Source organism: Poecilia reticulata, chromosome 6 (assembly GCF_904066995.2).
Source record: "Poecilia reticulata chromosome 6, P_reticulata-male-v2, whole genome shotgun sequence".
NCBI lineage: Eukaryota > Metazoa > Chordata > Actinopteri > Cyprinodontiformes > Poeciliidae > Poecilia > Poecilia reticulata.
The window spans coordinates 29,837,577-30,062,722 of NC_088835.1; the positions used below are offsets into that span (position 1 = coordinate 29,837,577).

Genomic DNA, 225,146 nt, shown 5'->3' on the forward strand with positions numbered 1-225,146 from the left:
TATGTAATTCCCCTTTCCCACATGTCGGTCACATTTTCCACCTGTGATCAAGTATTTTGTATTTGTGTTCCATGTTCCTTCAATCTTGTGGTCACACTTTTCACATATCATTAGATTTCCTGTCATACCGATATTATATTTCTCAATATATTTAAATTCTTGAATGTGTTATTGTTATACAGTTAAGATGTATAATGAATATACAACATATATATTAACTTTCATGTTTTTGAAATGTTATATGTCAACAATGGAATAAATCTGACAAGTAATGTAGAGGAATATAATTATGTTAATAGTTAAAAGTTATGTTAATTCACATTAAGATATGTTTTACTGAAAAGGAGTGTATTGTGTCGAATGCGTAGGGTCAATCTGACTGGCACATTCCCAGCACTGCAAGGAAACGTCCTTTCCTGCTTGCGTGTGAGGAACTCGGACGAGTCTCTGGACAGATAAGAATCAACAAATTAACTATTGTCTCTGAGGGAGCAGATTTAACTTCCACGAGGTCAAACCCACAATTCTCAGAACTTCCAACACACACTCATGTAAAACCGAAGCCAGAAACGAGGCTGTAACGCCATTGGTCAGACGCTTTCCAATATACAATAGCAAACTGAAACGGTATAAATATTTGAAGCAAGAGACAAGACATTTTGGATTCTGAGACGATGAAAATGAGATGATGAAAATGTAATGTGTGATGCCGCAGATGTGCATTAAATGTCTTCCTGTTTGCCTGTGAGCTGTCTCCAGCTGGAGTTTTGTGTATCGTCTCTTAATTCATGAGTTCAGCACCTTTGAATTCCTCTATAGTAAACACTGACACCAATCTATAATGTGATTCCATTTTTATTTTTTCTAACATTGAAATTATTTTTAATTTGTTTATCAGAAATTGGACAATGCATAATGTGCAATGTAAAATGTCAGAAATAAAAATCAATGTAAATACAAAAGAATTAGCATAAAATATAAATTTTGTCAGTTGTCCTAAAGCAGATAACAATACAAACATGAGCTGTTTTATGCAAAACACAAATAGTTAGAATAAAAACAGGATGGCCTAACAAAATATAGAAACTATCACAGCAAATTCAAAAGTGTTACTTTTTCAGAGTTCGACAATTCAGTGATGTTTTTTTACACTGTAGAGTTTATTAGTAATTGGAAACACTTCCAGTGTTGGGATAGCATAACCTATTGGTGTCAGTTATTTGGTGCAGAGTTTTATAGTAAACTGAATAACTCACAGTGCAGTGTGCATTTGAGTCCTCACGGTTTGCATTTTACGTAGCGTGCGTAAGCACGTCGGGTGCGTCTGTTACGACGCACTATGAATGCGCATGTTTCAAAAAAGCAGACAACGGTCATTTTTCGTTGGGATTAACCAGTTGTTGGACAGAGCGGGCTTTTCGGACAACAAAAAACACAGGTAAGTTTTGTTTGTACATATAATTTTGACGAAATGCTAGTGCCAGTTTAATAAATGTGCCACGAGAGATACTAAATGTCGACTTGAGGAAGATAGACAAATTTATCGGATTTGTTTTTTTCACTAAGGCAGTTAGACACTGTCAATATTGCTACCATTTTTCCACTTTCAGTTCCCTCCATGTTGTGTTCGCTTTGTTTGCTCTTCTCTCCCGCGCTTTCTTTGGTTGCTGTTGAAATGTAGCACCAGCTGCTAGCAGTGCAACCGTTACTGCTTCATATTATAGCGCAACATACGACACCTTAAGAGTCCCAGTCATAGTCAATATAATGAAATGAAAGCTTTTATCCATTCCAATGTAGACATTTTAAATGCAGAAATTTTTAATGGCGGCTGCCTTTCAGCTTTTATTAGAGATGGGCAAACATGGCATTGCTGCTGCAGCGACGCAGCCCCACCGCCTCACCCAGAACCGTTAAAACCTTTAATGGGTTTTCCTTGCTTTTTTATATTTATTTGGAGGTGACAATGATGTAAAGCATAACAAACTCACTGTTTAAGTAATGTTTAACATTTTCCCCCAGATATTTGTGATAGTGTTCTCTAAAGTCCAATATGCATGAGACGTGCTACATCAGTGTTTCTCAACCTTTTTTGTGCCAGCGCCCCCCTAGCCTTTATCCAGGTCCCTCGCAGCCCCCCACCAAAGAATTTGTAGGCTACTTTGCACTGACTATTATTTTTTTTATTAATATTACTATCACTATTATAGATGTTTTGATTTTTATGCTTGTTTCTGTATTTAGCATAAAAAATATTTCCCAGAGAACAAAAAAGCCATGGTAATAGAAATTATTTTCACAGGTGTCTATGAAAAATGCAATGAACATTCAAGTTAAAATTGGTAGGCCTAACAGCAGCCAATCAAAGTGGAAAAAATATTGTCGTTCTGTGCCATTTTAGGGTTGTTAAATATTCCACAAAATTGCAGATAAAAGATGTACATGTCAGTTTAAACTTTGATCTATTTGCAAAGCGACTGAGCTCTGCAACATTGATAGAACATAGAACACATTAATCATAACTCTTAAGTGTTTCTGTGAGTTTCTGGTGGTGCAGCTCTGTGCTGCCTTCAGGAGAATGGGACATCAGAGTATCATCCATAAAATTTCACCCACATGGCATTTATTGTGCAAACAATCAATCAAATTTTATTTGTATAGCACATTTCAGCAGCAAGGCATTTCAAAGTGCTTTACATAATTAAACCAAACCAGAGCTTTCAGTGGAAAAACTAAAGTTTCAGATCCTTTTGATTCCATACAAATATGAGACAGAAACATGGATTATATCTTTATATAGACCTGTTTATTGATTTATAGATTAATAGTTTGTTGCTCCATTCTATGTCATGCTCTCCTATTTCAGAGTTTTCCGCAACGTGCGCATCGTCTTTTTTTTTTTTCTTTACCTCATACGGAGCGGAGCGGCCGGGAAGCGCGTATCGATGGAGAAAAGCAGACCAACATAAACCTTTTAGCTCTGGTATTCTGATGAGTAAAATTCAAAAGTGTTGTGGTACTGTTTTATACGAGATCACTTACAGAACCGACGTTAACTCTATAAAATGAACGCTCTCTATGGTGGTATCACCCATGGAGGGATTTCTTTATTTAAATGGGTTCATTTTTCAGAGGGATACAAAGTGAGGGTATCTTGATTTTAGTCATTACATGTATATAAAAGCGATTTTCTGTTGTCCTTCTATGGAAGCGGGCAGCATCCAGACGGACAATAAAAACACTTAAGTTGCTACTTTGACATGATCACAGAACTGCCAAAACATATGTACAAATAGGCCTGTCGCGATAAACGATAAATCAATTAATCGCACGATAAATTAAACCTATCAACCTCATTTTAATTATCGGCTTTATTGTCTCTTCCTGCCGTTTTTTTCTTTCTGTTGATAACACTGAATAAAAAAGGCTCAGCTCCGGTGCTCTCCACTGACCCTCCCTTCCTATTTCCTTAGCGTAATGTCCAGCGCACACTACATGAGTTGTCAGTACATTTTCTAAACCTGACAGACCACACACTAGCCTACAGAAACCCTAGGTATAACGGTTCGATCGTGCTGTGTTGTGTCCAGCCACATGGGCACAAAATAATGGCTACAAGTCCAGTTAACTAATTTTAAATCAGGCAATAATCAATGTTTTACTAGAATCTACCTGTGATGCATGTGGCTAGAGTCAGCGTAAAGTCCTGACTGAATGAAAATAATTATAACCCATTTATGTCACGTTAACGAAGAACACCTGAAAACTTACTGGGTTTATCAACCGCGGTAGCAATTTGGCTCCAACTCCTCACCTTGACATTTCTATATTCTTTGCACAGATGTTGAATAAATATTAATGTCGTTTCCGCATATCATCTCCGATGTCCGCTGGACTTCGGGTTGTGCAGTGTCAGCAGTTTGGGATTCCCCTCGTAATTTCCCCTCAGAAAGCACGGAGGAGAATCCGCGCTTTCTGATTGGCTACCTGTCACATTCAGTGTTAGCGCTCCCGGTGGGGGAAAACCCCTGATTTAGATCGGAGCGGCCACGACGATTTAAATCACACTACAGGATGATCGGTTACGAAATCACCAGCGACAATCTTAGATCGGCCAAAGATCTAAGATTGTCTTAAGGAGAAAATAAGGGCAAAAAAATCGTGTAGTGTGAACTACTGCAATAGGTAGTCGGATGTACCCATCTTCTCTATTTAAATCTAGTTAATTACTGAAGGCCAATATAGTATACAGACTTCATATTTGCACTCTTTTGGTTGAATACAGTATCTATTTCCACTTTGGCTTTATGTTGTTTAGTTTATATTCAAGTACGTTTTTTGTTAATGGAGACTGAGAATCCATTTTATTTTTGGTTGTTTTGTTTATTTAGTTGATCTGTTCCAGTGTTACGTGTTCTTTTGAAAATAAAATGTATCTATCTATGGCAGGAAATCCTGTACATTATTACGTCATTTCCATTAAATCAGTGTCAAAAGGTCTTGAAACAATATTATCGTTTATCGCAATAATTTTTTAGACAATTAATCGTCCAGCAAAATTTGTTATCGTGACAGGCCTATGTACAAATATTCTCAATAAAACATAAAATATTTGAAAATCAGACTCCAGACAAGTGCATCACAGCAACGTCACCTCTGAACTAATTTTGTTAAACATTTATGGATATAATAATGATCAATACAATAGAAATCTGTGACAACGGTGGTTATTGCGGAGTTCACTGCTAATTTTCCTACGGATCATATCATAGTTGGAGGGGATTTAAATTTAGCTCCAGATGAATGGATGGATCGATGACCTTCACTGCTGGTAAAAGAAACTCTAAATCCTATTCCTAAAGATTTTGTTATAAACTAGGGCTGAAACGATTCCTCGAATGATTCGAGTACCTCGATTATTAAAATTCCTCAAGGAAAATGTACCTGCCTCAAAGCTTCGTTAATTTATGTTTTATCATTTAGCGCACCGTGTTTCAGCTGGAACATTATTTGCGTTGAGCGGAGCTCTTACTTCCGCCTCTGAGTTGTTGACGGAAGCTACGTGTTAGCGGCATAACGTCCCATCTTCAAGTTCGGCCAGCGGGGATTTTACTGATTGGTGATAATTCCGGGTTTTCATCGTTTTTGTGGGACCAATAAACATCCTTAAAATGACCGGCGCGATCCCGGGAGTTCGGCAGCCTTTCTGCTCCAGAGCTGCTGGTTGAACGGCGGGAAGAAGCTGAGGAGGATTTATACAGGTGAGCGGAGAGACTGAACACGGCGGGCGGCTGAGGGTTGATGCTTACAGGGTAAGAGCAGCTTTACGGAAGAACCGCACAATAAACTTATATCAGCCCGGTCTGAACAAACGGGAGGCGGAACATGGCTGGTAGATGAGTTTCTGAACGGAGGAGCCGTAAATATCCCGTATTGCTCCCCTGGTGTACAAAAAAGTAACTGGTAGGGAAGCTCAAATGTGGAAAAAATAGACTGATGTTCATATCCGACAGTAACACTGGTGTTATGGAAGATTTACCAATATTTTATTTCATAATTGTTTTTATCCGATTACTCGATTAATCGTAAGAAAAATCTATAGATTACTCGATTACTAAAATAATCGTTTACAACAGCCCTATTATAAACACAAAATAGTTGGATGTCTGGAGAGCGCAACACAGTGGAGTCAAACAGTTCACCTGGCACAAACCTAAAGGTCAAAGTAGATCATCTATTGATTATTGGCTGGTTTCTGCTGCAGTCCTAGAGTGTGTTAAAGAGATAGTAAACTGTCCTTTAAGCTATCACTACATCATCAATTTAAAACTACAAAAACTAAACCTAATAATTACTGGAAATTCAATGCATAGCTTCTCAAACTTAAGAGTTTTGCCAATTTATTAAGGAACTTATTCTAAATATATCAAATGGCAACACCAATTCTTAAATGGGAATACTTGAAATTAGCATTAGAAAGTATTCAATTAAATTTGGTAAAGATTTAAATAGAAAAAGAAAAGCAGAAGAGACAATGGTAATTAAAGATTTTATGTCACTTTACAGAAAATTAAGTTGGAGTGATGAGGATAAAGACGTAATAAATAAATTACAATCTAAATTAGATGAGATATACATAAATAGGGCAAAAGGTGCTTTTGTACGGTCCAGAGCCAGGTGGATTGAAGAAGGAGGAAAGAATAGTGTTATCTTTTGCAACTTTGAAAAACGTAGACGGGAATATAATGCAATTAATAGTTTTATGATTGATGGAGTGGAATGGTCTGAGACTAAGAGAATAACACAAGAAGTATTTAATTTCTATTGTAATCTTTATAAAACTTCACATACAGAACAAATTACTTCATTTTTTAAAAAAGTAAGAAATCTGATTCCAGTTATTGATGAAAATTTTAAGGAAATCTGTGATGACGCTAAGAGCTAAGAATCTCTGAATTTGATATTGCTATAAGAAATATGGCGTCTGACCGGGGCAGATGGACTTACTGCTAACCTTTATAAACATTTCTGGGAGGATTTAATTATGTGCTTTTTTAAGCAGATCTGCTTTTTGTTTATTGGAAATGGAGATCTAGTTAGAAGGCAACGTGAACTGGAGCAAAATCCAATTTAATGATTCTGGAACTGCAAAGTTAGGCTCCTCAAACAAAAGCAGCATCTCTCATTGATCTAGAAATATGATTGTGTTTTCAACGGGCAGGCATATACTAAAGATCCCGACACTAAACATGTCCCCCCCCACAAAACTAAGAATGTACCTGCTCTGCAAACTCATTCCATATTCCATATTGTTAACTACCACAGGCTTGTGAACAGGGAGCAGCTGGATGCATGTGACCGAACACAGAGGTGGCTAAACATTGTTTAACAAAGAAGGGCCCAATTCTGGGTTGGTCTACAGACTGTTAGTTTATAACTTGTCCTGGAGGGAGGTTAAGGCGACTAGAACGGCTCTTTTGTGTTGCGCTTTGTTTTATGTTCTTTTTTTGTCACATGCAATTTTTCTGTACTACCAGCCCGTATATAATGCCACTTGATTTTAAGCTTAATAAAGAGACAGGGAAAAAAAATTTAAAACATGAGAGCTTTTTATGCACTGCTTTTTTCTGCTCTTTTTGGAATTCAAATGCTTATTCAGTGAATGTCTGAATAAAGCCGTTTTCGCACTGCAGGGAACGGTACGGAACGGTTTCAGCCCTGTTGTGTTTGCATATACACTGAGGGCGCCAACGAAGCTGTACCTGACGTCATTATGTTTGAAACTAAACAATGGTTTCGAGGTAGCGGCCGAAGCCATTTCCTCAGAGATGCGGCGCAAAAAATTCTTTCCTCGTTGACCAATCTAGCTCATTCTGTACTCGTTCATCAGCGAGTAAGCAGAGGAAAAAAAAACCCTCATCATTAGACCAGGTGATTGCACTATATTGAGATGAATCCATTGCTAATTAAAACTAATAATAAAAATATTGAAAGAGCACTCTTTACAAAATACAGTTTAGTGAGAGCCAGCTGTCAACGGAAAATCAACGTCTGACTCCATAACAACCAGCGGCCAATCAGCTGCTGGTTCTAAGCAGAACCGCTTGGCCAGCCCGATTGGAACCACAGCTCTTGTGGTTAACCACAGCTCTTGTGGTTCCAAGGGGCCAGGTGGAACCGGTCGCAAGTTGTAATGCAAACACGGTCAGAACCGTTCCCTACCGTTCCCTGCAGTGCAAAAAATGCCTCAAGTGGATCAAAGGAGTAATGAATATAGCATACACATATGTAAATGTGCAGTTTTTGTTTGTTTTTCCCATCCCCTCAAAAAGTGAAAAAGAGAACCCATTTACAGAAAAAACGTTTAAAAATGTACAACTGTACAGACGAAATAAAATTATCACTACAAATTTAGAGTGAGGCTTGTCTGTGATGATTTGAGTTCTCTATATGTTTAGTTTAAGCTTTTCTGTGTTGTATTTAGATCTGTGTTTCCTGTGAGTCTCTGTGTTGTCGTGTCTCCCTGATTACTATAGCTGCACCCTCGAAGCAGCCTATTGCCACTGGACAGTACAACAATCTCTGGTTTCTTCCTGGGCCCAGATGTGTTTGCAGAAACTGCAAAATGTGGGTGTAGGCAGATCTGAGAGTTTATCCAGAGGTCCTTTATCCTAAACTTGAAAATGTAAACGTATGCATATTTTTCATACAAAATAGATAAGCAGCAACTGGTGATTGCAAGGCACAGAAACGGCATGTTTTTTCTTTTTTTTTTTACAGCCTGTTTTAGACACAACCCTCCTAAACAGAAACATCGGATAAACAACTTTAACAGTTTTAACACAGTTTTCTGGACTGGACATAGCTTTGAATTAAAAAAAGATGCCGCAATCCAGTGGACGATAAAAAGAAAAACAGCCGAATGCTTGTTTGAACTCAAAATGGACTGTTTTGTAGGAGATTTTAGTGCGGTCCAGCTATCAACAAATCTTTTACATTTGCTCCATCATCCATCCATTTTCTTGACACCCTTGTCCCTTAGTGGGGTCGGGAGGATTGCTGGTGCCCATCTCCAGCTAACGTTCCGGGCAAGAGGCGGGGTCACCCTGGACACGTCGCCAGTCTGTCGCAGGGCAACACAGAGACACACAGGACAAAACAACCATGCACACACCCACTCACACCTAGGGACAATTTGGAGAGGCCAATTAACCTGACAGTCATGTTTTTGGACTGTGGGAGGAAACCGGAGTACCCGGAGAAAACCCACGCATGCAGGGAGAACATGCAAACTCCATGCAGAAAGACCGGGGCCGGGAATCGAACCCAGAACCTTCTTGCTGCAAGCTAACAGCTCTACCAACTGCGCCACTGTGCAGCCCACATTTGCTCCATGTCAAATGGAAAATCTGGAAGCAGATCTAGATTCCGACAGCCAGCTTACCTCAAGGATAGAAAAGGAAGGAAAGAATTGCAATAGATGCAAAATTGTATTGGTTAGGAAAACACACACAAAAAAACAAAGTTGGAAAATAAATCACAACACACTTTAAACTGGAACTAATTATAAAAATTTAATAAATAAATATGAAGGATTAGGGAAAATAAAGAAATGTAAACACTGCAAAAACTGTCACACAACTATTTACAACAATAACAATTTTAACTGCATTTAAACTCTTAATGGAACACACTGAAATAAATAATGAACTATTTACAAAGAAAAAATGTTAGGGAAAAAAATGGAGTCCAGCTCACTCATTCAACCACAAAAGGTCCATCCCTTCTACTCCGAATGAGCTTCTCCTGACCCCATAGTCCATCAGGACCTCCTGTCCGGCACCAATGTCTCTCATCACCTTGATGAGGAGCGTCGGTTGCGCCAGTGTTGCCACGACATACTTTGAATTACTCTTCTTGGCAGAGTGGTTTACCAACCTGCCAAAAGTGGCAACGTGCGGATGGCACTGGCAGTGCTCCGGCTGCGCGTCGACGCAGAGGTCCTGGTCGCTCGACTTGGAAAAAAAAACAGGTAGGACCCCTCGGCCTCCTTCAGGGACCGAAGTACCCGCCGGCCCTCGCTGGCGCTGACGAGCCACCCGTGGTAATCACAGAGAACAGAGCCCTGGCTGAAATCCCTGGTCGCAAAGACCCCTGTGAAAGTAAATGGAAAGGCGTTAAAATTTATTTTTCTCCATCCCCTCCTCTCAACAGTACACACAGTGGCTGCGGTGCTATAAATGACCCTCGCCAAAGCCATTTTGAAAGAGCTTTTTTAAAATGAAAAAAAAAAATTTAAATAGCTTTTTAAAAATGCTTTTTTAAGCAGGTTTTCTAATGGTGCTTAACGAGCACATTTAAAAATGTGTCGCAAAATCGCCTGGCCTTTGCGATTGGCTCTCTGCGATTGCAAGGCTGGTCCAGCTCTAGACACCGACGTAACGGGCGACGTCCCTCTCTCGGCCAGTGGGAAGGGGAGGAGCCCAGCGCCTGACTACCTCTGCTGCTTGAATGCAGTTTTTGCTCCACCTGGACCGCCTGAGAAATCTCTGGACTTCTTAGTCCAAGGTGGGCTTCTGCTTGCTCCATTTGGCTAGGACACAGAAAAAAACCAGAGCAAAACGCACCCTGCATCAAAGCTGGGCCACAGAGGAGGAGGAGGAGGAGCAGGGGAGAAAAATAAACAAAAAAAGACTGAACACAACTCACTCATGAGGTGACACCTCCTCAGCTTCAGCTGAGCAGACCGCCACTTGTCAGCTAGCGCTTTAGAGCCAGGCAAGCCAGCATCTACCCTCTGCTTTTTAGATGGCGGTTCTCCATCAAGGGTGACCGGGAAGGCCGCGTAAAACGCTCCCAGGTCCGTGGCCTCACTGGGGTTGCCGTCCGGCCTCGTGGCGTTTTCTGTGGATCTGGAAGAGATTAAAACCGTAAAAAAGCATGTCGCCACACGGAGAGAGAGAGACGGCAATGTGCACGCCGGGGACAAATGCACTCACCCGGGGAGAGCTACCAGGTAGCCGCACACCAGCGACAACTGGTGTGCGTCGAGGGGAAGCTTGTCCGGGCCGCCAGGCAACCCCAGATAGCCGCGGAGTACGGTCGCAGCACGGAAGGTCCGCCACATCCCTGGCTGCGATGTGGCGAACATCCTCGCTGGAGACCGTCGGCAGCCGTATGAGGGGAAAAAGCCCCGCCTACACATAGCAACGTGCAGGCGGTTGCCGAAACCACGGCGCAAAGCTGTGGTTTTGCAGTGATTCCAAGGCAAATACTCACTGCTGGTGCAGCCACACCACATCCATTGAGGCGCTCCTGATGCCGGAACCGGACTGTCCGATGAAGAACCGTTTGTCCGGCAGGTCCCTGCTCTTGAGAGCGCCCGGCCTGATTTTTACAAAGTAGTGCTGCAGACACTGCGGATGAAGAGAAGCAGAGACGGTTGAAATCGGTCGAGTAACACGGCCAGGGGTCATGCTTTGAACCACGGCAAAAAAATTTAAAAAATTAAAATAAGTCTTACAGCAGCGTCGTCCTCTGTCAAGCAAAAAGATGTGGCCGGCTTCCCCTGGTCCGACGGCCTGTGAACCACGATAATGTGGTTATCGTGGCTGGGCCGTCGTTCCAACCACTCTTTGACCTTGGGAACAAAAAGGGCAAGTATCATCTGTGATCCTCAAGTGGTTTAATTTGCCACCCAGGACCCACATTTATAATAAAAGATATTTAAGCCTGAAATTTGAATTATATATATATATATATATATATATAAAAATTTTTTGATCAGACAGAAAAGACAATCAAGAAAAAAAACAAATAACATAATACAATAACATGAAACAAACGTAAGAAATGAAAATGCAGAGCGGGCATGCTCTGTCATGTAAATATGCTAAGGTACAGGCTCCCAGTTGCAACATTTTTATATCTATCCTGTTAAACAACGTACACTGTTTTAAAAAAATCTAATAAGGCTTCATATCCTTTACTTTATAAATCTTTTTGCAAAAAATCAACAATATCAAATTTAGAACTATTTGTTATTTTAGTTCAACATTATTTTTGTCTTTCTTTACAGAAAGTTTAAAAATCCCATTTATACGACCATGGTTTTTGGATTGGAATAATCCGTGGGTCACGTGACAATTTCTTGCCACCTGGTCAAGACTGTACCATTCCACAATGTGTGTTTTTTTGCGAGAGACAGACTTTGGAAGCGTCAATTTGTTCTATGAAACTGTGAGTAAACAATAAACAATGACGCTGTTCATCCAGTTGTAGCTAATGCTTCGTTCGAGTCTGCTCCAAAAGAAACTTCTAAAAGTTTAATTAATTAAAACTTTTTGGAAAGCGTTTAGAATTAGCCTCCATGTTACATGTCTTGTGCTTTGAGCTGCCATCTTGCAGCGACCTGCACCTCTGAGTTTGCAGGCAGAATGACGGATCAGTGCATTTAATTTAGTCTTTTGTTACTGGAAACCATATTCAAACATTATCAAAGCTGCATTTATAAACAATTGCATTTTTAACTATGTTTTTAATACATAGTTCAGCATATTTAAAACCTCTGCTGTTCCAGGCTCTAATAGAATGTGTTAGAAGGAAGGAACTCATGGAAACTATGAAACAAGTATTCTGCTCACCGGCCCACAACGTCCAGAGCCGAGGTCAGCAGCACACCATCCAAACTCTAAACAGTGTTGGTGCTGTACTGCTTCCCCCTCCTGAAACACTGGATGGTGGACCAGAATTGCCTCGAAGTCGTACGGAAGTCTTTTTCCACGTCCTCTCCAAACTCCTCCCACGCCTGAGTTTTTGCCTCAGCAACCACCTGAGCCGCATGCCGCTTTGCCTGCCGATACCCATCAACTTCTTCTGGAGACCCACAGGCCAAAAAGGCCCGATAGGACTCCTTCAGCCTGACAGCATCCCTCACCGAAGGTGTCCACCAACGGGTTCGAGGGTTGCCGCCGCGACAGGCACCGACAACCTGGCAGCCACAGCTCCACTAAGTCGCCTCGGCAATGGAGGCACGGAACATGGTCCTCAGACTCAACGTCCCCACCTCCCCCAGAGCGTGTTTGAATTTCTGCCAGATGGGAGTTAAAACTCTGCCACACAGGGGACTCCACCAAATGTTCCCATCAGAGCCTCACAACAAGTCTTAAAAACTAATCAAAAACTACAATTAAAATGAATATCAATTATTTCCACTTCTGTTTAATCCAACCTGCATGATGTGGTTAGCATTGGTTCGTTAACCACTAGTGCCCCGGCCAACCGGGACCATCTGCATATGCCTTACAGGGAAGACAGAGCAACACGCTGGGTAGTGTGTTGAGGTGTCGCATGATGTTTTGCTCACAAATATAAATCGAGTGGCCTTGCAAGGAGGGACAGGACGAGGGACAGTGGCAGTAGCAGGAAAAGCATCAGTGGCCGGAGGGGTAGGACAAGCAGCATTGGCAGAAGGGGCAGAAAAAGTGCCAGTGGCAGAACAACCAGCAGTGGCTGGAGGGGCAGGATGAGCAGCAGTGGCTGGAGGGACAGGACTTGCAGTAGTGGCAGGACAAGTGGCAATGGCCAGAGGGGTAGGACGTGCAGAAGTGGCTAGACACTTCTTTGATCCATTGATGTCTATCTGTGACCTCATCAGTGAGCTCACTGTAGTTCTGAGGCAAGGTCTTGCTTCTTGCTATGGAAACGATCAGATCAGTTCTGCCATTCAAACTACTGACCCTTTGCACGTCATGTCACACTTTCTACACTTGACGGACGTCAAAACAGCCAAGTCGACATTTATATTCAGAGTCATATTTTAAAGACAGTTTATATAGCAGATTTGTTTCCTCTTTTCACATTCTCTTCTGCCAGTGGTGTTAATTAAACTAATGGATGCTAAAATGTAAATGTACCTATTCAATACATTAGATTATTATTGAAATGTTCCATTAATTTCAGGAACTTTATCACTAAGTAAATCAAATTACATAGATTAACTACATGAGGGTTGACATTTGAAAGCCTTTTCTCTGTTAATCACGATGATTTTCCACTTATAGTTGATTAAACTTCGATCTATTTGCAAAACAACTGAGCTCTACAACATTAAAACATGGATAGAACTGTAACCACATTAATCATAGCTCTTCTCTTCAGTGTTTTTGTGAGTTTCTGGTGGTGCAGCTCTCTGCTGCCTTCAGGAGAATGCGACATCAGAGTACAGGGTTTCCCCCAGAAAACTTTCTAAGCCCGGTGGTCAGGGCACCGAGGCGGTCCACCGGCGGTCCACCAGGTTTTTGTATTAAAAGATGTTTAGACAGGAAAAGTAAAAATATCCCTGGGTAATTATGGGAAAACATCTCCAGTCTCTAGTTGTGCAATATAAATGCACAACTAGTCTTAAAAACAACTAATCAAAAAATACAATTAAAATAAATATAAATTATTTCCACTTTTCTTAAATCCAAATTATATCAGCGGCTCCATCAGGCCTCCCAGGGCTCATAAATGCTAATATTTTAACACAGACATATAAATGTAACATTTGTTTATTGAGATTATCAATGCTGCTAAATTTGACATAATGGTTTCAGCATACCTAAATCAAAAGATTTTAAATTTAACATTTATACGTAAGATTTTAAGGAGCTCCCAAGTTTACTTTGTAAAAGTTCAAAGAACAATACTCATAGTCAGATAGGTTTGTTACCAGGTTGGTAGAGCAGGTTGCAGTTGGTAGAGCTGTTGCCTTGCAGCACGAAGGTTCTGGGTTCAATTCCCGCCCCCGGTCTTTCTGCATGGAGTTGGCATGTTCTCCCTGTGCATGCGCGGGTTTTCTCCGGGTACTCTGGTTTCCTCCCACAGTCCAAAAATATGACTGTTAGGTTAATTGATCTGTCTAAATTGTCCCTAGGTGTGAGTGTGTGTGCATGTGTGTGAGTATGTGGTTGTTTGTCCTGTGTGTCTCTGTGTTGCCCTGTGACAGACTGGCGACCTGTCCAGGGTGACCCCGCCTCTCGCCCGGAACGTTAGCTGGAGAGGCACAAGCAACCCTCCCGACCCCACTGAGGGACAAGAAAATGGATGGATGGATGGATGGAAGAAGCCCCTAAAGCAAATTCTGCTCCGACCCTGTATTATGTGTTAAACCCGCTGCACTGCGCAGAGATGTCGCTGCGCAGATTTACTTCAATGCTGCTAATGTGGCTTTAGTAGCTCTTTCATTTCGTGTCTGCTGAGTTTTTAACAAGGGTAGACAGAAGCTATTTTGGTTGGTGGAGTTTCTGGGCGAGTTTTTCAGATGTGCGGTGGCCGTGCGCATTAACTCTGTCTGACTAAATCAGGGGTTCTCTGTTAATATGTTTGGATACAGAAGCTCCGTTAGCTGTTATGGCCAAAGTTAAGTAACTTAATATATTTACTCATTTAGATCGACATAAGTAACTTTTTTGGGGGAGAAAACTACCTTTAGGAGTATTTTTAATTTGCTGTACATTTTACTTGTGTAATTTTATTATGAAGCATCGCTTCTTTTACTTGAGTAAAATGTCTGTTCTACACACTGCGAGTGACTTCACTGAATGAAGAACAAATTTATTTCAAACTAAAAAAAACCTTGTAGTTTCTGCTAAAGTTGTATATTGAAAGATTTGGAATATATATATATATTGCCTGATTTATATTACAAAATGAATTATTTTCATTTTATCCTTAAAATACAAAATGTCCACTTAATAGTTTGTTCCTTCTGATGTAATTTTTCAATATTAAGCAGTTTGTAGCGTTTTTACTCTTGAGTATTTTTTTGGAAAGCTATTTTTAAATTTTTACTTGATTAAAAGTATATTGAAGTAGTGCTACTCTTACTTGGGTACTCTAATTCTGGTAATGCATTAATATTATTTTATTGATATTACTGAGATGTAGTTGTAAAAAAACTTAAAACAAGCTTTTTTATTTCCTCTACTGTGATATTATTGCTGTAAATCCTCAGAGATGCTGAGTGTGTGTGTGCGTGTACGTTGGTAAATGTGGTTCAGCAAGACATTTTGTCAGAATACACACACTAGCAGGACATTTTGAATTAACAGGACAGGAACGGTGTCCTGCTAATTTTGACAAAAATCTAAAAGCGTAGAAAAGTTTCTATTGGTCCAATAACCCCAAAAGTGTAAAAAAAAAAAAAGAGAGATGTCTGTTTAATACACATAAACCTGATATTGTGTATAATCTGTGTTTCACCACAGTGCCCCTATGGCAGGTTTGTGTAATAGCAGGACCTCATAAATATTCACACAAGCTGTTATTCTGATTGGTTGTCTGCGGAAAGGTCTTGCTAATTACTACAGTGTCTTTATAATTTACGTGTTGCTGTTTACACACAAGTTGTGTGTAAATTGCCAACTCTTACACTGGGGATGAGTTGGCAAAATGATTACTCTGTGCTATAAGACTGAATATATTTTGAAGGTTAGTCGGATGCCTAAACCCAACCTTTTGTCCAACCTTGGAATGTATGTGGCACCTAAAAGTATACAGAAATTAATATATATTTTGATAAAATATTTTTTATTTAAAATATTATGAATAATAAATGTGTGGAATAAGTGCATGGATTAAAATAAATATAAACCACAAGAGAGACATTTTTTTCACCAATCTATTTTTGCGCTCCACTACTAACATTTTGCTGATTCTGGTCTGCTCTGCCTCCCCAGAACCAGAACCACGCATTTTGAATCAGAATTTAGCTTCAATGCACCACAAATCTTGAATAAACTTCCAGAAAACTGCTACACAGTTGAATTCCTTTAAATCAAGGCTAAAAACACACTAATTTACAGTTGTTTCTGAATCTTAATCAATGGTACATGTATCAATATGTTTTATGTATATGATTTTAATTTTGATTTTACTTTGAATTTAATTTCTTTGTTTTTCTTTTTAAAGGTTAATGTATGTTATTTTTATGACTTTACATCTTTGATGTAAAGCACTTTGAAATGCCTTGCAGCTGAAATGTGCTATACAAATAAAATTGACTTGACAGCAGTTGTCAGATCTTGCCAAAGATTCTCCAGTGAGTTTATGTCTAGACTTTGACTTTGCCATTCTAACACATAAATATGTTTTGATTTACGCCATTCCATTGTAGATCTGGCTTAATGTTTAGGGTCATTGTCCTGCTGGAAGGTGAAACTCTGCCCCAGCCTCAAGTCTTTGCAGACTCCAGGTTCAGGAGTGTTCAGGTTTTCTTCCAAGATTACCCTGTATTTGGCTCAATCCGTTTTACAATCATCAAGAAAAGAAGCACCCTCAGAGCATGGCTCTGCCACCACCATGTTTGTCAGTGGGGAAGGTGTTCAGAGTGATGCGCAGTGTTTGTTCACTTGTTTTTTCTCTACCAATAAGTGTAATCGCATCATGAAGGAGAGATTTTAAGAAATCTGCTTTGTTCCAGGCTGTGATCCATGAGATCCAGAGGATTGCCAACACGGTTCCTCTCAGTGTCTTCCACTGCACCACGAAGGACTCAGAGCTCATGGGATACTCCATTCCTCAGGTTGTTAGCATCTTGCTTTATTAGGCTTTATGTGTTGCTGAAAATAAGATAAACAACTTGACAGCTTTTCTCTGCCTTTTGGATTCCTTCAGGGAACAATGATCATCCAGAACCTGGACTCAATGCTGAGAGAAGAAGGACAGTGGAAATTCCCTCATGAGTTCAACCCTGAAAACTTTCTGAATGAACAGGGAGAGTTTGTCAAACCTGAGGCCTTCATGCCTTTCTCTGCAGGTAGATTCAACGTCTAAGGCTTCATTGTACACCTTAATGCTCAATTCTGATATTTTGTGAAATCCAATTTTTTTTCTTTTGCCTGTTGGTTCACATTTCCAAATATATGCAACCTGTATGTGATCTCCTGTGTGAACTAAAAACAACATGAAAGTGTCCCTCATGGTTGTTGATTTTCCTCCCAGTTCCAGATATCAGGACACAGAACAGTGATGTTTGTCGAGGATCGATGATGTTCAGGTCGTTTGACTGTGACCTGGTTGTACACACTCAGAAAGATCAGATACGTATCGGATTCAGAACCACATATCCAAGTAGAGGGGGTTGCATTCGTAAAAATTTTTATCTGTGTTGTTCAGACTGTCAAGAAAAGGTCAGATACAGGATGCAACAGTGAATGCAGAAAAGATTTTTAAAAAATCAGATTTAAGTTCCTTCAGGCTGCAGTGGGAACTTTTGAAACAGTAAAAAATTCATGCATGCACACTGAGGTATGTTAAAATCACTGAATGCTTTTTTTAAGCTGTTTTGTGAACCAGGTTCTCGGATTTGTCTTGGAGAGAGTTTGGCTCGCATGGAGCTCTTCCTCATCATTGTGACTCTGCTGAGGAGGTTTAAGTTCGTCTGGCCGGAGGATGCAGGAAAACCTGACTTGACACCAGTCTTTGGAGCAACTTTGACTCCCAAACCTTATTTCATGAAGATCCAGCTGAGAGGAAATCAGTGAGGTTTTCAAAGGACTCAATGACAAACCAATACCAGTTTTATTTGTGCTTTCAGACTATTTAACTTCAGGTGCTACTTGACAGTTGTTCCATAATCAGCTGGTTTGAAAACTGATCATTGAGCAAATCAATAAACAGATTTAAATTCAACTTTTCCTTATTATTAAAACTATAGTTTCCCCAACAGAGTGAAACACATCAGTCATTAATTATATATTTTTAAATAAAAGATGTGAGCAGTTTATTAAATTATGTATAAGATTATGTATGTATGAATTATGTATGTATAAGATTTAAGAATCTTATTGTTTGAATGGGATTGTATTAAGTTTCAAATAGACCTTTGACGTACGATGGCACCACCTGGTGGTCAGACATGAAACCAGCAACAGAAAATCGGTCTCTTTCATTTGCAGAATAAATTCAGATTTCAGCTCTGAAAGTTTCTAAATGCAGGTTTTGAAGAGCGACGTGTAGGTTGAAAAATCACAACCAAACTGCTATTTTCCAAAAGAAAGGAATCGTCTCTAAGTTGTGCATTAATTTATAAATAGGTTTAATTTATATGTGATTTTTTTATAAGAACAAAAAAAAAGCCAATTATAATTTGAATGTTAAAAATAAGCAAAAATTTTAAAAGTTATTTTAAATTTAAAAAATCATCTTAATGCTTATGGGTAATTTTCAGTTTATTTCCACCATGAATCTTGACAGATTTGGTCACTGGCTTAAATTTTGACATTTTAAGATTTTTTTCTTCCTTGTTTTAAATGACTATTTGTCATGTTTTTATGTGGTTTCTTTCTTTCTTTTTATATCTGTTCCTTTGTTTTTCCTGTAATTTTTTATGTGCTCTAATGAATGATTTTATTCTAATAAGCTAAAGATCATGAAGAAAACTGAAGAACCACCTCTTACATGTCATTTCCTGTCCTTTTTTATGACCATGTATTTGCGCCTGCTGTTGCCTCTGACTTTAAAAACAAAGAATCAAAGGGCAGAACCACAGCACTGTCAGCGCTGAGATACAGACTTTCATAATAAGTTAAGCAGATCGTCTCTTCAGTTTGATCCAACACAAGCCAACATGATCTCAGTATTCCTGCTGGTGCTCTGTGTCGTCTTTCTTCTTCTTCAACTCAAACCTCGGAGACCCAAGAACTTTCCACCTGGACCCCCCAGTCTGCCTGTACTGGGGAACCTTTTCAACCTCAGCCAGGAGAACCCGCTGAAGGACTTGGAGAGGGTAAGAAACATAAATTAACTTTTAATTGTGCTCTTTGAGATCAAGTGTAAAATATGTTTTGACATTTTACTTTTTGTTGGAACAACACTTTAGTTTTGTAACAAATTTAAAGAAATTGTTCTGAAATGTACCAAAGTTTAACATATGTAAGCAGTGGTGGAGAAAGTAGTCAAACAATGTACTTAAATAAAAGTACAAATAAACAGACAAAAATGTACGGTAGTAAAAGTAAAAGTACCATATTAAAATGTTTTTTGAATGCTAGAAGTTCATGCTTTCAGGGGAGGCAAAGGAGGTACAGGAAAGTCCAGGAGTCGTCTTTTGACCTGGTTAACTGGAATGAATCTTAAATAAGGTGCTGGATGGTGCAGGTCTTCTGGATGATGACCCCTAGACTCCATTCTGCAGGTGCTGCTACCCGCCTTGCTCTTCTGAAGGGAGGGTGACGCTACTTTCCCACTTTACAATGGACCAACTCCACTCTCGCCATTGATTACTTTCAAATCAAAAAACAAATCAAAAAACCGCAACACGTCTTGGATGTAATGTGTGACGCAATGCGTTATAGAAATGTAGTGAAGTAGAAAGTACAGATACTTGCTGTAAAATGTAGTGGAGTAAAAGTTGAAAGTATCCACAATTAAATCTGCTTAAGTACAGATACATGGAAAATGTACATAAGTACAGTATATATACTATATTTATGTCCCACCGCTGTATGTAAGCAGTGCTCCCTCTGCTGAACACGGAGGTTATCATTGTTAGAGATTTTTTGGTATTATCATTTTGTTGTTACTTTAGTTCATATTCAGTCTAATGTTAGAGCAGATTAAAATGTTCTCTTCTTTAGTGTGTGTATTAACTGACCTGGGGGGTCACAGCTGCCTGTTCATCTTCAGGTGAAACAGTTTGACCAAGATTTGAACCGGGCTCAGGCCGTAAATCAGATATCGCATCTGGAACTGGGTTGCTAGTTGTTTAGGTAAATTGTTTTACGACCTTTGCTGTGTTTAGGTAAAATGTTTTACGACCTTTGCTGTTTTTTCTCTGCTGTCTATCTTGCCTATCCTCCCTCTTTGAAGTTTGAAAATAAAAGACAAGCTTTACCCAAAGATTTTCAGAACGCTCTATGAACAGCTCGGAGGAGCAATTGATAGAGTTTGTTCTCCTTTGCAAAGTTTGTCATAAAATTCATATACGTTGTCTGTGGTTCTTTTATGTAGGTTCTAGGAAAATACCTATCATTTTGGTGCCGAAACCCGGGATCTCTCATACCGACCGCTGTCAGGCAGAGGAAGACGCGCTGAATCCATGCATGGCCAGAAGTCATTTGGACCTGGAAAGAAAGACCCAGGAAGTAGAATTCTTCGCTGGGCCAGCGCCGTAGGTCCGACTTTGTCTGCCAACGGCGGAGTGACGAGATCCGACTGGACAACCCGAAAACTACAGAAACGTAGGTGAATTTTAAAATGGCTATTTTAGTGGTTTGAGTTCCCTTGTATGATGTCGCTCTGCTAAAACTCTGTGGTTTGAGAATCCTTGTATGATGTCGCTCTGCTAAAACTCTGTGGTTTGAGAATCCTTGTATGATGTCGCTCTGCTAAAACTCTGAGGTCTGAGAATCCTTGTATGATGTCGCTCTGCTAAAACTCTGTTCGAGGAGACCCCATAAGGGCACGTCCTCAGGCGGATAGGAAGCTTGTCATTGCTGTGTGGTTTTGATTTTTTGATGGGTAAAACATGACTGGTGCTGAGTTTTCTGACAAGGCAAAAACAGATAATGTTGCGCTAAATCATAGAGTCATTACTGTGCTTATATTGCTGGTTTGCTACTGCTGCTTTGTGTGTGTGAGAGTGATTGGAGGTTTAAATACCGCTCTGTGTTTTACCTCATATAAAACAGTGGATTTAAGCAGCAAACCTCTTGTGGATGCAATAGGCAAGATTCTCCCACTCGAAAGAGTCGAAGCGGGGAATACCACAACAAGGTATTTTAATTGCTGGTCCACTGAAAAGAGCTCCAGTTCATAGGACTCCCTAGGAGTCAACGAACCTGGACCAAATTTAAATAAATTCAAATAAATAATATTTTTAAGCTGAAATTGCAAGTGTTTTAAATATGGGAAATAAACATTCTTGTAATTCATCACTCGGTAAGGGCGCCGATGGAGATGAAAAGTACATGCTGTCCAGGTTTCCTGGTAGCACTGTACACATGAAAAAATGGAGAAAGAAATATAAAATAGATGGAAAGCTAAAAATCGATCAATGGCAAACAATTGTGGGAATTTTGGAGAGTAGTGTAGAAAGAAAAATGGGAATAAAAAAAAAAAAATCTAAAAAGGAGAATGAGCTGAGGTGTGCTAAATTATGGTTAAATGAATCTAAAAACTTAATTATAGAGAAGGAAGAAAATAAAGTAATTCCAAGCACACGGAATTCTGCAGCGGTGCAGGGAGAGCAAGCTCCTGCAGCCACCTCTCCCCTGGCTGCTTCAGCAGCTCCGTCTGCCCCAGTATCAGCCGCTGCTGTTCCAGCAACACGACTGTATCCTTCCCTAAAGGAAGGGACACAAAACTTATATATCTTTAGACCCTGTACCTTAGAAGAGGTCAGGAAAGCTGTGAAAGGATCAGATGTTTTTCACCTGGAGAAATTTGGAGGTTTATATACCTCTGCCTTTTCCAACGACCGGACAAAAGGCCGTGGAAGAGGCAGAGGCAGAGGAGGTCACGATAGGCGAAGACCCCAAAATAACACCCCACAAAATCTACGGTATTCAAAAGGCTGCTGGATTTGTGGCAATATTGGTCACTGGGCAAGAAACTGCCCTTCAAAGAATGTTGCACGGGGCGACAAGAGGGGTGGTGGAGTGAGGAGACCACAAATAGGAGAAATCCTCAGCATAATCAGACTCTACCACACCCCAAAAACACAAACCCCCAGTCCAAATTGATGAAATGCTAGAGACATGTGCATGCAGTTTAAGACGTTAAGTAAAACCATAAAAGAAATTGAATTCCTGCAAGAAATCAGTGTATGCAAAATAATTTTTCTTTCCTGAAGGAGGAGAAGCAGGAAAAATAAAACTAAATAATAAAATTGTCCTCAGAGAACAATGTTTAATGTATTGTGTAATATTATAACACCAAATTGGTGAAATGATTCTTAGCTGTCTATCTGGAGGGGTCAGCGGTCAGAGTAAGGTACCGACCTGGACATTAACCAGCCTCGTAAACTCTCTTAGGCCTTGAGAGGAGGGCTGCCCGCTGACTTCACAGTCTGCAGCACTGAGATCAACAAATTTAGAGAAATCCATTGTTCTCTGGTGAGACGTGTCTTAGATGAAGTTAACTTAAACGTACATTCTACATTTTACAAGTTAATGGTGAACATGATGAAAGAGACTACAGCTTTTAACATGTTTCATGTTTATATGTGTTTGAATAAGGAAATGGTTTATGACTTCTTAAAAAGTTGGATAATAAGTGGCTAAAAGCTATACGATGAAAAGAAAAGAAAGTTATAATTGACTCTTATTTGCTTCTTTCCTTTTCCTCTGTCTGAGCCTCGCTGCGCTGCGTCTGACCTCTGACCTCAGCTCAGATCTGTCCTGCCAATCAGATGACTCCCTCCTTTATCACCAGCTAGTTGATAAAGAAGCGAAAAAAGGACAGGACGATTTCTACCAACTGGACACTGAAGGCAATAAAGTGTCCACTGGTCCTAATTCCTTGACATCTGGGAACTGCCATGCAGCAAAACTACTGTATGGAGTCTTGCTAGATGTTTGGAAAAAGAAAGCAAACTGAACTGTTTGCCGCTTGTTTCATTGGTGGACAAAGGGACGGTCTGGACAACTTATAAATAATCCAACACCAGAGCCAGTTGGACTGACAGGGAGCTGGAGAAGAGACAGAGGGAGGACCAGCTGCAGCGACGCCAGCAGCAGGAGGGGGAAGCGAGAAGCAAGACAGAAAGGAGAAATGCAGATAAGTTATACACACACACTGCTGTGATACACACACTGCTACTGTAATGAGGACTTGTTTGTTTACTTACTAGCAGGAAAGAATTATCTAGCTAGAAAAGGACATATTGAAGGTTTTTAGGTACAATGTTAAACAAAATCATCCATTTTGTACCCATTAACTCAGTCCTTAACAGAAGGACCAGTGATCCTTTTAGGGCCCACGAGCCATAGATTGGGAAACTGTGAAGGAAAAAACTGTAATGGTTACAAGTTAAGAAAGGAAAAAAAAAACTGAGTGTGATACGGCTAAATTACACCAACTAAAATTATTAGATTCAAAACTAATAATGATTTGCAAATGTTTTATTTTCTTTGAAATAAATATACAAGTTTGGAACTAAATTAAACATATCTAAGTGTTGAACTTAATTGATATTGCAGTGTTGAAATACTATGGAGTATTTCTTTGCATTTAACTGAAACGCTTAACTTAGAGTTTAATTATATAAAGAATCTATAAATTGATTGGGATTGTGTTTGTGTGTTTTATATTGGGATGAATGACAATTGTTTTGAGAAGAGAGAAATTTTACTGCTAAATTGAGTAACGGATAAAATTAGAGGATTTGAGGTTTTGGTTTAATTTCAGGATGGTCATTTTTATTTAGGAAGAGTTATGCTTTGATGAATTTGATAACATCTACAGGGAAACCAGTCACCCATGCATCCTTGCTTAAGAATCTTTTGCAGGCCATACATTTACCAGCTGAACTAGCAGTTTGTAAGTGTGCAGCGCACACCACGGAACAGGATGAGGTTTCAAGTGGCAATAGATTAGCTGATAAAGTAGCAAAGGAAGCTGCAGCTGGGAAGCATGGGGGAGACAATTTCTCAATACAGATAGAAGATCCTCAAGTAATAGACATAGCTGTGTTAAAAGACATGCAAGATAATGCTCCAAACGCAGAAAAACAAATGTGGATAACTAAAGGGGCGACACTGAATGATGATAACATTTTTTCAGTAAATAGAAGTCGGTCCTTCCTAATTCTCTATTTAGAGCGGCAGCAATTTTGACACATGGGCATTGTCATGTGTCAACAGGGGGGATGGTCTCTATGCTACAACAGCATTTTACCACATTACCACATATGGATTAAATTCTTACTTAAAAAATTTTTGTACTGCATGTCCAGTTTGTGTCAGAAACAATCCTCAAGGAAACATTAGACCAAGAAGAGGAAGTTTCCCAAAACCCTCATCCATTTCAAACAACGCATATGGACTTTATTGAACTCACACAAAGTGGACCACATAAATATTGTTTGGTGATGATTGATGCTTTTTCTAAAAGAGTTGAAGTAGTTCCAGCAAAGCCTGCTTTTGACATAATTTATGGGAGAGCCTACATATTGCCTCTGTTTGCTCCAGACTTACAGAAAGCTGATGAAGAACAAACATTGGTAGATTATATGATCAGGATCCTGAAACAGAAAGAGGTGTTAAATGCAAATTTACTGCCGTCTGACTGTTCTCCTCTACAGGAAATAAATAAAACCACCCCCATCCAGCCAGGAAACTGGGTCTACATAAAGGTCATAAAAGAACCCTTCCAGGTGCTGATGACCACACCAACAGTCGTAAAGACCCAGCTGGATACATCTCAGTCACTGCAAGCTGCAGGGAGTGTTGAACCCCTAAGTAGGCGGAGGGAGGAAGACCGGACTTCAAAGGGGGGCTATTTTTTAGGGTAGCTCGTCTCAAACCCGGTGAAGAAACGCTTAAGATTCCCCCGTCTTTAGTTTGGGGGTTCTGACATCTCTGTGCGCCGAGCAGCAATGGGGACTCCATATGCCAGATGGATCTTCTACTGCGCTGTGACTGCAGCATCAACCTGTGGTGGAAACTAATGAATAGAACCGCGTACGAGGGACATGCTGTGAACTGCTATGTGTGTGCGCAGCTGCCAATCGCCACACACAACTCAGGTCTGCGTGTAGGACACATCACGGATGACAAATAGATGTGTCTCTATGGCCTGAGCACACAACCACGACTCAGCGTCCCCATGCCAAAGGGATGCAAACGGTGGAAGAATGACTATTCTGTTCTACTTCAGATAGGAGATGCCGTGAAGGAACTTTTTGGATCTATGAACTGTTCCTTTAATGCTGACGTATTTCCATTTCCACTAACCGCATGGAAAATACCAGAGACCATTTCTTTAGCAGGAGCTAAACCCGGGTCTCTGAGGAGCTGCATGTTCAACAACGGACATGTTTCTCTTGGGATGTTACCTTGAAACTTGTGTAACATAGTTTACACATACTGCAAGACGACACCGGATTACATCGACTGCACAGCCTGCAGGGGTCAAAGGATGACTCCACACTGCAAAGTCTGGAAGGACAACCCAGACTGTGACAACATGCTTCAGGAGAGGAGTTTCAACATCACAGATCGGACATTGGACGACAGGAGACAACGCTGTGCAGTACCATAGTGCCAGGAGACTATGGTTCACGGGTGATTGCAGACTGGTACTTCCTGTACCTGATTGTACTCATCAGGAAAGGACGACACATTCTGGCTGTCTGCTCCAAGCGTGATGCCTGAGGTCAAACGCTGGGGAGGCCTCACTACGGACACTGGAGTTCCATGGGAAATCAGGATTTGGACCGGAGGTGAAAAGTTCATGCAGAGCATGTTCCCAGGAGTTGGATTAGGAGAAGTTCAGGACCACGTTGAAATCAACAGATATGGATTACTGCAACTCATCAACAGCACACACCGGCTGGCAAACGGCTCCATGAGAGGGCTGACTGAACTGAGAAACATGGTTTTGCAAAATCGTATTGTGCTGGACCTGCTCACAGCCTCTCAGGGAGGTGTTTGTAAATCATTGGCCCAGCGTGTTCCTGACGAAACAGGAACTGGTGGAACTATTTCTGATGCTCTACATGGCCTGGAGGAACTTAAACATTGTGTAGACGGTGCTACGCGAGGATCACATTTTTCCTTTTTGATTTGTTTTCATGGTTCATGTCTGGTCCATGGTGGACTTTACTGTTAAAGCTCGTGACACCTATTCTGATTGTTTTGGTTCTGTTCTGTCTTTTTACGGGTTGCATTATTCCTTGCCTACGAAGTATGTTGTTTAAAACAATTAACACAACTGTTGTCAGTTATCAGCTAGCAAAGGCATCCTATGAGACAAATGAAGATGACTTGTTTCGAGGTTCTGACGATTTTCTGAACAATGATGATGTTCTGTAATCAATAAACAGATTAATTCATTTGCTGAATGATTCCTACACCGAAAATGTGAAAACAAGTGGTGTTAGAGATGAGAAAACTGCATTTGATTTTTTGCTGTTTCTTTCTTTTGTTTTTGTCCATTTCATTTATTCATTATATTAATTTAGTCATTGTGTCATTTTTATGTTTAGACTAGGGAAAAAAAAAAAAAAAAAAAAATTCTTGCATTTATTGGTTCTATTTTATTTCTTTTCTTTTCTATGCTTGGCTTTTGAATAGGGTTTACACACGTGGTAAAATGATAAAAAGGGGGGAATGTTAGAGATTTTTTGGTATTATCATTTTGTTGTTACTTTAGTTCATATTCAGTCTAATGTTAGAGCAGATTAAAATGTTCTCTTCTTTAGTGTGTGTATTAACTGACCTGGGGGGTCACAGCTGCCTGTTCATCTTCAGGTGAAACAGTTTGACCAAGATTTGAACCGGGCTCAGGCCGTAAATCAGATATCGCATCTGGAACTGGGTTGCTAGTTGTTTAGGTAAATTGTTTTACGACCTTTGCTGTGTTTAGGTAAAATGTTTTACGACCTTTGCTGTTTTTTCTCTGCTGTCTATCTTGCCTATCCTCCCTCTTTGAAGTTTGAAAATAAAAGACAAGCTTTACCCAAAGATTTTCAGAACGCTCTATGAACAGCTCGGAGGAGCAATTGATAGAGTTTGTTCTCCTTTGCAAAGTTTGTCATAAAATTCATATACGTTGTCTGTGGTTCTTTTATGTAGGTTCTAGGAAAATACCTATCAATCATTGCGTAATGTTGGTGGATTCTTGGAAACAGACCATCTCTGTTATTAATGCACTGTAAAAATCCTTACCTTATTTCTGATCTAATGCTTTTATCCCGTCTTTTTACTGAAATGATCAGAATGAAACTGAAATGCATTCAATATTTTTCTGTATTTCCAGCCTTTAAGGTCCAGTTTGCTCAGAAAAGTTTTATTTGTGCGTAAAAGTGATATAAGTGCAGAAGTCGGTTAGAGCTGACCTCCTACACATTTGGCATGTTTCCATCAGGGAGTGTTTTGTCATTTGTATCCTTTGTGAACCGATTAGTGGGTGGATCTATTACAACTGATTAATGATACCTTACTGAAAGATAATGAGGTTGAGACATTTCATGTGTCAGCTTTCAATGCTGACCCATTTAAAGTATGAGTGTTCGCTTCAAACATTATATTTTCAGACTTTGGGTTGTATTTGTTGTAAGCTGAGCACTGGACCAGTTAATGCTGTTCTTTTTACATTGAATATTAAATTAATGCATTCTAAACAAAAAAGTTAACGTCTCCTTTATCTGAATCTGTGAAGAGGCGATTATTTACATGCAGACAGACTTTAAGAGACCTTATTCATAAAACAATGTTTTTTCTACTATTTGAAACTGTTTTGTCATTTCTAATGACCCTGCAAAACGGAGTTTCTGACTTTTATTCACATACAGGAAAATGGCAGAACAGAACAATATATTAACATAATATAACTCAATGAAATGTGATTGTTCTAATGCAGTGGTTTAGGATTTTTCTCTGAAAACGGTCCAGCTGTGACACAGTACTGGTTTAATAGTTTCTAACGTTGGTGTTCACTGTTAAAATGACACTTTGTGTTTTGCTAACAGCTCAGGAGCTCGTATGGAAACGTGTACAGTCTGTTCCTGGGTCCCAGACCCGCTGTGGTCCTGAACGGGCTGAAGGCCATGAAGGAGGCCATAGTGGCCAAAGGTGCTGATTTTGCTGGAAGACCACAGGACATGTTTGTAAATCACGTCACCCAGAATAGAGGTAGGTGTTGCATCCCAGAAGCATCCTGAAGCATTTAAGAGCTGATTAAGAGGGAACCATGTGAGTCAAACACATGTGGTTTGACACATATGGTCTTCAGCTTTTTATGTGGCCCTCTAGAAGTATGCATAAATAAAACCTATTTATGCATACAGTTCTGTGCTTAAATACTATATTCATCAGTAATTACATTAGTTAATGCTTCCACTTTTACTGTGATCGTGGAAATTCATGCAAAATCAACAAATTGTGACTTTTTTTCAACAAACTGAGTTTATCAAAAAATGTCCAGGAAAATGGTCAGAAACATTGGCTAGAAGAGACGGCAACTCCTACCTGCAGGTGGCAGCATATTTTACTTCTGCCTTGGTCTTACTTGATATCAAGTTCTAGTCTGTGATCAATTATTTGCAAGTAATAAAAAGTCACATTTATCCTCATACTTAAATGCAAATATTTTCATCGTTTCTTGCAAATATTTCTAAATTTGCACCAGAAAAGATTTTATTGTAATGGCAAAAATTATCACAGAAAAAATTGTGAAATTCTGGAGGGACTGATCAGTTTGAACTGTTCAATATAATCTTATTTTAAGAAGAATTTAAGAATCAAGTGCAGAGACGTTTCTAACAGTTTGTTTATCGAATTTATTGTTTCAATCTGACACAACCGGCCCTTTAAGAACATTCGTGATCCTCATATGGCTCAAAATGTTGTTGTGTTCCTATGTTTGTTTCAAAATTCCTATGTTCAATTTGTGTTGTGTTCCTATGTTTGTTCAGGAGTGGTTCTGGCAGACTATGGTCTGAGATGGAGAGAGCATCGGCGCTTTGCTCTGATGACCCTGAGAAACTTTGGCCTCGGAAAAACGTCAATGGAAGACAGAATTCATGATGAGATTCAATACACAATCAAAACTCTGGAACAGAGCACAGGTATTTCATCTTGTGTGTATCCTTTACTTTCTGCAACATTTGCATGATCAGAAATGATGTTTCTTAAAATTCTCTCATTTTAATTTATTTTATTTAATCAAATTATTTTTGCAGGCGGCACGCTGAGTCCGCAGGTTATGTTCCATAACGCAGCCTCCAACATCATCTGCCAGATTTTGTTTGGTAAACGCTATGAATACAATGATGAGTTGATTAAAATCATCGTTCAGTGCTTCACCGAGAATGCAAAGATTGTCAACGGACCCTGGGCCATGGTGAGTCAAAGTCCATCTCTGAGTATCTAGAACTAAATCATATATTTGAATTTTTAATGTGGAAACGATGGAAATCTTGGTTATAACTCAAGTCTTTCTGTCAGATATCCATTATAACAAACCTTTTAACCTCATCTGTTAAAACAAGGTCTTTCTGTGTTCATCTTAGTTTAAAACTGTAGTATTTGCTTGTTGTAGTTCAGGTCAGATCAGTCTCCTGTTTGAATTCAGATGCCATACTTATGAAATACATCTGTTCATGCCAGTTGGTGTGAAACAATCAGAATTTATGAGGAATATAACTTAATGTCTTGTTTCTCTTTGCAGCTTTACGATTCTCTGCCCATAACTCGCTCTTTGCCGCTGCCATTCAGAAATGGCTTTAGAAACTACAAGGTAATGGAACAAAGCTTCTACTAAACTAAACACGTTTGGGGCGGGGAGATGAGTGTTATAGTAAAACCGTAACGCTTCACTTGTGAAAGTAAATCTGTCACTTTCAGGTAACAATTCACTGCTGGACAGTCGACATTAAATAAAAAGCACACAAACAGCATTTCCTGGATCTCACCTGCTTCTTGCCTTCGGGTGTTAATGTAAAAATGCATGATAGAAATCTCCATAATTTTCTAAATTTCTTTGCTTTGAATGGATTTTCTGTTTAGACTTGTCAGAATATTGCAATGGAGTTGGTGAAGGAGCACAAGAAGACCAAAGTCCCCGGTGAGCCTCGGGACTTCCTAGATTGCTACCTGGATGAATTGGATAAGGTGTGTATGTAACAAAAGTCAACTCTATTTAAAACATGAAAGCTGTGTTCAGTCAGGCTTCACAACGTCACAAAACTAAACTCAAAGTCCAGCAGAGCATGACTGATCATCTTTTCCCAAAGTGTTATTAGATTTATACCAGATGTGACAGGACCAACATGCTCCAGAAAACTCCACTTTTGTCTCATCAGTCCACAGAGTATTTTAGAAAGGCTCTGGAATCATCAGAATGTTTTTGGGTAAATGTGAGACGAGCCTTTTAGACAGATTTTAAAAATTAGGGGTAACTTTTATAAAAAATGTCTTTTACCAAATATGTTAAAATTGTCACTGTGTCCTGGCGGTATAATACGAGACAGATCTCAACCACGTCCTGCATCTGAAGAAATGCACCAATCAGAGCCAAGAGGAGGATCTTAGTGCTGTCAATCAGTTTATGTAAGAGCTGCTAAATGTGCTAATGGTGGAGAAACAAGTTAATATTCCAGGAAACTGTTTATCCTTCATCGTGCGTGGCAATGCTAACTAGCCTGAGCATTCATGACAGGTCTTGGATTGATATTAAATTGGTTTAGTTATCTGACATGTATTCATGACGGAAATGCAAAAATACATGCAGATTATATCCAACATAAGTTGACTTTAACTTGAAATGAGTGAAGAATTTGATTTGCTGGTACATTTCTTAAAGTATAACTACGGGTAATTGTCTTATTTGAGTTTTTCTTACATTTTTCTGTGTCCCCGTCTGCAGAGGAAGGATGACGGTTCTTCATTTTCAGAGGAACTGCTCACAAACTACATTCTGGATCTTCATTTTGCTGGGACTGACACCACCTCCAACACTCTGCTGACTGGTTTTCTTTACCTGATGAACTACCCTCACATACAAGGTAACCTCAACAACGTTTACATGTTACAAAGCTCTGTAAAGAAGTAAATAAACTTATAATTAAAATATATTTTAAAAAGCAACAATAAAATTTAAGCATGATATAGAACATTAAAATGATAATGTTCCTTCAGAACATTTTTGTTCTAATTAAGAAATATTTTTCTGATCCCAAAGGGAAATCAAATGTTGTTGTAACTCATATTAGGAGTTATTGTAGATGATGATGGGCAGGACTCCATCAGCTGCAGCTGCCTGATCAATTTTTATTATAGAGAGAAATTAAAATGCTCTTACTATAATTTAACATCCTGAAAATAAAAATGGGCTTTAGTTGAGAAAAGAAAACAACCAAAGTAGAAAACAATTCCTTCTGTCATCTTTGTGACTCTTTGTTTCACTGCTGCTTCAGTTTTGCTTTAATCATCTGACTGTTCAGTTTTCTCCTTACATGAGACAGGGATAAGTGTGATTTATTACGGTTTAAGTTGTGCAGTAACGTGCAGCAACACTGGATTCCTCAGAGCGATGTCAGCAGGAGATCGACCAGGTGCTGCAGGGGAAGGATCGGGTCAGCTTCGAGGACAGACTCAGCATGCCTTATGTGCAGGTAGAGCCATCAGATGATTTATTCTGATTTCTATTCAGAACGTCAGGCACGACTTGTAGCAACAAAAGAGAAAGCTGTTTTTTAAAAGCAGTTTGGGATGCTGCACTCACCTGCAGAGGGCGCTCTTCTAACTCTGGTTATGATGTATAATCTCAAAGAGACAAATTGAAGAACTTTATAAATTAAACAAATGTTTGCATAAAAAATCTGGTTTTCTGGTTTTATTTGTCTTTGCTTGAATTTGATGACAGAAAATTTGTGTTAAATCAGGCTGTGATCCATGAAATCCAGCGGGTTGCCAACACGGTTCCTCTCAGTGTTTTCCACTGCACCACGAAGGACACAGAGCTCATGGGATACTCCATTCCCAAAGTGAGTTAAACATTAATGACTTCACAAGAAGAACAGCAATGCCGTCATGTTGTCGTTTTGGTTTCAGGGAACAATGATCATCCAGAACCTGACCACAGTCCTGAGAGAAGAAGGACAGTGGAAATTCCCTCATGAGTTCAACCCTGAAAACTTCCTGAATGAACAGGGAGAGTTTGTCAAACCTGAGGCCTTCATGCCTTTCTCTGCAGGTAAAATGAAATGAGGACCATCGTAGATAGAAGATAAAAGGAGTAAATGTCCACCAGTAAACTATGACATTTTTAGATTAATTTCAGAAATTTTCTAGAAAAACAATCCTGAGTTTAAAAAGTCACGTTTTTTTTTAGAAAGCTTCTAATTTTTCAGTTTTTCTTACAAATTTTCAACTTTTGAAGTTGAGAAATTTTTCTAGAAATGTTTTGAGATTAATCTAAAAATTTCAGTTTCTTTAATGCTAATTTTTAATGTGGAGCTCAGAAATATCCTTGTTTTTTCTAGAAGATTTCTGAGATTATTCTTTGAGAAATTTAATCCTCCTTTCTTTCTCTCTGCAATGACCCCAATACATATTTTACATAAGTCAGTGACATTAATCTTGTTTTCTGTCTTCCAGGTCCTCGGGTTTGTCTGGGAGAGGGTCTGGCCCGCATGGAGCTCTTCCTCATCACGGTCACTCTGCTGAGGAAGTTTAAGTTCATCTGGCCGGAGGATGCAGGAAAACCTGACTTCACTCTGGTCTATGGAGTCACTCAGTCGCCAAAACCTTACTACATGAAGGTCCAGCTGAGATCTTCAGTGTGAGGACGGCAGAGAGACTCTGAGTTTAATGAGCAATTTACAACTGAGAACTAAATAACTGCTGCTAAGCAACTCTTAATGTTTAACAAGCTTACTTTTATTTGCATGAACATTGTTATGGTGTAGTTCAGTGACTGCTACATCGCCACATACAGGCATGGAGGAGTTACTGCAACATTTTTCCTTAATGAACAAATACCTTTCCAGAAATATTTTTATGTATATAGGGAACATTTTAGAAAGAAAAGAAAAAACTTAATGTTTACCTAACTCATTGTATTTTGCATGTGGAAATGGCACCAAAACTTGCACGAATGCAGGAGTTTTTATCCTCTCCTTGGTTGTTGAAACTAAATATAAAGATTAAAAGAGTTTCTCACTTTATCTGTTTGTGATCATATTATTTTGAAAGGATCAACTAACCAATGTCTTGTCAGTCAGTCAAAATACATTAGTAGGTGTTAGTTTGTTTATTATGGATAATATACCAACTAGGCCTGTCACGATAACAAATTTTGCTGGATGATTGTCTAAAAAATTATTGCGATAAACGATGATATTGTTTCAAGACCTTTTGACACTGATTTAATGGAAATGACTAATAATGCATGCAATTTCCTGCCATAGATAGACACACTTTATTTTCAAAAGAATACTGGAACTGAAACTAAATAAACAAACAACCAAAAACAAAAATTAAATGGATTCTCAGTCTCCATTAACAAAAAACGTGCTTGAATATAAACTAAACAACATAAAGCCAAAGTGGAAATAAATACTCCATACAACCAAAAGAGTGCAAATATGAAGTCTGTATACTATATTGCCCTTCAGTAATTAACTAGATTTAAATAGAGAAGATGGGTACATCCGACTACCTATTGCAGTAGTTCACACTACATGACTTTCTGCCCCCATTTTTCCCTTACAACAATCTTAGATCGTTGGCCGATCTAAGATTGTCACTGGTGATTTTGTAACCGATCATCCTGGAGTGTGTGGTGGGTTACGGCCGCTCCGATCTAAATCAGCTTACATCTTCCTCTCTTCCGTTGGATATTATCAGTTTCCACCTCAGCTTGTCCTCCACATCCTCCTCTTTAGATACTGTTTTTGAAGTCTTCCTTATTTTGTCTTCCCTGTTTGTTCTTTCACACATCGAAAACATTTCAGCCTTACCTTCCTAAGTTCATCAGAAAAACTATGTGAGCCTCTGATTTACAACTTTCTGGGCCGTCTCAATGAAAATCTGAACATCTCCGCTGTGTTTTCCAGCAGCCATTGTACAGCGTTAAAACCAGCTGACCAAATGTGCTGGAGTTCAGCTTGGGTTGAGAGGTACTGGTGCTCTGCCTGCTGATTTGACTTTACATGCTGGAGGTTTTTGAAACGGCTCATTTTCCAAACACCAAAGAACATGAACTTATTGCCAAAAAACTTAGGAGTGTTATTTTTTCTTTTTTTTTTTTTTTCAAGCACTTGGACAGTTTTTAGGAGCAGTAGAAACTAAAACTGAAGTACAAAAAAGGTGTAAAATGTGAACTTTGCATAATATGTCCCGTTTATTTTTCACTTTAAATGGAGACGGAATCTTTTTAATGTGGAAGCTGCAATATATTTATCAGACCAGCAAATGCATTTCATTTGTATCCTCTTCAAATGCAAACCTTTCTGGATGTTTGTCCCAGATTAGAGGAGTATGAAACCCGAATGCTGGTCCTTCATGTTTGGTTCTGGTTCTGGGGATGCAGAACAGACCAGAACCACAAGGCCAGTGGTTTGAAGGTTGATACAACAACAGATCTTTACGGTGAATTATAAACAAAAGTATTTTAAAGTATGTTTTCTGAGCCGGTGGACTTCAGAACCGGGCTGATGTGTTCTGTCTTTGAGGGTTTTAGTGACCCTGATACCAGGAAGCATGCAGAGTCGTGTCCTTGGCCTCGGCACGCTGAAGGACAAGGACAGGCTTTTCCTTGAGCTCAAACCACACCCTGATACTGTTGTTGTATTTATACCAGAGTTTATATGAAGCTAAGCACAATAACAATGCTCAGTATTCAGAATGGATTAAGTGGAAAATAGTTGAAAAAACCAACAACACTTTATTTTGGAGGTATTTTAGGTGGGTCATCCTGGTCCCAGTAAACAATTGATGGAAGAATAAAAACTCTTTGGTCTTGAAAAGTTTTTTTTTAGGTACGTTGTTATTCATTAGCATCAGTATCAAAATGCATTGATTATTTAAAAGTTTTTTATCTTGTTTTTTATTCCTCATCTGTAACTGCGTTTGCATTGACCTTAAAATTGTGCAAATTGGAATTACAAAGATAAATTTGCTTAATGGAAACTCAACAATTTTGAAAAAACAAATTTTTTGTTCAAAGGTTTTTGCAATAACTTGAGGTGGTTTTACGGATTTACAGAAATTTGTGTTTTTTCTAAAACTAGAGTGGAAACCTTTTTTGCATCACACGAATCATGTGATCAATAATCAGACGTTACAACTGGCAGAAAAGATGAAGAAGACGACAGGAGGTAGAGGAAGGACGATGGCGCAGCCTGCTCTTAAACTTTTTCATCCATGATTTTAATGGCAACATCAGATTGGGATTATTCCCCCCCCCCCCCAACATTAGTGGAAAATTGAAAAAGTTTTATGTACATTTGTAAAGGAAACGCGGTTAGTTCCTGCTCCTCACTGTTTGGACCTCAGTTGGACCTTCATGTGATAAGGTTTCGGCGTTAGAGTGACTCCATAGACTGGAGTGAAGTCAGGTTCTCCGGCATCCTCCGGCCAGATGAACTTAAACTTCCTCAGCAGAGTCACCGTGATGAGGAAGAGCTCCATGCGGGCCAGACCCTCCCCCATACACATCCGAGGACCTAGAAGAGAGAAACCAGAAGATCCAACCCACACTTCAAGGTGGTTACCTCAACCGTGACACATCTCAGTTTACCTGCAGAGAAAGGCATGAAGGCCTCAGGTTTGACAAACTCTCCCTGTTCATTCAGGAAGTTTTCAGGGTTGAATTCATAGGGGAATTTCCACTGTCCTTCTTCTCTCAACACTGAGGTCAGGTTCTGGATGATCATTGTACCCTGAAGAGAAGCATGAATATCAAATGCCGAAATCAGATGGTCTTCATTTTAGTGTCCCTCTTGCAGAAACTTTCCTGACCTACCTTGGGAATGGAGTATCCCATGAGCTCTGTGTCCTTAGTGGTGCAGTGGAAGACACTGAGAGGAACCGTGTTGGCAACCCTCTGGATCTCATGGAGCACAGCCTGCATGAAGGAAGATTTTTAACACTTTTTCTGACTTGAAGCAATAAAACGTGTTTGTAAGTGTAATTGTTTGGTCATTGTGAAGCAACAAGATCAAATAGGAAGTGGCTACAAGAGGAAAAAAACAAAGTGACAGAGTTACTAAGTTATATCTTGATGCTGTGGTACCTGGACGTAAGGCATGCTGTTTCTGTCCTCAAAACAGACCCGGTCCTTTCCCTCCAGAACCTGGTCTATCTCTTGCTGACATCGTTCTGAGGGAGGAATAAAAATACAGACTCATCAGTCGTTCCGCATCCCACATGATTCGTTTCTACGCTTTTCTGCTCTGGACCAGTTATTTAATCTGCAACACCACTGTTATTTCTGTTACCATTATCCCCAGGAAATCCAATTTAAATTACTCCTGCTGGGAGATTTGAACCCCTCAACTGTCACCCTCAAACTGCTGGGTCCATGACTGCAAAACCACTAAATCTTACCAAGTTTGGGCAAGTTTCTAGTGCAAACCTGAACTGAAGCGCACCTTGGACGTGTGGGTAGGTCATCAGGTAGAGAAATCCTGTCAGCAGGGTGTTGGACGTCGTGTCAGTCCCAGCAAAGTGAAGGTCCAGGCTGTAAATCATGAGCTGAGCTTCTGAAAAGGAGGAACTGTCATCGCTTCTCTGGAAAGAGGACAGCTTATGATTATTATAAACAAAGACAAAAATGCACCTAGAACTCACTGTCGCACACGCTGCTGGAGGTGATGAACTTAGCGAGTTTCTTATGTTGGATGACTTACAAACCTTTTCCAGTTCATCCAGGTAACAGTCAACAAAGTGTCGAGGATCCCCAGGAACTCTGGTCTTCTTGTACTCAGTAACCAAACACTGAATGTAGTTCTGGCAAATCTAAAGAAAATATTTTTTTTGTTATGGAAACTGTACACATCATGAAGCTGTTGCTAAAGTTTGTCTGACTGACATTAGTTTGTCAGTCAGACAAACTAATGTTTTACAGACTTTTATATATTCACTTTCTGAGTTGACAATGATTAGAAACAAATTCGTTACAGTTCCTAAATTAAGTAAAAAAAAAAAAAACTGAAGCAAAAATAGCATGAAATGCAGAAATAGAAAATATTGTTTTTACCTCTGCATTTTTAAAGGCCTTTCTGAACGGCAGCGGGAGGTTACGACAGATGGGAATAGAATCGTATATCTGTAAATAAAAAGAAATGAGAAATATGGGTATTTATTTCCAATAGCTAATTATTTGGCAGTTTCATTTACACACAGCATATTTGGGCCAGTGTAGATAGAAAAGAGAAAAAAAAATACAGAAATACATTTCCACCAAAAGACTCAGAAATATTTAGATTATTTTTAGAAAATTTTCTAGAAAAAAAAACATACATGGAAATTTAAATGTTTGGACGTTTTCTGAGGTTTTCATGGCAAATTTTCAACTTTTTAAAATAAAAAAAATTCCATTCGTTTTCTACAAAATTTATGGTATTAATCTAAAAATTTCTCATCCACGACGGCCCTAATATGCTGTCATACATTCACCCTGCTGGTAGAAAAAGTTTTAATAGCCAGATATCATTTAATCAATAAGTGACATAACAGCCGACTGTGACTCAGAGCCAAGAGTTTTACAATCGGAAAGTTGTGGGTTTTAATTGTAACTTCTTGCCCCATGTTTATGTATATATCAGCACATTGCATCACAAATATGTCACTACGTTACATGCAAGACTTTGATAGCATTATGAATTAAACCTTGTACTTTAGGGGGGGAGGTGTGGCCCTTTAACTCACCATGGCCCAGGGTCCATTGGCTATCTTGGCGTTTTCAGTGAAGCACTGAACAATCGTTTTGATCATGTCATCGTCGTACTCATAGCGCTTTCCGAACAGAACCTGGCAGATGATGTTGGAAGCGGCGTTATGGAACATGACCCGAGGACTCAAAGTTTTGCCTTCATGAAAATCAAAACAGACATTTAAAACAGGCTACAGAACAGAACCCAGAGAGTAACCAGAGACCTACCGATACTGCCCTCCAGGGTTTTAATGGTGTGTTGAATCTCATCATGAATTCTGTCCTCCATTGATTTCTTTCCCAGACCGAAATTCCTCAAAGTCATCAGAGCAAAGCGGCGATGCTCCCGCCAGCTCGGGCCATAATCTGCCAGAATCACACCAACACCACCTGCAGCAACACAGAAACACATTCACATGTATTCTTTTAGCCTCTAAACCTCTCTATGACCAGGTTGCATCTGCTTTTATCTTTAGCTCTCTATGCTCTTTCATATTTTCAGAATACACAGATCCCACAAGTCTGAACTGGAAGTGATCCGCACCATCTTTGTAGGCAAGAGCAGCTGCAATGCATAGCAGACCAACGGCTTCGAGACCAACAAAAAGAAAATATATGGACACACTTGACCAACATGCGAGAGAAAGATACATGAACAAAATGGATGCTGAAGGGATCGACCCATATGAGACAGAGAAGGAAAAGATGTCAGGAGAGCTGCCTCCCATGTCCTACTAATTAATCTGCCGAGTGAACACAACACAACACAACAACACATCACAACACAACAACACATCACAACACAACAACATATCACAACACAATACAACACAACAACTGCCTGCCAAGATGGCTGTTAGTTACAAAGTTCACAGAATCATTGCCTGCCATTGCTCTGTTTTTTGTGGATTTCTACTTGCTTTTTGCAAAGTTTCTAAGAACAATTCAAATCACAAGTCTAACAAAAGGTTGGAGTCTTGTCAAATTTTGAAAAAAGTATAAAATAGTGAAAAAGCTCTTGTTTTGCCAGGACTATATTGAACACCACCGAATGCTGTCACAGAACTTTGTGAGAAGACAAATATTTGAATCAAGTGTGATGAAACAGGGACCAATATAAACAGTAAAAAGCATAAAAAACAAGCCCTCAGACATTGTTTATCTCATGTAATGTCATACCTACCATTCCTGCAGGAAACATCGTTCACAAACAAGTCTTGGGGGCGTCCAGAGAAATCCGCACCCTTGATCACCATGGCTTCTTTCATGGCTTTCAGCCCGTTCAGAATCACTGCGGGTCTCGGACCGATGTAAATACTGTAGATGTTTCCATAAGATTTGCTCAGCTGGGAGGGAAAAACAAAAATGTCAGTGATTTTTAAACACCTATCCATCCTTGGTGTTGTTCTGTAATTTACGATTTGCATACAAATGTATCACTCAAAAGTTTCAAAATGTTAAAAAGTAAATTAATTTCATTGGTTTATTTCCACAACTGTAACTCTGGTAGATTAGTTACTTATGCTAGCTCTAAAATTGTTTATTTCTATCTATTTCAGCTTCTAGTTGATCAAAATTGTGTTTCTTATAAAATTTGAGTATTTCACTTTGTTTTTAAACTATATACATCATGATATAATTATTAAAATTTTCTGCGCAACATTCAATTTCTGAATTGAAAAATTAAAACAATTAGCTTTGATGTCATGATTTATTGAGATGCATATTACAGTAATATTCAATAAATTCCATTAATGTTCCTGTTAGTCAGATTTGAAAATAACATCTCTTACATTCAGCTCATATTTCTGTATTAAAAAAAAACTTTTTCAATTGTGATCTAACATTCTAATCTTGAATGTTTAGATTAACTTTAATGGAAAATCATCGTAATTATCTCATTTAAAGTCTTGAAAGAATAAGGGTGCGTTTACACTGCAGCCTGAAGTGACTCAATTCCGACTTTTTGGCAATTCCGATTTTTTTGCCAGGTCCGTTCACACTGCCAGTAAATGCGACCCGTATGGGTTCTGCAGTGCAAACGGCCAAACGACCTGAAAGTGTCCCGCATGCGCAGTAGAGGGCGCAATAGCGTCAGCGTTCTCAGTGTTCTGCCAACTGCGATAAAAAGAAGAAGAGCTCAGTGTTTACGGAAGTAAACATGGAGGCTACCGGTGGAGCTTAGCTTACATATTTGAAGTTGTTATCCGACCGAAGCAACAAATTAACAACTTAATCCTCATATAGTCCGTCATGGTTGTTATTTCTCTTCCCACTTGCGCGTATTAGGACACAGAATAGTGAGATTTGTTGAGAATCAGTGACGTTCAGTTCGGATGAATGCGGCCTGAACGTTATGGTCGCATTTGAATCGGATACGTATCGGATATGGGTCACATTCGAAAAAGAATCTGACCTGTGCTGTTCACACTGCCATGAAAAGATCGGATACAGGTCGCATTACGTCAAAAAAATCGGAATTGGGTCATTTCAGGCTGCAGTGTAAACGCACCCTTAGTGAATTGAGTTGCCAAAATGAATAAACTTTCAGTAATATTCTGATTTACTGAACAAGGCTGTATAAAAACTATTTGCAGTGATTTGTGTTGTGAACATTTAAGTATATGTGTGTGATTTATTTCATGCTACGATATAAACTGTCAGCTGTTCACCATCCCACGGTTTTGTTTCTGACAACATTTCTGAAATATTTAACCCTGATTATGCAGCAGTTCAAGATTTAAAAGAAAATTCACAAAATGTTAAAATGAAACCTTATCATTGAATAATAACTCCTTATCAAAATATCCAGATATAGTCATTGTAAAATCTGAATATGCACCATCTGTGTTACATCTGCAGAAACGTAGAACTGTTTTAGAAGGACAAAGGTGAGGTCAATTTACAAATCCGCGATCTAAATATTGTTTTCTTCATCTAGAATATAATTTATCGAACAAGAACTATGCAAACACTGGCTTATCAAGTCCTCTATGCAAAAACTCTAACACTGGATGGCTTTATTCCAAGTGTGCAGACAGTTTTTGCTGATATTATCTAATCACTTATAGCTCATAAAAGCATCATACAGAAGTATTAAAACTTCTCAAGTGTATTGATTTCACCATTCAGCTTTAGTGGAACTCTTGCAATCCCAAATCAAACGTCACTACTGTCATTTAAACAACAAACTGCATTGATTTCCTACCCTGTCAAAGTCCTTCAGTGGGTTCTCCAGGCTCAGGCTCAAAAGGTTCCCCAGGACAGGCAAGATGGGGGGTCCTGGTGGGAAGTTCTTTGGCCTCTGAGATTTGAACAGGATGACGACGAACCAAACAAAAAGCCATAGCAGAAAGATTGATACTAACATGTTTCTATATGAAGAGGAAAAAAGACAAGTCTGACATGCAGCAACAGAATGAAGCTGCTGCTGTTAGCTCTGCCCAGTTTGCTTAAGGACTTTGTTTCTCTGTATGAAAGGTGAATGAAGCCATCACTGTAAAAAAGGTAAAGGACCAAGTTCAAACAAGAACTATCTGGGTCAGATGTAAAGTCCACTGATAAGCTGACGCTGCAGATAAAGAGCGCAGGAACCGTCTGTTGCACCAGAGCTAAACCTAGGTGATTTTTACTGGGACCAGTATGACCCACCTAAAATACCTCCAAAATAAAGTGTTGTTGGTTTTTTCAACTATTTTCCACTTAATCCATTCTGAATACTGAGCATTGTTATTGCGCTCTGCTTCATATAAACTCTGGTATAAATACAACAACAGTATCAGGGTGTGGTTTGAGCTCAAGGAAAAGCCTGTCCTTGTCCTTCAGCGTGCCGAGGCCAAGGACACGACTCTGCATGCTTCCTGGTATCAGGGTCACTAAAACCCTCAAAGACAGAACACATCAGCCCGGTTCTGAAGTCCACCGGCTCAGAAAACATACTTTAAAATACTTTTGTTTATAATTCACCATAAAGATCTGTTGTTGTATCAACCTTCAAACCACTGGCCTTGTGGTTCTGGTCTGCTCTGCATCCCCAGAACCAGAACCAAACATGAAGGACCAGCATTCGGGTTTCATACTCCTCTAATCTGGGACAAACATCCAGAAAGGTTTGCATTTGAAGAGGATACAAATCAAATGCATTTGCTGGTCTGATAAATATATTGCAGCTTCCACATTAAAAAGATTCCGTCTCCATTTAAAGTGAAAAATAAAAGGGACATATTATGCACATTTTGTACCTTTTTTGTACTTCAGTTTTAGTTTCTACTGCTCCTAAAAACTGTCCAAGTGCTTAAAAAAAACACCCCAAAGTTTTTTGGCAATAAGTTCATGTTCTTTGGTGTTTGGAAAATGAGCCGTTTCAAAAACCTCCAGCATGTAAAGTCAAATCAGCAGGCAGAGCACCAGTACCTCTCAACCCAAGCTGAGCTCCAGCACATTTGGTCAGCTGGTTTTAAAGCTGTACAATGGCTGCTGGAAAACACAGCGGAGATGTTCAGATTTTCATTGAGACGGCCCAAAAATGAAAGGAGTAAATCAGAGGCTCACATAGGTTGAGTTTTTCTGATGAACTTAGGAAGGTAAGGCTGAAATGTTTTCAATGTGTGAAAGAACAAACAGGGAAGACCAAAAAAGGAAGATTTCAAAAATATTCAGGTATTTAGCGAAACAGTATCTAAAGAGGAGGATGTGGAGGACAAGCTGAGGTGGAAACCGATAATATCCAACGGAAGAGAGGAAGATGAAAGTTTGTATATTATCCATAATAAACAAACTAACACCTACTGATGTATTTTGACTGACAAGACATTGGTTAGTTGATCCTTTCAAAATAATATGATCACAAACAGATAAAGTGAGAAACTCTTTTAATCTTTATATTTAGTTTCAACAACCAAGGACAGGATAAAAACTCCTGCATTCGTGCAAGTTTTGGTGCCATTTCCACATGCAAAATACAATGAGTTAGGTAAACATTAAGTTTTTTCTTTTCTTTCTAAAATGTTCCCTATATACATAAAAATATTTCTGGAAAGGTATTTGTTCATTAAAGAAAAATGTTGCAGTAACTCCTCCATGCCTGTATGTGGCGATGTAGCAGTCACTGAACTACACCATAACAATGTTCATGCAAATAAAAGTAAGCTTGTTAAACATTAAGAGTTGCTTAGCAGCAGTTATTTAGTTCTCAGTTGTAAATTGCTCATTAAACTCAGAGTCTCTCTGCCGTCCTCACACTGAAGATCTCAGCTGGACCTTCATGTAGTAAGGTTTTGGCGACTGAGTGACTCCATAGACCAGAGTGAAGTCAGGTTTTCCTGCATCCTCCGGCCAGATGAACTTAAACTTCCTCAGCAGAGTGACCGTGATGAGGAAGAGCTCCATGCGGGCCAGACCCTCTCCCAGACAAACCCGAGGACCTGGAAGACAGAAAACAAGATTAATGTCACTGACTCATCAACTCAGATGTACAAAGATATATTGGGGCCATTGCAGACAGAAAGAAAGGAGGATTTAATTTCTCATAAAGATTAATCTCAGAACTCTTCTAGAAAAAAACAAGGATATTTCTGAGCTCCACATTAAAAATTAGCATAAAAAAACCTGAAATTTTTAGATTAATCTCAAAACATTTCTAAAAACTGAAAAATTTGATGAATCCCAGAAGCTTTCTAAAAAAAACATGACTTTTGATACTCAGGATTGTTTTTCTAGAAAATTTCTGAAATTAATCTAAAAATGTCATAGTTTACTGGTGGACATTTACTCCTTTTATCTTCTATCTACGATGGTCCTCATTTCATTTTACCTGCAGAGAAAGGCATGAAGGCCTCAGGTTTGACAAACTCTCCCTGTTCATTCAGGAAGTTTTCAGGGTTGAACTCATGAGGGAATTTCCACTGTCCTTCTTCTCTCAGGACTGTGGTCAGGTTCTGGATGATCATTGTTCCCTGAAACCAAAAAGACAACATGACAGCATTGCTGTTCTTCTTGTAAAGTCATTAATGTTTAACTCACTTTGGGAATGGAGTATCCCATGAGCTCTGTGTCCTTCGTGGTGCAGTGGAAAACACTGAGAGGAACCGTGTTGGCAACCCGCTGGATTTCATGGATCACAGCCTGATTTAACACAAATTTTCTGTCATCAAATTCAAGCAAAGACAAATAAAAGCAGAAAACCAGATTTTTTATGCAAACATTTGTTTAATTTATGAAGTTCTTCAATTTGTCTCTTTGAGATCATGTATCATAACCAGAGTTAGAAGAGCGCCCTCTGCAGGTGAGTGCAGCATCCCAAACTGCTTTTAAAAAACAGCTTTCTCTTTTGCTGATACGAGTCGTGCCTGACGTTCTGAATAGAAATCAGAATAAATCATCTGATGGCTCTACCTGCACATAAGGCATGCTGAGTCTGTCCTCGAAGCTGACCCGATCCTTCCCCTGCAGCACCTGGTCGATCTCCTGCTGACATCGCTCTGAGGAATCCAGTGTTGCTGCATGTTACTGCACAACTTAAACCGTAATAAATCACACTTATCCCTGTCTCATGTAAGGAGAAAACTGAACAGTCAGATGATTAAAGCAAAACTGAAGCAGCAGTGAAACAAAGAGTCACAAAGATGACAGAAGGAATTGTTTTCTACTTTGGTTGTTTTCTTTTCTCAACTAAAGCCCATTTTTATTTTCAGGATGTTAAATTATAGTAAGAGCATTTTAATTTCTCTCTATAATAAAAATTGATCAGGCAGCTGCAGCTGATGGAGTCCTGCCCATCATCATCTACAATAACTCCTAATATGAGTTACAACAACATTTGATTTTCCTTTGGGATCAGGAAAATATTTTTTAAATTAAACAAAAATATTCTGAAGGAACATTTTCATTTTGATGTTCTATATCATGCTTAAATTTTATTGTTGCTCTTTTAAATATATTTTAATTATAAGTTTATTTACTTCTTTACAGAGCTTTGTAACATGTAAACGTTGTTGAGGTTACCTTGTATGTGAGGGTAGTTCATCAGGTAAAGAAAACCAGTCAGCAGAGTGTTGGAGGTGGTGTCAGTCCCAGCAAAATGAAGATCCAGAATGTAGTTTGTGAGCAGTTCCTCTGAAAATGAAGAACCGTCATCCTTCCTCTGCAGACGGGGACACAGAAAAATGTAAGAAAAACTCAAATAAGACAATTACCCGTAGTTATACTTTAAGAAATGTACCAGCAAATCAAATTCTTCACTCATTTCAAGTTAAAGTCAACTTATGTTGGATATAATCTGCATGTATTTTTGCATTTCCGTCATGCATACATGTCAGATAACTAAACCAATTTAATATCAATCCAAGACCTGTCATGAATGCTCAGGCTAGTTAGCATTGCCACGCACGATGAAGGATAAACAGTTTCCTGGAATATTAACTTGTTTCTCCACCATTAGCACATTTAGCAGCTCTTACATAAACTAATTGACAGCACTAAGATCCTCCTCTTGGCTCTGATTGGTGCATTTCTTCAGATGCAGGACGTGGTTGAGATCTGTCTCGTATTATACCGCCAGGACACAGTGACAATTTTAACATATTTGGTAAAAGACATTTTTTATAAAAGTTACCCCTAATTTTTTAAATCTGTCTAAAAGTCTCGTCTCACATTTACCCAAAAACATTCTGATGATTCCAGAGCCTTTCTAAAATACTCTGTGGACTGATGAGACAAAAGTGGAGTTTTCTGGAGCATGTTGGTCCTGTCACATCTGGTATGAATCTAATAACACTTTGGGAAAAGACGATCAGTCATGCTCTGCTGGACTATGAGTTTAGTTTTGTGACGTTGTGACACCTGACTGAACACAGCTTTCATGTTTTAAATAGAGTTGACTTTTGTTACATACACACCTTATCCAATTCATCCAGGTAGCAGTCTAGGAAGTCCCGAGGCTCACCGGGGACTTTGGTCTTCTTGTGCTCCTTCACCAACTCCATTGCAATATTTTGAGAAGTCTAAACAGAAAAGCCATTCAAAGCAAAGAAATTTAGAAAATTATGGAGATTTCTATCATGCATTTTTACATTAACACCCGAAGGCAAGAAGCAGGTGAGATCCAGGAAATGCTGTTTGTGTGCTTTTTATTTAATGTCGACTGTCCAGCAGTGAATTGTTACCTGAAAGTGAAAGATTTACTTTCACAAGTGAAGCGTTACGGTTTTACTATAACGCTCATCTCCCCGCCCCAAACGTGTTTAGTTTAGTAGAAGCTTTGTTCCATTACCTTGAAGTTTCTAAAGCCATTTCTGAATGGCAGCGGCAAAGAGCGAGTTATGGGCAGAGAATCGTAAAGCTGCAAAGAGAAACAAGACATTAAGTTATAATTCCTCATAAATTCTGATTGTTTCACACCAACTGGCATGAACAGATGTATTTCATAAGTATGGCATCTGAATTCAAACAGGAGACTGATCTGACCTGAACTACAACAAGCAAATACTACAGTTTTAAACTAAGATGAACACAGAAAGACCTTGTTTTAACAGATGAGGTTAAAAGGTTTGTTATAATGGATATCTGACAGAAAGACTTGAGTTATAACCAAGATTTCCATAGTTTCGGCAGGAAAAATTGAAATATATGATTTAGTTCTAGATACTCAGAGATGGACTTTGACTCACCATGGCCCAGGGTCCGTTGACAATCTTTGCATTCTCGGTGAAGCACTGAACGATGATTTTAATCAACTCATCATTGTATTCATAGCGTTTACCAAACAAAACCTGGCAGATGATGTTGGAGGCTGCGTTATGGAACATAACCTGCGGACTCAGTGTGCCGCCTGCAAAAATAATTTGATTAATTAAAATAAATTAAAATGAGAGAATTTTAAGAAACGTCATTTCTGATCATGCAAATGTTGCAGAAAGTAAAGGATACACACAAGATGAAATACCTGTGCTCTGTTCCAGAGTTTTGATTGTGTATTGAATCTCATCATGAATTCTGTCTTCCATTGACGTTTTTCCGAGGCCAAAGTTTCTCAGGGTCATCAGAGCAAAGCGCCGATGCTCTCTCCATCTCAGACCATAGTCTGCCAGAATCACTCCTGAACAAACATAGGAACACAACAACAAAGATTTACACTCACAAAATATATTTTCTACATATTTATGTCAGATTAGAGCTGAAAGAACTGAATGGAATGAAAACAAAGGATTACAATAGCTTTCCATGCACAAGTTGGACACCAGTGAGTAAAAACTCAGAAATATTGAGGGTAAATCTCAGAAAGATTCTAGAAAAAAAAGTTGGAAATTTCTCAGTTTGAACAGTAAAAAACTCAGAAATGCTGAGATAAATCTCAAATATTTTCTAGACAAACTTCTGAGTTTGTCTTGCAAAAATATTTTTTAGACTTTATTCTCATAACATTGTGACTTTATTAATATGGCCCTAATACTCCATAGTACTCTGGGGTTTTGTATAAAAAATTTGTTTTTCTTATAAGATCTTAACATTTTAATTCATATCTTCCAAGACATTTAGCCTAGAAACAGCAGTGGCTCGTTCCCATTTTTACGCCACTTGAAATGTTTTTGGAGTTTCTCATTTCGCCAGTGGTGGGAAGTAACGAAGTAACGTTACTGTACTTAAGTACAATTTTCGTGTATCTGTACTTTACTTAAGTAGATTTAATAATGGATACTTTCTAATTTTACTCCTCTACATTTTACAGTAAGTATCTGTACTTTCTACTTCACTACATTTCTACAGAACCGTCGCGTTACTCGTTACATCCAAGTCGCGTTGCTCTTTTTCCGTTAAAATGTGAAGTTCAGGGACTTAAGATGGCGCCGTAAAATCCGAGCAATAACGCGACTTACGTGTCTGTCGTCACTCATCGCCTCCCCCTTTACTCGCACGCGAAGCTCCAAGACATGCGCAGTGGTTTCCTCTGAGCGGGAGAAGCTGTCTGTCTAATCATCAGTAATGTAAATAGCGCAGCATAAATTGATATGGCGACATGGAAAATCAGCAGCGCTTCGCTTTCACAGACGGTGGGACTTCGTCCAACTTTTAGCGTCACTTGGAAGAAAAGCTTAAAGAAAGGTAAGATCCGTGTTAGCTAGCTGTACAGAGACACATGTTGCATCTGCGATGAAAAAAGTTGTCACTCATGCGCTGAATTATTGTGTGGAGGTGTTGACTAAGGTGTCGCTTATATGGGACAACGCTGGTACCAAAGTGCAATATAGTGGTACGATATTCAGGAACGATCCGATTCTTCTGGACGGATCTTTACTGATTAAATTCATTTCAGCTCTAAGTATTTAATATCTAGTTTTTTTTATGGGACTGTGGATCTTTCAGATCAATTTGAGAAGCAATTTTGATAGGTAAAAGTAAATTTTTTTGTGTCACGTAGCCCGGGGTGCTGGTCTTGACTAGGTCTTGAGTTAGGTGGTCTTGACTACAACACTGCTACGTGGCTCCTTGGTTGCCTGTCCTCCCCCACCCACCTTCCTTCCATTCCCTTTCTGTTGGATTTGCCACTAGTGGCAAAAAAAAGTGAAGTTCATGCTATGTTTGGACAGGAGACAAGATGTTTCCATCCCTGAAATTATGATGCATAGCATCACATATCTAAGTCTAAACTATGTTACAGAGTAAACACAATAAAAACAGGCTTTATCTGTGGCATTGTTCATTAAAATGGCACATTTCTAATGTATTAAAATTAAATACAATCGGTTCACTTAATGATATTAGCGATTAGGTAATCCATTCACCAAGTACTTTTACTTTTAATACTTAAGTATTTTTAAAAGCCAGTACTTCTTTTACTTTTACTTAAGTACAAATGTTAATGTGGTAGTTTTACTTTTATTTGAGTACATTTTTGTCTGTGTATTTGTACTTTTACTTAAGTAAATTTTTTGAGTACTTTCTCCACCACTGCATTTCTCTTTATCTTTCTGAAAAAATAGGAATTGTTGACCATATCTCAGATGCTGGCAGCAAACTCGTTTTCATTTTGGGCCACATGAGGAGCACAAATGTTCTTAAAGGGCCGGTTGTGTCAGATTGAAACAATAAATTCGATAAACAAACTGTTAGAAACGTCTCTGCACTTGATTCTTAAATTCTTCTTTAAATAAGTTAATATTGAACAGTTCAAACTGATCAGTCCCTCCAGAATTTCACAATTTTTTCTGTGATAATTTTTGTCATTATAATAAAATCTTTTCTAGTGCAAATTTAGAAATATTTGCAAGAAACGATGAAAATATTTGCATTTAAGTATGAGGATAAATGTGACTTTTTATTACTTGCAAATAATTGATCACAGACTAGAACTTGATATCAAGTAAGACCAAGGCAGAAGTAAAATATGCTGCCACCTGCAGGTAGGAGTTGCCGTCTCTTCTAGTCAATGTTTCTGACCATTTTCCTGGACATTTTTCGATAAACTCAGTTTGTTGAAAAAAAGTCACAATTTGTTGATTTTGCATGAATTTCCACGATCACAGTAAAAGTGGAAGCATTAACTAATGTAATTACTGATGAATATAGTATTTAAGCACAGAACTGTATGCATAAATAGGTTTTATTTATGCATACTTCTAGAGGGCCACATAAAAAGCTGAAGACCATATGTGCCAAACCACATGTGTTTGACTCACATGGTTTCCTCTTAATCAGCTCTCAAATGCTTCAGGATGCTTCTGGGATGCAACACCTACCTCTATTCTGGGTGACGTGATTTACAAACATGTCTTGTGGTCTTCCAGCAAAATCAGCACCTTTGGCCACTATGGCCTCCTTCATGGCCTTCAGCCCGTTCAGGACCACAGCGGGTCTGGGACCCAGGAACAGACTGTACACGTTTCCATACGAGCTCCTGAGCTGTTAGCAAAACACAAAGTGTCATTTTAACAGTGAACACCAACATTAGAAACTATTAAACCAGTACTGTGTCACAGCTGGACCGTTTTCAGTGAAAAATCCTAAACCACTGCATTAGAACAATCACATTTCATTGAGTTATATTATGTTAATATATTGTTCTGTTCTGCCATTTTCCTGTATGTGAATAAAAGTCAGAAACTCCGTTTTGCAGGGTCATTAGAAATGACAAAACAGTTTCAAATAGTAGAAAAAACATTGTTTTATGAATAAGGTCTCCTAAAGTCTGTCTGCATGTAAATAATCGCCTCTTCACAGATTCAGATAAAGGAGGCGTTAACTTTTTTGTTTAGAATGCATTAATTTAATATTCAATGTAAAAAGAACAGCATTAACTGGTCCAGTGCTCAGCTTACAACAAATACAACCCAAAGTCTGAAAATATAATGTTTGAAGCGAACACTCATACTTTAAATGAGTCAGTATTGAAAGCCGACACGTGAAATGTCTCAACCTCATTATCTTTCAGTAAGGTATCATTAATCAGTTGTAATAGATCCACCCACTAATCGGTTCACAAAGGATACAAATGACAAAACACTCCCTGATGGAAACATGCCAAATGTGTAGGAGATCAGCTCTAACCGACTTCTGCACTTATACCACGTTTACGCACAAATAAAACTTTTCTGAGCAAACTGGACCTTAAAGGCTGGAAATGCAGAAAAATATTGAATGCATTTCAGTTTCATTCTGATCATTTCAGTAAAAAGACGGGATAAAAGCATTAGATCAGAAATAAGGTAAGGATTTTTACAGTGCATTAATAACAGAGATGGGCTGCTTTCCAAGAATGCACCAACGTTACGCAATGATAACCTCCGTGTTCAGCAGAGGGAGCACTGCTTACATACAGCGGTGGGACATAAATATAGTATATATACTGTACTTATGTACATTTTCCATGTATCTGTACTTAAGCAGATTTATTAGTGGATACTTTCGACTTTTACTCCACTACGTTTTACAGCAAGTATCTGTACTTTCTACTTCACTACATTTCTATAAAGCATTGCGTCACACATTACATCCAAGACGTGTTGCGGTTTTTTTATTTGTTTTTTGATTTGAAAGTAATCAATGGTGAGAGTGGAGTTGGTCCATTGTAAAGTGGGAAAGTAGCGTCACCCTCCCTTCAGAAGAGCAAGGCGGGTAGCAGCACCTGCAGAATGGAGTCTAGGGGTCATCATCCAGAAGACCTGCACCATCCAGCACCTTATTTAAGATTCATTCCAGTTAACCGGGTCAAAAGACGACTCCTGGACTTTCCTGTACCTCCTTTGCCTCCCCTGAAAGCATGAACTTCTAGCATTCAAAAAACATTTTAATATGGTACTTTTACTTTTACTACAGTACATTTTTGTCTGTTTATTTGTACTTTTATTTAAGTACATTGTTTGACTACTTTCTCCACCACTGCTTACATATGTTAAACTTTGGTACATTTCAGAACAATTTCTTTAAATTTGTTACAAAAAGTACAATTTCAAAACATTTTACACTTGATTTCAAAGAGCACAATGAAAAGTTAATTTATGTTTCTTACCCTCTCCAAGTCCTTCAGCGGGTTCTCCTGGCTGAGGTTGAAAAGGTTCCCCAGGAACGGCAGCGTGGGGGGTCCAGGTGGGAAGTTCTTGGGTCGCCGAGGTTTGACCTGGAATAACAGGAATAAAATGCAGAGGCACAGGAGAAGCACAGAACCCAACATGATGGATGGGAAGCTCTGATGGACTGAGGTGGAAGTGGCTGAGCTCTGCTCTTAGTCCTGCCTCCTGTAGTTGTATTATTTGTTCCTCTGTCCCAAAGGTGGGGCAAAGACAACCAGTTCACCCACTAGCAAAGGGTTATACTCACACAGTAGATGGCAGTTTTACTCAGCTTAAAGGTGCAGTATGTAACTTTAACATAAGTTTTTTTCATATTTATTAAAACTGTCACCATAATGTGACGGATAATCTGTGAAAAGATCAATCTCCTCTGCTTCCACTCTCAGCTGCCATTTCCATCTGAAGAAATGCTCCACTCTCAACCAAAAACAACAAATCATAGCCGGGAGGAGGGGCTTAGCGCTGTCAATCAATGCTGCTTAATGCACTAACAACTTACATTTATTTGACTTAAAGAGTAGAAGACATTAGACACTACTAAATGCGGCTCAAATGTTTTACAGAGTAAAAGATAAATACTGCAGCTTTAACCCTTGTCCAAACTGTTTGCACCGATGGCCAAAAGTCACCAAGAGGAAAGATTTGAGGGGCCACAAGTTATTTTTATTTTTATTTTTTTTCATAAAGCAAAATAGCTTTATGGTGAATCTTTTCCTTTTTATTTGCGCTGCTACAAATTAACGTGTGTTTTAATGTAAAAAGTCAGAAAAAGGCTCTCAAAGTTGTTACAGTTTCCTAAGTCGTTACTATTTTTATTTTGTTACCAGCAACAGAAATGTCAGTCTGTGAAAACCCTTAGCTGTTGTTATGTGCTTTGGGCACCTTATGATGCTTTTTGTTTATTTTTTTCTTTGTTTTCTTATAGACTTTAGTTGAATGACCTTTGGTTAATATATTTTGGAGTTTGAATAATTTCTTATTTTTGGTCATGTTAATTTGTGGCGCTGTTAGTCCGCCTATAAACAGGATGGGTTTCGACATGTTAGAGATCCGCCCTTCCGCTCGCTCCACCGCCGGCAACGCGTCTTGACGCGCTGCGCGCACGTCAAGTCGCTGTGGGCCGCAGCTGATGTTTCCAGCCTGCCATGCGGTATTTCTGTTAGCCTTTGTTTGTTTGCTTTTTCATTGTGATTTTGGCCTGGTGGGACCGGTTGTCCTGGTTTCGATCCTTGTTTTGCATTAGGTTCTCTTTTGCTTGAGTCCGGTATTAGTAGGGGCTTCGACGGCCCTGTATAGGGTTGGCCCCCTGCTGTACCGTTTTGTTCTGTTTGATCGGCTCACCAGGTCCAACTTTCTGTTAATACTTTTGGGGTTTTTTTCTTATTTTTGGGACACGGGAAACTGAGGGCATTTAACTCTTTTTCATCCATCCATCCATTTTCTTCCGCTTATCCGGGGTCGGGTCGCGGGGGCAGCAGCCTCAGGAGGCCCAGTCTTCCCTCTCCCCAGCCACTTCTTCCAGCTCCTCCGGGGGAATCCCAGGCCAGCCGAGAGACGTAATCCCTCCAGCGTGTCCTGGGTCTTCCCCGAGGCCTCCTCCTGGTGGGACGTGCTCGGAACTCCTCACCAGGGAGGCGTCCAGGAGGCATCCTGACCAGATGCCCGAGCCTCAACTGGCTCCTCTCGACGTGGAGGAGCAGCGGCTCTACTCTGAGTCCCTCCCGCATAACCGAGCTTCTCTCTCTAAGGGAGAGCCCAGCCACCCTGCGGAGGAAACCCATTTCGGCCACTTGTACCCGTGATCTCGTTCTTTCGGTCTTGACCCAAAGCTCATGACCATAGATGAGGGTGGGAACGTAGATCGACCGGTAAATCGAGAGCTTCGCTTTTTGGCTCAGCTCTCTCTTCACCACGACGGACCGGTACAGCGCCCCCTGTTAACTCTTTTTCTTCATAGAAAATCAGAAGCAGCTGAAGCAAAAAATCTAAAGTTCAAGAGAGTTTAAGAGTAAAATATTTTATTGAACCCTCATTCTTGTCTTGTGTCCTCAAGTATGTTGTGCCCTTGGTGGACGTAACATATTTATGGGACTCGTTTAAACAAAGTTTACCTTTAGCAACTTGTGTCCTGAGGTTGTTTTTTTGGTTTTGGTGATTATTTTTCCTGTGCATTTTGGCACAGCTGGTGCGCGTTGCAGTGGTTAATTAGGATAACTGGACGTGGTGTTCTTGTGGCTTTGTTTGTGCATGATCGTTTGTGTTTAAGTGTGGCTTGATTCCACTGTGTAGACATGGAGTTTGACCTGGATGAGTTTGTTGAAAAGCCCACATTGGCACAACTGTATTCAGCCGATTTTAATTATTCATTTACAAACAGATTATCCAGACATTTCAGTTTCCTTGATCCATGTCAGCTGTTGGCTAAAATGTTACATTTGTTTCATATTGTTTAAACTAATCCCAAACTTGCAGCATATTTAGCCCAGCATACTGCAAATCCAGCATTACTTATGTTTAGAACTGAGTGAAACAAATTTAATGTAAAAAAACTTTACATGGAGCAGCGTTTCACTGGTAAATGTAGGAAACCAGCGCCCTCTGCTGCCACTGGCGAGCATTACACTGACTTTTAAATGGTCCAAATGTAATTGCAGGGCTTTTTTCACAATACACTTCATGATATTTTTCTAAATTGATTTCACACACAGGCAAATCATTTATTGGGTTGTTTTGCTCCACAATAATACACAAAAGAACCCAATGGACAAAATGTCCCCCGTTTTCAAAAGAACTGATACATGAAACGCTGAAAATTAAACCATAACTCTTCCAGTCGGAGGATCACAACCCTCCATGAACATCTTTCCCTTTCTCTCTTTTTAGAAATAAAAGCTACACAACCCGTATGAACAATACTGCAGTGGAGTTCTGTTTATTTATTGCATTTTAGATCTTTTTATTTTTTATAGTTTCTAATTGTCATTTTCTGTTTGAATGTTAAAAGCTCTGTAAACGTTCTGGGAATTCAGCCAACGCTTTTATCAAGAAAGAAGGTGGAAGAAGGCGAAAGCCCCCTCCGCCGACACCACAGTGTGATCAGGAAGCCGGGGTCAGTTAAAGAACGGCTTTTCCCGAACATGACCACCACCGAATTCCACAGCTTTGCTTCACATTAACCCAGACCCAGTCACGTGCATTCCTCCCACACACACACACACACACACTCTCTGCAAAATGTCTGGTGTTCAATCACTCATCAGACCTTCCTTTTTCTACACCGTGTTCTAGCTTGAGAAAATAATGTTCAGAATTAAGTACGACTGGTGATGCACTTACATCTTCTGCCTCTTCCAGCTGGCTATCGAAATATCTAAAAGTCTCCTTTCAGAATGAGCTGCTTTAAATCTAAAGAAGCTTCTGCTGGACACACACCCCCAACTCAATGTTTACCCTCACATGTTAAAATGACAGCAAATTAAACAATTATACTTCTTTGAAAAGCAGAAGTGGAGCCTTCTGGACAGCTAACAAGAATACAGTAAGTGGTTTCTGGAAGGCAAGTTGACAACAAACCACTTGTTTTTTCCAGCAGCCATTATACAGCACATACACCTGCACCAAAGCTGCTGGAGCTTCGCTGGGGTTGCTAGGTAACAGGCAGCATGTGCTGATTTGTGATGTTACATTCTGGAGGATTTTGAAACAGCTAATTTTCCAGACACCAAAAAATTGTAACTTATGGTGGCCAGGTGTTTTTAAATTCTTTTTCTGTTTCTAGAAGCAGTAGAGACTAAAACAGAAGTATATATAAAATTAAAAATAAATAAATAAATAAAGCAAATGTGAATTTTGCCATAAGTCCCATTTAACTTTCGGAGTGCAAAGTACAGATATTCACTTCTACAAACCAGCGTAGGAGATCTGGACTACATGAGAAACCTTTAAAGCATTCTGCTATGTTGGAAGGTGCTGCTGTGGTTTTCAGAGTAGAACAAACAAGATGCAAACTGTAGGAAGTGTTGTTGAACCCGAATAACTCAGAAAAAGATGTCCAGCTCTTTACATATGCGATTATATTCTAATAAAGAAATGCAACATCTGTTCTTATGTAACACAGGAGCAACTTTTAAGTCTGAGGAAACTGGGCCGGTCGACTCCTCATCCTCCCACCAACATTACTCACCTCACAAATTGTTCTTAAAATGTTTCCAGTGAATGTACAGCGTGTGTGTACTGGCAAACAACAAATGCTGATCGATGTATTTGATCGTTTTAAGGCAGAGTTTATGAACTAAAGCGGATGGAGAATGGGTTGGGTAAGTTATAAGGTCCATGAAAGACTTGGAACTTGATTTCTTTGGATGTAAAAACAGGAATGGGATTGGGCAACTTCCATGAGTTTCCTCCATCTGTTTCAACATTCCTTGGTGGAGCTTATCGTACTGGTCTTAGGGAGGGTCTTTACTACTTCATCATATATGAAACATGAGGAATGACAATGCAACAACCAAAGCAACATCTGTGGAGCTCCGGCATGCAATTTAATACTTGTTTAACTCACCTGCAGGGAAAGCTGCAGGTGATTCAAACTGAGAATTCTTTTTAAAATTGCCACTGGTGAAAAACAATCTGTTTTGATGACATGTTTTCACACAGTTTGATTTTTCTTTGTAAAGTTCATTCTTTCTGTGCTGCAGCTGGAGATCTGTTATACTTTACTGAAGCCCCAAAATGGTTAAGAAACATCCAGGACACATTTAGCTTCCGTGTTTTCCAGACTGCCGTTTATTTTACAACAGGAACTGTACCACATTCAATAGTGTTGCAACCTCGAGAAGACGTGTTAATCAGCAGTTTTCTGCAGCAAAATGCTAAAAACATCCATCCTGGAGCACAAAAAGGTACAAACCCAAACAGGAAAAGGGAACGATAGCATGTCTGGAAGCATCAGCATTTATCCTTCCATTATTTTGTGTTTTTTGTTTGCAGTCACTTGATATCATCCTGAAAAACTGGTTGTAAAAATAAAACCACACTGCATAGTTTCTATTACTTCCTGCCTCTGAAAACAAATTTCAGACAGAGAAATTCATATTTTCACTAAAATGCTGTTCTGATCTCCTTGCAGATGGTCTTTGCAGTCATTTCTGGACCATTAGGTTTTAAGCTCAAGTTGTATTGGTTTCTATATTACCCATTATTTTCCAGCTTCATTTAGGTCATTCCATTAGCTGTACACTTTTTTTTTTTACAGCCGTGTCATTGGTTTGAGTAGACGTGGCTTTCTGTTGTCTTACTGTGAAATTAATGGACATCTCTGAAAACGTGGTTTCAATGGAAGCATCTATTGCTCTTAAATTATCTTTTGAACTTTTCTTCATTAATACATTGCAGAAGCATAATCAATCAATTTCCTGTGTTCAGCATATCTAAGGTATCTTTTGGTTATCTGCCTGCTCATAACACCACCAAGAAATGCATTATAGTAATTAATACAGGAATCTGAAGCAGCAGAATGATCAGCATAACCTCCCTGCTTCTAAAATTATTCTTCTTCACCCACAAAATGGTATTTGGAGGCGTTGGTGGGATGCAGCGTCTGGTGGCCTTGACCATCGTAAACTAAAGCGCTGCTCTCTCAACACAAACGGCAGTGACTCCCGTGTCAGATCTGCTCTTTGCAGTTTCAGAGCGTCTCAAATTATCTTCCCATGGAAGGTTATTGGTCTTTGTTACTATACATGCAAACAAATACGGGAAAAAAACATCACATTTTTCACTTGAAAAATATTTGATGAATTACAATAAAAAAATTCTAGGACGATCTGTTCCCACATATATTATCGCATAATTTCCTGTGATTCTCTTGAATATTTGGTTAGTAAGTCCACCATGGGCTAATCCATCTAATCCAGACTGGAAGCCGTTAACCTCATGTACAGGAAATGGCAAAAATACAAGAGTTCATAATGAACAGCAGCACAGAGCCAGAGCTCATGAAAGCTAATGTTACTGAATGCAACCTATTTTTAGGTCCCAAAATGGTACATCTTATAAAACTACAATAAAAGTTCACCTTCACTACATTAAATCTGTTCAATATGTATAAACCTTTTCAGATTTTTAAAACTTTACTAGTTTTTATGCATGCTTTGCCACAAAAATCCTAACTTTTTGAAAGAAAATATGCTATATTTTCACTAAAGACCAAAACAACAACAAAAAACTTCAATGTCAGCTCAAAATTTAATAACATTATTATTTTTGGAGCAATTTGAGTCAAAATCTCTTTTCCTCAGGAACCAAGCCTTTACACTTATTAAGTGAAATAAATGTTTTTCTTTATTAAATCCTTCCAAATGGACAAAATATGAAAAATGAAATAAATACTTGCCAAGTTTCATAAAATTAACTTTTCATCTGACAGATGTATTTGTTGCTCCTTGGCAAGGACTTCTTTGTTTTTTAGACTTTATTTGCTTTTTTAATAAAGGTAAAATAAAATAAAATCAGAAGATTATGTTCCATTTTGGGTCACCAAGGTGCCTCAAAGGTTAAACATACAGAACTTTTTCTATTGCAAAGCAACAAAGAGCCATGTGTGTGTCAGGGGAAGTGAAAGTGAGAAACCGCTGCACACACCCACAGAGGAGCTCAACTTCTAGAGAAATGATGTCAGAGGTCAAAGAGGGAGGTGAGGGTGAGAGTTGAGGAGTGTGTGTGTGTGTGTGTGTGTGTCAGACAGGAGGGAGGGTCGACCCTCTGCTGCATAAATACTGAGCCCTGCTGGACCCAGGAGGAGGAAGAAGGAACAGAGGAGAGTTCCTGCGATGGCCGACCCCAGCAGTAAGTGACCACTTCGCTGTTATTAATGTTTCTTTTACTGTGCATTAGGAAAACTGAGGGGGAGATTGTGTTGTGTGTGGAAAAAATGGTCTAACTCAAGAGTCGATATATCGGGGTGAGATGACCAAACCCATTCCTGCAATAAACCCAAAAACAGCTTCTTATTCAGAGAGCAAAGATCTGACTGAGTACGTTGACCTGAAGGTCACCACGTGTCCCTCAGAGCTACCCTTAGTCCAACATGGCTGTAACTTTCTACAGTTTTTATTTTATTTATTTCAAATGGAAAAGAACATTTAAACAACCCAGAAAAATCCCAACATTACTTCTGCAGATTTCAGTAGAATATCACGTGAACAACAGCAAGAACAAGCTCTGTGTTTCTTATAATGTGAAACATTCATAACAAAGCATCACTGGTTAAAAAATGCATCTGTGCCAAGCCTATTAATAATGCAGGTTTAAAAACAGCCACTGACCAAAGTGTTTGAGAACTCAAGTACCGATTGGATAAGAGCACAGCGAGTCTCTGGTCTGCTTTCTCGGCTTTCTCGGAAAAGAACAGGAAGAATAATCAGAATATTTTCTGATTGGTTGAAAAGCTGCATTCATTTCTATCCCACAAAATTAAGAGTTTACTCATCCCGACTCCAGACCAAACCTAGAGCCATCCGACTTTCATCAGGTGATTCTTCACTGCAAAAACACTAAATCTTACCAAGCATTTTTATCTAGTTTGTAGTGCAAATATCTTATATGCTTGAAATAGGACAAAACTAATATACACGGAACTTTTCAGCAAGAATTACGAGCTTGTTTTTATTAAATAATTCCTCAACATTGATGAAAAACTATTTGTTCTACTGGGAGATTATTCACTTATAAATTATAATTTAAAGGTGAAATAATCTGCCAGTGGAAAAAGTACATTATCATCAATATTAAGGAATTAAACAAGCTCCTATTTTTTGCTGAAAAGTAACTTTTCCATTAATTTTGTCTTATGTCAAGTGTACTAATATATTTACACTACTTAAAGATACTTTGTAAAATGTTGTGTTTTTGCAGTTTTTATTTTGTCAAAGAAAAAATGCATCAAACTCATCTCTGTTGGTTCCGGTCAGCTTTCATCGTCGACGTGGACCTGAGAAGCCATGAGAACAACTTGGCTCACCGCACCAGGGAGATCGACCGGGAGCGCTTGATTGTCCGCAGAGGGCAGCCCTTCTCCATAACCGTGCAGTGCTCCGACTCTCTGCCCCCCAGACACCAGCTGGAGCTCGTCCTGCACCTGGGTGAGCTGACCAATCAGAGATCTTCAGTCACTACACTGCAAAAAACACAAAATCTTACCAAGTATCCGTCTCTAGTTTCTAGTGAAAAGAAAACTAAAGTGCAAGCAAAATATAGGAGCTCATAAATAGAAAATTATTTAATACTGATCAAGAATTTTGATCAGTAATTCTGAATTCAGATTACTGGTAGACTGTTTTTCTCATTTTATATATCTTGTTATAAGAGAAAATGTTGCCAGTGTAACTAGAATTTTTTTAATCAATATTCAAGAATTATTATCCTAAAACAAGCTGCTATATGTTGCTGAAAAATTATTTCTACCTTAATTTTCTCTTATTTCAACTGTACCAAGATATTTGCACTAGAAACTACGTGGCAAGGTTTTGTGTTTTTACAGTGTGTTTTAGATGTAGATGAAATGTTTGTCAGTTTGGGTTTTTCATGTTGTAAGAATCTTTACAGGAAAACTGGAGATTTTAAATCATAGAAAGGCAAAAACAGAAGTTGTTTCCGTTTCACATGGAAGCTGCTGGATGTTTTCAGGCTGAGAAACGGTGAGGATATTCACCCTTACATTCCAGTGTCAGTAGAAAGATAAAGACGGGAGGTTTCCCAGATGCCTTTTCTGTTTCTTGTCTTGCCTGAGCTGCATCTTATTTCCTGTGGAGCAAGATTGGAAACCCAGCGCCGTTTTTTTCCTGCAAATTTATTCAGACCACCTCAAAGCCTGCCAACAAAGATGGAGTCATTTTTATCTGCGCTCACAGGCTCGGTTTGATCATCACGGCAAACCGGCTGACAGAGGGCTGATCAGTTGTTTGGTAGGAGTGAGAAAATGGTCATCTTGACCCAACAAACATCAATGTGTCCAAATTTCTTTTTCTGCACACAATGTTTGTGGGATTCATTGGCTGTGAAACGAAAAAAAAAAAAAACACAAATTTTTCACAGATTTACAGCCGAGGCCTCATATTTTCTTTAAAGGCGAGAAACTGTTGCATCTTGTTTCTTGATAATAAAAAAAAAGAATCATCAACACGCACTGACTAAAAACTTTGTGTTTATTCAGGTAAAAGAGACGAGGTGGTGGTTAAGGTTCAGAAGCAGCGGGGGGCCGGAGACAGCTGGTGGTTTGACCAACAGGAGGCTCAGGGGGAAATACTGCTGACTCTGCAGAGCCCAGCAGACGCCATCATTGGACAGTATCGCCTGGTCGTGCTGCTGATGTCACCGGATGGACGCATCGTGGAGAAAGTGGACGAAATGAGCTTCCACGTATTGTTTAACCCGTGGTGTAAAGGTAGAAGATGCTTCCTACAGAATTCATCTAAAAGAAACTTTATTTTTGCTCGTCACACATGTTCATAATTAATAATTCTGTCATGTTATGTAGTTTGTTGGTGGGCACAAATGCAGCTGGCGGAGACGCAGAGTAGATTTTGTAGTATTTAATGAACAAATGAACAGAAATCACGCAGAACGCAGGGAGCCAGAGCAGATCAAACACAGGAATTAAAACAATAACGACACGAAACAGATGGAAAAATAGCAGGTAGGAAACAGCAGAAAGTAAGAGGAGCAGATGTGTTTAAGCACTCTGAGACTGACTGTGGAACAATGCACATAAAAATATTATCAAGTATTTATGGTTAGTTTCTAGTGCAAATATCTTGGTACACTTGAAGCAAAACAAAACTAGCTAGCTAAGTAACTTTTCAGCAAGAGATATGAACTTGTTTTAATTCAATAATTCCTTAATATTGATGAAAACGTACTAGCTACAACTAAAACATTTTAAGGACTCCATCCATCCATCCATCCATTTTCTTTACACCCTTGTCCCTCAGTGGGGTCAGGAGGTGCTGGTGCCTCTCCAGCTGACGTTCCGGGTGAGAGGCGGGGTCACCCTGGACAGGTCACCAGTCTGTCGCAGGGCAACATAGAGACACACAACCATGCACACACACACTCACACCTAGGGGCAATTTGGAGAGGCCAATTAACCTGACAGTCATGTTTTTGGACTGTGGGAGGAAACCGGAGTACCCGGAGAAAACCCACCATGCACAGGGAGAACATGCAAACTCCATGCAGAAAGACCGGGGCCGGGAATCGAACCCAGAACCTTCTTGCTGCAAGGCAACAGCTCTACCAACTGCACAGCCCTATTTTGACTTAAAACAAGCTCATATATTTTGCTGAAAATTAATTTTTAAGTTGGTACGCTTGAAGAAAGACAAAACTACGATTTTTGCACTAGAAACTATATAAAAAATACTGTGCATGATTTTGTGTTTTTGCAGTGCACTTTTCCTGATTTGCTGTTTCTGCAAACATTAGATGTCTAAACTCTTTGTGGTGCATTAAGAACAAAAAACTTTGGCTAATTCTGCATGTCTGTGTATCAGATGATGTTGTGTACCTGCCTGATGAGAGACTGCTTCATGAATACATCATGAACGAAGACGGAGTCATATTCATGGATACCTGGGATTACATCAAAAGCATTCCCTGGAGTTACGGACAGGTACTACGCCCACACACAGCCACAGATAAATATTATGTGGATGGGTTGAAGAAGTGCTTGTGTCCGTCTGTCAGGACAGTTTGGCATGTGAGACTTTTCACAGCAGCGTGTCAGCGGCGACTCTGGGGTTTCGGCTGGATCACAAAACGTGTTTGTTGGACAGAAGAGACTTCTGGACAAGACGTGTTAGAATGTGACCAGACGAACAGGATGACAAACAGACAGGACATGTCCTTTGTTTGCATTATCCGAAAAATAGTAAAGCCAAGATGTTCTAAAAAGATATGCGTGTTTGGTAGGCATTTATTAAAACGCCAGCAAGTGGTTTCTGAATGATAAGTCGACAACAAAACACTTGTCTTTTCCAGCAGCCATTGTACAGCATAGAGTGGTAAACGGACTAGGCTGGCCTTCGCTGGGGTTGTTAGGTTAGGTTGTTGTTGGCAGTACCTGCTGATCTGTGACATTACAATCTGGAGGTTTTTGAAACGGCTCATTTTCCAGACAGCCAAAAATGCTCACTTATTGCCAGAAATCGCCAGGGTGTTTTTTTTTAAAGTGCCTGAACTGTTTAATAATCAGTAGAAACCCAAATGGAAGTAATAAAATGTGAAAAATGTGAATTTTGAATAATATGTTTGAAGCAGCTGGCTTAGAAACCGATCCATACGTCCTCCCTCCTGATGTGTTGATCAAATTACCGACTTGATCACCACATGATGTTATAAACAGCGTTTCTCAAAAACGTACAAAAGACTTTTTTACATACATGCTGGGCTACATGATGGTAGAGCACTTTCTCCATTGTTACTAATGTTTGGAGGCGGACCTTCTCCATAATGTAATATTTGATATCTTTCTAATAAAGTATATGAACGCTAATCGTCTTACCTTGTAAAAAGTGTTGGCTGCAGATCCGTGGTTACACCGCGGGCTGCCAGTCAACATGACGGCTGCTATCCATCGCTGCGGCGTCTCTCCTCATTAAACCTTATACAATAAAATGACAACTTTGGTTAGATTTGTGTACATTTTTAAAGTGAAATCAACTAAACAAAAGCGATTTTAGGCTACCGGAGATTTTTCAGAGGCTTTACAGGAGCGCAGAGGTTGTTTTGACGTCTGTCATGGCGGGCAGAGTTTATAAATGCAAAGTGTCAATGGTGGTGCATTACCGATTCTTCCTGCACTGTAAAAGACTTTAACTTAAATCCACTTATTTTATGAGCAACAAGCTAAATGTTTTCATCTCATTTTCCTTCCCTAATGACGTTTCTTGACAAGTTTGAGGACTTTGTGATGGACATTTGTTTTGAAGTCCTGGATAATTCCAAGGAGGCTCTGCGCAACTCAAAGATGGACATTGAGAGCAGATCTGATCCTATCTACGTCAGCAGGATGGTCACCGCAATGGTGAGAAACTCTTCTTCTCTGAAAAACACATGATGGATTCATGGAGGTTAACATACACGTGGTCCCTGCACTGCAAAAACACCAAATCTTACCAAGTATTTCTGGTCATGAACACGTGAAATAAGACAAAATTGACTTAAAAAGTAACTTTTCAGCAAAATATAGGAGGTTGTTTTAAGTCAACAATTCCTTAATATTGAAGAAAAATTCTAATTATAGGTGAAATAAAATGCTAGTTCAAACAAGACATTTTGGAAGATTAGTTCACTTATGAGAAAAAATTATTTTTGCAGACTTAAAGCAGTCTTTTCCACCGGTGCAGGTGAATGCCAACGGTGACAGGGGCGTGCTGATGGGGCGCTGGAGGGCACCGTACCTGGATGGAGTCGCACCAAATCGATGGACGGGCAGCGTGCCCATCCTCAGGCAGTGGAGCAAATCCGGCATCAAAGCAGTCAAATACGGCCAGTGCTGGGTGTTTGCAGGTGTTGCATGTACAGGTAACAGCTTTCACTGTAAATACAGCTGTTCTACTGATCAATCTACAACAAATACATTACCATTTAAGTTTTCTACATGTTGCTTCTGATGTTTCCCAAAATCCCACAGTGAATGTGAACATGTATACTTGATAAGTAAAAGTGACTAAATCCATAGGAAAAAATGACAGGAAGAAAGAGTGACAACAAGGTTTCTTTATAGTTCTTCGCTGTCTGGGAATCCCAACGCGCCTCATAACCAACTTCTGCTCAGCCCATGATGTGGACGGGAATCTCTCCTTGGACTTTGTGGTGGACTTTGAGAGCAGAGAGGAAAAGACAGACAGCAAATGGTGAGATCAAATCCAAACATTCATGCTACGCAGCAAACACATCAGAAGTGTTTAGAACCAAATTAGTAGCTGTGCTTCCATCCACCATTTGTAATTTGACTTTTTGAAAATAAATTTGTTTAACAGACACGCACAATTAAAAAACAAAAAAATCTTTTTTTTATCAAAACGTTTTGGTGCAAGTATGAGGTGTGTTTTTTGGGCCGTTTCAAAATTAGTTTATTATACAAAACTGTATTGGAAACTCATTTTTGTATCAACAACCTGATGTTTCCACTGGAAGAAGACAACAGGAAGTAGTTGGAACATGATGGTGATGCCTGTTTTTTTAATGGTTTCTCATGTTTGTTCATGCTTGATTTTAATTGTGTTTCTTATTTAATAGAAACATTGTTTTTCTACATTAGCTGAATACTGGCAAAGTTTTGTGCACATTTCTAAGGGAAATGCAGGTATTTGTCAAACTCAAGGCCCTGACTTGAGTGACTGATTTTCTGACCTTTGCTGAGTTAGGTGAGGTCAGTGCTTATGTAAGCATTACAGCAATACTTCCTCCAACATCACTGCATGGTGCAGCAATCCCTCACACTAGTCATGCATGTGGCATCAGTGCAAAGTCGGTTTCCAAACAATTTCCAGTCATAGAGAGAGAGCAATCTATTTCACAACAGTATTATGTAAGATTGTTGTCAATCTTCCCATGAGTGGACGTCCAAGCAAATGTCAGACAGCAATGTGGAGATTATTCATCTGACAGTTTTAGATTTTTTTATGTCTTTCTTTTGGTTTTAGGAACTTCCACTGTTGGGTCGAGTCCTGGATGAGGAGAGACGATCTCCCCAAAGGAAATGATGGCTGGCAGGTTTTGGACCCCACACCTCAAGAACTGAGCGATGGTGCGATTCTGAGTTCTTCTCATCCATGCATTTTCTTTCACCCTTGTCCCTCAGTGGGGTCGGGAGGGTTGCTGGTGCCTCTCCAGCTAACGTTCCGGGTGAGAGGCGGGGTCACCCTGGACAGGTCGCCAGTCTGTTGCAGGGCAACACAGAGACACACAGGACACACAACCATGCACACACACAGTCACACCTAGGGGCAATTTGGAGAGGCCAGTTAACCTGACAGTCATGTTTTTGGACCATGGGAGGAAACCAGAGTACCCGGAGAAAACCCACCATGCACAGGGAGAACATGGAGACTCCATGCAGAAAGACCGGGGCCAGGAATCGAACCCAGAACCTTCTTGCTGCAAGGCAACAGCTCTACCAACTGCGCCACTGTGCAGCCCTCTGAGTTCTAATTTTCCAAGTATCTTTTCTTCAACTCATGTGATACTTAAAATTTTGAAATGTTTTCCTGAAACGTGATTGAATGGGATGAGCTGCCAATTCACACATTGTTGCACACTGCAAAAACATAAAATCTTACCAAGTATTTTTTTCTACTTTCTTAGTACACTTGAAATAAAACAAAACTAACTGGCAAGTAAGGAGCTTGTTTTTAAATAAATAATTCTTTAATATTGATGAAAAAGTACTGGTTCCATTGGCAGATTATTTCACTTATACAAGACATTTTCCCCATGTTATAAGTGAACTAATCTGTCTTGTTTCAACTGGCATATTATTTCACTCATAATTAGTATTTTTCATCAATATTGAGACCATAAATACCTGGTAAGGATTTGTGTTTTTGCAGTGCAACAGCTACCTTAAATTAATTATGAATGTATTTTTTAGGGGAGTTTTGCTGCGGTCCGTGTCCGGTGGCGGCTATCAAGGAGGGAAATCTGGGAGTGAAGTACGACGCTCCGTTTGTTTTTGCCGAGGTGAACGCTGACATCATCTACTGGAGGGTCCTACCAGGCGGCCAGAGGCAACAGATCAGCGTGGACCAGAGAAACGTGGGAAGGAACATCAGCACCAAAAGCGTTTATGGCGACGTCAGAGAAGACGTCACTCTGCTCTACAAATACCCTGAGGGTCAGAGGCTGAGCAGAAAAAAACATTTGAATCTAAAATTGACACAGTTATTACAGTTTATCTCAGAACCTCATATTTAGTTTCACAACGAGGCGTCAGACTGTTGAGGCTTCTTCTTCCCACTGTGGCATATAATTGTTTTCACCGTAGGACTCCGAGTTTCACTGATAGTTGTTTTTTTGTTTTTGTTTTGCAGGCTCTGTGGAAGAGAGAGAGGTTTATAAGAAGGCAAAGCGCAGGGCCACCCTGCAGCCCAATGAGGGCGTAGAGCCGGCACAGCTCAGCCTGTCCATCAGGCATCCTAACCCCGTGTTTGGAACAGACTTTGATGTGATTGTTGAGGTACACAGTGACAGGATTCTGCTTGTTTTCTTCTTCTGCAATGATTTGGTTTGGCTCTCTAAGTCACATGCATCAAATACAAGACATTTAAGATAACAGTTGTGTGCTTCAGTATTATTTTATTGATCAGATCAAAGCAGTTTTTATCTGTGTACTGCCAAATTACATAGCCTGTCCCTCCAGTTTTTCATCGAAATTCATGTAAAATCAAAGTTGCACCGCATTTTTTGGCGAAAATTGTCAGAAATATTGGGTTGAAGTGATGCTAACTTCCACCTGTGAGTGGCAGTGTTTTTTTATTTCTACACTTCTGCCTCAGACTTACTTAATGTTAAGTTATTGTCTGTAATAGATTTTGTGACTAACAAAATGTCACATTTAACATCACACATGAGTGCTAGTATTGCAACATTTCTAGCAAATATTTATAAATTAGAAACAGAAAATCTTTGATTTTTATTGTTAAAAAAAAAGCAAAATTCTTGGGGGACTAACTGAGAAGAACTTATCAAATGCAGAATCAGTTCTGGCTTTTTTAATCGGTTTTATCAATATATTCTAGTGAAGCCGGCCCTTTAAGAACATTCGTGATTTTAATGTTGCACAAAATGTAAACAAGTCTGATGCCCCTGCTCTAAGTGATGAATGATGTCTGTTCTGTTCATAGGTGAAGAATGAAGGAGGAGATGATGCTAACGTCCAGCTGACGGTGCACGCTATGGCTGTCACTTACAACTCTCTCCACCAGGGGGAGTGCCAGAGGCAGATGAACAACGTGACTGTGTCGGCTCACAACGGTCAGCAGAGCCCTGATGTATAAACCAGTGATCCAGCTGCAGAGTCTGATTGATTTATTCTCTTATGCTCTGTGTGTTTAGCTCATAAAGAAGTGCTGCGTTTCCGCTACGACGACTACGCCAAGTGTGTCTCTGACCATCACCTGATCAGGGTGAAAGCGCTGGCTGAAGCTCAGGGGAACAGTTTGCCCATCATGGCTGTGGCGGACATCCCACTGAGCTTACCTGAGCTCCACATTCAGGTGAGGAAATTACCTAAGGAACGACACAAAGGCCCTGTCCCAAACACAAGCATATATGATCCAAACATTTTTGATATAAACAAAATAAAAATAAAGACTTTCTGCGTTTTCTCCTAGGTTCTTGGGAAGGCTTTTGTTTGGGAACAGCTGACGGCTTTCATCTCCTTCACCAATCCTCTGCCAGTCCCTCTGACTGGTGGCGTGTTCACCCTGGAGGGGGCTGGCCTGCTGTCTGACACTCACATCTACGTCGAGTAAGGAAGAAAGACGGATTAAAACGGAAGCAGAATTAACCGTCACCTTATGTCTTTGCTCATCCTTACATTCCTGTTCTCCGTTTTGTTTCTTTTTCAGCGGTGTTATTTCTCCAGGCCAGAAGGTGTCGGTGAAAATCGCCTTCACGCCGATGAGAACGGGGGTCAGGAAGCTGCTGGTGGACTTCGACTCCGACAGGCTGAAGGACGTCAAGGGAGTCGCCTCTGTGGTTGTTAGAAAGAAATACAGGAACACCCTGCCTGTGTTGAGTGGAAGGTTTTAGGAAATGTGTCTAATATTGGGAGACCTATAAAGACTTTACCATCCAACATTTAATGCTTACACTTGGTTTGTATTGTGACTGTTTTTCAGTTGAACCCAGGATGGAAAAGACGTCTGCAATGGGCCATGAAATCCATATTCTGACTTTGAAAATCCAATATGGCTGATGTGCATTTATTCACAAAGAGTGTTGCAGTAAAAACTGTTGTATGCACTCTACATGGTTTTTATCCCCATATATCAGACAAAACTCTATGAAATGTACCTGTGAATTTCTTCCTTTAGTGTTTGGATGCAATAAATGTACTAAAATGAGTTAGCCACCTTTAGGAAATCCAGCTGGTTTTAAGTTTTTCTCTCACCATGAGTTCCTGAGTTTGGTCCATATCAGCTTCTTTTTCAGGCTCCTTATCTGGGTCAGGCAGTCTCTGTCACTCTGCTCCAGTGCTTTTCTTGGCCGCTCAGAAATGTGTCACTTTTCCCAGCCCACTGATGGAGAGATGCCACAGGCTTCACAGGACTAGAGGACAGGTTGGACTGATGTTCAGCTTGCTTAAATAAATCCTGCTGCTTCATTAAGAGAAATTAAACTCAATTTAAAGTTGTTACAGCAGAATAAATATCTGAAAAGAAGGAGCCATCATCTCTGCATCTACTTAAATGGCTGCAGTTGTCGTTCAGTTATGCAACCACTGGGGGGCAGCACTCCACTTCCATTGGTTTCTTAACATTTTAGCTGCTAAATGACATAATTTTGATCACAAATGTTCACAAATATATAAGTTATGTCCACGTGAGCATCATTAACAGAGGACAATCAAATCATGAGGATCTGGGGGTAATATATCCCTGCTCTTTTACATTTGCATAAAAAATCACATTTAAACTAGAAAATCAATTATATTTCATATGCTAAACATGTATGTTGCAAAAACATGGTAAAAAATGATAAAGAATGCCTTTAGCATAATCTGTTAAAGAATCAGTCAAAACAACAAGACATTTGTTTAGGCCAAAGTATCTGCATTCAGATACAACAATGTTACTCATTATTGGTAACAGAAACCTTTAAACTGTATCGAAGAACATCAGTTCAGCCTGAGGAGGTTCACATTGTGTTGGAAAGTCATGAATCAGCGCAACTATTTTGTTATTTAAGATGGAAGAACTGGAGATTTCTCTGTAGCACCGAGTTTCTTCAGTCTGCTATAGTGAAAAATCCCAAAATGTGGCTTTTTCTAGTTACTCTGGATCTTTGTGTTCTGAAAAATGTTCAGTTGTGGTTCCATTATTATTGTGTTTCTTCTGTTCACCCAAAGCCAATAAAAAAAATCCATCACCTATTCCACATCCATCAGTCAGTTCTCCCGACCCTCAGGTTGCATCAGTCATGACTAGATTCTCCTGCGACTCTGCTCTAATATTGGGTATTGATTGCCACGTTTACTGATCTTAACCGAAGCATTAAAGCAAGAATCAACAAAGAGTAAAAGACTATCAGACACTCTAAAATCACCTGGCCATTTTTATCCCCTATCAGACACTCTAAAATCACCTGGCCATTTTTTGGCAATAAGTTAAAGTTTTATGATGTCTAGAAAATGAGCCGTTTCAAAAAACCTTAATTGTCAGTAAGTGACGATTGAGGAGTCATGTACTGCACCGTTACCAAGCAACCCAAGCAGAGCTCCAGCATGTTTGGTCAGCTGGTTTTACCTCTGTATGAACGGTACAATGGCTGCTGGATGGACAAAGGTTGTTGTTTACTTACCATCAATAAACCATTTGTTGTGTTCTTGTTGGTTGCGCATAAGGCTCTATTTCTACTTTTCAAAGATATATGGTTGTATAGTTGCACATTTGTTTGCAGTCATTTTCATGTGCGAGTGTAAACGTCGAGTTTGATTGGTCAAATGTGCAATGTCAACAGAATTTTACAGCACACTATGTGGGTAATAACAAGCAATCTGGCAGGCAACATGGGGACCCCAGTTTGTCTCTAGATTCTGGAAGGAATTCTGTGGTCTCCTGGGTATCACAGTGAGTCTCTCATCAGGGTTCCACCCTCAAACTGACGGAAAAATGGAGAGGATCAACCAAGAAGTGGAGACCAAGCTTCGGATGCTATGTGAACATGATCCCTCCTCTTGGTCACAGAACCTACCATGGGTGGAGTATGCACTCAATTCCCTCCCTTCTACTTCTACAGGGCTGTCCCCCTTTTACACGGTTTACGGTTACCAACCTCCTGTGTTGTCTCTTCAAGAAAGGCCCACTAGAGTCCCATCTGCCCATGCCTCGGCCTTGAAGTGCCAGCAGGTATGGCGTCAGGCCCGCAGGGCTCTCCTGAAAACCTCCGCTTTATGTTGCAGATTTGCCAATCGTCACAGAACCCCAGCACCCACCTACCTCACAGGACAAAGAGTCTGGCTATCCACCAAGGACCTCCCCTTGCGGATTGAAAACCGCAAGCTAGCCCCTCGTTTCATAGGACCCTTCCCGATTTCCAAAGCGATCAACCCAGTGGCTGTTCGGCTCCGCCTCCCCAGGAGGAATCGGTCGAATGGAACTGGTTTTGTTTTCTAAACATTTACAGAAATGAACGTTGAAAGACTGAAGAGATGGTTCAGTAATCACCTACATTCAGAAAACAAGGCATGTGCCATGGATTGCTCTTCAGCACCAACTCTGTAATCACATAACGTTTATCTCTGTGCTGCACAACAGCAAAGGGCAGCAAGAGCAAAACATAAGTATTAAAATTAATTTGTGAAATTAGATTGGAAGAGAAGTAATTTGTTTAATTGGATTGTGGGATGTGTATCCTGGCCTCATTAGACCTTGGCAGAAGAATCGTGCATTTGGAGTTGAGCTGCGTTGGCTGATTGGGATCGAAAGCAGGTTGGCATGTAAGGTAAAAAACAACCTGAACACGTCAGTGTTTGTGATTCATTACAGTGGATAAAAGCTTGAAGTCGTATTTGGAGATAATTTGAATTTGAAGTGTTTGCTTTGTCTCAGGTCAGCTCTCCGTTATGATGCAGGCAGCCACAGGTTTCTGGGTGTAACCAAGAGATGGAGCGAAAGATCACGTGTTGCTGAGAAGGGAGTTGCTATGACAACAAATAAAATGACGAACATGCACAAAGAATAATATCAGTGGGGGATTCGGGTTTGGAGGCAAACTAAACAAAGCAGAGCATCTGTCACCAGCAGCCATGTTCTCTGATCTTGGCAGGTTCTGCAGTGAAAGTCCAGGCTGGTTTGAGGCACCAGCAGCAGACTGCCCACCAAGCTCAAAGAAGGCTTTCTTCATGCTCACGCTGCTGAGATCCTGTCAGAATTATCTCTTCTGTTCAAATAAAACCTGCAGAAGGAAGTCAGAAGGGAGTCGTGTGAATTTCAGGATAGATGTGATCAAAAGGTGAGTCTCACCAGCAGCGCAGAATCTGCAAAGTCTCACCTTCTTCACTTAGCAACAGGTGTGGAAACTTCTGTGAGCAAAGTGGGCGCTCCTCTTTGTGATTGATTTCCCTCTCTGAAGGTACGTGTGTGTGCTTGAGTGTGTGTGTGTGCGTGCGCGTGTGTATGCATGTGTGTGTGGTGGGTACGACACCATGCTAGGGCCATTGTAGAAAAAGTATAGAAGAGTAAACTTTTTTTTTTTTTTTTTTTAAAGAACATGAACATTCCAACTTTTGGAAATTTTCTGACTTTTAAAAGTCACAAAATTTGAAACTTTGAAATTTCCATGTTTTTTTCTAGCATATTTCTGAGATTAATCTCAAAATTTCTGAGTTGTTTTTTGTAAATTTTGGATTTTTGGAGATCAGAAATGTTCTTGTTTTTTCTAGAAAATGAAGATTATTCTCAAAATGTCAGGTTTTTTTGGTGGAAATTTGCTACTTTTTTCTATTTATAGTGGCCCTAATATTGTGTCATTTTGTTTCCTTCTGATTATTTTGACTCTGTTTTTGTATTTTGTTTTTTTATACATTAACACCCCATATGCTTCCACTCCCAATTCAATCTGTAGACATAATATTTTGTGTAAGGATTTATAATGAGTTTAGTGTTTTTTTGTGTGGGAGTTTTGTTAAATTTGTGTTGATTTAAAAGTCTTGTTTTGCATAATTGCTTTAGAGCCTTTGTTGGTTCTTTGAAAGCATTTGGATTGGAGGCTTTTCATTCAAAGTTCCACCAATTCTGCTTTTCCTAAAGTAGTAATTTATTACTTTCCATCTCTTGTTTATCAAGTGTGTGCACATCTTTTGCATTTCTTTCAAGATTAGTGAAGTTTCTTTTGGAGATCTCATCATTTTGGATCTTATTTTTGCTCATTTAAAATCATTTTTGCACTTTGTTTGTAATTATGTCTGCAATTTTACTTCTTTACATCATTTCTGTGACATTTGCATTAAAGTTGGTTTCCTTCCTGGTCCTTACACATTCAGTCCTTTTTGAAAATGAGAGCAACACGTTTGCTACAGACTCACAGCGATACACATTGCGGTTTAATTGCACAAGTCAGCACTGCATAAAAATTACATCAAACATGGCAGAAACGTTGGTTTATAATTTCAGAAACAGCGTCATAGAAATATACATTCAAAAAGTTCACACCCAAAGTTTCTCTGTACTTTCTGCTCATTCAAATCTCTTTGAATCTTATTTCTTTGTCGCTAAACGCTTTTCCGAACTTTCATTAAATATTTTCATCTGTTTAAATATTTATATAAAAAAACATGCATTTGTGATCAGCTTTTGTAAACAATAAGGAAATAGTGGCAACATGCAGGATCAACTCAGGCAATTATAAATACAGAAATTGTGCAAAAGCAAAGAAAATGTCTCCATGTTAAACAGCCCAATGAGTTCCCCCAGTTTCTACTCTGTGGCGTTGCTACAGCAGCCACTGTGGCCTCATTCTGCTCACATTTCATCCCTTCCAGGAATTAATCCTCACCGCTCAGACAACTGTTGATCTCAACTTCCAAATACAAACCTCTGTTTGTCGTGGCTGAGGAGATTCTTCTCTGTTTGGACTCAGGCTGTGAATCTGCTGCACATGAGCACAAAAGCAAACGGCTTCCATCGCGTCTGCTACCTCACATAAAACCCGGAGAGGATTCAAACTGCTCGGCTTCAAGAAAGGATTTAGCACAAAGGAGATCCACGGATCACACGGCTCCTGTCACATGACACACTGACATGCAAAATAAATGAATAAAAAACACATCCTGTTGTGTCAAGGTCATTTTTACCTCCCGTTTTTGGACACAAACAACATCACTTCTGTTGAACTCACACTTTAAACAGTCTTTAACCAGTATAAAATATGATGGCATGGATGTTAGATTGTTTTTTTCTGACATACACACTTTCATTCTGCACTGTTTGCCTGCAACAAGAACATTTTTAGGATCTGTCAAGCTAATGTACAGCGAGTGGACTCTGGACCTGGGGACGTCTCACTCCGGCGCCGGGTTGGTGGGCGGTAGATTTCGCTGTTTGAAATACTGGGTGACCTGCTGAGGGAGCTCAGCCAGGACAGACTTGGCAAGCGTCTCCTTCGGAGCCTGAGAGGAAGGAAAAAACAACTAAATATTGTTGCTAAACATTAGATTCAGTGACCTCTACTGGCTAAAGTCAGGACTGCAGACAAAACGGAAAAACTACTTACCAAGTATATTTGTCTATTGTTTCTAGTGCAAATATGTTAATATGCTTGAAATAAGACAAAATTAATTTGAAAGTAGCTTTTCAGCAAGATATAGGAGCTTGTTTTAAGTCAATATTTCCTTAATATTGATGAAGAAGCAGTAGTTCTGCTGACAGACCTTTTCACTAGTAACATGGGAATAATGTCTTGTTATAAGTGAAATAATCTGCCAGTGGAACTAATACCTCATCATTAATATTAAGGAATTATTTACATAAAACAAGCTCCTTTATATTGCTGGAAAGTTACTTTTAAGATAAGTTTGTCTTGTTTTATGTGTACTAATGTATTTTGCACTAGAAACTACATTCAACTTTGTGTTTTTACAGTGACGCTGTGCATTAAGATTAATTAATATTTCATTAAGAGAAAGAAAGAGCTATATTTAAGAAAAACAGGGAGAACTTTAGTCCATTTATGTGCAAAACTGGTAGAGATATTCCCCAAAAAACAAGCTGCTGTAATGCAACAAAAGGAGACCGTCCATAGTAACAACTCATGAATACAAATGCATGTCATTTTTTTACCTTCATATAAAACCATGACTTATTTAAATTGAGCAATAAAGAGTTTCTCCTGCCCCAGAAAAAAAACTTCAAAGCCGACCTCAAATAATCCTCAAATAATTAACAAAATGAAGAGAAAACTGTGATACTATTGGTCCGACCAATACCTCCCATAGCTTTGTAGATGCATAATTCAGCTCTGCAAAATAGTAGAGAAGCAAATTAAAACCAATCTTTAGTTAAAGCCTTATTTTTATTTTGCTACATGTCCTGTCTTTGGCACTTCTGGCATACCGTATAAGAGAAGATGGGTGGCAGCATGTGCCTGGGAACATCAGCTCTAAAAAGTGGCATCTCAAGACAGAATCCTAGTTAATAATTTTATTGATTAAAGAAGCCAGCAGGGAAAATCCCAGAACACAAAAAACAACAAGGTTGAATAAACTGCTGCATAAAAAGTCAAAAAAAAAGTCAAAAATCTATTTAAAAGCAGAATCTTTAACCCTAAAAACAACTTTAAATATCTATAAACATAATCTGACATGTTGCTGTTTGTTAAAGATTTCTATGAACAGCTTCAGACTAAGCTTCAAGACATGGATTCAAGTTTCTTCAAGTGTAAACTAAATTTATATCCAAACAGCTGAAATAAGGATGTGACTCAAAGTGGGTGAAAACTGAACCAGTATGAGAAGAGCCGACCTTAACATGTAGGAAAAAAGTAATAATTCAGCCTCCTATGAAGTGGTTTTTACTAAAATTAGGATCAAAAACAAAATTATTCTGATTTTTTTATGAGTATTAATCAAAATCAGGCTCCTGCTGTTTCCTGACTGAAATGTTCCTTGATTATATTTCAACCTCCATCTGCGTGTCCACGACCTCACAGCCGCAAATGACCTCTTCAGCCCTGCTGCTCTTATTCTATAAATACTTTAGTCTTGAACCTAAACGGAAAATCAGAAAGGTTAAAAACTACAAGAAGTTGACATAATAACACTTATCTCCGTCTTTCTGATCATGGAAAACACCAATTAACCATTATTGGTCTAGTTTATAGTGCAAACATTTTAGTAAACTCAAATTAAGACAAAACTAACCTGCAAGTAACTTTTCAATAAGATATTGGATCTTGTTTCAAGTCAATAACACCTTAATATTGACCAAAAAAATAACATTCTACATGGAAGAGGGCCTCTTTAAAACACAGAGATTCATAAAACTAACACATAAAACAGAAACCAAAAAAAGAAAAGCATTTTAATTCCCTTAATTTCAGTTGATCGGCCATCAGCTGATATTTGCATGAGAAACCAAACTTACTTTTATCCGTAAAAGTCAGAATATCAACAACAGTCATCTCGCTGCTGCCACCTTAATGACTTTCAGACAAAAAAAAATTGGCCAAAATCAATATAATCAGGTCAGGCTTTTAAAAGACTGATGATCAGCAAGAAAACTGCAATCACTGAACTTCTACTTTGTGATATTAAAACTTGCTTTTATTTAGCCCAAAATGAAAACTGAAAAGTCTCAACTGGTCAAGCCTGCAAAAAATATTCTGCATTGACGACAGATTTTAATTAAAGCATTATTTAGCAAACCCTGCTCAGCCTGCAGAAGCAACCAGAGCTTCCTGAGTGCCTCAGCAGAGCTTCGGTTCAACAGTCCAACAAAAGGAGCCCCGACCAAAAGCTGCACTTTTCTGTGTGAAACATTTCTTTAATTGGGCTTTAATAATATTCCAGTTGTCAGATTTTTCGGTTTTCATTCAATGTGATCCATCATCATGAAATTGGACAGAAAAACATACGTTTGTGTATTAAATTTTATAACATAAAGGTCAGTTTTTAATCACTTTGTTATACAAACAAACTTAGATGCAACTGGAAGGCGTATCTTTTTCCTACTGTCACCGCTCCATCATCAACAATAAAACACCAACTCTGCATGTTCTGCGAATGATTAGTAGTAGGTGTGGGAGTAAAGAGCCTTTCTTCAGATTTATTCATTTCCTCTCCGTCTCAGATTAATTCCTGCCCCTTTCCTTTCCTTTCACTTCATTTCTGTCTCTCGCTCTCCCACCAGCAGCTGGACTGAAGCCAACAAACATCGTCTGTTACTCCCACTACACTGGAAGTTAGTTTGCCCACCGACAGCCCACACACACACACACACACACACACACGCACACACGCACACACGCACACACACACACACACACACACACACACACACACACACACACACACACACACACAGAAACGTATGCAGAAAAACGACAAAAAACCCACTAATGAGTCCTCCAGTGGACAGCCTGGAACGAGGACGCTCCAGTGTCTCTGCTCACCTGCAGCACACACGTACAAACCTTCATTAACATAAATGCAGCTCAGAAAGCCATCAGCGCGGCGCCTGCCTGCAGCGCCTCTGCCGAGGGCGAGATAACGGAGCAGGAACCCTCAAACAGCAAACTCTCTGAGCTCTGAGTGTGCTGTGTGTGTGATAAAACACGAAACGAGAAGCAACAGGCTGCTGTTTACACTGCTTCGTTTAGTAAAGAACAGCTAAGACCGAGGCAAAATGAAGCTGAAACACTCAAACATTCGTTGGTAAAAGGGTCATCAAACCCCACTGGGGTTGTTAGGTTTGAGTTTTAATATAAATGTTTTCTTTAAAAGAGCCAGCATGCAAAAAAACAATTACAACTTCTGGCCAGCTTAATCGACCAAGTGTTCCCCATTCATTTTGATAGAAGTTGTTCCTCAAACCGCATTAAATACAGCAGAGCTGTAGACTGGTTACACTGCAAAAACACAAACCTGTGAGAAAAAAACAAAAGATCCAACTACAGTATGTGGTTTCTTGAAAGCTCAGGTTTTATTAGCTGCTGACTTTTTGGAATAACGAGACTTTTTTAGTTATCCACAAAAAATCGTCACAATGTTTCTAAAAACTTTTCAGGGCAGCAGCAGCAGCAAACTTTCGTGAGAATAATGTTGTTGTGAGTGGAAGTTTGAATTAATGGCTGTTATTCTGAAAAGCTGCTGCTTTAAGGCGAGAATCCTTCAGGGTTTTGTTAGATAAAAAGTCAATCAAAGCTCCGTTCCAGGTGAACAGCTGAAGCCTGAGAAGAATCAGAAATTGCTTTTAATCAATACTCACATTACGGAAATCCCTGAAGGGGACGAACTGCACGATGTCCCGGACCGCCTCCTCCCCCGTGTTGGACCTCAGGACGCTGGCGTCTCCATCCAAGAACTCCATGGCAGCGAAGTCGGCGTTACCGACACCGATGATGATGATGGACATTGGCAACTTGGAGGCCTGAACGATGGCGTCGCGCGTCTCGTCCATGTCACTGATGACACCATCTGTTATGATGAGGAGAGTGAAGTACTGCTGCAGACGGAGAACAGGAAAGACGGAGAGGAGGGAAGACAGATGGGAAAAAAAGAGAGACAACATGTAAGAAATATATTTATTTATTTACAAAATCCTAAATTTGTACCTCAATCATCATTCTGAGTAAAGACTGCAGAGCAAATTCGATTCTTGACAGGTTTGGTACAACAGACATGCTTACTTGTATTTCTTTTGCAGATGAAACCTGAAATTAAGAATTTGCAATGTGAACAACCATGTAAGGCGACGGCGGAAATTCATACAAACTCAACAGATCATTGCTTTTTTATCTGGCATAAATAAAACCTTCAAGATAACAGTTTTGTACTTAAATATTTTATTAATCTAATCACAGACATTTTTATCTGTTTCCTTCCAAATTACATCAGTCAGTCCCTTTAGTTTTCACAAAAATTTGTGCAAAATCAACAAATTATTGCATTTTTTTTGTGCTTGTGCATAATTGTGTTTAATGCAAATTTTCCACTCAACTGGTCAAAAGTGATGCTAACTCCCACCTGCAGGTGGCAGCGCATCAAGTAAGAGCTGCATCAACCTTACTTGATGTCAAGTTTGATCGATGTGGTAACAAAAACATCACATTTAACGTTATATGTAGACTCAAATATTGCAGAACACTTTGCAAATATTTCTAAATTAGTACTAAAAATCTGTGATTTTGATTGCAAAAAAAAAAAAAAAAATCACAAGAACAACTCTGAAGGAAATCCATCCATCCATCCATTTTCTTACACCCTTGTCCCTCAGTGGGGTCAGGAGGTGCTGGTTCCTCTCCAGCTAACGTTCCGGGCAAGAGGCGGGGTCACCCTGGACAGGTCGCCAGTCTGTCACAGGGACACACAGGACACACAACCAGACCGGGGCCGGGAATCGAACCCAGAGCCTTCCTGCTGCAAGGCAACAGCTCTACCAACTGCGCCACTGTGCAGCCCCTGAAGGAAATTATTGATGTAAAAAGATCAAAGTTCTTGTTTTTTGTTGACTGACATAAACATAAACAGACATCAGCTGGACTTGAGTTTAACTGTGGTGTCATGATAAGAACAGACAATGTGAAAACACAAGCTGTCTTTACTTGGAAAGAAGTCACTTCTGTGCAAAATACACACACACGCAAACACACACACACACACCCCCCACACACACATACACACACTCTGAAGTCTGTCTCATTAACGTGGTAGCAGCAGCGCTCATTAGAGAATCATTATCACACAAATACACAGGGTCGCTCACACACCAGGACACGCAGAGACCGCATTGGGCCGCAGCCTGTGTGTGTGTGTGTGTGTGTGTGTGTGTGTGTGTGTGTGTAGTGGGAGCATCTCTGTGCGAGCTCACACTGTCTCCAGTTGCAGGTTCTCTCATTATCTGAGGAACAGAAAAGGCGAAGCTGAGCAGCAGAACATTTCTGCAGCCTAAAACCAACTCAACACACGCAGGTCCAAACACAAGCCCAGCAGGACGTCCAAACACACACACACACACACACACACACACACACACACACACACACACACGCACACGCACACACACACGCGCACACACACACACACACACACACACACACACACACACACACACACACACACACACACACACACACACACACACACACACAGCAGCTGTCCTCACTCACTGTGTTACTCATTCTTATGTTTGAACTCACTGTAATATAAAACAAGAAAAGGGTCTGCAATCATTTCCTTACAGAGACAAAAGCGTTCTGGCACACATCACACAGGCGAGTACAATTCTCTCTGCGTCTCTGTTCCCCACAGGGTGACAGGGTGCAATTAGGGACAAAAAGCACCGTGGGAGCATAATGATACCCAGCCACTGCGCTCCTTTCAGATACATTCAGGAGACATGCTGCTTTATATGTAACCAGAGGGGAGACTTTTTGCCATTTGTTCAAAGCTTCTGAGAAAGTGGCATATCTGCAGGAACATCGGACTGATGTCACCGAATCCTGGTCCAGAAGAAAACAGTTAAAGATCTGGGACGTGCTGAAGGTTTTGTAATCACCGGATGGTAAGGTGACACAGGGGCTGATGCTGCTGAGATAAAGTCAAAGATCCATTTAGTCCAGGCGTCTGCAACCTTTACAAGCCAAAGAGGGGATTTTCCCCCTCAGTCCAGATGAATAAAAGTCATTCGGAGTCAAAGAATCACCATTTATTGTTCTCTCATTATTATTCCTTTAAAACAAAGAAGAAAAAACAAAATGTTTATGTAAAGAGGGATGTTGATGTTTGTGGAAAAAGATGAAAACAAAAAAAAGTTCTCAGTTTCCAACAGAATGATGTCTAATTAAATTATCACTGATAGTTTTGCTGTTCTGTTGTGGAAATTCAATGCAAGATTTAATAACCTACAAAATGTGCTAATGGCAAATAAACAACTTTACTGTTACAGAAAAGCTGTCTGACATCATCAGTGGCTATGCTAACTAGCTTTAGCATTTGTAACAGACTATGTTGTGGTGAACCAGCGGAGCAGCAGATGGCAAGGAGGATAAACGAGAGTGATTGACAGCACTAAGACCCTCCTCCTGGTTCTGATTGGTTGTTTCTGCATTTACTACTGTTAGCACTGGGAGAACCTTGATTTTTTTCACAGATTACTCTCACAAAAATTAACAAACATAAAAGGAACATATTTTTTGTTTTTATAAAAGTTACATACTGTCCTTGAAAACTGGACTCTGATCTGCAACATATTTAACCCCCCAGCTTCCTGTGTCTGCACTCAGAGAACTGGACTCAGATTATAAATCTAAATGTGTCGGAATCCATCCTGAGCTCAACCTGAGAGGACGAACCAAACCATTAAGCTACATATGCGTTTTCTGATGAGCTGACTGAGACTGACAGATTTAATCATCCCAGGATCCCAGACAATGAATTTAAAGGAGAAAATTAGGCTTCTTAATCCTGCTGTCAGGCTAAAAATATATGAGAAGAAAAGCCTAGTCAGAGTCTCAGCTGCAGAGCAGTGTAACAAAGAACAGGATGAGACTCAGTGCCAGCAGCCAGAGATAACAGATGCACTAACTTGTTTGTCCCCACAGCAAAAAGATTGGATAAATAAGGAGTAAAAGCTCCCTGGACAAAAGTGCACCACTGACAGCTTTTGTGTTGCTGGCTAGTAAACAAAACAGTGTCATGTTTGCTTTTCTGTGGTGTGATTTGCCCAGAGATATAACACTCTGGTTATTAAATCAAATAAAAGGAAAAGAGAACAAAGCAAGAAAATCACTGCAGAAGGCTGTATAAAGAACAAAACCGTAGATGCCTCTCATACGTCTATATTTGGTGGATTTGAGCAGGAAAAGGTCATTTCATCTGACATATAAGAGCATGGATCAATCAAACCTGCAGGATGATTAGAAGGAACAAATACACCGTGAAAAGATCAGGACTGTGTGGACTTCTAATCTATAGATCACTGCAAAGAAGAGTGAAAAACCTAATGGCGCATTAAGAAGAGAAACTCTGGTGTCTGTGAGGATGAAGGTGCAAACACTGGAAAAGCGTCTGCAGAGACAGAGACTCTTATTGTTAATAGCTATATTTACATCCAATTGTCATGTGAATTTTTAGTGGAGTTTGAAATGTTTCAAAAAGGAAAAATGCAAATTAGGCGTGCTTAGAGAGAATCAGCGAGGCTACACAAAGCGTGATGTCATCAGATGTTGACACCACACATGTAAACAGGAAGAAGGGCTGCAAACTAGCATGAGGCACACACCTCAGACAGATGGAGAGAACCTTTCCCTCTGAGCTGGAGCTGAGTTCCTCTGAACCCAGAGATGCACCCAAATTGTGATGTATGCCGTCGGCTACGTCATCATTTATTCCATCTCCTCTTTTGCACATGAACCGTTTGACCGAAACAGCCAAAAAAACCTCCTCCTCAGCCTCAAGCTAGCATAAAAACCTTTTATCCGAAACTGAGGAAGTGCAACAGTTCAAAATATGCATAAAAAACATTCAGGAAACACGGCTGGTGTCAGGCTGTTAACGGGACACACTTACATTTTTATTAATAAATCTACTAAACACCAAAAAACTACATTTAGCTGTGATCATTTCTTATTCTCTGTCCCATTTCACCACAAAAACCTGTGAAAACTGTTATTTACTCGGCTCTGGTTACGTGGAACATGTAGCAAAAAGACTGGAAATCCATTTAACTTATTTTATTTCACACTTTCAAGTCCAGACTGTGAGATTAATTCATTAATTGTGATTATTTTTAATAATTATTTGCATGGCATTTTAATTGCGTAACTATTTGTAATTGTTACATAATCTTTTCTGCCTCTTGGTCAGGACTCCTTTAATAAAGAGGTTCATAATCAGTGGGACTTTTAAATAAAGAAATAATCTGCAAAAAGAGAACTTTTCTCCACTAAGACATAAATACATTGATGTTCTTCTAAAACAGAAATGGCTCCACTTATTGAAAATGGATCTCTAGTCTGAAAATGTTCCTTCCCAAATCATCCTAAAACTTTTCAAAAGCGTTTAGATCAGGATGGTCCAACAGACGGTTCATATTCTCCCAGAAGAAACCAGAACTGCTTTGATTAAAAAATAAATAAAAAGTGTTTTCATGAGATCTTTAACCCTTGTGAGGACTGAGGCAACTGGTACAAATGATACGGGTGATATGGGTGTGTGGTCGGTTGGACCCCATTTGTAAACACAAGGGTTAAGAGAACCTTCTGGCAAACATAAATCTAACTTTAAAAATAAACAATCCAATTCTCGTTCTAATAATACAAAAGAAAGTTTGAGAATCGCCTGTTTGAGCAGAAAAAATCTCGATTTATAGATAAAGATCCCACCTGGACAGCGGTGATGGACAGGTGTGTTGACAGAGAAGCAAACTGTCACAGACTGAAGCGATGCCAGGCTGCATTTAGACATTTTTATGGTTCTGGTTTCAGCAGCTGTCTGGGAACGCAGCGCTCAGCCAGAGGCAGAGAGCTGATCCCAAAATGCCACCCGAGTTTTTGTACATCTGTAAATATGAAACAATACAGCTGAGCTGCGGCTACGCACCGCTGCTTTCTCCTGCTGGAGCGCCTGAGCGGCGAAACGTGCGACGTGGCTGATGATCGGAGCAAAGTTTGTCGGCCCGTAGAAGCGGATGTGAGGGAGGCAGGCGGAGTAGGCCTGGGCGATGCCCTCCACACCTGAACATGCAGACGGGAAAATTAAACTGTTAGAAATGTGGAAAAGATGCTTATAATAACTGTTTTCTGCCTCCTGCAGCTACAAGCGTCTGTGATTTGGAGGCAAATTTAAAACTTGCACTGCTCATTCAGACTGGATAGTGTTTATTTTTTTATACAGAATTTTATTTTTAAAATACAGATTTAACAATTAAGCAGACATTTGAATGTATTAAAAACACACAAAATGTTTAATGCAGCAGATTCATTTGTTGCATGTTATAAGTGATATTTACAGTTTAATATTCCAGTTGTTGCAGCTGTTTGTGGCAATAATTCAGCAGAATGAACTAAATCCGGATCCGTCCAAAAAAATCTACTGACCTTCGACCTTTTTAGGTTGAAGATTTTAGAAGCTGTGCAACGATTCTGAAGATTAATACATTTAAAAAGGATTAATCATCATTTAACCGGAGCATTCAGACTCAAAAAAGCAACTTGCTGAAAGATCAACAGATAATATTTTGTATTTACATAAAAAAATGTCAATAAATATTTTCTACCCAGAACTCCTCAAGAACCAGTTTTATCTTCACCTGGTTCAAATTTAAATTTTGTAAAGAAAATCTCCTATTAAGAAACTTTTTTCTATCCAGTTATTTATCAGTTGGTCTAAAAATAATCATCAGATCAGCTCTACACTGTCAAGTTGAGCAGATTTTCTTTAGCTGCAGATGCATCCTTTGCTAGAAATGGAAAGGAATGCTACGTTGCTGCATTTTAGGGAAAAAAGTTTATTTTCTTATTTAAAAAAAAAAAATTAAATTATTCATCTATTTGCATATTCTAATGTATATCTAATATTATGTAAAAGGCCTAAGTGGTCAAATGAAAAATCTGCAGAATGTGGCCATTTTTTATCCAATTAATCCATTAATCAACATAATTAACAATTACCAAAAATTGGTAGTTGCAGCCCTAGAATGTATGTGAAAGTTAAATGGAGTAGAGCTTTTTTTTAACATACAAAAAAAGAAAAGCTCACCGTAACAAAAGGGATTAGTGGGGTTGAAGTTGATGGCAAATTCATGTGAAACCTGCAGAAAAACGAAGAACATGAGCTGATGGTTCATCCTCCATCAAACTGGAGAATATTGTTAAGAAATATTGTCAATTTCTCCCCACCTCCCTCCCATCATGTCTCTGTGTATGGCTTCTTTGTCCTTTTCATCATCTCAGCGCCATGGCAACACAGATAGGTTGACAGTTGCGTAATCATCTGAATATGCATGTACAATGTGTATGATGTTATCTGCGTGTGTGTGTGTGTGTGTGAGGTGGATGTTTATAACAGGATGGCTGAAAACCCGCCCTCGCCTCCCTGCTGCACACGTTTTCTGTGTTTAGCACACAAACAGAAAATAAACTCCGTCCACACGTGTGTACCTTCCAGTCGGGTGGGAGTTGAGCTCCGAATCCCAGCGCAGGAAACATTTTGTCGCTGAGGAGGAAACCATGACAACAGATTGGAACATTAGTTCAGTATTTTTTCTTCTTTTTTTCAATCAAATGCAACACATTTAGACAGGAGTGGGGAAAAAAAAACAGTAACATGGTAGAAAAATCAAAATCTGACCAATGTTTACATTTCCAAAGTAGTTTTTTTTTAGTTAATTGCTGGAATAATAATAAGAAATAAAACATACTAGAAATTCTTTTTATTACTATAAACTCAGAATGGTGCTTAATTAAGAATAGGGATTTGCAAAAGTTTCGGATAATAAATTTTAATTAATTTTCACCCTGGTTAATTGACATCAGAGAAAAATGAAATCAGGAAGAGAAGAATGAGTTTCCACCAGGCTGCTTCATCCTCTGCTACATGTTCTAGATAATATCCAAAGTTAAAAAGTCAAATCTAGCTAAAATGTATTGAAACTTCCAAATTTGGGGAAATTAAAAAATTTCTCTCTTCGGCTTTTAGATAATAGAAAAAATGTTAGCAGTCCTAAAATTCTTACAAAGATCACAAATGTCAGTAACACAATAAATATGACTGATAAAACTCTAGTTTGGTGTCATGACCTTTGACCCATTGGTTCAGCGTCTTGCTTTATTTTGAAATTTATGTTTTGCTTCCTGGTTCCTTCCATCTGTTTTGGGTTCTACTCTTCAGCGTGTTGTGACAGTTTTGTATTTCAGTGGAAATTTACCACAACATGTAGATGTAAAGCACAGTTTCAGTCAAAGCTTATGTCCACTCATCAGACATGTTTTATTAATTTAAATTATCTGAACTGTCCCTTTTCCAGGGTGAGTTATGCTTAAAAAAACAATCAGAATATTTTGTTTAATTCAATAATTTGGAGCATAACTTTGATTTTAGAGAAGTATACATGCATCCTAACATTTGAACTAATAACTGCAGCCTGAAACAACTTGGCAGAGGCTGAGCTCCTTCCTTACGTGTCGTAATCCTGTATGATTTGGCCAACAGCTAAAATGGCCGACAGATACTCGTTGCTGCCCAGCGGGTTGATGTAGTGGAGAGACGACGGCTCTCTGGGGTTCCCGTTAGACGCTGTGAAGTCTATCCCAACCTGAGGAACACAAAGTAGAGACAGAAGATCTGCAGTTAGTTTTACACATAAAACGTTGGATGCATAATGCTTCGTGAGGGCAAATGTTAAAGTCAGAATTATTTTTAAAAGCTTCACATGTCCGCCTGCTGTTGGAGTTTATTCTTTCTCAGTGCAAAGACCAGTTTAAAAAAGCAACTTCTGCGTCTGTTCATGTTGTTTACCAACTTTTTTTGGTGGTTTATGGGCCACATGGGATGCTAAAGACCCCATGTGGCTCCAGAATTGCATGTTTCAAACCCCTGGTCTAAGTAAAGTGCAGTCCTGATTATTGTTTGTGCTCTTACTTTTGTTTTTTAAACTCTGTGCTGTAACCTGCAGCTTCTAAACCCCTTAAATCTCATTTAAACATTGGCCTGCTTCATCTACTTTAATCTGGCTGCGTCTGGAGCCAAAAGGAGTCATTTTGAAGCAACTAAAAAAAGAGCAAAGATGGAACATGTGAAAGTAGAAGAGAGAAAGATTGGATTGGAGTTGCATATTTCCCCAATACTAGTGTATTAACTTCAATCTGGAACATCTTATTCCATTAAACATGTGATAATCTAGGAAATGTGTTCTACAGAACAATTCAAAAAGTAGTGATGTTTTTCTTATAAAACAGAACAAAACAAAGAAAACACAAGGCATGAATTTCGACTCGATTCCAACAGAAATGAGAAGGGACGGGTCAAACCCAGTAATAAATAACAAACACATTGTATAGCGTGATAATGAGCTCAGCCAGGCTCTGAATCGTAGGCAACCAGAGGAAGAGCGAGCTCCGCAGCAGATGGTCTGATCTCTCACACTGGAGTTAAGATCTTGGCGTCTGCAGGAGATTATATGAAGAAACAGGATAAATCCACCAATACACAGACAAACTTTAGAAACTTCTTCATGATAGCCATATTCAATAAATTAAAACAGACGCATGATGAGTCTTGTTTGTTAGATTAAAAGTAGTTTTTGAAAATAACCTTTAAGAAGGAATTAAACTTTCATTTCAAACTAACTTTCATTAAAGCCACATTTTTGTTTTTAAAAATAGCTATTTTTATTGGTCTGGTGTAATATACTAATTTTAAATGCCATGTTTTTATTTTCTGTTAGCAAAAAAACTATTGTGGTTAAGAGAAATAAAGGTGTTAAGACATTAAAATTAATCTAATTAATCTATAAAATGTCCTTCGCTTGGTGATGGAGTTACCAAAATAATGGACTTTTCAACCATTTGTATTTTTGAATAAGAAACAACCAGATATGCTGCTGCTACATGTTTAGCACTGAGATGCTATGTTAGCCTAGCATAGCTTCGCTGGTAGACTAGCAGTTTTTAGCACAACTTGAACACCATAATAATCTTTTGCAGCGTCCAATCAGATCGATTTTTGAAGAAAAAATTAACCCCAGTGGGCCGAGAGAAGCGGTTTTGTCGTCCATTGCTGTTGTTTGTCACTTGTGCATCAGATTTACAGTCCTACCAGAAACGTATGAATACAAAGGTTCCAGCTCTGGACTTTTTTATTTAACAAAAACAAATAAAATCTTGGGGTGCTGTGGTGGCACAGGGGCAAAGCACAACCCATGTATTGAGGCCTTGGTCCTTGTGCTGGTGGTCGCAGGTTTGATTCCCGGCCTCGTGACATTCACTGCATGTCTTCCCCCTAACTCATTACCCTCTTTCCTGTCAAACTACTTCCAAATAAAGGCTACTAGAGCTAACAAAACCTTAAAAAAATAATCTTTAACACAATAAAATCTATGTAATTAACTAATTGAAATTAATGCATTAAAGTCCTGGCTTTACATAAAATGTTATAATATTCATGATTATGATCAGTGGATGTAAATTTCTATAAATTACATATGTTGATGGACACAGACTTTCGATGGTGTGTTAGGTAAGATTCCACCAAAAAACTCAAACTTTTAGATTAAACTCAGAAATTTTCTATTAAAAAAACTTTGAGATTTCTGAGTTCCAAAAATTTTCAAGAGTTTCAACTTGAAAACTTGAAGCGAGGTTTTCTATCTTCTAGGTTTCTCAAACTTTTTGGCAGAAAGCTTCTCCATTTTTTTATTTTTCTATCATGTTACAGCCACACACAGTAATGCTCTGTGCAACATTACACAAAAAGCTGAGTTTAGAAATGCGATTTTAGAAACCTATAGTAATTTGAATGTTTACATGAGATATTCCTCCCAGCGTACACATCAGCGTTTTCTGGTGAGCGTCTGTTTGGGTTTACAATGCGCCTGAGCAAACTGACAGCTGATGGATCATCTCCGAACTATTACAGCGCTCGTCCTCCGTTGCCCTCCACTGACAGATGTGACAGCTGTGATGTGATGACGGATGAAGCCATCCTGACTTGTTCTTCGCTTCAGGCTGGTTGTAGTTTTTAAACGTGTAGAGCTAATAAAACATGACAAACAGTTTCAACAGGAGAGCGTTCACTAAATAAAACAAACAGATGCGTCTGATTACTGTATATTTTACAGCAGGGATTGTTTGAGACTTTGACGACACTGACAGCTCATCCCACTACCACCAACTTCCTGTTGAGCAGCTGACATGCTGACATTCACACTGTAGTTTTATTATTGGCTTCCCTGTTGAATATTCGCCAGAATCTCTGACACATTTGCAGCTGAAGAGCCAGAGAGATGATGGACGAAGGTGTCGGAGCGTTTGTGAACGCCTTATTCTCTCCTCCTGAGACGGTCAACAGCGACAGCCAACGTTTTAATGCTATTGAGTCACATTGCACTTATTTATTAATATTCACATGAGACATATTCTATTTAAATATAAAGATGCAAAAACTACAATCGAGACAGATTACTTAGAGTTTGAGTAGAAAGAAAACTAACATGATGTGAATGTAAAAGCCGTTATTCTCAGTTGGGATTTTATACGCCTACATCATATAAACTAAACAGCATAAAAATTATTAATTAAATATCACTAAAACAATCACAAAATCCTAGGGGGACTGGTCAATGTGAAAAGCTGTTCAACATTACTTAATTTTACTTATAAAGGTAGTTAATTATTAATATTTTAACAGTTTGTTAGAAGGTTTCATCAATACTTTCTGGCCCAACCGGCAAAATATCACCAGCATATGACTAAAACAGTGAACTGCTATTGTGCAAATACAAAGAGTACGGTAAATATAGTAGCTATTAATTAATTCATTAATAATTTTATACATTTGGGAAATGCTGTATGAAAAGAAATAACATTTTATTCTAAGCCAGCCCTGATTGTCTTGCATCTTTCCTAGCAGGAAGGTTTTTTTACTCTGCGATGAATCCTCCAAAGTCTCTCTATGAATGATACAAAGCATCCAAAATGAATAACATCCTGACTCATTTGAAGTGAGCCTCTCCACCAAAGCAGGTTGTTTCTTTGTGTTGCCGCAGAGGAGCGACGCGTTCTCCTCCGGCTCCCACGGCGCCGAGCAGGAGAGACGTTCCCCTCCTGCAGATTAGGATTAAAAACCTCGCTAAGATTGACTGATTGCCGCAGAACGGCTCGTCTTTCTTGGCTGGTTTTGTACACAACTTCTTCTGTGTGTGGATGTAGCATGGTAGTACCAAAAAGGATAGACGATGTCACTGGTGACTGGGTGTCTGAGAGAGATTATTCACGGTGAATCAAAATTAGTGTCAGTTTGCATAAGTAGCTAGTGTAGAAAATATGCTTGAAGATATTCTGTGGACTTGTGCAGCTAAAACGCACCAGGACTTTTGGTTTGTTTTGGGAGTCTGCATATCAACAAAAGACAATAAAAAAATTAATTCAGAGGAGCAGGTATACGTATTTATATATAGCAGAGATGTAACATAATAAAATTACACTTAAAGCATTCAGTCTGCAGTCTGAATACTGCTGGATGTTTCTCCCAACTCCAGCAGGATTTATTCTCCTAATGGCTCTAAACCGCGGAGCTTAAGAAAGCTGCAGGATTCACGGTTCCTCTTTTAGTTTTAATAGGTTATCAAACGCTGAGCAGAGCACAGAGGAGAGAGTTTCCTGCTACTGAAACCATCTCATCAGCGAAAACTGGGAGATCAAATGGAGAAGAGTGAATTAGCAACTGAATAAAAGCAACTGCAGCTGATGTTTAAAGGGACAGTTACTGATTTTATAGCATTTCTGGGTAGTTTAACACTTTTAACAGCAGCAGGTTTTATATCTAAATGTCATTTACACTGACTTGTGTGAACTAATTGTTTCTAATAACGGAACAAAAGCATTTTCAAAAGTAAATATGTGATAATAGCTGTAAATATATGCATCCATATTATGTAGTGGAAGTTTGTAAAATGAATAAACATAAAACATCGACTCTGCTCCGCATCATATGACTCAGAGCTCGTCTGTTGCTGCATGTTTCTCATAAATACCGACGGAAAACAAGCCACACTCTGGTCACTGCGTGACATAAAACTCAGTTTGTTTGTTTTTCTGATGATGAAAGTTCATGTAAACATTTATTCTACTTGATATGAAAGCTGAAGAATTTGAATCATCTCTAAATCCACATACAGTAACCATCTGAGATCTTGTGGGAATCTTTCACTATTTCATCTTTCACTCTGATACAACAACAATATGAAAGATGAGCTGCAGAAATCTACAGTCATGGTCAATAAATTAGAATACGAGGGGGTACCCAAAAGTTTCCAGAATGACGCTGCTGCACGCGCAGTTTTTGTAGTACGCGATTCTGCCACTAGTTATTTGTTCAACCACGCCTTCTCAATCAGTCTGCCAAGCGGCGTTGATGTGGAAGGTTTCGTCTACCTGCAGTGAATTTTCTTGTAAGAGCTATTTTGTCCAGCCGTCGTTTTTCTTCATGGAGAAGTTCTATGAGCAGCTGAAGCTTTGCTTCCTGCTCGGGAAAAAAGCATCGGAAACCATTCAAATGTTGAAGACCTTTTACAAGTTTCTATGTGTCAAGCTCAAGTTTACTCGTGGTTCACACTGCTTTAAAAATGGTGAAATGTCAATTCATCAACCGCTTTTTTCCGGCTTTTTTCTGGCTTCACAGCGCGGCTGTGAAGTTTTGCTTCCTGCTCTGGAAAAAAGCGGTTGATGTTCAATTGACATTTCACCATTTTTAAAGCAATGTGAACCACGAGTAAACTTGAGCTTGACACATAGAAACTTGTAAAAGGTCTTCAACATTTGAATGGTTTCCGATGCTTTTTTTCCCGAGCAGGAAGCAAAGCTTCAGCCGCGCTGCTCATAGAACTTCTCCATGAAGAAAAACGACGGCTGGACAAAACAGCTCTTACAAGAAAATTCACTGCAGGTAGACGAAACCTTCCACATCAACGCCGCTTGGCAGACTGATTGAGAAGGCGTGGTTGAACAAATAACTAGCGGCAGAATCGCGTACTACAAAAACTGCGCGTGCAGCAGCGTCAATCTGGAAACTTTTGGGTACCCCCTTGTATACGCCCCAATGGGTCTCATTTATCAGATTAAAAGCAGATATTAAACATAATTCACATTAAGCCCCTATTTCTATTATTCTTTATATTTGTATGTAATATTGTGACTTTAAATGCCATCTCTTAACTACATGACAAAAAAAATCATAATTAATAGAAATAAAGGCTTTCAAACATCCGTCTATGTGTAAATAAACTTTATAATGCGTTTCATTTTGTGATAAAGTTCTTAAAATAAATGTCCTCTACAAAAATATTCTAACTTATTGAATGGGTCTAGTCAAAGTCCTGATAACATCAGGTGATTATTCTTAATATCAGAGCTAAATGCAACTTTTAGTGTAACTTTATAATAAAAGTGTCATTATTTACTGAATTAAACTTCATGACAACAATCATAAATATTTATGAAAGCTCCTTCATGTTCATAATAGATGATATGTTTATGTCAGTCTCATGCAAACCCCTTCAAATAAAATATTACCAATAAAAATATATGTATAGTTGTTAAAAGTTAGAGGGGTATGAATACTTCTGCACTGTACCATTGTTTTCTATGAGACTGTAAATATGACTAAACATCTATTACATCATCTAAATTCACTTCTTTCTCTCTCTTAAAAAAGAAAATGTCCTTAACATTCATCAGCGGCGCAGAACGTCACCATGGCAACAACAGCTACCTTCAGTGCTTCAAGTCTCGCTTCCGACAACAAGGTGGCAAAAACAGGCGGCACCAAAGAGACGCAGCCATTGTCTGAGCTTCAACGCAGCACCGAGCACGGCGCCAGCCCAGAAAATCTGCACAGCGTGTTCTGTGTCAGAGTTCTGCTCAACCGGACCCGGAAGATCCACAAAGCAGCTGCTGCAAAGCGGGCGAGACCCAAACACACGAACCCTGCCTCAGAGAATGACAGCCGCACGGAGAGCTGCAGCTCACCATTAACTGATTAATCAGATGATAAATCCGGCACATTTTTTATTAAACCACTTCAGCATGTTTTATAAAATATTAAAAATACATTAAAATGCAAATAAATAAACAGCTCAATTTCTATGTTAAGCATGAAAATAAGCATTTTATTGAATAAAATTTAATAGCAGCATTCCTTTAGTGAACGCTTGATCGTTTGTAGCAAAGGACGCATCAGAAGCTAAAAAACAGAGAATAACTGAACAATTGGAAATATTTGTGTATATAATTTGAACCAGGTGAAGCTAAAACTGCCACTGCAGAAGTTCTGGGTGGAACATATTTACACTTTCTGAACAGTGTTACTGTTCTGATTAAGTCTGTGTTACCGATTAATCAATTACAATATTAGTTGACAATTATTAATCAGATTAATTGTTTCAGTCCTACATGCATATATATGAATTATTCTGGGTTTTAAAGTTTATTTCTGAATGAAGAATTTGTGGTCAAAAGCCAGAACCAGTTGGTTTATAACAGTTTAGACACTATATTACATTCAGAGAAGGCGTCTAAAATGATTTACTGAAATAATTTAAAGTTAGGATCAACAGATTTAATGTGTTAAATTCATAAACCCAGAGTTGAATTACAATGTTTACATTTAATGAGTTTAAAGACAAGAACTTTTTAGAAATTATTTCTGGATTTTATTATGTTGCTTCATTTAGAAGATGAATTAAAAACTAAGATTCAGACTTGATAAGAGCAGCAGCATTTCTGTCTATTAACGTTTTTTATTTGACAAATGAAGTCATTAAAATCAAAAGAGCTTCTTCTGGGTGAAAGTTGCTGATCAATATGAGGAGGTTGAACAAATCAATGCAACAACTTTTTTTCTATTTACTGTAATCACCCAATACATCCAAATATATCCTCTCAAGTGCAGGAAAAGGGGTTTTATCACCTTATGTTCCCTCAGAAAATTAAATGAAAACCATTCTGGCAGCGTTGGATTGCATCGCTGAGTGATTTAAACGAAGTGAAACTGGGACTTCACAGCCATGAGGGCCATGCAGACGTCTCTCATGGGAAGCGATTTATTACGCCGCTGTGCTGCGTAGACTCAGCGAACACATTAAGAGTAAATTAAAGCTTGTGAATTCAGTCTCCGCCTTAAGAAAGAAAGAAAAGCTTCATAACTGGATAATAGAACCATGAACGGATTATTAATCTGAACAATAATGTTATTCAGAGGAGCTTTCATCTAAAATGAAATAAATAAAGGACACGTTTTCATTTCCAGAGCCTCTTGCTCTCCCGTTAATTCTTGTTTAACTTTAGAAGTTTAAAATGAAAAGAAATCATCAGAACTGACTTAGAAATATTCAATTCCAGTTAGTTTGTGTTGCACATTTCAGCAACAAGGCAATTCAAAAGCTCTACATGATAAAAACACAACAAACAAACAGGAAGTACAAAATTAAGAGAAGAAATTAAAACTTTGCTCCAGTTATTATTAATCAAAGGCAAATTTAAACAGCTGGGTTTAGCCTTGATTTAAAGGAACTCAGTGTTTCAGTAGGTTTGCAGTTTTCTGAAGTTCATTCCAGATTAGAGGAACTGAATGCTACTTCTCCATGTTGGGTTCTGGTTCTGGGAAGCAGAGCCAGAACCAGAAGACATGAGATGGTGTTGCAGTAAACAATGTGACTGAAGATAAACACATGGATGAGTTTCTCTATCCTGTTAGTCGTCTAATTGTGAAAATGTTCTTCAGATGACACAAGGCCGACTTTGTTACTGTCTTTATGTGACTCTGAAGGTTCAGGTCAGAGGTCATCCTGGTCTCTGGTTTCCAGCTGTAAAAACTGAAGCTGTGTGTTGACTCTAGATCAGGGGTGGGCAGCTCCAGGCCTCGAGGGCCGGTCTCCTGCAACTTTTAGAACTTCAACACACCTGAGTCAAATAATGAGGTCGTCAGCAGGTCTCTGGAGAACCTGACTGCACTTAGGAGGTGATTCAGCTGTTGGATTCAAGTGTGCTGGACCAGGGAGACATTAAGAGATGCAGGTCACCGGCCCTCCTGGACCAGGACTGCCCACTCCTGCTCTAGTTCGCTCCTCTTCAGGTCCAAAGATAATAACTTCAGTTTTGTTTCTGTTCAGCTGGAGAAAGTTTTGGCTCATCCACACATTTATCTGTTCTAAGCATCTGTTCAGTGCTTGGATGGGTTCAAAGGTCACATGGTGACATCATAACGTAGAGCTGTGTGTCATCCACATAGTTATGGTAGCTGATCTTATTTCCTGTTCTAACCTGAGCCAGTGGGAGCATCTAGATATTGAATAACAGGGGTCCTAGGATTGAATCTTGGGGAACCCCACATGTGACCTCTGACCTCTTCGATGAGGCGTTTCCTCTTGAAACAAAGGAATCCCTGTTCTTTATGTAAGATTAGAACTGGACAACACTGAGGTCCAACAGAACCAGCACTGTTTATGTGGATGTCATCGAACACTTTGACTAGGCCAGCCTCAGTACTACGGTCACCATGGAAACCAGACTGAAAGACCAGACTGAACAGACATTGTTAGAAAGCTATTTAACTGTTGAAACAACATTTTTTTCAACAGTTTTGCTGATGAATGGGAGGTTGGAGATCCGCCTGTAGTTCTGCAGCAGTGATTTGTCCAGATTTTTCTTTTTCTATCAGAGGTTTGATGACTGATGTTTGTGCAGTAAAGCTAATCGAACCCCATCCATGTTTTTGTTTACTTCTGTGTTCTGTCAAGGCAATTGCTAATATTATCTCTGTTTAACCATTTAGTCTGTTTTAGTGACATCGGCTGCCGTTTTCCTCCATGATGGATCTGGATGGCATTTAGCCAAGTGCCAAAAAGATACTTTGGGAAAAAAAAAAACCTGAGCAGCAATTTTTCTGTCTTTGAATCATTAGCCTGTTACATCAACAAACTTTCCCTGGAGCCATTTTCTCTTAGCTTAACTTTATTTGCATCTCAATCAAAACTCATATTGACACCATTAGTATATTTTAGTAATTACTGAAAGAATTGTTTCATCATACTTGTATGATCTTTCTCTCTCACTTTTATAGTTTATTTTTAAAGCTCTTCAAACTTTGCCTCCATATCTCTGGTTTATTTTATTTCAGATTTATGTTTTTAAATGTTATTTGTAAAGAGCTGCAGTGTTTTGTAAAAGGCTACAGTACGTAGATCAATAAGTGAATGAAAGAAATGTGTTTCCAACCAGAAAAAAAATGTAGTGAACCAAATAATGCAAACGTTTCTTCTTTATCTGAACGTTTTTTTCTTTGAAAACTTTAAATGTATTTTGAGGATTGGAGAAGGAAAAAGGGAAGTGAATTAGTTTCTTTGTTTTCATCCAGAATAATAATAAAAAAGCTCGGTGTGTGTGAGCCGTTATAAAGGAGCGTTACACAAAAAGATGTGATGTAATCAGGAAAACAAAAAGTTTCTCCAGACCAGAGTTTCATCCATGTCTGGAATTTACAACGTCTCTCTGATGTTAAACACATTTCTCTTTATTTTAAATCACTTTTATTTTAAAAATTCACCTATTTTTTTGGCAGAATAACTCAATTTCCCCCCTAGTACTCTCATTTTCTCGCCACTCAGTACCTGCTCCCTCTCTGCATGTAAATGCCTGCAATCCAGCTGAAACCCGGGAGATGAAAATAGGAAATCTGAACATTTTCCATCCATTTTGGAGAGCAGAGCCAGCGGAAACATGTATCTCATTATCACAACACTGCAGATGCTGAAAAGGGAACAAAAGCTAACAGGCATGCTGACATCGTACTCACTGTAAACATCAGCTGGCATCCTCCCAGAATGTAATCCAGAAAGGTGTAATCGTGTGCAATCTGAAACGGCAAAAAGAGCAGATTTATGTTTTCATGTGTTTGCTTCTTCATGCAAAGCTTTGTTATTTGAAATTTAGATTAAAAATTTCATTTTGTTTGACAATAATTCCCTCTCCAGTTGCAACAAATGTTCAATTTTAATCCCTGCTCCAAGCCAGCAAATAAAATTAATATATTAGCAACTTTTCTTCATTTGTTCGTGCATGAAAACAGCCAGGATGAAGAAAACAATCAATTATGAGAGCCTGCATGCACACGGCTTTAATGCTGTTTTAATAGGCAGCTAAAGGTTTCAGCTTTATGCGTCATCTGTGGCGCTCCGAGCTCCGGCTCTAATTAGTTACTGGCGACCAGGTCTGATCGGATGTGTGTAAAATTCAGACAAGCCAATTCTGTTTCTTTCGGCTTCATTACTCCAGTTTATCTCATCTTAAAGCAGCGATCTCAGCTTCAAAGTAAAATACACAGAAACATTTAGATTCAGTTTTATTCATTAAATGATAAATATTGTTTGCATCTGTCTAAATAATTTATTTGTGTAAACCTGCATTTTTGCCACTGTGGAGACTCAAAAGTGCAAAAGAATTGAGGAATGTTTTAAATTCTGATGAAAGGTATAAAGAAATGAGAGTTTCCAGATTAAAGGATAGCTAAAACCACAGATCAATGTGTTTTATTGATACATTCTCTAAATGGTTTATTTAGGGTTCTATCTTTATGCTTCTGTGCACATGTTTACAATTTGTGTAAATTTGTTTACTTTAGCAATATTTTCCTTAAAACCGCCTCAGTGCTGCCCTCTGTAGGTTGACCAGCAGCTACTGCAGTTTAATTTTCCTATTGGCTACAGCAGTACAGTGCGGTTTAACTACATGAAAGCTCCGCCCACTTTAGGGGATTTTTTAAAAATTATTTGTCAGGGAGCAAAGTTCATCTTTCACAGGGAGATTGTTACACATTGTTACACACTAAAGGAAATTAACATCCATTCATCCAGGAACCAAGTTGTTCGTCCATCCATCCGTCTTTTCTTCCATCCATCCATCCTCACCTTACAGGACTTTAGGATGATGACTCCTGAGTTTTTGTAGTTTTTCTTCTTTTTCTGTTTCTTGGGATTGATGCAGTCAAACTCCACCTGACGAGTGAAAAAATGTGAGAGAAAGTGTCAGAAAAGAAAAAAGAGGAGAAATGTACAAAGAGAAAGAGGATGGGTGAGAGCAGAGTTGAGAAGAGGCGACAGGGATCTGACTGCGGCGGTGTCTGGGTCTCCGCCTACGGTACCTCCAACTGGACTGACAAACGTTCAGTATCAAAACCCAGCCGGGCTTCCTGACGGGACTATGAGGAAAAAACCGTTAGTTAATGTGAAGAAGGTGAGCAGGAAACTGCAGAGACACGTTAAATTGGAGAGTCTTTGATCAAAAAGGACGTTTGAGACGCAAGCACAGTTTAAGTCATGATTAATGTGACAGGTAAACGCTAAACGCCGTCACGCTCCTCCGGCTCGGATAACGGCTGCTTCTCATTTCATCACCCTTCTTTACAGTCTCTATTTTTTCCATCCGCCACCTCTCCATCCGGCCTGTGTCGCTGTTTGCTTGTTATTTAGCAACCCACCCCCCGTCTTTACACACACATCATTATCACACATGAAGGGGAGTCAGTGGGAGGACACACACACACAGAAAACACAGGGAGCTGCTAATGAATGAACTGCGCTCTGATCTGGACGTCTTTAAATCTTTAGCTGACCAGCAGCAAAAAGGGGAAAAAAAAACCTCAGAGGAGAGAAAACTTGCATCTGTGAGCAGGATTATTAGCAAAAGAAGTGAATAAATTGATTTTTCGTTTCATTTTGACAGTAGGATGTCAGATAATGAATAAAGCTCACAACATAATCCATGTCAATTAGTTTGCCAGGCATTAATTCCTCCCGTCTGAGTTTAGTTTTTATTTGTGTGAAAAGCATCGAGTTACAATGAAATGCAAAAGTATACACACCAGTAAAACGTTTCCAGAGTTACGACCACACAGAAAGCCTATGTAAGCTTAACTTTTCTGCCCTTAACGCTCTTTCTCAATTTCACTGTGAACTTTAACGTTCAAAAACAAGAAATGTAATTTATTTACTCTTAAATTAATCCTGGATATAATCAAACGAACTCCACTTGGTAGAAAAAAAACTTTAACTGAGTCATTGTATGTTTATTTTCACCTGCCTCATAATTTCCTGAATTATTGTGTTTTACATACAGATAATGTCATTCAGTTCACCATCGTTGCTTACACACGGTCATTCATTAACCCAAAATACTTTCACCTTACATTCCACCAATCTAATGTACTGTTGCTATGTGTTTTGTACTGTAATATATAATTAATTTAATTTAAAAAGATAAAATAATAATTAAGAAAACAAGAAAAAAAGTGCTAAAGACTGAAATTCTTAGTCGAAAAGGTCGACTTTCACTCTCCATCTGCTAATAATGAAAACAACACACTGGTCCAACGTTTGAGTCGTTTTATTTCTTTATGTTTGAAGAAGTTTTCAGTTCTGACTAATAATTCTCAAGATTTATCAAACATATTTGATTTTTTTTGCAAACAAAATGAAGTTTTTGCAGGAAATTTCTGATGATCAGAAATGAAAATATTGTTTGCTTAATTGCTTGGAAACTAGACTGAAAAGTAATGAAATAATTTAAACAATCGCTCAGAATTGTAAGCTGTCAGGATCACGAAGGGTTCAGAAAGTCTGAAGTAAAACCAAACAGATTTTAGAGACACTGAAACACAAACGCACCAACGGTAACGTCGGTTTTTACCTCCACTGAGTTCTGCGCTTCGCTCATCTTGGAAACTGTGGTCTGAAACTCTCCGATGAAGTCATGGCCGCCATCGTTATCGTAATCATAACACAGCACCTGTCAGCGAGCAGAACGCAGCGGATCAGACGGTTTGTCTTCCGTTTTCTACTCCACACAAGAACAAACTGCTTCACCAAGCTCCAAGAGATTCACTACTTCATTCAACGCTTCATTTTTTAACAGCACAAATGACCAAAACGTTGGTTTTCAGTGAGAGAAGGACCAACCTTAATGTTTCTCTCCACATCTCCATTGCACAGAGAAATGAGAGGCACAGTGAAGGGTTTCCACACCGGGTCTAACGTGTTCTTTATCACCTGAAGTCACAGAAACAGCATAATTCAACCCGACAGTAGCAAATCTACAGCTGGAGCCACAGAGGAGCACATAAACATGACTTTCTAATAACTGTTAAAAGAAATTAAAATACAAGTCAGGGTAAAATTTCTTACTGCCAAGAATGATTCTCTAAAGAAATAAAAAAATAATGTAGCATTTCAAGTTCAGAAGTTTTATAGAAGAAAAAAAAAAGATTTAAAATCAGATTTCTCATCTGTGCAACAACAGAAAAGTAGAAAACAATATTCAGCCTAACAACTGCAGGTCCTACCTGCTATAACTAAAACAACAAAACAAAATGGGAGTCAGAAGAACGAACATTCTGTCCCTGAAGGCATCACTGCTTCTAAACAGCCAATCAAACTCATCAATCAAGTTATTTAAATAAAGAAATCAGAGTAAAAGTTCAGTCCCATCAATGAACTCGTCTGGCAGCTTTTATTTGATTTGAGCACAAAAATGATCAGAAGAGAAGAAGTTCCTCGTCTCATTTAAGAGCCACTACGTCCCAAAATGAGCGTAAAAATGAACTTTTCCCCCGTTCCTCATGTTTGATACATGAGCCACTGTGAATGTGTCCCTTTTTAAATTAACATGAAAGTCAAATGATGCTTCATTTAGGAGTCAAATTTTGCTGCTAAACTTTGCTCTGTTTGCTCTTACAGAACAAACCCACTTTGCAAATGCATGTGCACAATTTATCCAGCTAAGAGCACTTAGAGCTGGTCGTCTCATTTTCATGATTCTGTACACGTTTTGGCACCAAGTTTTTTTTAAACTTTTGCAACTGGCAATAGTTGAGTAGATGATTTAATTCACAGTAATGACTAACCTCTGTCCTGTGCACCAGCATCCATTTACCATCTTCCCCCTGTTTGTGAAACTCCAGGTAGGGATCTGATTTACCAAAGAAATCCTGCAGAGAGCGCAATTAAAAAAGTGATCAACTTTATTTCACTTCATTCTTTCTCACCCTTAATTTCTCATAATAGCCTCAGCTGGAATGTTATGATAATTTAAACAGCGCCTTCGCCAAAAAGGCATTTCAGCAGCAGCAATTACTGTTTTTAATGCATCCTGGTGATTTAACAGGAGGGTGCACAGCAGGTACGCGCCCGGATGAGCTGAAAACAGCTCAGCAGCTGCTCCACTCTGTTTAAATTCTGCTCAATTCAAGCAGCTTCATTTTACTGATAGATATAAGCAAAGAGAGGAGCTGTGAATGCAATCAAATGTGGCAAAAAAAACAGGAAAAAACACAATGAATGAGTCATGTTTAACGAGAATGTTTAAATGGTTCTGCTCAGCAGAGCCATTGTTAGACACTTTTCCATTTTCACACAAGTGGCAAAAACAATGCATCCTGCATTTTTTACACATTATTTTAAAAACAGTTATTTTTATTCCACCCGCATTTTCGCATTTTTAAAGAAGAAGGTGGTTAAAACATTTTCTGTGTGGGCTCTGTTTCTGAATTAGTATGCACAGGCTGAGTGGATGCACATGTTTGTGTTTGCATCCTGACTTTCTGCATGTGCCCGTGTGCGTGTGTGTGTGTGTGTGTGTGTGTGTGTGTGTGTGTGTGTGTGTGTGTGTGTGTGTGTGTGTGTGTGTGTGTGTGTGTGTGTGTGTGTGTGTGTGTGGCTCTGACCGCCTACCTTCTTATCCAGTTTACGCCCACTCAGGGTCAAAGTGATGATTCTGTTGTCAGACAGCTCCTGCGCTGTTATCTGAAGTAAAGGCACAGAATAACACCAGATATAACACAAACACAAACAACTGAGAAGAGCTGAGTTAAAAATCATCCACCATTACAGTAAAACAGCAGCGTTACCATAAAAAAACAGCCTGACCATGTTTGCTTCTACGGAAAACCAGAAGTGCCAATATTTTTCTCTATTTTAAAATATTTCCGTGAAAAAGTAAACCAAACAATTGTGCTTTACAATACGAGTTAAAAACTATAAGAAAAAAGAAAGTATGAACTATTTAAAGTTATTTTTCCATGTTGGGGCTCAAACTACAACATGTTTTGCTGCTTTTTATATAATGAACCAACATAAAGACGTGCATAATTGTTAACAAAAAATGTTCCATGGTTCTCAAACTGTTTACAACTAAAATTCTGAAAAGTGTGGAGAACACTTCTTTTCACACCCTCTTTCACTTCTTGATACTCCTGAATGAAATTCAGTGTTCATGATTTTATTCAGAAGTCGCGTTACTTGTAAACGCAATTCTATTTTGTTAATTTTTTCTTTTAATCTCTGGATTCAGATGTTGGTTAGAGAACATAAGAGAAGATTAAAGCAGAGTTAGGTTTGAAAACAACACCAAGCTTTGAATGCCAGAGCTAACTCTGGAGGAGCTACAGAAACTGACAGCTCAATAAAATTTACCGTTTAATTTTCATGATAACATTTGTGACAATTTATGAAAAATCCCAACAAATACAACAAAGTTTGTTTTTGAAATTTTACAAAGTGTTGGAAAGTACAAAGGGTGTGATCATGTTTCCAGTAAAAGGTGATTAGATATTCTGTCTAATGCAGTTATTTCTGAGAGTTTTATAAATAAATTATTCATTTTTTATCAGGTTCCAAAATTTTAATCCTTGTTTAAATGTAAAGAAATAGACACAGTGGATATTTGACTATATTATTATTCCTTAGAGAAGCATATAACCCTACAAATATATAAATAAATAAATAAATACAACTACTTTCTTACTTTTTTTAGTGTAGATGTAAAACAAATAGGCTACATCCCCTGAGGATATGTACATTTCTTATCAGGTCCAGCAGTCAGATCTAGAGTCTTCTGCACATCCATATCTGATTGCAGAAAGTTTAACTTAGTGGAAACTGAACAGCATGAACTATTGATTTGTTCAGAGCCGATTCCGTTTTTCAGTCTCAGAGTTGAGCTGTGAGTGTCAATACTTCTCCATTTAGTTTCTTCTTGCATTTTAGTTTCAGCAAGAAGAAACTAAATATGTCAGCCGAGAAGGTTTTCTAGTGGAAGTGAGGATACACACAGTCAGGTAATCCAGGCATGTTTAAATGTGAGCAGCGTGTCTTACAGTTTAATTCAAACGCATCATTTTATTCACCTTTATGCAGCAAGGATTTATTTTAAAATGGGAGTATTGTAATACAAAAGCATTTGCTTTTCACACCTGCAGTAGTTTGGGAACCAAAATCGCAACATTTGTTACATTTTCAGCTGCTTCGGTTCACTTTCACACTGAACTGTGTCAAACAAACCAAACCCTTAGATCAACCTGTTCCCCTCCTCGCCTGTGGGGGCGCTGCACAACGAACTGCTGACAGAAACAACACAAAAACCTCAGAAGAAGACGCTGAACACAGCTTCCTTCTTCACAAATATAAACAAAAATGGAGAAGCGTGAAATTTCAGCTATTGGAGGATTTCTCATTTCGCCCACCAGCGCTGGTGTTTATTTTGGTTGTTTACCCAGAATGCCCTGCACTGTAGTCCACTTCCTGCTTTTGGAGTGGTCTCCAGTCTGCTTGGTGTTCACATATGCATTCAAAACCTCACCAGAGTTCACTTGAACCGAACCCAGGCCGAGGTTTGTAGGCGGACCAGAGTTCACTTTTATTGTTGCCATTACGCATTCACACCTCCCCTAACGAACCCGACTTTCTGGGCAAACGGACAGGAGTTGGATTAACTGGATAAACTGTAATTATTCTTACCGTGACAGAACCTTTGCCAGCTGGCTTCCCATTGGCTAATATCAGCGGTCTGTGAAGTTTCTTATTGGACACAATCTAGAAAAGAATTAAAAAGAAACAATCATCTACGTTTGCTCTCAATAAAACAAATCCGGATTTTAATTTCAGGGTATTTTGCTGCAGTTTCCTTCTCACTCTATCCTGAAACTAATCACTTGGTGCAGTTTCCTGCACAAGCTGCAGAATTCAACATGTAGCAGAAAGTCATGCAGTACCACTCCCAGTGTGCAGACGAACTCTCCCAGGAAGTCGTGTTCGTAAAGCTGTGTGGCACACTTGTCTTCATCGAACATGGCGAAGCGAAGCTTCTGGATCTCTTCGAAGTGATAGTCCACCTGGAACTTCACTCCAAACACCGGGTTCAGGTTGTTCACGGCCGTCTCAGTCCGTCCCAGCTGGGAGAGAGAGAGCAGAACCAAAGGAATAAAACAAACAAGTTATTTCATCCTTTGTTCAAACTCTGCTTTTTTAAGGATGAGAACGAACTGGGTAGCAAAAAAAGTGCTTAATATGAGATTTTATTTTCAACCAGGTGAAGCTAAAACTGCCACTTGAGGAGTTAGAAAATTTTTACAGGTGAAGATTGATCTTAAATCTATTCCTCACTATTAATCAGTGGTGGAGAAAGTATTCAAAAAATGTACTCAAGTAAAAGTAAAACTACCACATTAACATTTGTACTTAAGTAAAAGTAAAAAAGTACTGGCTTTTAAAAATACTTAAGTATTAAAAGTAAAAGTACTTGATGAATGCATTACCTAATCGCTAATATCATTACGTGAACCGATCGTATTAAATTTTAATACATCAGAAATGTGCCATTTTAATGAACAATGCCACAGATAAAGCATGTTTTTATTGTGTTTACTCTGTAACATAGTTTAGACTTAGATATGTGATGCTATGCATCGTAATTTCAGGGATGGAAACATCTTGTCTCCTGTCCTAATATAACATGAAGTTCACTTTTTTTTGCCACTAGTGGCTTTTATTTTAAAAGAAATCCAACAGAAAGGGGATGGAAAGAAGGTGGGTTGGGGAGGATATGGAACCAAGGAGCCATGTAGCAGAGTTATAGTCAAGACCACCTACCCAAGACCAATCAAGACCAGCAAAAAACGTGACATAAAAAAAACTTTTACCTATCAAAATTGCTTCTCAAATTAATCTGAAAGATCCACATTCCCATAAAAAAACTAGATATTAAATACTTAGAGCTGAAATAAATTTAATCAGTAAAGATCCGTCCAGAAGAATCGGATCGTTCCTGAATATCGTACCACTATATATGGAGGTGTCGCATATATCGTCCCATATATGCGACACCTCAGTCAACACCTCCACACAATAATTCAGCGCATGAGTGACAACTTTTTTCATCGCAGATGCAACATGTGTCTCTGTACAGCTAGCTTAGCTAGCATCACGTCCACAGATCTTACCTTTCTTTAAGCTTTTCTTCCAAGTGACGCTAAAAGTTGGACGAAGTCCCACCGTCTGTGAAAGCGAAGCGCTGCTGATTTTACATGTAGCCATATATATGATTTATGCACCTATTATATTACTGACGATTAGACAGACATTCTCCCGCTCAGAGGAAACCACTGCGCATGTCTGGAGCGCCGCGTGCGAGTAAAGGTGGAGGCGATGGGTGACAACAGACACTAAGTCACGTTATTGCTGGGATTTTACGGCGCCATCTTAAGTCCATGAACTTCACATTTTAACGGAAAAAAAAGCTCAACGCGACTTGGATGTAACGAGTAACGCGACAGTTTTGTAGAAATGTAGTGATGTAAAAAGTACAGATACTTTCTGTAAAATGTAGTGGAGTAAAAGTAGAAAGTACCCATTATTAAATCTACTTAAGTACAGATACATGAAAATTGTACTTAAGTACGTTACTTCCCACCACTGCTAATAATCAACCATTTCAGCCAAAATGGGAAAACATTTGATGACATAATGAGTTTAAGTCAAGGTCATCAATAAATATTCCTCCTATATTAGACTGTTTTGTGCAGATTCACAGGACTAAATTAAAGAGCTGGCTTTAGATTTAGACTTTATTCATATGAAAGATAAACAACTTGCCCCTTATCTTCTGATGTTAACTGTTAATTAAAAGAGCTCAGTTAGCTTGGTGAAGTCACTTTTTGTCTAATTATAGAAAACAAAACCAGCCCAGACATCCCAGTGTGTGTGGGAGCCTCTAACAGGACAACAGGAGTCATGTTCTTACTGTGACGCCACTTCTGACTCACTGCCTGTTTATCCACCGTTAGATGAGGTCAGCGCATGTTTAGCCTGTCGCCACTTCTGAACTACGGCAAGCAGAAGCAGCAGTTTGATGCGTTGATGTAGCAGAGATGACAACTGTGAAGCATCAGCATCTTGTGAATGAATTACAACTGTGTGTGCGCTGCAGCAAAACGCTTTACATCGTCACAAGTCTTACTTCATTAATGTCTCTTTAGTTACAACTGATGCCAAGAAGATTGTGTTAAAAATAAACTGTTTTTGTATTCCCGACCCCGGTCTTTCTGCATGGAGTTTGCATGTTCTCCCTGCATGCGTGGGTTTTCTCCGGGTACTCCGGTTTCCTCCCACAGTCCAAAAACATGACTGTTAGGTTAATTGGCCTCTCCAAATTGCCCCTAGGTGTGAGTGTGTGTGTGCATGGTTGTTTGTCCTGTGTGTCTCTGTGTTGCCCTGCGACAGACTGGCGACCTGTCCAGGGTGACCCCGCCTGTCGCCCGGAACGTTAGCTGGAGAGGCACCAGCAACCCTCCCGACCCCACTGAGGGACAAGGGTGAAAGAAAATGGATGGATGGATGTTTTTGTATCATCAAGTTTATCAGATTCTAAAGTTATTCGTATCTCACCTCGAGTGAACAAAAACGTAAGAGATTGAAGGTTTTTATTTGTTAAGCAAAAAAATACATAACGTATTAAACAGGAAAATCAGTGGTGCTGATCAAATACATTGATTACTGGTTTCTTATTAGTGTGAAAATATCAATAAAAAAGTGTTTTCTTAGAATGACAACATGGAAAACATCAACAATCACCTTAGAAAATAAATCTTCACTGTCAGATTTCATCTTATACCAGATCCAATTTTCATCAATTTTTATTTGCCTTTTTTTCTAAAAAATAAAAATAAAAAATCGTAAATGACAGTAAATATTTTCAAAAAGTGTTTTTTCAAATATCCCTTCCGAGAGTTGCATGGTAGAGCAGTCGGGCCAGACTATGAGAATATTTGTTTAATTATGAGAATAAAGTCATAATATTAGCAGAAAATTACAAGAATAAAGTTGTTTTAATGAGGAAAAATCTTAATTTTTTGTTGTTATTTTTCATGTTATCCTCATTAAATTTCTACTTCATTCTCAAAATATCACAACTTTATTCTGGTAAAATTAAAACGTTATTCTCGTAATCTTGTGACATCATGATTATTTTCATTTTAAAGAAAATCTTGGCATGACCTTTATATTTCATTTGGGAATTGACATAAATTGTCAAACAAGATGGCCGCCCTGGGCGTGCTGACATCACTCTGAACTACGAAAGCACAAGAGGAGCATCGATGATGAAGAGCAGAGAACGGCTGCGCTTCACGGCTTCATGGGCGCCCGGCGGCTTTGAGTCACGGTGGATCTGAACCCGGCTCACCAGGCTACGCAGCTGAATCAGAACCTCGCAGCATTTTGTCCTCATGTCAACCTCATCTTTCATCTGCCCATGTTTACTATGATATGACACAACCAAAGACTGGAAAACACATGCGGACGCAGGAATTCTGCTCTGGAGCAAAAACAAAACCAAAAAATACGGTTTAGCTGCAAGCAGATAAACGGAGGAGGAATGGGTGGGATTACTCTGGGCGCTTAAATCTGCAACAAAAAGCTAAACATGAACATTAGAAATTAAAAAAGAAAAAAATTGGTTGTTAAAAGACAAATCCTTTGTGTTGTACTGAATATTTTCCATTATAGAAAATCTTAATTTGTAATATTTTTGCGCTAATTAAATGAAAAAAGTCTCCATCTGTGGGCCAGACAGAATCAGCCCAGGGGCCCTATATGGCCCCCAGACCGCACTTTGGACACCAATAGGCATAACTAAGAAAATAAAATGAGTTAAAATGTAGTCAACTCACATGAAGTTTATGGCATCAAATAATAATATATTTACCGTTTGATCAACATAATCAGTCTGCAGATGCCAGAGCTAAAACAAGCATAGCAGGGAGGAAAGTTGAACTCTCATCGCATAAGAGTCACTATCCTCGTTAAAAATGACTTTTGATACTTTAACTGTGGCACATCCAGCTAAAACGATGCTAATTAATTCATGCTAATTATTCAAATCTCAACAGCCAACAAACCACTTGACTGGATGTGTGCTCTTCATTCAAAACATCAAATTAAAGAGAATCTGTGGAGCAAATTCATATTTTCAGGAAATACATTTACATGGAGAAGAGCGTGCTTCTTTGTGAATTCCCTCAAATGACAGCCTTTTGTTAAAGTCTGCATATTCTGTATATTTTGAGTGGTGGGAGCATCGTGGTCATGGTACAGAAAGAGAGCAGTACAGTAAATGTTGGTTATTTCCAGTTAATACTGTAACGTAGATCACTGTGTTTGTAAAACAAATGCAAACCAAAAAAAGAGGAATTAAGAGCAGGAAAAAAACGACAGATGCACATGGAGAACATACAAACGCTACAAATACTTTATGGAAAAGTTTAATAAATAAGTACAAACCAGAGTTTGTCCTTTAATTCTAATGCAAAGTCATTTCTCATTTTCTGCAAATAAATATACAATTTTTGCTTAAAATTTCGGAGACACGTTGTCATTAAGAATGAAAGAACTAGATTCATAGCACTCAAAAATATACAGCTATAAGGAGTAAAATCAGAGACCATTTTAAGTCGTTCCAGAGTCGTTTGACTTATTTTCAAGTTAAAGATGAGAGACAGAACCAGTGATGCAGAGGAGCTGAAGGGCACTAATATTTAGTCAAACGCATCGTGAATGTGGAGCAAAAATAAAACAAATAGTGAATGAAAAACAAACAAAAAATCAAGGGGATCGTTTCACTTCATGAATCTGCAGCCAGGAGAGCTTTTTCACTTCACCATCAAAACCTCAGTAACACGTTATTGAATGGCTGTTCATGTTATGAACATGAGGGGATCTAAATATGCAAATTATTCTGTAAATAATTACAATTTTATTGCAAAGTTACATTAAAACTTGCATTACAAGTCAATTAAAAGTATCAATGTTGCATTAAAAGTGTATTTATTTATCAAATGACACCTCATGACATCATGTCATAAACATTCATTTTTATGACAGGTGTTATGTCAGTGTTTTGCACAACCCCTCACATAAAGCGTCACCAAAATCTCTTTTTGTTTCCGTTTCATTTCGGTCAGAAGATTTTGATGTAGATCCCTGAACTGTGACCTACTTACGCTGAGTGGGACATCTTGTGCTCTCTGGTGGACAAACCCAATTTGGTTTCAGTCATTTAAATAGATGAAATGTGGAGTGACATCATTCTGACTCAGACTGATTTATTTCCAACACGGTGGTGGAAGAAAGAAGAAACTTTCTTCAACGGCGTCGCAGTGCAGAAAGGTTTACAGAAGGTAAAGTTAACAGAACCACCAAATAAAGACTCCAGGCTCCATAAGGTGCTCCTTGCAGTCTGGTGAATGTGTGATTTAAACCTCAGTGACAGAACATCCCACTGCATGCGAGTTCTCACTTGCAGTGTTACAAGCTTATATCTGTGCTCATAACACGTGTGGAGATTAGCATTAGGATTTGGAGTTTGGAGAGGAGAAAAAAGATCACAGGATTTAGGAAATTGCTCGAGCAGACTGTTAACTGGGTGTTTTGTCATTTGCATAACTTAGATGAATATTTCCTCCAAGTTACCATCAAGCTCAGTTCGCTCAGTTACTGTCACCTTCATCTTAATTCATGTTGTCACCTCTCTGTCTTTCACCCCCGGAGAGAAAACTGCCTTGTCGCCCGGTTTTCTCTCCCTCTCTTGTCACACTTTTTCCCCCTCGGTTTACCCAGCTGCTTCTCGTGCCTCTATCTCCTAACGCAGACGGATATAGACGCAAAACGAAGACAGAATGAGGCATAGAGAGGTGACGGGATTTGGGAAGGCGATGGGAGGAAAACAAAGCGAACAGGAGGCAGCCGGAGAAGGTGAGAAAGCTGCGAATGTGAGAGAAACGGCGAGCTGCGGATAAAACCCGAGAAAAGGCGCGGGCCCCGCTTCGCCTCCTCCATCGCGCCCTCACTACAGGAGCGCTAAGCTTTTTGTTTCCCTCGGCGTTGCCTTGGTAACCGTTGGCAATTTCGCATTGGAGCCACATGCCCCGCTGACCGACAGCGCGATGCAACCCAAGGCACACGCCTACACACACACACGCACACACACACACACACACACACACACGCACACACACACACGCATTCCCAAAAATCTGATTGCCCTGTTAACCAGCTGTTTGCTGCAGAGATGCCTTGAAGCTGCAGCCCACACACACACACACACATACACACGCACACACACACGCACACACACACACACACACACACACACACACACACACACACACACACACACACACACACACACACACACACACACACACACACACACACACACACACAGTACCTAAACTGGTGCAATGTGGTATTCACATTTGGGATTTTAACAATATAAAAAGAAAAACAAAAGACATTTATAGCTTGGACAGTTGAAATCTCCATGTTGAACTGCTGGTGGTCGTATGCAACGCAGCATCAAGTACCGCTGAAATGATTAATCAGGTTAATTACGATTAATCGATTATTGAAGAAATCGTCAGCTACTTTATTAATCAGTTAATCAGTAGCTGAAGTTTACAGATTTTGACACATTTGCTCGTTAAACCCCAACACTGTTAGAGCAGTAATTGACCCAAAACTCCACCAAAATATTTACGTTTTGCATTTTAGTTGAAAAAACATTTTTATGTGTAAATATATTCTACCCAGACTCTTCAAGGGGCATTTTTAGCTTCACCTTGTTAAAATTCAGTAAAGAAAAATCAGAAAATTAAGCACATATTCCTATCAAATTATTAATTAGTTAAATGAAACAATAACTGCAGCCTGCTGTGTTGATGTTAAATGAAGCAGAAAGAGATGATTTAATCTTATTGCATTTTAGAAAATAAAATATTTATTTTCTTTTTTTCCAGCTTTATTTATAGATTTTGAATTTTAAAATGTAAATTTTCTTTGTTTAGAAAATGGAATTGTTTTGTTTATATGCACTTTTGCATATTTTTAATATTGCATGACATAAGCTGAAGTCGTTAACTGAACAACTTGGCAGAATATGATATTTTTAAAAATCTAATTACTTGATTAATTGTCAAAATAATTGATATAATAATTGATAATAGTTGGCTCTATCAAAGTGTACCAATGGTAAAAATAAATAAATAAAACACCACATTATAACTGACTTGCCATAAAACTATGTAATTAAATAGTGTTATCTTTTTGGTTTAGGTTAATAGAGAACATAAACCCCAGATAGTAATAAATAAACATTAAATTCATTGTTGTCATCTTAGTATTTATGATTTTATGGATGTTATTGTCGTTTTTTTTACCTCACTATCCTTGTAAGCAAAGTTATGATTACTGCAATAATCATAACTTATATTGAGTTCTTGTTGACTCTCTGTTTGCTTCTGTGTCTTCAGATAAAAAAGAGAATTTAATGCATCACTTGATGCTTCTTCAGCTCAGGATGTATTGACTACAGAAAAAAGGTGAGGAAAGAAAAGAAAACCCATCAGTTAACAGGTTATTAATAGAAATAACAGCATCTGTGGAGAGCCTGAGGAGCAGAATGGCTCACAGCGTCTCTGCAAACAGATGTCTCCCCTCAGCATCTTGATTTATAAGAACCGTTTAGCTTTAAGCTGCATTTGTGAAACTTTTCTCAAATCCCAGCTGGTATTTCTGACCTCTGAGAGCAGGACTAATACTTTTCCATTCAGGCTGGACTTATAAACAGCAGCAGGTGATAAAAAAAAGGGCTTGACCATGAAGTCTCTGCAGTCAGCTGTAGGCTGCATGAGTGACTGCAGCTCTATGTGGCTCGCTGACCTACATTCACTCCCATGGCAGAGAGACTTTTTACTAATATTGAAACTCTGTGGTTTCACTGTTTGTTACTGACATTTTTCCAGGACAGGCTGGTTGGTTTGGTTTACTTTTCCAACCGTGAACTGCAGAGACTCACAGTTGAAAATGGAGCATGTCATGAAACACCGTCTGATTTTATGGTGGCTTCATTGCCGTTTAATATAAATTAAGTTTTTTAAACATAAGTCACATTGACTGCATCTGCCTGGTGTTGTTTAATCCATCAAACACCAAAACCCTTCACCTTAACCCGTTTAAAAACAAGAGAAATTTTAACATCTCTGTTCAAACCACCAGGGTCAGCGTGCTTAAGTCAAGTGTTTCAGTTCAAAGTGTAACTAAACCCCACTATGAAGGCATAGCACCGCACACAGACAATTTGTTAAAAATACCACGAGTGGGCGGAGCCAATATATGCAAAGGGGCGTGGCCAGGTGTAGGGATAAGCAGAGGAGGACACTGAATCAAATTAGCAACTTTGGCACTATATTAGCGACTTCTCAAGCCCATTTTGAATGAAAATAAAAATTTTAAAAAGCCAGTTGCTTTTTGTATAAAAAAAAAAATCAACTGGCAACAACTCTAGCAAATTTCTTTCTGTGTTGTATGGTGACATGTGAAGCACCAATCAACTCATTATTCCAACTCCTGACTCACCAGCAGGGGGCGTGTGTCGGGGTAAAATGGTTTTAAATCTGAACCGGGGCTGTGTGACACGTAGACATCGACTGACTGCAGTAGCCACTGTTCAACCCAAAGGGGGCAGCACTGAGACAGTTTTAGGCAAAATATTACTGATTTACACAAATTTAAAAGAAATTTTCACAACGTGAACAGCAACATAAAGACAGAACCCATTCATAAGGTTTATCTTAAAAAAAGTTAGTTTAGGGTTCAGTTAATCTTTACCAAGAACATTATATGTAAAATTATCCAGGAATCTGAGTAGTCAGTAATTCAGACATCTCTAGCCAATTTATTATTTTATTACAATTAAGGTCAATTGCAGGAAGATGTGCTTACACCTTTAAGCACATCTTCCACCCTTGTTTTCTATCGTAATAAAGGAATCTGGCGACATTTCCCTGGGCTCAGCAGGCCATGACTGATGCCAGATGGCCAAATCCTCGTGTGTTTGGATCAAAACCTACAGGTCAACAAACACATCCTGATTTTTTATTTATATAGTCAAATGGTTTAGTAATATTGATTCAGATCTTTTTGACTGTTTTTTAAGCTGATCTGAAAAGTGTCTATGCATTTAGTACAAATTCCTTGCGAAGTAAAACCTTTGATCCGTCATCTCTTCCCTGGTGACGTACCTCCACCCAGTTTCCATCCACTTCGTGGAAGAGAACGCAAAACGGGTCCGATTTGGAGGCTACATCCCGATCCAGCAGGTTGGACGCAGTGACGGAGAGCTCGACTCGAGTGACGCAGTGCTGCGGTCCGACGGAGCGAGTCCGACCATCTGCTGCCACGCCCAGTGTGTAGGCCATGATCTGAGGTCACAGTAGGGCAACCTGGACGACATGAGAGTGAGTTTATTTCATTTTGATTGAAACATACCAACATAATGAAAACTAAAACTCATGCACACGTATGATGACTGTATTGGTCTCAGTTCTGCTGTGTAAAAACATTTCTGAGTATCCCTGACGTCAATCCACACCTTCAACTAAAAGATGATGGTCCACCATGGTAGGATGGGCTTTTGACCCCATGAGGCCTAAAGGTCATGAAGAGGTGCAACCACATAAACACACACAACCATTCAGTGTCAGCCGCCAAAACAAAGAAGTTTAATCTAAAAACGCTTTTCTAGAATCTTAAAAAAGTTCCTCTCATGAGAAATAAAAGTGACTGAATTCTGCGGCAGCTTTTTGAACAAACAGCTCCCTCTGTGTCCATGAAGGCGGTTTTGTTCTCACGGCGGCATGCTGAAAGGATGCGGTCTGTTGCTAAGATACTAATGTGTCACAACCAGCGCTCCTCTGCCTCACTCCTGTGATGTCACACTGGAGGTTGTGATGATGAAGATGAAAATAACAGGGTCTTCACTCGCTCTACTCACTCACTCGTTGTTCAGAGCTTTAGTGGTTTTGTTTATTCGCACCTGCTGGTTCCTTCTTGTGCTTTGACTGAGGAATCTGAACCAAATCTGACTCCGTGCATCACATTGCTGTCAAAAGAAGCTGGGAAATCTGAAAATGTGGAGATTCTCTCCAAGTTTAGTGTCTTCTGAAAACATGAAGCTGTATTGCATCCCTCCAGTGGAAACACACTCTCATCCCAGTCACACTTCCTGTCAGTCACACAGAAGGGGAAACCAGAGAGAGGGCAGGTTGTTACCCGCTTCCAGGCACAGTGACCTCTGCACACACTCATCAGGTCTAATTACATGTCCTGCCTGCTGCATTTGGAGACACAGACGTCAAGCTGAGTTCAGATATAAACAACAATCATACTAAGATGACTGCTGATCTAAACTCACATTAGGTTATAAACGTTGCTCAGAAACGCGTTTTTCCAGTTTCTACACGCAAGATTTCCCTCAGCATATCACAGCTGCCCCCACATCCTTCCGCCTGTCACCTCTCTAACCCGCAGTCTGAATGCACCTTTAGTTGCAGGTCATTTTGCGCACACATCATGCGGGTTAAAAACGACCTGCTCTCAGATCAACGAAGAGAAATAAAAACAGACTCACCTCAGAGAATGATGAGCAACTTCTCAGGCGTTTTCCACTTCACCGCTTTTTTATGACTATTTCCCCCAATGAGGAAGGGAAACAAACATAAAACTCTAAGTCACTTCTTCTTCTTCTTCTTCTTCTTCTTTTTCTTTTTGTCTAAAGAAGGGTGAAAACTGGAGTTGACATTTTGACCTGCGGTGGATTATCCGGGGAGGCGCAACAGTGTGTGAGCGGAAATCATCCTCGGAGCGCGGCTGACTGTTTCTGGCAGCAGCGACGGACGGAGAACGTTCAAGCGCGCGGTAATAAGGTCTAACCGGATATGGAGTCGTTTCTCTTTCAAAATAAAAGGTCAGAGCCAGGAAACACGCTGGAGTCAATAAAATATTATCTCCTTTGCACCCCGAAGCAAGTTTAGTATTGCTTTCATTTTCTGTCATTTGTTTGCAACAAATGATAGCACATTTGTTTGTTGCATAGGAACTTTATATAGTTCCTATAAAACGTTCCTTTGGACTCTTTATATTGTTTTTATAAATCAATTGTTTTTTTTAACTACACAGCAAAAAGCCCAGTGTTGATTTAACTCCCACAGAGTTGATATTAACACCTTTTCAGTGTTTATATAGTCCACACTCTTCAGAGTTAAATTAACACTTTCAAAATAGTTACATTTTTAACACTGGATCAGAGTTAATTTTTTTTAACTCACAAAACAGAGTTAAATTAACTCTGTTTGGGATGCAATGGTTAACACTGATAAAATAACAAAAAATTACTATTTTGTTAGTGTTAATTTAACACTTTCAAGTGTTAGGTATTTACTCCAAAATGTGTTACTTTATGATTCTGGTTAAAACTAAAACAAATAAATCAATTTTAAACAATTGTTTTATTTATGCAGCTGTGTTTCCAACATTTTAAACTGTTGTACAGTGAACAAACATTCATTAGCATTCCATACGAGTTTTGAATATCAAAAGGCTTATAAAATTTTAGATCTGGGATTTTCAGAAAATATTTCACTATAAAAAAAACCCTGAAAGCATGAAAATGAACAAAGGTCTCTGTAAATAGCCGTTTAGGTAACAAGGGAAAAAGTGATTGCCAACTAAAATATATTGCTTTTCTTGCTCTCAAGTCCCTCACTCTAGATGATTCCTTCATTTTGCCAACATCAATGTTATACAATGCAAAAAATTTATAAAAATTTATTAATGCAGGGTCATAATAGACATAACACAAAATGTCTTTTGAATAACTCATCAAATGCTGCAAGAAAGCAGTTTGCTTGGCATGGGATGAGTCACTTATCCACGATGATGTAGAGGATGTCAATCTTGCTCTTCTGACATCTAACAGCAAGGAGGTGTGGCTGCAGACCCTGTTGGTCCCAGAGATGTTCCTCTAAACTGCAGCATGACTAAAATGAAAGAATACATACACCAAACATAAGAAACCAGACAAACGGCTACAACCATTATAAAACTTTAAGGATTCATACAAACCAATAAAAGAAATTAATGTTTTCCGAGACATACTCAAAGCTGCCATTTAAACACCTGTTGAACGTAATGTCTATAAAAGCAAAGTGACAAATTACTACACATACTTTTATTTCAATTACCTTATAAAAGACAGCAAGTCTCTTGACTGCATCCCACACACTGATTCCTGGAGACTTCAGGTGGTTTTAGAAGGAGATGTCACCAACCTCAGGTACTCCTCTCTGTTTCGTTTAGCAGGAAGGTGCCTAACAGATTTCATTTTAGTAAAAAAATTGGGGACTTTTTAACAGATTTAGAAGTGCAAAAACACACTTACCTGTGTTTATTAATCCTGTGAGCCACCAGTATGTTCACCACGTCTTCTTATGGCATCACTGAGGGTTTCTGTTGTTTCAGACTCTTGCAGAACTTCTTCACCACCAGACATCTTTTGTAGGGCACTTCAACTAGCTATGAAATGAAGAATAATTAAACAAAAAGAGATACATGCAGAATTTAGATTACCCAAATACGGGCACATATTTAAAAAGTTTAGTGGCACACTGAAATCATGTTACCTTTTTAGCAAACACTGTATTATCAGCATTCTCAGGTTTGACAAAGCAAAATAGAACTTAAGTCAAGAGCTCGGTGTAATACTCTATGCACATTTGTTACGTCCACCAAGGGCACAACATATTTGAGGACACGAGACAAAAGATGAGGGTTTAACAAAATATTTTATTCATAAATTCTCTTCACTTTGATTTTCTTAGGTCAGCTTCTCATTTTCTGTGAAGAAAATAGCGTTAAAGGCCCTCAGATCCCGTGTCCCAAAAAGTAAAGAAAAACAAAACCCCAAAAGTATTAACAGAAAGTTGGACCTGGTGAGCCGATCAAACAGAACAAAACGGTACAGCAGGGGAAACCAGAGAGAGGGCAGGTTGTTACCTATACAACCCTATACAGGGCCGTCGAAGCCCCTACTAGTACCGGACTAAATCAAAAAAGAATCTAATAAAAAAGAAAGATCGAAAACAGGACAACCGGTCCCACCAGGCCAAAATCACAAGAAAAGCAAAGGCTAACAGAAATACCGCATGGCAGGCTGGAAAGTCAGCTGCGGCCCACAGCGACTGGACGTGCGCGCACCGCGCGGGTGGAGCGAGCGGCAAGGCGGAGCTCAGGCAGGAAGATGGCGGGACTCCTCAGCCTATTTATAGGCGGACCACAACAGCGCCACAAATTAACGTAATTAAATGATCACAAAGGAATTATCCAAACTCCAAAATAGATTAACAAAAGGTCATTCAACTAAAGTCTATAAGAAAACAAGGAAAAGAAATAGACAAAAATCATAATGTGCCCGAAGCACATAACACATTGGAGGACGTAACACGTCAGCGTCGCTACCTATTCTAAGCTATAAGAAATCTAAAATGTTTATATTTTATAAAACATGTTATATTTTGACTTAAAGAGTAATTACATGCAGCTCAATTGTTTTATAGTGTATGACTTGCATTAATGTGTTTTTAAAAATAGTGAATTATTATTATTTTTTTTTCCTAAAATCTAAAATATGAACTGGTTCTTTTACAAAAAACTATCTAATCAGATTTATACTGCCAAACAAATGGCGTTCATTTGGTCACAGAAAGTCCTCATTTTTACATGAAGCTCCATTTTATTTTTAAGTTTCCATCTTCCTTCCATTTCCAGTTTACAGTAAGTAATGGACTCCAAAGGCATGTTTATGGGTTTAAACATATTTTTTGTCATTTTTCTAACAATGCACAAGAACATAGTGAATGACCTGATCCCTGGAGATAATGACTAAGGAGGGGCAGCTTAAGAAAAGGAGACAAGTTCTACTGAAACTGAAGAAAAGGAACGTAATCTTGGGAGTTAGAATTTCATCTAAATAGATGCATTCTTAGAAAAAAAAGCTCTTGGTTGTATTTATTTACTTTCGAAAGATTTGAAAAATCATTAATAATAAAAAAGTAAAAATAACTATCAAACAACTATAGATTTTTTCATGATAAAATAATAAAAGGGCCATCGTCACTTGCTTCCTTATGAAGCACTAGAAAGAGAAAAAAGGAAGTCAACATGAAACCCTGCAGGAAACTTAAGCTGCCCTGTAAACGCACAATTTACAGGGCAGCGTATTGTTTGTTGGTCGTACCCAGGGGTTAAGGGTACTATGACAAAAAATATATATATATATAAACTGGGTAGCTCTTGAATTGCTACAAAATAAAGCTGTATTTCCTCCCTCAGCCCACTGGCTGCAATGTTGACACCTTGAGATGCCATGAGACCTAAATCCTGAACATCATGGCATGGAGTGCATCCCAGTTTTCCATGTCTGGCATAAAACCATTCGTTTTAGTTTTTAAACTGGTTCTATTGATCCTGTGTCCAGACAGAGGGATAATCAGTAGCCTAGCATCATGACCTGTTCGTTCTGAAGATCCTGCAGCTTCCACTTCTCTTCCTAACATGGCGCCTCCTCACCCTGACTCTCATACTGATGGGAGGAACCACAGAGCTCTGTTAGGTTAAAGCTCATCTTCTGAAGTTGGGATATTTTTCCTCCAACAGGTTCCAGAAGAATCACCTCAAACCAGATGTTGGACTAGATTTTATTTCAATGTCATTTGTGAATGTTAGAGCCTCATTTTCAACAGTGGAGCTATAAAGGTTGAAAAAGGTTATTATTTTGGAGAAAGCTTCATCAGCATCAATATTTCCACTAAATAAGAGGCAAAAAAAATTGTTTGATAAAGGAAAAGCCTCTCAGACTCTGAGCCCAACAGCACCAAGCTATTTTTTTTATATTAGACAATTAATTTAATTTCACATAATTATCGCGGTAGAAGCCATTTATTTGTTAAATACTTAATGAAACATATTTACCATGTTTGAAGTTTGTTGTGATTGACGTCACAAAGAACGAGGTAATTAGTCCAACTTTGTCGTTTATTGAACGTTCACAAACTGCAGCGGCTGTAAAGAGCCAATGCAAAGATAAACAAAGGTAAAACAACCCGAACAGGTGATCAACTCGAAACCACTCGCACATTTTTCTCTCTGTCATTTAGGCACAGCCGTTGCCGTGGCAACAGCCTGCGCTCCACAAGCCGACCAGAAAGATTACTTTAAAAACATAACATTCAGTCCGTTACGATATCAGGTTTTCAGGCTTGATATTTATTTTTGCTATCATTAATAAGCGCTCCCCAAAGATTAGTTAATTTTAAACTCCTGCTCAGTTATTTTGGTAATGAAACCGAAACGCACAGAATTGCGCAACACCTTGTTGACACAATAATTACTGAGATTATTATTGTTGTTGGGTCATTAATTTGAGCACGTTGTGTTTATTTATTTTTTTTTTGTTGTTGTTGTTCTTTAATAAAGTTACGAACGTTTTGATAAGGACCCAGAGGACGTGCTGGTTTCAGCGTCCTGGCTGCTTCAGTTTGTCACCTGATGCCGAGATCGACTCAAAACCTTCCGCGATCGACGTGTCGCACCGCTGCTAAAGCACGAACAGTTCAGAAACAATATGAAATGGGGAAAAGCGATTTATTAACTGATTAAGTCGTGTTTTAGATTGTTCTTGAAAAACTAATCAGTCACGGCTAATTAGTGAGTGAACTCACGGCTGCACGGTGAATCCGTTGATTTTTTACAGCAGAGAGCCGCACCTCTACCCCCACTACATATTTTAGGGGTACGCAGCACCCTGCCGGCTGCCGTACCACCTGACTTTCACCCCTGCTGAACAGCAATTATTTGAAATCATACATTTTGACACTGACAAGACAATTTCTTAAAACACAATATGAAATATTTGTTTTGGGAAAAACTATTTTCAAGGCTTTGACTAATTGAGACAAGAATAAAACATCGTATATGTATGTTTATGCGATTCTTCGCTGCAGAAAACAGTTTGGAAAGTTGATTTTTTTAACAGAGTATTCATGTTTGGTTGTGTAATATTCTTAGGTGGGCAAATAAATAGAAGACAGAACCGCTGCACATGTAAAAAAAAAATTAAAAAAAATAAAAACTACGAAAAAAAACCGTCCACTACCAATACAGTCAGCAGATGACGGTATTAAACCGTGAAAACATCTCAAAATATTCCAAATAGTTAGATTTCTCTTTACAAAGTTTCTGTCATGTTTATGTTTAAGAGCATAAATATTGTTTGACTTATTTTGCGTCCAGCATTTTTGGTGCGTTTGGATCCTAAACAAAAGAAAATTAAACTTCAGCTTTCTCATAAACGTGAAAGTCTTATCGAAACCTTTTATTTTAGCAGAAAGACTTTCAGTATTCAATCGCAACATTGCGCTGGAATGCAATGAAAAAGAGAGATCTGTAGCACCCTTAGTAACCACAAGAGGGAGCCATGTGCTCTTAAAGATGTTTTTCTTCAGCTACAGCAATTCCTTTCTGTCAAATTTACAAAAACAAAAAGGCTCAACTTTTTACAAGAAACACACAATAAAAAAAACTTTATTTCCATCAAGGATCTTCAGTTAAACTGAAGATGCTGGCAAGGAAAAGTCATTTCCTACAGCTAGTGCATCAGTACTCATGTAAACAACAAACAGCAAATAAAAGTAAAGAAGTAAAAGGAAGACATTAAAAAAATGGTTGCGCTGCAGCAAGATATCATCTTCAGTCTTTAAGATGAAAGGAATGGCATCAAATAAAATTAAACCAGCACACAATTTGTAAATTAAACAAACAGGAAAATGAACAAACAGTGTTTTCACTGAGAATTTCAAGCAAAGAGGAAAGTTAGTGAGAACCTAAATATCAACCTGAATAGAAATCCTAAAAAGCACTCTTGGTTTCACCAGTGATTTTCACAACAAGGTGCATTTATTCCAGAACAGAGTCTGGTGTCTTTTTTATCAACAAATCTTTAAACAGAAAGTAGAACAAAATTAAAACTGCTTCAAACATAAATAAACAATAAAATACATAAAGCTGCACTTTTCTGTCCATCAAAGAGCAAAAATAAATACGTATTCTGACAGAGACCACAACCTTTAATGATGATTACAGGAGGAGCCTCCTGTTTACTGCAGATTCTTGACTTATTGTGTTTTTTTCACATATGTGGCCTCTGTGTTAGTGCAAAGTGACTCATTAAATCAGAGTCTGCAGAAATACAACACATAAAAGGTGGCCTTTAGTATCACAACAGAAACTTTGTGACAAGGAATAAAAATAATGAGCTCATTAGAGTTTTACCCAACCCTTACTGAGATCGGAAGACATTTCATATCATCTATGTGATTTCCTAAAGTATATTTAAATAAAAAGTCGCATTTTATGTCATTTTTGTTAGTTTGGACCCACTTGCAGTTTTCTCTTGTGAAACTAAACTGAAAAACGCTGAAAAACTATGTACATTTTCGAATAAAACATCTGCAAACATGGTATTGCAAATAAATATACTTGTTTGCTAATCCCATTAGGTGGAGGAAAAGTTCAGCCTCCTCTCCATCTGGCTGAACCTCTGAGCTTCACTCAAGGAGACTTTATTCTTCCACAACCTGAAGGAAAGAAAATACGTTGAAATGAATGTTCAGACTAAGATGAAAAGCTTCCAGGTGAGGTGAAGAGGGAACGTTTACCTGATGACCTGCAGAGCAGGGCAGCACCGTAGTGCTCTGACCAGAGCCTCCACGCCGGCGGCGCTCACACTGTTACACTCCAGGCTGAAGGAAACAGGCACAGAAACATTAAAGTCCTCAGAACACATGGACAGTTTTTACTGAACACAACTAAACACCAAACACTGCAAAAACATAAAATCTTACAAAGTATTTTTGGTCCAGTTTCTAACTTGACAGAAGGGATGCAGAGATTTACATTTTTCACTTCTGATATCTGAGGTTTGATATCAGCTGAAACCGATCCGATACAGAAAAACAACTTAATTGACTTAAAATGTTTCTTTTAAAAACAAAAATACAAACAAAAATGTACTAAGTTACAAATTTAATTTCTAACTCTGCTCTCTTAAATACACCAGTAGCCTCACAGGTTTGGTCAAACATAAGAAAACAACTTTAATTTGTTCAGTTAGTGCAATTAAGAGTATAAAAGCCAATGTAAAATAAATAATAAAGAAACTGAAACTGACAAGAACAATAAATTGACTATCTTGGTCAAACACGTAAAAATAAAGTGCAGCAAACCTTTCAAAAGGTTCAGAAAGTGAAATGAGGAATTCTAAATATAATGTAAAATAAACAAAGAACATAATTAGGCTGAATAGATCTGCACTTGTGGATAAGAAACATTGTCACCAATATTTCATCTCAATTTTTTTCAGTATCCGGATTGATTCAGATTAAATCGGATCGCGCATTTCTAAAAAAAAAAGACTAACAAGTAACTTTTCATGAAAATATCGGAGCTTGTTTTAGATCAATCATTTCTTAACATTGATTTAAAGAAGTACTTGTTCCACTAGAAGATTATTTCACTTATGGGAAAATGTCTCGTTTTAAGTGAAATAATTTGCCAGAGAAACTAAAACTTTTATTTATCAATGTTAAGGAATTACTGACCTAAAACAACTTTCTATATCTTGCTGAAAACTTAGTTGCAAGTTAGTTTTGTCTTGTTTCAAATGTACTAAGATAGACAAAAATATTGCATACTCCACATTTACTTTAGACATAACATGACACACGTCTCTGATGTTTTAATTCACGGTCATATTTGTGTTTATGTGTTAATTAAACTCACTCAATGCGAGTCAGATCGTGGCAAACAGGCAGAACTTTGGCCAGCTCCAGCGCCACGTCGTCTCCACAGTTATTCCACCCGAAGCTGAAAAAAGCATAAAACAATCAGTGTGTGAAGTTTTTGTCAGTCACACAGACAAATCAGCTTAAATGGAGGAATCAGTTTGACTGCAGGTTAACTCTTTGGATCCCAGTGAAGAAATTCAGATCAAATCCAAACATTTTTACTGTAAATATTTCTGCTGAGTTAAACAGTTTCCTGTTGGTTCAGCGTGTTAAATAGTTTCTTCTTTTACCCGACATCCTGTATGAAGGGACAGTGGCTCAGACTGGCAGCGACGGCGCTCAGCTCTGAGTTCCTCACGGAGGTCAGGCTGCATGAACAAAACAAAAGCAGAAACAAACAATCAATGCCTCCTTCACCGCAGCTGAAATCAGATTCCTGAACCATCAGAACCTACTGGATCTTTCTGAGGTTCTTCAGGCTCATTATCGCTCTGGACAGACTGAGCAAGCCCTCGTTTCCGACACAGTTCTCTGAAATACTAAATAAGAAGCAGATTAAACTGACAGGATCGGAAGGAAGGAATTTATGTTAATATGTAGCAAAACAAATCTTACTCTAACACAGAGAGACGCGACATTGATGGGAGAACAAGAGCCATTCTGGCAGCAGTGAGGTCACCAATATGGTTACTGGCCAAACTGGAACAGGAAGACAAGCAGATGGTTTCACCCTCATTTTCTATTATTAATCAGATTAATAACAGATTGTTCAAATGATCATCATCTAATTCAGTAACCGATTAATCGCAATCTGGATTAATCAAAAGAACAACAGTCAGAGCAATAATTAAGTCAAAACAAAAAACATTCACATTTTGCCTTTAAGATTTAGACAAACTCTGTTTTCTGTAAATATGTTCAATCCAGAACTCAAGTGGTGTTTTTTTTTTACCAGTTTTACCTTCACCTGGTTCAAATTCTGTGTAAAAAAATTCTTATCACTGTTTGCTATCCAGTCATCAATCAGTTAATAAAAAAATAATCAATATATCAATCAGTCCCACACTGATGATAAGTCAAGCAGAAAGGCTGAGATTTTCACGTTAGAAGTTTTTATTTTGCTTAACTTGCAGATTCATCGTTAAAAAGAACAGCATGTTACTGCATTTCAGGCAAAAACATGTTTATTTTCTCACTTAAAAAAGGAATTAAATTATTTATTTGCTATACTGTCTAAAAAAGTCTTAATAAAAATCAGCCGAATGTGCCTTTTTTTTTTTACCTGATTAAGCAATTAATCGATAACTAAAATAATCATTAGTTGCACTCATGTAGAAGTTAACTAAGTAATTTTCTGGATTATAGATTATAGTGTTACAGAAATAATTTCTAAACAAGAAGCAGATATTGTAGAGGTTCTGAGATTCTTGTCTTACTGGAGCTCCTCCAGACGCCTGCAGCCACTCAGAGCCTCCAGCAGCTTCTCTCCTGAAGGATCACTCACAAGATTCTTGGAGAGACTGGAGAAGAAAAACATGATTAAAAACGATACTGAATCACTTGGTTTGGTTTAAACATTTACAGAGCAAATGAGACAAAATGCACTTTTTGGTTTAAGCACCAGCTGACATCGGGAAAAAGGCTAACCAGATCTGACGACTTCATCCTCAAAAATGTGAAACTTTTCCAGGAATAATTTTCTGCTCCACAGAAACAATCAGTGAATATTGAACCGTGAATAAGTATTTTCCAGTTATTGTAACTGGTTATTATCTACCTCTGTTTATGTGTTATTTTGTTTAGCTGTTAGACTAAAATAATGTAGAGTGGATTATATTTACTTGTTTCGATGGTTTCAAAATGAACGTCAGAATCGGCTGGTTTGATATTTGATATATTTACTTTTGTGAGATTTATCTCGTGTTATAATACCATTACAAAGAGAACACTGCAAAATCAGGAAATCTTAACAAGTAATTTAGTCTAGTTTCTAGTGAATAAAGACAAAACTAACTTAAAAATAACTTTTCACCAAGAAACAAGAGAAATATTATTATGAAATCGATATTATTTCATAATACTGAAGAAAAAGTTTTAGTTCCACTAGATTATTTCACTTATAACTAATGTTTTTATATTAAGGAAAATTAGTCATATTTAATTTCGAGTTTACTAGGATATTTGCACAAGAAAGTCGACCAAAAATACTTTGTAAGATTTTGTTTTTGCAGTGTAGGAGGTTATTAAAGAGACAGAGGCCAATTTCAAGGTGATAAATGCAAAGTCAAATTTCTTTAAAGCTGTTTTTGAAATATACACCATTTTAAAAACAACTGAAGGTAAAATAGTTACTTGGTTAAGTTAGAAAATGGCACATTGCACACTCGACTTTTTGTCAGGACGTAAATATGAGAAAATTTGGCATCTTTTTTCTGAAACTGACATCCAGAGTCAGAATCTGAGTGAAGAGCCCGTTTCGTTTAATGCATGAACTTTACAGTGTTAGCGTAAACTGGTGCATATTGTTGAGAGAGGAGCAATGTGTGTGTAGCAGATGGACGGTGGTTTCATTACCTGATCGTCCTGAGATCTTTCCAACCAGGAAGGATTCCTGTTAGCTTCTGTATCCCCCCATCACCCATCCTCCAGCCACCCAACCTGAAAATAAAGATGAATTCAGATTTTTTTTTTCCCTGGAAGACAGACACAGATGAATCAAAACGAGTTTCTGTGAGGGAAACAAACTCACTGTATCTCCTGAATCAGGTTGAGTTCTTGCATCCCGGCCAGCAGGTCCAGAACAACGTCGGCTTCTGGCTGTCCTGAACTTTTTACGATTTCATCCAGCCTTTTACAAACAGACACACATTTATTTAATTCACACCTGAAATTACTTTTCATCATCACAGCCCTTCTAATGACAGTTTCAGGCAGGCGACCCGAATGTTCAGCTGTTAGTTTTTGTGTAATTTGTTTGTCTTCTAATAGAAAATCAAACAGCTGAGACAAAATTATTCCATATTTTTACCTACATAATATCCCCCACTTTCCCAACTCCTTTTCTTCACCAAAACACTTTTCCCATCATTCACAGTGAGTTTCAGCATCAGCCTCAATGCTTGACCCTTAAAATATAACATTCTTTTAATGTGATTAGAATAATGCACACATATTTTGATGATGACTGTGATGTAGTTTTATTGCGCCACTTTATATTAGATGCACAGATGTGGAGTTTGTTTGTAACATGGGGCACATTTCAGATGCTTAGTGTGACAGATGACACTTAGCTAAGTGAAATTAATTAGAGGAAAAAGGTCCAACAAAATGTCTGGAGCTGCTTAAAGACCCAACTTTGCAGGATCTGATCAGTTTTATAACTAATAGATCAAAGATATTGAATGAAGATTTAAAAGTATTTATTACAGAGTCACATAAAATGTTTCTGGTCAGGAAAACTAATCTATTCTGTGATTTGGTGCATTTTATGTTATTATTTTCACGATATAGAGATTTGTATTAAACTTTTCACATTTTATTAGGTCAAACTTTCCTGTGCAGGTTCTGGTCCAATAAAACAGCTCAGACAGAAGAAACTTTGACTCACTTGAGAATCTGTAAAGCTCTCATGTTCCTCAGAGTTTGTGCCAAACGTCTGCTGCAGTTTTCATTCAGCTGCATCGCTGCATCCAGACTAAGAAACAATGAATCAAAAACACATATATACAAATATTTGACTTTTAAATGGAGTCGGGAACATTTGATCAACTGAGGTTTTACCAAAGTTCTTCCAAAGCGGCGCTCTCCTTCAACGTCTCGATAAACTGCAGCCGTCCAGCTGCTGACCAAACGCAATGCGACGAACTGCAGAGGAGAAGGAAAACAAAAACGCTGCTGCATGACAGATCATTAATACAACAATAAGCTGCATGGAAGAACAGACTATTCTGAGCTCTTCATATTAACTTACTTGAACGATCGAAGGCGTGGCAACAGTCTAGTCAAAGTCTGAGCCGCCGCGTCACTTATGAGGACACCAGACAAGCTAGAGGAGAGAGGAAATGAGGTTAACATTTACAGTCATGATTAAAATGAAAGTTTTAGTTTAATGTGTTAAACGGGACGTCTTCTGCAAAATGTACATGTTTTGTGCATTTATTCTTCCGTTTGAGTCTCAACTGCTTCAAAGAACAACTCAAAAGATTTACAGAAAAGATGTCTGTTGGATACGTGGAACCAAATTGTCTATGTTTGTAGTGGCAGCTTGAGACATTTATGCAAATAAAAGTCTGTGAAGTGCAATGTCAATAAACTAAAATAACCATGAAAAGAAGACGTGAGGCTAATAAAACAGCGAGAAATGAGAAAACTATGTTTTTTAAAGCTGTTGTAATCATGCGGTTTATATTCATTTCCACTGTTGCTTCACTTATTTTCTCTTTTTTTAAATAATGTAACATGATAAAAATATGTTATGTGTTGCTGGTTTTCCACAGTTGCATTTATCTACATTTTCTTTTCTTTTTTTAATGCGGGAAACATAAAAAACTAAAAAGAAGCTGTAATTTTATCTTTACAGTAACTGGGTGCAGTGAGAAAATGTTTACTAAATTAAATTCGTGTTTTGTTGCTCACTGTAAACTCTGAATGGACGTGGAGCTCAGGATGACGTGTAAGAGCTCCTCCGCCGCAGTGACGTCTTTGACTCCAACTCTGCATAGGAAAACAGGAAGTGATCGTCACGCAGGAAACTCCTGATGTTAGAGAAAATGGCGAAAATGTTCACCTGAGAGACGAGAGATTTGGCAACGAGGGCAGAAGAGAGCAGAGTAATCCGGCTCCTTCCACGCTGCTGTTGGAGACACTAAAACAGAGCAAATATATTTTTAGGTTAAAAACTAAGGAGAGGATAAAGATTTTAATGCTCCAAAAAGATGCTTGAATCAAAATGTTCACAAGACAAAATGTTAGGGGTCAAAAATATACTGTAAAAAAAACAAACGTGTACAATTTACAGTAAAATACGGCAGCTGTGGTTGCCAGAATTTTACGGTACAAATACAGTAAAATCCAGAGTTGACCGTTATTGTCAGTTTGCTTTACAGTGCTTACATCACCAACTACAGGATGAATATTGTAGATTTAACTGATTTTAATTTCATGAAAAATGAGATGCAGTTAAATCTGTAAGTGTGATATGTGACGGTTGTTATCTTGGCTGCACATTATCTGCAGGACTAATTTTCATTTTTCTCATCTTGTCACTTACCTTATATTTTTAACCGCTGACTGAGCTGAAAATGCAACATCACTGGTGGGGAAAAAAAGAAAAGACAACTTAATCTCTCAATGTTTTCATGAAAAATAAAACTTGATCAGAAGAATCAGTCAGCACAGCGACAGAAAAAATAAATCGATGTTGGTGTTTATGTGATTTAAACTGAGATATAACGTGTTGAAATTACAGAAAATGTTCAGTGAGGACTGAAAATATAAAATCTTACCAAGGCTTTGGTCTACTTTTCTCTTGAAATAAATTAGTAGTGGCTTTTCAGCGAAACAAGTGAGGTTGTAGTAAGTAAATAATTCCTTAATATTGATCAAAAAAGTAATAGTTTTTCCAATTATGACTGAATCTAAACTGCTAGTTTTATTAATAATTGCCGCAAATTTGGCTCTTATTAAAGTGTGATAACATTTAGGAAATAATACTTGAGTTTCCTAAAGTTCCCCTAATGATCTGTAAAAGTTTTATGTGTGTCAAAGGGACATAAAACGGATATGTGTGAAGTTGACGGGTTTCTCCTGAGGCGGTACCTGTCCATGTTGTCCGTCAGAGCCAGCTGTAGTGTGGTGCCATCAATCCTGAAAAACAAAGCCAGTCACATTCATGACTCCCTTCCTGAACGTCCCGCAGTGAGTTCAGGGTTTGTCTGGAGTCTCACCTGACGGTTTGGACGGGTTTGTGGAGCTGCAGACAGCGGCGCAGTAAAGACGCAGCATCATCGCCGCCGATCCAACGTTCGTCAACACTGATGAAGAAAAGAGAAGAAGAGCAGCAGGTCATCGTGCAGCGAGTCAGCGGTTTCATTAAACCACTGCTTGTTTAGCACCTGAAACTAACTGAGGGAAAAGAAAAACGTTTGATTTTGGTGAAATAAATAAAAAGAATCTCACCTGATAGTACATCCTCTCAGATTAATGTTCAAAGCTGTCACAAAGTTTTCAATCCACTCAGATTGCAGCATGTTGTTCTTTAATCTGTGCAGCAATAAAAACATAAATTAATTAATAAACGTAAATCAGCAATTCAAGAAAATTTCTATGATTTATATTTCTATTTTTTTAGCTCTTGAAAACATGTAGGATGAAATACATTTTCTGGAAATAATTCACAAATCTAAAATCAGACTTTAATTGATATTTTTTCTCACGCTTTCTTTTTTAAAAAAAAGAAATTACAAATGGAAGAAAATACTTTTTAAAAAAGTCTCTTCTATGAACTACGAAAACCAAAGTGGAAAAAAAAATCAGATTTTCCAAAAGTTAAGTCTTCAAAGACACATTTTATTAATCAACAAAATCAATTTACTCAGCACAAAAATACTTAAAATGTATTATTAGACCTCCAAAATGTTTAAGACTGAATCTTACTTACTCCACTTTGGTCAAACTCAGACAGTCTGAGACGATATTTGCTAATCTGAGCAGATGATCACATTGCAGCCTGCTGTCTCTGACACTGGAAGACAAGAAGAAAGAGCAAAGAAACAATATTTAATTTCTAAAAGGTCCATCCATCCATCCATTTTTTTTACACCCTTGTCCCTTGGTGGGGTCAGGAGGAGCTGGTTCCTCTCCAGCTAACGTTCCGGGTGAGAGGCGGGGTCACCTGGACAGGTCGCCAGTCTGTCGCAGGGCAACACAGAGACACAGAGGACACACAACCATGCACACACACACTCACACCTAGGGACAATTTGGAGAGGCCAATTAACCTGACAGTCATGTTTTTGGACTGTGGGAGAAAACCGGAGTACCTGGAGAAAACCCACCATGCACAGGGAGAACATGCAAACTCCATGCAGAAAGACCGGGGCCGGGAATCGAACCCAGAACCAACAGCTCTACCAACTGCGCCACTGTGCAGCCCATTTCTAACAGGTATTTATTAAATTTTATTTATGTTACTTGATAGTGTGAACTGTTAACCATCTCTATCCAGAAGTCGGGTAAATTCAGGTCAGAATTTCTTGTTAAAGGCAACAAAGAGTCTGTGGTTGAAGAGCAACTTGATAAGAGACATTTAACCAAATGTTAGTCTGTTTATGAGTAAATTTGAATCATTCATGCTGCATATTTCATTCATTCCACCTGAAAATGTTTTTAAAAACTACAAAAAAAAAACAACAGAAACTGATGCAATGAACACCCAGAATGAGGAGGAATCTGCAGCGTTTATAGGAACTCTTTTCTTCTGATCGTTCAGTCATGTTGGACTGCACTCTGAATCCCTTTGTTGCATAAATACAGAATATGACTGAACTGCTGTGAAAGACTCATAATTTAACCTGATTTCTCAGAAGTTTCTGTGACTCATCCAGACATGTCGATGCAGTTTGCTGCAGACAGCAGGCTGTTTTTTAACCAGTAAAAGGTGTGTCTTCATCTCTATCCCAATTCTTAAACAAGCCTTCTAAAGAAATGATTCATTTTCTCAACAAATACAACTTGATTCTGTCTGCTATGTTTGCATCTGCTGCTGTTTAACTTTAACCGTTTCCAATCTGTTCTCCGTTGCAATATCAACTGGATGATGAGCTTTTATTATTTTTACTTTTTTTGTCTCTTTTCTCACCTCAGAGTTTTTTCTCCTCCTTCTTTTTGTCTAAACCAGATCAGACACCTTTCGTCTTCTCCCAAACTAGCAGAAAACACAACAGAGTTATGAGGAAAAGGGGCATTTTCTTTTCTGCTCTGATTGTTTGGCATAGATTTACCTGACTTCCACAGCAGAAACATTAGTGCAGGTGCAAAGTGCTGTGGCTACATGCAGCGCCCCCTGCTGGCTCAGTCCGTTCTTACTCAGACTGAAAATAAAGATTAAAGGTCAGAGAGTTGTACTGAACACAACAGCAATGCCACAAGTTGCAACAAAAAGACGAATGTTTCTTACTTGATGAATCTGCTGACTCTGATATTTGGAAGAGACTTCAATAAACATCTCACTCCTTCGTCTTCCAGCTGGTTTCCTGATAAACTGCAGCAGAAAAAGCATTAAATAAGTTTATTTAAACGAATAAGAAGGGTCAAAATTACATGGTCGTTTTGTGGTTGTGGTTTTGAGATAGTGGTTCGTACTCGAGATAAGAGAGCTGGCGGCTCTGCTGCAGGATCTGGTTCAATCTGTCCAATAAAACAAAGTTTTCTTTGAAAGAAAAATCTGTTAACCTGGAAACAGAAACAGATTGATCAGTTTTTATCTTTCATCCAAATAAAATACATTACACCTCATAAGCCGCACAGGGTTTTCTGAACTATGTTTAAAATAACAAATTAGATTTATCTTAAACAAAATACAGCAACTACAAGCTTTATTTAAATAATTTTGGTACACTTGGGAGTCTTCATCTGAAGTCTGAGTATCACAGCAGCTGCTATAGAACATGAAATAATTAGGATTTTTTTTTGTCCCTTGACATAATTTTTGTGCATTATACAGAATATAAACCTTCTAGAAACATCATAAATGAGGCTACAAGCCTTTGGAAACCATAGATCCACATTACCTGTGCAAAGATTGATGTAGCTGACTTAAAAAAAATAAAAATAAAAAATGTACAGATGTCTCGGTTAAAAATAATAGGTGTTTTCCCTTGGCACAGACTGGCATCATCTACAAAACTGGAGATTTGCTGTGATTTTACTTACTAAACTTACTTTTACATGTCTAAAATTGCTTCCTTTTTTGTTTCTTTTTTAAAATACAAACATTTATTTATTTTTTCTACCTAATAAAAGAAAAGATCCTGGGTGTAATACAGGATATTTGCAGAAAAATACTAATATGGGAGCACAGCAGAAAAGGGGAGTAAGAAACAGTAGACTTGATAGGTATGAAAGATAAAATAGAATCACTGAAATATATGCTTTTTTGGCACTACCAGAGTTCCATACAATGTTTTTTTTTTTTTGTTTGTTTCCTGCCTGGTCACTGACGTCTGTGCTGCAGCCCAGAGGCATAAACTCAAATGCTTCCTGCTCAAATCACTCACACGTTTTATCAGCTTCTGGAGTCTGATGTTGCCATGGATACCAAACATGGACATGTTTAACTGAAGGGAGGTGCAGCAATGAGTGCAGGACTTTCAAAATAAACTGGTTACTATTTCCTGTTTAAAGCAAGTGAGTGCAGGAAAGTTTCACAAACACACACACACACACACACACACACATGTTTGCGTGGCTATCTTTGTGGGGACTTTCCATTGACTTCCATTCAAGTCTACAGCCTAAACCTGACCTTTACCCTTTTCCTAACCTAACCATCACATACCTAACCCTAACCAAAACTCAATTCATACCTCAGCCCTAAATCTGACCCCTGACCCAAAAACAGGGTTTCCCATTGTGGGGACCAGGTTCCAGTCCCCACAAGGAGAAATTGGTCCCCACAACGTAGTATGTGTCAGGAAAATCGTCCCCACAAGGTATTACAAACAAACGCACACACACATACAGCAGCAGGGGGATGAAAAGTGAAACCAGACGAAGATGAAGCTACAGTAATAACGAGTGAAGCAGAAAACCGACATAAAAGCGTTTAGAGAAGTTTACGGTTGCTGCTCTCACACCTGCAGTTGACTTGTTCTGCTTTAACTCCAGCAAAATGAATGAAGGATTCGCCCTGTGGACTGAAGAGTCACAAGCAATAATTAACTAAATGGCATCATTGACACAATTTTTTTTAAAAATCTTTAAATATTACGCATAAAAATATAAAAACACTTTCATGCATTGTCTCCATGGAGACGTGTTGAAGTAATACCTGAGCTCCACGGCTGAGACTCGGTGGTTTTCAGGGAAACAGCTGATCAGCGTTAACGCATCACAAGTGGACAGGATGCTGTTACTAACACTAAGAACAAAGGAAGAGCAATTAATTAGCCACAAAGCTACAGATAAAGATACTTTGATAAATATGAGACCTTAACACTTATTTAAGCAGGTAAAACCAACAGTAACGTTACATGTGACTTAAACTAAACAAGTAGGAAGAAGCTTAGCTTTGTATTCTCTGGTACTTTGTCATAATAGACATTAATCTCCACAAACATGCAATTAAAAGAGACAAAAATACACATGAGAAAGCTTTTTAATTTTTAACATTATGTCAATAATCTGTGATTCACATTCAACAAAGTTCTTGCAAATAATAATTGTAGTCATTTCGGTTGCAAAATAATAAAAAACCTAAAAAAAAGAAATCTTTTTTTTTTTTTTTTGCCTGTTTCTGAGTTTTTCCAGCTTTTTAGTTCTTTGGTCCACTTTTCTGTGGAATACACTTCCTGAAACTTCAAACCTGGAGGAAATTTAAGGGTCTGGGTTTCATTACGAAGTGATTTGATAAACTTTAGTATTTGACATGTTACTTTCCAGAAGTCAGAGTGCATTTTACTTCACTGTCAGAGTGCAGATGTTCCTTTCCAGAAGTTACTTTTTGTTAATACTCCTCATAGCTTCCAGTTTGCTTTCCTGAAATGTTCTGGATAGTTTGGAAAATATTTACAATATATTCACAGAACTAACAATTTACTTTCCTGGGAGTTAGAAGTAAATTTTAGCAACCAGGCGGATTGTAATCTGATGCTTTCCTAAAATGTTAGTTTTCTGGTTACCTTCAAGACTCTTTTTTTCAAAATTACTAGTGATTTTTTGCATCTTTCTGAAATATATAATGTTTTTCTGGAACATTACAAGTTGCTTTCTAGAACTTGGAGGTTCTTTTTCCTGGAAAACACAAAATATTTTTCAAAACACAAACAGTATTTTCAGGGGTTTTAATATGCGCTTGATTGTGACATGATACTTTCCAGATCTTTACTTTATGGAACTTAACGTTCACTTCCTGGAACTTTGACAAACATTTCAGAACAACGAATAAATTCTGGGACTTTTGAGATTCGGCTGAATTAACTGTTGACTTTATTAACTGTTAATAAGTAAAAGTTTAAACTTTTTGTGAAACATTCAATAAACAAAAGACATTTTTGGTTTCTGCGTGGATGTTGAAGTCTCACTTTAGTCTCTGCAGCGTTGACATCTTTGGCAACACTCTCCGCAGATTTTCGATAGATTTCTCAGCGAATGAGCATTGAGTAAACCTAAAACACAGAAGATCGTAAATATGCAGCTGCCCTCTCATGTTATGAATAAAAAGCTCATGGATATGCAATCATTAAGCTCACTCTAGCTCCAAACTGGTGCGACACTGGACCAGTTTCCTGCACACTTTGTTTACATCCGATGCTGTCAGGGATCTTCCGTTAATTCTGAAAAACAGAAAAACAAACTTCAGTAATTTGTTCCTTTAAATGATTGCAAAAATGTGCTTAGCTGACTGTACCTGAATAACTTTGTCTTTAGTTTGCCGTTACTAAAATGAGAGAAAAGTAAGTAAAGCATATTCATTTTAAACTGTAAACTTTTATGGTAAATATAAAAGTTTTTACTGGAAACTTTTTTCTACCTTGTGTCAGAGCTGAACTGCAGCATCACTTGGCCTTTTCTTCCATCACTTCAAGAGCAGAAAAACAAATAATGCAGTGATTTTATGTTACAAAAAATACTGAACAACAATTATTGAAAACAGATCAAATGGAGACCCATCATGCAAACTTCAAGTTTTTGTACTTTCATTTCTAGTTCTAGTGCTTCTAAAAACAGAAAAATGCTTTAAATGAAACTATGCAGCTGTTTTTTTGACAGGCTGCTGTCATTAAACAATGACAACAAAAACATTAACGTTTGGTGCTTCAGATTAAAATGAAAATTAGACGATACCTGATGTAAACGTGTGTTAACCTGTTGCTGGAGCTTAATGCATCCGCCAGCATCACCTCTCCATCCACGGCGACGTCATTACCGCTGAAACTGAAAAACACAGAAATCATGTTGAATCATGAAACCACAGAGGTCACAACATGAAACCTGTTCAGAACCGGTTCGGTAGGACAACATCAGCTCTGGGTTTCCATTGTTTATGCAACAAAACCACAAAGAATGAACATGAAGATTATATGGGACCTATTACACAAAATCCACATTTTGCACATTTTTGTACTTCCATTTGAGTTTTACTGCTTCTAAAAAACAACTCAAGCATTTAAAAAAACATCCACCTGGTTTTTTAGCAATAAGTTATTGCTTTTTGGTGTCTGGAAAATGAACTGTTTCAAAAACTTTCTAAATGTAGTCACTGAGCCGTTACCTAGCAACCCCAGCCACGCCCCGTTACCTAGCAACCTAGCAGCTTTTCAAAGATTGCACATCTGTTTGCAGTCATTTTGAGCAGCTTAGTTGGATTAAAAGTGACAGAGTTAAAACTGTTAATTCTGAAAGGAGCTCAAAGTAGTTAGAACTTTGAGCTCTAACTACTAAGCACCTCCTGAGTGGGGTCAGGAGGTGCTGGTGCCTCTCCAGCTAATGTACCAGGTGAGAGGCGGGGTCACCCTTGACAGGTTGCCAGTCTGTCGCAGGGCAACACAGAGACACACAGGACCCACAACCATGCACACACACACACACACACACACACACACCTAGGGGCAATTTGGAGAGGCCAATTAACCTAACAGTCATGGTTTTGGACTGTGGGAGGAAACTGGAGTACCCGGAGAAAACCCACCATGCACAGGGAGAACATGCAAACTCCATGCAGAAAGACCGGGGCCGGGAATTGAACCCAGAACCTTCTTGCTGCAAGGCAACAGCTCTACCAACTGCGCCACTGTGCAGCCCCTAGTTAGAACTCATCAGACTAAAATCTTATCTAAGAATCTTTAAGATTTTGAGTAAAAAAAAATTAACCCATAAATCAATCCTAAACTTTTCAAGGAAGCACAGCCAGTCGATCTGAAGCAAAGATGAAACTTCACTCATATGACACATTCCTAGTATTTATATCCAGTTTACAATGAAGCTACCCGGCAGACTTGCAATGTCCTCAGATTAGCTGATAAACTTACTCTACTCGTTGGATTTTGCTTAGACGAGGCAAGAAGTCCAACAACTTCTTCAGTCCTTTGTCGCCTAACTTGTTACAGGACAAGCTGAAAATAATAAACAAGAGGAAGTAGTTATTTATGATGTATTCAGTGGAACCTTGTCAGTTTCTCTTTTTATGTGACCCTTTTTGTGTTTTTGAGTCTTACTCCAAATCAGAGAGATCAGACGATGCTCCCAAACTTCTCCAAACTCTTTCCAGGTCGATGGGCTGAAGATTACAGCAGCTGAGGCTGAAACAGGAAGCAGATTTAAGTTTTTATTATCAATAGACAGTCACTGCATGCATGCTCAGCATGAGGGATTGCTGCATTCACACTTCCCTAAACGAACCAGACTAGAGTTGGATTAGAGCGAACTAAACGGTGATGATGTGAATCCTCCCTAAACGTTGCAGGATGGTTGCTTTCAGTGATTGGAGTCTGTGAACTAAAATCACTAAACCTCCATTAGAGGTAAACCCAACTCAAAGTCCAACAGGTGGAGACGATTTTCTGCTGAAAAGGTGAAACAGCAATGCCTATCTAATGTTCAGGTTAAATAGTTAACACTTAAATAATAACAAATATATATTGTACTGAAATTAAATCTGGAAGGGTGAAAGTATCTCCATACAAACCAGAGTGTTTTAGAGGAAACATTTGCAGTTTTTTCTCTCCCTCCAGAAAACACAACAGACACCTGGACTGGATCCTGCAGCCTGAGAAGTAAAGAAAAGTAAAGTTTGAGCAGCAACAACACCGGATTACATGAAACTACTTCAGGTCTGTGATCTCAGATTACAGTTGGCTGCATTGAAACCTGTTAGGGGTTAACTCAAACACGACGTAATGTGATTCCACATTTAGTTGGTGCAACGTGTCAAAAGTCATTTTCTGTACCTGATGTTCATCTCCATGACAGACAGACAGTCAGAAAGCAAAGCGGTGAGAATCACCAGACTCTGGACTGAGGAGCAGCTGTCATTCAATCTGACAGGAAACACAAAAACAACAAAACGCTGCTGTTTATTTCCATATTTATCATGCATGTTGTTCTTACTGAATGGAGTTTTGACTTACATGATCCTCTCAGTGATGCTGAAGTTTGGCACAAACTGAGTTAGCATTTTTAAAGTCTCCTCGTCCCACTCGCCTCCAGACAGACTGAACAACACAAACAGACAGCAAGTCAAACTCAACAAGTATGAGCCCTGGACACACAGTAAGGGTGGCACTGATTGCAGTTTTCTAGCCAATCGCAGATTACTGATTTTAAAAAGCCTGAGCCGATTTTGGCCGATACCAGTTCTTTTGACTGAAATGTTGCTAAATATAGCAAGAAAGTTGCTGAGTTGGCAACAGGAGGGTGACTATTGTTAACTGCAGACGTGACCTGGTGGGCCGGTCAGTCAAACCTGTCTTACTGCAGAGCTCAAGAGACAGTGGTTGATTTTTAGGCCAGCATCAATAAATCGGTGCACCCCTAACACACAGTGTGTGACAAATGTGTGATAATCTCAGTTGCCACATAATGCATTGAATTTATTAATGAGGAAAAGCCAGCAAAGCTAACCTGGCTAAAATCAGCTAGCATCAAGAATTGTGCCAACTGGCCCAATTTGGATAATTTAATAAAATCTGTCACATTAGAGAGTTTTTCATCATTTCAATCATTTAAATCTGATTTAGATCCAGACTTTGAATCAAACCTCCTTAGGTTACATTTTCCTAATAATAAAAATCAGCAGTGTGTCTGCGGTTACTCACTCCAGCTCAGACAGGGAGGGACAGCGAGCCAGCGACTTGGCGAGGTTCTGCATGCCAGACTTAGTCCACTTCTGGTTCAACAATCTAAGGAAATCTGAGTTTAATACAAATAGGGTTGTCCCCAAGTAACTGCATTGCATTTTACATCTATGTGTCGTTTTCAGACTCTCTGCTCCAGATTCACAAAGCAAATAGTGCTAAAATCCACCTGCACAAACATGCCAACTAACTGCAGCTGGAATGTAGTGTACAATGTACAAAAAGCGCTGTTTCTTTTTTAAATCTGATTATTTTACTCTGGATATAATTTCATTAACAACTGAAAGACAAAGTTTTCAACCAAATCCTTGCATAATGTCTCATTAGGAGGAAATGAAGTGGATGGATGAACAAACTTGTTTGTCCTCGTTTTGCGGGTATAAAATCTGCACAACTTCTCACAGCATCAGGCACTGTGTTGTTACAGTGGTAACATATAAAATACAATTGTAAATATGATTTGTGTATTTTTTATTGAAATCTGAATTTAAACATAAAACTATTTTAGGAGCAAAGTCTCATAAGGAAATGGGAAAAGCAGCAGTAAATATATTAAACTACAGAAACATCGTACCTCACTGTTGCTTCTGGCTTAAATTTAAGGCTGCAAACAGAAAAACATTTTAGAAAAGGTTAGAACTTCTTAACGTTAATGTCATTATTTTATTTGCTGATTATGAAACTCACCTGTTTGATTCAGATTTTTGAGAAAAAGTCAGAGTCAACTCTTTGATCCCGCTACAAGAACGGAGACAATAAATCTGTTAAGATCACTAATTGCTTTCTTTGAGGCTTAACGCTGCAGTGCGTAACTTTAATAAACATGTTTTTTTTTACATATTTGTTAAAACTGTCATAATACCATGACGGTATAACAGGAGACAAGCTCCTCTGCCTTGTCCCTGTGGTACTACTGCCATCTGCAGAATCCTAATTTGGTTAAAAGTACAAACTTGTGTGTGTTTTGTGTTTTTTCTTACTCTGCATGAACTTGCTGGATGTTTGAGCAAGAAGAGACGTGTTTAACAAGACACTCTGCTGCTTCTAAAGACGTGTTGTTTCTTCCCAGCCTGCATACACACACACACACACACACACACACACACACGCACACACACACACACACACACACACACACACACACACACACACACACACACATGAATATAACAAAAGACATGGAGTCTGCTACTGCTGCGTTAGAAAGCCTGAACGTTTATGAGCAGAGCCGACTTACTTTACAGATGCCAGGTTTTGTAGTTTTTCAAGAACGTCCACAATGTGTCGGATTCCTTCGTCTTGCAAATTGTTGTCACTAAAACTGAAGCAAAGAGTAGAGAAACATTCTTCTTATCATCTGTCATCTATGTTCAGCTGTAATATGAGATATTTTATCTTGTAAATTTACTTGAGCTCAGTGACGCTGGGACAGTTCTGCAGACCGGAGGCCAAACTCGCAGCTCCTGCAGAACTCAGACTGGCACCACAAAACCTGGTGAAGAAACAAATCAGATTTAAAAAGGAAAAATTACAGATTACTCAGATTATATTCTGAGTAAAGTATGGAGCAAAAACCCACTCTAGTTTCCTCAGCGCTGTGAATCGAGGTAGAACGGAGGAAAGCTTCTCTGCAAACTTATCACCATACTTACGGCTCCGAAAACTGCAATGAAATAAAAAGGAAGTTTGAAATTGTTACATGACAATATATAATAAACACTGTAATGTATGAAGTTGTGTTGTGTTAAAGCAGTAGCATCCAAACTTTTTGCCTTGAAAATTTAAAGCACTGGCAGGTCATAAAATTCATTAAATTAAAAATTTGTTTACTGTGATTTTTTTCCTATTTTTGTACAGTTTCACCTGTTTTTTTATTTTTATTTAATCATTATATTATTAAAGAGCCAAAACAAGGAAAGGGCTTGACTTATTAAAAGATAAACAGAGAATTTTCTATTGTTTGGGGTCATCAATTGTTTTCCATTTTTCTGGCCAAATTCTGTACTTGTGGCTAAGGCCAAACAAAATCATTTCAAAGGCCGCAAACGGCCCCTGGGCCACACTTTGGACATCTTTGTGTTAGAGGCTTTCATAATATTTTTATATTAAATCAGCCTTTGGGGCTAAACCTGCCTGAAGGAAGCATGGCTGCATTGTTCTCATGATTTATTCCCTTCATAATAACATCTGCCTGAGCTCGTCTCTGCATTCAGTATCTCAGGTTATTTGAATTTGATTATTTAAATTCACCAAACCGTGTGTGAAACAACACGCTGAAGCTAGCTCTGTAGAAAGCTGTTTTCCCAAAGGACGAAATTATGTCTGCTGGGTCCTCATAACTCTAATCTATAAATTTAATCTACTGTTGATGCTTTCCCTCTGCAGGACATTTCCACATGTGGAACTAATTCTGACTGTTGTCAAAGTGCATGCATCTGGACGGATATGTTGCATTTGGTAACACTTTATTTGAAGGGGGGTGAATAAGACTGTCATAACACTTTCATAACTAGGACATAACACATGTCATGAACATGAATAAGCCTTCATGAATATTTATGACTGTTGTTATAAAGCGTCATTCGGTAAATTATGACACTTTTAACACAAAGTTGACTTTATTCAAAATGTCTTTATGACAACTTGACATTAACCAATAAATCGTTACTGTTTAAACTTTACCATAACATAAAGTTATCTAATTTTTAAAGTGCAATCAGTAATACTTTTATAACAAATGTATATCAGTAATGATTTAATGGTTAATGTCAAGTTGTCAAAGACATTTTGAATAATGTCAACTTTGTATTAAAAGTGTCATAATTTATCGAATGACGCTTCATGACAACAGTCATAAATATTCATGTTCATGACATGTTTATGACAGTGTTATGACAGTCTTATTCACCCCCTTCAAATAAAGTGTTACCTTGCATTTTATCTGCCTTTTACACTCATGGTGTGAGACATGTGAACTGTGAGCATGAATCAGTTTAGTTTGAATGTGTTTTAATGTGTTCGTACCTGAGGTAATGAATATACTGGCACCTGGACAGGCTGTCCAGACACTCCAGCTCCATGGAACAAGCACCGAAGTCCAAACCGACACCTTTGGTGTCGACCGAGTTGACCACAAACGCCAGCGCCTCGATGTCACTGGGTAACAGCCAGAAGTTTCTGAGCTCCAGCGTGGGTCGCACCTTCACCACCTGCTGAGCCAGCTGCTGGTTCTGGCTCTCCTGAACACAATGGCAAAGCTGCAAAATCTGTCGCAGCACAAGAGCAGAAAGTCATTAAAAAGAACCAAAATCTGAATTTCATGAATCAGGTTTTGTTTTTTTTAAAAACCACCTTCGGTCCAGTCAGAGAGGCACTGCGGCACAGAGTTTCCAGTAACTTTAGGACAAGGGCCTGGCGTTTCTGGACCCAGTTTTGGGCTGCTTTTAACCCCGTTGCCTTGGCGACGACCTCCAGAGCTGGAGTGCAGTCTGACGAAGCCAGACCACAGACGTACAGGTAGAGGGAATCAGTGAATACTGTCTTCTGGTCCGATTTAGTCGTCCAGCGAGTTTTCAGATTGAATCTGAGAGAACAAACAGGGAATATATTGTTTGTTTGGCTGTCCGGGTCATAATGGCATAAAGTGATAATGAACTGAAATTACAGGCAATCCTGCGGCTCAAAATGGACACTACTGGAAGACATTATTAATCAATTTTAAATTTTATTTTCATTTATTTTAACAAGCAATGTCTTCTGTCATTATGCCTCCCTTTTGCCAAAGTCACTGCAAACATTTAGCATGCCAGTTTGCACCTGCTATTCAAATGTGCAAATTAAAGCCACAGAAACAAACAGCACCTGCTACCTAATTCTGGCTTAATAAATCTCATTTCAGGGGATAAACTATTACAATTTGCACATCCTCCTCCAATTATGTTGAACTTTCTGATGATCGACATATATTTTGCATATTCATGAAGGCAAACATGCTGAGTGAATTTGCACCTGCTATCTGCACCTGGTCTTTAGATCAGATTTGTGCGTGAAACCAAATTTGCAAACAAACTTTTTAAAGGTCTTTATGTTTAATGTTTTTGACCGAGTCATAGCTGAGCCGATCAAAGGGAACGTAGGTATGTAAAATATATTTTTCATACTTCTTCTTCAGGTCTGCATCACTGACATCACTGCTCGTCATGATCCTGAGTGCAGCCAGAAACTCCTGCACTGTGAGATGCAGGAAGCAGTAAGCGTTGACGACACCGCCACCACGACCTCTGACCTCCACCTGACAGGGAGAGTCACAGACATGTTGGTTTATGGTTTGAAGCTAATACACTGGAGTTAAAATGCATTGAAAATGATTTATGACATGCTGAACATAATGTCTGCAACAGATTGAACAGGAAGTTGTCATGGCAATTGAAAGGTTTTTACCACCAACTCCAGTCATTTTAAATGTTAACATTTAGTTTTCTTTATTGGTTAGTCATTTGCATCATTCACTTCCTCTAATTATAACCACCAACTGACAAAGTAGCAACACTGTTCACATGGTGAAAGATCGTCTAATAATGAAGCTAACAAAAAGAGTCAGTAAAGAATAGTATGGATTTAAACATTTTGTAGCTTATACCTTCCCAGTAAAAGGAGCAAAGTTACATTTCTCAAAAAATAAAATAAAATTACATCAGACACACATACAGAAATGATAGAATCACTTTTGACATGATCATTATCTGTAAGTCAGAATCATTTATATTAATAAAAAAAGAACTAATTAAACACTTTCTGTGTTTAATTTGATCCCCTGTTTGACACGACTTACTGAAAATTGTAACTTTTTAATGATATTTTAATTTAATGTTTGCTAAATGTTTGTACCTGATATTGATGTTCTGCATATGTAAAAAAGAAACACAACTTTGCAATTGCTGTGTTTCTATTAAATAGACATGTAAGTAAGCACATAAATGAGTGAATAAGTCATTAAAAACCACGACACGTCATCCTAACACTTCCTGTCGTCTTCTTCTTTGTGGTTTTCACAAGTGGCTCATGTGATGCGAACAGTGTTTCCTTTGATGTTTTGTTAAATAAACCAATTTTAATACAGCCAATAAAACCACATAAAACTTTTCAGTAAATCAAGTAAAACTTTTATATAAAATGTTGTTGTTTTTTTTCAAAATTGGGGTTTTTCCATTAAGAAAATTTATTTTCAAAATGTCAAATTGCGCAATTTTATGGTCAATGGAAACGCTGATACAGTTTTCACAATAAGGCTCCCCTTATAGATGGCTAATAAACAGTTCACCTACGTGTTATTACTTAATCTCTGAGCACTTTGTAAATAATTAATAACTGTTTATTATGCATTAAGGGTGAGAAGGAGATTAAATCTACCGGTTTCTTGCCAATTAGTGAGTCTGTTCACTTATATATTTTATCTAGAGTTTAATTTCAGACTACTTTGTAACCATAATAAGCATTTGTAAATGTAATTGTTTTAGCATGCACTCTCCTTCTCCCCCTTTAAAGTTAAAGCATAATAAAGTTATTAATAATCTATAAACTATTTATTAGCCCTGTTGTAAAGTTTTGTGCACATTTGCAATGGAAGAGCTCCAGAGAAGTGAAACCATGTCTGACCTGTGAGAAAAGTCCTGACTTGACTGAAGACTGTAAGGTTTGCAGAGGAACATCTTCATCCAAAAAGATGATCCTGCTCTCCTCCAAGCCTCTCCACGCCACCCGACTGAGCTCACACAGCTCAGCAGCAGGAAGACTCACAGTTTTCCATGCAAACTTGGCACTGCACAAAGAAACAAATACAAATTTGCTGACAATATAATACAGACCAAGTGTAGTTTTATGGAGATTTTAACTAAAAACCAAATGTTTTGTTTTAGTTTTTGTGTTGCTGTGTTTTCTAATCCTCGCCTTTGAGAAAATCCTGAGATCTCTGCTGCGTCATTTCCTCCGGTCTGATCCGGGTGCCGGTTAAGAAATGCAGCAACAGCAGCGAGGTAGATCTGAGTCTGGGTTGAAGGGATTTGTGCTGATGTGAAAGAAAACGTGGATCTGCTTTTTGCTCCATCCATTAATGTCTCCTCACTGTTTTCACCATGTTGTGCTTTTTGGGAGCGACTCTCATTGCCACCCATTCCATCAGGAGTTTGTGCGTCTTTTCTCTCTATTTCTAGAGGTTTTTTCTTTACTCCAACTGCTTTTTCTTCTGGCATCTTTGTCTTTTCTGCATGTCGGTGCAGTGAATGCTGCAGAAAGACGCAGCAGATGTTGCAGAGGGCCGGGAGGGAAGACATGGCCAGGAGGTGTCGGCTGGAGAAGAGGATTTCTGCTGCATCGGCTGCAAGATTTCCATCTGAACAGCAGAAAGGAGAAAATAACAAGTTAAAACAGATATTAATGCCCTGATATTTAAGAACTGATGAGGCATTTCAGAGTCAAGGATATATTTGGAAAAATCTTTGAATCTTTGGAAAAAGACTTGAGCAAATTGATTTGCTTTAGAATAAGTTAAGGTTTATGTAAATGATAAACTAATAACTAATTTGTGCAGCAGAAAACACCTATTTCACTCAGTAATATGCAAAACTATTGTCAATTTTTATCCATTGCATTTTTTGCAATTCTTTTCTTCATAATTTGTATCTTTACATTTAAATAAAATGTTAATAAAATGTATATTCATTTGAAAACTTTGCTGTTGATCAAATAATTAATTCTCTCACAAGGATAAAAAAAATAAATAGGAGATTTAGACAGTGCTGGTAGGTAACTCTTATTTTCTGCGTTCATTTCTCAAAATGTCAAGGTTATCTAGTTTCTAGTATAAATATCTTAGTACAATTAAAACAAGACAAAGTTAACTTAAAAGTAACTTTTAGCCAGAAATAACAGGCTGTTTTAAGTCAATAAATCCTTAATATTGATTATAATTAGTACTGTTTCCATTGACAGATTATTAAACTTATAACAAGACATTTTCCCATATTATAAGTGAAATAATCTGCCACTGGAAGTAGAAATTTTATATCAATATTGACAAATTATTGACTTAAAACAAACTGTTGTATCTTGCTTGAAAAGGTATCAGTTAGTTTTGCCATATAAAAAGATATTTGCACTAGAAACTAGAGAAAACATACTGGGTAAGAGTTTGTTTTTGCAGTGTAGAAGTAAATCCCTCATCAGGTTTTCAACTCTAGTAGAATGAAATGAATTAATATGAACCTTTTGCACTAAAGAAGTTGTTGACACACTCTTTGATTTCACGGTGGTCCCACGGCAGCAGCTGCCCCACTTTGTCGGACAAACCGTCCAGATCTACGACGTCGCGTATTCGACTGGTGACCAACACGGTGCTCCCTGCGAGAAGCCGCCGGCTCAGCAGCCCTGAGATGAGCTCTGCCACAGGCAGAGGTTTCTCTGAGTCCAGACGCTCGTTCTGAACTCTGTGTCTCTTTAGTTTTTTCTGGAACTCATCGTAACCGTCCAGCACCCAGCAGCTCTGCTCTGGATTGGAAAGGAGGTAGTCCACAACGGCCTGCTGCTCCAACAAAGAAAAGACGGTCATTTTTAAAACATTTAATCTGCTGTTTGCTACGTTCAAACGGTGTTTGAGGTGTTGTGGTACTTTTGCTTCATTGTCTCCATTAGTTGGGAGGTAGTGGTGAAACAGCAGCTCAGAGAGGGAGAGAGGGTCCGACAGGAGGTTGAGCTGACGAAGCTCCAGCAAGACAAACAGATGGGATGAAGGGACGGGGCCCTGGATGACATGGAACAATAAAAGCATGAAAACCTCCCATTACGGAACAGGAAACATAAAAACTGTCATCCTACCGAAGGAACAAAGCAATGCTTAATGAGTGAAGTAAATATAAACTTAGAAACTTCAGTTATTTTTGTGTGAAGCATCGTTTAAACCTTTTAACAATGAAAATAACAACTACAGCAAACCGAGCCGGAGAGACCATTTAGTTTTACTTTCATTTCAGCAAAAGTTTACAGCAAACAAACTGCAGATAGGCGCTTATACCCAAATGAATGTGTTTGCAGTTTTTATCCTGTACTTTCCACAGGGGCAAGTTGGGCAACTTTCTTAATGTAATTTTATTTTCTGTTTCATTCGCCCTGCAGGGCATTTGATTGGATTTATGGTTGGGCTGCTTTCTCACAAAGAATCCACAAATAAAAAGAAAAAATACTGCTTTTTATTCCTGCAAATCATTTTTATTTTACATTTCTCATGTCTTTATTGGTTACTGAAAGAAAATAATTCTGACTTTAATCTCAGAATTTCTATTCTGAAATTTAAAAAATGTCAGAATTCAGTATTTGAACTCAGAATTTTGACATTAAACTCAGATTATTTTTATTTTAATCTCAGATTTTTGATGTTTCCCATAACTCAGAAGATTAAAGTCAGAATTCAGAAGAAAAAAAATCAAAATTCAGGTATTTTTTTCCAGTGGCTCTAATCCTTTTCTGTAGTATTTATATTCCAGCAGCTCAAGAAGAACTTCATTTTAAATGCACATTAGTCATTTATAGTGAGTAAAATGAGAAAATTGAACTTACCAATCCTTTAGTCCACTGTTGCCCGATAAAAGACATCAGCAGAGTTTTTCCTGAGCCGGGTTGGCCGGCCAGAACCGTCACTTTTCCTGTGCATCCCTGAAGAAAACTCTCCAGAGTCAGTCTGGACTCTGGCCACCCGTCGTCACCGTCAGGCTCTAAAGTTGGTGAAAAATGATTGAGGGATTCATTTCAATAAATGTGGACTTTTCTCACTGATTAAGAAAGGAAGCAGGAAGTCAGTCCTGACCCGGTGTTCTGCCGCCTCTCTCTGCAGAGCTGGGAGTCTGATCCGGTCTGTCCCTGGCTCTGTTTGCAGTTCTGATGCTGACCCAGATTTTGTCCGGCTGCACATCCTTCAGCAGGCCCTCCGACAGACGCCTCCACCTCTGCTGCAGGGAACCTGCTGCTTCAGCCTTGTACTGCTCCCAGTAATCTGCAGGTAGGTTTAATTTACGAAACAAGCTGATCATTTAATAAACTGCAGGATCCAAACATACGACTGCAGTTTCACTTTCAGTTCTTTGGCCTTGAGGCAGGATGGATTCTCACACGTCTCTGCTTGAAATCTGAGTTAAAACCGATAATATAATGTTCAACAAAAATAAGCAGAGGTTTCAAAGCATTTTTCTTTAGAATGTTAAGAGCCATAACTTTGTTACTTAGTGTTTTAAATTCATAATATTTGTATTAATAAAGAGTAGAATATGGTTATTCTAAGACCTCATATTGACTGTTCAAAATCCAAAATAGACTTTTTATGTCAACTAAAAACATTGAGACAGAAAATCATAAATTATTTTGGTGATGCTAAATTTGTGCAAATGTCTGGGATACATGTAAATGAGACATTAAATACACATTTAGGGGAAAGTATGCCTGCATGAGATGGGGAAAATACCATCTGCTGAAAGCTGGAGGTAAGTCTGGCACAAGAAAAGAGAAAAATTAAGCAACCTGCTGTGATGACACTGAAGTTATGATTCACCCAATCAAATCATTTAGCTTCTTTTTTTTAAAATGTGCAAACATTTTTGCTGCGGTAGATTACAACACATGCTGCAGCAGCCAGGAACTAAGCTAAGTTTATATATTTACATTTAAAAGCTGAGAGCATATGAAACCCAATAAATCTGATTCTTATCTTCATGTTTCATTTTCATGGACAAAATTGTAAAATACTGAAATTTTTTTTTTTTGAAAATTCAAACTATTAGCCACCAACCAAAATCAGACTCAACTATACTTGCACACAAGGAAGAAATTTGACTTCAGTTAAACTTTACTCTCAATAAAGACATTTTAATAAAAAAGAACAAAAATTATGAGAATCAAACAGGATTTACGGCAGCATCTTTCTATTCTTTCCTGAATTATTCAGAGACTTTCCTAAAGTTAGCTTCTGAATGTGACAGCAGCATAAATTTTAGGGTCTGGTGTGTGTGTTGTACCAATCCGTGGGCGTTTGGTGAGCTGCTCCTCTGCAGGCGGCGTTAACGGCTGCTGATCCGTCACACTGGAGGCTGCGTCTACCATGAGGAAGGGTGCAGAAGATGCATGAAATAAAATACTTCAACACAGACAGTCAGAGATGCTATAACAATAACAACAGGCCTGCAAGCGCCTGCAGAATATAGAACTATATCTCTTAGTTATTAGTTTAAGGTTTTAAATTAGAGTAAATTCCTGACATTAAACCAAAACCTTCAAACATCCTGAATATGTGCAGCTCTGTCCAAAAACAAACGCTGCTTTCATTTTCAATTTTTATACATTTTAATCGGTGTGAGTTCAGTAATATGAAACTTAATCCATTCAACAGAATTAATTAAGTTCTGTTAAACTTGGCAAATAGCTGAGTATTAAAAAAGAGCTACGTTAGCAGAAAGATCATGTGGAAATTTAAATAAGTAATACCAGGTTTCTGTCTGATCAGGTTTAGTTTGATTTCTGTTGCTTTTGACGTTTGCTGCACCTGTTTTTGTTCCGGTTAAACTTGTTTATAACTGAAAACTTAATTATGATCATCATCAATTACCTTCATTTTCCAAACATGATGTTCCGGTTGATAGATTATTCAAAGCATCATCTGAACAAGCAGAAAGAGAAGAATTAATCATTAAATAAATCATTTATTAAGAATTAATTATTGGAAAGAATATGTTCATATTTGTCTTCTTTACAAAAGCAATTCAGATCTAATTTAGCTCCCAAAAAGAAAAGTCAAGTGTGGATGTAATTTTGTCCCTGTGCAGAAAGCAGATCTGTCTGCAAAGGGAATCAGAGGAAATAAATGTTGGCATTATAAATAGGACAGAACTGGCAGCAGCTGATGAAGTTTTATGGCGATACGTTTATTTAGCAAAATGAGATGTTAAGCAGCTTGTCTTAAAGCAACACAGTGTTAAAATTCACAGTCTTGATCCCAGTGCAGATGCACTATTCAGAATGGGAATGTTTTAAAAGTTCCTTCAAACATCTGACAGGACTTAATGTTCCACACAAACCAACCTGATTTGTGTTAAGACCAACATGCGACATTTTCGACTTGCCAGCGACTTAATACAACATGAAGTGTTCAGATTTAAAACAACAGGCATTAAATGGCCCAACGTTGGAACCAAAACAAGATTACGTCAGTTTATCAGAAGGACCAGCTCTGTGTCCAACCTGGTGCAGTTGATGTGAGACAGGTGAGACAACATCACTGTTGGACAATGTCTCCCCCTCAAACAGTGCATGAAGCTGCTGCTGCACTGTTTCAGTGAAAAACGGCTTCATCCTTGGTCCACAGCGTTATTGCAGATCCTTCCTCCCTGCAGCTGTTATATTTTATGACCATCGCTGCTCCCAACAAACTTAAGCTCAACAAATGTTTACATTCCTGCTATTATTTATACAGTTTCTCAAATATTTCCATATATTCCATATATTGTTTTAATCATCCTACTCAGTTGCCTGTCTATTTTAATGAAAGTAAACAATTTGTAATCTCTGTACATAATTTGTTTCATGTGCTGTAAATCTGCTCTTTCTGTAGAGTCTCATAATCTTACTTTCTGTTTTTAGATCTTCATCCGAGTGCTAATCTGCATGCTTCAACTTGTCCGTCGTGTTTCTGCTGGCACACCTGAAGGACAATAAAGGCTCTTTCTATTCTACTCTATTCTGAACTGATACACGCAAAGGTTTTGGTTTTCTTCTTGAACAATGTCACTAGGTGTTGTTTCATGAAGGGTAGAAATGCAGCCAAAGATATCATTAACATAATACTACAGTATGACTGGTCTCAGATCCGCCGCAAAACACTCACACAACAATCATCTGCCAAAAGCACAGCTAACGCTAACATGAAGCAAAACTACTCGCTATCTTGTGGTTTTACTGGCTACCTTATAATCGTGCAACCAATAATATCAGAGACCAATAATATCAGAGACCAATAATATCAGAAGCCCACCACACACCACACACCACACCACAATTTACCTGTGTAAATATCTTATTACACTTGAAATAAGACAAAACTAACTTAAAAGTACATTTTCAGCAATATTTAGGAGCTTTTATAAGTCAATATTTTCTTAATGCTATTTTTTAAAGTACTAAAAAATAACACTGGCATGTTCCCATGTTATATTTTTCTTATAACATGGGAACATGCCTTGTTAAGTAAAATATTGTACGAGAAACTACTTGCAAATTAAATCTGCCTGTTTACCAAATAATATTCAAATCAGACAACTTCTTCTGAGTGTTCAACTTTCTTATCTGTAAATGAATAATAAAAATACTTATCATTTAATAATAAATGCACTAACATAAATTATGATAATAAAATAGGATCAAACTGTCAAAGTCAATAAATTTCCATGTACACAAACACAAATCTCCCCCTTGTTTTTCTAATTTTTTAGATTATTTTTATTTTTGCACAGTTTTTGTGTGGATGAAAAACCAAAGTGCATAAAAATGTTTTGGTTTTTCCCAGATATCCGTCTATGTGTGGACCAGGTTTCAACCTTCAGAGGTTTGAACTAAATGAAGTCTGGAGAGGATCACGACTTTCCAATCAAAACGAAAGGAAAAACACAACAAGAACCTGACATAGGTATGTCAAAGATCAGCTTTATAAAAGATTGGCAGCAACAAGGAATTTCACTGAGCCAGGCTCTCTTGCCACTCCCTAATCGGTTTGGTTAGAAAAAAGAAAAACACTTCCGTGTCAAAGAAGCTTGTAGCACCGCTGCATATCTTTGACTGTGAGGTGGTTTCCTGTATATTTTTTTTTATTTTTTGCAGGCTGCAAAGCTGAGTTCAGATCTTTTTCCTTCAGTCAACAATATTTAAACTAACCACTAATTATGCAAATCGGTCATCCAAAAGTTACTGTTTAATATTCACAGAGGTGGATAAAAAAAATGTATTCAAGGAAAAGTAGCACTACTTCAACATATTTTTACTCAAGTATAAGTAAAAAGTAGCCATCCAAGAAATTACTCAAGTAGAAGTAAAAAAAAGTATTTGGTAAAAAGTTTCTTCAAGTACTCAGTAACTGATGAAATTATTCATAATACTTAAAAATTACATCATCAGACACACCAAACTATAAAGTTACGTGGAAGTTTTGGTATTTTAAGGACCAAAAATACAATAATTCATATAAAATAAAAACCTAACAAAATCAGACACATTTTTTTTTTCCAAATCAGTTTCTTTCAATAAAAAAAACTTTAACAAAAACTGCAGGTCTGTGTTTGGTGAACCTTTGGTTAAAACATGTTTGTTTTTCATTCAGTGGGTAGAAAATCCAGACATTTTACTCAAGTCGGAGTAGAGATACTTCATAATGAAATTACTCAAGTAAATGTCTGAGTAAATGTAACTATTTTCTCCCAAACTCTGCATACTCACTGCATTCATATCCAGCCACCGACATGAGCTTCGACTCCAGATGCATGGGGATGCCCTCACACAGAAGGCAAACCCTCTGAAGGAAGTTGCTGCATTCTGCAGTGTTGGCGTGTCTGAAGTACTGCAGCATGGCTTCGATGTGGTCCGATGGTGCAGCCAAACCGCCGGTTGTTTGTGTGCTCAGCCACACGGCACCGCCCGGCACCGTTTGAATAAGCTGCATTATGACCGAGTCCAACTGACAGCGAAGGATGGCGACCAGCTCTGAGTATTCCTGAGCCAAGACGGAGTTTGGATTTCCATCGTCAGGGTCGAGCTCCTCATCCATGATCTGACTCCATCAGCTGAAGCACAAAATCACACGATAATTAGAAGAAAAGATACAAATCCATGTTTTCCGATCAGTGGTTGCACCATACAAACTGTAATTGCAACAAATTTTCCCAAACAGCAACACTCTTCTGTGTGGAAGTTGATACGGTGTGAAGGAGACTCAAAAAAACTGTTTTTAGTATCTCAAATGTATTAAAAATGAGGCCAGTGGAAGAATAAAAGATGTAAAACTGAAGGGAAACTGTAAAAAAGAGATTAGGTGACAGGCTAGGAAGGTAAAGTTTTTCTGTTTTATTTTTTTTAGAATTAGAATTTTTTAGAACACTTTTAAAGCTCATCTTAAAACCCATCTATTTTACTTGGCTTTCAACTCCAGCGGGATCTAGTTTTAAATTGTGTTTGTTTTTTAAACTGTACGTTTTTATTTTTTTATTGTTATGTTGTGTTTTAATGTACAGCACTTTGTCTCAGCTGTGGTTGTTTTAAAGTGCTTTGTAAATAAAGTTGATATGGTGTAGAATAGTCCAGTGGAAATGCCAGCAGAAATCTCACTGTTATAGCTTGTCGCAATAAGCGATAAGTAAATTTATTGCATCATAAATTAAAGTTTTTGAGAAATAATTAACAGAACAAGCAACTTTATTAAAACTAATGTTTTGCTAAAGTATCAGTCTGACTTAATGATTTTTCTTAGGGAGAACTTGCAAACTGTTTAAATCTATATCAGTAGGTCAGAAATTAACCACAAAACAATTTGATTAGTGCACTTCTAATCATATTACTATCATAATACCCGCTTTAGTTAGAAACAACAACGATATTGTAATATAACCCACTTATTTGTCGAAAACATTTATAAGAAAAATTCAAACAGGAAGCAGACCACGTGATCCATATCTTTGTCTGAAATAGTTAAATTAATCTGCAGTCAGGAAGTTTAAGTTTTTGGTTCTGTTTTGTTTTTATTGCTAATTTATAGTAAAACTCAGTTTGGTATTTTGGTCGTTAACAGTTTGTGCTAATTAAGTTCTGCTTGGTTATATTTAAGGGGGTGCGGCGGGTTTGCGCGCTGCGTCATGCGTATTAATGCAAATAGCTCACATAAAACGCTCTAATATCAATTAGAAATACTCGTGTTTGTCTCTTATGACATATAATCCAGGGCGTTTTCACTGAGCCGGTCGGATCTCTTCAGGGACACATGCAGACTCTACATGGCTTTGTCCGTGTCCTGAAATAACTCACAGCCGAGGTCGACTGAGGTAACGATCAGCAGAGTTCTGCGTCATTTCCAAGCAGCCCGCTGAAACAGCTCGGGCTCAAACAGCCTCAGACTGCAGCTGCTTCTCCACTTTTCACCTGCTGGGAATAAACCTGAGAATCAGGAGAAGAAGACTTACCACCAGCTCCTGTCGCAGACCGCTCTTCGCTGCAGTCAGGCTCTTCGTTTCTTGAAAACGAAACCACGCAAAGGCTGAGTTTGGCATCATTTTTGGTTTCGTTTCTTTACCAGGGCAGAACTCCGGGTGTTTTAAGGAGGGATAAGGGGCATAGCAGGTCTGGACTGGGATAAACTCTTTATGCTCCAACTGTTCTGATCCAGTTGGATGGTTCTGGACTTGATCCCAGTCTGTAACAGGGTTCTAATGGTTCTGTGGTGGTTCCTTAAGACGCAGCTCAGACCTTATCGGCAGCTTCTTTCTGTCTGCAGTGAATTTTAGAATAACTTTACGTTATTTCTGTCAGGTGTCTGTCAGCAGGGAGAGTGAGTGAATAAAAGGTTAAGTTTAAAGCTGTGCAGGACGGATACTATGGAGGACCGATGCTGCCAATATTGGTTAGATAATAAATAAATGACTTGATGAAGTAATTAATGTACCAAATTTGGCATACAAAAATAAGAACTTTCCGAAATTGTTTTTTAAAAATTTGTTGTGGACCTGGATGCTTTTATTTATTAGTTAAGTGGAAGACATGCAGCCCAGAATTAAACCAGGCACCTCCTCCTCTACTACTGAACTGTATGGCAAGCCCTTTCACAACTTATTTGACTATGCAGTGGGACATAAATACTGCCTGTCGCAATAAGAAATCAATCATAAATTGAAATGTGCTTGATAACCTCCATTCTGGTGACGAATATGTTTTGAAGGGCAATTTTGTTTGCAGAGACTTCATAATCCAATTAATTTATTGTGTTGGTTGTAATAATAATAATAATAATAATAATAATAATACATTTTATTTCAAAGGCGCCTTTCTGGCACTCAAGGACACCGTACAAGAGTAAAAAATAGTGACAGAAACAAATAAAATATAACAATTAAAAATAGATAGAAATAAATAAAACAAAACAATGTATCTATATAAAATCTATGTAAAATCAGGCATGTGGAAAAGGCAGATCTAAAAAGGTGTGTTTTGAGTTCGGTTTTAAAATGTGATAATGACTTTATGTTTCTAAGACATGGTGGTAATGAGTTCCAGAGTTGGGGAGCAGAGCGACTGAAAGCTCTGCTCCCCATGGTGGTGAGACGGGCAGAGGGGACAGTGAAATGGATAGAGGAGGATGATCTGAGGGAGCGAGAGGGAATGGCAATATGAATAAGATTTGAAATATATGGTGGGGAGAGATTGTAAAGGGCCTTGAAAGTGTACAGAAGAATTTTGTAATCTATGCGGAACTTGGTGGGCAGCCAATGGAGTCTGTAAATGTAAATTGGGGTTTTATGCATTTTAATGTTTTTGGTTGCTGTGTTTTACTTTGGATATTAAAAATATCTTCCATTTCAAGTGTTGTGGTCTGTAGAAAAGCATTAAGTTTACTGGAGGAGAAACTTGTATCATCATGTCATTAACATATTGATACTTGTATTATTTGGTATTTTTATTCTACATGGCTTTAAAGGGAAGCTATACAACAGTGTGATGAGTATGTCAATGTTTAGCAGGTTAGCATACAGTTCCTACTTGAAAAGTATTTTAATAAAACATCAGGTGGCAGCAGAGATCACTCATAAAGAACAGTCAGCCTCGCACATCAAACTGGAGAAAAGTAACTGAATGCAAAAAGTTTTGGGCAATTGAATGGCGAGTCATCAGGATATTTTTATTGTTTTGTTGCATACAAACGTCAGGATACTCCAAATGAACATATTTTTAGTAGTTATAAAGGTACCAGGTAGCAGGCATGTAATGCATTAATTATACAATTGAAACATTTAATTTCAGGAAGAAAAAAAAACACTTTAAACTTAAAATGCTAATTTGTCAAATGTGGAAAGTAATAAGATATTCTTCAAAAGTTTTATTAGAAGTAGATTTTCAGATAGAGACACGGTCAAACAGCTGTGGTTTCATTAACCATAACATTGCACAAATTGAAAGAACAAAATAAATTTGCTTGATGGAAACAGGCCAATTTAAAAATAAAAAGGTTTTCTATAAAAAGCTGTGCTAGGATAAGGAGATTTTTCAATCAAATCAAAATAGAAACATTTCACAAAACAGCAATGGAAACTATTTTTTCACATCAAACGAGTCACAGGATTGGATGTTACTTCTGGCAAAAACCACAAAGAAGACGACGACAGGAAGTAGAAGGAGGATAATGTTTTTCTTTGGGTGATGTGCAGCTGGCTCCACCAGAGCTCTCACAGCATCGTAGTTCAAACAAAGTTGTGTCTTTTCAACGTGTTGAATCCATCGCTCTTCTGTAAACTATGATTTCCCGAAAACGCCACATACGTAGCCACGCCCCAGAAGGCGGAGCTTCTCACTCCAACACCTGAATATGACGCCGACGTCTTCTCTGATTGGCTGAATTATTAATATAATCTCATGTAACTGTTTACATCCGATGCTGCCATAATTTTTCGTAGCTTATCATGGGACTAGCCTTATTCCCATGTGACTTTAATTTCTCTTTTAACGGAAACACTGTAGTTGCAAAATTGTGTTTATTTTTACATTAGCAGAATATCCATAAAGATTTGTGCACATTTATGATGGAAAGGCAGCTCAATAAAAATGATTGTTCTCATGTTTACATATCTGAGTGTAGCTCCATCCTGTGGAGTTTCATCACGGTCCCTGCAGGACGAGGTGAACATGGAAACTGCTTCAGATGTTTCTGGCCAGCAGCTCAAAGCAGCAGGCCATGCCACTTTGCTACAGGCTGCCGCACCGAGCGCACCATCAAGGTCCAGTGCTCGTCCTCTGAGCTCCTGTCCTTCCCCACACTCAGCTGTCCCAGCAGACACTTGTTGGACCTCCCAGTCGACTGCGTCTCATACACTGAGACTAAGATTTTACACTGCTCCAGTGGGACGTCTGGCAGGGAGAACATGAGGACCTCATTGAAGACGGTCACTGGGCAGCGGTGGACAGCAGAGGTCTTCTGGTACCTCAACTTGCTCTGGTTGCACTGAATGCTGATCCTGGCATGCATGACTGAGTGAAAATAAAGTGAGTCAATATGGAGATGTGTCAAATCTTTATGTTTGGATTTAGGTTTGGGAATCACCTGCATCAGACGACGGCTCAGCGATGGCTGTTCTGACCTTCAACAGGCCGACCTCCAGCCTCTGAGAGGTCGGAAGATACTTTAACGTCAGCAGTACTTCTCCAACCAGATCCTGCACACATTGAGACAGAGCGGTAGATTAATACTTTATTCATAAGGGAGTATCCAGAAGTCCAAAAAGTGCAACAAAAACACAATAAATTAAGCAATAGTCTAAATAAAGAGGTTGCATTGTAATAAAAACATTAAGGCTAAAACGATTAATCAAATTAATTGTGATTAATCAATTTGTGAGTATAAAGACTCTAAAAATGTCAATTCACTGGAATAACAACACAATCAAAGCAGTAATTAAGCCAAAACTGTACAGAAATATTAACATTTTGCATTTAATATGAAAAATCTAAGTTTTATTTTCAAATTCTGTAAAAATAATCTCATATTAAGCACCTGTTGGTGTCAAATTACTAATTAGAAAAATAACCAGATTAGTAAACAATATTTTTTCTAGCTACAGATGCATCCTGTACTACAAATGATTTGTTCAGCATCACTGAACAAATACTGTTATTGCATTTTAGGCAATAAAATGTTTATTTTCTTATTCCAAAAAGTCTCTGAATTAAATGCTTATTTTATGTATTTCTAAGATTATGTAAAAAGGCATAAGTGGTTCAATGAAAAATCTGCAGAATATGTCAATTTTTCTAGGATTAATCAATTATTCATGGATTACTAAAATAAGATACTACAACAATGATTAGTTACATGCCTAAATAACACTAAAATCATTTCGGAGCATTATTGGAGTTGTACTAAAGATAATATGACCTTTTTTACCGACTCTACTTTGGCCACTCTGCTCTACTCTGAAGTGATCATGTTTCCACAAATGTACATCTCAGTTTACATTCTCAGTAAATCAAGCTGTTAAAATACTTTCCATGTTTGGAAAAAATGTTTGACTTCCCTCCCCAGTAAAACAAGAGTTACAGTTTTTTGATTAACCTGCTCAGTTTTAACATTACCTTCTGTGGAATCTGCAGATCTTCTTGAAGCTCCAGAGGAAAAGAGATGTTCAGCTTCCCCAGAGGAACCCTGACCTCTCCCAGCACCGTGTGTCTGGAGAACTTATCAAAGTCCCTCACCTGATACACAGAAACCATAAACCATGAAAATTATTCTCTAATCCACCAATTCAGATTAAATCTACTGCAGCCTTCTGTTTGGTAAAATTATAGATTATGTAATGCAAGTCATGTTTGTGTGGAGCAGCACCTCCATCCTCAGAGTGATGTGGTTAATCATGTCCTTGTTGTCTTGCAGAATGCAGCTAAACTGGTCTCCATATAAAGGGTTACAGCTGCCTTTTACGACGCGGGTACGCCACTCCTGCAGCACCGTCCACAGCACAGATGGCGTCGCTTGACCCTGACAGGGTCACCGTAGAAACAATGAACATGTCAGCATACGTTTGCCACATGTTTCTTCGACTTACAAGCAAATTTAGATCAGAAAAGACATTTAAACTATCTCAAACTTAGCGTGTTTTCACACCTGATAGTCCGGTAGATTTGGTTCGATTGGGGACTAAAATTGCAACATTTGTTGCATTTTTAGCTGCTCCAGTTCTCTTTTACACTGCACTGTGACAAATGATCCAAACGCTTTGAAAAACCTTTTCCCCTTCTCGCCTGTAGGGGAAACCACTGAGGGAAACAACACTAAAACATCTGAAGAAGACACTGAACACAACTTCCTTCTTCACAAAATGTAGACAAAAATGGAGTGGAGTCAGATTGCAGAAGTTGTAGGATTTCTCTTTTGTTGTTGTTAAAAGACTACAAGCCATTTCTCCTGCTAGCACTAAACTCTTGCGTTTGTTTTGATTTTTACCCAGAATGTCTTGTGTTTAGTCCTCTTCCTGCTTTTGGAGTGGTCTCCAGTCCACTTGGTATTCACATATGCATTCGAACCACACCAGAGTTCACTTCAAATGCATATGTGAACGCCAAGCGTAGTGGAGACGACTCTAAAAGCAGGAAGCAGATTACAGCGCAGGGCATTCTGGGTAAATACAACCAAAACAAATGCATCACTCTAATGCTTGCGGGACAAATGGCTCATGGTTGTAACAAGGCCAAAAAAGAAATCTGACAGTGTTATTTGTTTACATTTTATGAAAAAAAAAAGTTTCTATCAGTGTCTTCTTCAGACGTTTCAGTGTCGTTTCCTTCAGTGGTTCTTGGTGCAGTGCCCCCACAGGTGAGGAGGGGAACAGGTTCACATAAGGGTTTGTTTTGTGTGACAGTGTAATGTGAAAGCAAACCACAACAATTTTGGTCCCACATCAAACTGAGTCAAACAGACTATCAGGTGTGAAAAACGCCTTAAGATTTTAGTTGGGCTTTTCTAGTTCAACACTTGAAAGGTCCAGTGTCCCCATCAGTGTCTTCCCCACAGAGCACAAACATTTCATGCTGGGGTTCAGGAATAAAACAAACACTGTTCCAATCAACACATTCACAGCTTTACCTCCTGGCTTTCCAGCTCACTTCCCTCTGACCCGGCCCACATGAGGCGAATCTTCACAAACGACTGCAGGCCTGACGTCCGGCTGCTGCCCACCAGCCCCTCCACCTGCAACACGGTCACCACCAGAAACGCCTGCAGCTGGTCGTAGTAAACGGAGAAACGCAGCGAGCCGTGAACCTGACGGAGGAAGTTTATGGTGAATTTGAGTTACCTGATTATTTTTTTTTCTTTATAATCCATCTTCATGCATCTCCTCCCTGGAAGTGTATTAAGATGTGCTTGAGATTTTCAGAGTAGTAATTTAAGAGAAAAAAATAAATTGTTTTTGGATCCGTTCACACTGCTGATGGTCACTTTATCTGTTCATATATTTAATCTATCAATTATTATGGATTTAGTTTTCCTCACAGTGTTACTTCATTTTGACTTATTGGTTGCTGAGTAAGTGAAAAACATTGAAATCACAAAATATGTCTTATTTATTTGAGGTTTTATTTATATAGTTTTAAGACCTGGTGAGGATCAGGTGATCATTGTGTTCACCACTGACAGTCATTCAAGAATCATATAAGTTTGACAGCCCCGACCTGGTGGTTGACGCTGGTGGAGTTCTGTTTTTATCAGTTAATTTTCTTAATTATTGCAGATAAATTTTAATTTTCTAACATGACAAAATCTTATGTATTCATCTCTTTTTCTTCATAACTTTTGTGCACCCAAATCTGCTTTAAATTAATTTATTATAATTGATTAAGTACAGAAAACCTGCTGTTTTAATTGCTCAAAATGAATTAAATTTTTTCTTTTTTTTTTCAAATGAATTTAAAAACTGGATGCCATTTTAATAAGGTAAATGTCCAATGATTTACACATCACTTATATTTTTTACAAAGAAAAGACACTATTTGTTTACTTAAAATATTGCATACTTAGATGATTGTTGTGTAGGTAAAAAAAAAAATACATAAATAAAATAAATACAATATACATTAGTTTCTTTTCTATCCAACAAATTCACTGTACGGAATTAAGAAAAACATAATAGCTTTAAAAAGATATGAAGCCAACAACCTAACTTGAGACCATCTGCGAACTGTTACTCCATATAAAGAAATGTGTTTTATAGCAAAGAGGGGAGTAAAAAAACTAAGAATAATAGTTATTTTTCAGTATCTGTTACCCTGTTAATGGTTTGGTGTTCCCTCATGTCGCTCTCTGCGTAGTTTTGTTCTGACGGAAACGAAGCCCGGGACAAACAGCGAGTCAGTCGGCGAGCTTCAGAGCGCACATCCTCCACCTGCAGACAAGAGTTTACACCAAAATACTGACTCCAACTTTGGTTTGTTTCTCACCAACACAGCCTTGCAAAAGTAAAAACTTTCTAATCATTTCTTAGGTCAAAACTACAATCATTAGGGTATTTTATTGAGGCTTTAAGGTGATATTCTGGTGTTAGACTGGTCTAGTCAAAGTTCAGATATAAATCCAATGGAGAATTTGTGTAAATTCTTGTAAACTGATGTTCATAGACTTTTTTTATTCAAACTGGGATGTTTGAGAAGAAGAACTGAATGAAAATGTGGGGAAAATTGTGGAGGCATTCCCTAAAACACTAGTGGCTGGTGGGTCTATAAAGTAAGATTAGGGGTTAGAATGAGTCTGTCGCATAAAATCCAAATAAAAAACACCAAGATTTGTGGTTCCAACATGAGAAAATGTCATGAAAAAGGTAATGAAGTATGAATGCTTTTCCAGAGCACTTTGATTTCCCCAATACTTGAAATAAATCAACTTTAAATTCAACATTTTATTAAACTTTATGTGTTTTACTTTCAGAATTTATATCAATTTTAAAAAATATAGCCAGAATCTCACAGCAGGTTTAGTCCTGACCTATAAAGATATCAGCAGACTAACCAAATAACTGGATGAGCAAAAGTCAAACACATCCGGCATGTAAGAGAGAAGAACACAAACACCACACCCATCATGTGCTTCACCTGGATCACTTCTCCTGCAGGTATGTCAAACAGAAATATGTCTGAAAATATTCCCTCAGACATATTACTCTTGGCATAAATGTGATATTTTGGTATTTATAATAACTTTAGATCTAAATTCCTCTTGGGTTGCCAGATCATGTCCTGAATCCATCAATACAGTCATATTCAATAAATTACTAAATCCTTTGATGAGGATTGAAAATAACAACTTTTATCTGATCTTAAACATACTTTTCATTACACCCAAATTTCTGTTTTTATTTTAAGGGTTTTATGTAATAATCTAATGTCAAATGTTGAAAATCATCATAATTAACAGAAATAAATACCTTAAAACATCAGAGTGTGTGGAATTCAGCTATATAACGTGTTTCACTGTGTTAACATGACTGTATTTTTATATTACTGCATGAATTCTGTGAAACTGCAATGAACATACAAAGAACATATTCTGTATTTATTTATTCTGTTATTAAAATCTCCTTTATTTTCAGGTTCCTATTTAATTTTTATTTTATCTGTAAGTACTTTGTAAATATACAGTTGGCTATATTGTTTTAAGATATTTTTATATTCAGTTGAGTATATTTTGTTACTGTGATGCTGAAACAAGTGAATTTTCTCCATGTTGGGTTAATAAAGGACTATGCTATTATTTTCTATTTTCAGGTGAAAATCCTTTAATTATTTATCTTTTTGTAAGTTTTAAGCTTAGAAAATATTTAGGATTTAGAAAAATTTGATCCAGGATGACATTAACGATGCATTATTTAAACTTAGAGAAGCATTATGTTATGTTTACGTTACAAAATACGATTCTGTGCCCTGAGTATTGACTGAAAGGCAACGGGTTGTTTTTTTAATCTCATCATCCAAAACTTAATTTCTTAGTTCTTCCTAAAAGCCAAACTTGATTATAGACAGTTTATAATTACTTTAGTACTTGCAGGAGAAGCGTAGTTTTCAGCTCCTGATGGTTTTTCCTCTGAATACAGCAGATCAGTGTTCACTATGAGAGAAAGCATAAAAATCCATGAATCAATTAATCTATTTCCTGACTGGACACCAGTCCTCATCAGATTAAACTGGTCTGTGTGGCAGCGTGACCTCTGACCTGTGTCCTGATGCAGGTATGATGTACGCGTCTCAGAGAAGCATCTGAAGATCTGCCAGATTAAGATTGCCAGAGCCACCAGGAGGAGAAGGATGGAAATTCCCAGAATGCAGTACTTGACTGCGTCTGAGAACGGCATCCTCAGCTCTCCAGTGGACAGAAGCTCCACATCGGCTGGAAACTCCACAAAAGTCAGCATGTCTCTCCACATCCATGCAGCCGCTACAAACTCTGCGATATGATCAGAATGACATGTAGTTTTAGAAATACTTGAGTTTGATTTTTTTTTTAAAAGAGACACTATTTGGTTTGTAGGCATGTAGAAAGGGAATATGTGACATTTAAATACTTTGTGGAGACATTTTTTTAATAATTTATATACAGTATTGGTATTAAACAGCCAAGGACGTGTCAAACTGAAGGCCAGGGGGCCAAACTCGGTCCATCATAGCTTTTTATAGTTAACTATCAGAATGTGATTATTCAATGAACACCCTACACAAAATAAGCTTATTTGCACAAACACAACCTGCTTGTCTTGTTTTTTATACTTAAAAAATGTCTGTACAGAAACATGCATTCTTTGTTTCTTCCCCTTCCTGCTTTCTGTACCAATCAGATTTGAGTTTTTATCTTAGAAGTTCCCAACACATTAATATTCCACTGATTTCCTTTGTATTCAGTCAGACTCTATTTTTCTCCTTGTTTTGGAGATTTCATCTTTTAAAGTTTGGTTCTGGTTTTTATTCTCTTCTGAATGTCGTTCCAGATTGTATATAACCTGTTATTTCAGTCATTAAAAGTTAACTTGCTACATACCTCCTTATTGATTTGCTCTCTATGTCTAGTTTCCAGCAGTTACAGGTAGAAGATGCCATTTCAAAATGATTGGTTGATATGGTTTATACTTTACAAGAAAAAGCAACTTTTAAAAACGGGAATGGACTTATAATATAAGCAATTTACTAAGTAAAAGTTATGGCAAATGGATATGTAATCCTCGGGCTGCCACCTTATCGTGGTGGAGGGGTTTGAGTGTCCCAATGATCCTAGGAGCTTTGCTGTCTGGGGCTTTATGCCCCTGGTAGGGTCACCCAAGGCAGACAGGTCCTAGGTGAGGAACCAGACAAAGCGCAGCCCGAAGACCCCTTATGATGCACAACCTTGGATCTAGCGTTCCCTCGCCCGGACGCGGGTCACCAGGGCCCCACTCTGGAGCCAGGCCTGGAGGTGGGGCACGATGGCGAGCGCCTGGTGGCCGGGCTTTTACCCATGGAGCCCGGCCGGGCTCAGCCCGAAGAGAAGACGTGGGTCCCCCTTCCAATGGGCTCACCACCTGTCCGAGGGGCCAAAGGGGTCGGGTGCAGTGTGTAACGGGCGGCAGCCAAGGGAGGGAACCCTGGCGGTCTGATCCTCGGCTGCAGAAGCTGGCTCTTGGAACATGGAGCCTCCTGGACGCCTCCCTGGTGAGGTGTTCCGGACACGTCCCACCTGGAGGAGGCCTCGGGGAAGACCCAGGACACGCTGGAGGGACTGTATGTCTCTCAGCTGGCCTGGGAACGCCTTGGGATTACCCCGGAGGAGCTGGAAGAAGTGGCTGGGGAGAGGGAAGTCTGGGCCTCCCTTCTGAAGCTGCTGCCCCCGCGACCCGACCCCGGATAAGCGGAAGAAAATGGATGCATGGATGGATGAATATGTAATCAGTCCAGCTAGGTTAATAAATTTAATCCTGAAAGACAAAATATCCATTTCTGAAGACAAATTAGGATAAATGTAAGCTTTGGGGGGTTAAAATGCCTTAAAAAACTAATTTGCAACACATAATCTGTAAAGATCATAGCTGTAGAGACAATACTGTATTGACACTGTAATTTTGTTTCTTTTACTTAGCATCAGAAGTTAGGAAAAAGAGCAAAATGCCTCCTTTAAGATAGAGACATTCAGGATGTTCTTCTGGGATAAAAAGAAAATGATTATGGCTGCTGCTTGGTTGTAGGCAGACAATATTATCTCCAATCAGATTAGCCTTAGTCAAATAGCACAGCCTGCTCACTCTCCATGCAAATTATGATGAATGCTAGCAGGCAAGTGAACAGGCGGCATTCCCAATTAAATAATATAAAACCTACAATTTATTCACACACATTGTATAAACTCACTATGAGCATTTCCTAAAATAAAGACAAGTCTTGTGTAGTTTTTGTAAACCTGACAGCTTCCACCTGTAACAACTCAAATCGCATAAAAAATAAACATTACCTGCTGAACTTTATACAATCTTCCAAAAATTCTTATTCTCACGCTGCAGATCCATTTTCAGACCCATTCAGTGGTCAGAGAAACAGGAGAAGTTTCCCTCTGGGAGCATTTCAAGTTCACGTCATATCATTGAACTGTTCCTCCTGCTTTGCAAACTCTAGACCCACTCAGACACTCCCTCTCCCCGCTTTCTCCCTCCTCACACACTCAACACATGACTTCCTGCAGGGCATTCTGGGGAAACAGGTTGGAGAAGATTTCAGGGATGTTTTAGGAAACTTGTTACCTGAGGTTAGCTACATTCCTCTGCAGAAAAAAAACTGACAAAAAATAGTCATTTGAACCGAAGGTTGGTATCGAATATCAGTGAGGTTATGTTCACACTGCAGCCTTAATTGACCCAATTACGATTTTTTTAATGCGATCTTTACCTGATCTTTTCATGACAGCCGGAACAACACAGATCAGATTTTATTTCGTTATTTTTTCGAATGCTACCAAGGCTACTGGATATCCGATACGTATCTGATATGTTCAAATATGACCTGAATCTGAACGGCCACGTCGCATTCATCCCATAGACCTGAACGTCGTAGATACTCGACAAACGCCACTATTTTGCGCCCTGATACGCGAAAGCGGGAACAAAAACAGCAACCAAAATGAGGATTAAGTTGTTAATGTGCTGGCTCCGGTCGGACAACTTTAAAATCGTAAAATATGCTCCACCATTAGCATCTACGTTTACTTCCGCAAACACTGAAACATTTCTTCTTCTTCTTTTGAATTGCGGTTGGCAAAACACTGAGCGCATGTGTGACGTTATTGCGCCCTCTACTGGGCTTGCAGGACGAGTCGCAAATATTTAGAAGTGTGATTTCACACAAAAAAATATCGGATTTGGGTTACTTCAGGCTGCCGTGTGAATATAGCCATAGATTCAAGTCACTGATATTAACTACAAACGTTTTTGTGGAAAGTCTCCCGGCTACTTAATGCAGGGGCGTGGCCACAGCGATGGCTGGAGGAGGGGCTTCAACTCCCCATGAAAGTGAGTTATCCAACACATAAGAGGAAATGTACCTAAAATAGCAACAAGATTAAAAGATAATTCTAACCAGCAGTTCCCATTACGAGTATGAGGAAGAACGATTTTCACTAAACAAGTTCCTTGTTCAACAACATAGAGTCCAGCCATGAAAGTCATCATGTTTTTGAGCTGTGGAAGGAATCAGAGTAACTGGAGAAAACATGCGGATGCACTGGGAGAAACATGCATATGTTTCAGCAAACCATAATATAGGCTTGAGCAGGGGTTCCCACCTTTCCCTTCCATGGTTCGCCTAAAAGGGCAATAATCTGACCAGGCACCGCTTTTGCAAACACAAAGACAATGCTACAAAATATGTAAAGAAACATCAACCTTTAGAATGTTTTTTATTCATTATTGCATTATTATTATATTTATTTAGCATAAATGCTGCCACACACTGTTTTATCAGATAATATATTATGACTTTATTACCAGAATATAACATTTTTCACCACACTCCTCTCTTTTGGTTATAAGAAAAAATGAAATATTTTATATTAAACACATCAAATTATATTTATTCACTCATTTCTTATGGCTTTTTTCAGCAGAATCATCCACAGGCTTCTGGATGGTTCTTTTTATCTCTTTCTTGTCAGAAGCTTTTCAGTTTCTTGCTAGCTTGGTGATCACAGCAGCTTGATACATTTGACTGTCAGACAATCAGAAAATGAGCATCAGAAATAATATTTAAATAAATTATTTTAACCTGTGTTTTATTGAAAAACAGAAAATATGATGAAAATGTAAGATTAAAAACTCTAAAGTGTTAATTTTTGTTTTTATTTTTGCATCTTTTTTTATGTTCTCTCTAACTTTCCGAGGCCTCCACAGCGCCCCCTGGCGGTCGACACTTTGGAAAACACTGGCATTTCTTCATAGGCATTTATTTATTTATTTACTTTTGGCTGAAATGGCTCTCCATAGATATATAGCTACCCACTTATTACAAAATCGCTGGATGAAAAACTACTATATTCAAAAAGGGCTGAATAGAAGTGTGGGTAAATGTTCCTCATCACTTTATTCAACAAAATTAATAGTATACAGTAATTATACTATATATTATACATATATGAACACATATTTTTCTTGTGCTGCTGGAAGTGAGTTATCCAACACATAAAAGGAAAAATACATGAAATAGTCCAGCAGCAATGAGACTAAAAAATGGATAAGCACGTCTTTACCTGTCATGAACTTTAACCTTTAAGGTTGCATCTCCTGGATTGTTTGTAATTTCTATGAACATTGAGCACTTTGTCTACTCTTAGTTTAACAGCTGCTTTAAACATGTTAATTATGATAATGTTTCTCATTGTAAAATTATGGACTTTGAAAAGTTTGTAAAATATCTGAAAGTTTCCTAGGGAATCATGTTTAAACAATACGTCCAGTCAGAGAAATTAAAATCACGAGTCATTTAAAAATAATTAGACTGTATCAGGACAGGTTAAAATTTGGGATTAGCATTTAAATTAACAGCGCCGCTTTGTGGGCAGATATGGAATTCCATCCATCCATCCATCCATCCATCCATCCATCCATCCATCCATCCATCCATCCATCCATCCATTTTCTTTACACCGTTGTAACTTAGTGGGGTCTTGAGGTGCTGGTGCCTATCTCCACTTAACGTTCCGGGGGTGGGGGTCACCCTGGAAAGGTCGCCAGTCTGTCGCAGAGATATGGAATTAGTTTATAAATTCATTATGCTATTTTATCCATCCATTTTCGCTAACCCGTCACCCTTGAGGAGTCAATTTCTGTCCTTGAAGCACACATTAGAAGTTATTTGAAATAAAAAAAAGCCTCAAAAAGTGATCCAGTGAAAAGGTTTAAGGCATTAAACAAATTGTATTCAATTAAATTAATCTATTTTGAGCTACAATAAATTATTTCATTTTTTCAAGTTCTGTTTTGAAGAATATGACTTTTTTTCTTGCTTGCGTTACACAGCAAGAACATTTTATTTAAATCGAACTGATTTGAAAATCCAAACACTCATTTGTTTGTTTGTTTTTTTTTTTTACTGTTGTTTTGATGTTACTGGTAATTTTCTGGGAGTGGAGGGTCCTTTTGTTTTGTAAAAAGCACAAAAAAATAAATTTTTGGTTTCTTTTTGAAGAGCGTAGCTGGAAAATAGTGAAATATTGTTGTTTTGTATTACAAATTAATATCACCCCTTCCTAGTATAGTATTGTGGCAGTAATGAACATCTGTTGTTGCAATTTAACCCAAGAAGAAGAATCGAGCCGGCGGTGGGCGGGCCGCTGAAGAACGAGAGTAGCTAGCTGTTAGCCGCTAACCAGCCGGTGCTCCTTGCAGGGTCTGCTTTTACGTCTGTGCATCATTATGGTCCAACTAGTAGGTTCCCTCCGAAAAGAGCTGGCTGACTCTTTGTCCAGCTGCAAGGTTCTGGTGGTGGGAGCGGGAGGTATCGGCTGTGAGCTGCTGAAAAACCTGGTCCTCACCGGCTTCAAGAACATTGATGTGGTTCGTTCCGTTTCTGCTTGATGCTAGCAGCTAGCTAGGTCTTTGTGTTGCTGGGGGGCGGGTGTGTGGATTAGGAGTAATTTCAGAGTCGCGAGTTTCAGGTTTAAAAATGTTTATAGAGAGTGTTTGCTTTAGTATATGTTAAAACCTAAGTTTGGAGTTTTTTTAAATATGAGCTGAGTTTCAGTGTTTTATTCAGGAGTATTTGGCGCCATTATTGCTGCTAACTTAGCCAGGCTTTTGTACAGAGCCTCACTGACCAGTGGGTTGGTTTAATTTCAGGAAAGACAAACATGTCCACAACACCAGGGCTCAAACTGTTCTGTTAAAGACTGCCAAAGCTTGTATTTTATAAGCTAATGTTATAGTAATAAAACCTTGACTAACAGGGATGCAGCTGAGCCAGAACCGTAAACAGGAGCGCAACGAGACTAAACAGTTGAACAGCTTGAATAAAGACAGACAGAAAAGATGAATTTCTTGTTTTAAACAGTTTAATAATTTAGAGAAAAGCATTTTTTTCAATATTGATGTCGCTTTTGTTACTGAAATCAATCAGTCCATCAATTCCAGAGGAGAGCATCAAGAATAAACTGAAATATCAATGAAAGTTTAAATTATTTCAATAATTGAATTCAAAAGTAAAACGTATTACATTGATTCATGACGCACAGTGATCAGGTCAAGCATCGTTTCCATCAGGAGAGAAGATAAACGAGCACAAGCAGCTAATCTTTAACTGGAGAATACAGACTCAAAAAGGAAAGAACTTAATTACTTAAGCAGTAATTAAGTAAAAAAAAAAAAATGTAGACATTTTGCATGAAAGATAAAAAAAAATTCCAATAAATTTTTCAATTCAATTCCAGAAAATTCGTAATTGATAGCTTGAGCTTATCTGGATCAAATCCTGTAACAAAAACAAATCTCCTAAGCACCTTTTACTATCCAATTATTAATTAGTTAATAAAAAAAAACCCAACAATCAACAGATTAGTCTTGCTCCATATTGATGTAAAGTCGTGCTTTTGAGAATTTTTCATTGGAAGGAATGCTACTATTGAATTTTGGGCAATAAAATCTTTATTTTCTTATTTTAAGAAGGCATTTAACTATTTATTTACACATTTTAACGTGTAAATTAAAAAAATCTACAGAGCGTGCTATTTGTGTTTTTATCCAATTAATTGATAGAACAATTGATTACTGAAATACTCATTATTTGCCTTACTAGTTGACATATTAGGCAGCATTAATGGAGCTTGTTGAGTTGCAGTTTCCAGGTGTTTAACTTGGTATCAATGAAAATAGCTCATCACAGATTTTGCCAGGTCTGTGAGGTTTGAGACTCCTTTAATTCAGGGGTCTCAAACCACAGTTTTAAGGGACTGCTGTTGCAACTTTGAGCCTGAAATGGCAATTAAATAATTTGATTCAGACATGCTGGACATCTGCTGTAATAGACGAGAGTTTGAGGTCCTGCTGCAGATGCTACAAAGCGAATAAAATGGAGAAAAACCTACAGAGATTTCCACTTTTAGTTCTCTTTCTTGGATGTGTTAAACAACCTTACTGATTCCTGCAGATTGACTTGGACACAATCGATGTGAGCAATCTGAACCGTCAGTTCCTGTTTCAGAAGAAACATGTCGGAAAATCCAAAGCCCAGGTGTGTAAACTCCAAACAGCCGAGTTAACGTTATGTTCAGTTGCATTTTTAACACTGATGTTTTTGGTTGGGTTGTTTTTCCAGGTGGCCAAGGAGAGCGCCCTGCAGTTCTGCCCCAGCGCAAACATCACAGCCTACCATGACAGCATTATGAAGTGAGTCTCCCTTTTTGTACAGGAAATAAACGTGTTATTTATGTTTTCAGGACTGCAATTGATCATACAGGTGATTAATCAGACTGTAAAATTGTCACATTCTGAAGATTTTTTGTTTTGTTTGGCCGCTGAGCCATTTTTTATACATTATTATAAATACATTAAAAGTTGGAAGTAAACAACTAAATTTCTTTTAAAATGAGAAAATCAAAATGCTATAGCCTAAAACTCAATAACAGCATTCCTTTAGTGAATGCTTGATCATTTGTAGCAAAGGATGCATCTGCAGCTAAAAAATTCTTTCTAATGAAAAGCTCAGTCCTTTCTGGTTTATTTACCATTTGATTAACTGATTAACAATTGGATGCAAAAGGTGCTTAATAGGAGATTTTATTAGCATAATTTGAACCAGGTGAAGCTAAAACTGCCTCTTGAGGATTTCTGGTAGAAATAAGTTTTTTGTAAACATATATAGATGTAAAATCTATATATCGTTTGTACAATTTTAACTTAATTACTACTCTGAATGTGTTCTTTCAGAAAATGTTCTTTTTTTTAGAGTGTATATGCTTCTGTTAACCATTAATCAATAACTAAATTAGTTATCAATTTATCCTGATTAATCGATCGGCCTCCTGTTTCTGATGAGTTGTGTATTTCTCAACAGCCCGGATTACAATGTGGAGTTCTTCAGAAAGTTCATGCTGGTGATGAACGCCCTGGACAACAGAGGTAAGCTAACATGGGATTGTTTTGTTTGTCCGTCCCTTCGTTCTGCATCCAGATGATTAAAGTAACGGTATCCCCCCTCTAGCTGCCCGTAACCACGTCAACAGGATGTGCCTGGCAGCGGATATTCCTCTGATAGAGAGCGGCACTGCAGGGTATCTGGGACAGGTCACTGTCATCAAAAAGGTAAACGTTCACACTTTCATTTGGCAAAAAAAAAACCCTCAAAAACTTTCATTTGTAGTTCCTTTGCTCTTCATCTCTGTCCCTGTTGACATCAGGGAATGACGGAGTGCTATGAGTGCCAGCCGAAGCCGGCCCAGAAAACTTTCCCAGGATGCACCATCAGAAACACGCCATCCGAGCCCATTCACTGCATCGTCTGGGCCAAGTATCTCTTCAAGTAAGACTCACGTTTTACAACAACGGTTATAAAATAGTTTTCCTTCTATTTTGGAAAGTTTTTTATCATTTGGGGTTTACATGTTCAGTCAGTTAGTTGGTTGTGATTTTAGCGTTTGGTTTCTAGTCAGCTGTTTGGAGAAGAAGACGCAGATCAAGAAGTCTCACCAGACACGGCTGACCCAGAAGCTGCATGTGAGTCCGATGCATTTTTCCTCGACTGCTCAGAGTTTTGAACTAGAACTGCAGCTAACAACTATTTTAGTAAATGTCACAATAAAATATTATTGCACTAAACTATATTGTTGTTTTGAGAACACGTTGAAGAAATATGTTAACGGCTCTCTCAAAAATCAGTAAAAGTTAATTGTGTGAGAATAATTTACTAAAACAGGAAGATATTTTCAATGTAAAAAATAAATAAACAAAATGACCAAAAGCGGTAAATTAAATGGAAATAAAAACCCCCCAAACCGAAACCATAAATAAAATGGATTGGCCTGTAGGGCTGGGCGATAAGTGCTTAAAAGTTTCATCACAATATTTGTCACTAATATTGTGATAGCGATAATAGTGAATGTAAGAACGATTTGTAACATATATTTTAGGTAACTATTTGACTGTAACTGTGTGTTACAGCTGTTATAACCCCACAAACACAAACAATGCTCTTTAAAAACATTCCTGTTTAAAATTAGCTTCTTTAGGACGCCATTCATGTAAAGAAGTATTTTTATCACTGAGCTGCACACAGTAATTACATTTTTTTTTTTTTAAATTGGTATTTATTGATGTTTTGATTGGAGAAGAAATTGAGAAAATAATTTTACTATCAAACCTTATAATAATAACATCAGTTATTGGAATATATTGTGGCAACAATAAATCAAAATTCTTATCATGAAAAGGAACTTTTAAGTTAATATGATATGATAAAAGCTGATCACTATTACAGAGTCTATGTAAACAAAAAAGCTCTTGAAAAAATATGAATCATGAGAATAAAAATTATCAACCTTTTAATTCATCATCCAGCTAATTGATTTAAGTTAATTAGTTAATCTCCCTATTATTCTAACAGTCGATTAATTGGATAAAAAAAGTACAAATTCTGCAGATTTTTCAGCCTTTTTTAGACTAATCTTTAGATATTCTGTTTCTTTAGGCGTACAAGCAAATAATCCAGTTCATTTTTAAAATGAGAAAAATAATTAAACACTTTATTGCCTGAAATGCAATGAGTTCCTTTAGTGAATCTGAATCAGGTGAATATAAAAAATTTCACTTGAAGTTTTGAGTTAAACATATTGAAAAGGGTTTTTTATCTTAAATGTGAAATTTGTGTATATATTTTTACAGTTTCAGTTTAATTACTAAATGGCCTTTCTTTTAGTCTGTATAATGAATAATCAGTCACTGAATTAAATAATTATTTCGACCATCCATTCATCTTGATTAGTTGTTTCAGCTCTATTTTAAGCTTCAGTGATCTGAAAGCATGCAGGTGATTCTCTTTAGTGAACTGAGAGAACTGTTCGTGTGAACAGGGAACCCTGAAGACACGGCAGCCCGCGCCACGGCCTCGGAGCAGGACGGCGACATCAGGCGAGTTTCCACCAAAGAGTGGGCCCGATCCACCGGATACGACCCCGTCAAGCTCTTCAACAAGGTGACAGCAGAACTAAACCCAGCAGTTTGATGCTGAATCACTTCACTTTGCTTTATTTATCAATGCTGTGGAAAGAAAAGAATATTTCTTATTTAAGTATAAATATTCAAGCTCCAGTGCAGATCTTTGCTACAGTGTTATTTTGTGTTTTTATTGTTATTCTTTTTGTCATTAATTTGGCTTTTTTTCTATTATTTTCTCCATTTTCTCTCCAACTGAGCCTCATAACTTCATTGAGCTTTAATGTTCAAAGAAACAAATTATTGTCCCGTAATGAACACAATACTTTTTTTGAGCCTGATACTCCAGCTACTGATTACTCGATTACTAAATTGGTAACAATTATTTCAGTAATTGATTCATCACGATTAATTGTTTCAGCTCTAGTGAAACTACAGATCAGTTTGGTTTCTGTCTCTCAGCTCCAGAAACTAAACCTTTCTCACCAGTCGGGCTGAAGTTTGTTTGATGGTTTACCAGAAACTTTGGCGCCGTTCCGGTCGCTGTAATTCGTGTTTCAGATCTGACTTGCAGTAACAATCTCTGCTCTGATTGGCTCTCCTCCAAAGCTCTTCAAAGATGACATCATGTACCTGCTTACCATGGACAAGCTATGGAAAAAGAGGAAAGCTCCTGCTCCTCTTGACTGGCAGCAGCTGGAGAACAGCGGTGAGTTCCTGAGATTGAACATAAGTTAGTTTTCTGGCTGCAGGATGAAGAAAGTTTGGGGTTTTATTGGGCTGTTTTTATGAATTTCCTGAGTTTCTGCTGTCTGGGTGATTAATTCATCTGTCATGGTCTCAGCCCATCCTCAGGAGGAGAGTGCAGTGACGTCCGGTCTGAAGGACCAGCAGGTTCTGGATGTCTGGGGCAACTGCCGGCTGTTCCGGCACAGCGTGGAAACGCTGCGCACACAGCTGCAGGAGAAGGGCGAGGGCGCCGAGCTCGTCTGGGACAAGGTTCGCTCCAGAGGAAATACAACAATCGTTGATAGTATCAATAATTTTGCTTGGTTTCTTGGATGGCGTCTATTAACCACTGTAGCTAGCAACACGCTACTACAGGCGCTGTTACTATTCATCCCATCATGTCTATGAAATCATACGGTTCCAAAGCAGGAATCTGCCACAGAAATGTTCATAGCGCCCTTATTTCTTATACCATTTCTATAAAATATGGTTTAGATTAAAGCTGAGAAATCTTAAAACATAAAATTTGTATTGTCCCTACATATAAATTTGTAAACAGTTTTTTTTTTTCTACAGAGGACTAAATTAATTTATCTTTAATATTGAACAATTAACTTAATTTGACATAAATCCTGTTGTAGGACACATTGTTTGTTACACAGGAATCAAATAGGAATGAACTATTCATTCCTATATGATGACTGTTATGAATGTCACCATCCATCCATCCATTTTCTTGCACCCTTGTCCCTCAGTGGGGTCGGGAGGGTTGCTGGTGCCTCTCCAGCTAACGTTCCGGGTGAGAGGCGGGGTCACCCTGGACAGGTCGCCAGTCTGTCGCAGGGCAACACAGAGACACACAGGACACACAACCATGCACACACACACTCACACCTAGGGGCAATTTAGACAGACCAATTAACCTGACAGTCATGTTTTTGGACTGTGGGAGGAAACCGGAGTACCCGGAGAAAACCCACGCATGCACAGGGAGAACATGCAAACTCCATGCAGAAAGACCAGGGCCGGGAATCGAACCCAGAACCTTCTTGCTGCAAGGCAACAGCTCTACCAACTGCGCCACTGTGCAGCCCATGAATGTCACCATTTTCTACAAACAAATAAGGCAATTAGTCAAATTATTGTCATCAAACATTTAAATATTACAGCAACTCCATTGCACCAAAACACAGAGAAAATAAAGCTGAAAAACAACTCAAAACCGCTCTTTCACTGCTTGTTTTTTACTCTCTGTTTCGGCTTTATGCTACACACAAAGACCCGTTGCTACGGCAACTAACAGACAACAGCTCCACCAGCCCGTGTATCAGGAATCAACTCCAAAAAACACGCAAATATTTCGCAACCAAAAAAAAAAGTACATAAAAACCCCAAAACGGAGCATTCAGTTAATCATTTTTATGTTTTCAGAGTTGATGTTCAACGATTATTAGTAAGTGATAATTTGAACACATGCTCTACTGACTGATCTGTCAGAGTGGGTGTGTGTGTGGCTTTTTATTTTTTAACTGAACCTAAACACACTGGATTAAGCAGGACATTACATGGTTGTCAAAGTCAAGCTAGCATAACTGACCCACCTCCCACTTTATTATATATATATATATATATATATATATATATATATATATATATATATATATATATATATAGCCACTTGACTTGTTTACAGCTCTGTTTTAAATCGTTTTCATCTTCTTGCTGTCAGGATGACCCTCCAGCCATGGACTTTGTTACTGCAGCAGCAAACCTGCGTATGAACATCTTCAGTATGAACATGAAGAGCCGCTTCGATGTAAAATGTAAGTTTTTATTTCTGGATGCTAGAAACAGCTTCTAGAAATCTTTTTGAAAGATTCATGAGGCGGATCTCAGCTTGAAGACGAGCAGCGCTGATTTGAAGTTTCAGTAAAACGTTATTTTTTTTTTTTTATTATTTCTTCCAGCCATGGCAGGAAACATCATCCCCGCCATCGCCACGACCAACGCTGTTATTGCTGGACTCATTGTGTTGGAAGGACTGAAGATCCTGTCTGGAGAGCTGGAATCCTGCCGCACGGTTAGTCCTGCAGGCCTCTGTGGTCCGCAGACATGATGATATGTTAACAACAAGGCTATGTGTTGGGAGCTGAGGATAATTTTGTATTTCAGTTATCTCAATGTGTTGAGCTTTTAGAGATCACCTCTTCACCCTCTGCTCAGTCACATTGGTTCGGTTTTGTTGGAAACATTTTTGGCTTCAAGCTTCTTTTTTTGAACATTAATGTAGAAGAGATTTTATTCAAAATGTTGCAAAGATTTCATCCCACTAACTTCAGACTTTCAGAGACATGAAGACGATATTAAAGTCAAGTTTATGTGAAAACCACTGTGAAATATTGGTGCAATTATACTAATTATAATATTTGGTTCACATTAAGTGAACAAGATGGCATAAAGAAAATTAGAATTATTTTAGTTTTGAGGATAAAGTCATACCAATAGCAGAAAAGGCTGAAATATTAGCATAAAAAATGTCAAAATTATGAGAAAAGTCGTTTTATCGAGAAAACGGTTTGATTTATAAAGGTCTGATGTGACTAACTGAGCAGGTTCTTAAGATTCTTTCTTTGAAATAGACTCAGCAGTCCTGCTACTGATGATAATAATTTGATGCTGGTGTGTAGAAGACTAAATATTTCCTTAAATGTAAAACCAATTTCAAACTATAACTTCAGACGATTCTCAACATTCCTCATTTAAATGTTTTTTTAGGTTTTTCATGTAGGAAAAACCTAATTACTACTTCATTCTTATGACTTTTTGTCTTGTAATTAAATTTCTGAGTCTGACCCTAATACTCTGTAATTAGTTCAGTTTACTTCATAATAGACAAAGTAGTTTGTTTGCACCAATAATGACAGCAAATTAAGTTATAGCCTTTTTGTATTCTAATTTTGCTATCGGGATGTTTTATTAACAAACTATAATATTGAACTATAAGTTAAATTTCACTGAATATATTATTTCTACTAAAGACATCAAAAGAAGTCGCTTCATTTTACTGCATTCATTCATCCTGTTGGTTTTGTTTGTCTCATTTAAAATCCAAAATTTGTTTATGGTATTTTATCAATCTTAATGTTTTGTTTTTGTTCATCTTTCTTATGAAGCTTCTTTTAAAAATGGTGTCACTTTAACTCTGGCTTGATTCCAGCTGATAAAACCTGCAGGAAAAATGTTCTCCTCTGTCCCAGAACCAAAACGAGTTCTTTTCTATCTCCCCTAACCTTGACATGTTTGTTGACCTGCTGGTGTTTCTCCTCTGATAAGGAGTTTTAAAGCGTTGTTTGGGTTGGATGGTAGAGTTCAAGGACAAAACCTCTGGTGAAGAATAAGAAGAAATCTACAGATGTAGTTCAGTTGGATTCGATTTACAACAGTGACTCGGATAATGATCTTTCACGATCTGAAGATGTTGCACTCAACAGCGTAGAACAGGAAATCAAGCCCTTGTCGTCTCAGGAAGACGGCAGCAAGAACTCCATGGCAGGCAGCTTCACTCCCAACATGGCTGACTTCTTCTCTGTTAACTCTGGCGTCGTTTCGTTCCAGATTTTCCTAAATAAATGTCCGAACCTCAGAAAGAAGCTGCTGGTGCCATGTATTCTGGACAAACCCAGTCCAAACTGTTACGTCTGCGCCAGCAAACCAGAAGTCACAGTTAAAGTCAACGTGCAGAAAACGACGGTTCTGTGTCTGCAGGACAAGGTAAACCCAAACTGGAGTCGGTTGTCACTGAGCAGACACCATGGAGCGACATGATGCAACGTTGCTCTGATTTCTGTTCAGATCCTGAAGGAACGGTTCGGCATGGTCGCTCCGGATGTTCAGATAGAAGACGGCAAAGGAACCATCCTCATTTCCTCAGAGGAAGGAGAGACAGAAAGTAATTTAAGACTTTAATCCATTTCTTCTGTATCTTATATATTTGAGGCAGATTTCTATTTGAGGTTTATTCTGAAGACGGATAAGTAACAGGGGGCTGACTTTTGGTTTCTTAAAGTTTGTTAAACACAGAGTTAGGTAGTAACTAGTTGCATTTAATCAATTACATTTACTTGAGTGCCTTTTTTGAAAAAATATACTTTTAGGAGTATTTTTACTACGCTGAACTTTTTACTTTTGTTGAGTAATTTTATTCTGAAGTATCGTTACTCCAACTGGAGAAAAATTTCTGTTTTGTACCCACCGAATGAAGAACAAACATGTTTTAACCAAAAATTCACCAGACTCAGAAACACACCTGCCGTTTTTGTTAGTTTCATACATTTTTTATTGAAGGAAACTGACTTGGAAAATTTTATTTTCGTTACTTATATGAATTATCATTTTCGTCCTTAAAATACCAAAATTTTTACTTAGCTTTATATTTTAGTCCATCTAATGATGTGATTTTAAAATGGTTGATAGTTTGATCAGCTACTCAGTTATTGTATTGTAGACTTTTTTACTAGATTCTTTTTTTACTCGAGTAATTTCTTAGATGAATACTTTTTACTTTTACTTGGGTATAAATATGTAGTAAAAATTGATTGTACTCAAGTAAAATATGTTTTACTTGAGTACAATTTTTGGGCACTCTTCCCCTCTCTGATTAAAAATGATTAATTTTGAACAAACTGTTTAACTTCATACGACTTAGTTTGGTACATCTTAAATGAGCTTTCTTTGGTGCATGTTTGGTTTAAAAATAATAATGATTTGAGAAAAAGAAACATTTCATATTCTGAGAGTAGAAAAGGTGGCCTAGGTAGGAGAGCACAGAGAGCACACTTGGCCACGCCCCTCTGTCTTTTGGCTCCGCCCACATTATTTATTTATTTATTTATTTTATTTGTCTATGGGGGGTTAGTTCCATTTTAAGGGCCACAACAAGCCTCATTTACTGAATCCCAGTCCGCTGAACACAGTTTTGCATCAGTTGGATCTGTGATTTCTAATCTGCATTTCTTTTTTCTTCACAGCCAACAACAACAAATTCCTCTCTGACTTTGGGATTCGTAACGGCAGCCGTCTCCAATCTGACGACTTCCTTCAGGACTACACGCTCCTCATCAACGTCCTGCACACGTGTGTGGCCGACAGATCAAACTTTTCCCTCTTCTGCTGATTCTCCTGAGCAAACAGAAAATATAAATATAATAATATATAATATCATTTGTTTTTGTTGGCAGTGAGGAGCTTGAGCGAGATGTGGAGTTTGAGGTGGTGGGCGAAGCTCCGGACAAAGCTCCGCCCCCTCAGACCACCCAGGAGGAAGTCAACAGCATCACCAACGGCAACAAAGACTCCGCCCAGCCGTCCACGTCTTCTAAAGGTCGGCATCAAAACGTCATTTTCATGTTTTATCTTATTTTTAAAGATGGAAATGTTTTCATTGTGTTTCTGGCCTGATGATTTACCATGTTTTTATGCTTCCATATGGGTCTCAGCTGCTTCTAAAAACAGACCAAGCCCTTAAAATCTTACTAATCTGAAATGTTGACATCAAACATTTGAATTCTGAGTTTAGAGTCAGAATTCAGATAATTCTGAATTGCTCAGAATTTTTTCACAAAATTCTCAGAAAAAAGTCTAATTTTCTCATTATGGCTTTTTCTCAGAATTTTGACTTCAAACACAGAACTCTGACTTTTGATCTCAAAAGATTAAAGTCAGAATTTTGATTTTAATTTTTTATTAAAACACATGGAAAAAAGAAAATAAAAAAGACTTACTTTCCTGGAAAAAATTCTCGAGATCCCAACTTAATTTTGTGAGATTTAATGGGACATAATGAAATTATCTCATAACATAAATGTGAAGCTGAAAAATGTGTTAGTAAATCTGCTTATTTCTTTTTTTGCTTTGGCATCTGAAAAATTGCCATTTCAAAAAACCTCCTTTTTAAGTCGCATTCATTGGGCAGTGTGCTGTTACCTAGCAACCCAAGTTAAACACCAGCACGTTTGGTCAACTGGTTTTACTTCTGTACGCGCTATACAATGGCTGCTGGAAAAGGCAAGTGTTTTGTTGTTGACTTACCATCCAGAAACCACTTGCTGCAACGTTGCTGGTTGTGCAGGAGGCTCTACTAATGCCTTTCAAATATGTACGGCTGAGTAGTTGCACATGTTTGCAGCCATTGTTTGGGAGTGTAAACGTTGAGTTGTGGGCGTGGCCAGGAGGCCCTAAAACAGCTCAACACAGGCAGAACTGAGCAGGCTGAGGTCTCATTATCTGAGAATGATTTTGTGTAGAAAACATAATGAAGATGCTTTGTTTAGGCCATAGATCCATCCTAACCATTTTAAGGAAGTATAATAAGTCACCTTTAATTGTCTTGGATTTCAGCTGCAGCAGACGATGATGACATCATGATAGTAGACTCCGATGAGGAAGTGGGGGCACCGTCCAGCTCTGCGGCGCCGCCAACCGCCACCAAGAGGAAGCACCAAGAGGACTCGGAGACCGGCGAAACCTCCACCAAGCGCCCACGAACGGACCAATCAGCTGCAGACAATGATGACGACGATGACATCATCGCTTTGGACTAAAGCTCTGAAGGACTCTGATAAAATCATTGTGTTTTCAAACAGACAGTAGGCTGAAATCAATAAAACCACCAGTTCAATGAAGAACACTTTCATCTCTTAGTCCCCGCTCCTTTTTCTGCTTTCATGCCGACTTTCTGACATGACGCTGTAAATAGATTCAATATTTTAAACAAACTTTTGAAAATGCAGTCAAGTTTGCATATTTTTATTCATTTAAGGTCTTGGAACTGCTTCTCTTGATGGTTTTAAAAGTGCTTTTTTTGTACTTTTTTTTTTTTTTAAATAAATGTACTGTACTCCTCATGCAACACGAGTCAGGATGTCAGTGGAGGTTTTTGTAAAAAAAAAAAAAAACGGTGAAAGAGATCAACAGTCGTTGATGTCTTACGGCTCCAGTCGTGCACGCACACTGAGAGGTTCTGGCCAGTATGTGCCATAAGAGTGTTAGTTTGCTACCTCTTTTCCACGATTAAACAAGTTTTCCTGCAACATGTACTAATATCTTCTTTAATTTGGCCACACCAAGGCCTCTGGTCTTTGGAGAATCCTCATAAGTTATACCAGAGAGGAGCCAACATGGCTGCCAGGGAAATTGCAGCTGCTTCAGTTTCCTGAAGCTTACGGTTCCTGTGTCAGTGTCAAAGGTTAATTTGACAGAGCCGGCCTTCAGAACCACAAGTGAGGTTATTTACTGTAAAAAGCTGACTATCTCCAGTTTCTGTGTGTCCATTATTTAATATTGGTTTTCTGTTGAACCTTTTGGACCAATTTAATGAAGATGATAAATACAACAGTTTCTGACCTTTTTCTGTCAGGTTTCTTTTTGGTTTTTGTGGTTCTGTTGGCCTGCAATGGTCTACTAAAATCTGAGACTGAATTTTAATGTTTTACTGAAATTATAAACCAGAATAATCAAAATTAGAAATTAATACTTAGAGTATACACCTCTGAAAAATGAATCTACAAGAGTTTATTTGTAAAACAGCGTCGTTATGGCAACCATCATAGTGTAAACACTTTGCCAGCTGAGCATAACTCAAAGGATTACTAAACTAAAAATGGAGGTTAAAGGTCACAATGTTTGTTTGTAAAATGTTCTTATCTAAAGGAACATACAGTGCTGGAACATGTATTACCACTAAGAGGTTCAGAAAAGGCTGTGACAGAAAATATTTGTATTACATCAACATAATCGTGCACTGAGATGTTTATTCAGTGACAGTTATTATACAGCAACTTGGTTCAGTTACAATACAAAAACATTCAATCTCATCAAGTTTTTCTAGTGAAAATATTTCAGTACACTTGAAATACAACAAATCTAGTTCACACGTAACTTTTCAACAAGATATATGAGCTTGTTTTAAGTACATTTTTCAATATTGATTTAAAAAAAAGATTTTTTCACTTATGGCAAATATGTCTTGTTATAAGTGAAAATAAAGGCAGTGGTGCGACTAACTGCTCCACAAGAACCAAATGGGTCAAAATTATTCTCAGTAAAACAGTTTTCTGTGCAACAGAGCAGAATATAATGTGAAATACGAGAGCCAGAGGTCTAAATATTTGCTATTGAAGTATTTGCTATTCATTAGCTGTCTGAACACAGGTAACTGCTGCACATTAAGATGTTTGTGAAGAATGTAAAGGGGCTGAGAACAGACTGTTCACCTGGACATGTGTTGAAATCAAGTCTGAGAGAAGATTCATGTTTACCTTCAGTTTCCACAGATGAGTAAACTACACACCTTAAGAGTTTTTGTAAACAAAGTTACTGGCCTTCATCACTCAGAGGTGACGTTGATGATAAGCAGTGATGCAACGCTGAGGTTCGTAAACAAGCTGAAGAAAACAGTTGAATTGGACCAAAAGTCACTGGGTCTGAGAGAGATGATATGTCTGGAGTTTTTTATAACCAGTTTCAATAAGATTAATACAAATACAACTTTCCTTATCATAAATAAGGAAAACTGAAACCAAATGACAACATCACAGACTGATAGAAATGATAAAATGCAATTAGAATAGTGGGTAAAGGTAAAATGTTAACAGCAGCAGATACTTTTATTCTTTCCACTCAGCTGCCTCCTGTAGAGTACTGTTGTTCCTGTTGATGAAATGCACCTTTAATCTACGTGGACTTACAATAACTAATATTGACTAATATTTTATAACTGCATGAATGTTATATGTTAAAAACAAACAATTTTAAGGTAAAATATTTATTATTTTGATATGTGATCCTTGCAGAAATTATGTTTATTTAAACTATGTATTATTTTTTAGCTTCTTTTAATGAAAAAGAAATAAATGCATGTTATATGTGTGGCGTGCAACAGTATACAGAAACCTCTTGTAACTGGGTGTTGTACAAAACATATTGGGACTTGTAGAACCTGTTTGAGCACATTTAAACCTTTGTGGTTAAAAAAATTACATGTGATTAGAATAAATTTAGCTAAGCTTACAGTACCACAGAATAAAATCAAAGGCAATTGATGCAGTTTTAAGTAAAAGGCTCATTCTGGTGCTGAAGTGTATGAGATATAAACAAGCATGTAAAATGTCAAAGAAAAAAAAAATTTTTTTTAAACTTGATAATTGTCTGTTGATGTTCAAGTATAAATATTCATGCATGTTTTGTGCATTTCTTAACTAATGACCTTGCTTAAATCAGAGTATGTTAGATTTAATAACTGGATTACTTTTTTATGCTTTAAATTTACCCTTATTGATATTATTTTTATTTTATTGTGTGTACAATCTAGCTGCTTCGACTTGCATGTCACTTTGCTGCTGGGACACCCACTGATCAGGGTTAAGTTTATTTCTATTCTTTTATCAATAAATCAAGTTTATTCGGCAGTTTCAAGTGCTTTGCGCCATAAAAACACAGAACTAAAAAAACATAAAACAAATAGTAGCAAACATTACATTTTGTCGATTGCCATCATCAAAATCATCAATGCACATCAAATATGGTGGCCAATGTTCCACTTGGTGAAATAGTCTAAACAAACTTAGTCTTCTCAGTGTTTCAGCTGTTTTGCAGTTTGTTCCATATTTTCCAGTTATACACTTTAACAGCGGTCCCAATATTACGCTATTGTTGGAACAAATGTTGGAATAATGATGTTTTAAACCATTTTACAGGTTTTTAACAGGGTATTTAATAATTACTGTGACACCTCGCGGCAGTGTTGACGGTTTCCTTACCGTTGTTATGGTTGTTGCTAACGCCCCTCACAGGAGTTCTCTGATTGGCCAAAACCGCAGCCCCTCCTCCTTGCGTCGACTGTTCTGGTAAACCACCGAGGGTCTTCTTCAAACGGCCCTAGCAGCGCATTTAAACGGATTAGAGGAATGTAGACAGTCTCTGTAGCTTCACTGTAAACGGTGGTTTTCCTCTGTGGTGACATTCTGAAGGTTTTTCTCCGCCTCCAGATGAGCAGGAGGGGGATACAGAGGAAGAAGTAGCAGCCAGTCGCTACATTGTTTTGAACAGGCGGCTAACTTCAGTTGAGTGCGGAGTTTAACAGCTAGCTGCGCGCGCCTCTGACCGAGAAGCCCTTATAATTCACAGCGTAGCCGTTTTCAACGAAGCAGGTTTAGTCATTTGGAAGAAAATGGTAACTTTCTCTGCAGCGGTTAGACCTCTGGTCTCTCACCTTCAGCGACAGCTCGTCAGACACGCCATGAGTCCCAGGATAACGCCTGTTCGACGGTGCAACCTCACGGCGTGTTCCAGCAAATATGTCCTGTCTCAGAGTGAGTACAGATGATGCTAGTTGCATGTTTTATTTTGGTTCAGCTGTGACATTAGAACATTTTATTCTGAGGCAGTGAAGGAGGAAATGGGTGCATGTCACCTTAAAAAAAAAAGCAGCAGATCAATAACAATTCGTGTTTTGACAAATAATGACTCCTGACGATGCTGTCCAGTTAAAGCGCTTTGCCCCACACAACTGCCTGCTGAGGCTATTGTAATCCAACAAAAGAGTTGGCATAACCTCCATTCATCTCTTTTACACTTTACTATCAGATTTCAGCACCAGCTCTATGTCCGTAAACTGCTTTAATCCGCTGCGATTTTATCTAGTTTGATTGTGGATTTAGTTTCTATTTTCCCTAATCCACCTCTAAGAGCCATCACATGTCACACGTATTTTTAATGACCATAAAGTTTTAAACACACCCATTCTGGACTGTCAGGTCCTTGTCTTACAACGCCTAGTTACATAAAGTTTCTCTGTCCCGCTTTAGGCCACAAATGAAACATGCAAAAAACATGTGGAAAACGATAACAAAGTTGCGTTTTTTTTCTGAATCAATTAAAAGGAGAAGAAATTTATATTCTATTTGTTTTTGTATTAATTAGGAGATGTTTATCTGAAAAATCAGCCTTCATAATGCCTTTAAATCATGTGCAAACTCAAGGCTCAGGGGCCTAATGTGGCCCGACATAAGTTTTTATGTGGCCCTCTATTTAATTTAATCAGTTGTGTGAAATATTGTTTTACCAATCAAATCAAAACAGTTTTATCAGTATAGTGCCAAATTACATCAATGTATAAAGATGCTTCACATTATTGAATTTCAAGAAATGCATCAAATTAAGACATCAAATTATTATTAACAGATTGTTAATAATAATTGTTAATGGATAGTTTTATCAGTACAATTTGCCACATCCTGCCCTCTGACGATGTTTGTGATCATATGACCTGAATTGAAATAGTTTGACACCACTGCTTCAAATTTTTCAATAATAATAATAAACAATAAAGACAGACATTTTAACTTTTTTTTCTTTTCACTTAATTTAGGTTGTAATGAAGATCAAAACTTCTAAAGCGTGTATGGAAAAATGTTCATTTCTTCCATCTGATTTGCACTGTCTTCTTTGATGGCATCTTGTGGCCAAAAAGATGAAGTGCAGCTTAAATCTACTTTAAATTAACTGCTCGGCTATATCTGGTCATTAAATGGACAGATTCTGTAGGATTATTTTTTGACAATTATGTCTGATATCAGACTGTCATTTAATATTCATATGTGTGCAGTAGTTTCCCTCTGACGTCTTGACGTTTTTAAACAGACAAAAAATAGTGAGAGTCAGGGGGTTCCACCTGGACAGGACAACACACACACACACACACACACACGTAAGGGAAATTTAGATGGACCATTAACCCAAAGGTCATGCTTGTGGACTGTAGAAAGCCAGAATTTTTCAAATCCAATAAAATTTGATTGACTCAACCCATAGGCTATAAAACCGGGATTATGATAATGCCATTTCCAACTTGATTTAATGCAAACTGGAAGGTTGTGTCTTTGCTTTCAAGCTGTGGTTCATCCAGCCATACAACTCCAGATGCAGTTACATTCATAATGGCTAATAAACCAGCAGCTTCTCACATCATACTCTTCTAATTCTCCACCAGTGATCCAGTTCCTCATAAACGATTAAAGTCGGTGCCAAACAACCAAAGAGGTGACTGAATCGTGATCATGGAAATCTGGTCCTTGCAGAAATACAGTCTGTGGTTGCTCTTAAAGGAATTTAAAAACTTCACTCTGTAAAGTGCATTAACTCACGCCCTTAAAATTAACCCTGCTTATTTCCACCATGTTTTTTTCGATCATGTTACAAATTTTCTGCGTTATCTCCTCTGCCTTTCTGTCACCCTAGACTTTGTAGCAATTTTTTAATGAGAAGTTGACTCAGCCCCACCATTCACTAACTTTTCAGCTCGTCTGAAGTTGGTGAGAAACTTAAGGAGCTTGTCGAGTGTTTAAGTGGTTCTGCTTAAAGAGCATTTTGCATTCCAGATTGGACTCTGTTTGGGCCGTTTGTCTTTTCAGTATGGCCCCGCCATCTTTATTTCTACATCAACAGCTCAATGGGCAGCGGCACCCTCTGCTCGATAGAGGTCAAACTACGAGACTATGAACGTCTATTCAGATGTTGTTTAATGTTTCGTTTGGTACTCATTTTAATCTAATAAACTTTATTGAATAATTGCCAACCAATTTTCATGATTTTTGTGGTATTTGAAGCAGAAGTTGAAATATAATATTTAAACAGTAGCAACATCTGTTGTTGGCTGTTTCTGGTCATCTTCATCCTGTGCTGAGGTTTTGTTTTGTGAATTGTCAGATTAGCTGATTTATTAAAATTGTCTAATATTAACACAAGGTGGAGTGCCAAACAGCTCAGAGTTGCGCAGTGTGCTGCGGCTTGGTAAGCAGTTATTGTGTGAACAGGCAACCACAGGAGGAGGAGCTACTGCAGTCTGATGAAGATGAAGGTAAGCTCCCAGTCAGACCAGTTCAGGAACTAGAAGAGGAGCAAACGGTTCTGTGTTTCTAGTTGCATTCTGTTGGTTTGGATTAAGAAGGATGAAGTAGATTTTTATGATTTTTTTTTTTTGGACAGTTTTTCTGGAGGTTTTCTGGACGCCAAGCTGAGTTTGGGGTAATTAGAAGTCAGAAGAGCGGCGAGCCGACGTTCTGACCCGCCAGAGGTCCGGTCTGCTGCTCCTGCTGTGGAGCGGAGCTGGGGGAATGCCAGGACATTCCGAGTGTCACTCTCTCTACAGCCGGCCCACTTCTCTCTTTTTTAGTTGTTTCCTTTAAAGAAAAAACCGTCCTTCTGCTCCTCTCTGACTCATTTTCTCCCTTTAGTTCGTCCTCAGTGGGCAGAGGAGTTTGTGTCCCTGTAGGACTGAGTGTAGTTGATAGGTGTTTTAAAATGGACTCTGGGGAAAGTAGGTGTCAGCATTTGTTTTTTGTTTTTTTTATGGAAACAGCAGCAGCTTCGCGAAATCTGATATTCCTTTTTCATTTTCCCCCCTCTTCTTCTTCTTCTTCTCTCCTTCCTGTCCTGGTCTCCAGTGCACCCCATGTGGCATGGGCCCCTGGAGGTGCCAGGAGGGGATCATCAGTCTCCCATCGACATCGCAGTGAAAAAAGCCGTCTTCGACTCGGAGCTGAAGCCGCTGGAGTCCAGCTACGACCCGCAGACCTGCCAGCAGATCTGGAACAACGGTTACTCCTTTCTGGTCGAGTATGACGACACTACTGACAAGAACAGTGAGTAACATTTTAAACTTTTAATGAAAACTCCTTCAGAAATGACCCCAAAGAAACCTGTTTTATACAAAGTGGATCTGTTGTTTATTCAGCCTCTTTCTCTTACAGTTCCTTGCATAATGTCCCTTTAAATCTTGAGAAATCTCAGCAGGGTGAATGCATGTTTTGATCTACATAAGAGGATTATCTCCGCCCCCGTCCCCTCTTAAAGAACCCCCTCCATATATGTCTGAAAGGCCAGAAATCTGTTGAAACGCCACGTGCCGCTGCTGACCTTCATGTGACTCATGTGTTTATGTTGAGCTCAGTCTCACTTATAATTGCTACCTTTTCTGTTGTAACTACCAGGCTTTTCCCAACATGCAATAACGCCAAATATATGAGGCTGATTTCAGAAGAATTGAAAATGTTCAAATGAGATGTAAGAAAGTGTTCCTTTTTTAGCAACATTAACAGTAGAGGAGGAATTTGAAATTGTTTCTAATGTTTAACTTTCTGTGATAAGTTTATGACCGCGGTAAAAAGTAATGACTTTAAAAGGGATTGGAGTCTCTGCCTTTAGGTTTCCTGGAAGGTTCATGGTCACTGTTTTGCCTGGACCAACCTGTTCCTCAATGGCCTTTATGGGAAATGAATCAGCATTTTCCACAAAAGGCTGAATCACACCAAGAAGCAACACTTCTATGTTTCCACTTTGTTGCAGCTTTTCATGCCGGGCAGTAAAACAATAGACACTCGATCAATATCTGTAGAAAAAAAGTCTGAGAATTTTGATAATTCCACTGAGATCCAATCCTGAACCGCACAGCATTCTGGGGGATGTAGGAAAAGGAAATGCTTTAGCTGTTCATTCTTTCAGGTCTCACCAAGAAAAGCTGATACCTGAGTGAAGTCGACTCTCCACCTTCTTTAAATCTAATAAAATTGGTGTCAAATGTTTGTGCTGCGTTTTATTCTTAAAGATTTTAATAAATGTTTCTATAAAAAGTCAACCAGCCCCCTCACCATCTCTAAATCAAAGAAAAGTGGTGTCAGTCAAGTCTCCTATGTTTGTACTGCAAAATCTTTTCTTTGTGCTTTTGTTTTGATGATATTAATGAAAGTTTAAAGGTCAACCAGCTCCTCCCTCCTTCTCCATTTTACCCAAATCTAGCAAAATTGGTGGCAATGTTTGTGCTGGTTTGTGCAGCAAGGATTTTTTGTTTTTTCCACCATCATTTTAAAGATGTTAATAAAAATATCTGATTACCTGCTGCACAAACATAACACCGTTGACTGACACCAAATTTGTTCAATTTTGGAAATGTAAATGGGGCGAGCGGTTTTTGTTAAAATCACATTTGTTTGTTTATAATCATAGCGGCACAAACATTTGACACCAATTTTGTTAGATTTGAAGAAGGTGGGGGACCAACTTCACTCGGGTAAGGTTGATGACGTCGACTAACTCATCACTCTTTGGTTGCCTAGCAACAGCCTGTTGAGTAGCATGCAGCAGTTTCATGTTGCCCCCAACATAATCTGGCAGGTGTGTGGAAGCTGCCCTGCTAGAGAAAAACGCGGCTAGCTAGCAAACTTTCTAGTATCCATTATGATTGTGGGAAATGAGGGAATTTATCACGAGAAATGTAGGCAGTCTGTATCCTTCACTATGAAATCTCATCCGTCCATGAACGGAACGCACACAATGAGGATGTGGGAGGAGTTTAAAGTTGTTGCAATCACTTTGTTCAGGAATGAGACTGCTTCTTTTATTCCAGACAACGTACAAAGAAGTCATTGTTTTCAAGTGGACAACAAATCCCTGATCTCAGGGAAACCTGAGAGTAGAGCTGAACAAGTGTGAGCAAGGAGGCCGACAAACCTGACCCAGTTCTCCCAGTTCTGTTAGAACAAATGGGCCAAAATCCCAGAACACTAACTGTGAGAAGCTTATGGAAGGAAATCCAAAATATTTGATTCTGGTCATAAAGTTTAAAGCCAATTCTACCAAATATTAAAGGAAATGTTGGGAAATGTTCAAATTGAAAGAAAGTAAATAAAATCTGTTATTATCCCAGAATACGAGTTTGGTAGTTTTGACGAACCTAAAATGGGAAGGGTTCAGCCCAATTTAATATCAGAGACTGACAGAAAACCTGATTTTCTTTTTTCCCCATGACTCTAGTTGTTTAAATGCAGCATGACAAGTTTTAATAACTAAACAAATCACCAGCAGTGTTGGGACAGGTGCTTGAAATCCTTTCAATTGGGTGTTTCCAAGGTCTGGAAAGTGCTTGATTTCTGTATAAAGTCCTTAACAGCTATTCAAATGGCACAGTTTTGTAATAAAATGCAATCTAACATTTGAAGCACAATATGGAACATGTAAACAGACATTTAAAGATGATAAAAAGATATAAACACATTTTTCTTCTCACTGAAGTTAAATCAGATCAAACTTCTCATTTTAGATCAGTTAGAATTACTAAAATAATTTCTATTTGTAAATATCAGAAAACTTGGCGAGAACAATTTTTAGAGATTTTTCTTTTTCAGACCAGTCAGGTTTAAGAGACATTTCAAAACATAGAACAATATTTTACATCCTGTAGAAGGTAGAATACTATTACAAGTTATTATTAATGATGGTAATAAGTGATATTATATAATTGTGAATTGAAGCTGTCTCTTTTAGTTTCATTTGTATTGTTTTTATCTCCAATGTTTGAAAACATACCTTGGAAATGTTTAAATTGTACTGTGAGAAAAGTGCACAAACCCTGCAGTTAGAAACTGTAATTAAGAAACTTAATTTAAACTTTTCAGTGAAAACTCACCATTATCCTGATATTTCCTGAATGTTTCTTGTGCAGCACTAAAGGGAGGCCCCCTACAGGACAAATACAGGCTGTGTCAGTTCCACTTCCACTGGGGTGAGAGCAACGACTGGGGCTCAGAGCACACTGTGGACCGAAGGCTGTTTCCTGCAGAGGTACTGTGTCAGCACTGAAACGTTCTCCACCAACACAACATAAGGAGCAGAGAAGTTCATCTGTTTTCAGCAGAATGTGGCAAAAGTTTCATTAATATACAAACACAACATTAGAATTTCATCCTTAATAGGTTTCTAATATCATGGTTTGAATATTGTTTGATAAAAGTCTAAACAAATGACCAGTCAATCGTGATTAATTGCATGTGTCCATTGTTAAATTATGATCAATAGCATATTAACAGCATGTAACAAAGTCTCTACTCATGCAAACATGAGTTCAACTGCAGGGTGACACTTAAAATATCAGACGAGCAAAAAAGACATGATTTTTTAAAACGTTTTGGACTGAATTTGTCATATTTTGCTTATATTGAAACTGTAGCTCTTGGGAAAAAAATAGTTACAAAAATTGTTGAGGTCACTTTTTGTTATAAACACAGGAAAAACACATTATAGACATGAAAAACATAAATTTTCTTTTGGTTGTGAAACATACTGCAATCAGAAAATATACCAAAAACATCCGAATTAATCCTTTACTAGCAGCTACTCTGGCTTTAATGAATGCCTGAATTTGTTAGGACTCCTGAAGTAAAAACATTTTTTTCTTTAATCAGGTTCCAGTCATGGTTTTACTTTAAGACTGGAAAAAGGCAGTCCGATCTAAACAGAGCCTGGCTTTATTTAGCTCTGCTGCTTCTCTTACATGAGCTCGGAAAAAATGTTTAATTTGCATTAAATAAACATTTGTGTCCCCCCCCCGACCGCCCCAAGTTTGGTTTCACTGCCCAGATCCATATCCCTAGACTCCAACATTTATTTGTTTTTATGTTGTTCCATTTCATGTAATAATATGTTCCAGTGACTGTGCATGTTGTCCTTTGACCTCTGGTGCCCACAGCACAGTTTGGGTTTGTGTGAAAACGTGCAGGGTGTCAGGTTTCAGTTTACAGAAACTCATTGTGGTGTGTGTGTGTTTTCAGCTCCACTTGGTCCACTGGAACTCTGACAGGTACACTCTGTTCGAGGAGGCGGTGATGGAGGAAAATGGACTAGCCGTTATTGGAATTTTTCTGAAGGTAAACACACACACTCAGCACCTTTGGTCATGAATCTGCTGCTTTCTGTTGAGCTGTTTATGGCGAGATGAACTGTGACTTTAATCCAGATTAATGTCTAATCCCAATGCAGGTGGGAAAGAGACATGAGGGGCTGCAGAAACTGGTTGACGCTCTGCCTGCTATCAGACACAAGGTCAGTCACACGTTGGAAAATGTGTCCAAGCTTCGTGTTTGGACGCATCAGATCACCAAACCTTCCGGCTAAAATCTGTTTTTGAAGTGGCGCCCTCTGCTGGCGTTACATCCCAGCTACACTGAAGCATTTTTAAGGTCTTCTTTCTGTCTCTGTCTGTCTGCAGGACAGCGTGGTGGAGTTCACCCGCTTTGATCCAGCTAGTCTGTTTCCCTCCAACATCGATGACTACTGGACGTACCACGGCTCTCTGACCACGCCCCCTCTCACAGAGTCCGTCACCTGGATCGTTATGAAGCAGCATATTGAAGTCAGCCATGACCAGGTATGTGACTGACTCACACTTGACGATTATTTTAAAACAGAATGCTGATTCTTGTCTCTTTACCAGAGATTGTTGTGCTGCATGTTTGGAAAATTTGCTAGATCCTTTTACTAGTGGTATAAACATGTTTAGTCTCCTCTGCTGAAGGAATATAATGAAGCCGTTCATTTTCACCAGATATTTGGGGAAGTTTTTATAGACTGTTTAGATCAGGGGTCCCCAAACTTTTTCCTGTGAGGGCCACATAACTTTTCCCTTCTCTGTTTGGGGGCCGGAGTCAGTTTGTTACAGAAAAAGTGTGACGACTGCAGGAGTGCCTAAATGTAAAAATGTATTGTCTTCCAGAAAGCACAATCAAATAACATTCTCTGTGTTCTTCACAGAACAAAAGTCAGGAAATAAATATTAACACTATTAATGAAATAAATAATAACCAAATAACCCTCTCTGGGTTCTTCACAGAAAAAAATCCAGGAAGGATTATAGTCCGTATTTTCCGAACTATGAGCCACACCGGACTATAATCCACAACCCCAAAGTTTTTTAGTTTTTTTTTTAACCAGTAAACATACACATATAAGCCGCAGATATCTCTGCCGCTCCAGGTTTTCCACAACGATGCAGCAGAGGGGGGCGGACACCCAACGTTTGAGTCATAACAGGTCAATTGAATATCACATTTATTACGGTTGAAAAAGAAAAGTTGCCAAGATTAGATTTAACTGAACTGATTACGGTAGTTTCCGAACGGTAACTGTAACAGTAAAAGTGCTGATCCTTCGTGTTGCTACTAGCATGTGCTAAATAAAAATGGGCGCCTCCTTCTTCTTCTTTAGATTTCACCGCAGCTTGCATCCATTATTGTTGCACTACTGCCATCTACTGGATCCTAATATCTATACCTCGAATTCTCATAATGATCCCAGTATTATTAAAAAAAAAGAAAAAGAAAAATCTTTTTCCCCTCAATACTATTTAACTGATCAACAACATTCTCAAATTTAAATTCCCTATTAAAACCTAATTCCGTTTTAATGGGAGCTTTCTTCTTTTATTTCCAATTTTAATATAAGCGGCTTATAGTCCGGAAAATACGATATATGAAAAAAAATCTGAATGCTCTCTGGTATTGTTCAGGGGGCCGTACCAAATCGGGCCGGATGCGGCCCGCAGGCCGTAGTTTGGGGACCCCTGGTTTAGATACTTCAGGGTCACTCAGTAGGGAATCAAAGCTCCTCTACTGCCCCCAAGTGGCCAAATATAGTCAGTGCAGTCAGTTTTAACTAAACAGAAGGAAGAAAAGCTCTCTGGTTTTCAGAACTCGGTTTCAGTGCATCAACTTGGAATTTTAACCCATAAAAATGCCACAACAGTAAAACCAACTATCTCATGCTTTAGAGCTCATGTTCAACTGAAACTGAAAAAAAAAAAGATTTTAGAATTTGACTCAACTGGAAGCAACTGACCCCATCAAACTCTAATTCACAGACTTTGTAGTTTTTTTAAATGCTGTTTATATCTTTTCACACACTGCTTGAGTGGAGCTATGTCAGATGTGTTTGTTTGAAGTTTATTATGCTTGCAACTAACGATTATTGTAGTTATTGATTATTCAGATGAAAAAAGTCTCATTCTCAAGATTTTTATGCTTTATTATACAATATTAAAAATGCATGAAAACATGGAACTAAGGAATTATTAGTTTGTTTTCTTACTTCTTCTAATAAACTATAGAGGTAATAAACTGAGACTGACAAAATCAATATCTTGGTCAAAAATGTAAAAACAAAACGCAACAAACCTTCTTTCAAATGGTTCAGAAAGTGTAATTAAGAATTCTTAATATATTGCTAAATAAATAATAAAGCAATCTGTCATTCAGAACACATTGTCACCGAGACCCCATCTAGAATTTTTATCAATACCAGGACCAATACTGATATCATCGGATTGTAAAATCTGAACATTTTTATCAGTGCTTCATGCCTTTCCTTCCAGCTGGCAGTCTTCCGGAGCCTCCTGTTCACCTCTGCTGAGGAGGAAGTCCAGAAGAGCATGGTGAACAACTTCCGGGTGCAGCAGCCTCTGCGGGGTCGCGCCGTACGCTCCTCCTTCACTCCCTTCCTGCGGGAGGCGCCGTAGAGGTGACGAGCAGAGCGGCCTACGCTGCTGGACTCGATAACAACACAACACTGCTCGTCGAAGCAGAACCAGTGTTTATATGATTGGTTTCCTCTGGGGAGCTTCATCCAATACAATCACTTCCTGTTTTATTTTAATGAACAGTTTTTACAGAGGATGGAAGAAAACTTGTATTTTTACTCACAGTTTGGTTTGACTGTTTCAGACCAGTTATCAATAAGGGAATATGGGTAGCTGAGGGGGATTTTATTTGATTTGAATGATTATATTATCATAAATCATATTTATTCTACATTTTGGAGTTCAGTCATACTGAGCTTCAGGTTCAGTAAAAACCCCAACAAGTCAGATTTCTATCTAATTCCTGTTTACAGCAAAATTCTCCTTTAAATTTTCATAAAAATTCCCCAAAAATCACACATCGTTTTTCAGTCAGTCTTCTCAGGCTGCTGTTTGTTTTACTGAATGTTTTATTCATCTGTTACGAAGAGATTCCTCTGAATACGTCTGACATTCAGAGCCATGTTTCACTCATTTTTTTAACTTTCAAACTGAGTTTTTTTTTTTTTACTCAGCCTTTGTTACTGAGACGCACAAACATGCAATGTTCTAGCAGCACACTCGTAGTGACACGGAGTGTGGGAATGAAAGTAAAAGATTCAATGAACCCTAGTGCCTTTAAATGTTCCGATTTCTCTTTTGTGTTGGTTTAATTCTCGCCTGATTTCTTTTCTTTTACTTTACAGAATTAAAAGAAATGGTGTCGGTGGAGACTTTCAGTCAATCTTGTCAGGATTGAATCAGGTTGATCTCTTCAGTCTGCTTTAATCAGACTGATTCAGTTAGATAAAACTAACCAGATTGCACCTGTTAAAGCTGAGAAAATGCAGTCTTCTAAGCTACTGTTGTGCCTTTGTGGCTCTCACCCAGGGTGATATAGCCTAAGGGCGGCACAAAAACTGAATCGGTTCTTCTCAATGTGCATAATGTAGGAAAATATTGCTGTACACTTACTGATAAACACTTCCTGTTCCTGAACAGGTGGTTGTTGAAAATGAGAACTTGTTCTCAACCAACTTACCTGGTGAAATAAAACAACTAAATAAGTAAAATTATGTTTAAGTTGCGGGGCTGCACAGTGGCGCAGTTGGTAGAGCTTTTGCCTTGCAGCAAGAAGGTTCTGGGTTCAATTCCCGGCCTGGGGTCCCTCTGCATGGAGCTTGCATGCTCTCCCTGTGCGTGCGTGGGTTTTCTCCGGGTACTCCGGTTTCCTCCCACAGTCCAAAAACATGACTGTCAGGTTAATTGGCCTCTCCAAATTGTCCCTAGGTGTGAGTGTGTGTGTGCATGGTTGTGTGTCCTGTGTGTCTCTGTGTTGCCCTGCGACAGACTGGCGATCTGTCCAGGGTGACCCCGCCTCTCGCCCAAAACGTTGGCTGGAGATGGGCACCAGCACCCCCCCGACCCCACCGAGGGAAAAAAGGGTGCAAGAAAATGGATGGATGGATGGATGTTTAAGTTGCTTCATAATCATTTTCTTTTTCTTAATGGACTCTAGATTACATCAAATTACATCAATTCCCAAATACTTAGACTGGTGGAACTGTGTGAGTGACATAAATGCACTAAAATCAGAGTATAAAATAAATAATAATGTAAATACATATAGACTGGGTGAACCCAGGGTGCCATTCACTGCAAGCTGATTTATTTTAAATCAAAGTAAAAGAGCACAAAAAGTGCCTACTGTGAGCGTCATTTCAGCAGATATTAAACTTGTTTGTTCTTCTACACCCAGTGCATTTTGCAACAGATTCTACTGAGAAGGATTTTGCAGTCTGCTGAGTTTTAAGCAATATTCAGTTATCTGAGGAAGTTCAGCCTCCTTCCTGCTTTGCGTCACGCCCGTCTGTTGCCGTTACGCCCGCCTGTGCTGCTCTGCCACAAAGATTAACTTGAAGCTCGAGGTGAAGAGACGCATCACGTTTGTCCTCGGCGCGTGAATTTTTTTTATTTCTGATTTACGGTCCAGTTGAGGCGAGAGGCCACCGTCCCTGTAATCCCTCTTTCACAATGCAGCTATCCAAACTCGCAGCCGTGACCCCGGAGGTCATGAACTCCCTGCGCCGGAGCAGACGGAGCGGGACGCTGCGCGATGAATTGCACCGAGTGATGGCGACTTGTTCTGAAAGCTTCAGAATAGTTGGATAAACACCACAGGGGCCACAGCAGGCGCGAAACATTGCTGCTTGGTTTGGGTTTTCTTTGGGTGTCAAACACATTTTCAGTTTTGGGCCACATAAATGTTCTTAAAGGGCCAGTTGTGTCAGAATGTATGAAGTCAAACTGTTAAAATATTAATAAAAGGCTGTGTCTGTGCATTCTGTAAGTAATGATTAAAATACACTGGCTTACAAAAGTATTCACACCATTGACCTACGACCAAGAACATTGGAATTTAATGTGAAAGACCAACACAAAGTGGTAGACAATTATGAAATGGAAAGAAAATCTTTTATATTGATCAGTCCCGCCAGGATTTTGCGATTGTTTTTCAGATTCCAGATTTTGTGGTGCAAATTTAGAAATATTTACAAGAAATTTTGCAAACTTGAGGTCAGATGTGACTTTTTGTTACTCGTCATATTGATCACAAACTGTAGCTTCACATCAAGTAAGACTGAGGCGGCAAACAAGTTATTAGTTGTTTTTATATTTCATTGTCCAAATTTTTTATGTTCTTGACTTGTGGTCAGGGAGCCAATCAAAATCATTTTGAGGGCCACAAAGGGCCCCAGGCCACACTTTGGACACCCCTAACTTAAACCTTATGGTTTTTCACTATTTTTGCAGAAAATTTGTAAGAAAATCACAATTATTCTTTAGAATTTTTTGATTTTGCAATCGTGAAAAACTGTAGGGACTGATTTATGCAGGCTGGAGCCTGGAGGGCCACATAAAAAGCTACAGTGGGCTGGATTTGGCCCCTGGGCCTTGAGTTTGACACAGGTGGCGTAAAACATTAAATATGGGCGGTAACAGAACGAAGGGACCCAGAGCTGCTTTTATGCTCCCACTGTGCATTAAGTTACTTTTCTGCCTTTTTTTTTTATTGCAATGTTGTTACCTTAAAATACTTTAATGCCTTTTTCTGTCTGTAGAAATTTGTTTACTTCACAATATCTTCATTACTGTAATTTATGAAGATATTTTAAATATGTCCCTGATTTTTGATCTGAGGTATAACTGAATGTGCAGCATCACCTGCAGCTCAGAGGGATGTTTAAGCAGCTGTATGTTCTTTTTACTGTAACTGTAAGCAGTGCATATTCTCGCTGCTTATTTGTCCAGTGTTCAGCCTACATTCCTGCCCCCTCCCCCTCCGGTGTCACGCTGGGCTACTCCCAGCATGCTTTGCTCCTCCTGCGTGGCTTCGTTAAGATTGCCATCCAGCTGAGGGTGATTCCAGCTCCTCAAGAAGAGGGGGAAACTGTAAACCACTGATGTACATTTTGATTTTGAAAGAAACTGGATTGTAATGTTGAACAATAAACTAATATATCAAGATGTTTGAGATCAATTCTGTCATTTTCTTTGCTACTAACTTTGGTTAAAATGTCAGTTTTTATATGTAAACACTAGCCACATGCTAACAGTCAAACACGGTGGTGGTGTAGTGATAATCTGGGGTTGCTTTACTGCGTCAGGATTAGTTTTTATGACTGATAAAACCATGAGTTTAGGAGACTTTAACAGTCAGTTCTGACCCAAAACCTCTTGGTTCCTTCTAGAAAACTGAGGATAGATTTCATTTTTCAACATCGCTTTGAATCCAAATCAACAAAATCGTGGTTTCACCAGATGAAGTGTTTGTTACTGCTTTTATTTTTCCTTTAGTGGATTTGTTTGCTATCAAGTTTGATTTTTAGAACTAACACGTGATCAACAACCGGATGTTAATACGAGTAGAAAACATGAAGGAAGTGGTAAGAAGGCATGTTTTTAATGACTTAACGAGCATATTTGTGTGTGATTTTTAAATGCGTTTTTTATTTAATAGAAAAACCGTAATCGTATTTTCCAACACTAACAGAATATTGACAAAGTTTTGCGCACATTTCTAAAGGAAACAGTTACTGTGAAGCTTTTCCACCTGGTGGTTGTTGAATTCAAACTTACTCTGTTTCCAGCTGAGCCAAATCCTCCCATAAACCCGATCCGGATCGTTTTCCAAAGTAAAAACCGCTTCCAGCTGCCTCAGTCTGACTCGGTCCTGTGCTTTGAAGCACTGCTGGCTCTATGAGGGGATGTTCAGCACAAACAAGCCGCCCAGGCACCTCCGGGTGGGTTGGGTGTGACCCACATCTCCAGCCACAGAGCAGGCGATTGAAGCCGACCGTCAGTGGGGTGTTTGTTGTGTTTGGCTGCGGGAGACTGAAAGCTCAGGTTCTGCTCAGACGCTCCGGTACCGGGTTTCCCCTGATTGTATGGATGAGGACAAACGATTGTTTCCAACAAAATCATGGCTGAAATTATTGATTCGCCTCACAATCACAGGTGGGCAGAGTAGCCAAAAATTGTACTCCAGTAAGAATAGTGATACTTCAACATAGTTTTACTCAAGTTAAAGTAAAAGGTAGCCACCCAAGAAATGCTCAAGTAAGAGCAAAAGAAAAAAAAAGAAGTATTCGGTGTAAACAGCAATTCAAGGAGTAACTGATTAAATAATAAGTCATTTAATATTTAAAAATCACATAATCAAAAAGACCAAAATATAAATCTAAGTGGAAACTTTGGTATTTTAAGGACCAACATGGCAATAATATATATAAATAAAAAAATTAAATCAGGCTAAATAATTTTTTTCAAATGGTTTCTTTCAATAAAAAACATATTAAACTTTAACAAAAACTGAAGGTATGGTGGATTTTTGGTTAAAACATGTTTGAATTCATTCAGTGGGTGGAGAATCCAGAAGAGTAGCGGTACTTCAAAATAAAATTACTCAGGTAAAAGTAAAAGGTAAAGCATAGTAAAAATACTCCTGAAAGTAAATTTTTTCAAAAAAAGTTACTCAAGTAAATGTAATTGAAAAATTACTACCTAACCGCTCTCAATCCACTTGAAATTTGATATACCTGAAGCTTTATTGTTATTATTGTTCATTCAATTTTGAAAAGAAAACCCTAGCTTATTGATGAAAAGTTTTGGTGTTTTTATTTGGACATATTGAAATTGGTTTATTTTTCAATACTTCAGTGGAAACACTTTTTCGCATCACATGAGTCACTTGATCAGATGTTGCCTCTGGCTACTTAGAAGACGACAGAAAGTAGTTGGAGGATCATGGTGCAGAATGTTTTTTATGCAAACAAACTTATTCATGTGTGATTTTAATTATGCTTCTTATTTAATGGAAACACTGCAATTGCGAAGTAGTTTTCTCGACATTAGTGGAATATTGACAAAGTTTTGCACACGCTTGTAATGGAAACACAGCAATTCTGCAAAGCAGAGTGGATTAAAATTCTTCCAGAATAATGAAAAAGACATTTGATTGGCTGTTGGTGCTAAGAGTGGAAAAAACAGTTATTAGCTTTAAGCGGCAATTAATGCTTCACAGAAATCTAAATATGCCTTTATATTCATCTTTGTGACAAAAGACGAAGAAATCTGTTGGAGAGAAAATATTTTTTCATGGCTCTGTATCAATAAGTTACATGTATATTTTATGATTTTACGTTTGGTTTGCACCATAGAGACTCTGTCCAGCTGCCATCATCAATGAAGAGAGATGAAAAGCAGAAAACAATCCAGATTCTGCTCAGTGTAAACAGGAACATGAACGGAGAAAGTGTTCCTCTGAACTCCAGGCCAGCTGCTCTTCCTCCTCGTCTTGCTCCTGCTTCTGCAGCAGCTCCTCTGATCCGATTGTTTGGTGTTTCAGAGATTTGAGACAAAAGCTTTTCCTTCGTGGGATTCCTGTTTGGATTTGAATGCAGCCTTAACTGGTTTGTTGGGGATGAAATGCTCAAGTCTCATTCTGATGCTCCTGTGTCAGGAAAGTTGATTTTCTGTGTTGATTTGGTCAAATGTTTTACCTCATTATCTTTCTGAAAGACATAATAATCATTGTTTTAAATATTTTTTCTCACAGAAAAAGGAGTTTTCATCCAAAACCTGTGTAAGGAGGGATGCAGGCCCACAGCATCATAGGTCCACCAGCTCAGAGCATGAAGTGCTTCCCCACATTTCATGCTTTGCTTAACACCAAACACGCCTGGAGTGTTTGTTTCATAATAGCTCAAAACTCACAGTTTCATTTAAATATCAAGAAGAGTTGAAGAAACAGCGGGAAGAAAATAAATTTTTCTCCTAAATAACCAGTGGAGATTCAATTCAGTTCAGAAATACTATATTGATCCTCAAAGGAAATTCAATTTTGAACTCATAATATATATTTTTTGTTGTAGATACTGATGGATGTGTGGAGGAAGGCTCTCTTGTAGCAGTCTGTACAACAACGATATGTATAATAACCTGACTGAAGATAGTGTGTTGTCTAACAGTCCAATGGAGAGCGTGCTTACAGCTGTCTGTATGATTAGATGGTGTATAATTTCTTTTTTATAGTAAAATATTAATAAATAAATGGCTGAGAAAACTTTGAGTCAGTTTTCTCCCAGCCAGAAGTTGGAAAATGAAGCTTAATGTGACTGAAAGGCCCATTTCTGTTTCCACCACAAAAAACATAACCTGCAGCAGAGACTGTGCCACCATAAACTTTCTCTAAACTCTGTCATTTCCTTTAAAACGTTCTGGAAAAAGTTGTTCTACTTTCATCCATACCTGCAACAAAACATTTAAATCTGGTTTCAGGACAAATCAATATTTGCCTTTATTCAGACAGAACAGTTGTTTACACCATGGCTCCATGTTTTTGATTATGCAACAGTTTTTAGTATTTGCTGCTGTTTCAGTGACACCACAGTTATGTAAATTAAAGCAGGAAACCATGGGGAGGCTTCCTTCCTGCCAGATGGTATTTTGAGTATTTTAAAAATGAAAACACGTCCTGCAGATCTTTGCAACTTGATTTAGTAGATGACTAATCTGAATAAAGATGTCCTGTTCAGGTTCAGGCAGAGAAGAAATAAAAATGCTCACCATCCAGATTTAAAGCCAAAGCTGCCAGATGCCTCCACAGTGACTCTGCACAGAGAGCTTTCTTGGAAAGATGTTGTCATGCAAAGTTTTAATCTTTAAAGCACAGACTTGTTGGAGTTTTGTGAGGATTGTCACATGAGGATTCAGAGGATTGAAGCAACATGGAAGAAATATCGAGACCACGGGGTAAAGCAGTCGGAGCTCTCCGTTGGCTGCAGACAGATAATTTCCTTTCAGACGAGGTCAAAATGTTCAACATTTATTGGACTTGTACTTTTCTGAATACCTGCAGGTCAGACATCAGAATTCCACCTTAATCCATGTCTGCAGTTCAATCCCGACTTGTCTGTCTGTCTGGGTGCAGCAGTTCCCCCAGGCCCGAAACATTCTTCTGTCCCTGTTGGACTGGACAGTAGCTGTGTTTCCATTCACCATATAAATGCTCAATTTGACATTTTGAAAATACATTTGCATAATGGATAAACTCCTATTTTTAAATAAAAGGCTTTGGTGCTAGGATGAGGTGAAATTTTTTGTTGACTATCAAAATTGGTTTATTTCACAAAACTGCAATGGAAACACTTTTTTGCATCACATGATCAACGACCGTATGTTACTACTGGTAGAAACGAAGAAGAAAAAGACAGGAAGTAGTTGGAAGATGATAGTGCTGCATGATTTTAATGACTCATCATAGAAAAAAACTTATGCACACATGATTTTAATTGTGTTTCTCATTTAATGGCAATTGTGAAACTTTTTTTTTCCAACATTAGTGCAATATTGGCAAAGTTTTGCGCTCATTGGTAACAGAAACAGTTTATAACATCCTGCTGAAGGCCTCAGATATGAAATGATTCAACACAGGAATAAAATGGACCACTGAGTAAAATTTAATCCACAGGAGGATCTCCTCAGTATTTGGGGAGTTTAATGAGCATGACCGCCAGCGAACAGCTAACTCCCTCTCTATAACTGCCTATTTCAATAGTTCAAACATCAAATATATCTAAATATATAAGTGTCTGAACTATTGACACCAAATAGTTCAGACACCAAAGAAAGACACCATGTTTCTTTGGTTTCTTTAGTTTATGAACCAAAGAAACACCAAATAGTGGTGCCTATTTGCACTACAAACAGTGTCTTAGCTCCATTTCCAGAAAGTAGACATTGGAAGACAACCTTGGCACTTTCTCCAGTGCTAAGACTGGAAACAGTCTTAGTTATACTGCAGAATTTTGCATCCTTGGTTTCCCTTATTTCTGCTCTTGGGGGTTCAGCCAATTAGTGCCAAGCTACTACTACTCCAGCTAAAAATAATCCTTGTAGATTTTGTTGAGGGTAAGACTCGGCATGTTTATGGATCTCTGTAGCCGTTGAAAGGATAACTGTTTAAGTGTTAACCCCTCAGAGATGGGAGTTGGTTGGGATGGGGTTAGCACTTCGGACAATAAAAGAATACCTCCACTGGGTTGTGTTTAGACTATCGGGGTCTTCCACAGATGGAAGAAATTACTTGGAGTTCTTTAGATCTACAATTTATTAAACTGAAAATTTTAAAAATTAAGTATCTATAAAGCATGATGAGGTTTGGTCATTCTGTGAGCTTTTTTGGACTAGAGACAGTAAAACTATCAAGAAAATGATTAAATCTGTTAGTTATTTGTTTTATAGTCAAACTTGCTTCTAAGATCATCCACCATCTCTACTTCAGCAGCATCTGATGCTGCAGAGGGAAGGCGACCTGAGTTACCGATCCAACAACACAAAAAAATGAGTGGAGAGGAAAAGATGGGGTGTTTCTGACCTACTGACCTACAGCTCAATGAAAACATCTCAAGACAAAGAAATCTGATTCTTTAAAAACACAGATCCTTCCGAGTGCTTCGATCTGGGGTCTAGCAGTGGGGCATCAGGGTAAAAATTAGATGAGAGGGTGTGAAACATGGCAGAAATTTTTTAACATGAATAATTAAACATATCGCACCCAGATTTTAGCAAGGAAAGCCATCTTTGGTATTCCAGGTTAATTTTAGTTGCATACTCATACGTACTCTGTACAGCCAGGTGTCACTGGAAGCAGTGAGTGAACAAACTAATTCCCACTAAGTGGCAGAAGCTGCTGCCACCCGTTCTGTTGGCGAGTTTCCTGGTGCATTTATGAATGAGGGTAAAATACCACAGAGTTATTCGTTGATTGTAAAATTCTTCTCACGGGATCGGACTGACGCAACGTGATGCTGTATGAAGATTCCAGCTCCTCATCTGACTGCCCACTTCAAAGGAGTGAAAGGATTTTTCTGTCCAATGTTGCGGATCTGAGGGGGAGTGTAAACAAAGAACAGTGGGCTGTTGGTGTGGGAGAGGTCTTGTCCTGCCAAATGTTTCCATATTCTCCTGCTGGGAATCTGCATGTAGGCCGCAGAAAAATTACACAAACATCCAGTCACATGTACTCCCTGTCCCACCGAACAATCGATGGTTCGGAGGGTTTCCTTGCAGGGTGTCTAAAGCTTTGGAGTCGGTTGAAGCAAGTCTGTGAACTACAATAGCTCTAAACAATAACAGTTGTGTTGCAGCTTCTCTTTACACACAAGCAATCCTCAACAAGAACTACAGGAGATTAGAAAAGTCTGAACTTTTTCTAGGTTTTACGCTACAGACTTAATCCTAATTGTTTTAAATTAATATCTCAAAATGTTATACACAGATACCCTATAATGAGAATGTAGAAAATATATTTTGCAGATTTAATAAAAATAGAAAACCAAGAATCGGACACATGAATTGTGCAAGTATTCCCAGCTTTGGTTAATACTTTGTTGATCAACCTTTGGCTCAATTACAGCCTCAAATCTTTTTGAATATGATGCCTCCAGCTTAACTTGGGTGATGGTGATGATGGTGGTAGGAGTTCGCCCCGCAGTGGGTGGGTCATCATCGTCGGCTCAATTCCCACCCCGTCTTCCTTTGTTGTTGTGTCCTTGTGTCCTCACCTGCCTAGCCTGCTGGTGTTGGTCAGAAGGATCGATGGCACAATATGGCAGCCTTGCTTCTGTCAGACTGCCCAGGGCAGCTGTGACTACTATCCAGTAGCTTCATCCGTGTATGAATGTGTGTGAATGGAAACGACTGATTTTATTGTAAAGTGTCTGTGAAGGTCTTGAAAAGTGCCATACAACTCAGACTTCATTTCTCCCCAGTCTTTAGGCAAAGACGCCCAAACTTCTCGAGCGCCATCAGGTTGCCTGGGAGACGGACATTTTCAGATCTCTCCGGAGACGTTCAGTTGGTCTTTCACAGAATGGTTCTGAAGCCTTTGAGATCCTGGTCAGGTGTGTTGGATCGTTGTTGCTGAGAAGTGAGCTGATGTCCTGGTCCAAGGTGAAGTTGCTCTGGATCAGATTTTCATCCAGTATGTCTCTGTACATTGCTGCATCCATCCTGAGTAGTCTACCAGTTCCTGTTGCTGCAAATATCCCCATAGCTCAGGTTCTTCCAAACATGATGCATTCACTCCAAAGAGTTCAGTCTTTGTCTCATCAAACAAGAGAATCTTGTTTCTCTTGGTAAATGGGGAATCATGCTTCGTTTTATTAAGGAATGCCTTTGGTGTGGTCACTGTACTATCCAGGCCTGATTGGTGGGTTACTGCAGAGATGGCTGACCTTGTGGAAGGTTCTCCTCTCTCCACAGAGGAATGATGGAGCTCTGACAAAGTGACCATCAGGTTCACGGTCTCCTCCTGGACTAAAGCCCTTCTTTCCCGGTCAGTTAGACTTTCAGTTTAGCTATTCCCAGACTTCTTCCATTGATCAATGATGGAGGTCATGGAGTTCACTAGAACTCTCAGAGCAACAGAAATAATTCTGGATCCTTCCCCAGATTAATGCCTGAATACAATCTTTTCTCTGAGATCTGCAGATAATTTCTTTGATTTCATGTTACCACTTTCGGCTATTTATCTTTAATACAAAATGTGACATCTGGGTTTATTCAAGTACATCAAAACCACGAACATGAGGTTCTCTCTTGCTGAGTGATGCGCGCTCTCAGTCTGCTCACATTCCTGCCCATAACAGCGAGGAACGGACTAGCAATGGAGACACACCCAACTTGACTAAAGCCAAACCAGACATTAACCAGCAAGAGGGAGACTTAACAATGGAGACTTTACTGTAATTGATGGAACCATGAATTCTGCTCTACCAGAAAATCCTGAAGCAGGATCGGTTTGTAGCCTCAAACTCTTTTAGGTGATGCAGCAGAACAATGGTCCAAAGCACATCAGTAAGTACGTTTGACTCAGGTGTGTTGAAGCAGGGACACATCCAAATGTTTCCCTTGATGACTGGAGTTTGACATCTTACCACACTGAGTTGCTGGTAATTCCTTCCAGCATCTGCTTTCCAAGTCAGAGGCTGAGAGGAATGCAGAGCCGCCGCCCAAAACACTGCATTTCTGATGCAGATTAGTGGTAAATTATGGGTTTATTTATTGTTGTTTAATCTGTATAATTTATCAAAATAAAGTGATTGATTGATTGATTGAACCTTAATAGATCACAGATGTGACTCACATTCGGGGTTTGGCTATCCAGAGTTACCGTAAAAAGAAGACATGCTGTATTTCCTCATTTCTACTACAATTAGAAACCCTCAGCCTGCATTTCATTGGAAGCAGCACCAGTCTAACCGGTTCAGACGAACATGCCTGGAAATGTAATCTGATGCAGTTTTTGTGATCGTTTCTCACTCCTACACCACTAGAGTTTTATGATTAAACCACTGAAGTGATGGTACTGGGAATAAACTTTTATTTTTTATTACACATTTGAATTTTGGAGACTTGTTAAAGTTACTCTTGATCTTTAATTCTTTGTTATGTCTTTGTGGAGTGTTTCAGTCATTTTGTTGGTAGCACCATTGCTATGCATCAAGAAAATCCTGGGTTTGAATTCTAGTTTGGTCTTTCTGTTGGTATGTTCTCCTGTTTCATGCATGGGTTCTCTCTGGGTACTCCCACAATCTAAAAACAAGACTGTGAGGATAACTACCCCCCTACAAAAATGAAAGGATGACCAGATGGATAAAAATAATTAAGATTGCAGCTGATGATTACTTTAGTAATCAATTATTCTGACAACTAATCATAAAAAACATATTTTGCTGATTTTGCATCTAAGCCTACATGAAAAATATTACCATAAGTATTAGAAATACATTAAACAATGTAAATGCACTGAGTTGCGCAATGCACAATTTTTTACTTTTGGATCTCAGAAATTTCCATGTCTTTTCTAGAAAATTGTTGACATTAATCTCATAATAGTGAGATTAAAAAAATGTTTATAGCTAATTTTTACCTTTAGAGCTCAAAAAATGTTATTTTTTTTCTAATTAATCTCAAAATTCTGAGCTTTTTCTCCCAAATTTGCAACTTTGAAACTCAAAACTTTCCACGGTTTTTCTTTACTTTTTTTTATTTTTTAGATTAATCTCAAATTTTCTGTTTTTGTCGCAAACCATCGTGTTTTTGTGCAAGAGAAATTCTTGAAATTGATCCATAAAAAACTGACGGACGGTGAGGAAATGGGAGTACTGTTCACCCTCTACCGCTAGAGGGCGGAAAAGGACACGTTGTATTCGTCGGGGGCCGCCTCCTGGCAGAGGAGAGGAGGGCCATTATGTTTGCTTCCCCATCTCTTTGTAGATTGAGTCAGAAAACCACGCTGCTTTAACACACGCTTTCACACTCCTCGTGTCTGAGTCCCGCCTGAGAGTCAGTCGGAGTCCGTCCCGGATCGCGGCGGACAGACAGCGGAGAGGCGGCAGCTTTTCGGAAGAAGAAGAAAGAGGAAGCAACTGAAGATGTCATCGGTGAAGAAGAGAAACTCCAACTCCTCCGGAGGCCGGGAAGAGGACCGGCAGGTGACCGAGAGGATGCTGTCCGCCGGCTCCAGTCCAGCTGGAACCCCGGGGAGCGACGCCCGGAGCCCCAGCAGCCTCCTGCCGGCGGACGCAGCGGAGGACGGGGTCGCCCTGAAGCGGACCATCACCCTGATGAACGGCGTGGCCATCATCGTGGGTACAATCATCGGCTCGGGAATCTTCGTGACGCCGACCGGCGTGTTTCGGGAAGCGGGCTCGGTGGGTCTGTCCCTGATCGTGTGGGCGGTGTGCGGGGTGTTCTCCACGGTGGGAGCTCTGTGCTACGCGGAGCTGGGAACCACCATCAGCAAGTCCGGGGGGGACTACGCGTACATCCTGGAGGTGTACGGCTCCCTGCTGGCGTTCCTCAAGCTTTGGATCGAGCTGCTCATCATCCGGCCCTCCTCCCAGTACATCGTTGCCTACGTGTTCGCGACATACCTGCTGAAGCCCATCTTCCCGGTGTGCCCGGTACCGGAGCAAGGGGCCAAGCTGGTGGCCTGCCTCTGCATCCGTGAGTATCCGGGTGGAACCGAGCCCACTTCGGGTTCCGGTGATGCAACTTTTGGATGGTTTTGAGTTGTTGGATGTGGTTGAAATGCACTTCCTGTCTCACCTGTTTGTGCAGTTTTAGTAGCACATGTGCTGCTGTACAAAGTATATGATGGTGAAAAGCGCCGCGTTATTACATCAGCTCCTGTTTTGGTCACATGCTCATTTACCCTCCTTTACACATCAATTAAACAGTTTAACAAAAAAACTTTAGTTTTTAAATATTCTGGCTATCACTGATGCCAAAAACAATACACAGAATAATTTGGTTAAATAATTAAAGTGTTTATATTCAATTGAGAACAGTTGATTTAGTTGTGAACTTTAATTTGGTGCAAGAAAACAAATGAAAAGCATAAAATATCAGACGTATTGCTGGGTAAATCTTTATTTAATGTATGTATCTAGTCGTCTTGTAGCTTTAATATAAGAACACGTGTCACTATAAATGTATAATATTTTTATTGTGTCCCTTTCCAAACGACAGATCCAAACTTTACCACTTCATGAATGATAATTCACCCTTCCATACATGTAAAGTTATGTAGGAGATATCAGAATAAATGGATAAGGAGTGAGAATATAAATACATGTTACTTCCATGCACTCCATTGAATATAAAACAAAAGTTGTGACATTATTCGTCATGCTGTACATTTATTTGTTTTATCAATTAATCCAATTTACACAAATATAACGCATCACTTCAAAAAATTCAAAATTACATTTTATATTTCTTCTATTTGAAAACAGATTGCAGAGATTAAAAATATTGCTCAGTATTTTACAGCACTGTTAAAACACAAACTCCTCCAGAGGCCGGGAAGAGGACCGGCAGGTGACCGAGAGGATGCTGCCATTTAAAAAAATAAACATTTAAAAAAATGTGCTTCTTTTTGTCGTTGAAAGAAATAAAAAAATTATCATAAAACATGCAAACAAACTCATAAAGATGATTAAATTATCACAGAATCCAAACTTCACGAGACCTGCTGAAATGATTTAACTCCACCAAACTGAAATCAATTAATGTTAATGATTACAGGTCGTCTGTAATCATTCCTCCTGATTGAAGAGTGTTTTGTCTTCAGGTTCTGCTAACATTTAAACGGTTTGTTTTGTGCCTCAGAGCCTTAATGAGGTTAACTCTGGATTATCGTCTGCTTCTCCCAGTTTTCACCTCTCTCTGTTCGGGGCTCATCAGTTGACAGAAAACCTCATTTTAACCAATCAGCTGCCTCACACACACACACACGCACACACACACACACACACACACACCATCTCTGTGTAAATGCACATGATGCTGATTGTGTGTTAATATAAAAGTCGAGCCAGTTTGGTACCTAATCTCCAGACCGACTGAAGGCTAAATCCTGACTGAGACCACATGACTGAGCTGAGCTCCTGGAGGCTCAAAGTGTGTGTGTGTGTGTCTGCGTGTGTGTGTGTGTGTGTGTGTGTGTGTGTGTCTGCGTGTGTGTGTGTGTGTGTGTCTGCGTGTGTGTTTGTGTCATAAGGATTGCTCGGGGACATTTCCCCCCTTGTTCTTCTCCGTGTGTCTGCTTTTGTCCACATTCGTTCTGGACCTGTTGCAATAATCAATTAATCGCGTGATAATTTAAAAGAAACTGGATCATTTTTAGTTGCATGATTTATTGTTTTTCTCTTTTCTCTCTTTCTACCAAAAATCGGATGATAAAAGTTCTCGGTCTGGTGCTTTGGTCTCAACTGGACCTTTTTATTTACAGAGACTTCATAATTCATTTTATTTGTTGTTTTATTTATTTTGGATATTTAAGATGTCTTCCAGTTAGGTGTTAAATTAAATTCCAGTGTTAGAATTTAAAGTTTCTAATGAGAATGTGTTCTTGCATCATTATGTTGTATTACTTAGAAATCGTCTCAAAACACGATATTATCGTTTATCGTGATAAGTTCTGGGACAATTTATCGTCCAGCAGAATTTATCGTGACAAGACTAATTCTTCCTCTGTTTGACCTGTTTCTTTTCTTTTTGGCGGACCCAGAACAGTCCGGTTCGGTACTGTACGCGACCTCTTTCCCTTTGTGTTGTTGTGTTCGCCACAGAGCCTCATTGTGCCGCCTCGTCCTCTGTTGTGGCTCCGACCTGATTTAGGAGCTTTGAATGGACCTGCTGCTTCAGTTAATCACTTCTAATGGGCTTTTTGGGCCCCTTCAGGGGATGTCGAGTACCAGCACTGTACATGCACTTCTGAAAAGAGTTTTTCTTCTTTTGTTGTTTTTATTCTCCCACAGAAATGTTTCCCATTTCTGCGAAATTCAGGGACACTCTCTCCGCGGATGCAGACGGACTGCAGCAGCTATTCGCTGTTGCACAAATGTTCCTAACCTGTAGAGCAAAACAATTTACTTTTTCATAGGATAAACTCCAGTTGTTGCACCAACCTCTGATGTCAATCAATGAACATCTCCAGCACATCTTAAAGTCTTCTGTTTCATACCATATTTCACCTAAACAGCATCTGGAGGATATCTGACATTTTCTGCATTCAAAACCACCTCTAATTTTAGCTCCGATTCTCCCTATTTAACAACATTAAGCACATTAAGGTGTGATAGAACTATCAGACCTGATGGAATCGGATCGATTGGGGACTAAATTGCACATTTTCATTACAAATGTGCACAAAACTTTGTCAGTATTCCAATAAAGTCGAAAAAACACACTTTTGTAATGGCAGTGTTTCCATTAAGTAAGAAAAGTAATTAAAAATCACGCATTAATAACTTTGTTCATGCGTTAAAAAGCTTGGTGCCCCACGGCCCATCCGCATCTGGTTGTTGATCATGTGACTCGTGGTGCGAAAAAATGCTTTCATTGCAGTTTTGTGAAACAAACCAATTTTGAAACACGATGCCTCATCCGAGCATCAACACTTTTTATCGACAAACAAGGGTATTTTCAAAATTGGCATGTTACCATTAAGCCGCTTTATTTTCGAAATGACAAATTGCACAGTTCTACAGTCAATGGAAATCCAGCTGTTAAGTTTCAATCTGGTGCGCTAAGCTTTCACTCTGCACTGAGTGAAAGCCAAACCGTTTGAAAAACCTGTTCCCCTCCTCGCCTGTGGGGGCCCTGCACCAATAACAACTGAAGGAAACAGAACAAAAACGTCTGAAGACGACATTGAGAGCAACTTCCTTCTTCATCAAATGCAATCTAAAATGGAGTGGCGGTTGTAGGATTTCTCTTTTATCTTTGGTTAAAAAAACAAAAAACTAGTAATTTCTCCCACTAGCGCAAGACTCACATTTTTATTTTGGTTGTATTTACCCAGAATGCCCTAGGCTTTAGTCCACTTTCTGCTTTTGGAGTGGTCTTTGGTCCACTTGGCGTTCACAAATGCATTCGAACCGCACAGAAGTTAGGTTTTTAGTCCGAACAGAGTTCACTGTTTTTGGTCCTTATCAGAGCACCAACGAACCAGGCTTTCAAGGCAAACGAACTGTAGCTCAATTAAAATGGTGTTCAAGTTGTGCTTAAAGGAGGAAGCTTATCAGCAAAACTATTCAAGGCTAAAATAGCATCTCATTGCTACACATGTAGCAGCAGCACCGACGCTAACGCATCTGTCAATGTCCACATTTCTAAAGAAGCTCCATGGATGATCAGGAGTTCCTGAAACAACTGAAAGCATCAATTTGATGACTGAAGATCCTAAATAACAGATAAAAAACAATAAATATCTTTATTGTTGTTGAGTTCATATGTCTATTTATTTGATATTTTATCAGCAGAAAGGGATTTTGAATTGAAAATGTTTTTTTTGTCAATAAAATGAGATTAATTGGGATAAATTAATCACAAACCCTTAAATTAACTAGTTAATTTAAAACAGTTTTTTCATTAGAATACCTCCTCTGCCTCCATCTTATTCCCTCGTTTTTCTCTGCAGTCTTGCTGACGTTCGTGAACTGCTACAGCGTGAAAGCGGCCACCAGGGTGCAGGACTTCTTCGCCGCCGCCAAGCTCCTGGCGCTCGCCCTCATCATCATCATCGGCTTCGTCAAGATCGGCCAAGGTACGTCGCTCGAGACGCAAATCCACACAACTTCCTGCGTGTGCTGTGCTTTTCCTTTTCTTTCCTTTACAAAAAACTATTTAGTTTTAATACCCGTGACAAAACTGACAAGACAGTTTACAACAGTTGGCAATTATTATTAAAACTAACTTGAACTTTTATCGCCTCGTCTTACTTTGCACCTTTTGGGAAAATCCAATCCTTTATTCAGTAGGAATCTATGGAAGCCCTGAAAGGCAAGACATTTGTTTATCGTTTTTTTTTTTTTTTTTTCTCACAAGACGTATAATAAAAATATTTTAAGACTTTTATTTTTTTCTTTTAGGAACGTTTTTTTTTCCTGAGAAGGCAAGTGAAAATAAACTAATGATGTAAATAAACTAATGAACAGTAAAGCTGTTAATAAAAATCTGTGGTGTAAAAAAGATTGTAGTGCCTCTAGTGACAGAAAAAAGTATTACAAAAACAAACACTTTTCCAACGCAACTTAAATATTTTTTCTTGCTTTCCTTTCAGGACAGAATAAAAATTGCTTGTTTAAGAAATGATACAATGATCGTACAATCAAAAATACTTGATTTGTTCAGATCTTGTACATCAATTTAATTAGATTTTTTTTTTATGTTGTCATTTTTCAGAAAAACAATATGCTTGGAAAACCAAAACGTAAATTAAAACCTTTAATGTCTACTGCATATGGTTTTTTTTTTTAAGTGAGTCTTTAAAATTTGCCTTCCAGGGCTTCCGTACAACCACTTCCTATGTTAAGAAATGATCTTGCTGATCAGGGTGTCTAGAAACTTTTATTTAATAATCCGTTCCTTCAGATGTAAACAGAAGCCAATTTATTTTTAATTTAAAAAAATAATGTGACATTTCTCATCTGTTTTTGAACTTTAATTATTTTCCCCATACTTGAGACCAAAGGTGACGTTTGAACTGTATTGCATTTTGAAGACTAAAATGTCTGTATTGTTTATTTAAAAGCATTTTCTCTTTCATATATTTGTTTTACTAGTTTTATTAGCCACTGCAGAACAGGAGTAGTTTTAGATACCTGGATTAGTAGAGTAGACTTTTACAGCAGCTCTACATCCTGGTTTTTCTGAACACCTGGAAGTTTCAGACTCTCACCTCTGCTTCAGCAGGGAAACCATTAACTGGCTCTGATACCGAATACAAGGAACAACCAGATCCCCCCTAGTTCAACCTGTAATGACTGAGTGTTGGCACGACTCAGACAGGAAGTGGGTCAACAAAAAGTCGCAATGCTTTCCAGAGGAACGTTCAACAGGTTTATCTCAGCAAAACGAGGCTGCAGTGATCCTAAATGCCAGAGGTGACATACCAGCCTTCTGCTTCCTTTCTAGTGAGGAACATCATGACTGCAGGCTTTAATCTCCACTTCTTCTTGTGTGTGTTCTCTGCCAAGGCCAGCCGGTCTCTTATGGCTGCTTCACTTCCTGTTTGAACACACCAAACAGAGCCGTATTAAGATAACAGCCGTGTCAGACCAAACTTCGCAGGAAGAAATTCGAGGTGAGGGAAGTCGACTATCAAGTCTTGCAGGGAAAGCAAACAGAGACCGACACAGATGCCTGTTTTGTCTTTTTGGCTGCAGCGTTTATTAATTCAAACAGTGAAGCCTTGGAGACGATCTCTGACGTATCTGCAGCTGAGACCCGAATACTCCTCTCTGAACTGTTGCCATGCTGTCAGCTTCTGCTGCTTGCCTTACAGTTACAACTAAACTGATAACAATTGACGTTTAGAGTGAAACAAAACAAAAGTTCACAACAGAAGCTGCCTTGTTCTGACCTCGGAATGAAATGTTCTGTATGCTTCTGTCAAATTCTTGCTGCAGAATATCAGTTACTTCATGTTTGTGCAGAAGAAACTGACGTTTCTGCTTCAGTTATAAAAACTGGAAGATCCTGCAAGTACAGAACTGAACCAGAACGGAATTTTTGGCAAGAAAATAAACCAATCAGCGATCACTGCAGCCGTAGCACTTCTTAAAGGTGACTTATTATCCTTCCTCGAACAGGTTGGTGTCAAATTATGGGCTACACAAAACATGTTCACTACATTTTCTGCACATAATTATTCTTAGATAATGAGATTTCAGTCTGCTGAGTTCTGCCTGTGCTGAGCTCCTTTCAGAATGAGCTTTTTTAGGGCCTCTGTCACTTTAAATCCAAATAACCTTCTGCTGGCCACGCCCCCAACTCAACGATTACAATCGCACAGGAAAATGGCTGCAAATAAATGCTTTTAGAAGCAACAGAGACTCAAATTTAAGCATAAAAATGCACAAAATGTGAATTTTATATAGGTCCTCTTTAATGTAGAAATCCTAGAAGCTGAGATGAGAGTCGATGTGTGGTTGTGTGGAGGTAGGAGGTCAGAGGTCGCAGATGGGACCAGCTGACCGGTGGGCGCTCCACACTGAGAGGAAACTGTTGGAGAACAAAGAGAGGTCAGCAGGACGGGAGGTGAGGAGGAGATCTGATTGGGCCAAAGAGTCCAGAGTTCATTATGTTAGCAGGTTTTAGCCGAACCTCATGCAGCATTGATTCCTCCAAATCAATGAAAAAAAACCAACAAATATTTATGTCTCATAAAGAAGATAGTACATCCATATTTGTTATCTCTGGAAAAGAAGGTGATTTAATAATGTTTAAGATAAAACCAATTAGATCTTCATAGGCCCTGACATGAGTTACTGAGTTTCTCAAAAAGAGAGAAGGTGAGGAAACAGAGCCCGCTTCAAAATAAGAGCATGAATATAAACATTTACTTGAATAATTCTTTAGTCAATAACCAAAACTTCAATGCTTATCAAACTGAATTCAACTGTTTATAAAATAACCAAGTAAATTAGTACTTTGAAATTCATCCAGAAAAATGAATGTAGTGGAAGCTGATGCAACTAATGTAGCAGAGCCAGAGTTTCTGACCGGTTTGACGAGAAGCAGGAAATGTCTGCCTGTTTCTGAAACCGTCTCCACCTCTTTTGTTCAGGTTTCTTCCTGGAGGGTGAAGATTAACTCTGATTTGTCTTTTTAAGAATCCCGTCTGATCTGGTGTTTGCTCTGCCATCCTGCTCCTTCTAATGACTGTTTAGCTCCAACTCCTCCGATCATGTGGAGTTTCACCAAAGCTGGCTGTAATTAGTTCAGCAAACACAAGCTCAGTGCTAGGATCTCTCTGGCTCGTGATTGGCTGTTGGAGTGCAGCCTTTAAAATGTGGTAACGTACTGGGAAGTTTCATGTCGAGTTCGTGTCATTAGTACTGTTTTGTGCAATTTCCAGGCTATTTTCACACTTTTCCTCACCTTTCAGATTTGTTTTCGTTGACTGACGTGAGCGTGACTCGGGAGGCGTCTCAGATTACAGTCCAGATTAATCAGATTAGCCAGGCGGCTGGTCATGCTGTTTGCTACAAACATTGAGGTTAATTCCTCTCCTCAGACAGAGTTGGTTCACATCACACCCTGATTGCAGCTCCAAGGTTTCCCCAACCTCCTGCATGTTTCTGACTCACCCAGCAGTTAAATAAAGTTTTCCTCTTGGTAAAGTTGACTGTTGACATGTTGAAGTGATTCATTCATGAACTCTTTTGAGTTGAATTCAACGTGTGTTTGCGCTGACTGAGTCAGAGTTGGTCCCTGCCTCTTCGCCGACATGTGGAGGAAAACTTCATTCATCTCCATGTTAAGAGCAGAGCTGACCTATTTAATACTTTAATACAAATTAAACACAGTCGCAGTCTGTTAACAAAACCTGACCCAGAAAAGGCAAATGCATCATCTTCATTTAGGCTGCATTCACACCAGCCTTGTTTAATCCGCTTTAATTGAACTCCAGTTCGTTTGCCTAGAAAGTCCGGTTTGTTTAGGGTTCTGTTTGCTTCAATATCTGATCCAACTCTGATTCAGACCAAAACATCTGGACTCTGTTCCTCCTACAAACCTTCAGTCTGGGTTTGGTGGAAGCGGACCGAAGACCGCTCCAAATGCAGGAAATGGACTAGAGGTCCATTAAATCTGACGCCGCGCCATTTTTGTTCGTTTTGTGAAGAAGGAAGTTGCACTCAGTGGGCCTGATGTCTTTTATCTGTTTATTTCTAAAAGGAGATGACTTGGTGATAAATATGAAGATAATAACAAACACGTTCTTTTGTTGATCATAACTATAATCTACTTGCACATTTTTTTCACAGAGTATATTTAAACTTTTCAACAAAAATGCAGCTTGGGAAGCTGAGATACCTAGGCACAGTGCTATTGGCCGGCCTTTACAGATATTCATTTTCCTTGCTGCTGATTGGCTGAACAGAGCAGATAAAGGAAGATCAGGAATGCTAGCTGCCTTGCTTCTGCGTTGTGCTAAGACAGTTTCCACTGTGGGAATTTATCATGTAGAAAACAGAGAAATAGAGTTCAGTTAATTTTTGTGAAAAACAGATTGTTTATTTGCACTGAAGTGTAATTTTCAACCTCGACTGCCAGGCACAACCAGTCAACACATTTTTAATCTGTTAGCTCCACAACGGGATTCATTTTCTACAATCACAGTTAAATGTGCATATTTAATAAACTGGTTCTCATTTTTGCATTTTTGACCAAATTTAAGAGATTTTTACCAAATTTTCAAATACTCACTGGAATTCAGCCAGATAAATCTAGAAACAAACACGCTCTGCAGAATGTTGAAGTACTGGATAATGATTTACATTTAAATAGTTTGTAATTGAGATAAATTTATTTTCTATAAATGTCACTGAAGCAGAAACAGGAATTTGTTCACGCGGTGTTGGTATGTGTTCACCTGCATGCATGTTTCCTGTTTGCTTAACTCTCACAGCTTATTGAATCTGTGTTGGCTGGAAGTTAAAAAGCAGAAGCAAATATGTAAACCTTAGAAGGTTTCTTCTATTTTAGAACCATACAAACATTAAATTTAAAGGTTTGCATTGCGAAGTTTTAGAAGAGTCACTCCTGGATTGATCAGCAGGAACTGAAAACGTTTTTTCAGCTTTCATCTGAGAAAGAGTTGGAGGTGAATCATAACTTCCAGTTTGGCATGAAGATCTGTAAAAGTCAGAGAGAAATCAGGCGTTCTTGTTTTTGAGGCTTCCAGAAGCAGCAACACCACACCTGATTTGGACCCGCTGAGACATGAGAGGGCAACACCTGGGGGGCAATAAGAAAAAAACAATCATGTAACTAATCAGCAAATTGTAAAATAAATTCTCTGATTCTTTTTGTTGAGATGAGTTTTTATTTACAGCATTTGCACCTTATTTTTGGGACTTCTTAGGCTTGGTGTGTCAATCTTAACTGGGTTTTTAAAATGTTTTACAGTCAATTTGTTATGTTTAATGCTTTAAAATCGCTTTAATTTTATTGTGCTCCCGTGAAGCTTTGTCTCCTCCTTACTGAAGGCCAGCTCTACTTCGATTGGTCAGAAATTAAATATGTTGTCACTGATTTTATGCAAAATGTACTTCAATTCAAAAACACCTGATTGATCCCAAAGGATAATTAAATGTTTTAACTCATACTGCCCACTTTGCTTTAAAGGGGACCTAACTTGGAAAATTCATATTTTGCACATTTTAGTCCTTCCAGTTGCGTTTCTACTGCTTCTAAAAAATACACAGGACTGTTTTTTGGTAATAAGATGCAACCAACGGGCACTACGCCGTTACCTAGCAACCCCAGCCAAGTCCAGCTCTGTTACCTAGCAACTCCAGGACGCTTCGTCCGCTGGTTTTACTGCTGCATTCGCTGTACAACGGCTGCTGGAAAAGACAAGTGTTTTGTTGTTGACTTACCATCCAGAAACCATTTTCTGCATTATTGTTGGTTGTGCAGGAGGCTCTACTTCTGCTTTTCAAAGACCAGAAGTTGTATAATTGCTCATCTGGGCCATAGCGCTGTCTATCATCCTTATGTACTAATGCTAAATAGTTTACTATTACAGAAAGACCGTTTATCTACCGTCCTTGGTGGCCATGCTAACTAACTTTAGCATCCTGCTCTCAGGAAAAAGCTGCAGTGTCGCAGAGAAAAAGGGTTAGAATGGCTTCTTATTTCATCCATCATCCATCCAAACATTCTTATTCTTTGACCCTTTTATTTTCATTATTTAATGTACAAATAAGTAGAAATATTACGAATTGTACCTTAGAGGAATGTTGGTTTACCAGCACAGACATGAGTTTGTTAGCAACGTTAAGAGGTTTGCCACGCATGGATAGTTTCCTCCTGCCGTCCAGACCGTCGGCCCGGCCCAGCGCAGAGTTTCCCACGCCGGCTTACAGCTAACCCTCGCTGAACCAACACGGCCCGGAGCCGTTGGTTTAGCGACCGTCGCCAGGTCTGAGAATGTGCGTCCAGGGGAGCAGGAATGTGACCCTGAGCCGCTCAAACCAGCAGAAACCTGAAAGTCGGAGAGTTTTAGATGCTTCGAAGTTCGACCCGTCATGTCTGGACAACTGGATGATTTGGATCCTATTTTACAAGCTACATATGCAAATGTTTGGTTTTTGTTCTTCTAAGCAATTAATCCAGTCAAACGAGGCAGATTTAGGGTGAAGCATTGTTGTTCTTCCTCCAGCTTGGACCAAAACACCCTGATGCTATTTGCTGTTTTGCCTTTTTTCTGCTCTGAAATGAGTTCTGTGTTGTTGTTTTTCTCAGGTGGAACAGACGAACTTCTTCCTGAAAACTCTTTTAAAGGATCCAGTTATGAGTTCGGTAACATCGGCTTGGCGCTCTACAGCGGACTCTTTGCCTACGGTGGCTGGTGAGTCCAAAATGAACTGAGCCATGTGGACAGATTACAGGCATGTAGATCCATCCATTCATCTATCCGACCAATTAACTCATCCATTCATCTAACTGATGGATGAGTAATTGATTATTCATCCATCGATTGGTTGGATGGATGAATCATCAGTTGATTCATCCATCCAACCAGTTGGCTTATTCATCCATCCAAACAACTAACCATCCATCCAACCAACTGATCGATGGTGGGATGAAATGTCCATTCATCCAACCAATGGACTCATCCCTCATGCATCCAACCAATCATCCATCTAACCAACAAACCAAACACCCAGCCATCCATCCATCCATCCGTCCGTCCGTCCATCCATCCGTCCGTCCATCCATCCGTCCGTCCATCCATCCATCCATCCATCCACCCACCCAACAAGCCCAACCACCGTTCATCCATCCAGTGGTCTCATCCCTCATGCATCCAACCAATCAAACAAACCAACCAATCTGTAGCTACGTGATGATTTAGATTGTTTTTGTACATTTTATTGTTTTCAGTCACTGATTGTTCAGCATTTGTTTGCATTTCAGAGTCTCTGATTACTCAGCATCTTCTTCTTTCTCCTCTAAACCCATCATTGAGTGAATTCCAGTTCTAACAGGGCGATCAGTGGAAATCTGCATCGTCACCTTTTCACAATGTTAGTTTAACTTCTGTATCCTTTGTTTTCAGGAACTACTTGAACTTTGTCACTGAAGAAATGATCGAGCCTTACAAGTAGGTTGTCGTTGTTTTTATCAGCATTGGGAGGCTGCAGTGTGAGCTGCCGTAATCGACTGTTTGGTGTCTGTGTGTCGTCCAGAAACCTTCCTCGAGCCATCATCATCTCTCTGCCCATCGTCACCATTGTGTACGTTCTCACCAACCTGGCCTACTTCACCACCATCTCTCCTGAAGACATGCTCAGCTCGGAGGCTGTCGCTGTGGTGAGTTCACACCCGGCCTGCAACCTGCTGGCTTTTCCTGCACATTTTCACTGCTGGACGTTAAATATCACCACGGAGTATTTGGGCCATCATAGATCAATGTCAAATTTGTTTATACTGCACTTTTAAAAACAGGTTTAAAACAGCATCAAAGTGCTGAACAAAAACATTAACACAACAGAATAAATTGACTAAGAAAAAGTAAAACTAAAACAACACAACAAAAAGTTACACTATCAGGCAACAGATAAAGGCTAGTAATATAATCAGACAAATGTGAGAAAATATGTCAAATATCTGAGAAAAAACATGGAGATTGAACATTTCTGATTTTTTTTTTTCTAGGAAAATTTCAAATTTTCAAACTCAGAAAATTTCAGGGTTTTTTGTTCTCCTTTTTTTAATCTCCAGTGGCCCTAATACACCTTTGTGAAAAATGAACTGACTTCTAGACATGACTTTAATTATTATTCTATCACTGATTCTATAAGCAATATTTTTAAAACAAGCAGGAACTTTAAAGGTGAACATCTCTGACCAATAACTCTAAAACCTTGACAGACATTTCAGTTGTGCATCTCATTATTTAGGACAAACTTCACACATTTATTAGTGGCAGCAGATTTTTTTGAACCACCTCATCTGTTTTCAGGTTGAGTTTTCTGGACGTTCTAGTTGCTTCGACAGAGAAGTCAGACAAGTTTTAGTCGTTTCTCACATCAAAAATAAAAATATTTAAAACCATAATTGCCAGAGTTTTTTGTGCTCAGTGCAACAGGCAGATTTTAGACAAAAAAAGGTTCACTGGTCCATCTGGTGTCATGGCTTCTTCCTCTCTGAGCGACCTTTCAGTTCGTCTCATTTCGCTTCCACCTGATCCATCATTATAGCCACTCGTTCAGATTTTGAGTTGAACTTCCTCCATCACCTTCTCTCTTAATGGAACCAGATTTGTTATTGTGCTGGAAGTTGTTTGTAAGTGTTTGCGTGTGTTTCCTGCAGGACTTTGGGAACTACCACCTGGGCCCCATGGCGTGGATCATCCCCGTGTTTGTGGGTCTGTCGTGTTTCGGTTCTGTCAACGGTTCGCTCTTCACATCATCCAGGTAGCGCTTGAGTTTTATACGATCCAGGCCTTGTGAAGCTGCTTTTACATTTATCATAGAATTGTGCAAATTGAAATTATGAAGGTAAATTTGCTTAATGTAAACGCATCCATTTAGAAAAAAAACTAGACATTTTAGATTAAAAACAGTTTTGGGGCGAGAACGATGCAGTTTTTCAGAACGAGGCTGTTTTTCAGAGGTATTTTGCAAAACTGCAATGGAAACACTTTTTTTGCATCACATGGGTCATTTGATCAACAACTGGATGTTACTACTGGCGGAAACGGCAAATAAAACAACAGGAAGTAGGAGGAGGCTGATGTTTGTTTTAGATTTTGGACAGTGTGCAGGCGGTTCCTTCAGAGCTCTGACAGCATCACAGTTCATTAAAAGTTATGTCTTTCAAAAGCTTTGAATCGCCAAGCGCTGCACATAACTTCTCCCAGGTAGGCGGAGCTTGTTGCACCAACACCTGAATAAGATGCTAACGTCTCCTCTGATTGGCTGATAGACGATGAGCGGTAGCACCGTGGCTGCATATGTATATATGTATAGCTGTTTATAATCTGCCTTTATTTTTAATGACTTATCGCATGAACGAGCTTATTCAGGTGTGATTTTTATTTGATTTCTTATTTAATGGAAACATTGTGTTTTTGTTCAGCATTACCAGGATATTAGTGGTGCACCGATGGCAGTTTTCAAGCTGATCGCCGATTACCGATCTTTAAAAAGCCTGAACTGATTCCGATGTTAGCCGATAACATTTTTTTTGTCTGAAATATTGCTAAATACAGCAAGAAAGTTGCTGAGTTGGCAACAGTTGGGTGACTGTTTCTAACTGCAAACATGCAGACGTGACCTGTTGGGCCGGCCTTCTCACACAGAACAAAAGAGGACAGTGTTTGATTTTTAGATTTTTTCGCTGAGGTAAATCAGATCAGGGGTTGAAATCGGCCGATCACAGATCTTCCCAAATTAAAGAAATCGGCTGGCCGATAAATTGGTGCACCCTTACAGGATAAAAATTTGTGTTCATTTGACATGGAAATGCAGCTTGAATAACTGGTTCAAGCTGCATCATCGGTTTGGTTCGCTCATCTTCTCCAACCTCTCAGGTTATTCTTTGTGGGGTCGCGGGAGGGTCACCTGCCCAGCCTGCTGTCCATGATCCATCCCACGCTGCTGACGCCGCTGCCCTCACTCATATTCACGGTGCGTAATTATAGTTTTTCTTTTTACGTTACACACGACGTCCGTCAGGTTTAGACCAGCTGAATAATCGACGCAATGCGCTCTTCTCTCTTCTCTCTCCAGTGTTTGATGACGCTGCTCTACGCTTTCTCCAACGACATCTTCTCCGTCATCAACTTCTTCAGCTTCTTCAACTGGCTCTGCATCGCCATGGCGATCGTGGGAATGATGTGGCTCCGCTACAAGAAGCCAGAGCTGGAGCGGCCGATTAAGGCGAGTGAACGCAGAAGGACGGGAACGGGGCAGAGCGATCGCAGTGTCTCGCTGACTCCCGTAAACTTTCTGTTAACTTTGGCAGCACGAAAACTTTCCTCTCTGTCCCACAAACAAAGATCTATTCAGAGCCGAATCAAACGGTCCAGCGCTGATCAAAGAGCAGGAATGAGGCGCGGAGCTCATCATCTGCAGGGTAGATGTTGGTGTCTGCACCTCGGATGGGTAGTTTCTGCTAAAGATTTCCCATCAGGCATCCTCTGAAGTTACTGAAAAAGACGAGGGTCACTGAATCTGCCACGCGAAAAAAATATTTGAATCTGACATTTTTCTCCAGGAAGTGAGATCTCCTGTTTGCTCTCAGATGCTCATCTGCCTTAAAGCCAGAAACCTGAGATCAAAGTTTCCAGTACCTCAGTTTTTCCACTCTAATCCCGTTGTGAAGCAGCAGCTGCAGCAGCTCTCTCTGCCTCTGATTGGCTGCCGTTTCTCGCGGTCTGCCTGTGTGCTCCGGTTGGCTGCTCTCGCCGCCCGTTGGCATGGCGCCGCGTGTCGCAGAAACTAAACGAGGCAGATGGACGGATCCTCTCCTCCCCATGTCGTCCTCGTTTATTTCTCTGTCACATTCCTGCTGCTCAGCTGGTTTCCAGTTGGACCAGTGGAGATTAATCTCACCGGTGAGGACAGATGCAGTTGATTAACGAGCGGACGTGAACGGACAGACATTTATTACCGGGCGGCAGGATGGGGCGTCCTCTTCTAAGACCAGCAGCAGAAACGTCCTGAGCCTGCAGCGTTTTTATTTCATCACTGTGAAGTGATTCATTCCTTATTTTAAAGGACATTTCCTTCCAATGACACAGATTGAACTGGAACTGGCAGTTTTTGCTCCTGAAGAGTTTGGGACTTGTTCAGTTGCCATGGTTCCCACACAGTCTGGAAAAATTAGGAGGTTGATTGTTTCACACGCCTGGATAAATATGGATAGATATTTCAGTTTGTGGATTATTTTTCTCCCTTATCCGTTGTGTAAATGTTATTTCCATCCATTCATAAACTGGGACATGAAAACTGAGCAGGAAGTCAGGAATGTTTTGTGTTAAAGAAACTCGTCCTGGACCTGTGAAGGTCATTAAAGGTGAACAGGTCTATATGGTCTAAAAAAAACAACAATTTGATCAGTTTTCATGAAAACCGGAGTCTCTGTTGAACCCGTTCCGTTTCCGCCGCTGCAGGTGAACATCCTGCTGCCGGTGAGCTTCGTCCTCGCCTGCCTCTTCCTCATCATCGTGTCTTTCTGGAAGACGCCGAAGGAGTGCGCCATCGGCTTCGGCATCATCGCCACCGGACTGCCCGTCTACTTCGTCGGCGTTTGCTGGAAGAACAAACCCAGGTGGATGACGCGCGGCATCTGTGAGTGAAATTATGAATCTGAATATCCTGGAGTAATGATGATGATGATGATGATGAAGGATCAATCAAAGCAAAAGTTAATGAATCGTAAAAAACATACACTTCAGTATAAATATTTCTAAGATACGTAAAGATTAAATAAAGTCAGTGAAGTAGGTGTTGGAAATTTGTATTTTTTCGTTATGAAATGCTTTTTTTAAAATGGGTTTATTTAGTTTAATAAATTATAATATACCAGGTCATAGCGAGTTAAAATAGAAATATATTTTTAAGTTTATTTATTTATTGTTGCAGATATTCACTGAAATAACATTTGAAATGCATTTATTTACATTTTTTTATTTTGGTATGAAAGAAAAAAAGAATTTGAATAAAAAGATTGAGTTACAATTTTTTTCTCATTTTTATTTAGTTATTTAATGAGTTTGTTTAGCACATATTCACTAAAATAACATTTGACATATAAATAATGTTTATTTTTTGTAAAGAAAACATGAAATAGAGCGAGAGTTGCACATTTATTCTTGTTTAAAAATGATTTTGTTTGTTTTTTATTTCGCAGATATTCATTAAAACAAAACTTGAAATGTATTTATTTACTTTTTTTGCTTTAAAGTAAAAATGAACTAATTTGAGTAAAACAAAAACTGACAATTATTAGACATTTTAAACGTTATTTGCTGCGTTAGCTATATTTTAAGAGTTGATTATTTATTTAATGTTCAGACAAACATTGATTTAAGGAAAGTAGTGTACTGTTAAACAGATATGGGATTATAAAAACATAACCTTTTAAAACTGAAACAATTAAAGGAAGTCTAAACTCATTTCAACCTCCAGATTATTTCTATTTTATTTATTTACAATAAAATTTTCAGTCTATATTTGAGTCTAAAATAATCCTGCAGCATTGAGTTAAATTAAACGTTAAATTGCTGCTGCTTTATTTGGAGTTTTTTTTACTTTTCTGTAGATTTCCTGGTTGAATCTGAGCAGAAAATGGCGGACAGTAACACAGACTCTGGTTTGTTGTGTTTGCAGTCACGACCACCGCCTGGTGTCAGAAGGTCATGGAGGTCGTCCCTCAGGAGTAATGAAAGACCATCTGCCTTTTTTTTTTTAAATTCTGTTTTTTATTTGGCCTCTGATGTCACAGAAGATGAAGTTTGACGACGTTTCTCTAACCCTGCTCTGTCTCAGACTAATACACACACACACACACACACACACACACACACACACACACACACACACACAACCATGTTGTGCAGACTGCTGATCAGGACCAAGTCTTCATCGTTGTCTTGTTTTTATGTTACCATGGAGATTCAGACGTTGTTGTTTTTACTGCAGTTATGAAGTTTGTATTTTTTTAGCTGTTATTTAAATGTTTTTTCGGAGCCTGGTGTTGAGTCTGGGTCGCCGCGGCGCTCCTGACCTCTCCTGACCTCTCCTGACCTCTCCTGACCTCTCCTGATCTCTCATGGTGCATCTGAGGCCTAACAGAGGCGGTTTCGGTTGGTTTCTGTTTTGTGGGTAATTTCATTTTTTACATCTGAAGGATTCAGGTGTTTTCCGTTCAAAGCCCGCGTCTCATTTGGTTTGTGAGCTGTGAGGTCACCAGGGGTCACATAAGAGGCGCCGCTTCAGGCCGTGTAAGTTCAACATTCAGTGTTATCAGGCCGGAGCGGAGCCGGTTTATGTGTAAGATAAAATCTTTAGCATTTTTTTCTCAAACTGACAAACATTTTTTTATGAGTTTGTTCTGTTTTTGTTGTTTTTGGTAAAAAAAAAAAAAAAAAGGCCTTTGCGCACCACGTCTGTGTTTGGCGTTCAATATGAACATTTTTCGTTCTGTACAAGCATTGATATATGTGACGGTTTCCTTCCAAGCAGTCGGACCTTAAAGCTGCAGTACGTAACTTTTTATTTTATTTTATTTTTTTATATTTTTTTTACATATTTGATAAAACTGACCATGTCCTGATTGTTCAATATGAGACAGATAATCTGTGAAAAGATCAATTTCCTCCACCTCATCCATGTGCGACATGTACTGTCTGAAGAAATTCAGCACCCTCGACCAAAAACAACCAATCAGAGCCAGAAGGCGGGTCTTGACGCTGTCAGTCATCCTCGTGAATGCGCTTCTAAATGTCCTAAATTACCGTTTCAGAAAAACTGTTTATGTCACATCTTTGGTGGCCACACTAACTAGTCTTAGCATTCAACACAGGCTCTGCTGATTGACTTGATTGACAGCGCAAAGTCCTGCCTCCTGGCTCTGATTGGTTGTTTCTATTTAGCACTGAGAGAAAGCGGAGGAGCTTGATTGTTGTTTTTTCACAGATTATTTGTCTCATACCATTGTTTCAACAAATATGTAAAAATCTGTTTTTATGAAAGTTTCATACTGCAGCTTTAAGTGATATTCTGGAGTTTCCTTTCCAATGTTTTTATTTAAACAACTTTTTCATTCATTCCTTTGACTTTTTTTTCATTTAAAATGTAAATTCTGCCCACTTATTTATTCATTTGTCACTTTATTTTTTGCAAACCACCTTCCTTTCTCTTTCGTTTCCGT

General features: G+C 38.7%; 11 protein-coding genes and 3 long non-coding RNA genes across 18 annotated transcripts in view; 7 read left to right on the forward strand and 7 right to left on the reverse strand.

Moving 5' to 3' along the window:
- The first annotated feature begins 16,706 nt into the window (after positions 1-16,706).
- LOC103466808 (cytochrome P450 2D19-like) lies at positions 16,707-18,174 on the forward strand. The gene is made up of 4 exons (XM_081608346.1): positions 16,707-16,861; positions 16,964-17,065; positions 17,158-17,299; positions 17,839-18,174. The coding sequence occupies exons 1-4, from the start codon at positions 16,826-16,828 to the stop codon at positions 18,024-18,026; spliced, it is 468 nt and encodes a 155-aa protein (XP_081464472.1). The 5' UTR covers positions 16,707-16,825; the 3' UTR covers positions 18,027-18,174.
- Positions 18,175-19,014: 840 nt separating this feature from the next.
- Positions 19,015-33,376, forward strand: LOC145552037 (cytochrome P450 2J4-like). 2 transcript variants are annotated; one of them, XM_081608344.1, is made up of 11 exons: positions 19,015-19,270; positions 28,178-28,340; positions 29,123-29,275; positions 29,390-29,550; positions 29,878-29,946; positions 30,216-30,320; positions 31,075-31,213; positions 31,737-31,822; positions 32,093-32,194; positions 32,262-32,403; positions 32,808-33,376. In XM_081608344.1, exons 1-11 carry the CDS (start codon positions 19,112-19,114, stop codon positions 32,993-32,995), a joined length of 1,467 nt encoding a protein of 488 aa, XP_081464470.1. In that variant the 5' UTR covers positions 19,015-19,111; the 3' UTR covers positions 32,996-33,376. The 2 variants fall into 2 exon arrangements, with proteins under 2 accessions (XP_081464470.1, XP_081464471.1); XM_081608345.1 differs by lacking the exon at positions 19,015-19,270 and adding an exon at positions 19,589-19,678.
- A 1,732-nt stretch (positions 33,377-35,108) lies between these two features.
- On the reverse strand, positions 35,109-41,565 carry LOC103466717 (cytochrome P450 2J6-like). Its single transcript, XM_008412497.3, has 11 exons — positions 41,297-41,565; positions 39,272-39,434; positions 38,317-38,478; positions 38,085-38,245; positions 37,414-37,482; positions 37,068-37,172; positions 36,806-36,944; positions 36,448-36,533; positions 36,178-36,279; positions 35,953-36,094; positions 35,109-35,878 (listed from the first exon to the last, which is right to left on the reverse strand). The coding sequence occupies exons 1-11, from the start codon at positions 41,456-41,458 to the stop codon at positions 35,691-35,693; spliced, it is 1,479 nt and encodes a 492-aa protein (XP_008410719.1). The 5' UTR covers positions 41,459-41,565; the 3' UTR covers positions 35,109-35,690.
- Positions 41,566-42,944: 1,379 nt separating this feature from the next.
- Positions 42,945-53,199, reverse strand: LOC103466716 (cytochrome P450 2J4-like). Its single transcript, XM_008412496.3, has 11 exons — positions 51,590-53,199; positions 49,821-49,983; positions 47,030-47,182; positions 46,755-46,915; positions 46,358-46,426; positions 45,984-46,088; positions 45,091-45,229; positions 44,482-44,567; positions 44,110-44,211; positions 43,901-44,042; positions 42,945-43,511 (listed from the first exon to the last, which is right to left on the reverse strand). The coding sequence occupies exons 1-11, from the start codon at positions 51,749-51,751 to the stop codon at positions 43,324-43,326; spliced, it is 1,470 nt and encodes a 489-aa protein (XP_008410718.2). The 5' UTR covers positions 51,752-53,199; the 3' UTR covers positions 42,945-43,323.
- A 5,141-nt stretch (positions 53,200-58,340) lies between these two features.
- Positions 58,341-68,779, forward strand: tgm2l (transglutaminase 2, like). The gene is made up of 14 exons (XM_008412495.3): positions 58,341-58,496; positions 59,621-59,791; positions 60,862-61,092; positions 62,201-62,319; positions 63,604-63,732; positions 64,055-64,232; positions 64,435-64,564; positions 65,357-65,460; positions 66,304-66,546; positions 66,743-66,888; positions 67,556-67,685; positions 67,767-67,927; positions 68,045-68,181; positions 68,282-68,779. The coding sequence occupies exons 1-14, from the start codon at positions 58,481-58,483 to the stop codon at positions 68,463-68,465; spliced, it is 2,079 nt and encodes a 692-aa protein (XP_008410717.2). The 5' UTR covers positions 58,341-58,480; the 3' UTR covers positions 68,466-68,779.
- A 4,177-nt stretch (positions 68,780-72,956) lies between these two features.
- cpne2 (copine II) lies at positions 72,957-114,421 on the reverse strand. Its single transcript, XM_008412494.3, has 16 exons — positions 114,150-114,421; positions 112,762-112,962; positions 103,402-103,581; positions 103,148-103,222; positions 101,084-101,155; positions 100,258-100,341; positions 99,314-99,403; positions 99,045-99,143; positions 97,268-97,354; positions 96,157-96,216; positions 85,770-85,903; positions 84,750-84,804; positions 84,349-84,400; positions 83,191-83,324; positions 77,858-78,094; positions 72,957-74,043 (listed from the first exon to the last, which is right to left on the reverse strand). Exons 2-16 carry the CDS (start codon positions 112,936-112,938, stop codon positions 73,936-73,938), a joined length of 1,644 nt encoding a protein of 547 aa, XP_008410716.1. The 5' UTR covers positions 112,939-112,962; positions 114,150-114,421; the 3' UTR covers positions 72,957-73,935.
- A 608-nt stretch (positions 114,422-115,029) lies between these two features.
- On the reverse strand, positions 115,030-116,401 carry LOC145552038 (uncharacterized). The gene is made up of 3 exons (XR_014087976.1): positions 115,959-116,401; positions 115,762-115,887; positions 115,030-115,557 (listed from the first exon to the last, which is right to left on the reverse strand). It is a non-coding gene; the product is annotated as an uncharacterized LOC145552038 (long non-coding RNA).
- Positions 116,402-120,139: 3,738 nt separating this feature from the next.
- On the reverse strand, positions 120,140-153,072 carry nlrc5 (NLR family, CARD domain containing 5). Of its 2 annotated transcripts, none has more exons than XM_017305091.2 (55): positions 152,741-153,072; positions 151,008-151,351; positions 148,132-148,182; positions 147,545-147,622; positions 146,344-146,529; positions 146,097-146,251; positions 145,153-145,284; positions 144,750-145,065; positions 143,436-143,877; positions 143,145-143,307; positions 141,650-141,780; positions 140,841-141,072; positions 140,514-140,755; positions 139,069-139,152; positions 138,898-138,981; positions 138,727-138,810; positions 138,470-138,559; positions 138,177-138,227; positions 138,064-138,093; positions 137,451-137,534; positions 136,764-136,847; positions 136,584-136,673; positions 136,322-136,402; positions 135,852-135,935; positions 135,666-135,749; positions 134,482-134,571; positions 134,168-134,215; positions 134,045-134,074; positions 133,887-133,970; positions 133,719-133,802; positions 132,467-132,556; positions 132,273-132,332; positions 130,780-130,824; positions 130,595-130,678; positions 130,419-130,508; positions 130,277-130,342; positions 129,077-129,160; positions 128,596-128,679; positions 128,364-128,450; positions 128,236-128,283; positions 127,688-127,729; positions 127,205-127,282; positions 127,054-127,131; positions 126,389-126,463; positions 126,199-126,282; positions 126,026-126,112; positions 125,168-125,266; positions 124,993-125,076; positions 123,855-123,938; positions 123,034-123,117; positions 122,874-122,957; positions 122,709-122,786; positions 122,414-122,497; positions 121,291-121,374; positions 120,140-121,209 (listed from the first exon to the last, which is right to left on the reverse strand). In XM_017305091.2, exons 2-55 carry the CDS (start codon positions 151,333-151,335, stop codon positions 121,128-121,130), a joined length of 5,667 nt encoding a protein of 1,888 aa, XP_017160580.2. In that variant the 5' UTR covers positions 151,336-151,351; positions 152,741-153,072; the 3' UTR covers positions 120,140-121,127. The 2 variants fall into 2 exon arrangements, with proteins under 2 accessions (XP_017160580.2, XP_008410889.2); XM_008412667.3 differs by having other exon boundaries at positions 130,780-130,869.
- A 1,356-nt stretch (positions 153,073-154,428) lies between these two features.
- syt19 (synaptotagmin XIX) lies at positions 154,429-164,551 on the reverse strand. Of its 2 annotated transcripts, XM_081608348.1 has the most exons (10): positions 164,208-164,551; positions 163,777-164,010; positions 161,518-161,748; positions 161,339-161,412; positions 159,581-159,697; positions 158,401-158,577; positions 157,144-157,296; positions 156,894-157,013; positions 155,866-155,977; positions 154,429-155,792 (listed from the first exon to the last, which is right to left on the reverse strand). In XM_081608348.1, the coding sequence occupies exons 3-10, from the start codon at positions 161,726-161,728 to the stop codon at positions 155,485-155,487; spliced, it is 1,272 nt and encodes a 423-aa protein (XP_081464474.1). In that variant the 5' UTR covers positions 161,729-161,748; positions 163,777-164,010; positions 164,208-164,551; the 3' UTR covers positions 154,429-155,484. The 2 variants fall into 2 exon arrangements, with proteins under 2 accessions (XP_081464474.1, XP_008410708.1); XM_008412486.3 differs by lacking the exons at positions 163,777-164,010; positions 164,208-164,551 and having other exon boundaries at positions 161,518-163,199.
- Positions 164,552-167,113: 2,562 nt separating this feature from the next.
- Positions 167,114-179,369, forward strand: uba2 (ubiquitin-like modifier activating enzyme 2). The gene is made up of 17 exons (XM_008412492.2): positions 167,114-167,365; positions 168,951-169,034; positions 169,119-169,189; positions 169,857-169,921; positions 170,004-170,104; positions 170,200-170,321; positions 170,448-170,515; positions 171,868-171,989; positions 172,559-172,658; positions 172,794-172,948; positions 174,408-174,501; positions 174,646-174,758; positions 176,294-176,449; positions 176,531-176,627; positions 177,706-177,811; positions 177,916-178,058; positions 179,075-179,369. The coding sequence occupies exons 1-17, from the start codon at positions 167,225-167,227 to the stop codon at positions 179,275-179,277; spliced, it is 1,941 nt and encodes a 646-aa protein (XP_008410714.2). The 5' UTR covers positions 167,114-167,224; the 3' UTR covers positions 179,278-179,369.
- On the reverse strand, positions 175,774-182,607 carry LOC145552039 (uncharacterized). Its single transcript, XR_014087977.1, has 3 exons — positions 182,494-182,607; positions 179,053-179,233; positions 175,774-177,856 (listed from the first exon to the last, which is right to left on the reverse strand). It is a non-coding gene; the product is annotated as an uncharacterized LOC145552039 (long non-coding RNA).
- ca5a (carbonic anhydrase Va) lies at positions 182,606-196,640 on the forward strand. 2 transcript variants are annotated; one of them, XM_008412483.3, is made up of 7 exons: positions 182,606-183,045; positions 186,178-186,375; positions 189,231-189,349; positions 190,336-190,431; positions 190,544-190,606; positions 190,773-190,931; positions 192,930-196,640. In XM_008412483.3, exons 1-7 carry the CDS (start codon positions 182,904-182,906, stop codon positions 193,071-193,073), a joined length of 921 nt encoding a protein of 306 aa, XP_008410705.1. In that variant the 5' UTR covers positions 182,606-182,903; the 3' UTR covers positions 193,074-196,640. The 2 variants fall into 2 exon arrangements, with proteins under 2 accessions (XP_008410705.1, XP_008410707.1); XM_008412485.3 differs by lacking the exon at positions 182,606-183,045 and adding an exon at positions 185,627-186,050.
- Positions 196,641-205,899: 9,259 nt separating this feature from the next.
- Positions 205,900-225,146, forward strand: part of slc7a5 (solute carrier family 7 member 5) — a 20,851-nt gene continuing 1,604 nt past the window's right edge. The window contains exons 1-10 of the mRNA XM_008412482.3: positions 205,900-206,687; positions 210,670-210,795; positions 217,506-217,611; positions 218,323-218,367; positions 218,453-218,576; positions 219,579-219,682; positions 220,801-220,897; positions 221,000-221,149; positions 222,385-222,562; positions 223,604-225,146. The exon at positions 223,604-225,146 is cut by the window's right edge and continues 1,604 nt beyond it. Coding sequence (XP_008410704.1) covers positions 206,114-206,687; positions 210,670-210,795; positions 217,506-217,611; positions 218,323-218,367; positions 218,453-218,576; positions 219,579-219,682; positions 220,801-220,897; positions 221,000-221,149; positions 222,385-222,562; positions 223,604-223,656 — 1,557 coding nt within the window. The 5' untranslated portion in view covers positions 205,900-206,113 and the 3' untranslated portion in view covers positions 223,657-225,146. The remainder of the gene's footprint in view (positions 206,688-210,669; positions 210,796-217,505; positions 217,612-218,322; positions 218,368-218,452; positions 218,577-219,578; positions 219,683-220,800; positions 220,898-220,999; positions 221,150-222,384; positions 222,563-223,603) is intronic.
- Positions 210,802-212,797, forward strand: LOC103466708 (uncharacterized). Its single transcript, XR_533975.3, has 2 exons — positions 210,802-212,134; positions 212,228-212,797. It is a non-coding gene; the product is annotated as an uncharacterized LOC103466708 (long non-coding RNA).

Excerpts from the sequence above, each read along its gene's own strand:
- uba2 (XM_008412492.2), top strand. The coding sequence starts at position 167,225 with ATGGTCCAACTAGTAGGTTCCCTCCGAAAAGAGCTGGCTGACTCTTTG. Across the intron at positions 174,759-176,293 it reads AGCTGGAATCCTGCCGCACG|ATTTTCCTAAATAAATGTCC; the intron begins GTTAGTCCTGCA and ends GTTTCGTTCCAG. Across the intron at positions 178,059-179,074 it reads GCCGTCCACGTCTTCTAAAG|CTGCAGCAGACGATGATGAC; the intron begins GTCGGCATCAAA and ends CTTGGATTTCAG.
- LOC103466717 (XM_008412497.3), bottom strand. The coding sequence starts at position 41,458 with ATGTTAGTATCAATCTTTCTGCTATGGCTTTTTGTTTGGTTCGTCGTC. Across the intron at positions 38,479-39,271 it reads CGATGTTTCCTGCAGGAATG|GTGGTGTTGGTGTGATTCTG; the intron begins GTAGGTATGACA and ends GTGTTGCTGCAG. Across the intron at positions 36,945-37,067 it reads ACCTGGATGAACTGGAAAAG|AGAAGCGATGACAGTTCCTC; the intron begins GTTTGTAAGTCA and ends TCCTCTTTCCAG.
- LOC145552037 (XM_081608344.1), top strand. The coding sequence starts at position 19,112 with ATGATCTCAGTATTCCTGCTGGTGCTCTGTGTCGTCTTTCTTCTTCTT. Across the intron at positions 28,341-29,122 it reads TCACGTCACCCAGAATAGAG|GAGTGGTTCTGGCAGACTAT; the intron begins GTAGGTGTTGCA and ends ATGTTTGTTCAG. Across the intron at positions 29,947-30,215 it reads ATGGCTTTAGAAACTACAAG|ACTTGTCAGAATATTGCAAT; the intron begins GTAATGGAACAA and ends TTTTCTGTTTAG.
- syt19 (XM_008412486.3), bottom strand. The coding sequence starts at position 161,836 with ATGCCTACAAACCAAATAGTGTCTCTTTTAAAAAAAAAATCAAACTCA. Across the intron at positions 161,413-161,517 it reads ATACCTGCATCAGGACACAG|TGAACACTGATCTGCTGTAT; the intron begins GTCAGAGGTCAC and ends TTTCTCTCATAG. Across the intron at positions 155,978-156,893 it reads ATCTGCAGATTCCACAGAAG|GATCTGGTTGGAGAAGTACT; the intron begins GTAATGTTAAAA and ends CAATGTGTGCAG.
- LOC103466808 (XM_081608346.1), top strand. The coding sequence starts at position 16,826 with ATGGCTCTGCCACCACCATGTTTGTCAGTGGGGAAG. Across the intron at positions 16,862-16,963 it reads CATGTTTGTCAGTGGGGAAG|GCTGTGATCCATGAGATCCA; the intron begins GTGTTCAGAGTG and ends GCTTTGTTCCAG. Across the intron at positions 17,300-17,838 it reads CTTCATGCCTTTCTCTGCAG|GTTCTCGGATTTGTCTTGGA; the intron begins GTAGATTCAACG and ends TTTGTGAACCAG.
- tgm2l (XM_008412495.3), top strand. Across the intron at positions 65,461-66,303 it reads ACCTCAAGAACTGAGCGATG|GGGAGTTTTGCTGCGGTCCG; the intron begins GTGCGATTCTGA and ends TGTATTTTTTAG. Across the intron at positions 66,889-67,555 it reads ACTTTGATGTGATTGTTGAG|GTGAAGAATGAAGGAGGAGA; the intron begins GTACACAGTGAC and ends TTCTGTTCATAG.
- cpne2 (XM_008412494.3), bottom strand. The coding sequence starts at position 112,938 with ATGGCCTACACACTGGGCGTGGCAGCAGATGGTCGGACTCGCTCCGTC. Across the intron at positions 100,342-101,083 it reads GGCGTAAACTGGATAAGAAG|GATTTCTTTGGTAAATCAGA; the intron begins GTAGGCGGTCAG and ends CGCTCTCTGCAG. Across the intron at positions 97,355-99,044 it reads AAGCGCAGAACTCAGTGGAG|GTGGAGTTTGACTGCATCAA; the intron begins GTAAAAACCGAC and ends TTCACTCGTCAG.
- LOC103466716 (XM_008412496.3), bottom strand. The coding sequence starts at position 51,751 with ATGTTGGGTTCTGTGCTTCTCCTGTGCCTCTGCATTTTATTCCTGTTA. Across the intron at positions 46,916-47,029 it reads AACTCTGGAACAGAGCACAG|GCGGCACACTGAGTCCGCAG; the intron begins GTATTTCATCTT and ends TTATTTTTGCAG. Across the intron at positions 46,427-46,754 it reads TCAACGGACCCTGGGCCATG|CTTTACGATTCTCTGCCCAT; the intron begins GTGAGTCAAAGT and ends TTCTCTTTGCAG.
- nlrc5 (XM_008412667.3), bottom strand. The coding sequence starts at position 151,335 with ATGGATGAGGAGCTCGACCCTGACGATGGAAATCCAAACTCCGTCTTG. Across the intron at positions 135,750-135,851 it reads TCTGATCTCTCTGATTTGGA|CTTGTCCTGTAACAAGTTAG; the intron begins GTAAGACTCAAA and ends TATTATTTTCAG. Across the intron at positions 123,118-123,854 it reads AGGCGTCTGGAGGAGCTCCA|TTTGGCCAGTAACCATATTG; the intron begins GTAAGACAAGAA and ends TTCCTGTTCCAG.
- ca5a (XM_008412483.3), top strand. The coding sequence starts at position 182,904 with ATGGTAACTTTCTCTGCAGCGGTTAGACCTCTGGTCTCTCACCTTCAG. Across the intron at positions 183,046-186,177 it reads CAAATATGTCCTGTCTCAGA|TGCACCCCATGTGGCATGGG; the intron begins GTGAGTACAGAT and ends CCTGGTCTCCAG. Across the intron at positions 186,376-189,230 it reads CGACACTACTGACAAGAACA|CACTAAAGGGAGGCCCCCTA; the intron begins GTGAGTAACATT and ends TTTCTTGTGCAG.